Source organism: Schistocerca serialis, chromosome 9 (genome assembly GCF_023864345.2).
Source record: "Schistocerca serialis cubense isolate TAMUIC-IGC-003099 chromosome 9, iqSchSeri2.2, whole genome shotgun sequence".
Classification (NCBI taxonomy): domain Eukaryota; kingdom Metazoa; phylum Arthropoda; class Insecta; order Orthoptera; family Acrididae; genus Schistocerca; species Schistocerca serialis.
Window position 1 is genome coordinate 393,263,579 of NC_064646.1, and position 288,358 is coordinate 393,551,936.

Here is a 288,358-nt window from a genome sequence, read left to right on the forward strand (position 1 = left end):
GACAAATGACTGTGACTGGGTGACCGCTTAGAAAGAATGGGTGACCGAGTCACTCTTCGACGCATTAAAATGACACGTCCAATAATCTGCGATCACAAAAAATCTTAAAATGCGAGCCATATTCGCCTCATTAGCATTAAAATAGAGGGACAGCCTGTGGAAGACCTAGGTCTGTTTTCGGCTCATCATATAAAACACACTCAATTTAAATATGTGGGACAGACAGCTGTGTTCCACATCTGTCATGTACTGGGGGCTCTTTGCAACGTAAGAGAAATCTATGTGTCAATGGGCAATATGCCACCCGCAGCCTTGTAAGGACTAATTCTTCAGCTCGTCTTGGTCCAAAAGAGGTAAGCCGCAGTCGCACCGAAGGTTTCACTGAACATAGCTCATTATTCGTCACTTTCATCCACTGTCAGCAGTAGGACTGAACAGCGAGCAGAAGGTGGAAAGGAGCAAACCCCCTTGGCAGTGCCCTGGATCCCTGTGTGCCCTGTAATCCAGCATAAAATTATTTCTGCACCCTGTCTTTGTAAGAGAAGGAGAGCATCCTGCACTTTTTGCACAATCCGATTTGCTGGGTGGATTTTACAAACGGCAAGAAGTATTCTTTGAGAATCTGAGCAGATGAAGAATTTCTTGCCGCGAGCCCTTCCCATCTATGCCCTCAGGATAGCAAACAATTCCGTGTAGTATACTGAAAACTGCTGCAGTAGCCCTTGTAATGGTACTTGAATTACGCAAGCATTACGGCACCTCACCTGAACCTCTCGATACCAGCAATATTCTACTGTGTTTCTGTAAAGTAGTTAACATACACTCCTGGAAATTGAAATAAGAACACCGTGAATTCATTGTCCCAGGAAGGGGAAACTTTATTGACACATTCCTGGGGTCAGATACATCACATGATCACACTGACAGAACCACAGGCACATAGACACAGGCAACAGAGCATGCACAATGTCGGCACTAGTACAGTGTATATCCACCTTTCGCAGCAATGCAGGCTGCTATTCTCCCATGGAGACGATCGTAGAGATGCTGGATGCAGTCCTGTGGAACGGCTTGCCATGCCATTTCCACCTGGCGTCTCAGTTGGACCAGCGTTCGTGCTGGACCTGCAGACCGCGTGAGACGACGCTTCATCCAGTCCCAAACATGCTCAATGGGGGACAGATCCGGAGATCTTGCTGGCCAGGGTAGTTGACTTACACCTTCTAGAGCACGTTGGGTGGCACGGGATACATGCGGACGTGCATTGTCCTGTTGGAACAGCAAATTCCCTTGCCGGTCTAGGAATGGTAGAACGATGGGTTCGATGACGGTTTGGATGTACCGTGCACTATTCAGTGTCCCCTCGACGATCACCAGTGGTGTACGGCCAGTGTAGGAGATCGCTCCCCACACCATGATGCCGGGTGTTGGCCCTGTGTGCCTCGGTCGTATGCAGTCCTGATTGTGGCGCTCATCTGCACGGCGCCAAACACGCATACGACCATCATTGGCACCAACGGAGAAGCGACTCTCATCGCTGAAAACGACACGTCTCCATTCGTCCCTCCATTCACGCCTGTCGCGACACCACTGGAGGCGGGCTGCACGATGTTGGGGCGTGAGCGGAAGACGGCCTAACGGTGTGCGGGACCGTAGCCCAGCTTCATGGAGACGGTTGCGAATGGTCCTCGCCGATACCCCAGGAGCAACAGTGTCCCCAATTTGCTGGGAAGTGGCGGTGCGGTCCCCTACGGCACTGCGTAGGATCCTAGGGTCTTGGCGTGCATCCGTGCGTCGCTGCGGTCCGGTCCCAGGTCGACGGGCACGTGCACCTTCCGCCGACCACTGGCGACAACATCGATGTACTGTGGAGACCTCACGCCCCACGTGTTGAGCAATTCGGCGGTACGTCCACCCGGCCTCCCGCATGCCCACTATACACCCTCGCTCAAAGTCCCTCAACTGCACATACGGTTCACGTCCACGCTGTCGCGGCATGCTACCAGTGTTAAAGACTGCGATGGAGCTCCGTATGCCACGGCAAACTGGCTGACACTGACGGCGGCGGTGCACAAATGCTGCGCAGCTAGCGCCATTCGACGGCCAACACCGCGGTTCCTGGTGTGTCCGCTGTGCCGTGCGTGTGATCATTGCTTGTACAGCCCTCTCGCAGTGTCCGGAGCAAGTATGGTGGGTCTGACACACCGGTGTCAATGTGTTCTTTTTTCCATTTCCAGGAGTGTATTTCTGAGACAACATTCAGATTTGATTTTATTAATGTAGAGGTACTTTGATACATCGATATGTTTATGTTTCAATGATATTATTCTTATGTGAATTCTTTCTTTGGTCACTATGATCTTTGACGTACTTGTAACTCTGATTTTTGGGCGCGTAAGCGATTATTAGTTAGTTAGAGAGTCGGACCTTGAAAAAGTCAAGTCTTGGACGTCATGTTGGAAAGACGCATAACGTAGTCAGCTTATAAAATGTGAACTTTAACAGTGAGGAAGATGTTTACAAGTATGTTTTGTATTGTGAGGTGATGTGTTGTGTGTTGCGTGATATTGCAACAAAAGCAATAAAAAGGAAGTGTAACATAAATTCGGAGTGCTGATTATTTTTTTACATCACCATTGTGCTAACTTTGGAAGGTTTAATCTTCAAGAATGGTTTGTGAAGCGCATCTACAAAACTTTTGAATATAGCAGAATAAAACCTAGGCCTCTTTGCATCCGAGCTTGGAATCATCACCACCTAGATTTTCGACGATTGAGCCATGATTTTACAACGAGACCAGCGTGGGAAACACGAAAATATGAGTGCCTAGTTTATTCATTATGACATGAAATGACTTTATTAACTGTGCTCTAATGACACCTGCCACATAATAACTTTGTTGTTGCTCGAAAATGCAATATTTAGCTGCGTGAGCAACCCCACAATCATTATTAAATTTTGACCTTTGTTGTGGTAGGGTTGTTAGACCCTATACTGAGGACAACGCTGGGGAACACGACAGAGTAACCAATAAAACTCCCCTCCTTAGACCTATTCATATAAAAAATACCCAGATCCGAGTGGCGACATAAAATCTCGGTAAATTTAATTTTAAAAATATAGTCTGGGATACAATTGTTTCTCAAAGCAGTCAGTTAAAAAGATAACCTCGACCTCTTTAGTAACCAGTGGGATTCCATACTCCAGCCCTGGATTTGAACCTGAATGCCCCCACTCAAGGTTCTCCCGCACATGTATACCAAATGGCCTCTTTGCCCATGGACAGTGGCGGAACAGACGTTCCAGTGGAGGCTGTACAATGTAGATGACTGCTAGCGATTTAGAAAAGTACAAAGCCCCCTATACATGGTTACCATGAGAAGAAGAAGTCGAATAGACAGCAGAGGTTCACCAGCCCCTACAAACAGGCCAGTAACTGGACTTGTGTGATAAGCCCTTGTTGATAGCCTAATACCCTCGAAGTGAATTGTATCCAGAATTTTGAGGTACAAAGGCCTTGCTGAGCCATAGAACTGTCATCCGAATCCAAGGTTAAGGTATCAGACGAATGACACACCTTACATTGAATTCCTGAAACAATTCCAGTAACTCGATATGTCGCACCACATAGTTACATGAAATTGTACGAATTTTATTAATATGCATATCTAATAAATACCAGCATTTCATGAATATAAACCAGTAACACACTAGTAATTGCGCCGGCTGGAGTGGCCGAGCGGTTCAAGGCGATACAGTCTGGAACCGCGCGACCGCTACGGTCGCAGGTTCGAATGCTGCCGCGGTCATGGATGTGTGTGATATCCTTAGGTTCGTTAGGTTTAAGTAGTTCTAAGTTCTAGGCGATTGATAACCTCAGAAGTTAAGTCCCATAGTGCTCAGAGCCATTTTTGAACTAGTAATTGCACGCAAGTAATTTCCCCGACCGGAGCTACGAGACACAGTTCTGAGGGAAGGGTTATTTTACGATGGCAATGCCCGTCCCATGTAGGCTTACACCTTCCCCACGGGGAACTTAGCGGACACAGTGACACGCCGCAGCCACTATGTAGGCTGCCTGCAAGAGCCATCCATTGTCCCTGCTTTTAATAACGACCCTTGAGAAAGCCTTTCTACAGAGCACAGTGGGAGACGCAAAATAAACGTGCAGAAAAACCCAACTCAAAACATTGGTAACTCACTGTAGCCACCTGCATCAAAACTCACATGAAAGAAAAAGCTGTATATCTCAGTATTAGTATGAACAAGTATGAACACGCTGATTGACCAGAAAGAAACCGCTTGGCCACCTGCTTTGATATAGGCTAATTGTAGATAGAGTAGTTGGCTTCCTTTGTTGAAGAAAATCGTCAAGTGTTTGACAAGGTGACTCATGCTGCACCGAGATGATTGCGATAGTCATTATGTGGACACCTGTTCACGGGCTCATCGTAACTCGTGAGGAGTTAAACTGCAAAGTCTCCTAGTAGTGACAGTTTACGCTTGCGAGCGATTTGAGGGCAACGACATATGCACTATTCCAGCCAAATAACGTGTACCATGCCAATTAACTTAGCTGGGGAATAACTAGGAGTCTCAGGTTCACCAAAGACGTAGGAAATGTATCCTACTGGTGTTTAACAGACGAGAGAGATTTAGAATAGATTCTCGTGTTCGCAGCTCATGGACTCACGCTACGCCAGCAAGTGATATTCAGTTGACATTCAGAACTGCAGTCGTCTCCGTCTCTCCTATTTCTTTTGTACATTCAAACATGACCTGTAGTTAAACATAGTCGCGATGTCACACTTAATTGAAGCAGAAACATGAGATATCTGATCCAACGAAAAGGGTTGATCATCCACTGTAGAGAGCTTTATACTATAGATTTGCTGAATTGTTTTAAGTTGGCGATACGTCCCACTGTCTTTGCTATGAAGTTTATGAGACTAATGTTACGATAGCTACAGAGGTTAGTTCGATCCGTTCCTTGTTTAAAAATCTGTAATAAAACAGATTCTTTCCATGAGCTGGTAAAGTCTCCCGTCCTCCAAATTTCATTAAACAGTAGAAAGATGACCTCCTTAAGCCACAGGTCCAACTGTTCTTAGGCTGAGACTGGGCATGGTATCATGAGCTACAGACAATGAAGAATGCATCTCCCACAGAGAAATGGACTAGTTGTATTCCTCAATGTTGGTAGGAAGGAAATAGAAACCAACTCTCTCTTGTGTCTCCTGATAACGACGGAAAGCTGCTAGAATCATCCGTAATGCTGTCATAAGATTCAGCCGTTGTCTGAGCAATGTCTCTCAGTAAAGCTAGGAGACACCGCTGTTCTCTTACAGTTGCTATTGGCGGTCGAGAGTATTGCCTCGAGTTCCTCCTGCTGGCTTCCCATACTTTACTTGCGGATGTGGACCTAGTGCCTTTGCCATCGCTATTCGAAAGGTTGCAAGATTCGCATCTGTAGGTCACTGACTGAATCTCTGGATTCCGGCCCTCCTGTTCTTAACTGCAGAACGATGTTCATCATTCCACCAAAGGACAGGCTATCTCCAAACTGTTTCCTTTGACTTTGAGATGGATGCACTAGCGGCGTGGTGAATCATTGCTGTAATGTGATCCACCCAGTCCTGGACACCTTCAGATTGCTCGAAAAACAGCTATCGGCATGTAAAGCATCCTGTAAGCTTTTCTCATTAGCCACCTCGACAGCTTCCTTTATTGGCTTACTCCATCTGGCAGTTGATCCAGATAGGGTAGTGGTCGCTTCATTGAAGGTTGTCATACACTCACTGAGCAGTGTTTGCAAGGGCAGGCGAGTAGAAAGAGAGGCTGTGGATGAATCTGTAGCGGTACTAGAATGCATAACTTGCGCCGTGTTCATCAATATCATGTCTGTAGTTCGTGTCAGATCCTCAAGTATCTGATCACTGAAGCAAGTGGTGTTAGTGCATTAAAGTCCCCTAAAATGAGAAAGGGAGGGGGCAGTTCATCAAGATGACGTGTGAGAGTTTCACTGTCAATGGGCTAATGGGGAAATAGGTACACATAGCACACCATGACAGTAACATAATAATAATGTGTGGCTAGGGCCTCCCGTCTGGTGCAGGTCTTTCTAGTTGACGCCACTTCGGCGACCTGCGCGTCGATGGGATGAAATGATGATGATTAGGGCAACACAACACCCAGTCCTTGAGCGGAAAAAATGACCCAGTCGGGAATCGAACCCAGGCCCTTAGGATTTAGGTTAGATGGCCTTGAGCAAGTACAGAAAGGGCAACAGCCTCAACGGGTGCGGGGCAAAGTCAGGACATGCGGCGACCAAGCAGCAATCGGTATTGTAATTGTAAACTGTCGAAGCTGCGTTGGTAAAGTACCGGAACTTCAAGCGCTGATAGAAAGCACCGAAGCCGAAATCGTTATAGGCACAGAAAGCTGGTTGAAGCCAGAGATAAATTCTGCCGAAATTTTTACAAAGGTACAGACGGTGTTTAGAAAGGATAGATTGCATGCAACCGGTGGTGGAGTGTTCGTCGCTGTTAGTAGTAGTTTATCCTGTAGTGAAATAGAAGTGGATAGTTCCTGTGAATTATTATGGGTGGAGGTTACACTCAACAACCGAGCTAGGTTAATAATTGGCTCCTTTTACCGACCTCCAGACTCAGCAGCATTAGTGGCAGAACAACTGAGAGAAAATTTGGAATACATTTCACATAAATTTTCTCAGCATGTTATAGTCTTAGGTGGAGATTTCAATTTACCAGATATAGACTGGGACACTCAGATGTTTAGGACGGGTGGTAGGGACAGAGCATCGAGTGACATTATACTGAGTGCACTATCCGAAAATTACCTCGAGCAATTAAACAGAGAACCGACTCGTGGAGATAACATCTTGGACCTACTGATAACAAACAGACCCGAACTTTTCGACTCTGTATGTACAGAACAGGGAATCAGTGATTATAAGGCCGTTGCAGCATCCCTGAATATGGAAGTTAGTAGGAATATAAAAAAAGGGAGGAAGGTTTATCTGTTTAGCAAGAGTAATAGAAGGCAGATTTCAGACTACCTAACAGATCAAAACGAAAATTTATGTTCCGACACTGACAATGTTGAGTGTTTACGGAAAAAGTTCAAGGCAATCGTAAAATGCGTTTTAGACAGGTACGTGCCGAGTAAAACTGTGAGGGACGGGAAAAACCCACCGTGGTACAACAACAAAGTTAGGAAACTACTGCGAAAGCAAAGAGAGCTCCACTCCAAGTTTAAACGCAGCCAAAACCTCTCAGACAAACAGAAGCTAAACGATGACAAAGTTAGCGTAAGGAGGGCTATGCGTGAAGCGTTCAGTGAATTCGAAAGTAAAATTCTATGTACCGACTTGACAGAAAATCCTAGGAAGTTCTGGTCTTACGTTAAATCAGTAAGTGGCACGAAACAGCATATCCAGACACTCCGGGATGATGATGGCATTGAAACAGAGGATGACAAGCGTAAAGTTGAAATACTAAACACCTTTTTCCAAAGCTGTTTCACAGAGGAAGACAGCACTGCAGTTCCTTCTCTAAATCCTCGCACAAACGAAAAAATGGCTGACATCGAAATAAGTGTCCAAGGAATAGAAAAGCAACTGGAATCACTCAACAGAGGAAAGTCCACTGGACCTGACGGGATACCAATTCGATTCTACACAGAGTACGCGAAAGAACTTGCCCCCCCTTCTAACAGCCGTGTACCGCAAGTATCTAGAGGAACGGAAGGTTCCAAATGATTGGAAAAGAGCACAGGTAGTCCCAGTCTTCAAGAAGGGTCGTCGAGCGCATGCGCAAAACTATAGACCTATATCTCTGACGTCGATCTGATGTAAAACTTTAGAACATGTTTTTTGCTCGAGTATCATGTCGTTTTTGGAAACCCAGAATCTACTCTGTAGGGATCAACATGGATTCCGGAAACAGCGATCGTGTGAGACTCAACTCGCTTTATTTGTTCATGAGACCCAGAAAATATTAGATTCAGGCTCCCAGGTAGATGCTATTTTTCTTGACTTCAGGAAGGCGTTCGATACAGTTCCGCACTGTCGCCTGATAAACAAAGTAAGAGCCTACGGAATATCAGACCAGCTGTGTGGCTGGATTGAAGAGTTTTTAGCAAACAGAACACAGCATGTTGTTATCAATGGAGAGACGTCTACAGACGTTAAGGTAACCTCTGGCGTGCCACAGGGGAGTGTTATGGGACCATTGCTTTTCACAATATATATAAATGACCTAGTAGATAGTGTCGGAAGTTCCATGCGGCTTCTCGCGGATGATGCTGTAGTATACAGAGAAGTTGCAGCATTAGAAAATTGTAGCGAAATGCAGGAAGATCTGCAGCGGATAGGCACTTGGTGCAGGGAGAGGCAACTGACCCTTAACATAGACAAATGTAATGTATTGCGAATACATAGAAAGAAGGATCCTCTATTGTATGATTATATGATAGCGGAACAAACACTGGTAGCAGTTACTTCTGTAAAATATCTGGGAGTATGCGTGCGGAACGATTTGAAGTGGAATGATAATATAAAATTAATTGTTGGTAAGGCGGGTACCAGGTTGAGATTCATTGGGAGAGTCCTTAGAAAATGTAGTCCATCAACAAAGGAGGTGGCTTACAAAACACTCGTTCGACCTATAATTGAGTATTGCTCATCAGTGTGGGATCCGTACCAGATCGGGTGGACGGAGGAGATAAAGAAGATCCAAAGAAGAGCGGCGCGTTTCGTCACAGGGTTATTTGGTAACCGTGATAGCGTTACGGAGATGTTTAACAAACTCAAGTGGCAGACTCTGCAAGAGAGGCGCTCTGCATCGCGGTGTAGCTTGCTCGCCAGGTTTCGAGAGGGTGCGTTTCTGGATGGGGTATCGAATATATTGCTTCCCCCTACTTATACCTCCCGAGGAGATCACGAATGTAAAATTAGAGAGATTAGAGCGCGCACAGAGGCTTTCAGACAGTCGTCCTTCCCGCGAACCATACGCGACTGGAACAGGAAAGGGAGGTAATGACAATGGCACGTAAAGTGCCCTCCGCCACACACCGTTGGGTGGCTTGCGGAGTATAAATGTAGATGTAGATGTAGATTGACAGTCTGTCGTGCTGACCACTCCGCTACCAGGGGCGGACATGACAGTAACATTAGCCACTATCAGAACAGCGATCACTTGTAGCATTGTAATTATGGAATGTGTTCTTCACAAGCACTGCTACCCACCTTTTGCCCTGTCACAAGTACGTTTGTCTTCTCTGTAGAGGCGATAGCCTGCAAGTACAGGCATGTCTCTTGGAGACAGAGGCAAAAAGGCCTGTCCTGTATGAGGAGTCTCAATTTCTCCACGCAGTTTCTGTATGAATTCATATTCCACTGGAGTATGGAAGTCATTTGAGCTTTGAGCAGTATGATTTTGATTTGCCCCCATCCTTGCGCTGCGTGGTTAGGCATTTACAGAGCGAGAGGTATGGTGGGGCTGTCTGGATCTGGTGATGAGGCATCTAGATCTCTGGTGACCTCCTCATTAGTCAGATGTGCCGGAATGCCAACTGATGGCCTGGGACAGCTTTTGACCCAAACATTATTACCTTTACCCGCTCCCTTTCAAGTATGATGGGGAAAGGGGACGTTGAGAAACACTTTGCTTTTTGGGTGACTTTTCGGTTCTCACTGTGAACATGTTGCTGGTCTCGTCTATCTTAGTTGCATGGATCGGTAAATCTTTACACACTTTGCTTTGGCATGTACTGGTGCAAATACAGTTGCTGGTGGTGGATAGTGGTGCACTGGACCTTGTCTGTTTCAAAGTGTTCACCTTGTGAACAGGTTTGTGCACCGGGGAAGCATAAGAAGTGGCAAAGAAAGAGGATTTCGTCGTTTTACATTGTTTTTCGGCTTCTGTGTAAGAGATCCACTTGATCACTTTTAATTCCTAAATTTGGCATACCTCAACAAAAATAGGGCAGTCTCGGCTACAGACTGGGTGACTTTCAGAACAGTTGATACATATTGTTGGAGACAGGTAGTCAGTTCTAGATTCATGTGCTGCCATTCGACACTTCTTATTACTAGTCTCTCCGCCTCTGTAACTCAGCGTTGTATGATCAAATCTCTGGCATACGTGTACTGCAGAGGGTAAGGTATGTAAGGCCTAACCCTTAGTCAAGAGAACCTTGCCACTATGTGTTCAGCCAGCGTTGGAGAACTGAAGTTCGTGATGAAGGTGACAGCCTTCTCGCTGTCTCCGTTATTCCTTCCTGTCATTTTCTCCACAGCCACTACCCCCTGTGATGGCCATTCTCGGAAATTCTGAGATGTCTGTGTCCATAATATCGTGACAAATGATCACATCCTTATTTGACTTGAGGAAGTTATCGTTCAAATGGCTCTAATCACTATGGGACTTAACATCTGAGGTCATCAGTCCCCTAGACTTACAACTACTTAAATAACATAAGGACATCGCACACACCCATGCCTGAGGCAGGATTCGAACCTGCGACCATAGCAGCAGCACGGTTCCAGACTGAAGTGCCTAGAACCACTCGGCCACAGCGGCTGGCAGGAAGTTATGGTATCCAACAATCACCCAACTTTTGTGACTTCTTAAGATGTTGCACCTCCATTGCCCTGCTAGTACCTTTAAGGTACCAGCAAGCACTTATAATGCCTTAGGAATATAGGACAGTTTTAACGTCCCCTCATTCCTCTTGATTCTGCAAACATACTCTAATGTATGACTCCTTGAGCCCCATTAATAGAAACAATTTTATTATCTAGAGAACTAGCCTCCTGCATTCATTTGGATGAGTAGGCGTGAATACTCTTAGATGGTACTCCCACCATGTTGGAAGCGGAAGTATTAACTGTATTCGCCGTGGTGTTATCACGAATAGCTAGGGACGCATAGGTCCATCCAGATACAGCCCCACTTGCCTGGGTAAGCCTTACACAACTGAGATGAAGAAGGTTCCCCTAGAAGTTGCCCACTAACGACAGTTCCTCCTCAACAGCCATTTATCTCATCACCACACACCACACCTTTTTTTATGGAGGGATGTCCCATGCTCATGATTTGGTGCCTAAGCCAACACCGCAGGCCACGTAGCACACAAAGTTCCACCCTCATGCGTTATGGTGGCTGCTGAAGTATGCCCAGAGCTTACAGTGACAGAGGAGTGGAGATGTTTGCCAGCCTCCAGCTCATGAAATCCAGATTCGCCAAGCCCTTATCCAACAAATGAATGCTGAGCTCACCTGAGGTTCTCGCCATTTAACATGACCTGGGAGCCATGTGTCACTTATCGAGAGCCATGGGTCCAGCGAGCAGTATACCCCTATGGTCTGTCTTTTTAACTACACTGAGGTGCAAAGTATTACATTTCATGGGATAGGCTAAGGAGGACATGGACTGTTGAAAGATATCCTAAGTTATCTGATACTCCTGGACCACTGTCCGCCACGCCACTAACAAAACATTATAGTCCCTACCTCCTACAGGAATGAACAGCGTTTCTACAAAAAATTATATACAGGTCCGCAGCATTTGAAGCCTGTAGTAGAAGAGTTTATAGATCGACTACCTTGTGAATGGCACGTGAGGTGCTTGGTTTGTCATTGTGCCCAAAAAAAAATTATCAGCTGGCAGAAAAGCGTATAGGTTTTGTTGCAATTATTATTATTATTATTATTATTATTGTTATTATTACAGGATTAATCAATACAAAGATGAATTAATAACAACATCTTGTTGTATTACTGTTATCCTCCGCCAACCCTCTTTATCCAGCGCATCTTCCTTGTTGATGCTGCAGTGTTCCATTACTCCATTTATGTGGTCTGTCCCTGAACGTCGTGGTCTTCCGCGCTTACGTCTACTGAGTGGTTTCCATTCATAAACCTTCTTTGGCCACCGTTGATCTGGCATTCTCATCATATGTCCGTACCACTTTAATGATTGTCTTTCAATTCTATCTATCACTGTATCATTTGCCTTCATTCCAGCTCTTACTTCATCATTAGTTTTTCTTTCGATTCTTGATATTCTAGCACTCCTACGCAAATAATCCATTTCCACAGCTATTAGTCTTCTTTTGAGATTTGCAATTAATATCCATAGTTCTGATCCATAGCATAGTATTTATTCAACTATTATCTTACCAACTCTTTTCTTATTGCTGTTGGAAATATTCTTATCCCCCCCAAAAAGAATTCATACACCCTAACACTTTTCCGCTTTGCTGTATTCTATATTTTACCTCTGTATGGCCCAAACCATTTTGATCAATATGTGCCCGGAGATATTTAAATTTCTCAACGTGTCTCATAACTCCTTTGTCATTGATGTGTACTTCAAATTTAGCATCACTATTCACCACCAGATTGTTTTTGTTAGACTCATTTGTAGTCCTCATCTGTTGTGTTCCTGATATAATTGTCGTATAATGAATTCAATGACCTCCATGATGCCATGGCGAGTGCTAGATTTTTGTGCGCCACAACTTCATTTTGTGTACTCATGTAATGCTACGCGACTGACATCTACCAGCTCCTGCTGTGCCCAAAACACCTGCGTCGCACCTCATTTCACAACAAAATGTCAAAAAATTTACCACATGCCTCCACAGAACTCTTCAGTTGTGTCCATCGACAAGTTAAAGGCAGCTTGTGTGCTCACCCTCGACAACGCACATCCGCCACCGACATTTGAGGTCCCCCTGCCCACCGACAATGCCACAAGTGCCAACATCGATGCTTCTGCCAGGTCTCCTATGCTGCTGCCGACACAGTTCCTGCCAGTGCCGCTGAACCACTGGGTGGCACCTGGCACCCACAGACAGCCACCTCATTCCCCTTTGCTTTCCCTCCCACTACCACCTCTCAGCATGTGGGGTGCGATACAGAGCACACAGCACCTGACACCAAACCTGACGCCTCGCCACAATCACCAGATGGAGTCCCAAGCAACACTCCAACATCTTGAAGTCATACCCTCCCACCATGCCAGCATCTCACTAAAGCCTCTGCTGGACGGCAGCAACAACAGCCATGGCATGTCATAGTGCATAGCTGTATGTTCTCCAGCTGCCTGAGTGCTGGCCTGCCACTCCATAGTCACGGAGACTACACCATGTTGCAGCTCCTTGTGCTGCCCAACATATGCTCCATGCTTGTCATTACTTCACACAACACCTTCCTTACTCAGTTGCAGCCCAAGCCACGAAACCAGGAATTCCTTTGGCCGTGCAGTCCACTGTGGCATCCTGAAGGTCGTCCATTGCAAGTTCCGATCTGCTACCTTCCACCACACACATTTCGCTGCCATTGCACAGCATCATCGCTGCCACACCACTCCAGCCACTGGCAGCATCTAGATGCCTTCCCCACCACAAGCTGCACTTCCACACCTCACTGTCGTCACAGCAACTGTTAACACAGTGGCCTCAAACACAGTGGCTGTCAGATGTGGACCTCGCCCTTCGCCTGTCCATGACACTATCGCCAACGCTCACCAATGCCGACCCACACTAGCATTCGACGCACTGAAGATGCATTCGGTGTTGTTTCCCCATCACCCTCCTTTTGCAGGGGGGAGAGGAGGAACTGTGCGTCGCCTCCATAAATTCTAAAATTTCTCAAGTCCTACCGTCTGCCCTAGCAGACGACTTTCCCGTCACAGTCGCACCTAGACGTACATGCGCCGCAGTGGCGCCTACCAACAGGAATGTCTTTCCCCCAATTACCGCAATCTGCCTACCGGTGGTTCTGCCCAGAATTGTCGTCCATGTGCGAGTCAGGCATTCTTCGGCGTGTGCGAGTGATGAACAGTTGATGCAGCATTCATGCGAATGCTCCTCCATTCATCTGTGAGCATGTGCTACCATTTGAGAACCATTGCTTCCATCTGTTCAAAAATGGTTCAAATGGCTCTAAGCACTATGGGACTTAACATCTCAGGTCATCAGTCCCCTAGAACTTAGAACTACTTAAACCTAACTAACCTAAGGACATCACACACGTCCATGCCCGAGGTAGGATTCGAACCTACGACCACAGCAGCAGCGCGGTTCCAGACTGAAGCGCCTAGAACCGCTGGGTCACAGCGGCCGGCTGAGCCAGAATCTCCTTACTCATATTGCTTACTTACCACCACCACAAATACACAGCGGCCGCTTCCATTTGTAATCCAGTGCTTTCCTTTTCAGCAGCACTTTGAGCGAGGATCCTAGGACCACCACACAATAACTATTCGAGGACAAGTCTGGTGAATCAGCCTTGTGCAATGCTTCAGGTGGATAGCATGCGTATGCCACAGCTTCCTGAGCAGGACCAGTCGCAACCAAATTGTTTATGGTCCTCTGCCGTTTAGCTAAAATGGCTCTGAGCACTATGGGACTTAACATCTGAGGTCATCCGTCCCATAGAACGGTCGCGTGGTTCCAGACTGAAGAGCCTAGAAGCGCTGGGCCACCCCGGCCGGCTGTCGTTTAGCCTTTAGTTTTCCCGAGTCACTCTAGACAGCCGCCTTCTGATTTCCAGGCAGTGACACATGTAAACACACTGTATGTTGTACTGCTTTGTGGCAGGGCCGGGCTCTGACGTGGACCATGTCGCTCAGTAATCACACAGTTATGTATCTTCCTTCGCGCCCGACGGCGCCTCGCTACAATGTCCCCCATACTTTTTCCGCCATACTTTTGTTCGTCATTACGCACGGCTCCTTCTAGGAAAGAACATTTAGTGGTTACACTGAACTTTCAGACTTGTGTAAATCTTAGTGAAAGCTTTCGCCTACACACTTCAAACTTGTGTTTGTTCCTGTACTAGAGCTAATAAACTGAGAACTTCCGCTGTGCAAGTCGCTTTTAAATTGTTTATAGATCGCATATTACTCTTTTCATTTTGTTAAATAAAATGTAGTGTTTTATCAGTCTTAATAAATAGTTTATATTACCGAAAATTTGTCCCCGTGTTTATTCGTTGCTTCACTGGAACACGTGTTCCACGTCGTTTTCTGCTTTCTCCTTCTGCTCCCCTTGATTTTCTTTGGTCAACAGCTGTGATATGTGTTGTGCAGCGAAACACTTATGTTGTGCCAGTGTAGGCATGTTAGCTGATTCCACGAAATGCGTGTATTTGAATACTATCCTTTTTTAAAAACCACGAATTATTCCTAAAGCATGATATGTTACTGCTGTGTCACCTGGCGTGCGCTCTGTACAGGGGTTTAGCATGCTGGTAGAGGGAGAAACTGACTGTGTTTCCTGCGATTCAAGACACGTGTGATGTACCGGGTGATCAAAAACTCAGTATAAACTTGAAAACTGAATAAATCACGGAATAGTGTAGATAGAGAGGTACAAATTGACACACATGCTTTGGAATGACATGGAGTTTTATTAGAACCAAAACAAAATACAAAAGTTCAAAAAATGTCCGACAGAGTGCGCTTCATCCGATCAGAATAGCAATAATTAGCATAACAAAGTAAGACAAAGCAAAGATGATGTTCTTTTCAGGAAATGCTCAATATGTCCACCATCATTCCTCAACGATAGCTGTAGTCGTGGAATAATGTTGTAAACAGCACTGTAAAGCATGTCCGGAGTTATGGTGAGGTATTGGCGTCGGATGTTGTCTTTCAGCATCCCTAGAGATGTCTGTCGATCACGGTACACTCGCGACTCCAGGTAACCCCAAAGCCAATAATCGCACGGACTGAGGTCTGAGGACCTGGGAGGCCAAGCATGACGAAAGTGGCGGCTGAACACACGATCATCACCAAACGACGAGCGCAAGAGATCTTTCACGCGTCTAGCAATAGGGTGTGGAGCGCCATCCTGCATAAACATCGTACGTTCCAGCAGGTGTGTATCAGCCAGGCTGGGGACGATACGATTCTGTGACATATCGGCGTACCTCTCAACCGTCACGGTAGCAGTTACAAAACGAGAATCGCGCATTTCCTCGAAGAAAAAAAGGCCCGATAACGGTAGATATGGTAAATCCAACCCATACCGTGACTTTCTCGTCGTGCAATGGAGTTTCCACGACAGTTCTACGATTTTCGGTAACCCAAATTCTGCAGTTGTGGGCGTTGACAGATCCTCGGAGCGTGAAATGAGCTTCGTCGGTCCACAACACGTTACTCAACCAATCATCATCTTGCGCCATCTTTTGAAACGCCCACACCGCAAATGCCCTCCGCTTCACTAAATCGCCAGGTAACAGTTCATGATGCTGATGGATTTTGTACGGATAGCATCGGAGGGTACGCCTAAGCGCCAACCAAACAGTAGTGTATGCAATGCCGGTGCGACGTGCGACTCCACGAGCGCATAGACGAACCCGCTACAGTCTCCATTTCTTCCTGAACTGTCTCAGCAGCATTACGCCTTGTGCTCGGTCGGCCACTACGGGGTCTATTGTCTAAACAACCCGTGGCTTCGAACTTCGAAATCATTCTCGCCACAGCTGCATTTGTCAACGGACCTTTACCCGTTCGAATCCCCTTCCTATGGCGATAGGATCGTAACGCTGAACTAGCACATTCCCCATTCTGATAATACAGCTTCACTAAAAGCTCCTTTTCAGGAAACGTCAACATGCTGCGACTGCTGGCGCAACTGATTCTCTCTCTCATTACAGCTCCCTTTATACACGATTGTCATGCGCAGTCACTAACGTTTTGCTGTCCAGCGCCATCTGTCGGACATTTTGTGAAGTTTTTTTTTTTTTTTTTTTTTTTTTTGTTCTAATAAAACCCCATGTCATTCCAAGCATGTGTGTCAATTTTTACCTCTCTATCTACGTTATTCCGTGGTTTATTATACTGACTTTTTGATCACCCGGTATATATACAAATCAGGCAGCTAAGGTGGGGCAAAATAAAGTTACATTACATATATATTTGTATACACTGCTGAAAAAAAACGGTACTCTTTTAGAGGTCTCTAATTCATTTAAAGTTAATTCTTGCGACAGTGCATATCGAATACATTAAATCATTACATTTGCATATCAGTAGCACAAGTGGTCCTGAAGTGTCAGGAATCGATCCATGCTGAAACATCCATATTAGTAAAACACAGGAATTATACAAGCAACCAGTTTACAAACAACTGTTTACGAGGCCTGACCACGATGTCTCCGTCGCCAAACCGGAACATATAGAATGAGTAAATGGCCACAAGAGAATATTCATTTACTTACTGACAAAAAAATAAATCAGCCTTTTCCGTGACTTGTCTCCAAAAAAGAAAAACAAACACGAAGCTACACTTCCGTAACACATACATGCGGCGTCGATACTCCACGGACGCCGCTGCCCCATCTTCATGGCATGTTTTCTCGCACTGTTATGTGAGTACCGTTATCTTTTCATCTCCTTCTGTGAATGTATCAAATTTATCTCCTGCGATGAACAATCTGTCTACGGCGTGGATCGTGGAAGATGCTCTGCGAGAAGTTCGAAAAGTATTGACTGTACTGAGGGTTCTTCACAACAGCACAATTATGATTGTTGAAATAGTTCCAAAACCCATGAGTCCTACGACACCACCTCCAAATAAATAATGTATAGCGTGACCTCTGATTCACGTGACAGCGTCGTGTTTCGTCCTCGAGTAATATACAGCGTCCGGGTAGAGGAGAGAGTGGGAATCGACATAAGCGGCAACATCCGTAAAAAAGAGAGCCAAAATTTGACGCAAAAAATACCAGATCTCTTCAGCCGGCCCACAATGTAGTCGGTGTTCGTCTGTATCCTGGACTTTGCAGTCCACACATAAAGGCGAATCTACAAGATGGATCCTACGGAGCCCCTCTCGAGTAATTTGTTTTCAGTTCACCGTCAAGTACCAGGTCGAACGTACGTCTGAATCTAGCGTTGCCGCGTTGACAGTGCGCTATACTACATACCGAGGCACGATAGGACATGTCAGTTCAAAGACATTAGGCGGTTGGTGACGAAGTAGTGTGCGATAGATATAACTGACCGTTGGTAATTGAGAGACGGGGAGAAAGTCCCGTAGGTAGGTATACTCCAGATAAAAACCTCCCAAAGTAAGAAAATAGCACCGGTATATCAATAAGCCCCACCAGAGAGTCAAGGGAAGATGATGCCAGAGCCTCTATCAGTAAGCCCGTGAGTCTGGTCGGACATCGCTGCCAAAGCTTGAGGTGCATACTAGCGTATATACTGCTCGATCATGAACACTGGCAGGGCCAAGTCGTCCCCGTTCTTTAGGGAGACTGAGGGAATCGTATCGAACCTTAAATATCATTTCGACACTAACAAATGAACCGAATGCTGCCATGATGCTCCAAGCTATGTGTTTAGGCATCGGTAGAGTTTGGGCTACATGTGGAATTCGCGATGCCTGATAGACATTAATAAATTCGGTCCGTTGATGAAGGTCCATAGCACGGAGACGATGATCCACAAGTTCAGCACGGATGTGTTGCAAGAGGCTCCGATAATTAAGGGTCGTCATGAGTGAGATGTACATGAAGTCGATACCAAGACAGCGGATTTTATCGCACAGTCTGAGTTGGGCGACGCTTGCAGGTGTCATCCCAGTGCCAGTATTCAAGGGTCCCAATTTATGTATATTTATACTGCTCGCCGAAGCTTCACCATGAGTGGCTAACCAATCCAAGGCTCTGCATGTTCGTCACGAAGAGTTAACATCAGATCATCTGCAAACGCAGTGCACATAAAACCGAAGCCACCGAGACACACCCGTGAGGCGTTGTCGCAGACCGCACAGCAAAGGTTCCAATCCTAATGCGTACAGTATTGTCAATAATGGGTACCCGTATCTAACAGAGCGGCGAACGTGCAAGGTATTCGACAGTCTGTTACCGTTGACAACCAGTTTCGATGTTAAGCTCTGTAAGATACCGAGTACCACCTAAAATAAAGTGCCCAGGTAATGCAGGGTAATGCATATTCTGAAGAACAACTGTTAAGTACATACGACTGACGCGATCAAATGCTTGACTGAAGTCTATCGCAGCAAACGCTCCTGGTAAACAACGTGTCTTAGCGAGGGCAATCAGCTCTCTGGCATAGATGCCTGATCCACTGATAGGACACGAGGTGTCGTACGCCGTATTAGAGCTGCCAGTGGACTTGTGAAGATTTTCATACCACAGTTCAGCAAATTTATTGGTCGGTATTCCGTAATATGAGATCCTCCGCGAGGAGGATGCCCAACAGGGCACCAAAAACCTCTGGAACGTCCTATAAAACTCCAAGGCTGATCCATCCAGACCTGGTGATTTATTAGTTGCCCCTCTTCCTATGTCATCCAACACTTCTACTTCAGTTAACGGTTCTAGCAGCACCTGCTGGAGCTCCGGAGTAACCATGTCGTACGTTAAACCATCGACGACAGTAATGATCTCTGGATCAGTTCGCTTCTCCGCATACAGGAGAGAATAATGGGTAAAGTATGCATTGCTTTTATCTCTTTGCGAGACGTGACGGATGTCATTTTCTGTCGTCATCTCATGGATCAACGCACTGTGTCTACGCTTTCTTTTATGGCTATATTTACATGGAGGGCCGATCGTTGGCAATTCCGACCGTTCGACGTGTACGAATAGTGGTCCCTACCAGGTGCTTACGTGTCAACGTCAAAATCTTCGCTTTTGCACAGTTAACAGTCATCTGGCAGTCCAGTGATGGTGGCATAACGGAACACTCCCTGAGGATGTCGCAGTACAAATCTGCAGTGCTGTGCCTCCATGCCACAGCTTCCCTACTAAAAGTTTTTATGTACTTCGAAGTTTCGACTATGCACGTTCCAACTACCACCGTAAAGCAGATGTATACGCTCCTCGTCGTTGTAGGCAGTCTCCAAGTGTCTTCCACCGCCGCTTGACGTTCCGGTCAGGTCAGGTGAGCGGTGTTAAATTTCCACGGGCGGCAGCTTCGCCATACTTCTTGGCATCGAAGCGTGATCGTACAGATGTAAGCAATGTGGTCAGCAAATGTTGCTGGCCACAGCTTAGCAGCCGTGACGGCATCCCTGAGAAAGCGGGAGGTTTATATCCTATCAATTCTGCTACACGAATGATGTTTGTTTCATGCATCATATTGCTTTCCTGCCACTGTCTAGAGGATCGATGTTTAGGATGAGGGATAAGGTGGTTATATTTCCACCTCGCTACGATGTACGAGACAAGTAGTTACACATTGGAGCGTCTTCTGCATAGTTTACTCTGATTTGGTTCAAATGACTCTGAGCACTATGGGACTCAACATCTTAGGTCATAAGTCCCCTAGAACTTAGAACTACTTAAACCTAACTAACCTAAGGACATCACAGACATCCGTTCCCGAGGCAGGATTCGAACCTGCGACCGTAGCGGTCGCGCGGTTCCAGACTGAAGCGCCTAGAACCGCTCGGCCACTCCGGCCGGCACTCTGGTTTCCTGTAGAGCTTGGGTGAATGCTGGGACATAACTAACACAGCTTAGCATCAGGCCCCCAATTCTTGGCAGCAGAGAATAAAATATTATGTACTCTCCAGGACATTGACTGTAGCAAAATTTACGTCAAAACTCATTTGAAATAATTTATGTTGTGCACATGTACCGGGTGTCTCTCGTATTGTCAGGCGCATTTTTCTCTGATGTTGGGGGAGCAGTACATGAATGATAAGGGGGTTATTGATACAGTCAGACGTCTGCTCTAATGGTAATCAGCAGAGTGGTACCACCTGAGCATACAATATCTCCAAGTAAAGTGGCATAAGGGCGTCGCATTGAACGGAGATTACATTGAAAACAGGATTTCATAGCCAAAGGAGTGTGGAATAATATGGTGTACTGGAATCGTGAATAAAACCAACCTGTTTTCGAAAAAAAAAGTGTTGCATTACTATTGCATTCCTCTCGTATGACCTTCTACCTAGACGCAAGTCTCACTGGAGAGACCCTGCCACTAACTTCTGCAGCTGCAACTTTGGGTCATCGCTAAAAGGATACAGAAACAGCCATCAGCCTGCTGGCCTATAGAAGGCTTGACTATCACGCCTCTACTGTCGTGAGGGGAAGCCACTGTTGCTGTTTGTGCCATTACTGCAACCAACACCGATGCTGCCGACTTCTGTCTCCTAACTGGAAGCCACAGGCCGAATTCTACACTACAAAGAGTAGTTCAGGTTGAGCTGAATAGCGAGACTCTTCAGCACACATCTTTGATGTCAACAAGAGCACCTCAGAGACCAGCTCGTACGAGTAGAGCTGCTGTTCATCGCCGTCCTCCATGGACCGTGCTGCCTACGACGCCTGAGGGACACAGGCTGACCATGATGTAACGGCTGTCACACGAGCTGTCGTCTACACAGCGGTTTGCTGAGCGGACGCCTGTGTGCTACTGTTGACGGGGTCCATCCACCACTAGCCCAACTGAGTGCCCTGGGAAGACAATTCTGTACTCCAGATTAATCAACATGCCACTGTAAATAATGTCTTCCAGGTGCTGTCTAATGTAAACAGACCCTCCTCACTGCATCCTTGCTCGGCACGATCCTGATGATTGTAGGGGTCTGGGACTGGATGCACGAAACATCACCAATGGACATAACATACCGAACATAACAGAGACTCTGGAAAGCTTGAGTTAGTGGAAATATTTCTCCATCAATTTGAAGATCGGGTATCATCAGCTGGAGATAGCACCTGAATATCAGCCGAAGACAACTTTCACCATCCACTGGAGCCAGCATCGTCAAATGCCATTCGGATTCGAGCATGCACCTGCCACTTTCCTAAGGTTATTGGACGGGGCACGTCAAGGAATGAAGCCGAGATAATGTGCAGTTTGTCTCGATGACTTAGCTTTTTCGAATGACATGAAAGAGCATGTACGACAGCTGGAGGAAGTGTTCAAAAAACTAAGGACAGCACGACTAACGCTAAACATTGATTAATGTCATTCTGGAGATGTCAGCAGTCCGGAACTTCTTGCCACAGTAAAAAGCTCAACAGTTGCATTTCTTTGTGTCTCTGTAACTATTATCGAAATTTTGTGAAAGAACTGATCAGAAATTGCCAAACCTTTGAACTGTTTGTTACGAAAAGAAACAAAATTTGATTGGTCTACCGAATGTCGAACAGTGTTCCATACTTTGAAACAGGCGCTGACACCAGGCCCAGCTTTGATACTTCCAAACTCTGATAAATAGTTCATTCTGTCTTGTCATGTGAGCAATATAGTATAGCCAGAGTACAGATAATGGAGGACATCCTCCTGCAGCATATATGTCCCGACAGCTGAACAAAGGAGAGTGAAATTAGTACATGAGTGAGAAGCCGCACGGGGTAGCCATGCGGTCTGAGGCACCTTGCCACGATTCGCACGGCTTCCCTCGTCAGAGGTTCGAGTCGTCCCTCGGGCATGGGTGTGTGTGTTGTCCTTAGCGTAAGTTATTTAAGTTAGATTAGGTAGTGTGTAAGCAAGAGGAACTTACCACCACCATGACTGAGAAGGAAATGTTGGCAGTTATCTGTGGTTTTTATTAGTTCCGCTGTTATTTATATGGCTAAAAGTTACAGATAACGTCTCATTAACATAATTACTAGAACTGGAGGACCCTTCCAACAGAATGACAAGGCAGGCCATACGAAAGAGCGAATTTCATTACGAAGTCCGCCTCCGTAGCGTAGCGGTAGCGTTACCACCTACCACGCAGAGGGCCCGGGTTCGATTCCCTGCAGGGGACTGGGCATTGTGACCCCTTCATCATCATTCATCATCATTGACCCGCAAGTCACCGAAGTGGCGTCAACTAAAAAGGACTTGCAATACGGCGGCCGAACATCCCGGAATGGGGACTCCCCGCCAACAATGGCGCCGATTATTTCATTTCCATTTCCATTACGAAGTAGTGTACAAGTCAGGGAAGTGGCATAGCGACACAGATTGTTTGAGTAGGAAAACTGCAGTTCTGAATGCATTGGGCAAATACATTGCTGAGAGGCAAAAGCCATAGGAGGTGACGCTGACTGTGAGATATTAAGTCGGAACCATAGTTCGTTCCATATGACGATTTATGTGCAGAATGGCAAAACAAGGGCTATGAGTGGTAGCAGCAACAGTGCTCTGAAACGAAATTCTGAAACAAGCCCATCACCAAATTGGTTGTATGCCGTGGGAGGTGGAAAGCAGTGGACAGGTGAGTCGCTGACAAATTTTGCTGCAGGACCAAAAAATCACATTAATATATCCGCCGTCCGCGGATAGGAAAATCTCAGAGTGTGAGTTATAGCGTTTTATTTAAACTAAAGTCTTTCTTCAAAATTTACAAAACAATATTCGTGAGGTAAGACTGATCCTCCAAGCCTACCAATAACTAAATCAGAGATTCTTCCAAACATACTGTCTGTAGTAACCATACAACTCACCAAACCAAGCCCCGGGCGTCTCGTGAAGAGCGGCTCGAAGTCCACGTTGCCGTCACCTGAGCCCGAGGACGAGTAGAGGCCCTCCGAGGAAGGCTCCGGTACGCTGGCGGCGGTGGACGATGACGCGGCGGCTACGATGACACCAGTGGGCTCGCTCGGCGTGAACTGCCTCTCCAGGTTTTTTTTTTCTTTATTGTTATTTTGAAACCTGTATTACAGGCAGGCCATGCAGCAGCAGACGACGCCGCTCTTTAGCCGCAGAGAACACAAATATACAAATGAAGACATTTAAAGAAAAAACATGGTGGACATATAAACGGAGACAAACACTTTTTAAAATACAAGGTGCGGTTCACGGGCGTAGAGCACAAGATAAAATTGTTCAGACACGTCGACACAGACAGAGACGAAAATTGTCACACGTGAACGTAGGGGCACAAAACGAATAACACTGAATCACTTAAGCACAAAACGACGGCACACACAGAACACGAGGCGTTGATCTCCGGCGCGCGAATGTTCACTATCCGTGTACGAGTCTGGGGACCTGCCAAGAGGAGGAGGGGGGGTGGGAGAGGGAGAGGGGAGAGCAGACGCCATGGGCAGGGGAGATAGGGGGGAGGGAGGAAGGGGGAGGGGAAGCCCGGGGGAAGAGTGAAGGAGGGAGGGGATGGGGAAAGAGGAAAGAGAAGGGAGGGAGGGTGCCCAATGGAAAGGACACAGGATGTGGGGGGGGGGGGAGGATAAATGTTGATAGGAGGGGTAGATGGAGGGGAGGAGGACATCATCAGGGAGGAGGAGCTGGCGGAAGCCACCTTGGGAAAGGGTGAGGAGGGTGGAGAGATGGAGACCGGGTGGGACGTGAGAATAAAGGCGCGGCAGTGGGCGGGGGTGGGAGAGGATGGGTGAGACAAGCGGATGAGGAGGATAGAGTTTGCGGGAGGTGTACAGGATCCGTATCCTTTCAAGGAAAAGGAGGAGGTGGGGGGATGAGATCATACAGGATCCGCGTGGGGGGGGGGAGACGGATGCCATAGGCGAGGTGGAGAGCATGGCGTTCAAGGATTTGGAGGGATTTGTAAAAGGTAGGGGGGCGGAGATCCAGGCCGGATGGGCGTAACAAAGGATAGGGCAGATGAGGGATTTATAGGTGTGGAGGATTGTGGAGGGGTCCAGACCCCATGTATGGCCGGAAAGGAGCTTGAGGAGACGGAGTCGGGAGCGTGCCTTGGCTTGGATTGTCCGGAGATGGGGAGTCCAGGAGAGGCGATGGTCGAGGGTGACGCCAAGGTACTTAAGTGTGGGAGTGAAGGCGATAGGACGGCCATAGATGGTGAGATAGAAATCAAGGAGGCGGAAGGAAGGGGTGGTTTTGCCTACAATGATCGCCTGGGTTTTGGAGGGATTGACCTTGAGCAACCACTGGTTGCACCAAGCGGTGAACCGGTCAAGATGGGATTGGAGAAGGTGTTGGGAGCGCTGCAGGGTGGGGGCAAGGGCAAGGAAGGCGGTGTCATCGGCAAACTGGAGAAGGTGGACGGGGGGTGACGGCGGCGGCATGTCCGCCGTGCAGAAGGGGGAACTGGACGGAGCCTTGGGGCACACCGGCGGAGGGGAAAAAGGTGTAGGAATCTGCGTTATGGATGGTGACATAGGAAGGACGGTGGGAGAGAAAGGATCCGATCAGACGGACGTAGTTAATGGGAAGGGCGAAGGTTTGGAGCTTGAAGATGAGACCGGAATGCCATACGCGGTCATAAGCGCGTTCGAGGTCCAGGGAGAGGAAGATTGCGGAGCGACGGGAATTAAGCTGGTCGGAAAGGAGATGAGTGAGGTGAAGGAGAAGAGAACGGCCGAAAGCCACACTGGGTAACGGGAAGGAGGTGGTGCTGGCGGAGATGCTGATGGATGCGGCGGGTGAGGATAGATTCCAGGACCTTGCTGAAGACCGAGGTAAGGCTGATGGGACGGTAGGAGGAGACGGCAGACGGCGGTTTGGTTCAAATGGTTCAAATGGCTCTGACCACTATGGGACTTAACATCTGTGGTCATCAGTCCCCTAGAACTTAGAACTACTTAAACCTAACTAACCTAAGGACATGACACACATCCATGCCCGAGGCAGGATTCGAACCTGCGACCGTAGCAGTCGCGTGGTTCCGGACTGAGCGCCTAGAGCCGCTAGACCACTGCGGCCGGCAGACGGCGGTTTGCCAGGTTTAAGGAACATGAGGATACGGGAGGTTTTCCACAGGTCAGGGTAGTAACCGGTGGACAGGACTACATTGTAGAGCCTGGCCAGGGTGGAGAGGAAAGAGACAGGTGCTTCACGAAGGTGATGGTAGGTGACACGATCGTGACCAGGAGCAGTGTTGCGTTTTGTGCGGAGTGTAGCAATGAAATCCTGTGTAGTGACAGGGGCAATGTTGTCCAAGTACTGGAAGCCAGGAGCGAGGGGAGGGATAGAGGTGTCAGTTCGGTCGCGGACATCCGGGAAGAGGGAGTAATCGAACTGGGGATCATCGGGGATGGAAAAGACATCGGAGAGGTAAGAGGCAAAGTGATTGGCCCTACTAAGGGGGTCAGGGAAAGGGTGATCATCATGGAGAAGAGGATAGTAGGGGGAGGGTTTAGTTCCGGTAAGGCGACGGAAGGCTGACCAGAACTTGGACGAGTTGATACGTAGGGTAGCATTTAAACGGGTGCACGTCTGTCGCCAGTGTAGGCGTTTCTTAGCCGCGAGCAAATTACGAATGTGACGCTGGAGTTGCCGGTGGCGTCGTAGTGTGTCCGGGTCACGCGTGCGGAGGAAGGCACGCTAGAGACGACGGGATTCATGGAGGAGGAGGACGGCCTGTGGGGGTAAGGTACTACGGTGGGGGTGGACGGCGACTGTAGGGACGTGGGCCTCCACGGCCTCAGACAAGGTCTGCTGGAGAAAGGAGGCCGCATGGGTGGCATCGTCAGGGTGGTGGTAGGTGAAGGGGTGGCTATCTACCTGGGTGGAAAGGGTATCCCGGTAGGCACCTCTCCAGGCTCCTGCGCCAGCCCAAATACCGCTTGGCGCATGAATATGGCTGGCTCTATTTGCAGTGTCCAGCGGAAGGAAAGAGATCCGCGGCTGTAGCGACCTCTTGCGGCGCCGTGGACGCCTCCTGGTGGTCTCTGGGAAGCGTCTGTGTTTCCGGGACGCCCGGCCAGGCTGACCCCTACTCGGTCCGGGGCCCGCTGTACCGGTCTGCTTCGCGGGAAGCGAGAGTTGCAGGCGCTTAGTCTGGACATGTCTAAAATCATCTCAGCAGTTGTGTACCATGTGCACAACGGGCTGATCTCAGAAACTGACCGATTCCATTACACAGGTTGCCAGAAGCCTCTCAGCCATTTCAGATGTTAGGAATGCAATAGGTCAAGATTTATTGTGATGATTGCGTCCCTGACCAACATGTGAGTACAGTTGTCCAAACAATGGTGGACAACTGGTTGCTCAAATTTGTTGTTGCAGGTACCGTAATCACAGATCAGGGCACTAATTTCATGTTAGATCTGACGAAGGAATTGAGTCGACAGCTCCCCATTCGCAAATTGCGGACAATCCCCTTTCAGCCTCAAGCCAATGAGAGAAAAGAGCAAGTTGATCACACGGTTTCGAAGATCTTGAGCTGCTATGTTAATAGTAATCTTGACAACTGGGATGTATATGCAAATTAATTGACATCTGCATACAGTTCCAGACAGACACGGCCACCGGTCTCTCACTATACGAGCAGGGCCGGTTTGAGGACATTTTTCCATACAGGCAACTTATCATTTAGCCCTCCACCTCTCCCTTTTCCCTAGTAAGCTTTCACCCGTATTAGTTTTCATTACTACATTTTATACGCACTGTACACAAATCTTGTGTTTGTGCGCCCCTGGCGCCCCTCTAAGCCTGACACACCAAGTGGGCTCTACTAATTGTGATATGACCCGTATAGAAATCTTACAGACATTGGCACCCGTTGCAGACTGGAGCCCCAACTGGCGGCTTCTGTCCCTTGTTTATTAGACCGGCCTTGCGTACAAGATAATATGTGGGAGAAAAACGCCTTCGCCTTTCAGAGGATAAAACCGAAACTTGGAAGTGACAAACTTGAAAAATTCGCGAAATGGTTGCGAGACGTTTCGAAATGGCTGAACTGGACAAATACGAAAGCTTTAGAGCGCCAGGAGCAAATAGCACAACGGATGGAAAAGTGGCCAAGGAAATGTTTTGTCCCACCTTTTGAGGTTGGAGAGGAATGGATAAATGTTCCTTTTTCTCAGGTGCCATAAGGCAGTGGCGACCCTGGAGCAAAGTACACCCCTACCCAGTGGAGTAGGAAATTGCAGGAAGACTGGTACAGGTACAAACGAAGACAGTGCTAACAATTTTGGAGCAAATGGAGAGCTACACTCTGATGTCATTTGAAGACTTACAGCGCTGACAAAGGGAAATTTTAACGATATGCACGAATAGGATGATACAGACAGGCGTACAGACATGCGAGGTACAGCTGTTCCGGGAACAAGCTGAAGCGAGAGAATGTCAAAGTGAGCTGTAAATGCCGCGTCCTCATTTCCAGAAAGAATTCAATTTCTTGCCGTAAATAGTAATTGTAAAACTGTTATGAACACGGAAAACTAAACGACATATACAGAATGGAGTTACGGAGCAGCGGAATACCAAGCGATGTGGCTTGCGACACAGCAGGCACGACATCTCTTCTAAAGCTACGGTCACTGGAATAACCATCGTTAAGTGGACAAACCTACGTTGCACTGGCCGGAGAAGCTGCTAGAGATGCTGCCTATCCAAAACATAACCTTTCTATATTGTATCCTAACCGCCGACATCATACGTTCGCTTGATGAAATAGTGTCAATACATAAAGTCAGAATAACAGCAGAGAAAATGCTCCGGCACATACAGGGACATAGTGATAGGCACATCACAGCTGTTGTTGTGGTCTTCAGTCCTGAGACTGGTTTGATGCAGCTCTCCATGCTACTATATCCTGTGCAAGCTGCTTCATCTCCCAGGACCTACTGCAACCTACATCCTTCTGAATCTGCTTAGTGCATTCATCTCTTGGTCTCCCTCTACGATTTTTACCCTCCACGCTGCCCTCCAGTACTAAATTGGTGGTCCCTTGATGCCTCAGAACATGTCCTACCAACCGATCCCTTCTTCTAGTCAAGTTTTGCCACAAACTCCTCTTATCCCCAATCCTATTCAATACCTCCTCATTAGTTATGTGATCTACCCATCTAATATTCAGCATTCTTCTGTAGCACCACATTTCGAAAGCTTCTATTCTCTTCTTGTCCAAACTATTTATCGTCCATGTTTCACTTCCATACATGGCTACACTCCATACAAATACCTTCAGAAACGATTTCCTGACACTTAAATCTATACTCGATGTTAAAAAATTTGTCTTCTTCAGAAACGCTTTCCTTTCCATTGCCAATATACATTTTATATCCTCTCTACTTCGACCATCATCAGTTATTTTGCTCCCCAAATAGCAAAACTCCTTTACTACTTTAAGTGTCTCATTTCCTAATCTAATTCCCTCAGCATCACCCAACTTAATTCGACTACATTCCATCTCGTTTTGCTTTTGTTGATGTGCATCTTATATCCTGCTTTCAAGACACTGTCCATTCCGTTCAACTGCTCTTCCAAGTCTTTTGCTGTCTCTGGCAGAATTACAATGTCATTGGTGAACCTCAAAGTTTTTATTTCTTCTTCATGGATTTTAGTACCTACTCCGAAGTTTTCTTTTGTTTCCTTCAGTGCTTGCTCAGTATACAGATTGAATAACATCGTAGAGAGGCTACAACCCTTTCTCACTCCCTTCCCAACCACTGCTTCCAGTTCATGTCCCTCGACTCTTATAACTGCCATCTGGTTTCTGTACAAATTGTAAACAGCATTTCGATCCCTGTATTTTACCCCTGCCACCTTCTGAATTTGAAAGAGAGTATTCCAGTCAACACCGTCAAAAGCCTTCTCTAAGTCTACAAGCCGGCCGGAGTGGTCGAGCGGTTCTAGGCGCTTCAGTCTGGAACTGCGCGACCGCTACGGTTGCAGGTTCGAATCCTGCCTCGGGCATGGATTTGTGTGATGTCCTTAGGTTAGTTAGGTATAAGTAGTTCTAAGTTTTAGGGGACTGATGACCTCAGCTGTTAAGTCCCATAGTGCTCAGAGCTAGACATAAATCTACAAATGCTAGAAACATAGGTTTGCCTTTCCTTAATCTATCTTCTAAGATAAATCGTAGGGTCAGCATCGCCTCACGTGTTCCAATATTTCTACGAAATCCAAACTGTTCTTCCCTGAGGTCGGATTCGACCAGTTTTATGATTCGTCTGTAAAAAATTCGCGTTAGTATTTTGCAGCCGTCACTTATTAAACTGATAGTTCGGTAATTTTCACATCTGTCAACAGCTGCTTTCTTTGGGATTGGAATTATTATATTCTTGAAGTCTGAATGTATTTCGCCTGTGTCATACATCTTGCTCACCAGATGGTAGAGATTTGTCAGGACTGGCCCTCCCAAGGCTGCCAGTACTTCTAATGGAATGTTGTCTACTCCCGGGGCCTTGTTTCAACTCAGGTCTTTCAGTGCTCTGTCAAACTCTTCATGCAGTATCAATATCCCATTTCATCTTCATCTACATCCTTTTCCATTTCCATAATATTGTCCTCAAGTAAATCGCTCTTGTATAGACCCTCTACATACTCCTTCCACCTTTCTGCCTTCCCTTCTTTGACATCACAGTATCACAGCTATAAACATGAAATCTTCCAGCGCTGTAGTGTTCTGAGTGCGATATCTGTAATCCAATTCTGTTTCAACCGAAAGTCAGTACAGCACTCGAATTTACGTGTGCACCAAATACTCATTGACTAGTTTATAAATAAAGCTAAGTAATAGTAATATATTACTAAGACATAAACCAGTAATTACATGGAAAATTTGTATCAGTGAGTACTAAATAGCTTCAATAAGGTCACCCGATGTGTTGGACACAGCATACAATGCTTCAGAAGTAAGGGACAAACCAGGAAATAACGTGATTTGCTTCCGTGGATATTTAAATTGGACAATGTATAACTGTTACTGCAAAATGTGGATGATGACATTCTTATTGAAACACTCCAAGCTGAAACATTTGAGGCGACTCTTCTGGAGGAAGGGGGAGATGTTGCACCTCATAATAGTACCGCAGACAAACACTAAAAATTTGTTACAGTACTTCACTTACCAAGCCACCTGAATCGATGGCCGGCAGATTGACAGCTAGGGGAAATACCGGGCAGGACGAAGTGATTGCGACAAGCAGGACTGGTCAAGTGCCCAAGTCTGCAAACGAAGGACAATGACATCACGGCAACAGACAGATGCCGCCACGCTGGTCGCAGAGCAGAGAGTCAAAAGAAAGCCCAATTACAACGCAACAGTGCGTATTCATCCACTAATACGACAGAAAAGAGCGTCTGAAAGACGAAATTACGAGATTCCGAAGGCGCTAAGAGAGCTGACCACAATAGCAAACTAGTACACATGATGCCATTGCTGCTGTGATTAGGCTGTGTTTGTGCGAGGGGTGCTCCCCCAAACACAGCCTAATCATCGACGATCTTTTTTATGGAGTCGCAAGTCTCGCTGGAGACTCTGCCGCTACGCACTGCAGCGCCAACAGCTGGGTCATCACTGATGGGGTGCAGAGACAGCCACCAGCCTGCTGCTCTAGTGGAGGCTTGATCAGCGGGGTCAAGAAGTTGTTCACCATCAGCTGTCACGAGAGGGAGCCACTGTTACTGCTCGCCACATTCCTGCACCCAACGCTGATGCTGCTGGTCTCTTGTCTCCTAAATTAAAGTCGCGAATGGAACTATATACTACAACGAGCACTGGAGACTGGGGTAGAGGGCGAGTCTTGTGAGCGCACGTCTTTGACGTCGACGACAGTGATACAGAGATCATCTCGCGGAGCTGTTGTCCATCGCCCTGCTCCATGGGTCTCGCCAACTACGTCTCAGGGGCACCGACCTCGGAGCCCATGAGAAATGCGGGCCCTGCAACGAACTTGTGACGTCACGCTAGTCGGCTTGTCCGCCACACTTCGCGAACGCTCGGCTCCGTACAGGGCTCACTGGAAATCAATATGTAATTGAAACGGTACCCATTAAAGGTCTTAACTTCGTTGTACGCTATCGAGAGCTCGCATGCGTTTAACGCGCAGTCCAGAGTTATTAAACTGGTATGAAATAGTTACTCGCTCCCAACCGGAGACGACTGCTGGCACTCGTAAGACCTGCGACATCACGCGCGTTGACGTACGCGCCACGGCCTGTCTTCTGCGTGTGTCTCGACCGACCGCCCATGACAATGGGCTGTCGCTGCCGCACGAGCCATCCTCTACACAGCAGTACTGAGCTGTGGACGCCTGCCTGTTGATGGGGTCTGCCCACCACCAGCCCAACTGGGCTGCCACCACCCTGAGAAGACAATTCTGTACTTCAGATTGACACTGTGAATAATGTCTTCTCGGCACTCTCAAGCATAAACTGATCCTCCTCGTCACATCCCTGCTCGGCACCATCCTCATGACTGTAGATGTCTCGGACAGGACCCTTAGAATATTAACACGATTTTTCTAGCGTATTAATACTTTCTCTCATTCAGTGAGTAATCTTTGCAGCTAAATAACTGCCAGAACACATAGGCCACATTGTTGGCTAAATTTCATTCCTCTTTTAGTGAATTTGTTATCCCAGAGAGGAGCCTTAACGTCTATGTCTGTCTGGCATTTACATTCAAAGAAGCAGGACGCGAGCACGAGTGCTCTAAACTTATCATGCAAACTACGCATCCCAATTACAGTATTTACTGAACAGAGATTTATGGCGCTGAATGGTATAGTAATTGATGTACCAGTCTATTATACTGTGAAACATTTCTTCATTTCGAACTAAGTTTGAAGTAAATACCACAAGTTGTTGCATTCATTATTGATAGCTTATATCCTGAACAATATTACGATTACTAGTGTAAATGATTTCTAGGTTAAAGAATATAATTTGTTATGAAGATCTGCACTGCTTAACCGTAAGTGCACAAACTCACAAGTGTGTTGAACCTTACGGATTTGCAGGTATTGTTCTAATGCTAAAAGACAGCCTACTCAAACACACTGCATTGTAACTGAGATTAATTAAGCAAAGCATCTTTCAACGCATATAAACACACAAAAAAAGTTTTGCATCACCCCAGTTCCCAGAACGCTTGAAGATAGACGTTGACTGCGGATATTGTATCACCGGCACAGTCCCTTTGACTAAACCCGCCCAAAGATGTAAACAACCATGCATGAGCAGCGGCTATTAGAAGGGGGGAAGGGGGGAGGTGGTCCGACAGCCGATCAGTTCCAGTAATTCCACCTGGAATGAGATACACGGCTCGTATTGTCTGTAGTTCAACCATGCCTCGACGGTCAATACCGCGGCTCTATCCTGTCCGCATTGTTACATTCTACCAGGAAGGGCTCTCAACAAGGGAAGTGTTCAGGTGTCTCAGAGTGAACCAAAGCGATGTTGTTCGGACACGGAGGACGTACAGAGATAGGAACTGTGGATGATATACTTCGCTCAGGCCGCCCGAGGCCAATTACTGCAGTGGATGACCGCTACCTATGGATTATGGCTTGGAGGAACCCTGACAGCAACGTCACCTTGTTGAATGAAGCTTTCGTGCAGCCACAGGACGTCGTATTACGACTCAAACTGTGTGCAGTAGGCTGCATAACGCGCAACTTCACTACCGACGTCCATGGTCAGGTCCATCTTTGCAAACACGACACCATGCAGCACGGTACAGATGGGTCCAACAACATGCTGAATGGACCGCTGAGGATTGGCATCACGTTCTCTTCACCGATGAGTGTCTTATATACCATGAACCAGACAATCGTCAGAGACGTGTTTGGAGGAAACGTCATCAATCTGAACGCCTTAGGCACACTGTCCAGCGTGTGCAAGGTAGAGGTTTCCTGCTGTTTTGGGGTGGCATTATGTGGGGCTGACGTACGTGAATGCCATCCTCCGACCGATAGTGCAACCATATTGGCAGCATATTGGAGAGGCATTCGGCTTCATGGATGACATTCGCGCCTGTGTCGTGCACATCTTGCGAATGACTTCCTTCAGACGACATCGCTTGACTAGCGTGCCCAGCATGTTCTCCAGATATGAACCCTATCAAACATGCCTGGGATCGATTAAAAACAGCTGTTTATGGACGACGTGACCCACCAGCCACTGTGAGGGATCTACGCAGAATCGCCATTGAGGAGTGGGACAACCAGGACCAACAGTGCATTGATGACATTGAGGATAGTACGCCTAGACGAATACAGTCACGCCCCAATGCAAGAAGACGTGCTACTGGGTATTAGAGGTACCAATGTGTACAGCAGTCTGGACCACCAACTCTGAAGGCCTCGCTGTGTGGTGGTACAACATGCAATGTGTGCTTTTTATCAGCAGTAAAAAGGTCGGAAATGATGTTTATGTTGCTCTCTATTCCAATTTTCTGTACAGGTTCTGGAACCGAGGTGATCCAAAACTTTTTTATGTGCGTCTTTAACTATAATTACTACTCTTGAGTGCGAATACAAATATGTACAACACTTTCGAATATAATCATTATATTACAGTTACTTGATTCAGCGGATGCCACAGTCAACAAGAGACTTCGTAAACTACGAGTAACAAAGTTTCAAATCAGGAAATTCTACTATGCAAGAAATCCATACACAATGACCGAAAAAGTGAGCTTGAAAAGTCTTCAAGAAAATGACATCAGCAAAAGTGTGCATTGCAAGTTCGATTCCTACTTCTGATAAGATGAAAGGAGAAGAAACTACACCTTCCACCATCACAAGCATCTCCTACCACACCGGAGGCAGAGCCTCCTCCCCCCCCCCCCCTCCAACCCTTAAAAGTAGCTACGTGATATGCCAACCAGTCTAGTAGACAAGTTTTTGGTATTGACAGCTCAGTATCATTGTTTAGTTGCTAAGCAACCGCAGGAAGCTAGCCAATGACACTCTCCACTGTGGCAGGTAGCACCAATCACCTTGCTACACCGCAAAACTAACAGGTGCATGTTTGTAACGTAAAAATGAGTCTCTGACACGCAACTGGTGCTGTGGCTTCACTTTGTTCAACTATAAATCTATGATAATATGCTGGGGTCCACAAACTGCCCAAAACTCTAAAACATTCACCACACTTTTCTCATCATCAGATCTCCACCGAAATTCGCTTCTACCCTCTCTCTGTGGCGTACAGTGAAATTGCATACCACACACATCATAGATTCGAAGCTTTTCCCGCTGGAGTATGAAGCCATGCTTTAGGCTACAGCACCCAATTCGAAGACAAGGCTGGGTTACTTTGTCCCACCTAACTGAAGGTGGTGAGGTACACCATGGCCACATAGTTGAGTTCACTAATCACAGCTTATTGTGACTCGTTATCAGCCACCCCTTCCCCCACACTTGCCTAGAAGCAACAGAGAATTGACAGCCTGCACAGGAATGACACATTGTGTCACATTACATTCTCTGCAGACCTCCGCGACAGGTTGAGTTGCTTTTTCATTAGCCCAAAGTCCCATGTACCCCAGTATATACCCCAGTCCATTGATCATGACCGGGCATATATCTTACGAAATAAGCGTCAAACGAAAAAACTGCAAAGAACGAAACTTGTCTAGCTTGAAGGGGGAAACCAGGTGGCGCTATGATTGGCCCGCTAGATGACGCTGCCATAGGTCAAAAGGATATCAACTGCGTTTTTTTAAACAGGAACCCCCATTTTTTATTACATATTCGTGTAGTACATAAAGAAATATGAATGTTTTAGTTGGACCTCTTTTTTCGCTTTGTGACAGATAGCGCTGTAATAGTCACAAACATATTGAACCGTGAATTTACGTTCAAAACCTTTTCTCAAGAATTTACTTTATTTACTAGCGATTCATCAAGAACATTAACACATTTAGTCACACTATGTGAGCGTGGAAGTAGTTGCCAATTGGTAACTGATGAAACAAATTAAATTTTTTTTTCAATAAATGGAAATTTTATTCTTAAAAACCCTTTCAATTTTTTTTAAAACAAACAGATTTAAAATTTATAATCAGAAAGCACCCTGTAAATATCAAGTTACAATTTATTCAGAGGCAGAAATAACAATCAACTTTCGGGCTGAGAACCTTGCCGCTCCCTTTTAACATGGCCGTAGTCACGACAGCTCACAACAACCTCGGAAACACTACACTGGTGCAAATCTCCAACGTACCAGATTACTTTAATCTAAAAATTTTAACAACTCACACAAACACATAAACTATGCACCCCGTAAGAGGGATGGAAATGTTACAAAACACTCACATTAAAAAATTATTTGCCACCAAAAGTGCAACTTGTTTTTAAAAGAACTCTTACGGTGGAAGGGTGGAAACTTTATATACTAAAATGACCATTAAATAAAAACCCATGAAATCCAGTCTTACATAAAATGTACAAACATGCTCTACATTACACATATACCACCTCTCAAGATGATAGGCAAGATAAAAACATATTTCAGGAATTCGTCCTTTACACCTTAAGCAATAAATTCGTTAACACCGAATCCGACAAACATGACAGAGGCAGCTATTAACGTACGGCAGACCGACAGACAGACAGACACTAACTGCCTAACAAATGCGGACGAGAGACAGACCAAGAAGAGAAGTAGAATTTGACAAGTAAATGAAACAACATATCACAAATCACTTAACTTCTAATGAACTGTGATGTCTGGTGAAAACCTGGCGCGAAAGCCCCAAAACGCTCTCCCGAACCGTCCGCTGCCATCCGGCTCAACGGACGGAGGAAGGCGCGCCGATCTCCCGTCTCACGGCGTCGCAGCTCGCAGCGAACAGACTGATGTCGTGGGTTGACTCCTGTTGCTCTCGTGTCGGCCGCGAAGCCACTGCCCCTCGCTATACGGCACGGCACACTGGACTCACGTGGCGACCTCACATGCGCCGACGCTCCAGGCGGACAAGTCATTTGGTGTCTCAGTGCGCGACCGGCCAACCGATCGATCCAACTGCCAATGACCATTGCCTGAGCAAACTCGAGCAGACTGGCGGCCTAACACATACTAGCACTCAGGACGACAGACAGACACCAACTGCCACACACAGACCCGGCTGACCAACTAACCAGACTCGCCAAGCCTGTCGAGTTCATAGCGTCCCTTAAATGCACGTGAACAGGCAACTTTTCCCCTTTCCCACCAGCGGGAGACACCAAAGCTGCGATAGCCACAGCTACGCCACCGCCAGAAACGGTGGGCGACCGCTTTACACTACGCCCTCTGGCGCGCTCTTCAAAACAGAAAATTTTACCACGGCTCATATATGGCTCACAATTTTAAACGAACAGTTGGTAACAGGTATGTTTTTTAAATTAACATACACAACGCAGGTACATTTGAACATTTTATTTCGGTTATTACAATGTGATACATGTACTTTTGTGAACTTAACATTTTTGAGAACGCATGCTGTTACAGCACGATTACCTGTAAATACCACATTAATGCAATAAATGTTCAAAATTATGTCCGTCAACCTCAATGCATTTGGCAATACGTGTAACGACATTCCTCTCAACAGCGAGTAGTTCGCCTTCCGTAATGTTCGCACATGGATTGACAATGCGCTGGAGCATGTTGTCAGGCGTTGTCGCTGGATCATGATAGCAAATATCCTTCAACTTTCCCCACAGAAAGAAATCCGGGGACGTCAGATCTGGTGAACGTGCGGGCCACGGTATGGTGCTTCGACGACCAATCTACCTGTCATGAAATATGCTATTCAATACCGCTTCAACCGCACGCGAGTTATGTGCCGGACATCCATCATGTTGGAAGTACATCGCCATTGTGTCATGCAGTGATACATCTTATTGTAACATCGGTAGAACATTACGGAGGAAATGAGCATACATTGCACCATTTAGATTGCCATCGATAAAATGGGGGCCAATTATTCTTCCTCCCATAATGCCGCACCATACATTAACCCGCCAAGGTCGCTGATGTTCCACTTGTCGCAGCCATCGTGGATTTTCCGTTGCCCAATAGTGCATATTATCCCGGTGTACGTTACCGCTGTTGGTGAATGAGGCTTCGTCGCTAAACAGAATGCGTGCAAAAAATCTGTCATCGTCCCGTAATTCCTCTTGTGCCCAGTGACAGAACTGTACACGACGTTCAAAGTCGTCGCCATGCAATTCCTGCTGCATAGAAATATGGTACGGGTGCAATCGATGTTGATATAGTATTCTCAACACCGACGTTTTCGAGATTCCCGATTCTCGCGCAATTTGTCTGCTATTGATGTGCGGATTAGCCGCTACAGCAGCTAAAACACCTACTTGGGCATCATCATTTGTTGCACGTCGTGGTTGACGCTTCACATGTGGCTGAACACTTCCTGTTTCCTTAAATTACGTAACTATCCGGCGAACGTTCCGGACACTTGGATGATGTCCAGGATACCGAGCAGCATACATAGCACACGCCCGTTGGGCATTTTGATCACAATGTCCATACATCAACACGATATCGACCTTTTCCGCAGTTGTTAAACGGACCATTTTAACACGGGTAATGTATCACGAAGCAAATACCGTCCGCACTGACGGAATGTTACGTGATACCACGTACTTACACGTGTGTGACTATTATAGCGCCATCTATCACAAAGCAAAAAAAGTGGTCCAACTAAAACATTCATATTTCTTTACGTACTACACGAATACGTAATAAAAAATGGAGGTTCCTATTTTAAAAAACGCAGTTGATATCCGTTTGACCTATGGCAGAGCCATCTAGCGGGCTAACCATAGCGCCATCTGGTTTCCCCCTTCAAGCTAGACGAGTTTCGTTCTTTGTAGTTTTTTCGTTTGATGCTTATTTCGTGAGATATTTGGCCCGGTCACTATCAATGGATCACCCTGTATAAAGTGACAAAATTTCAAATCAAGAAATTCTACTATGCAAGAAATCCATACACAATGACCGAAAAAGCGGGCTTGAAAAGTCTTCAAGAAAATGACATCAGCAAAAGTGGATAGTATGTATACATATATGATGATGATTATGATGATGATGATGATGGTGATGCGGTCCCATACTCCGAGTAGCATAGGGGACGATGCGGGAGACCCGCACCGCCGACTAGGCGAGGCCCTAGTGGAGGTGGTTTGCCATTGCCTTCCTCCGACCGTAATGGGGATGAATGGTGATGATGAAGACAACACAACAACACCCATACATCTCGAGGTATATATATATATATATATATATATATATATATATATATATATATATATATATATATATATATGCTTTCCCTGCCGTTCAAGGAAGTGCAACTGGTCATTTGTTAGCGGCTTATCTGCTGGGTGGACGTGCTGCAATGACTGTAGGGCACTAAGGATACTCGTAGCAGATGAGAAACTGTTTGCCCTAAAAATGCGTCATCTGCTCGAGTACCTTCAGGTTTGCATGAAACTCTACAGTAAATACAGTGTGTTAATGAGGAAGGCAAATCCTGAAGACATGGCTGGGGAACACTACTGATCAGCCAAGAGAGTCCGCTAGTTCAGAGCTATCACATACACAACGAACTTTTATACTATGATGCCTATCTAAAATGTTCAAAACCAGAGACTGGAATGTAATATCTGGAGTGCAATCTTTCTTATAACGCTTTAAGTCTAAAATAATTGAGGGCCTCTGTAAAAGCCAAGTTGGATATCTGCTCCAATCTTGGTGTCGTCCTCGTCGGCTGATACTCGTATCCGAGTTTTCGTTTCTCTTCTGAGATTTCCTTTGTCACGGTTCAGTACTGGAAATTTCTTCAATGGCTTAGTAGTCCAATCCCAGCGTGGAACATCCACCCACAGAAATTACATATAATGGAAGGTGGAGGACGTGGCTGGGCCTAGAGGAGATAACATCTCTGGCGTTTGTCATTCTCCAGTCTTCTTCGTTCCCGCTCAAAGTTCTGAAGAGCATTTGAGGTAGTTGAGCGCCAGTGATTGCGATCTTCTGCTATGGTGGACAAGTTATTCGGGTCGATGTTCAAGATTTCTAGATTTTTCTTGTACTGATCCTTATAGGGTTTAAGAGGGGCACCTCGCGGCCTTATACATGTGCTCACTTCACTGTACAGCATTTGACGTGGGAGTCTGTCACCTCTCATCCGCTGGACATACCCAACACATCTTAGTTGGTGTCCAATAATAAGAGCTTCTATACTATTCATTTTCGCTTTCTCAAAAACAGTGGTACTTGATATAAAGTCATCCCAATTCATGTTCATGATGTATCTTAGCTTCTGTTGGTTGAAGCGTCCTAGTTTCTTCAGACGGCGGTGGTATAATGTCCAGGTTTCGCAACTGTAGAGCAGTGTTGAAATTACAACAGCTTTATACACCATCACCTTGCTGTATAATGTTAGGTCTTTATTCAGAAAAAAACGCGTTATCTGAGACGTCCAAATGCTACATTCTGTTCCCCAGGTTTTTTTCAGATGAGCAATTAGATGGCAATATGCTTCCTAGATAAAGGAAATGGTCCACTTGTTCCAAGGGTATATCAGAAATGGATATGCTGAAATCGGGAAGGGAAGAGCCAGGAGCTGGCTGTGCTAGCACCTTTGTCTTTTGAATATTGATGGAAAGACCAAATAGTTTGTACGCCTTGCTGAAACAATTAACAGACTGCTGCATCTCTGCAGGTAAATGAGCTGGAAAGACATTGTCGTCAGCATACTGCAGCTCTGTTACACAAGTGGTACTTGTGAACTTTTTTGATAGGAGACTGGATTGGTTAAATAATCCTCCATCGAATCTGTACTTTAGTTCTACCCCAGCATTGTTTACAGATGTCTCATTAAGCATAACTGCCAGGTACAAGGCAAATAATGTTGGTGTAAGAACACATCCTTGTTTGAGCCCACTCCCCAGTCACATCATGGAGAGCTTCAATCAGGTCAACAAAATGTTCAGAGCAGCTGAAACATTTTAAGACCATCCACATGACTTCTCTGGGAACTATATCAAAGGCCTTAACTAATAGAAAAGGCTTCTGTTGTTTTCTGCACTTCTCCTGCAGTTGTGGTGGACAGAAAGTCATGTCAATCGTCCCTCTTGATGGGCGAAACCCGCATTAAGACTCAGGAAGCACAGTCTCTGAAAGTGTCTGCAGTTAATTTAAAATGGTTCTGCAAAAACATTTACCAGCGACAGAGAGCAAGGATATTCCATGGTAGTTATCACAGATGCTTCTATCGCCTTTCTTGAAGATGGTGACTATTGTGGAGCTCTTCATGTTGGCTGGTACCTTGAGGATTTCCCGCATTAATAGTATGGGTGAGAAGAGCCTAGTTTTTAAAGCCAAGCTGCCACCCTGAATAAGTTCCAACGGGATGTTGTCAGGTCCAGGAGCCTTTCCTGGTTTCATACTATCGAGTGCCTTGCGAATTCTTGAAGAGTTGGAGGTTCAGCCATCCAGGTTTGTGGAGGATGCTGTGGGATATGTTTGAGAAAGTCCCTAGCGGCAGTAGAAGTGCGGTTCAACAGCAAGCTGAAATGCTCTTTCCAACGATTGAAGATGTCCTGACTTTCAGTAAGGATGCTGGTGTTGTCAGCAGCTTTCACGGTTCCTGATGAGGAGCGGATGAGTCCATAAAGCTAATTCCAGCATAGAAGCCAAGCAGGTTCCTGGAATCGGGAAGATTTTGGAGCTCCGAGGCTTTTTATTGCCACCATTTGTTCTTGCTTGCTCGTATTTGACTCTGACATTTCTGCTTGAGCTCTTGAAAGTGTGTTTTCTTTTCTGCTCAGGACGGATCTTGAGTAAGGGCTAGGTAAGCATCCCACTTTTCACTGATGATGGCTTGGATTTCTTCATTGCTGTCATCAAACCTGTCACTTCTCTTCCGCACACCAAAACCAATTATATTCTCTGCAGTCTCTCTGATGATGTTCTTTAATGTTGTCGAGTCTTGTTCGACATCATCTGTGATTGCTGGAGATTTGTGAAGTTGTTCTGACAGCTCGTCTTCGAAGTGTGAGCGAATGTATTTGTTCTGCAGGTTGTTGATGTTGAATTTTCCGCATGGTGGATTTGAGAAGTGAGATCGTGACTTATGATACTTTGGTAACCTCAGACGGCTACCTAAAAGCTTATGATCAGTCCAGCAATCACCGATGTTTCGAGCTGTTTTTGTGACGAAAATGTCTTCCTTGTCACGCTGTCGAGTGATGACATAGTCTATAAGATGCCGATATTTGGAGTGTGTGTGCATCCATGTGATATAGCGATTAGGCAAGCGGAATGTCGTATTGATGATGAAGAGCTGTGCTCAGAACATAGTCCAAGAAGTAATAGCCCATTTGCATTGCAGTTTCCGATCCCTTGTTTACCCATGTTACAGTATATATTCAACCTTGGTGGAAAACTTGAAAATCAGCGACATTTATCTCTAAGGCAATCCTTAGTGTGAATGCCATATGGCTTCGCTGCTAGTTGTTGATTATGAAAAACTCTTTCCATTAGTGGTTCAGCAACAGTATGCCATGTATGGGCAGTGTTTTATAGGCCTGTTACATCGTGAGTAGTCATTGCCTCAGCACAAAGGCTCAGTATGGAGCTGGTTCTAAATGCCCAATTGGCCAGTTGAATTCCTTCATGGTGCAACACGTCCATTGTTTTTAAGTAAGAGGATCGTGCAGATCATAATCAAGTCGAGATCAGATGAAGGCCCTGTAGAAATGGAGCAGACAAAGTTCTGTTTGCTCACCCTTAATTTTAGTTAAAGAGATTTTAAGATACTGACTGCTTCTGGGAAGCATCTTTTCAGGTGCCTAAACTGTGGCTACCATGTGAGGCCATAAATCTCACTGAAAAAGGACAGTGAGACCATCCACAGCTCAGGAAAGATTAAAACAAAATGGGAACAGCTGAAAAGAATGCACAAAGACTTCTCAGTGGTGCCAACAACATAACAACACCAGCCCATCATATCTGATGGCACCACTGCTGTGGTATGCTGGCCATGCAAGGCCTTGACTCTGCTGGGGCAGTAGTTACTGCTGTCCTTGTGACACCACTTGCCTCCTCTGTGGAACATGAGATCAGCGTCTGAACACACTGTGGTACAGGGGTGGCTTGAATTGTGTCCAGACTGCACTACCAGATGGGAACATGCACCTGTAACTGCTATAGATTGTTGGAAAAATAAAGTGTTTACATGTGCACTGTCTTGCTGCAACCACCTTCTCCTCTCACTTCCTTGCAGCCCTTGCCAACCCATCAGACCTTCAACATCCAGGGTGATAGAGCCACATCATCTTAACAACTACAAGAGTGGCTCTTCCACACAAACCTGCCCCTAATACAGTAGCAATCATTGCACATCCGACCTGCTACATTTTGGAGGCAGAAGCAGAGTTGGTAAAGCTGCTATTGTCATCGACAATGTGAGAGAGTTGGTGGGTCCTTGTATCTGTTTTTCATAGAGTTGGTCTCTACTTACTGTCCTGTTTGTCATTGTGTCTAGTGTGGACACAGTTCTAGTACTTGAGAGGGGCCTAAGGGATGACCCAGTGACGCTGGTTGTGTGTACACAATGTAACCTACCCAGCCATAGGGGCACAGTACAGTGAGTTTTACATGTTGAAGGAGAGGGCATTTCACCAGACAATGCTAGGAAAGTGTGTGGTTGATATAAGGAAACCAATGGATGCCAAGGAGTTAAAGGCAGTGTAGATTGGAGGTGATTGTAGGCACAGAGTGTTGTAAATAGAAAAGCAGGAAACTACTTGTTTGCACTAGTATGGATGATACGTCTATAGAAAGTGGAGTGGAATACATATATGAATTTGTATCTGTGTTTTGTCTTATTAGTTATTCAGCATAGGTGTGCATATATGTTAATGTTATGTTTGTATTGTATTCATGTGAGAGGGTTAAAAGTGAGCATAAAAGACACTTTTCGCTTATGCAATGAATTAAAGAAACTGTTGCATAAAATTTCGTTTTGCAATATGATGACAGAAGCAAATTTAGGAAACATTTATGTTATGTATTGTAATATGTCACTTATTTTGTGAAGTATGTACCTGTCACAGACACAGTGATTTATGTAGAAGTAGTTGTACAATGCCAAAATCCAGGCATTTGCCAACCTCGCTGACTCAAGCATTGTAACGGTTCTGCAATGCAACCCAGACACTGGGACCCACCCACATTACCAAATCTGATTCAAGTACACTGCGCAAGTTTCACCAAGATGTGGGATGAATGTATTAACAGTTACGGTGATTATTCTTCCAAAAGTAATCAGTATACTTACTTTTCTCCATCTGTCACATTTTCATTTGACTGCCCCTTATAGATACTAAATAGTTCATTTCAATTTTATGAGTTTATATATTACAATTAGTAACTGTAATTAAATTCAGGCATACAAATACAATCTCTGTGTTGTTGAGATAATTGTTTTTGTTGTTACAAAATGCAAACATCAGTGACAAGGCACATGGTGCTGCTAGCCACGTTCGGCAACATTGTCTTCTTTTTCACGTGAACTGTCAGTACCAGTCATTCATCACACAGATTAACGCTGCACCTACTGTATGGTATTGCAGGTAGGCAAGACCACTAACAATCTGCCTGTCCACATGAATGCCCACTGCCAATTTGTGCTCATAACTGACAGAAGAGATAATTTGGAGTTGGAATGGCTGCTTTTGTTATGCACAGGGTCACTTATTGGTGGGTTCCTGTTGATTCAGACATTACATGAGATTACACTAGGCATGCCCTTAACAGAAAAAGGGTAAACTGGCTGGGCCAAAAGCAGAAAATTTAAGGGTGGAGGCACAGTCGTGTGCACTAAAATACCAGTAGTTGCAGATGTCAGAGCAGCACCTTTTTTTAAGATAAGGACAGAAAGAAATAAAAGTTTTAAGCGAGTTTATGATTAAAATAAACCTTCAGTTTGAAAAAGGAACTAAACAGAATTCTGGCATACTGAGTTAGCACAAACAACTGTTGGTTGAAAATTTTCAGCAATCAACAGAAATTTTATTTCCATGCAGTTTTATCTGAACATGAAATGCCAGCAATCTTCATTCCCTCAAAATTAATGAACTGTTTACCTGCAGCAATGAATTAGTCAGATCCAGTCGATGTAGAGTAATCTGTGTCTGTGAACACCATGTAACCACTAGTATAGCAGTGTTAAGTATTAGAGGATTTAGGTCAGCATCTTACTTTTGTAGTGTTGAGTGGTACTTACGTAAATAAATTAGTGAAATCAAAGTGAACTAGAAATTAGAATATAAATGAAAAACTTGGTTTAGTTTAGAGAGTTACATACTGGCAAACAGTGGGCAAAACAGCAGAACAGAAGAGACAATGACCGTGAAGTCAGCAAGTTCCACATAAGCGGGCGCTGTCGATTCAGCCGTCAGGGCATCGCCCGACCGGCTCACGTGTTTCTCAGTTGTCGCATGTGAGCAAAGGCCCTCGCCTACATTCCAAGAGCCAATGACCGACGTTAAGAAGATTCTTCGAGAAGCTTTTCAACGTGACAGAAGAGGCAATGACCAGCTCACGGGTTTCTCAGTCATCACATGTGATCAAAGGCCCTCGCCTACATTCCAAGAGCCAATGACCGATGTTAAGAAGATTCTTCGAGAAGCTTTTCAATGTGACAGAAGAGGCAATGACCGTGAAGTCATTTACCTCCAGTAAACTGAAGTGAATAAATACGCGAGACGCAGTGGGCCCGGGAGACGAAGACGGAGATGGAGACGGAGACCAAGACGAGGACGAAGACGAGAGACGAAGAAGTGAAGAAGCGTAACAGTAGTTTTCAGTCACTTTTGATGCTGAAGACCGTCATGCAAGAAGAGACTGCATCATGCACAGACGCACCAAGTCCGCCGCTGTAATGGAATAGCAAGCAGCAGACTCGGCGCCAGAAGACAGAAGTCAAAAGGTATTCGAAGTCTGATCTTTATGTACCCGGGTGACTCGTGAGGACGGGAAGGAGACGGCCTCACATCAGCAGTCACCTGTGAGCTGGGATGAAGACCTGACAGCCGAAGACTGGCAAGCGGGAGTCCGTGGTTCGAGTCCGCGACACTGGCCTTCCCCTGCCGCGCTGCTCCGCTGGCCGACGCACAACACACGCGGCCGCTTAGAGTAGAGAAACACTGGGACGCCACACCCAAGGTATCATCCGATGCACGACTTCGCTCGCAATAATTAAACCGGCCACCTCGCGCTGCGCGTCTCCAGTCAGCTGGGCGAGACGGTGACACGGGATACACACCGCTACGCGTAATCAGACGCCGCCGCTGCAGCAGAAGGCTACGCAAACGACACAGCTGCCGTTCTCCGAACCAGAACATCCAGTAAGATACGTTGTACGAAACTTTCAATAAAAGTTATCTTATGTAAAAATGCTGTTTCATTCTACCTCATACCCGAGCCAAGGAAGAACCCACCCTGCCCACATGTTGTTAAGAGAGAAAAGCTAATTTATTTAATATTTTCACCCTGACAGAATGCTTTAGAATGCTCATCCTGACAGTTGACTTGCATCAAATGAGAAAACCCAGTTACACTTAGTAGCAGAAGTGTTACATTTAGTATCAGAATTGTTACAGTAGAGTGAAAACAGAGTAATGAGGAACTCCCCCATTCATCAGGAATTATCATAAATTTAAGGATATAGACATTTATAAACTTCGTCTAGAGCCGTATATGGAAGTATGTAAGACAGAAGTAGAATTTCATTTTAAATCCTGCAGCCTACCAAGTAAAAATTAATCTGTGCATACATCACCTTGAAGCTCTGCTGGCCCAATTAATAGCAGAAACCAAAGAAATTGAGGTTACTGATGATTTTAATCCAGATTTTCTTAGAAGCCCTTGCTCTTTGCTTCTAAGAATGTTTTACAATCAATCAACTTTATTCTTACCGTAAACTTTCCAACTATGGTAGCTAAATGCTGAAAAACAGCAATTGATAGTTTTGTAGAAATGTCTAGTGAACCAAATTATATTGCAAAACCAATAGTCAATGGCCTCTCAGACACTGACATTAAGCTTTGGCAGGGGAAGGTCATCCCACTGTGCACACTCATCACACTCTCAGTTAATGAATTAAAATAACAAAGGAGACATAATAATTTTCAATCATAGATAGAAATATATATGTAGAATTTAACTAGAATAAGTTTGGTGATAACAGCATCATGATTTGAGGCATAGATCACAAGATATTTCCGTTGTAATTAAGTACTGAAATTAGAATTTTTTGGATCAGATGAACGCAGGAAGCTACCATTCTTGCATTGGCAGGGTGGCAGCACACCAAGTTGTCATGGTGGGCTGGAGAGCTCGGTTGTAGAAAATTTTGGAGGACCCGTGCAAGGATACAAAAGGGGCCAAGCTAAAAGTAAGGTGCAGTTTCTGAAGGCAGACACCCTTGGAAACCAGCAGGAGGATTACCAAGGAAAGAAAGAAAGTCCATCTGAAACTCACATTCCATAACAATATGAGTGAAATGATATTTATTTCAAAGAAAGTTCCTAAATAATGTCCACTGCAGGAACTGATGGAGGACACTACAATTTTCTCAGAGAAATAATTGATGAAGACACTTGTCTGATGCCACAGCAGACTCAAAAAGTTAAAGACCAACAGACATTGTGTAGGAGACAATGCATAGGGGCTTGACTGAGGTCAGACCTATGCCAGGTGGTAGTCCACCTCTGTTACCTCATAAGCCTTATATTTGTTCATTTCCTGTTGAATCAGTCAAATTTGATGTGATGGAATACCGTCATCAATTGGACTTAGTTTGTTTCACCTGCTACCTGCATTCTAATAAGTGCTGTTGACAAATTTGTGTAAATGTTGTAAATTCTGTACACCAACTTTATTGGAGACCTTGGTGATACACTTGATTTTACCAGGCTAGTTTGTTCTTTCTTTGAGTGTGTACCGACACCTTTCCAAGTGTTATCATAGACATTCAATGTTCAATTAGACTCACAGATGGGAGCACAGTATATCTGCAGTTGCATGATAGGTAAGGACAGGCAAGTTTAACAGGTCCCTACTGTGCAATAGAACTTCCAGGATGCAGTACCAGAAAGTAGGTCTGTGTCTAAATTAAGTCCTGCATCCATGTTAGATCACCGGTTATCATTACCTGCAGGTTGACTGATATATCATTACAGAGCTGAGTTTTGGGCTGGTTCTTCCTCTTGGTGTAAATTGGGGTACTTATTTTTATTAACATCAAATTGATAAACCATACACATCAAATAACCAAATCATCCATGTTACAACACGCAGACAATTTTGTTAAATGTTATTACTGAACAAAATATAAAAACATACCAAATCATTATTCAAGAGGATAGTTGGTAAGTCAAACATTTATTATTTTAGAACATTCATCAAAGATGTGAACTCGAATGAAGTGTAACGTTTCTGAAGAAGAGAAATTTGTTAAGATCGAGTATACATTTAAATGTCAGGGAGTCGTTTCTGAAAGTATTTGTATGGAGTGTAGCATGTATGGAAGTGAAAAACGGACAATAAATAGTTTGGACAAGAAGAGAATAGAAGCTTTTGAAATGTGGTGCTACAGAAGAATGCTGAAGATTAGATGGGTAGATCACATAACTAATGAAGAGGTATTGAATAGAATTGGGGAGAAGAGGAGTTTGTGGCACACCTTGACAAGAAGAAGGGACCGGTTGGTAGGACATGTTCTGAGGCATCAAGGGATCACAAATTTAGCCTTGGAGGGCAGTGTGGAAGGTAAAAATCATAGAGGGAGACCAAGAGATGAATACACTAAGCAGATTCAGAAGGACGTAGTTCTAATGGAATGTTGTCTACTCCCGGGGCCTTGTTTCGACTCAGGTCTTTCAGTGCTCTGTCGAACTCTTCACGCAGTATCATATCTCCCACTTCATCTTCATCTACATCCTCTTCCATTTCCATAATATTGTCCTCTAGTCATCGCCCTTGTATAGACCCTCTATATACTCCTTCCACCTTTCTGTCATAATATCCTTTTAAATACATTAAAATACAGTATTACAACAAGAAGTAATGCAAAAGTTCAAATCCCATAGTTTGACAGGAAACAACGGATGTCAATAGGGAAAGACGTGTATGAAGCCACGAGGCACCTCCAACTTGTAACTAAATACATGTAGTGTCCTGCGAGACTAGGTTACCACACTTTTTATTGCATACATCAATGACCTTTCATCTGTAACATTACCAGATGCCAAGTTGTCCCCCCACCCCTTTTCAGGTGACACTGACATTACAGTAAATAGCAAAGATAGTTGATGAATTTTTCATGGTTTTAAATAGTTCCTAGTCAATTCTTTGTCACTAAACGTAAAAAAATATAAAAAAAATCATCCGCTTTCCAGAGCTTGTAAGAAGTTTCCCACCCCTACATCCCTAAAATATGACTAACAAATAAAAGTCGACAGTGTTGAATTCTTGGGATTACAGCTTGATAATAAACTGAAGTGGGAGGAGAACACCAGAGAACTGCTAAAGCATCTAACCAAACCTCTACTTGCAATGTGAAGGTTATCAGAAATAGGTGGTATAAAAACAAAAAGCTATCATACTTCGCTCACTTTTCATTTCGTATCGTCATATGAGATTATTTTTTGTAATAATGTATCAAGCCAAGTTACAGATTTCCATGTACAAAAATGTGTGATAACAATTATTTGTGGTGTGGACTCAAGAACATCATTCAGAGGCCTATTCAAGAACTTGGTAAACTAACTATTACAATTATTACTTAACAAGTTGAATGCCACATGCACGACGTAGTCGTTTCACGGACAGGTCATAGTGTTAAGTATTAAGCTCTGCTATGGCCACCAGCCTGCACACGACACCAGGAGTAAAGCTCTGCTGTGGACTTGTGGCAAGCAGGGAATTAATGGAATATATCATTAAAATATGTATCTCTTTTTCAAAGCAATAGCTCAGTTCATGTGATCCATATTAGAAGTAATAATAATTTCACAAAAGATCAAAGTCACATTTCAATGTTCTGTGGCAAGTTTGCTATTACTTTTCAAATGAAAACAGGTTTAGATTTTTTTTTTTTTTTTACCTATTATGCAACTATGAGGTCCGTTTCACTTCAGATCTGTGGTAAGCACATTAGCATAACTGTTCCTCTCAGTAAATATTTACTGTGTATTCTTGTTTTCTCACATGTTCTATATCCTGCAAAATCTGATGTGGATTTTCCACTGATTGTATAATGTAAACAGAATATTTGATGGGGAAAAAAAAAAAAAAAAAAAAGAAGAAGAAAATATGAAATGATCGTATGGCATTTATTGGCCAAGATATCCCCTTCGTGGTTCGGCCGCCATATTGCAAGTCTTTTTAGTTGATGCCACTTTCGTGACTTGTGTGTCAATGATGATGAAGGGCACATAACACCCAGTCCAGTGCTGGGAATCGAACCCGAGCTCCCTTGCGTGGTAAGTGGTAACGTTACCGCTGCGCTACAGAGGCGGACTTCGATTCCCAAAGTTGCATGTTCTGAGAGTGCTTTAAATTTTAGGAGATTCGATGACTCAGATTTTGGCTGGTGTTAGTTTCTAAGCTAATTGTAATGAAACTTGAATATTGCTAATATGGCATGGATATAAGTAATGAAAGTATTTAGAAAATCGAAAGATTTATTTGTAATTTAAAGTCAGCTGGATGACAATAACATAGCTTTAAGATTTTGCATTCAAAATCCATTCGATTTGTTTTAAAACCGAAAAAAATTAATGTATAATATATCACGTGGGAAACGTAGTGCAAAGTTTACTGTCTTATGGATGATACAGGAAAAAATCTTGAAGTGACTAGCAGAGGTGGAGGAGCTAGGGAAGTTTACTCCAGTGAGGAAGTTGTTCTAGTTCCTCCAGCAGACAGACAAGATAGCACGTGAGATGATGCTAGCTGTGACAAAGAAGAAGAGACAGATTTCATGAAATTAGGGAAGTGAGTGCTATCCCAAGAAGCTGAAGGCAGGACAATTGAACACAAAGCTGCTGGACATACTGAACAACACAATATTTTTGACATTTGTGATGTAAGTATATGAAATGTAAATGAAATAACAAATACTGTTTATGACCCAATGCTAAAAATTATACAGGATGTATCAAAAAGAATGGCGCATACTTACACGGCTGAAAGTACATGATAATAGAAGCACAAATGTCCCAGTAAATATGGGTCCGCAAGCAAGCCGCTTGCGAGATAATCACAACTGTATGGTTCCACGCCGCCACTGATGGCATTGTTTGTAACATCATCTGGTTTCCCCATTGCGTACTTCAGGCCGTCTTAAACTTGCTGTTTACACAACAGAACACTGCCGAAAGACGGAGTTGGAATCACACCATACACGCAGAATGTACAGGACAGATACAGTACACAGTCTCAAAGGGTATCACTCGCGTCTGAGGAGTGCCATGTGTGCTGTGTTGTAGTTACAATGGAACGGTACAGTAACGAAGAGTATGCAAATGCACATTTCATTTACGGTAGGGCTAATGGCAATACACGGGAGGCTACACACTTGTACCAAGAAACATATCCTGATCGAAGACATCCCAAAAGTCGTACATTTACAAGGGTCCATTAGCACCTGAGAGAACACGGGGGTTTTGCACATGGCAGAGCAGGAGGCAGGCCTGCTCGCATTGCACCTGAGATTGAGGATAGAGTGTTGGAAGCAGTACAGCACTCTCCCCGAAACTTAATGAGAATTGCCACACAAGTGCCTGTACTAAGCCACAGTAGTGTATGGAGAATTATAAATCGCAATTTACTGTATCCTACTGGCCTCCAATGAGTTCAATGTCTCAATGATATGGACTTTGTTCCTACAGTGATGTTTTGCCAATGCCTGCAACACCAGCCTGTACTCGACCCTCGCTTCACGTGAAACATTTTATTTACAGATGAAGCAGGATTCACATGCGATGGTGTGTGTTTAACTATCATAATACACAGTTGCGGTGCGAAATAAACTCACAGGCTGTTCATGAGTCACGAGATCAGCAACATTTCTCACTAAACGTGTGGTTGGGGGCACTAGGCGATCAACTCATTGGGCCACATATTCTTCCTCTACAACTTAATGGGCGGAGGTACCTTAGCTTTCTGCGGCATCATCTTCCAGTATTGCTTGAGGACGTTCCCCTTCAGCAATGTCAGAGTATGTGGTCCATGCATGATGGAACTCCGGCACATTTTGCTGCGGTGTGAGATGGCATCTAACGCGCAGATATGGCCAAAGATGGATAAGTCGAGGCAGACCTGTATCTTGGCCTCCAAGATCACCTGATCTAAATCCTTTGGATTCTTGTGTCTGGGGTCACCTCGAAAGCAAAGTGTACAGCACACCAGCTAACACTGTTGCGGAACTGGAGCAGAGAGCTCTACATGCTTGTCAAGAATTCTGGAATGATCCAGAGGTTTTGGAAAGGATTTGAAATTCATTGCAGAGACAAGTGCAGTATTGCATCCAGATGCAAGGAAAACACTTCAAGCACCTGCTTTAACATGTACCCCATACGTGAAATATGAACTCATTGCAATGTACAACCCAATAGTAAAGTCTAAATTTCAAATTAATGTGTACTAACTAGGATGATGTTTACGACATCATCATTGGTGGCTTGGAACCATACAGTCATGATTATCTCTCAAGCGGCTCATTTGCAGACCCGTGTTTACTGGGACATTTGGGCTTCTATTATCGTGTACTTTCTGCCGTGTAAATTTGTGCCATCCTTTTTGATACACCCTGTATGCAGTAAGCTAATTCAGAGATGTCTTTGAACTCAAATATAGTTAAACATCAACAGTTGTCCAAATGTTGATGGAAAATAATGCTGCATCTAAAACAAAATTTCTGAAACATAGCCTTTGTCCAATTAAGTGTGGGGTTGTGTTTACCGTGAAACAGGACGGTTCCGTCAGACAGGATTCCTGGGCAGTTTGACTTTATGGCATGTCACAGTTTATGCAAAGTGCCTTCATAGCACTGCATACTTATTGTGGTTTCATGCCCCAGTAACTCTACGAACAAAGGGCCCCTGCAGTCAAAGAAGTGGGTCACTTTGATATTACTTGAACTTGTGTAAACAGCTTTTGATTCATTTAGTGGGAAAGACATGAGATGTTTCCACTTTTGGTTTCGCCATTTGCCCTCAGGCTTGAAATGGTGGCACCATGTTTCATCTCATGACAATACACGATAGAAATTCAGGAAGTGATTCAGACTTGATAACTTCTGTCCCTCAGTTCTATCTATGATTGAAAATTATTATGTCTCCTTTGTTATTTTAATTCATTAACTGAGAGTGTGATAAGTGTGCACAGTAGGATGACCTTCCCCTGCCAAAGCTGTGCAAGTGATCTTTGATGATGGCATGCAGGGGAGACATGGCTAATGCCGACCTGAACACAAATTTCCATCTTCTTTGACTGTCACTTTCCTCAGATAAAGCCACCAACCCACCCCAGCAAATCAGTGGTAATGGCTCGATGGGCCTTTCCTGGATGTAGATCCTCCTGTAATAATGTGCGCCCTTCCAAGAATCTCCTCTGCCACTAGTGCACAAACGTAGGGACGTTCGATGCTCACCACACACAGTGGACACGAGGTGACTAATTTCGGGTACTCCACCACCCTCAGCTACCATGTAACGAGCCACCCCTCTCAGCTCTTTTTTGCTTGCCTCCATGTCAACAGCCAGACCCGCACACTACACCTATCTGCCAACAACCATGGCCATAGCCCAACAACTGTACACAACTGTGATGTGGCACTATGCCATTCCCCTACCACAGCAGTGACAGAATCGAAACCTAACAACTTCGGAGCCATGTGTGATGTGCACTGTGTATAATGGCACATAGCAGTATTCGATTTTGTTTTGACTGCCCCTTGTATCTCTACTGCCATTACAAGGACCAGATTTGAAGCTATACATAGATTTCTCTCACATCTCATTTACTCAGCAGTTGATTCACTTGACAAAGTATGTAAGGTACAGTTACCAATTGATGATTTACATAAAATGTTCATTGACTTTTCTGAAGCTAAGAGTTCCACGCTCTCTTCGGATGAGGACATGGAACCATACCACTGGTGGTATTCAATAAAAAAAAGTTTATTAGAAAAAAACTGACCAAATTTGGTTTCAAATTTTAGTGCCTTGAAAAGCCAATGGATAATTAGTAAAATTCTCATCTTTCACAGGAATCTGGGATAATTCTGAAAGCGAAATGTTAAGCATTTCAGTCACTCAGAAGCTCTGCATCAATTTTGTTCCACAAGGAAGAAAGCAGAATGTTTCTGGACCACTAATACAAGTCTTTGCCTCATCAGTTCCTATGTTACAGCACAATATATTTCTTAATGGTACAATGAAGCACGACCACAAAAAAGTATGCTCCACTTAGAAATCTCATCAAAACTCATACAGGGTTTTCTTTACATAGTACAGATTTTATTTTAAAAATTACTCTTCCTAGCTAGAATGATAAGAGTCAGCTAACGGTTGGTGCAGACAGACAAGAAGATGCTTAAAGTCGAACCTATACACAGTGATAGCACTGGAATGGAAAAATTTAGGAAGTGTTTCAGCATTCCGCAGCCAACTACAATTCAACACTCTAAACGTGGTTTTGGAGTAGAAGAACCCTTTGACCCATCGTGAGGCCTCTACATAATTCACATCATGTCAAAGAGGTGGTGCTGCTGGTAGTTCTCCAGATTATGGCAAAATGGAGCTTAGGACAAAACGATGATACTGTAGAGAAACTGGTCATCAGGCATTTCTTACTTAATTTTCATCTGCAGAAATTATTACAGCTCTGAAGACAGGAACACTTAATGCTCTAACGCCGAGATGACTGAGCAATGTATTCTGTGTCAAGGAGCATCTTGTAGTAAATTTGTTTAATTTCATTGTGTGAAGTGCACTGTAGGGTTACAACCTGACAAATGTTTGTATATTTCAAATTAGACTTACAACAATAAAATGCAGTTTTAAAAGAAAAAAGTATTTTCTACATTGGCTAAAATTTACATTTTATTTATTAAAATGTCTCTGTTGTACATTAAATAGTACTAAGTACACTATATACAGCTTCTTACATGTTCACTATTGTACACCACATGACGTATCAAACACAAGGGTAAAAGGCTAAATAAACTGCAGTTTTCAGAATAATAATGAATAAAATGTTCATGCACTAACACAAGCTCCTAAATAAAATATTACTCACAACCACTAAATAAAGTGGGCATTGGGAGTTAAGGTAAACTGAACATAAAGCACACTATTTTCTTAAAAAAATACTATTACTGAACCTTTTTCTTTTGCCTTTATTGGCAACGTACTCTCAGTTGTTTGTTTGTGAGTACTGCAAATGCATAACACCTTTTCATCATTCGTAAAAACAAAGCACAATAATCACAAAACACTTTACAGAAGTTACTGCGAAACATGAACGGTAACTAAGGATTTTTAAACTGTGTGCAGTATAAACTCATAAATCAAAAAATAAAATGTAAAAAGAAATCATATGAAGTTGATAGGAAAATGGGCTTCTAAAATATGCAAAGAAATGATCCACAATGTGAACTACAAGTTTGACTTCCATCTCTGCTGACAAGTAAAATAAAAAGCAACTGTCGTCAAAGCACTTAAAGACCAGTAATGCAGCAATTACTTTACATAAAATGTTTCACTGATATGCAATACTGTTCTTAAGTATACATTATTTGAAAGATCAAAAAGTATTTTGTATTTATAACATTTACAATATTACCATTCAGTGTGCTTTCCCAATAAAAATATAACACCTGGGGGGAAAACTCCACTTGCAGAGCACCTGAAAGTGAGGGGAAGTATGAAATGCACAGCATTTTACAAATGATAGATATGAATGAAGTCATTAGTATAAAGATGATTAACATAATTACAAACAGATTACAGTAAACCTAATTTCTCAAGCAAGTATTTAATAGCATTGAGAGAATTGTCCAACTGGCTTAAACTGGTTGCTCTTTTGTTCACAGATGAATGACTAGCTGGACACAGTCTTCTACTAGCACTGTAATTAAGGTTAACTGAGCCACCACTAACAGGACCTTGTCTTCTACTAGCACTGTATGTCTTCTTGGCACATCCACCACTAACGGGCCATTTCCTTTCACTAGTATTGCTTGTCTTGCTGGTAGAACCACCACAGGCAGAAGATGGTCTGCGTGAATTAATTTTCTTTTGCTCTTGATAATAGAAATTAAAAAGTCTCTTTGTGTTTATGGACTGAGGATTTCCATGAATCACCTGCAAATGAAATTAAACCATGACAACCATGTGGTCAGCAATACATTAAATACAGTAGTTAAGGAAACTATTTATGGCTCTACCAACAAAACTGGTATCAAACCAAACACAATAATTAAACAATGAAAAATGCAGGATGGAATGTAACAATATAATGAAAAGGAAAGTCGCCAATCACCATACAGCAGAGAAGCTGAGTCACAGATAGACACAACAAAAAGACTGTTACAACATAAGGTTTCGGCCAATAGGACCTTTGTCAAAAATAGATCTCTCTCTCTCTCTCTCTCTCTCTCTCTCTCTCTCTCTCTCTCTTTCACACACACACACACACACACACACACACACACACACACACACACACACACACACAGACTGCAGCCTCTGGCAGCTGTGTGACTTCACCTGACAGAGGTTGCAGTGTGTGTGTGTGTGTGTGTGTGTGTGTGTGTGTGTGTGTGTGTGTGTGTGTTTTCAACAAAGGCCTTGCTGGCCAAAAGCTTATATTGTGACAGCAGGGTGTATACGCAGACAAGGAAAAAAATTCCCAGGTTTCTCCCGGTTAAAAATACACTTTCTCCCAGGTGGAAACATAGTTTTTCCCTGTTCATTGACAGCATATTTTCTCTCGGAACTGTATAACTTATCAATCCTTTGAATGGTTATGGTTTTATATATGGGCGTAGAATTTCCCAGCACTTTAGAAAACTAAACACCTTTTGGAAAGATGTTTGATATGCGGTAACATGTACCATGCATATTTTTGCATTACGAAAGTATCAATTCGAATTCCACCAAACACCGCGTGTTACTTTTCGAAGCATTGAAATCGAGATTGTGATGCATATTTGTAAGCCAGTCATAGCTCATGTCATGTGATCTCGCCAGCCGACGACAGCGGATATTCAGAGCTTCGGGCAAATGGTATAGTCAGCCAATAGCACCATCACTGTTAAGTAGCGTGAACACACGAACAGGAAAAGTTAAAGGTTTAAATTAATATATATAATGCTGCTACAAGAAAAACAAAGTTTTCAAATATAATAATGGTCTTTTATGCACGTATTACATTTTAACCCATTATATCCCATCGTATGATTTATCATACGCTTGCTCTTCTCTGGCATATTTGTTTTCAGAAGCTCTTTGTCAACAACTGAAGTATTTCTTTGATGTTTTATTGTTAGTCTGAAAGTCCATTGTTGAAACTGACAGTAGGAGTGGAGATCAGGATTGTTTACTTCTTGGTGGAAAGCATTTGTTCTAGTGCTACTAACTCCGTTGCTTCTCGTCATGGAAATATTTCTTTGATGTTTTATTGTTAGTCTGAAAGTCCATTGTTGAAACTGACAGTAGGAGTGGAGATCAGGATTGTTTACTTCTTGGTGGAAAGCATTTGTTCTAGTGCTACTAACTCCGTTGCTTCTCGTCATGGACAGACGGTAAGTAATTGTAAAATTATGATGTGCAGGTTTATAATTTCGCTCATATTATTACAGATTAGTAATCTGAATACTTAAATGCAATACATAAGCACAAATTGGAAAATGGTACTTTATCTGCTTTGTTGTGGTACAGGCATCTTTACGTATGAAATATCATACGGTGGGCAGTAAGGGTTCATTTTCTTGCAGTTGGTCAGATTTATTTCAGATGTAATTTGGAAAAGGAGAGGGCCTTAGAAGAGGTTCTAAATATCCTGTTCTTGACAGAAGAAGAGAATGAAACTTTTTCTGACATATCTGGTACATGTCAAGAGCCTGAATGTGTACTTGTTCCGCCAAATGATGGTGAGGACACTGATAAAGATGATGCAAGTTGATGCAGAAGGACACCCTGTTACTGTTCCTGGTTTGTAGGTGAAGGCTCTGGGACAAACTGCAGTGATAAGATCAGTAAATACTGACGGCCTAGCTGAAAATGCTACATCTTTATCCACTCAAGAGGAAAATCCCTGCTGTTCCAAACCACGATCACGGTTCCAAGTTAGGAAAGCAAGACAATGGATAGAAGAAAGACTAGACTCTTCACAAAAATTTGAGGTATCTTGTGATCCTACACCTGATATAACACATCTCTGCACGGCAAACTCGACTCCAATAGATCTTTTTCGTAAGGTTTTTGATGCTGATTTGGTTGAGATTCTGATGAGAGACAGTAAAATATGCTGCTCAAAAGGGACACAACATACAAATAAGTCATGATGGCATCTATAAATACATCGCTATTTTGCTGTTATCCGGATATTGTAAGGTCATACATAGATGTATGTACTAGGAGATCAGACATGACACAAACAATGTCCTTGTTTTGAATTCTAGCTCCAGAAATACGTTTGACAAAATTCATAGATTCTTCCATTTCAATGATAATGACAGCATTTAAAAAGAAGATAAAGTTTATAAGGTTCGGCCATTAATTTCACATCTAAATAAGAAAATTCAAGACATCACAGAGCCTCTAATGTCAAACTTCTCCTTGGATGAGGCCATGGAGCCTTATTATGGCCAACACTTTGTGAAACAGTTTATAGGAGGCAAGTCAATCCGCTATGGTTTCAAATGGTGGTGTTTAGGTACATCTAATGGATATCTCATCAGATTTGTCATATGTCCTTTATTATTACAATGTCTTACTTTATTCACGTAATGCAGTACAGTTATTTTGTTACTATATGAATTTGTCATGTATACTTGGTGTATAATCCTGCCTCGGGTATGGATGTGTGTGATGTCTTTAGGTTAAATAGTTCTAAGTCTAGGGGACTGATGACCTTATATGTTAAGTCCCATAGTGCTTAGAGCCATTTGAACTTGGTGTATAAATAAATAATGTAACCTTAAAACATATGTAAAATGAACATTACAATACCTGGAAATTGTTATTGTACTTTTCCTTCATTTATTCATGTAATAAATGGTAATCACAAAAAATTCTACATATTACTTGCGGTAAAATTGTGTAAGGAATTCTACCCCTTACTGCCCATCGTATGATACATCATACCTCAATAACTTTACCCTTTACCGCCCATCGTATGATATATAATACGTAAAAAAAAAATTATGAATTTAAGGCCATCATCATAAATTAAAAAAACACCCTAGGATATAATGGATTAAGATGTATCACACAAATGAGCCAGTTAATTTTTTAATAACGACAAAGTGTGATCTTCTGGGCTACAAATTCTTTTAAGTGGCTCGTCATCAAAGAGCTGATTTTTAAATGACTCCCAGATTCCCAGTGAAGTAGGCATCGACCTGATATTAAGCTTTTAAATGTGGTTTCGGGATGTAAATTTCCTTGGATACCAGTACTTTGTTATCTCATGTCTGGTTCTTTGTTATGGCATAACGCCATATGTGCTAGAAGATGAAAACGTACACTTGAAATGCATCGAACAGTTGAAACTAGCCAATAGTTTGAAATTAAACCCTTTGTTTCAAATACATTGACTGCCTCAGTAGAAAAGATTAATAAAAGAAAATTTCTTCAGCAAAGAGATAAAAATAACTTCATTGTTCTGCATGGCAATTAATGCTTGACTGCCAGAAAGATGGAAATGAAATGAAATAAAATCTGAAACTAGTAACGTATTTCAGCCTTCCATAATTATGTGAATGTATTTTAATTCACATGATAGCTTCTGGCCAAAGAAATCAATTGTTTTCATTTGATGTGAGTGCAGTAGACAAAGAGGAAACAGCAAAATCACCAAATGTAAACACGGGTCACATGGAGACTACCTGCTTCCCTATTACAACTCAGACTGCTCTGCGTATCAGACCCATATCTACGATATTTCCGAACCGGGGCAATAGTAGATAGTGGCGTCCCTCGAGTGTTTGAGATAGGACGTAAAAAATTTTAAAAAATCGAATTTTCAAAAACATGTTAATTTTGTAGCACACATCTTTCTGAAAACTCTGTTACATAAAACATACGTATCCGAGGGATTGTAAGACATGTTATCTGATTTTAAGTGTGCCAAAGTGCAGCGCCACACCTCTTCACACAGCATTCTTCTATCGCACGTCACAGTATTTCGGTCTGTGGAATTGAAACATGTATATTTTGTATTGGATGCCATCAAACTATGTTCAGGACAGTGGAAATTAAAATGTCCTATCAGAAAATTTGCACTCTTTATTCCCTATTAGCTAACAACTTGCTGCTTTGTGTGACATAAAATTAAGTATAGGATACATAAAACCACTAAAGAGAAGAGACAAGCAAGACAGTACACATTTCTTCAATCCTTAGCTCCTAGAATTTTTGCTTTCTAATCTTGCTAAAGTTTTACATGGCGTGCTTACCTTTCTGAAAAAGGATCTGTTACCTCATCAAAGTTCGTCAAACGCTTTGCTACAAGAAAAAATCGAAATGTCGTTGTCTAATACTGAAAAAGCTGTAATTACAAATAGGCCCAAGACTGGAGTAGTTTCTCGACCTGATTACCTATATTTTGTCACTGTCTGCGAGATAAAACAAAATAGGCCTTTATAATACTGCAGCAATTGTACACCAAATAAACGAGACTGTTTTGGTAGAAATGGTCATTTTTATAACACGGCAGAATATAATTCACAAAGTATCAATATGAAATGCCTATTAGGCCTGCTACAACCAGAAAGCTTTACATTAGGAAATGGTTTCACACTTCATTCATACGCTCCAGTTTCTCAAGCATGAGATCGAAAAGTAGTAGTGCGAAATTTTTATATAAATTTGGAATTTGATGTCCCCGTTTCCTCTCCTTCCTCATTCTAACAAACAATGTTGTCATCACTAATTCTGTATCTATTCCTGCCAATGTCAAAGCTTATTCTGCCAGAATCAGCAGTTTAGTTATACCACGATTATTCTCTGGTTAGGCATTGTTACGTGTTTGTACAACGCGTTTTTGCCCTACTTCCAAAATAGACCTTAAAGCGGCTGCTAGCCGGAGACTGTACAACTGGCCCTTGCTAGTATAGTGATCTGGTCAAAAAATTTACTGTCAAAATTTCATTTTCTTGTACACACTGAGAAGATAATACGTAATCTTTCTTACCTGTTATTCCTGTTGGTCGTTTATTCGTACTCTGGTAGTCTGAATCTATGGATTTCGCTGGTAATCGTAACAACGCTCATCATTCGCAAACCCAATCAACCACATAATCAGACAGTGGTTCGCTTTCTTTCATTCGCCTATACTCTGCTCAGTTCGTATAGCCCCTTTTGTCTGCAGGAAAGTTTATTTCTAGATGTGATGAGGATTCCACTGACAGAGACATCACGTACACTATGCACGCATTCACAAATCAACCAATGATTCACTCAGAAATAAACTTAGAATGTGTTCAACAATGTTCAAAAAGCAACAGGGACACGTTTCAAAGTCATACGAGTAATCGATAGACCAACGTGTGCTGGAAGCTTTGCCCTTTGTGAAACAAGGTTTATATGAATTTGACCCGACCCCTCCCCACCACTCCTAGATCCAGGGCTGCTGCGCAATCTTCTGGAAGAAGATACTACTCAACTGCACTTGCGCATGATCCCACTCGTAACAGCTAAAACAAATCTAATGTTAACAGTTGTGACGTCATGTTCATCGGAGGCAATTTGTTGTTACGAAGCATTGCATAGGATTCCTAAAGCCTTTGACACATTTAGCTGTTGGCAGACGCTTGTATGAGCACTGTGTTTTGTTGCTGTATATGGCGCATTTCCTTTGCAATTTAAGTTTTATTTTAGTTTTTCTTTCGTCCATGTTTTATTGTTGCAGTATTATTCTGCAGTAGCAGGATACAGTAATATCCTTTGTTAGAGTATTGGTTCTTACCAGTCAAAATAACAAAAATTTAACTGAGAACAAAAACAATGAAAAATTCCCGGAATTAAAAAAAATTCCCGGCTTTCTTCCGGTTTTCTCCCAGATGAAAAAATTCCTGGGTTTTTCCCGGATCTCCCGGTTGTCCCGGGTCGTAGACACCCTGGACAGTCTTTTTGTTGTGCCTATATGCGACTCAGCATATCTGCTATATGGTGAGTGGCAAACTTCCTTTTCAAAATATTCATACATAATAATTAATAGAATATTTTCAGATCATAATTAGAATATCATCATTACAAATAAGAAACAGCAAAGAAGAAGAAACACTCAGTCTAAAAATTTGTGCTGAAGCACAGAAGTCAAGTACTCTCATTTTTTGAATTACTAACACAGTGAGCCGGTGTGTCCTTAGAAATAATTTGAAGCTGTAAGGTCACATTAAGCACATGGGAACCCTCAAAACATTGAGAAGGATATTATAATGTAGAAGGATATTATAATGTTGGCTAGTTTTATTAATTTTTTTAGTTTCCTACATATATCACAAATTCCGTAACTAACGGATCACACCTCAACATTGTGAAAATGTGAACTGTGGCAGTTTGCTCTACATGGGAGTACAAACTGTGGCAGCCTTCCACCACACAGCTGTCTTAGCAAATCCGTACATCCCTAGCTCACTATGGTTATCTGCTAAGGCAGCAAGTTTCTTCCCCCATGTACACTTCTGGAAATGGAAAAAAGAACACATTGACACCGGTGTGTCAGACCCACCATACTTGCTCCGGACACTGCGAGAGGGCTGTACAAGCAATGATCACACACACGGCACAGCGGACACACCAGGAACCGCGGTGTTGGCCGTCGAATGGCGCTAGCTGCGCAGCATTTGTGCACCGCCGCCGTCAGTGTCAGCCAGTTTGCCGTGGCATACGGAGCTCCATCGCAGTCTTTAACACTGGTAGCATGCCGCGACGGCGTGGACGTGCACCGTATGTGCAGTTGACGGACTTTGAGCGAGGGCGTATAGTGGGCATGCGGGAGGCCGGGTGGACGTACCACCGAATTGCTCAACACGTGGGGCGTGAGGTCTCCACAGTACATCGATGTTGTCGCCAGTGGTCGGCGGAAGGTGCACGTGCCCGTCGACCTGGGACCGGACCGCAGCGACGCACGGATGCACGCCAAGACCGTAGGATCCTACGCAGTGCCGTAGGGGACCGCACCGCCACTTCCCAGCAAATTAGGGACTCTGTTGCTCCTGGGGTATCGGCGAGGACCATTCGCAACCGTCTCCATGAAGCTGGGCTACGGTCCCGCACATCGTTAGGCCGTCTTCCGCTCACGCCCCAACATCGTGCAGCCCGCCTCCAGTGGTGTCGCGACAGGCGTGAATGGAGGGACGAATGGAGACGTGTCGTCTTCAGCGATGAGAGTCGCTTCTGCCTTGGTGCCAATGATGGTCGTATGCGTGTTTGGCGCCGTGCAGGTGAGCGCCACAATCAGGACTGCATACGACCGAGGCACACAGGGCCAACACCCGGCATCATGGTGTGGGGAGCGATCTCCTACACTGGCCGTACACCACTGGTGATCGTCGAGGGGACACTGAATAGTGCACGGTACATCCAAACCGTCATCGAACCCATCGTTCTACCATTCCTAGACCGGCAAGGGAACTTGCTGTTCCAACAGGACAATGCACGTATCCCGTGCCACCCAACGTGCTCTAGAAGGTGTAAGTCAACTACCCTGGCCAGCAAGATCTCCGGATCTGTCCCCCATTGAGCATGTTTGGGACTGGATGAAGCGTCGTCTCACGCGGTCTGCACGTCCAGCACGAACGCTGGTCCAACTGAGGCGCCAGGTGGAAATGGCATGGCAAGCCGTTCCACAGGACTACATCCAGCATCTCTACGATCGTCTCCATGGGAGAATAGCAGCCTGCATTGCTGCGAAAGGTGGATATACACTGTACTAGTGCCGACATTGTGCATGCTCTGTTGCCTGTGTCTATGTGCCTGTGGTTCTGTCAGTGTGATCATGTGATGTATCTGACCCCAGGAATGTGTCAATAAAGTTTCCCCTTCCTGGGACAATGAATTCACGGTGTTCGTATTTCAATTTCCAGGAGTGTATTTATGTCCATCCCAAGCTGTTAAACCTACAGTGACACAGGTACCTGCATATTACATTTGGTGGTTACTGGCACAGAACAAGAGCTAGGTCTCTACCAAGGCTTCTGCCAACCTAGCCTTATTCTCATTCTCAGTCTACACCTGCTTCTTGCACCGTTGTCGTTGTCCTCTAATCCACACCTGTGCCAAACTGGGCACTTATCAAGAGGTTCGAGACATACCTGCCCACGCTGTCCCTATGCTTGCCATGAAGCTGGGTGTGTAAATCAGTGTTTGGCACCGTGCATTACACCAGATACGATTAATTTCATGTCTATTGTTGAAAATTATTGGTGTCATATTGATGATACCTGGGAACAAGGTCGCAACTTTGCTCAGTATCGTTATTTCTATCACACTGTGCCTTTATCTAGTGCCACGACATAAGCAAGTCATTTTTCAGCATTTTTAAATTTTGGGATGTTTCATTTTTTATAGTAGTGTAGTCACTGAATAGACTTGTTCCACAGCCATGTGTTGACAACTTTCTTTGTGTGGTGCCCACCATGCTGTGTTTTGTTATTTCAAACTTTTAAGTTAGGTAGGGAAACATTCCAACACTGGCGACATGTCAACTCAGTTGACTTAATTATTTATTTTTAGCATTTTGTTATTGTCTGCCTCATCCCATTAATGTTGTTTCAACTCCTGTGCACATGTACACCCAACCAGCAACTCTGTTTCAGTGCTACAGACAAAAATGTGTTTTGTTTCACAAGCTGTTTCTCTTGTGGGATTTTCATCACCCCTTGTGCAACCTAGTGAACATAGTTTTCACCTCCGGCCCAACTGACAACTCACCATAAGCAGCTGCTGCTCCAGCTCCATATGATATCACCACCACACTAACCACACACTGTGATGACTTTTGTGTGCAACTTGTGGCGATGTGACCACTGGCAGAGGCCCTGGTTCCAGACTCCACGTTTATGCCCTTACCAGCCCCCGCTTTCGCCACTGCCATCCCGCCTGGTCACACTCCAACTCCGTCCATTTGGACGTGCTGTGTCCCCACCTGTTGCCCTTCGATCTGAGGGACCTACACCTGTGGGTTTCCTCAACAAATGCTAGCTTCGACAGCTGCTGCATCACCCAGGATGCCTTAAAGTTCACTATGGTAATCAGCTGATCCGAGCCGACACATGCAATGGAGGTACCCATCACCTCATCGGCCCCAGCAACCAATAGCTACAAGACGCTCCGGCGCTGTCTCATGACACAACTAAAGTCGTCTGAAACGCAGTGCGTCTAGCTCCTGCTTTCCCTATAGCAGTGTGAGGACGGGCAACCCTCGCAACTCATGTGCCACCTCTGAAGCCTGATGGATCGACAATTGGTCTTAGACAGTTACCTATACAACATCTGCCTAGCTTCTCTCCAGCTCCAATACCGACAGCTGTGACATCACACAACAATCTCTCTCACCGATCCCACCGACCTCATTGATGATGCACAAGATGATGGCCTCACTTGTGCCAACCACAAGTGTTGCGTGCAAGCTTCACTCTCACCTGGCAGTCAACTGGTCATCACACTGGCAGCCACCTCGCCGAGTGCTCCCTGTCACCACTCGACACGCTTCGAGTGCTCCCTGTCACCACTCGACACGCTTCTAATGATGTCAGTGGCAGCTCTCCTCCCTACCAACCTGAAGCACACAGCCCACCAGCTGGGAGTATATGACGTGCTCCCCTGCCTCAGCAATGGCATGTTAATTCTGCAAGCAACCAACCGTGGCCCATCTCGATTCCGACCACTGCCCTCCGTGCAGCACCACCTACCAGCACAACAGCTGCTGTTTCACAGTTCTAGCCACCCTGCCAATACCTCACATAACACAGCTGGTCTCTGCTGGTACCACGAGCACTTTGGCCCAGACGCTGTGAGTTCTGTTCTTAGTATCAAATGCCAACAGCTGCCGGGATTATGCATGCCCAGCTGATGTTCAGTCTCCCAGCTCTGCCATGCCATGCCTAATCAACACACACTCCGGGTTGTCTACCTTCCCACAGTGGCTCCTACAGGATCCCACTATAAACCTCACCCAATCTCCTGACCAGCAGCAAATAACTTAGCCATCGCCACCTGTCACACAAATCGTCATGTACTCGACCTCAGCCTGCAACAGGATCTCCCCAGCAGCTTCACCATTCCGCTGTCACTGACCTGATTATCAGAGTAGACTTCACTGGACACTACCGCCTGATCGCTGACGTTGCCAGCCAATGTTTCATTGACAGCAATCTGGGAGTGACTGCATTAGTCGCTTTGCTGTTTTCTTCCGCATGAAGCGGGTGGTGTATTCCGGTCCATATCCTGACCACCTCGCCAAATTTCCTATTTGAAACATCTGTCATGCCTTAGGTAGTTTGTCATTTAACTGCCACTACATTACCACCATCCCCGAACCACCCAACTTTTGCCGGCCACAGCCACTGCCGCCACACAAACTTAAGATCACCAAGGCCGAGCTTGACAAGCTGCATGCCACCAGCATGTTGCATCCTTTGAAGAGCCCATAGGCTTCCACCCTTCAACCTGCCAAGAAGGATGGTTCCCGGCACCCAGCGATTGATTACCATAAGCTAAAGGCTTGTACTATCTCCAACAGGTACATGGTGACGCTGCTACACAACTACAACAATTTGCTGGGTGGGGCTACAATTTTTAGCACAATCTACTGTGTCAAGGCTTTCACTCAGATTCAAGTTGCAGCCAAAGACATCCAGAAAACTGTCGTCACCATTACATTCGGGCTCTACATGCCTTCAAGACCTATGGCATCCATAATGCTGCCACAATGTAGCAATGTTTCTTGGACAGAATCTTGTGAAGGGACACCATGAGCACCTCCGCAGTATTTCTGTACACTTCCAGAATGTCAGAATCAACAACAATACAGTAAACTGTGTTCTTGATGCCAGTGAAGTGGAATTTCTGGGCTATACCACCTCCACAGTCAGCTCACGTCCCCTGCTAGCCTGCTAGCCAAGGGGCAAGCTATCCTTGAATTCCCACACCCAGAGACATTCAAGGACCTCTGCTGCTTCCTTCACATGTTAAACTACTTCCATACCATCTGAGGAATGCTGTTGCTAAGCAGCAGCTACTCATCAACATCTTTCATGGTGGCGAAACAAACCAGGTGCCATGGGCATTGCGAATGGGAGACGACTTCTCTGCTGCCAAGTGTGACTTAGTGGACTTTACCCTGCTTGTCCACCCTCAATACCACCACCACGCTTGTCGTCGAGGTCAACACCATACAGATGGTCACTGACGCTATCCTGCAGCAGCACACCAGTGACACCTGGCAGCCATTTGCTTTCTTCTCCAGTGAACTCTCTGATGCTCAACAGTGATGGAGTACGTACGGCAGAGAGCACCTTGCCATCTACAAGGTAATCAAATACTGTTCATTGCCGATGGACACGTGTCACTTCACGGTCTTCACTGACCACAAGTTTATAATGTTTGCCCTTGTAGTGCTCCCTACATCAATTCCAATAGTGGTCATTCATCTCCGAATTTACTACTGACATACATCATGCCACCAGAACTGATGTCATCGCTGACTGCCACAACCCCACCAGCACCATCAAGTCTTCCCTGGACTACGAGGCACTTAGCACCTCCCTCAACCATGACCAGGACGCTCCCAACTATGCATGTACATCGCTTCTGGACTCTTTCCTCGATGTACATCAGCTCCCAGCTCAAACAACAACACATTCTCAGGCTCACTGTGCCCGCTTATGCATGTTGCCTTCTGCAAGGCTGTATTTGACCAGTTACACAAATTGGTCCAATCATGCTTGTGTGTGCCCGCAGCTCTGGTGACACGGCATTTCATGTGGCCAGGTATCAAGAAGGACTGCAGGACTGGGTCCACATCGGTTTCACCTACCAGCGCGCCAAGGTCTGCCATCGTGTACATGACCCCATCTCCACCTTCCCAGACATCGGATATCACTACAGTCATGAGTACATAATCAGCCAAATGCCATCCTCTGATGGCTGGCGCTATCTCCGTGGTTGACAGATCCAGCTGCTGGCCTGAAGTAATGACAATACTCAACATCATTCTTCTCACTGTATCTGCTGCCTTCGTCTCCACATGGATTGCACATTTCAGCTGCCCACACTATATCAGTAAGTACTGTGGACTCCAAATTATATCTGCCCTTTTTCATGCACTAAAGACCTCTGCAGGACTGACCTTCACCTGACATCCAGCCACCTAGGCATGGTGTAATGGTACCACCATATCTTGCAGGTTGCCCTTGCCTGCCACAATTAGAGGTCAACTGTTGTCCTGCCTCTGGAACTCTTTTTCTCTCATGTCAACCCAGAAGACTGACTCTGAGACATCTGCCACTGACCTTGTTTACAGCTAACTACTTGCTGCACTGGGCGACTTTCTAGTGTCCATCCACCTGCCCACAGATATCATCTCTGAATTCGTCATTAGCTTACAGGACTGCTTGGCTTTCCTGTGGCCCACTCCCCAGAGCCATGGAGAATGTAGAACATTCACTGACAGCACCCCTTCTCCACAGCACACCTACCAGCATTTCAATTAATAGGATGAAGCCCGCCTATATACTGCCCAATGCCACACCATTCGACCTGACTACCATCTTTCCCAAAGCTTTGCAGACATATGCTGCTTAAAAATACCATTGCTTACAATGGAGCCACCACAAACATTGCAACAAGCACCCTTGCTGCCGAAGACCCTGGGTTTTCTGCCTACCATACTACATACAAGAACACCGTGAGAAATCCACCATGTTATGCAAACACCAGCCTCAACCCACTGGCCACTGACAACATAGGTATCAGCACCCTCGGCATGCAGGATGCTCACACCACTGTCCATCTATCACTGCTGCTCTTAGTTCACTATGGCCATCTGGTAAGGCAGTGGTTTTCTTCCCTCGCGCACCTACTTCCATCCCCAGGTGCAAACCCTGCTGTGCCACTGGATGCCTGCTTACTATGGTCACTGGCTACTTGTAATAGCTCAGTCCCTAGTGAGGCCTCTGCCGACCAAGCCTCACTCAGTCTTCTCCTGCTCCTTGCTCCGTCAACATCATCTAATCTGTGTTCACATCACAATGGACACACCAAGTGGTGACACTTATTATGGAATTCAAGATGATGCTTGCTTTCTTGCCACTGAGATGAGAACTCACCCTTGCTCAGATATGGAATTCAAGACATCCGCATCGTTTCTATGCCTGCTACGCAGCCGGGCATGTAAATCAATGTCTCATTGGTTGGTTGGTTTTTTTGGGAGTATCTTAATGTATCAAGCCAGGAGTAAGGATACAAGAAGCAAATCCTGGGAAGCCTGATTGTAATCTAGATACAATACGACAGACATGAATGCAAGAAGAAGTAACAGAAGAGTGAGTAAGGTGGGCAAGTCATTATGGCCTGAATGTAGTTGAGGGTCCCCAGAGCCTGGTATGTAGTGGAAGAGACACCCTCTGCATCCAACCAGCACTACCTCACCCTCTATTACCCCAAGAAAACGAGTAGCACATACAAGATGATAAAATTTTTGGACAGGCAATACATTAAGAACACCAAATAGAAAAGAATAAAGAGAATAGAAAGGGAAGCATGAGGAGCCCAGGATGGCCCATCGAGCAATGGCCACCATAGGTCCCCTGGGCCAGAGCAGGTGAGGTGTGCCCCTCCAAGCCCTCAGGCAGTCATTGAGCCCAAAGTGCCCCATCTCACAGAGATGAGTAGAAACCACCTTTGTGGGTGAAACATTAAACCTGGTCAGCCACTCTGGCATCATCCACTAGCACCAGAGGTAGTGTGTCAGGAAGTTTCCAATACCACCACAAAGCAGCCAAATTTGGACAGTCTAGCAGTATCTGGGACCATATCAGGTCAGTACTACATTGGCAGTAAGGTGAGTCCTCATGTTGGAGAATGTCACTATAGGTCAGCCAAGAGTGGCCAATACGAAGCTGTAGCCAAGAGTGGCCAAAGTGAAATTGTCAAACAATGGTGAATTCCCTGTGATAAGCATGAAGGGAGTACTGCCATTTGTTCCTGGCCTCTTTTACTGCCATCAGTTTGTCTGGGGAGTCCAGGGCAGACCACTCAGAGTTCCAGGCCTCCAATAACTGGTTGTGCAGAGTCAAGCGAAGGTCCAGTCCTGGGACCACCATTTCTGAGGTCGGCATCCTCGGAGTCGACTTTGCCTACTGGTTGCCATGTTCATTCCCTGAGATCCCAATGTGTCCAGTGGTCCAAACAAAGATGAATGGCCATCCAGCTTGATGGAGGTCAGAAAGAAGATTTTGGATAGTCATGACTAATGGGCGACGAGGGTAGCACCGGTCTATAGCCTGAAGGCTGCTCAGGGACTTATTGCAGATTAGAAGCATCTTGCCGGTGTGAGGAGGAGCATGGCTAAGAGCTCGTTTGATGGACACCAATTCAGCAGTGAAGACACTGCATCCATTCAGCAGGGAGCGTAGTTCACTGCTACTTGCATGTGTGTATGCAAAACTGCTTTGTGCAGGAGCCATCAGTGTATACCACTTCCAAACCTGGAAATGCTTCAAGGGCAGCCAGGAACAAGCAGCAGAAAACCATGGGGTCAACTGAATCTTTCAACCCAAAGGATAGATCTAAACAGATCCGAGGCTGGGGTACATGCCATGGGGATGTGCACTATTGCTTCCTGATAAGAGGTAACAGTTTGAATTTCAGAGCAGAAACACTGACGCTGAACTGAAAGTGTGACCCCAGTTCTTGGTCTATTGCTGGAGGTCAATCTCCCTACAAGGAAAAAGGACAGGGTAGTTTGGATGCTTAGAGGGCTGTGAACATGTACAAAACAATTGAATAGCCACTGCTGGCACCTGTTTCACAGTAGAAGGGTCCAGCCTCAACAATTAGGCTTTCACAAGGTTTGTGCAAAAGGCACCTGTGGCTAGACGGACTCCCCAATGGTGTATTTGGTTCTAGAGACGCTATGCTGAACCATTCGCCAGACTCCCATAATCAAGATGGCACTGGGACAGGGTCAGGGCTTTGTAAAGCCACAGACAGATTGTGCAGTCTGCACACCAGCTAGTATTATTGAGGCAGCAAGGTGTATTAAGGTGTAGCCAGCATTTTTGCTTAAGTTGGCCAAGATGGGGAAGCCCCATCCTCCAGTCACTGCAGACCCGTCTCAAAAAGCAGTAAGTCTCCACCATATTGAGCAACTGGTCATCAAGGTAAAATCCTGGTTGTAGATGAACAGTATGACGTCAACAGAAGAACATGATGTGACCCTTGATCGCTGAAAACCAAAAACCATGGGTGAGGGCCCATGACCGTGCCTTTTGAATGGTACCCTGCAGTCGGTGTTCAGTGACACCCACACTAGAGGAGCAATTGTAAAAGCAAAAACTTCAACACATAAGGAGAGTGATACTGAACAACCTATAGCTGCTGCTAGACCGTTGATGGCCACTAAAAAGAGAGGGACACTCAATACAGAGCCCTGCAAGACTACTGGGGGGAGGGGGGGGGGGGGGGGGGTATTGTGGGAAGTGCCAAATTGAGCCTGGAAAGTACTGTGAGACAAGGAGTTCTGGACAAAAATCTGCATCAGAATGGCTGATATGTATTGCTCCCAGCATTCTTGCTTCTGTCGTTTTATTACGTGATGGACCTGAGTATGGAGCCACTTGAAGGCAATGAGGTGCACCATCGATGGATGCTGCTTATGGCATTGGAGAGCCCACCTGCGATCTCTTATGGGCTCGCCGATTTCTTAGGTCTACCAAGGTACTATCTTTTAATGGGTGCACCCCGGGAATCACTAAGTTGGCTGGTGACAATGGTTGCTGTTGTACTCTGAACAAGTGGGTCAATTACCTCCATTTATGGGGAAGTAAGAACAGGGGAATTGAAAGTATTGATATAACATATGGGTGGGTGCTATGGGTAGTGACACTGAGGGAGGGCAGGAATATCGGGAAATGGTCACTACCACACAGGCCGTCATTGAGCTCCAGTGGATGGATGGAAGATCAGGACTGCAAATAGAATGATAAATGAGCGAGTAAGTTCCATGTGCCACACTGAAATGTGTGGGGGGCACCAGTATTCATGACACAAAAAGGTCAAGATCTGCCAGCAAGTTTTTGATATTTTTACCACAGCCAGTAACCGTGGTCACACCCCACAAAGGGTTATAAGCATTGAAGTCCCCGAGAATTAGGAATGGTAGGAGGAGCTGAAAGAACAATGCAACACTTCACAATTTAGAGGGAGGTAAATCTTACATAGAGTACGATCCTCAAATGCCCTTACCTGAACACCCACAGCCATTGAAGTTGTATCAACAGGCACAAGTTCGTTATATACAGAGTCCCGTACAAATGTGCAAACTTCATCCAACACCGTATCACATTCGTTGTGATTCTTAAAATGTACCCAGTAGCCACAAAGGGCAGGGGTCCATGTTGCTGGAACCCCAGTTTACTGAAGGTCAATGCAGAAAGCTGGGAGGAGCGTAAGAGATGTCATATTGGAGGAATTTCCTGCACGATCCACATTTCTGAAATATTTTGAGAAGTGTTGGCAGGTTGAACCCACCAACTGGGACCATGTCTCTATTAATGAAAAGGTATAGAGTGTACCAGAAGTGAATGGAAGGCAAGGGTTCTAAATTTGATATGTGGTATAAGCAGTGTCTGCACCAGAAAGACTATATGATGGAAAGGGATAGTGCAAGTATAGGCTTGCAGCACAGGAAGGCAATGTGAAGGCTAGGACACCCTAATAGACGAGCATGTACCTGCAAAGGAGGAGTGTGCCTCTTGGGAGAACTATGTTTGACACTGTATCTCCAATCAGATGTGATTAATTCTGCATCTCGTCTTGTAAATTGCCAGTGTTGTGCTGGTGATACCTGGGGACAAAGTTGCGACTTCACTCAATGTAATTATTTCTCCTGTGTTGTGCCTTTGTCTTGTGCCATCACATAAGCAAGTGGCTCCTGTCAGCATTTGTAAATTTCAAGACAGTTTCATGTTTTGTAGAAGAACTGTCATTGAACAAATGTGTTTCTTCACTGCATGTGGACATTGTTCTTAGTGCAGTGCCCACCATGTCTTGTTTTACTATTTCAAACTTTTAAGGTGGGTTGGGGAAACATTCCTACAAAATCATCCCAGACATGCGGTTCAAAACATGTATCAGGTATCATCTGCATTGGTTCTTGTTCAGTTGTAATGAATAAAAAAGACTGTATACCAATATAATCACAACTTCTGATGCACCTTCACTTATTTATTTGATTTTACTATTATTTTCAGACAATTCTGCAAATGTGATCTGCTTTCATTACCCCATTTTCATGGAGTTCTCTACAGTAGTCTATCCTCTACATGACAAACTCTGCATAACTACTGAATTTACAGTTATTTATACCTGCATATTATAGTCAAGCCTTGATCTTCCTCTACAAAATGTCCCCCCTCCCCCTCCTTTTCCTTCAATTACCACATTGATGATTCCTTGATGCTTCATGGCATTTCCAATCAACTGATCTCTTGTGTTAGTCCAGTTGTGCAACATTTCTTTTCTCCTGAATTTAATTCAGTACTTCCCCATTAGTCAGCTGATCTAGATACCTGATCTTCACGATTCCTCTGCAGAACAACATTGCAAAAGTTTTGATTCACTTCTTGTCAAAACTGCTTATCTTTTTCCTGCTATTACTGGGAAACTAAAAACTAGAACACATCATTATGCATCTTATTCCACCTCCGCTACGCCATTAATCCAAGTTTCCCATGAAAAGAAGGCCAGATTACTTCAGAATATTGGCATTTTTTATTTGTTTATGTTCTCTGTAATCAAAAATGTATAAAAACATGTCACTGCTGATCAATTTGATCCCTGAGAACTTGTCACTGAGTGAAGGAAGAGTGAGTTCAAAACTGCAAAGAACAAATTCAGACAATATCTTTCCCCACACTATTGTTAAGATGTTATTCTAAACAGGAGAAAAAGCTACACAGTAAAACCTCTTTTTAGCTAATGTCCAGGGATACAATTTTCCCCTTAAACGAGGTGTTTCCTTAAACAGGAGTTTAGCTTAAGTATGCTGAAGAAGTGACATTTTCAGGATTAGAGACTTTTAGGCCATATACTGTAAGATGCCTACTCCTTATTCATATCTATCACAGCCAAGTTTCTTCCTAAAACCAGCTGTGCTGATATAACCACAGCGATCATATCAATGTTTATGCTACACAGCTTAGAGTGGACATCCTACTCCCAATGAACATGCACCTGAAGACTAAATATGGGACCGTGTACCAAGCAGTAAATGCCTTATCAAGATCACCACACTTGCTGTTAGAAATCTTCACACTCAGTTAGCTATAACAAAAGTGAAAAGGTTTCGCAAGAAGGCACTTACTTCCTAAAACTCAAAGGTTTACTGGCCCTAGCACAAGGCACAATACACGTTCTTAATGTTTTTATGCACACATACTGATGTTCAGTCCTATTTCAGCTTGTTATTACTTTTCTGAGGTAATCATTCCTCCTAACGATCTTTGTTAACAACTCAGTTCTAATAATGGTGAGTTCTCAATTCCGTCCATGAACACTGCAACATTTAACGGATTTATCAAACTTCTCATAGCAAATGACCATGTATTGTCCAATAATATCTGACATTCAGCCGCAACACCCCACTACTCCTTGCCTTTTGTGCCACACATGTCAGCTGATGCCAAACCAATCTTCTCAATCACTGGGATTTCACTTGGTGGCAGTGCTGCAGCACTTGGATGCTAGGTGTAAGGTACAGATAATTATCTCAAAGACTAACTACATCTGTAACCTTACAATAGATAGTATTCGACTATCATGAGCTCATGGACTTGGCCCTAATATGTATTAGTCCCACAGATTTTTCATGGAATACTGATGATACAGTAGAGTTCTGGTAATTCAAGCTAATTGGGGCTGAGGCTACCTTGAAGTACAAAAACCTCAGATAATATGGAAATATCCTTAAATAAAATGAATAAATATTAAATGAGCACAATAATGATTAAAAAGTAACAATAAAACAATATAGTATATATCTGTGTTGTATGTACATATATCGGCACACATTTCTAAGTTGCAAAAATACAAGCTACATTTTAAAGAAATTGTCCGTAGTCTTCCTTTTTTAAAAATAGAACCTCTCTTTTAATAGCAACGTCGCACCCTGTTGTAAGAAGCATGGTGTCAGTTGAAGTAGCTTCTGCTTGATGCTCAATATAATGCAATGCCACATCAAGTGCTGCCAAACCCTCGGTGTTAGTGATCACTGGTACAATTTCTTCAGGAAATTCCATATTGTCACTGACTTCAGTGGGTTCACTAACCATTTCAACAATTGCAAGATCAGTTACTTCAAACTGTTGACCACATCCATTCTGGAACATCACATGCATTTGCAGTTTCACATCCAGAAAGCTTTTTCATCAGTTCTGGCAACAGTAGGTCATCTTCCACGCTACTGGAGGTATCCGTTTCATTCCATAAAATCTGGTTCCAAGACCGTTTTAGTGTCTCTGCCTTTATTTAAGACCATTAATCGACTATCCAGTAAACTGTATCTTTTATCGTAGATTTTTTTTTCTTAAGTATTGTACAACATCTTGGTCCATAGGCTGTATTAAACTAGCCATGTTAGAGGTAAGTACAATATGCAAATATTGTCACATTGTAATTCTTCCTCATCAGTGTGTGAACCAGTGTTGCCAAGTGTAAAGATTGCTTTCGAAAGTAAGCACTTTTTCTTTAGGTATCTTTTGGTCTCTGGAACAAAATCTTCAAAAAACTATTTCTAAAAATTTTTTCTCTATACAAGCAGATTTTTGGTGGAAACATGTAACAAGCAGAGCAGAAGCAGTGATATTTTTTAAACTTCTACGCTTAGCAGACTTCCCTATTACTATCAATTTCTGTTTATGCTCTTCATTTGCATTCTTTGCGGAAAGAATTGTTAACCTCACTTTAAAGTTTTGTAGTTCAGAGTGGCCTTTTCTTCTTTTGAGGCTAGAGTTTTAGACGGAAACATTTTATAATTTAGCCCTGCTTCTTTACAGTTATACAGTTGATCAGTAGTACCATTTTCTTCTTGTATAATTTTTCTTATTTTCTCACCAAACTGTGTAACAGTTTGAGAAGCCACACAAAGTTTTCCACCACAAATTTCAAGCTGCCTTACACCGTATCCCTTTTCCACCTATCCAACAATCCTGAACTTGCAGATCGTCCTCACCTTCCTTTAACTCATTTCTAAGAAGTACTTCTTGTATACTAGGCCCTGAAATTGGAGTTTCTTCTCGTCTTTGTTGACTACACCAAACTAACAAAGCTTCACTCAATCTTTCATATTCTGATTTCTTCACTGATTTCCATTCAAATGATGAAATAGAACACTTGTTTGATGAAAACTTCTCAGTTTTGTCTCTGTTCTATGCCAGTCTCCAACTGTCACTTCACCAACCCCATACTCAGCAGCAAGTATTTTAATATTTCTCCTTTGTAAAGTTTTTTCAAAGCCTCTAGTTTCACTTTCAATGGCACGAATTTCTCTTACTCCTGCCACTCACTATAATGTATAAATTAAAACATTAAGAAACACACAGTTACATATGTAAAGTACACTGTACATACAACACTTTAAAATTAACATGAGACATGTGGCATCACTACAGTACACAACCAACTACAGTACATACAACAAAGGTCAACCAACATTGTACAATCTGCACTGTATTGTTATTCAGGCATACTGCATTTTGATGAGCACTGTTGCTGAGTAGGCACAACAATAGGGATGACAATAAGGATGGTAGGCACTGTAGGCTCACATGGAGCCAGTAGGCCACATGACTCCAGGACCCAACCCAACCGCCAACACACCATTCGTTCCAGCAGCTTACTTATACAGGGTGTATACGTGGACAAGGAAAAAAAATTCCTGGATTTTTCCCGGATTTCCTGGTTAAAAGTACACTTTCTCCCGGGTGACAGTATATTTTCCCTTACCAACCCTTTGAACGGTTATGGTTTTATATATGGGCGTACAATTTCCCAGCACTTTAGGAAACGTAACTCAGGGAAAAAGACACGTTTTGGAAATATCTTTGATGTGCAGCAACATGTACGCTGCGTATTTTCATATTACGAAAATATACACTGGAATTCCACCACAACACCGCATGTTACTTTCCGAATCATTGAAGAGATTTCGATGTGCTTTTGTAAGCCGTTCGTAGCTCATGTCACGTGATCTCTCCAGCCGATGACAGCGGGTATAAAGAGCATAAGACACGTGATGTAGTCAGCCAACAGCAACATCACTGTTAAGTAGCACGAACACACAAACAGGGAAAGTTAATAGTTTAAATTAATATACATAATGTTGCTACAAGAAAAGGAAAGCTTTCACATATAATATTGGTCTCAAGCTGCAAGAGAAGCTAAGCTTTCGCATATACTGTTGATCTTTATTGTGCGTGTTACACTTGAAGATATTATCACACAAATGTGCCAGTAAAATTTTTAGTAAAGACATAAATGTCTGATCTTCAGGGTTCGAAATTCTTCTAAATGGCTCGTCATCAAAGAGTTGATTTTTAAATCTAAATGGCTTGTCATGAAAGAGTTGACTTTTAAATGAGTGTCTAATGCTCTGTGATTTAATAAATTCATGGTACATTCTTGCACATAGTTCAACTTACGTAAAAGGATATTTACTTTGAAAGTAACGCTTTTCAAAACACTATTCGCAATATTTTCCCGCGACCTGTTAGAAATAGGTTCGTTTCAGCAGTTCCCAGAGAGTGCAGATAACAGGCGACACCACGCTTGGGTAACTATCATGACGTAGGAAGCCCGTATGTACGTACGTGTAAAACATCATACAATATAACAGAGGGAAACATTCCACATGGGAAAAATTATATATAAAAACAAAGATGAGGTGACTTACCGAACGAAAGTGCTGGCAGGTCGATAGACACACAAACAAACACAAACATACACACAAAATTCAAGCTTTCGCAACAAACTGTTGCCTCATCAGGAAAGAGGGAAGGAGAGGGAAAGACGAAAGGAAGTGGGTTTTAAGGGAGAGGGTAAGGAGTCATTCCAATCCCGGGAGCGGAAAGACTTACCTTAGGGGGAAAAAAGGACAGGTACACACTCGCACACACACACATATCCATCCACACATACAGACTGTATGTGTGGATGGATATGTGTGTGTGTGCGAGTGTATACCTGATTTGCCAAAATCTTTATTTGCATTTTCGGTCACATGGTATGTTCGATAGGCTATGATGTCACGATCAACGAAGCTTTCCAGTCCAGATACATTGGGTACGCCTGTACCACCACGTACAACAGCGACTGTTAACCATCCGTTACCGTGGGTAAACGAATCATTAATGTCAATGCTGAAGTTCAGTCTGCAACCACAAAACACTGCAGGTCCGTCCAGTAGAGCGTGTGCAGCGACAGATTTGATCGTATTCTTTTTCTTGTCGGCGGCAGATGTGGTCATTTCGACGTCTTCAATTGTTTTATATATAGTCTGTCTCGCACGACGACGGCGACTGTATCTTCGCACACACACACATATCCATCCACACATACAGACTGTATGTGTGGATGGATATGTGTGTGTGTGCGAGTGTATACCTGTCCTTTTTTCCCCCTAAGGTAAGTCCTTCCGCTCCCGGGATTGGAATGACTCCTTACCCTCTCCCTTAAAACCCACTTCCTTTTGTCTTTCCCTCTCCTTCCCTCTTTCCTGATGAGGCAACATTTTGTTGCGAAAGCTTGAATTTTGTGTGTATGTTTGTGTTTGTTTGTGTGTCTATCGACCTGCCAGCGCTTTCGTTCGGTAAGTCACCTCATCTTTGTTTTTATATATAAAACATCATACATTATGTCATAAAAGAAACAAGACATCAGAGGATACTGTAAGAGCATCGGAATTTAGTGAACCATATTAAAATGTGCACATTTAAAGTGCATACTTAAAGGGCACATTCGTATGTCCATATTCCCAATGAAGTAGACCTCGGCCTGATATTAAGCTTTTCAGTGTGGTTTTCGGGATGTAAATTTTCTTGGAGCACCAGTACTGTATTATATCATGTTTGGTTCTTTATTATGGCAAAATGCAAGACGTGCTAGAAAACATTCACTTGAAATACAGCGAACAGTTGAAACTAGCCAGTACTGTGGAATTAAACATTTCGTTTCAAATACGTTGACTGCCTCTGCGGAAAAGGTTAACAGAAGTCAAATTTCTTTAGCAAACAGACAAAAATAACTTTATTGTTCCGCAAGGTGATTAATGCTTGACTGTCAGAAAGATGAAAATAAAATAAAATCTGAAACTAATGACATATTTAAGCCTTCCGTAATTATGTGAAAGTGTTTTAATTCACTTGATAGCTCCTGGCCACAGATATCCATTTTGTTTTCATTTGACGTGAGAGTAAACGAAGCGGAAACAGCAAAATCACTAAATGTGAACACGGGTCACATGGAGACTACCCACTATAACAGACTGCTCTGTGCATCAGCCCCGGATCTACATTTGCGAACCAGGCAATACTAAAAAAAAAATCGAATTTTCAAGATATGTTCATCTTGTAGTGCACATCTTACTGAAAAGTCTGAAACGTGAAACATATGTATTCGAGGAAATGTAAGACATATTATTTGGTCTAAGTATGTCAAAGTGCAGTGCCACGCCTCTTCATAAAGCATTTTTCTACCGCACGACCAAACTATATTCAGGAGTGTGGAAACTGAAATATCCTGTGGTGCCTCTCCTACTCCCATCAGCCGGTTTGACAGCCTACCCCTCTTTTTAAAAAAATCTCGCGATTAATAACGGATGAGATTATTTGTAATCAAGAGAACAAGAACTCTTCAGAAAATCTGAACTCTTTATTGCCTATTAGTTAATAACTTGCTGTTTTGTGTGACAAAATTAAATATAGGATATATAAAACCAATACTGACAAGAGATAAGCAAGAAATTACAAATTTCTTCAAACCTTAGCTCCTAGAATTTTTTCTCTCTAATCTTGCTACAGCTTTACATGGCGTGCTTTCCTTTCTGCGAAAGAATCTATTATCTTAACAAAGTTCGTCAAACGTTGTGCTATATGAAAAATCGAAATGTCGTAATCTAATACGGAAAAGCTGTTAATACAATAATACCCAAGACTGTGTGGTTTCTCGATCTGATTACGTCTATTTTGTCACTGTCTGCTATATAAAACAAAATAGGCCTTTCTAATATGACAGCAATTTTGTAACACACCAAATAAACGAGACTGTTTTGGCACAAATGGCGATTTTTATAACACGACAGAATATAATCCACGAAGTACCAATATCAAATGCCTATTAGGCCTACTACATACAAGCAAAAAGCTTTATGTTAGGAAATAGTTTCAAAAATGGTTCAAATGGCTCTGAGCACTATGGGACTCAACTGCTGAGGTCATTAGTCCCCTAGAACTTAGAACTAGTTAAACCTAACTAACCTAAGGACATCACAAACCTCCATGCCCGAGGCAGGATTCGAACCTGCGACCGTAGTGGTCTTGCGGTTCCAGACTGCAGCGCCTTTAACCACACGGCCACTTCGGCCAGCGAAATAGTTTCACATTTCATTCATACGCACCAGCTTCTCAAGCATGAGATCGAAAAGTAGTATTCCGAAATTTTTATATAAATTTGGAATCGTCTTATTCTTCCATAATGTGTGTGATGTCCCCGTTTCTTCTCCTTCCCCGTTCTAACAAACAATCTTGTCATAATCAATTCTGTAGCTATTGCTGCCACTATCAAAACTTGTTCGGTGATTAACTTCACTAACCCTTCCAGAATCACAGGTTGAGTTATCCCGCGATTATTTTCCGGTTAGGCGTTAGTACGTGTTCGAACAACACGTTTTCCGCGTTACTTCCAGAATAGAACTTACGCGGCTGCTAGCCAGGGACTGTACTACTGGTGATTACTAGTGTAGTGATCTGGCCAAAAATTTTCTGTCAAAATTTCATTTTCTTGGATACACTGAGAAGATAATACGTAATCTTTCTTACCTGTTATTCCTGTCAGTCGTTTATTTCCATTCTGGTAGTCTGTATCTATGGATTTCGCTAGTAAAGCCCCGTCCCCTTTTGTCTGCATAATGTTTATCTCTAGATGCGACGAGGATTCTCCTGACAGAGACATCACGTATACTATGCATGCATTCAAAAGTCAACTTATGATTCATTCAGAAATCAACTTTAAATGTATTCAAAAATGTTCCAAATCCAACACGGAGGGGTTTCAAAATCATCTGAATAATCGACAGACAAATGTGCGCTGGATGCTAGGCGCTTTGTGAAACAAGTTTTGTTCCTCAAGAATATGAATTTGGCGCCCCCTTTTCCAGGTAGCATCTAGCTGCTTGCTGCGACTGCTTGCACAGCCAACAGCCACATTCCTGTAGCCACAAGCGAAAGAATCAACTACTCAAACGTGACCCAACTGCACATGCGCATGAGAGCGCGCGTAAATGCTAAAAGAAATCGAATGTAAACAGTTGCGACTTAACGCACATTCACATTTTCAATTGGTAGACGCTTGCATGAGCGCTGTGTGTCGTCGTATATGACGCATTTCCTTTGCAATTTAAGTTATTTTCGTTTTTTTCTCTCGTTTATGTTTTATTGTTGAAGTAATATTCTGCAGTAGCGGGATACAGTAATATCCTTTTTTAGAGTATCGGTTCTTACCAGTCAAAATTACAAACATTTAACTGAAAAATAAAACAATGAAAAATTCCCGGAATTCTAAAAATATCCCGGGTTTTTCCCAGTTTTCTTCCGGATGAAAAAATTCCCGGGTTTTTCCCGGACCTCCCGGTTGTCCCGGGTCGTATACACCCTGAATAAATGTTGGTGAGGCTGATGGACTGATAGCTATACATATCAAGGTGGTTTTTACCAGGTTTGAAGACCGGAATGATGGTGCTCTCCCACCATTACGATGGAAAGATGCCATCGCACTAGATCCAGCTGAAGTCACTTGTAGTCAGATGAGAGATGTTTAATCATCTGACCTGGATCCGATCCGGCCCAGGAGCTGTGTTGGGGCAATGTGCAAGGGCACTGAGGAGATTCCATTCTGTAAATTGGGCATTATAGGGTCCACTGTGGTGTGTAGCGAACGAGAGGACTTTCCTTTCCATCCACTGTTTGAGGGTGCGAAACGCTGGGGGGCAGTTCTCCGATGCAGAGGCTCGAGCAAAGCACTCTGTACAGCGCTCGGCAATTGTGTATGCGCCAGTAGGTAACATGCCATTGATGGTAATGCCAAGGACACCTGTCAAGCTCTCGTACCCAAAAAGATGTTCGATCCTCATCCAGATGTGGGAAGGTAGGTATGGCACCCAATGGTCGAGGCATATCTCTCCCAACACTCCTGCTTCCGTCTTTTTATAAGCTGGTGAACGCAGGCACGGAGCCACTTAAATGCTATGAGATGCTCCAGGGAAGGGTGTCGTTTATGCCACTGTAGAGCTCGCCGATGCTCCTTAATTGCCTCAGCAACTTCCGGCGACCACCAAAGGACCACCTTTCGCCATGGGCACCCTAAAGAGCGAGGTATCGCGTTTTCCGCTGTAGTAATAATTGTTGTTATCACCTGATTAACTATCACATCAATGTTACCATGAGAGGAAAGTCAGCAGTGACAGCACATGTCAAAGTTTCCGAGTCTGTCTTGTTTAAAGTCCATCTGTACAGGCGTCTGTGGGCCTGACGCCGGGGCAGTGACAGGAAGATAGGGAAGTGGTCACTACCACACAGGTTGTCATGTGCTCTCCAGTGGATAGATGGGAGAAGTGCTGGGCTGCAAATGGATAAATCAATGGCTGAGTAACTACCACAAGCCACACTGAAATGTGTGGCAGCCCCAGTATTTAAGAGGCAGAGGTCGAACTGAGACAGTAAAGCTTTGACATCTCTGCCTTGGCCAGTAAGCACGGTGCCACCACACAAGGGGTTAAGGGCGTTAAAATCTCCCAAAACTAGGAAAGGTTTAGGGAGCTGATCATCAGTGCAGCTAATACATTCAGGGGTACTTCACCATCTGGAGGAAGATATACATTGCAGACAGTTATTTCCTATGTCGTCCTTATTCTGACAGCCACAGCTTCAAGAGGGGTTTGAAGGCACACAGTTTCACTACAGTCCGAGTTTAGGACATAAATGCAGATTCCACCTGACACTCGATTATGGTCGCTACGGTTCTTGTAATATCCCTTATAGCTGCAGAGGGCAGTGGTCCACATTTCCAGGAACCAGGTTTTCTGGAGAGCAATGCAAAAAGCAGGTGTAAAGCTTAACAGTTGTCGCAACTCAGCCAGGCAGTGGAGAAAACCGCCGCAACTCCACCGGGGGATGATGTCATCGTGGTACTGGGAAGGCATGGAACATTCAATGAGGCAGTTTACGCCTCAGGGTCACCTGCTGCCACTGACTTATTGCCTGAGCGGTCTACATCCATTGCGTCTGAGGGTCCGGCGAGATCTATGTCCTCAGTGGACACCAGAATCTCCTCCTTATCTTCAGATGCAGAGCTTGAAGGTGGCAGTGATGTGGGTGCAACCGCTTGCTCTTAGGGGTCCTCTTTTTGGACCTTTCTCGCTGCTCCTTGGGTTTCTCTGGCTGGGAGGGCTACACTGATTCAGTCTCTGGGACTGAAGATGATCATGAAGCCCTACGACCAGCTGCTTTCGGGCACTTCAGCCACTGGCGGGCATCATCTTTCCCATTAGCAGAAAGCTGGGAAGGGAGTGACCCAAGATACCCCTTCCCGGCGAGAAGAGCCGAAGAAGACTTACGCCTCTCCGGCTGAGAAGTGGGGACAGGTGTCCCCGATGGTTGGGGTGGCTGGTGGGGGGGAGGGAGGGGGGGGGGGGTGGCAGTGCTCCTGAAGTAGGTGGTGCAGGAGCAACAGGGGGGAAGTGCGCCTCACCATCAAGGGGGCAGGTGTAACCTTCTGGCTCTGAGAGCCGATCGAAATTTGCAAAACTGATGGGGCTATAACTGTTCTCGTAACAGCGGTGCAGGAGGAGGTCATAGCCACAGGATGTAGGTGCTCATATTTTCTCTTAGCCTCAATGTAGGTCAGTCGGTCCAGGGTTTTGTATTCAATGATTTTCCTCTCTTTCTGTAAAATCCTACAGTCTGGCGAGCAAGGCGAATGGTGCTCTCTGCAGTTGACATAGATGGGAGGTGGGGAACATGGATTATTGGGATATGATGGACGGCCGCAATCTCGACATGTGACGCTGGAGATACAGTGGGAAGACAATGACCTAACTTCCAGCACTTAAAGCACCGCATCAGGGGAGGGATATATGGATTGACATCACAGCGGTAAACCATCACCTTGATCTTCTCTGCTAAGGTGTCACCCTCGAAGGCCATGATGAAGGCACCGGTGGCAACCTGATTATCCCTCGGACCCCGATAGACGCGCAGCATGAAATGAACACCTCACCACTCTAAATTGGCGCACAGCTCGTCATTAGACTGCAAAAGAAGGTCCCTGTGGAGGATAATACCCTGGACCATATTTAAGCTTTTATGTGGCGTGATGGTAACAGAAACATCCCCCAACTTGTTACAAGCAAGTTAAGTCCGTGACAGGGCAGAGGATGCTGTTTTTATCAAAACAGACCCAGAGTGCATTTTGGACAAGGCCTTCACCTCCACAAACTTGTCCTCTAAATGCTCTACAAAAAACTGTGGCTTCATCAAAACAAAGGAGTCCCCATCAGTTCTCGTATGTACGAGGTACCTGGGTGAATAAGGTTCACTGCCATCCTTAGCCTGACATTCCTCCCATGGTGTGGCCATGGAGGGGAATGACTTAGGGTCGTACTTTCTTGCATTGTACTGAGACTTGGAACGTTTAGGGACTGCTGGTGTTTGATCACCAGCAAGTGATGACGTGGTACGCTTCATTGCAAGTCACCTGCCCTGATGCCACCCACACTGACCAGGGGCCCTCCCCATACTTGCCACCCAGCCACAGCAAAGGCCACCTGGCAGGATGGCCATTGCTGGGAGTCCCGATGCCCAAAGATGATGGGCATCCACTCCTCGCCATTCGTGGGGAGTTAACAGCGCAGGCATCAGCAGAGCGATCCCCGTGTTGTAAGGGGGCTACAACCAACAGGGTACATGGCGGCCCCACCGCAACAGACTGGCTACCGTGCTGGATATGAGGTGCAAAGAAGTCTGTGGTCATTGGCAGTGCAAAAAGTGACACTGCATAGTGCATGGTGGAAAATGCACCCAGGAAGGTATCCTTGCCCAAGAGATGGAGAATGAGTTGGACTGCACTGCGACGACGAGAAAGTGGGTTAAAGATATGAAGGTACGATGAACGCGATGCACCATGTAAGGTGCCCTTCTCCAATTGGCTCGCTCTTCGGGAAAATTTTGAAAAATGGAGGTCAAACCCTACAGGGGAACAACACATGAAGACTGAAACGTGTGAGACTCCTGTTAGTCGCCTCTTAAAACAGGCGGGAATACCTCAGGTGTAATCTAATCCCCAAACCCGCAGGTGGGACTCATAATGAACTAACACATAACGTAGATGAGATAATGATTAATGAAATATCAATGCTGCTGTATACATTAGGATGTAATGATTTTTATGGAGAACAGTAATACAAGTTAATGAAAGTTTCATTCAAGGAGCTGAGCAACAAGGATATATTAGTTTAGGAATTTCTAATGATTTTTATGTTGTGGATAGTTTTATTTTCTGACACGATTATTTTCAATTTAATTTTGTTTGATGATATTTGTAAATAACGGTGTAATAGTAATGGCCAATTTCCTATTGGTTTAGAGTATCTCTTTGAAATGAGAATTTTGTATCACCATGGCAATTGACGTGGGGACGAATTTCTTGACTTTTGAGCTGTAAATCATTAATCTGTATTGTTAGTAATATGTGCTACATGTTATGTGTAGTGTGAGAGTACTAATCTGTGTCCTGTGCTGATAGTATTTCTGTTCGTGGGAGACATAAGTTCAATTTATAACACACAGAATAATAAAAATTGTCTTAATGGAGTTTTTACAATTTGGAAGTCATAGTAAAAAAAGTTAAACTAACATGAATAGAGAAATTTGGAAATAAAAGTAAACAACATTTGTTTCCAAAAAAGAGTAAAAAAGTTTGAAAAAGGTGAATAAAGTTGAGAAAAGTGACAGACACCACACCCTTTTCATGGTGCTAGCGAAATGTCTCAACGAGTACAAACTGTGGTGGGCCAAACACACATGATTTTTGCATTTTGCAAGGATGGTTTCTAAGTCAGAAAACAATGAAGCATGAATGTTCTTCCTATTTAATGCACAAGAACTACGAGTTTCAGCAGTCAAAGGCCTCATTTTTTTTTTATCATACCACATAAAGATGACAGCATCAAATCTTATTTCTCTGCCATGCAAGATTTTAATGTTATGATTCTCTTCAACAATAAGAACTACCGTTTTCTGCTGGATTGTAAGCTTTCTAGGTTTACTGGCTGTAACTACACAAAATTTCCACTCTTTTACAGTGCAGAATCCAACGCTTGGGTAAATATCACAATATTACCAGTTCATGCGCAATTGGCCATAAACGTAACATTTTCCGTGACATTAAATCACATCACCTGCGTGCAGAAATCTATAGTTCATGCTCTGTATTCTTATCTGTTTCATTATCTTCTTATATTTACATATTTGTGGCCAAATGAGAAATAATGTGAATTTTTTTCTCAACTTGCCATCATAATTGTACTAAAACAGATATCTTTTAAGCCAAAAAGCGGATAGGCCTTGCAGCTGTTTTATCTGGTAACATGAGTGACTTGAGAGTTCAAAATTATCAACCAAAAACTGCAACCTACCAACTGACAAGAATTGATTGTGATAACTATTAACAACTTACAGTTGACTGATTGAAAATTAAAGGAACAGCAGCAAGCATTCAGACATGTTGTGATGCCAATATCTTGTCAGTGTAAACATGTTAGGAATTTCAGCACTAGTAGGCTTCAATTTGCAGACCGTTTAGTGTTAATTCCTTAAAGACCCACTTTTTAAAACAAGGTTTATTAAAAGCAAACTAAACTCACATTGAAGCTTCCTGGCAGATTAAAACTGTGTGCCGGACCGAGACTCTAACTCGGGACCTTTGCCTTTCGCGGTCAAGTGCTCAACCAAGCGACTCAAGCACGACTCATGCCCCGTCCTCACAGCATCACTTCTGCCAGTACCTCGTCTCCTACCTTCCAAACTTTACAGAAGCTCTCCTGCGAACCTTGCCCGCAAAAGGCAAAGGTCCCGAGTTCGAGTCTCGGTCCGGCACACAGTTTTACTCTGCCAGGAAGTTTAATATCAGCACACACTCCGCTGCAGAGTGAAAATCTGATTCTGCAAACTCACATTGTTCTTGTGACAATTTCAGGAAGAATGACGAAGATTTTCATTAAAAGTCAGAATTCCTTCAAAGCAGGTTCGTTAATAAGGAGCTTCCCTGTAAGTGGTCCTGCTCAAAACAGAGCAATGGCCAAAAACCAGTCATTTTCAAGCATCTGACACTAACTAGATACTTTTCTGATTGTTGTTTTGTAGACTTCATTCTCCACATGAAATAATTTCTTCGAATGCCAAATGTATACAGAATATTTTTGCAAAATTTACAGTCTACTAATGATTTATTTTGACAGTTAAAATATTCTATTCTTTTTTCTTCGGAGTTTATGTGAGATGACAATGCTACTTTAAAACATTGAGTACAAACTGAATTTGTCTTAATTTTTAATTGTTCTACATGTAAGTTACTATATTAACACCCTTTACAAATTGATTCAATAATAAAAAATACGTAACAATAATGCTCTTCAATACATAGTGCATATTAAGCCCATGAACATGACCACACTAACAGAAGAGTCCAACAAGAAACGAGAAACGGGAAGCGAAGCAAACAGTGGTGCCAGGAGAAGACATTATGAAAAGTTAAGAAGTGAATACCTACTTGTGCTTTCAAAGGATCATCAGCAAGCAACCAAAGTACTTTGCAGCAATTGGAGAATATTGTGAACTGTGTTCCCACAGACTGCGTCATCAGTTGAAACATAATTTCTAGGGCCTCATCAACCTGTATAAAAATTTAGAATTACAAATAACCACAAAATTTGCAGAAACATAGTTTATTTATCAAAAGATGAACATTAATTTTGCGAATACACACCATATGAAGAAATATTACCTGCCAAATGTTGTCCCTGTTTTCTGGGTATTTTGCCAGATTCAAGAGTAACTGTGTTCCAAGTGAACAGAGTCTCTGATATGCAAATGAACGATTTGATCGTTTAAGTTCACCGAAAACTTTTGGTAGGTATTCACTTGCAGAAAAATCTTTACATATCTCTCTAGACAGTTCAGTCAAAGAAGCTGCAAAAAGATAAAACAGAAAAAATGCATTTCCTTATGTTTCACTCAACTCATCAATTACCAATATAACAGAATACTAACAGTCAAACCTCGATTCTTTTAAGAACTCAACTTCCACATATAAAACAGCTCCAAACATGTGATTACTTTACAAATGAGTAACTGTGTTAAATACTTGACATTAAGCATATAGCAGTATGTGAGAAAAAGTTTATTAAAGGTTTGAAATTAGGTTTAAGGTTTATTAGAAAACACCATGTGCTCTCATTCTCAAAAACTGAATGAATATAGTGGGAACTATAAGTTTGGTGAGCTATACTGGCTCAAGGTAAACATAGTTTCCAACTGTAATACTTCTCTTACTAAGTTAAACTCTTCTTTTAACATAAGATTACACCTCTTAATGATTAAATTGCGACGGTGTTTTAAATTCAACCAATTATATAAAGCATTGAAAAGTCAAATTTTTCTTGCCCCTGAAAGCTGTTAGGTAGGCCACCTGCCACTGGGACTGTGAACCATTAATCACATTAGTCGGTTAGTAATAAACATGATATCGAAATATCAATATGGTACCAGCATGGAACACAGACGTCAATTTGAGTACGTCAGTTGGAGCTGGTTCACCACTTGGAACGTGTGGGGATATATTTTTAATTACGACCATACCTAGTGCAGTTCTGTGGTATTCAACCCTATATTTACAGCTAGGTCTGATTTGTAATACTGTTATATAATGATGCAATAGTTGCTCTCATGTTCAACCACTGTAAAGTTGTGAGGAAGGAACTGCAAATCCAGTCAGTTGACAGATAAAACCAGAGACAGTGGCCACTGCAGTAATCTATTAGGAAGGACAACAAAAATGCTGCGTTACTGGCCATGAAAGCCTACATCATTTGAATAGTGAACTTACTTAGAGACATGAAGAGCATGATCATCTGTCCCAGGGAATTCTGTTCAAAGCACCTCAGATTATTTGTGTACTTCCACCGCAATGTCTGAACAGGTTGCGAGGGGTTTCTGGTAACACCTCTATTTTTCAGACTTAAGCAGTTACTAGGCAGCCGCTTTCGTGCAGCAAAACCCCTCCAAAAGGCCTGTAAAAATAGGCAGAATAGAAATGTATAGTATCTACAGTCCTGTAAATTATGTGGGCACATTTATGAACAGTATAAACTACTGGTAACGTAACATAATGTACCTGTATTTTGACCGCAGCACGATTTTCAATTTCTGATTGGGATATGGGAACTAGTACTTTTCGTTTTGCTTCTCTTTCTCTTTTGGACCAAACACTCCTGAACCATCTCTGTATAGTAATAATACAACGTCTCTGTGTCAAATACAAATCACGCTGACGTTTCATATTAAGAGTGGCTCGAAACCATCTCTGAATAATAACAGATGCCCACCTTTTCCTCTGATAAATATTTCTATCATATTTCATCAACAATGTAGCCCTGTATTTCTGCTGAATGTGTATCACTATTAACCTCAGTTTTTGGTACTCTTGTTGCTGTAATTTTGTTGAACGCATATTTCGATACCACTGTTGTATAATAACTGCACTACTTTTTTGTTCCAAAAATGATGTTCGTTCTTTTCTCATTAAATGAACAGCTCTAATCCAACATTGTATTTTCATAGCAGCAGCCTTTTGTGCCTGAAAAGCAGCCTTGTGTTGCTTCATTGCTCTGTTGGCTCTAAATCTCTGCTGAACTAATCGAACAGTCAATTTCAGTTTTTGATATTCATGTTGTTGTAATTTTGTAGAACACATATTTCGATACCATTGTTGAATAATAATTGCACTTCGTTTTTGCTCTAGAAATGATGTACGTTCCTTTCTCATTAAATAAACAGCTCTAATCCAACACTGTATTTTCCAGGCAGCAGCCCTTTGGAGATGGAAAGCAGCCTGCTGTTGCTTCATTGCTCTGTTGGCTCGAAATCTCTGCTGAACTAATTGAACAGTCAACCTCAGTTTTTGGTATTCACATTGCTGTAATCTTGTTAAAAGCATATTTCGATACCATTGTTGTATAATAATTGCACTTTGTTTTTGCTCCAGAAATGATATGCGTTCTTTTCTCATTAAATGAACAGCTCTAATCCAACATTGTATTTTCATAGCAGCAGCCTTTTGTATCTGAAAAGCAGCCTTGTGTTGCTTCATTGCTCTGTTGGCTCTAAATCTCTGCTGAACTAATCGAACAGTCAATTTCAGTTTTTGATATTCATGTTGTTGTAATTTTGTAGAACACATATTTCGATACCATTGTTGAATAATAATTGCACTTCGTTTTTGCTCTAGAAATGATGTACGTTCCTTTCTCATTAAATAAACAGTTCTAATCCAACACTGTATTTTGCAGGCAGCAGCCCTTTGGAGATGGAAAGCAGCCTGCTGTTGCTTCATTGCTCTGTTGGCTCGAAATCTCTGCTGAATTAATTGAACAGTCAACCTCAGTTTTTGGTATTCACATTGCTGTAATCTTGTTAAAAGCATATTTCGATACCATTGTTGTATAATAATTGCACTTCGTTTTTGCTCCAGAAATGATATGCGTTCTTTTCTCATTAAATGAACAGCTCTAATCCAACACTGTATTTTCGTAGCAGCAGCCTTTTGTACCTGAAAAGCAGCCTTGTGTTGCTTCATTGCTCTGTTGGCTCTAAATCTCTGCTGAACTAATCGAACAGTGAATCTCAGTTTTTGATATTCATGTTGTTGTAATTTTGTAGAATGCACATTTCGATACCATTGTTGTATAATAATTGCACTTCGTTTTTGCTCTAGAAACAATGTGCGTACCTTTCTCATTAAATAAACAGCTCTAATCCAACACTGTATTTTGCAGGCAGCAGCCCTTCGGAGCTGGAAAGCAACCTGTTGTTGCTTCATTGCTCTGTTGGCTCGAAATCTCTGTTGGACCAATCTGACCGACAAAAGCAATCTTTGATACCAAGTCCTCTGTTTGCGCATATGCATTTGTGATCTGTACCATCTCTGAATGTAAAGTACTTTAGCTACCATTCTTTGATTGAAGACCTCACGATGCCGCTGTACTAAAATTGCTCTCCACCACCTCTGAATAACTACTGCACTCTCCCTTTGTCTAATAAAAATTCTCCTCTGTTGTTTCACAGGCAGTACTTTCCTGGCCCATTTTTGTATCACTACAGCAGCAGCTTTTTTCATTAGAAAAATATTTCTTTCATACTTCATTAACTTTGTTGCTCTAAATTTCTGCTGAATTGTAATAGCTGATTTTATTTTTCTTATATTCTTCACTCTAGTTCTGATCAAATTTCTTCTCCACCAACGTTGTAGCTTCACTGCAGCAGCCTCATACTTAGGTAGCTAAAAAAACAAAAATCATAACAATAGAGTTAGAACATATAGACTCAAATTCATTTATTAAACAATGAATTGACTATTTACCTGAAACTTCAGGAGTATCTGCCACAGTAACGAAAGCGTTTTTTCTCTGTGACCATCTACAATGTCACGTGATGTAATATTGCTTTTTATATCAAAGCCTGCCGAAATTAGAGATGCAAACGCAAGTCCTACATTGTGTATTTTCTGCAGCCTTGACAAAGCCGGTGCTCTAAGCTTTGACATGATGTTTTCGTCTTGCAGTATTATTTCCATAACACGACTGGGAATGAAGTGAAATCAAGTGAAATCATGGCCTTTAGTAAATTGAAACAATAATAAATTTGATTTTACCATCCATATATACAGTCACAGTGTCATTCAGTTGCATGAAGCACTTACCACAAGCGAATACCATCCCGAAGATCAAGAAGTTTGGTCACAGCATAATCAAACTCATTCAGATATGACTGTTCATGAGTTACAACGTAACCAAAATGTCGCAGACACTTTGTGACGTCACCAACAGCTGATAAAAATTCTCTAGAAAACGCCAGCAACACATCACGACTTGACTGAAAGTATAAAGATGAAGGACGTATGCAATCAAAAAACACTCAATAAATGGCTGGCAGCAAAGTACTACATGTTCAATAAACTGAACTTAGATTAAATAATAGAAAGGACAATACTATATACATGCATGTCATCTCATGAGCATAACTTCATACCATACATAAATACAAGTTTAGTAAATTCGACAATAAAACCCTCATCCTCAGGCAATATTACTGCAATCCACAGTCCCCATTATAAAATGGTGGTGAGGCAGGTTACCTTTCTATGCAAAAGTACAGGACGAACCCATCCTCCCTAACCCTGTCTCTATCTCCATCTACATACATACTGTGCAAACCACTGATGTGTAGGCAGCGGGTACTTCCAATAGTGCTAAATATTAGGGTATCCAATCACGTAAAGAGTGCAGGAAGAATGCTGTTTAACTGCTGTGAATGCTCTAACTGATCTAACCTCATTATCTCTAACAGTATGGGTGTAAAATTATGAGCAAGCTGTAGTATACTCTTAATTTATTCATTTAACACTGGTTTTTGTAAATATTTAGGTAAGGTTCTGCAGAATAGTTGGCTTCCTCCGTCAAGCATCTATCAGTTCAGGTTTTCCATTACCTCCTCGATGTTTTACAATGAGTCAAACAAACTAATGACCATTTATACAATATCCCCCCTTAGTCTTGTCTGGAATAGGTTCCACAAATTTGAGGTACATTATTAATGTTTTTCATTTATTCTTCTCTGTAGAATGATTTGGTCGCATTATCCCAGTACCCTATCTATCTACATCTACACTTACTACAATGAACTATCTTCACAATTATTCTCTGTTATTCCAATCTCGAACAGTGTGTGGAAGAAGTGAACACCTGCATCTTTCTCTGTTAACTCCGATTTCCCTTTCCCTAATTTTATTATGATGCTCACTTCTCCACAAGTGGGTCACAGCATCAACAAAATATTTTCACATGCGGAGGAGAAAGTTGGTAACTGAAGTGTCATGAGAAGATTCTGCTGCAATGAAATACGCCCTTGTTTTAATGATGTCCACCCCAAATTCTGTGTCATGTCAGTGACACACACTACTCTATTTCTGTACAAAACATGCTGCTCTTCTTTGGTCTTTCTTGATGTACACCATCAATCCTATCTGGTAAGGATCTCACACCGCACGGCAGTACTCCAAAAGAGGATGGACAAGCATAGTGTATGCAGTCTCTTCAGTAGATCTGTTACATTTTCTAAAGTGTTCTGTCAATAAAACGCAGTCTTTGGTTTGCCTTCCAAACAACATTTTCTGTGTGTTCTTTCCAATTTAAATTGTTCATAATTGTAATTCCTAGGTATTTAGTTGACTTTATGGCATTTAGATCTGACTGATTTATCTTGTAACCAAAGTTTAATGTACTCCTTTTGGAAATAATGTGGATGATCTCTCAATTTTAATTATTTAGCATCAACTGCCAATTTTCACACCACACAGATGTATTTTCTAAATCTGTTTTGCAATTTGTTTCGACCTTCTGATGAAAAGACAGATGCTCACATTGCCTTCAAATTGTTTGTACAGATAAGGAACAGCAGAGGGCCTATAACACTACCTTGGGGAATGCTAGAAATCACTTGTTTTACTCTAAGACTTTCCATCAATTACTATGAACTGTGACATCTTCAACAGGAAATCATGAATCAAGTCACGTAACAGAGACAATATTACATAAGCATGCAATTTCACTACACGTTGCTCGTGTGGTATAGTGTCAAAAGCCTTCTGGAAATCTAGAAATACAGAATCAATTTGAAATCCCTCCCCAATAGCACTCAACAGTTTGTGTGTGCATAGATGACTGTATCAACAGACCGCTCTCTTTTTGGTAAGTTGGATGGTTGGTTTAAAAGAGGGGGAAGGGACCAAACTACGAGGTCATCGGTCCCTTGTTCCTAATAAAACAATGCCACAAGTGTGAGAATAAGACAGAAGAGACATATAATACAAAACAGAAATAAAGGAAAAATCACAAGAATGAAGGAAAGGTAACGAATACCACAAGGAACAGAAGAGGACAAGAAAACAACAGAGAGATGCTAGGAACAGAAGAGAGTAAAACAAGAAAGCAGATTACAGTGGCTGGTTTACCACGAGAATAAAAAGGAAAAGCCAGCCACTCCGCAACACATTAAAACATCCACCATAAAAACACTATGGTGGAGGACACAGAAGGACAAAAGACATGTGCTAAAACTTAGATCAAATGATAAAACCTACCCTCGTGAATAAAACAAAACTAAATCAACCAATAAGATGTTGTCAGATAAAATGAGTGCCAATGAGTCTCATAACCCAAGATTTTGTCGCTCGACTGTCAAAGCGGACAGTGCATCAGAATATGGGCCACTGTCAACCGGGTGCCGCAAAGACACTGAGGAGGGTCTTCACAGCGTAAGAGGTAACTGTGGGTCACCCAAGTGTGGCCAATGCGGAGCCGGCAGATGACAACTGATTTCCTGTGAGAGGCCCGCATGGAAGACTTCCACACATTCATAGTCTCCTTAATGACACGCAGTTTGTTACTGTTATGCCATTCCGTCTAACACAGCTGAAATACCCTGCGGTGTAAGTCAGAACGCAGGTCAGGTTCAGAGATGCACATCTCCAGAAGTGATTTCCATGTAACCTGTTTGGCCAGCCTGTTGGCAAGTTCGTTGCCTGGGATTCCAATGTGCCCTGGGGTCCACACACCACCACTGAACGACGGGACCGGTCCAAGGCATAGACAGACACCTGGATGGACGCCACCAAAGGATGGCTAGGGTAGCACTGGTCGATAGCTTGTAGGCTGCTCAAGAAGTCAGTACACAGAAGAAACGATTCCTCAGAGCATGAACGGATATACTGAATGCACAAGATACGGCCACCACCTCTGCAGTGAATACACTGCTGCCATCGGGCACGGAATGCTCTTCAATATGCCCTCTGTGGACAAAGGCGAAGCCAACATTACCATCAGCCATCTAGCCGTCGGTGCAAACCACTTCAGAGCTGCAGAACACTTAAAGAATCGATAGGAAGTGACAGTGGAGAGCTGCAGGGTTAACAGAGTACTTAGGGCCAGACAAAAGGTCCAAGCAAAGCTTCAGTCAACAGCTACACCACGGAAGTGTACATGAGTGGACCTTGAGGAGAGGTGGTGAAGGGTAGGACTCCAGTTCAGACAGAAGCGATCGCACATGAACTGTGTGTCAAGCAAACACAATGCTGAGGGCATCACCAAACCATAAATCACACTCCCATAGTCAAGTGGGGATTGAACAAGGGCTCTGTAGAGCTGCAGCAACGTAGAGCGATCTGCACCCCAGTTGGTGTTGCTCAGGCAACGGAGGGCGTTGAGGTGCTGCCAACACCTCCGTTTAAGCTGACAAAGAAGAGGAAGCCAAGACAAACGAGAGTCGAAAACCAGACCTAAGAATCGATATGTCTCCACTACAGTGAGTGTATTGTCATTAAGGTAAAGTGCTGGTCCTGGATGAATGGTTCGACGCAGACAGAAATGCATGACACACGTCTTCATGGTGAAAAACTGGAAGCCATAAGCTAGAGCCCATGACTGTGCCTTGTGGATAGCTCCCTGTAGGCGACACTAGCAACATCAGTACTGGAGCAGCAGTACGAAATGCAGAAGTCGCCTGCATAAAGAGAAGGTGAGATGGAGGGCCCGATAGCTGCTGCTAGACCGTTAATGGCCACTAAGAACAGAGACAAACTCAATACAGAGCCCTGCGGGACTCCATTCTCCTGGATATGGATGGAACTATAGCAGGAAACAACCTAGACACGGAAAGTATGGAGCGACAGGAAGTTTTGGATAAAAAAATCGGGAGCAGGCCCCAGAGACCCCACTCATACAATCAATGTGGCAAGAATATGATGTCGCCAAGTAGTGGCGTATGCAAAGCAACCAGGTGTTGGCGTCTGGGAAAGGCTGTTCGGATGTAGCAGACTCGAGGGACACAAGATAACCAGTGGTAGAGCGACCATGGTGGAAGCCACCCTGAAATGGAGCCGACACACCATATGTTCCAGCACCTGATGGGCCGATAGCTATCCACATCAAGTGGGTTTTTACCAGGTTTCAGCACCAGAATGATGGTGCTCTTCCGCCATAGTGATGGAAAGATGCCATCACACCAGATTCGGTTGAAGATGATGAGAATGTGTCACTTGTAGTCAGATTAGAGATGTTTAATGATCTGGCCCTGGATCCGATCAGGCTCAGGCTTTATGCCAGGGAAATGTGCAAGGGCACTGAGGAGCTACCACTCTGTAAAGGGGCGTTATAGGATTCACTGTGCCGTATAGTGAATGAGAGGAATTTCGCTTCCAGTGGCCGTTTGAGAGTGCGAAAAGCTGGGGGGTAATTCTCCAACGCAGAGGTGCGAGCAAAGTGTTCGACAATCGTCTTTGCGACAGTAGATAACACGCCATATATGGTAACACCGGGAACACCTGTTGGTGTCTGGTACCTTAAAAACGTTTGATCTTTGCCCAGACTTGGAAAGGAAATATATGACACCCAATGCTGTCGTTTGACATGTTGGCGACGCTCCTTAATTGCTTCAGCAACTTCTGGCAACCACCAAGGGACTCCCTTACACCAGGGGAACCCTAAAGAGTGAAGGATCGCATTTTCTGCTGCAGAATTCATAGTTGTAGTCACCTGCGCAACCATCACATCAATGTTACCATGTAAGGGGGATTCAACAATGATAGCAGAGGTAAAAGTTTCCCAGTCCACCTTGTTTAAAGCAAATTTGGGCAGGTGTCCGTTGGCCTGACACCGGGACAGTGACCGGAAGATGGAGAAGTGGTCACTACCACACAGGTCGTCATGTTCTCTCCAGTGGATAGACGGGAGAATTCCTGGGTTGCAAATGGATAAATCAATGGCTGAGTAACTACCACAAGCCACACTGAAATGTGTGGCAGCCCCAGTATTTAAGAGGCAGAGGTCGAACTGAGACAGTAAAGCTTTGACATCTCTGCCTTGGCCAGTAAGCATGGTGCCACCACACAAGGGGTTAAGGGCGTTAAAATCTCCCAAAACTAGGAAAGGTTTAGGGAGCTGATCATCAGTGCAGCTAATACATTCAAGGGTACTTCACCATCTGGAGGAAGATATACATTGCAGACAGTTATTTCCTATGTCGTCCTTATTCTGACAGCCACAGCTTCAAGAGGGGTTTGAAGGCGCACAGTTTCACTACAGTCCAAGTTTAGGACATAAATGCAGATTCCACCTGGCACTCGATTATGGTCGCTACGGTTCTTGTAATATCCCTTATAGCTGCAGAGGGCAGTGGTCCACATTTCCAGGAACCAGGTTTTCTGGAGAGCAATGCAAAAAGCAGGTGTAAAGCTTAACAGTTGTCGCAACTCAGCCAGGCAGTGGAGAAAACCGCCGCAATTCCACCGGCGGATGATGTCATCGTGTTACTGGGAAGGCATGGAACATTCAATGAGGCAGTTTATGCCTCAGGGTCACCTGCTGCCACCGACTTATTGCCTGAGCAGTCTATATCCATTGTGTCTGAGGGTCTGGCGAGATCTAGGTCCTCAGTGGACGCCAGAACATCCGCCGCATCCTCAGACACAGAGCTTGTATGTAGCGGTGGAGTGGGTGCCACTGCAACCTCCTTGATCTTAAGGGTCTTCGTTTTGGGTTTCTCTTGCTGCTCCTTGTGTTTTCCTGGCTGGGAGGACTTCACTGGCTCAGTCTCCAGGACTCAGGATGAGTATGAATACCTATGATGAGCTGCTTTTGAGTTCTTCAGCCAATGGCGGGTTTCGTCTTTCCCACTCGCAGAAACCTGGGAAGGGAGTGACCCAAGGGACCCCTTCCTAGCAAAAGAAGCCGAAGATTTACGCATTTTTCCACCTTAGAAGTGGGGACAGATGTCCCTGATGGTTTGGGAGGGGGGGGGGGGGGGGGGGGGGGTGGTGTTGCTCTCAAAGTAGGTGGTGCGGCAGCAACAGGGAGGAAAATGCCCCCAACCATCATGGGGGCAGGTGTAGTCTTCCATCTCTGAGAGGTGACTGGGGTTGGCGGAGCTGATGGTGTCAGAACTGTTGTAGCCGCAGCGTAAAACGATGTCATATGTACAGGATGCAGGTGTTCACATTTCCTCTTAGCCTCAGTGTAGGTCAGTCGGTTCAGGGTCTCATGCTCCATGATTTTCCTTTCTTTCTGGAGAATCCTGCAGTCTTCTAAGCAAGGCAAATGGTGCTCTCCGCAGTTGACACAGATGGGAGGTGGGGCACATAGAGTATTGGGATGTGATGGGTGTCTGCAATCTCAGCATGTGACGCTGGAAGTACAGCGGGAAGACATATAGCCGAACTTCCAGCACTTAAAGCACCGCATCAGGGGAGGGATATAGAGCTTTACATCACAGCAGTAGACCATCACCTTGACCTTCTCGGATAATGTATTACCCTTGAAGGCCAAGATGAAGGCACCAGTGGCAACCTGATTACCCCTCGGACGCCAGTCGAAATGTACACCTCGCCGTTCAAAATCGGCACACAGCTCATCGTCAGACTGCAAAAGAAGGTCCCTGTGAAATATGATACCCTGGACGATATTTGAGGTCTTATGGGGTGAGATGGTTACAGAAACATCCCCCCAGCTTGTCACAAGCGAGTAACGTCCATGACTGGGCAGAGGATGCTGTTCTGATCAAGGCTGACACAGATCTCATTATGGACAAGTCCTCCACCTCCCCAAACTTGTCCTCTAGATGCTCAACAAAAAACTGAGGCTTCATTGTCATGAAAGATTCCCATCAGCTCTCAAACATACAAGGTACCGGCGCGAGTAAGATCCGCTGCCATCCTTAACCATACGTTCCTCCCATGGTATGACCAGCGAGGGGCACGATTTGGAGTCTTACTTCTGTGTGTTGAATTGAGCTCGTGAATGCTTAGAGACTGATGGTGTTTCACCACCAGCAAGAGATGGCCATTGCTGAGAGTCCCGACATCTCAAGGGAATGGGCATCTACCTCTTGGCATACGTGGGGAGTTAATGGCTCAGGCATCAGCAGAGCAATCCCTGTGAGGTCAGGGGGCTACAACAAACAGGGTGCATGGCGGCCCCACCACAATGGGCTGGCTACCGTGCTGGATATGAGGTGCAATGAAGTCTGTGGTGATCGAAGGCGCAAGACACGACACTGCAAGATGGGCACGATGCACCATGTAAGGCGTCCTTCCCCAATTGGCTCGCTCTTCGGGAAAATTTTGAAAAATGGAGGTCAAACCCTACAGGGGACCATCACATAAAGGGGCAAAACATATTAGATTCCTTTTGGTGGCCTCTTACGACAGGCAGGAATATCTCGGGCCTATTCTAACCCCCGGACCCGCAGGGGGGTCTTCGAGGTAATTCATAATGCTCAAACACAACATATGGTCAAAATCCTGCTGCATATCGACTTTAATTATATGGGTCTGTAATTTAGTGGATTACTCCTATTGCCTTTCTTGAATATTGGTGTGACCTGTGCAACTATCCAGTCTTTGGATACAGATCTTTTGTCAAGCGAGCGGTTGTACATGATTGTCAAGTATGCAGCTACTGCATCAGCATACTCTGAAAGGAACCTAATTGGTATACAGTATGGACTCGAAAACTTACTTTTATTAAGTGATTTGAGTTGCTTCACTACTCTGAGGATCTCTACTATTAAGTACTCATATTGGCAGCTGTTCTTGATCAAATTCTGGAATATTTACTTCGTCATCATTGGTGAAGCAATTTCAGAAGGCTGTTTTTAGTAACTCTGCTTTTGCAACACTGTCGTTGATAGTACTGCCATTCATTGAGGTAAAAAGAGAAGAGTGGTGGCATTATGTCACAAACTAGAAGCCAATGTTTGCATCGTAACAAGCCCAAAACATAAGGTTCACTGCTTTCACATCCCCATAGTTAACCATGGTGCCATTTCCTCATGATGTCATTGACTGTGTCATATTAGTGGAGCAAATATGCAATTAAGAATAGAAAACGTTCGGAACTGCTTTCCCGACACTTTGTTATTCATGTAAGTTCTGTAACTTGTAGCGTTTAAAACAGTTGTTGCATGCACACGACAGAAATAACGAATATGTTTTGGTCCATTTAAAATGCTGGCAGGCCCTGCCCACTCTAGCTTCAAAACATCATACAGCACAAGTCTGTACAGCCATCTCCCTTCTTTTTTTTTGCCTCCATGTTTCTACTGCTATCACACAGAGGAGGCACTATTTGTATCTTTCTGCTAGCATACTTTATGTATGATCAGAATCTCCCTGGATTTTCTGCCAGGTTTCAAAACAAATTTCCATTGTGGAAACTATTATAAGCATCTTGCATTGAAGTCGCGTGTGCTCATGAACTAACTGCTCGAAATAATTATCAGAGAATGCGTTTAGCATAATTTTGGATGATGTTTTATAGGTACGACTATATTTAAATATGTATTTACGTCAACATATCAAGGGTAACAAAGTCACCACCAACTATAGTCATATGACTCGTGTCCATGTCTGAAATCAAACCAAGTTATTTTTTAACCTGTCAGCAGTTGTATCATCTGAGATGGGAGGTCAGTAAAAGGATCCAATTATTATTTATTCTGGTTGCCACGAATGACCTCTGTCCATACTAAATCAATGAAAAATCTACTTCAATTTCAGTACATGATAAACTTACCTGTAATAGCAACAAACACGCCACTGCCAACGGTGTACAGCCTATCCTTTCGGAACACTGTAAAATTGTTCACAAAAATTTTGGCTGAACTTATCTCCGGCTCTAGCCAGATTTCAGTGCCTATAACAATTTGAGGATCAGAGCTTTCTATTAGCACTTGGAGCTCTGATACTTTCTCAATACATCTACAACAATTTACAACTGTTGTACCAATGGTTCATGTATCTACATTCTCCCTGTTCGACCTGCACCCTTTTTATGTTTTCCCCAAGACACACTAACCTAAAATAACAGCCTAGTCAATGCCACACAGACCTGTTATCTGCATAGTGACCTACTGCGTGTAGAAGTCTGCTGCCTACTTTACTTACTATTGGACTAAGATGAACATTCCATTTCATATTTCCACAGATTTTGAAACCCAGATATATTTACAAGTTGTCTGATAGACTATTTGCAAGTTGTCTGATAGACTGTGACTCACTGATATTGTAGTTACAGGAGTCAAGTTTCTGCATTTGGTGAAGGGCATATTTGGGTTTCTGGACATTTAAAGAAAGTAGCCAGTCTCTGTACCAGTTTGAAATCTTATCAAGCCTTAACTGAATATTTGTGCAGCTTCTTTGTATAGTACTTTATTATAGGTAGCTCCATCATATGAAAAACTCTAGGTTACTATTAATATTGTTTGGCAGGTTATGAACACACACTAGCCCTAACACACTTCCCTTTGACACACCTCACACTACTACTTCCAGTAAGTCCATCAAACATAACATACTGTGTTCGAATTACCACAAAATCCTCAAACCAGTCACAAATTTTGTTTGATACCTGTAGGTGTGGCTCCATGGTGAAGTGCGAGACTTTGGATTCAAAGGCCTGAAGAGTTCAATTCCTGAACAGTCATAGAACTTTCATCTGTCACTTACCACTTCTTTCACCTCTGGCTGGATAAGTCAGTTCAAAGTTCTGAGGTAGGCAACAATATACTACTTCCAATAGGACCATGTCTAATAAAGAACTGTGGTGTTTAAAATGAAGTTTTGCATTGATGACAGTTTTACTGTTATGATTCTAGTTTTGATCATGAATGTTGATGGAACACTTTACCTTTTGGAAGTAAAGAAATACTGCATCCACCTGGCAGTCTCCTTCCACGGCTTTCAAGACACCTCATGAGAATGAAAAAGGAGTTAGGTTTGGTATGACCACTGAATGGCACAGAGAAAGCCACTCTGTTCAAAATATATCATTATATTTGAGGTCATAACACATTCTATGGTTCTACAACAGAGGGATGTCAATGATATTGGTTGATGGTTTTGTAGATTACTTCAGCAACAGTTCATCTTGCTTTCTTCCGACCTCTGTCTGCAGTTTTTAGTTTGAGTGGTCTACTTTATGCTTCGATTGAAACGAGCACTGAATCAATCATTTCTATAGATAATCTGACCTAGGCTCTGCTGACTCCTGGAGCTTTGCTAACATTTAGCTATTTCAGCTATTTCTCATCAGCAATCCAAGCTATATTGACAACCTCTGCATTTCAACTTTAGTACTCTAGGAGTGTAACTTGGCAGCTGACTTGGATGCTCCATTTGCTGCAACGATGTTCAGCCTCTTACTTATACAACATGCAAATTCGAACATGTCAAACCATAAGTCTCTATAAACCCAAAGAGTAATTGTAATGTAATAAATTATACAGTCTCGAGACAACCATATTTTCACATCATCATTAGACAAGCACAATTTTAAATATACCAGACTTGTAATTATAAGGAAAAGATGGGTTGCTAGTCACCGTAAAGATGACACGTTGAGGTGTAGAGAGGCGTAACAAAAAGACAGTTACACATTTGGCTACCAGCCAGAGCCTTCTCCAGAAGAGGAAACACAACACACACACACACACACACACACACACACACACACACACACACACACACACACCATAGGTTGAGGCCAGGATTATTCCGGGAGCAGAGAACATGTTGTACAGGTAACTTCTGTCCACATAGTCCAAAAAAGCCGGTGGTAGAGGGGAAGATTCAAATGGCACAGGTTGTGAAGCAGCTGTTAAAATCAACTACGTTATGTTCAGCTGCATGTTGTGCCACAGTGTGGCCTGCTTTACTCTTGGCAAGTTTGGTGGTGACTGTCCACCCTGGTGGACAGCTTGCTGAAGGTCACACCAATATAAAAAGCTGTGCAATGATTGCAACAGAGCTAGTATATGACAAGGCTGCTTTCGCAGTTGGCCAGCCTTTGATGGGATAGGATAAGCCTGTGATAGGACTGGAATAGGAAGTGCTGGGTGTGTGGATTCGGCAGGTCTTGCACCTGGGTCTTCCACAGGGATATGATCCCTGTGTAAAGGGATTGGCATTGGGAGTGGCGTAAGGGTGGACTAGGATGATGTGGAGGTTGCTTGGGTGATGGAACACCACTTTAGGAGAGGGTGGGAAAGATCTTGGGTAGGATATCCCTCATTTCAGGGCATAATGATGGGTAATCAGTGTCCTGACAAAGGATGGTTCAGTTGTTCCAGTCTGGGGAGGTATTTGGTGATCAAGGACGCACTCCTTTGTAGCTGATTCTTAGAGGTGGTTGGAGGTTTGGGGATGTGAGGGAAATAGCTGTTTGTGGACTAGGTCTGGGGGATAATGCCTGTCTGTGATGGCCTTGGTGAGACCCTCAGCATACTGGACAAGAGAATCCTTATCACTGCAGTTATGCCATCCCCAGGTGGCCAGGCTGTATGGAAGGTATTATTTTTGGCATGGAAGGGATGACATCTGTCGAAATGCAGGTACTGTTGATGGTTGGCGGGTGTAATGTGCACAGAGGTGTGGATGGAACTGTCAGAGGAGGGAGGTAGCCAACATCCAGGAAGGTGCCACACTGGATTGAGGAGGATCCAGTAAAACAGATGGGAGAGAAGGTGTGGAGGTTGTGAAGGAATTAGTGTAGGGTGTCTTGGACCTGAGTCTAGATCATGAAGTTATCGTCAATGAATCTGAACCAGACTAAGGGTTTGGTATTTTGTGAGGCTAGGAAGGTCTCCTCTAGATGGATCATAAACAGGTTGACAAATGAAGGTCCCATGTGGGTGAACATAGCTATGCCATGGATTTGTTTGTATACTTTCCCTTCAGAGGGGTAGTAGTTGTGAATTAAGTAGTAAGGTGAAGGAGGAAAAAGGTAGTGGGTTTGGAGTCTGAAGGATGTTGGAAAAGGTAGTGTTCAATAGCGGTAAGATCATGGGCGAGGGATGTTGGTGTACAGGGAAGCGGCGTCAACAGTGGTGAGTAGGGATACACGAGGTAAAGAGATGGAAATGATGGTGAGTCAGTGAAGGAACTGATAGATATCTTTGACATGGGAGGCCAAATAAGGCCAATTGGTTGCTGGTGTTGGTCACTGAGGGCCGGTATGCTTTCAGTGGGGGCACAATAACCAGATAAATTGGGGCATCCAGGACTGTTCGGTTTGTGGATTTTTGGGTGCATGTAGAGGGTGGGTGTGATGTGCGTTGTGTGTCATAGAGGTGACAACAGAAATGGATTCAGGGGAAAGGTTCTGGGAAGGGTCTAAGGCTTTAAGTAGGGACTGGAAGTTACGTTGGACTTCTGGGATGGGATCACTCTGACAGAGGATAGGTAGAAGAGTCAGATAATTGTCAGAGGCCTTCTGCAAGATATTCAATGCAATCCACGACAGTGGTGGAACCTTTGTCTGCATGTGGGATGACTGTCAGGATTTGTTTTGAGGTTGTGTATGGCTCTCCTTTATTCTGCTGAATGGCTGGTGTTCTAAAGAATGGACCTGAGGAAAGATACTGAGGCCAAGTTGAAGGTAAGGAACTCATGGAATGTGACTAGGGAGTGGTTAGGTGGAAGCAGGGAGGATCACAGATGGATTGTGTTATGATGAGACACATCTCTCTCTCAGGAAATTCAAACAGTCTTTTAGAAGAAGAATGACTTACAGCGCATTAAAAGTTTCAATGGCTAGAAGAGGCCAAACACAGCAGGGTGAAAGTGTTGAAAGAGGACAAGGATATGGAAATAGTCAGTGTGACAATAGTCATAGAAATTACAAAAAAAAAAACATATGACCATGGTCCACAATGTTTTCATTGTCAAGGGCACAGACATACTGGAAAATATTGACTACCATTTGGTAATCACATTTCAAACAGTTAGCTAACAAACCATAATATGGAGGCAGACAAAAGAGCTTCAAACACTGTAACAATACCTGCTAGTGAATGTTCATTACTGACAGCAAAGCACAATGACAAAATGTCCTCCTACAAACGAATTAAATGTGATCATGTTGGACACTGTTACATATTCACAGGCAACGTACACAACATTATGGGAAAACAAAAGAGGCAACGTGTGGATCTCGGACAGTGGAGCAACAGACCACTGGAGTTAACAACGTGAAAAATTTGTCACTTTCATCAAAGGTGAGGTCAGTAAACGCAGCTGGTGGTGGATATTTACAAAGTACTGGTTTTGGCATTGTAAGAAGTTTTACATTCCAGGCATTATGTGTAATTTGATAAAAGTCCCTCAGGCAATTAATCTTTAACAAAATAGCTGCACTAGCAGCATAAAATAAAGTGGGGAAATAATTGTGGAAGATCCAAACAAAGACAATTTGTACTACATTAGTGAAGACAACTCCAGCATTTCAATGCATGAACATGGCCCTGTTGCAAATCTTATCACTGGTCAGGAAATGAATTTATAGCACAAATGGCGAGGCCACATCCACTTTGATAAAGCTAAATGTACAATTAGATGGGCCATATTTTATGGAAATATTTGGGCAAAATAATGTTACTCTCAACATTGCTGCAATGTGACTGCAAATAAAAGGCAATTTTGCAATATGGATGGGCAATACTGCTGATGTTTCAGGTAGCTGTGGACATATTGCAGTCAGGTTGCTATGTTGCCCACCAAGAGTGGAGAGTATTTCAAATTGCCTGGCAGTACCTCTCTCTGTTCTTGTCAGTAAATGCTTCTCTCTAATTCTCACCTCCATTTCCTACTTCTCTCACTAACATCATTGCACTCACATGACTGAGCAAAAATCTATGTCGTTTTGTTATTGAGGTTTGCAATTTTTCTATGAATTGCTTGGACAAGATATTTGAAATCTTTTTTTTAACATTTTACTAAAACTCTGGGGCAGGCATGTATCCAGCATCAATTGACAAGTTGAATTATATGATTCATTCTGACTAAGAATGGATGCATCCAGAAAGCCCAATTCCTCTTCTTGTCCTTTCTAACAAATTTATTATTTGTGCGATTTAAAAGCAGGAGAGTCGCACCCACATCCATCAGCTCACTTTGGGCCATTTTGTGGCAACAGTATGGCCCAGCGAAAGCCCCAGAACATGTCAAGAATCGAGAGGAACTGACAGTGAAGAGCGACGGGGTTAACGGAGTCCTTAAGGCCATGCAAAAGGTCTAGACGAAGCTGCGGCCGAGGCGTACACCATGGAGGCATACGTGAATGGACAGCAAGTAGAGGTGGTAAAGGGAAGGACTCCAGTTTGGAGAGAAGGGACCGCATGCGAACCACAATCATTAGACCCGATCTGGGTCACCGATGCGGGAGATGGACTGCCACAGGCAGGAAAAGGACACGGTAATTCCGATGTGCAGGGAAACTATGAATGAGTGCTGCGTAACTGGCGAGCAGTTGTGCATGTCTGATCTGCAGTGGAGGGACACCAGCCCCCACCAGTACCCTGGTCACCGGACGCGTCCTAAAAGCTCCTGTCGCTAATCGAACCCCACAGTGGTCCACAGGGTCAAGCAAACGCAATGCTGAAGGCGCTGCCGAACCATAAACCACACTCCAATAGTCAATTCAGGATTGGACAAGGGCTCTGTAGAGCTGCAGCAGCACACAGCAATCTGCACCCCAATTGGTGTTGCTGAGGCAACGAAGGGCATTGAAGTGCTGCCAGCACTTCTGCTTAAGCTGACAAAGATGAGGGAGCCAAGTCAATCGAGTGTCGAAAACCAGTCCTAGGAATTGATATACCTCCACTACAGTGAGTGGATCATCTGGACAAAACAGGTCAGTATATGAGTAACGGGGGAATGTAATATATATAACAGTTCAACCAAACGCTTCCAAGTACTGTGTGCTGTATGCTTTTGGAGCATGGAATGTCACAAAATTTCTGGGATGAAGCAATAACAGCAGCAAATTACATGTGAACACTATGTCCAACAATAGCAAATGATGGAGAAAGTCCCTGTAAACAATGGCACGGACGAGAACCAAACACTGATCATCTGTGGTTATTCACATGTTGCGCAGGGGCAAAAATGAAAAACCAGCATAACAAATTGGAACCAAAAGGACAACCTCATGTAATGGTTGGGTATTCAGAAATTGTTAAATTCTGCTGATTAACAATTGCCAGAGATAATGTGTGGTGTCACCGCTAGACACCACACTTGCTAGGTGGTAGCTTAAATCGGCCGCGGTCCATTTAGTACATGTCGGACCCGCGTGTCACCACTGTGTGATTGCAGACCGAGCGCCACCACAAGGCAGGTCTCGAGATACGGGATAGCACTCGCCCCAGTTGTACGACGACTTTGCTAGCGACTACACTGACGAAGCCTTTCTCTCATTTGCCGAGAGACAGTTAGAATAGCCTTCAGCTAAGTCCATGGCTACGACCTAGCAAGGCGCCATTAGCCTTACATAGCAAGTGATAGTTTGATAGTTATAGTATGAAATGTCTCATCCGGAATGCTGTATTCACAACAAGGATAAATAAAAGTTAAGTATTCGAGGAGCTGCATACTTTTCTTATTAGCATTCAATACTTATCCTGTTCCAGAATTCACGCCCGTCTGCGTTAGATAGCGTGCATTTAGGCCGCCTCTATCTACAAGGTGTTGGCACATTTACCAACACATCATAATGTATATGATGAAAATATCTTTCAAGCAAAACTGAAAGAAGTGCTACAAAAGTTGTTGATCTGAAGATCACAAACACCACAAATGATTGCGCATTAAAGAATATATAAATTATGGAAACGAGAGAAGCACCAGACAACTAGCAAAGTGAAGATTGGGATACATTCATGACTTCCAAACACTTTGACAGACAAAATGAGAATGGAGGACAGGGTGAGAGTGCTGAAAGTGATTACTTCACAACAGATGATAACTCTGAAGTACAAATGCTTGCAATAAACGAAAACTACAGAACACATTCTGAGCAACAAGTCAACCCACCGAAATGGCTACTGACTACAAGACAAATAAAAGAAGAATGTGTGTGTAGTTGAGAAGGAGAGTACACAGAGAGAAAAAGATCCACAGATGCACAGGAAGCTGTGCCAGCTGGCGATAAAACCAAACGGCAAGCAGCAATCAGAAGTACTTGGAAACACAAAACAAAACTTGGATACTTGTATCAACAAAAATAATCAATGTTTACATAAAATGGAGTATGAGTAGATAAAAATATTCTCTAAAAGAAGCAGCAGTAGAGAACACACTAAAAATACGGAAATGCGCAAGCTTTTGATACCAGTAGCTCCCTCTGGCAGGAGGCTCAAAGGGAAACGAAGAGGGATGAAGGAAAAGGAATGTCAAAGTTAAAAAAGGTGGTGACAGTTATGGAGAAGTCATCCAGAACCCTTACTTAGACTTACTAGATGGGATGAGGGAAAAGACTTATTGTTGGTGTCTGCGCTGTATGAGATTTGAGAACTTAAGGGGCACATAGGGTTCAGAATGCACAGTCAGACTGTGATAACTTCATAGCTTGCTTTGATCTTTGACAGAAGCACTGCTGAATCAAAAGTAAGAAAAAGAGTGCATGTGGGTACTAAGGACGCATCTACCGTTTTCATCACCTGATGGACTGCCATGACACCCTGACCGAGAGGTACATTCGGATTTCTACCTGGGTCAGACCATTGAGCACCCTAGTGTAAATAACACCATGGAAAGAATTCAGTGTTCAATGGGTCTCGACATGAACAGGACATCCATGGAGGAGCAAAGCTGCAAGTAGTTGTGCTTGAGAATCGGAAAGTAGTCTGCAAAAGCAATGTGCCATTTTGTAAACAAGAGCAGGATTTTACAGGGCCAGCAATTGCACCAACACCTCCTGAATAATGAAGGGATTTGCAGGAGCAAAGGTCAAACTGTCTTCAGAATATGAAACCACAAGGAACCGTGGTGCAGCACGAAGGGTCTTTGGATCATTAGCCTCATTTCGTTTGGTAGACGTTGACTGTGAAGATGATGACTGGCTCATTGCGACCCCCCACCCCCATAAGGGGGTGCACCTGCCTTCGGTGATTGTTCACACCTCCTAAAAACCTGACAGATGGACGAACCGGCTATTTGGGAAGGTACCAGTTCAGGCAATTGCCCCTCTCTGGCCTGTACCAGGTGGTATGTGGAATGCTACCTGTCAACCCGGAGCTGGGAATTACCGTTCCCAGTCACCTGTTACGCATTAGACACGTGGGCTCGAAAGAATCAAGCATACTGCTGTAAAGATTTTCTTTGTGCAAGGGGAGCCAACAGTGTAAGTTTGGAATATACTGCAAGTGAGAACAATGTCACTGACTGATTGACTGATAAAACCAACTGACTGACTGCAGTTGGAAACTCATTCGAAGTTGAAGGGGAGCTCAGTGATGTCAGGTATCTTCCTTGTGAACTTCAAAGTACACACTATTATCTTCTTTCAATGATGTATTGTGAAACTGGGAATCTGTATGTATGTTAACATATTCGTGTTCTTTCAACTATTATGTGCTGTGAGTGTGTGTTCTGCATGCTGTTTTTCTAAATGTGATTCAACTTTCAAACCATTTGGTCTATGTAGTTTGAACAAAAGGTATTTTGTAATGTTTTGCACTATATCTTTTTGTGTCCCAAACTTACAAAACTTTAATTATCCCAATTGATAGGTAGATTATTGAAGTATCCTTCAATGATGACAGTATGATTGGGGAACATAGACATTTGCAAGCCGAAGTCATCTCTAAGGTAAGCAACCTTTTTTTCCACATCAGTCTCATTACTTTATTGTCGCACCTCGTATGACCTGTGGACAACAAGGCTAAAACCTTTTGGTCTATATAATTGAACCATAAGACCGCCATTTATACTGAATACTGCCTTAACATTTTCACATGATACACTTATCCTATTATTAGTTGAAACACAGAGGATATCTCCATGTAAGTTTACCTTACTGGAGGAGGAAACTATTCATCAATGGGCTATGTCTTATTGTCAACCTGACAGGAGTAACTTCTTTCCAATAGTGTGTTTAATAACCGGTTCACCAAGGTGTTGATTGTCAGCAGCTTCTTGTTTCCTACTTGCAACTACCCTTTTTCCAACTACCACATATTCCTTTTACTGAACAGCAAAATGACAGCTTGCTGCCAGATGGCACCTCACATTACAGAGACTCGTCTGCGCACAACTCTGATTGCTTTGCCAGCTGAATTATTTTCCTGTTTACCTATCACTCTGCAGCAGAATGCCAATTCTTTGCCTTCGTAATATATCTCGTATAAGGCATTTTGGATATACTCTCTCTCTCTCTCTCTCTCTCTCTCTCTCTCTCTCTCTGTGTGTGTGTGTGTGTGTGTGTGTGTGTGTGTGTGTGTGTGTGTGTGTGTGTATGTGTGTGTATTGTTTAGATTCATCACAGAAAATATGGGTTTTTGTTTTAGCCTTGTTGTCCACAGGTCATACGAGGTGCGACAATAAAGTAATGAGACTGATGTGAAAAAAAAGGTTGCTTACCGTTTTAGTGAAGTTTAGTGTTGTCTCCTTCAAAGTAGTTTCCTTCTGACTGCACTCACTTTTTCCAGCGCTTCTGCCATTGATGGTAACATTTCTGGAACTCATCTTCTGTAATATCCTGTAAGACCCTCATCACAGCTTTTTGGACATCTTGTCTTGTTTAAAAATCTGGTTAATAAGGTGGCTGTGGTAGTACTGAAATTTGTTTTGAGGTTAAAAATTGCTGTACTGACAGAGCAGTATGGGATGGCGCATTATCGTGATGCAGAATCCAATTATCAGCAATGTTGGCACGGACACGAAGAACTATTTCTAAAATTTCTTTGTAGCAATATTGGTTAACTGTTGGCCCAGGAAGCACCCACTATTTATGAACAATTCTCTTGGAATCAAAGAAGCACACAAGCATCCATCTGATTTTTGACTTTGACATGCAAGGTTTTTTGGTCTGGATGATCCCTTTGAGCACCATTGCAAACTTTGGTGTTTTGTCTCTTGATCGTACTGAAAAAACCATCTTTCATCACCAGTGATAACACAACTCAACAATTCTGGATTGATTTCCGTTTGCTCTAACAGACTAACTGCCACATTTTTCCGTGTTTCTCGCTGTTGCTGTGCGAGATTTTTGGGGACCATTTTTGCACAAATCTTTCTCATACCAAGATCTTCAGTTATTATTAGATGAACCATTTCTTGATTGATGTTCAGTTCTTCTGCAATCATTTTCATGGATTATCTTCGATCAGATCGTACGAGTTCACGCACCCTGGCCAAGTTGACATCTGTCCATGAGGTTGACGGTCGTCCACTGCGGTCTTCATCATCAACATTCGTTCTGCCTTCACTTAACATTTTATGCCAATGAAAAACTTGAGCTCTTGACATAACCTCCTCTCCAAAAGCCTTTTGAAGCTTACCGTATGTTGTCATCACATTTTCACCCAATTTAACACAAAAAGAAATGGCATAACGTTGCGCAATATTATGCGGTTAATTTATTACAGCACAACTAACGACTGAGCAGTTGCATCGATGTGCCGCTTGAATTAGAAGCAGTTTATAGAGCAAGGTCAAAGATATTGTGCCTATGCAAGCCTGCAGGGTTGCCACATCTTGCAAAGAAAATCAGTCTCATTATTTTATTGTAGCACCTCGTATTGCGTACATACCCATGTAGCATGTAAACTTGCTAGATACTAATTAAAACACGTTAATGTTACTGTGTATCATGCATCATAGATACGGTGGAAGAGCAATTGTTTTGCTGTTATAGTTTTAATTTTAATGAAGGCAATGACATGGTCAGGTACGTAGTCAAACTCTAAGGCTTCATTTTATTTATACAACATTTAAGTTCCTGAGCACATGGCTGTATAGCTACATAAATCTCCTACAGGGTTGATGGGCACTGTCAGATGATTAACACACACTCAATATGTTTATGACTGTTTTCACATCCAAAGAGAGCAACGTCAATAGTGGGACATAGCTTAGAATTCATTGTCTGCATTGATGACAACAAGAGCTAAAGTGGATCAAATTAACTCCTAATTTAACAATTTTTCTGTATAAGTGGGTACAAAAATTTCCAATTTTTTTATTGCTTAATTTTAAACTTTATTATGGTTATAGATTATTTCAAACTATAGTTTGACAAATTATTAACTTAAAGGGTAAATAGAGAATGTTGAAAAAATGTTATATTAAAACCCTAAGTACAGTTGATGCTTTTGAAACATAATTCCACATAGAATAACATGTCTTAGGACAGAACATTTTAGTTCAATCTCTTTCGAAACTGTACTGTTTCCAATAAACAACAAAAATTTCAATAATACACATTCACATATTTTTGTGGCTGTGTAAAAGATTCTCAAATATGGTACAATATACAGAGCTACATTTCAATCCTCACAAATATAGCACGAGTCCTTCCTATTTTTTCTTCCCATTCCTGTCTCAAACTCTGCTACACATCCCACATATTGTGGTAGGATTCTGCTTCTTTGCAGCAGGTGGAATGAATGATGGGAAATGACGGTCAGATAGGCAAATGGGTTTGGTGCTCGTGAATGGACAACCATCTACTTTCAAGGAGAATTCCTTCCTGTGCTGTTCGGCTGTCATCATCTCAATCACTGCCACATAAAAATCAAGAACGTCCTTTGCTCCTCCACATTTCTTGTACAAATTGAATGAATTCCAAACGGCCAGTTCAAGTACATGGAAAAATATTTTTTTCAGTATTTTTACCCTCTTTTCTGTGTTACTGGATTGTCTGATATACGCTGGTCAACTTGATCCACTCCTCCCATTGTGTCGTTATATGATATGACTCCTGCTGGTTTTGCTACCTGTTTACCCCTTGTATTTATATTTTACACTTCTGCATTGTGGACAGTGTTCCAAATATACATATCACTCTTGTTTTTTCATCTCATTGCTGTAAATTTACTCCTCTGAAATGCAACAATATCACCCTTCTTCAATTTCTTACTGCAAAGGTTTGGTGGTATATTTTCTAGAAGGTTGCATAGTGCCATATATGTCAGTCTTCTTAGCAATTAGGAGATATGCTAGGTTGGAAGAGTGTATAAATTATCAATTGTAAGGCAGTAGCCTTTGTTGAGAAGGGGTTTCATTAAAAATACTGTGCTCTTACCTGTGTATATAATTACAGACCATACATCACCAGACTTGTACTCATACAACATATATGTGTTTATAATAATTCTTGCTCTCTTTAGTGGCAGATACTGAACCCAAACTAATCTCCCTTTACTTAAGATAAATTCATCTTTGGTGACAGCCCTCTCAGAAGTACAAATAATTTTGAATTTCTTATTGTAACGTTCTAAAATACGCCAGATTCTGTTTAGTTTTGGCTGTGGATGGCTAGCAGGATTATACTTTGAGCTGCCTGAAAGAAGGCATTTCTTTAGTATCAAAAACTATTTGTAGCTGTGTAACTGGCGAAATATTCACATTGCAGGTAGTGGCTGTTTACACCAATACAGCTGGTAACTTGGTTTTTATATTTTGTAACAGTATTGTACCAAAGAAGATCTGTATCTCATCACTGTGTCCTTCCAACTAGCAACTGTCTTATCTCGAGCATATCTACTAGTCTCGGTGACTACAATATTTACTAACTTGTCATTAATTATTTTACTTACATATTCCATCACATTTGAACAGTCATTTTTTGTGAAGTCTGAAAGTGTTCCAGTGAACAGAAATCTTGGTGATTCAGGAGGAAATTCTGCAGTCACGTTTATTTCATAACATTTTCTGGGGCTGGAAAAACTAACATTGCTTGAAACACTTTCTTGATCTGTCATCGCTTCGCAGACACTGTCGGTGTCTGAGGTGTCACTTTCTGTCCCACTATATTCTATAGAAAACTCTTCGTCACTCTCCATAACGAAAAGACAAAGGGAAAAACAAGCCAGATTATATTTACACAGCATGACCAAGTGGCAACTAGACTCTGTCTCCATCTAACCCTGACTACAGATGACCAACAGAATCTGGGAAACTGAGCAACGCTGCATTGTTGTGCTCTGTTGTGACCACATTTGTAACTAACTTGATACAAAAATTTTCCCCGAGGATTAAAATTTCTAAGCAGAATATTGTCATGACAGGTATTCTTGCACTTTTAAGCTTTTGTAAAAATTAAAGTCGCAAGTATTCTCTGCCTTTTCAGTTAAGGGGTTAAAGAATTGAAAGGATCCCCCTAAGTAACAAACGAGGAATTCCAGAAGTCATGTTGTAATTGCATCAGTTGTTGTGAAAAAAGGACATATCAGAAGGGACTGTCCAAACACAACAGTCAAGAGACTAAAGGTGATGCATTTACATCTGCTTTCTACGCTTTCCAGTAAAGCATTTATAAGTGAATGTCTAAATGTTGAGCTCTACATAAATGGTTGCATCATCAATTCTGAGGCAATGTCTCACTCAACACATCATGGTGAAAAGTTTTAAATGTTCTACACTTTTCCAGCACCAGTTGAAGTACGTTTTGGTAATAATTCTATCATGAATGTTACTGTAAAAAGAATTTACTTCAGAACCCTAGTAAATAGTGAAATGCATTTAACTTAGGCGTACAGTCTGTTTTGTACACCCACTGCTAGAAATAATTTGTTTCGAGTGACATCAGAAATTGACGAAGGGTTGCCACTCAATTCATTGAAACAGTTGTTAAGTCACAAAAAAAGAGGCATTGTTTAGGCACGAGGTGTATGTTCTGTGGAAATTCAAGTGAACCAGCCTGGAACACCATGTGTTTCTGAGACTAATCCGGCTTCCAGTGACAGGGTTATCAAAATGAACCCCATGTATACAAATTCTTGACAAGAAATGGAATCAATGTTAATTCTGATAGTTACTTTTGTGGTTCATGTGTTGAGGGGGAAGCAACAAGATGAGTGTCCAGTGACACCAACAGTGTTTCAATTAACCTGGGAAATAATTCATGCAGATCTGTGTGTACCTATAGAAAATAAAAGGTTTGAGTTGTATCATCTGCTTCATATGTGACTATTCAAGAATTTGCAGAGTTTGAAAGAAAAGGATAAAGCAGTCAGAGAGGATAAAGAAATCCTACATACTCTTAAAATACACTACGGAGCCCTGTTAAAAGTGTGAGTTCAGCAGTGGTCACGAATTTGACATAAACAGGTTCGAGGTTTTCTGAAAATGAGTGGTACAAAGTTACTTACTGTAAACCTCTATATGCCATAACAAAATTGCTGCACTGAATGTATAAATGGAACTGTTGAACTTGCACAGACAATGCTGCTGTCAAAGAATCTGGCGAAAGCTTTATGGGCAGAAGCAGCTGATACTGCTGCGTACATTCGTAACCAAACTGGGCCACCCAGAGCTGATCGAAATACTTTGTATCAATTGTTCATGGAGAGAATGTTCATCTGAAGAGACTGTAATCTTGGGACCACATGTTATATACATGCTCCAAAAGAGTGACATTTAAGTGGGATTCCAAGGGACAACAAGCAGTCTCAGTTGGCTATGCTGAAAATGTTGATGGTTCTCACTTCTGGACAAAAACTGGTTGAGCAGAGATGTGTGAGACAGGATTTCCAGGAGAAACCTTGATAATATTCCTACATGAGGAAATTAAGACAGCATCTGATAAGGACACTTCTATTACAATGACTTAAACAGGGATGGGTTAGAAATGTTAGTGGATCATAAAGTCCTCCTGTGGAAAATGCAGCTAAGCCAGATGACTTAAACAGGGATGGGTTAGAAATGTTAGTGGATCATAAAGTCCTCCTGTGGAAAATGCAGCTAAGCCAGATGGGTCTGGAAGAGCACAGATCGACCTTTGAAAAAGGAAAAACTGGAATAATTTTGTGTATTTTACAGGATGTATGTTAACAGAACTGGATTAGCTCAGAAAGTATTCTGAAGCAATCAGGTCTCCGAACTTCATTAGATGGAAATGAATAATGAAAGACAAAATTGTGTTTGAGGTGGAAAATTTCACATAGACTGACAGAATTACCAGCACAGTGCAAGGCAATCTTTATAATTTTTTTTTTTTTTTTTTTTAATGAGATGTTACTGGAAATTTCTGATTATTAAGCTCTACTTGTTATCTGATGCTACACCCAACGCAACAGTATTGACTACCATGAAACATTCAGCCACGCCATTCGGTGTGATACTGTTAGAGCAATCTGCCGATGTAGCCCCAAAACGAAAGACTCATAATCGCCTGAAAATGGCCTTGGTGGCTGAATCTGGTTGTGATATTTGAAAACAAAACTTCAACTTGCGGCGCTGTTCCCAAGTAAGTCATGGTGAACAATCTGCACAAAAAAGATCAGAGCAGTGTCGAACATTGCTGCTAATAGTTTAGAGCTGGTGTAGTCTAACAAAGTCAACATTTCTAAATGACCTGCCGAAACATAAAGTGAACAGCCTGAACGATTCCATTATAACACCACAAGGATATGCAATTTATGGTCATAAAAATTTCATGCTGCTTAATTTTGGATTAACGGTAAAAGTAGTGAAGATCCATGTCTATTTTATCGCGTTTTTAATTATGGTAAGCTTGTAATTTAATCCTGAAAACTACATATACATGTATATTCTGCAGATCACTGTAAACTGCACGGCAGAGCATACGTCCCATTGTACCAGTCATGAAAAAAATTCCAGGATTTTTCCCGGATTCCCCAGCTAAAAATACACTTTCTCCCAGGTGAAAACACACTTTTTCTGTGTTAAGTGATAGTATATTTTCCCTTGGAACTGTAAACTTATCTTTTGAATGGTTACGGTTTTATACACGGATGTAGAATTTCCCGAAACTCAGGGGAAAATACAGGGTTTAGGAAGGTCTTTGATGTGAAGTAACATGCAGCCTGCATATTTTCATATTACGAAAGTATAAATTTCTAATTCCATCAAACACTTCCATTCGAAAGTAAAGTTCTGTGTACTGACTTAGCAGAAAATCCTAAGAAATTTTGGTCTTATGTCAAAGCGGTAGGTGGATCAAAACAAAATGTCCAGACACTCTGTAACCAAAATGGTACTCAAACAGAGGATGACAGACTAAAGGCCAAAATACTAAATGTCTTTTTCCAAAGCTGTTTCACAGAGGAAGACTGCACTGTAGTTCCTTCTCTAGATTTTCGTACAGATGACAAAATGGTAGATATCGAAATAGACGCCAGAGGGGTAGAGAAACAATTAAAATCGCTCAAAAGAGGAAAGGCCGCTGGATCTGATGGGATACCAGTTCGATTTTACACAGAGTACGCGAAGGAACTTGCCACCCTTCTTGCAGCGGTGTACTGTAGGTCTCTAGAAGAGCGTAGCGTTCCAAAGGATTGGAAAAGGGCACAGGTCATCCCCATTTTCAAGAAGAGACGTCGAAGAGATGTGCAGAACTATAGACCTACATCTCTAACGTCGATCAGTTGTAGAATTTTGGAACACATATTATTTTAGAGTATAATGACTTTTCTGGAGACTAGAAATCTACTCTCTAGGAATCAGCATGGGTTTCGAAAAAGACAGTCGTGTGAAACCCAGCTCGTGCTATTCGTCCACGAGACTCAGAGGCCCGTAGACACGGGTTCACAGGTAGATGCGGTGTTTCTTGACTTCCGCAAGGCGTTCGATACAGTTCCCCACAGTCGTTTAATGAACAAAGTAAGAGCATATGGACTATCAGACCAATTGTGTGATTGGATTGAAGAGTTCCTAGATAACAGAACGCAGCATGTCATTCTCAATGGAGAGAAGTCTTCTGAAGTAAGAGTGATTTCAGGTGTGCCGCAGGGGAGTGTCGTAGGACCGTTGCTATTCACAATATACATAAATGACCTTGTGGATGACATCGGAAGTTCACTGAGGCTTTTTGCGGATGATGCTGTGGTATATCGAGAGGTTGTAACAATGGAAAATTGTACTGAAATGCAGGAGGATCTGCAGCGAATGGCAATTGAATCTCAATGTAGACAAGTGTAAGGTGCTGCGAATACATAGAAAGATAGATCCCTTATCATTTAGCTACAAAATAGCAGGTCAGCAACTGGAAGCAGTTAATTCCATAAATTATCTGGGAGTATGCATTAGGAGTGATTTAAAATGGAATGATCATATAAAGTTGATCGTTGGTAAAGCAGATGCCAGACTGAGATTCATTGGAAGAATCCTAAGGAAATGCAATCCGAAAACAAACAAAGTAGGTTACAGTACGCTTGTTCGCCCACTGCTTGAATACTGCTCAGCAGTGTGGGATCTGTACCAGATAGGGTTGATAGAAGAGAGAGAGAAGATCCAACGGAGAGCAGCACGCTTCGTTACAGGATCATTTAGTAACCGCGAAAGCGTTACGGAGATGATAGGTAAACTGCAGTGGAAGACTCTGCAGGAGAGGCACTCAGTAGCTCGGTACGGGCTTTTGTTGAAGTTTCGAGAACATACCCTCACCGAAGAGTCAAGCAGTATATTGCTCCCTCCTACGTATATCTCGCGAAGAGACCATGAGGATAAAATCAGAGAGATTAGAGCCCATACAGAAGCATACCGACAATCCTTCTTTCCACGAACAATACGAGACTGGAAAAGAAGGGAGAACCAATAGAGGTACTCAAGGTACCCTCCGCCACACACCATCAGGTGGCTTGCAGAGTATGGATGTAGATGTAGATGAGACTGTTTTGACACAAATGGTCATTTTTATAACATGACAGAATATAATTCACAAAGTACCAATATCAAATGCCTGTTAGGCCTATGTTAGGAAACAGTTTCACATTTCATTCATACGCACCAGTTTCTCAAGCACAAGAGTGAAAAGTAGTAGTACGAAATTTTTATATAAATTTGGAATCGTGATATTCTTCCATAATTTGTGTAATGTCCCCGTTTTTTCTCTTTCCTCGTTCTAACAAACAATCTTATCACTAATTTTGTAACTATTCCTGCCATTGTCAAAACTTAATTGCCGGGTAACTTCACAAACCCTGTCAGAATCATCGGTTTCATTACCCAGCAATTATACTCCGGTCAGGCGTTGTTAAATGTTCATAGAACACGTTTTCCATGCTGCTTCCAGAAGAGAACTTAAGCGGCTGCTAGCCTGGGACTGTAGAACTGGCCCTTACAAGTGAAGCGATGTGGCCAAAAATTTTCTGTCAAAATTTCATATTCTTGGGTACACCGAGAAGATAATACGTAATCTTTCTTACCTGTTATTCCTGTTAGTCATTTATTTCCACTCTGGTTGTCTGAATCTATAGATTTCACTAGTAAATATAACAATGCTAATTATTCACAAACCCAATCAACCACGTAATCAGACAGTGATTGGCAGTCATCCATTTTGCTTCATTCCCCTCAGCTCGCATAGCCCAACTTATGATTCATTCAGCAATCAACTTAGGTGTTCAAAAATGTTAAAATGCTTTCAAAATCATATGAGTAATCGATTGACCAACATGCGCTGGATGCTAGGCGCTTTGTGAAACAATGTTTTTTCTTTCAAGAATGAGAATACGATTAATGTTTTCAGAATCCATGCTGGTTGGCATGGAGATCACTCCGTTCAAGATACCTCATTAACAATAGCTTGTAGTTAACAGAGGGATATCTTATCACTTACACCACAAAGAGAACTCTACCTTTCTCAATTGACTGTTGGGTCATTAAAGTTTCCACTGATGATTTCAGTATGACTGGGGACCTTAAGTATAAGCGAACTGAGGTTTTCTGTAAGGTTTTCGGTTACATCAGGAGATGTAGGGACAGAAGGGTCAAATTACCATTTTATGCCCAGCCAATGCTGATTTTTGCCCGAACAGTCTCATGGGCGGATTCAATTTCTATCTCAGTGGATTAGAGTCTAATGCAACAAATGCACCACCTCCATATTCCATTTGCGTATTCTTTTGATATACACTTCTCTCCAAAAATATCACTGCTATCAATTTCAGGCTTCATCCAGCTTTCTGTACCTAGTGCTATGTGAGCTTCATTGTTTTTCAGGAGCTCTTCAAACTCTTGGCATTTTGTTGTGAATGTTTTGCCAGTTAACCACTAGGACTTTGATACTCTCACCTGTCAGAGGCAATTCTTTCGACCTTACACTGATACTTCTGTGTTTGGTGCAACTATTGTTATCTGGATTGGATGGAGAGTCTTCTTTTCTAAGAAACACTTGGGTGCACCATGCACACAGTCAGCTAGCTGGGTAGCAGCCTCTGATGTGTAGTGAACACCTGATCAATTTAGAGGGACCCTACAGTTCTCAACCCTATGGTGAAGTCCAGGAGGTTGCAGCCTAGCTTGTCGCAGAACCTTCAAAGTCTATGTTTCAGTCCTTCCACTCAACACAGAACCAAGTGGGCCACAATCAGTTCTGGGGACAATGTTTCAAATTGTGAGTTCCACTAAAACTCTGTGCACAAGGCTAGTTCTCTCAACCTTTTCTGCCAGTCACTGGAACAATACAACTATGACATCTGAGCCCAGATGACAGGCATCATTTGTTACAATGTGTGCCACAATCTGCAGTTGGCCGCATCCTGTTCCCTCAATGACAGACAGAATAGCTTCTTCAACACGTTGAATGAGAGCCACAGGCATACACACTGAGTGCACCTGTGTCTTTTCCTGTTCCTTGCTGCCATTTTCATAAAGGGTACCGTCATTTGCCATATGTTTCAACTGCGAACAATTAATAACCCCTACCCTTTTGCAATTGCCTGCTCCTGATGCTGGACAGAACAGGTTTCCACAAAAGAGGTGAAGTGAGTTCCACTGGCTCAGTTTCAGTTTCAGTGAAAGACAGCACCTTGAACTTGTTGGGTACAGGGATCGGTTTAACACCCTGAGTTCTTCCTGTTCATCTACCCTGTACAGGATCCCTAGATATACCACTGACAAATCACTCACAGTTAAGTGGACAAGTAAAGACAAATCCTGCACTTTCTGCACAGGAGACAGGATGCACAGAATACTTAGGATACCTTTGGTACCCATACCACAGGTACGTAACACTCTGGAGATTTTCCAACATACCAGTTTGCATCGGTTGTGAATCGTATGACGGCAGTCGGGGCAATTTCCACCTGCTTATGAATGTCAACCAATTCGTCCTGTGTTCAAGAACAGCACTCACAGTGGGGCTGCATTTTGGCCACTGACACATATTATGGGACAGTGAACAAATAACTTTAAGCCTGCTGATAATCTTTTAATCTTGTTGAGCTAAAAAATTACTAATTCGCTATAAGAACTGAAGCACACACAAAATGAGATTTCTGTTCAGGCAACAGAAAAATCAGTGGTAAAAATTAATGGTTTCCTAAAACTTTTTGAGAATAATTATAGTTGTTACGAAACTCAAAAATAGATTTAATTTACAATGAATGTAGATAATTTATATTCCTCTTAAGGCAAGACTAAATGTAACAATACGTTAGTTACAATATCTGCTACAGTAACTAAATGACAAATGCCAATTTACTACAAATTAGATTATGCAGAGGACAATGATAATTTCTGAATTGTTACTTGAACAAAAGAAAGAGCATCAGCAATGGTTTTATGAGCACATTGCAGATGGAATTCTAGATTAAAGCAGAAGCTGTTTGACTCTTCTTCAATATTAATGCCAAACACGGTTAAGACAGTTCAGTTTTTATTAGTCATGGAGATCTTTTAGTACGTATTCTCCAACTTAATATGGCATACGCAAATGCTGTCTCAACACTAATTGAGAAACATCTACATGTGCAAGAATTCAAAGGTATGAAGCCTCAAGCAGCCTATCAAAAAGCAGGTGGATGCTTTATGTATTTGACTGTAGTAAGACATCAAGAAAGCTTTCTTCTTGCGAAATTAGCACCAATTTTCTACATGTTTGCAGCTTCAGAACTATTCACAGGAAGGATAATATGACACTATTGTCCTCTTTGGATGGATACACACTGTAGTTCTCGAAGACGGCAGTGTAGGCCGAATGGTTTAGCATTTATCGTAAAATCAAACTTAGTTGTTTCTTTGCACACAAATTTGAGAATGGGAACTGTGGCAACCTGAATTGGATTTCTCAAAAAAAGTCTATGAACTACAACCATATTTGTCACCAAGGTCGTCAGCCTTATGAGTCTGCAACAGTGAAAGCTCACCCTTTGGTATTTTCAGTGATGGGTTTGTCTCTGAACTGTAAGCTCAGTCTCGATGCACAACCCAATCTCCCAAATCCCATGCGATGTTGTGATTCTCAAACTTCAAACAGATAGCAGTTGCATACAGAGAAACTGAAACCTGAAGAATATATGGACACTTTACCTAAAAGACCTAAGAACAAATTTAATAAAGTCACTATACATTTTGAAGAGTTTCAGCTGACAAACCTGGAGCTCTGACAGATCTTCACTTTTGCAGATCAAACAAGCATTTGTAAAGTTCTGAATTAACTATGGTGATGCAGTTAATGGTTCATCATAAGCTGTATATACTATATTGATCATTATGAGGCCAGCAGCTGGTCAACATGCTCTAATTGGACAAGCCAGTTCAGAGGCTGTGTGCAGAGGATGAACCACCACTCAAAACACAGTAATGCCTCTTCACAGTGAGACAAATCTTTCGAAGTATTGGGAAAGCAACAGTCATTGGGGTTTGTTGATAGACTGCTACTCACCGCATAGAGAGAGAAGACATTAAGACATAATTTGTCATGTGGGCAGTAAGTTGCAGGCAGTCTACAGTGGCAATGGTAACTTCCAAATTAGAATACTACATGTTTATAGATACATACCTTGTACATAGCATTTTTGTTGAACAAACATGGATCATGACCAATCAGTTTTGTCTCTTTTGCTCGATCTAGGACGTACACAAGAGAGAAAAACTTCTTTAATATGAACTTTTTCATAGCTTGAACATATGCTGTATCATACATATGCAGAGCTTTAGAATGGTTGTATTTCTGTTTGATGTAACGGTCTTCCAGAAAATTGTGCACGAGAAATGCTGTTAGGCCTTGCACATCAGAGTTGGATGATAGTAAAATATTTTTTCCGTAAATTGTTTCTAGGCCTATTCGCAGCCACAGAGGATTGTAGCATAGAAGCAGTTTTAAGATATACTGCTTTAGACCTAAAAAATGAGCAAAAACATGTTTTCACAGAGCAAAAAGTGTGTTACGTTTAAGCTTTTGTTTTTAATTTTCAGAAGCATACTTACCGATATCCTGTAAGAGTGCTTTATCATCACGGATACATAGTACTTTTTTCTCTATTCCTGCAGTTACTTTACTCAAAACTTCCACAACTTCATTCGACTTGAACAGTAAACGAGCAGCTTTGCGCAGTGAGTTCAGCCTCTCATTGGTGTTGTACAAGGAGGAAACCACTTCACGACTCTGTGCCAAGTCAATTTTCTGTTGCTTAGAGGTTTGTTTCCAAAGTGCAACAATATCCACTATAAAGAAAAAGTTGTAATAAGCTTCAGCAAACAAAGGAAATTTTGATACAACACTGGAATGGCCTGCAACTGCAACGAGAACATTTAATACTACTGTAACCAGTTACAAAACACACATTGTAGTCAGTCTGATGGCCTAGCTATGGGTTTCTTCTCCTGGTCCTATATTATCTGAAATTTTTTCCTGGGCAATTTTGAACAAAATGAGCTACAGAAAGCACCACTGAATTTCAACACAACAAGTTGGTTCAGATATGTGGATAACGCATCGTATTTATCAACTGGTACAACTAAACAATTAGATACATAACTACAATATTTGAACTCCCAACATAAGAAAATTCAGTACACAAGGGAGCTGGAGGGTTGTTCTGCAAGTTTCCTGGACCTTATATATATACATTAGCATAAAGACACACTTATTCAGCATTTACAGAAAAACCATAGCTACAAGTATAGTAATCCTTCCAAGTTCTCATTACCCACACAGTCTTAAATATGCAGCTTTCCATTCAATGGTGCTTCACCTCATAGCTGTCCCATTATCTGAATCTGAATTTCAAACAGAACTACAAACCATCAAACATACCGTCACTTAAAAGAAGGTGTTAGTAGATGAATGATGAACACTAACTTCACTTAACGAAGGTTCGTTCAGCACTTGCACATACAAGAGCGTGGAGCGAACTGCCTCCGGATAGAACACATCCGGTAGATATACAGTTACAGAGCATTACAGTAAAAAGATTCCCGACATTTGTGGATACTTCTAGAATGTACTCGAACCGAATATAGAAATTAAAATTTTACAATTCAGTTGAGTTTTGAACTCACAACCCTCCATGCAACAGTCTTCTGCAACATTGCTCCCTCCTTAAGAGAACAGCGTCTCGGTGTTACGTCATCCTAGTTCAGGAACGAGTCATCGGTCCTGCATACTCTGACTCCCAATGACTGATGTTCGCCGTGGCAGTGATCTTAGAACTTCCCTTACTTCTGAGCTCTTCATCACCTTTCCGCTTGTTGCCTGTCTCTGGAGCTTTGAATTTACCCTGGGTGGCAGGATCCTTGTAGAGCTTCATTCGAAGGACGTGGACTGTATCTCTGATCTTTCATCGTCTTGTGTCAGGGTCGAAATCGTCTACTTCATAAGTAACATCAGACAACTGTCTTACAACCTTATGAGGTCCAAAGTAGCGCCTGAGGAGCTTCTCAGAGAGACCAACCTTCCGAACAGGAGTGAAGATCCAGACAAGGTCACCAGGCTGGTAGGCAACAAGGCAGTGGCCCACCTCATACTTTCGGCAATCGTTTTCTTGAGCCTGCAGCATGCAGAGTCAAGTTAACTGCCGAGCTTCCTCTGGTCTGGCTAACACCTATCTGATGAAGTCATCGTCCACGTCATCAGGATGTAACAGAAACACAGTGTCTATTGTTATAGTTGTCTGACACTCATGCACCAGGAAAAATGACGTAAATCCGGTGGTGTCTTGTTTGGTGGTGGTGTAGGCAAACGTCACGAAAGGTAGCACCTCATCCTAGTTGCGCTGCTCAACACTGACGAATATTGATAGCATGTTGTCCAAGGTCTTATTAAGGCGTTCAGTAAGCCCTTGAGTTTGCGGATGGTAGGCAGTCATCATGTGATGAGCAATGTTGCGCCGACGGTTTATCTGTCACAAGATTCAATTTAAAAACTTTCCCTCGATCCATAATTAATGACCCTGGGCCACCGTGTTTTAATACAATGTCTTCTACGATGAATTTGGCTGCCTCGAATGCTTCGGCTGTTTTCGCGGCTTTTGTAAAGGCATAGCGTGTCAGATAATCAGTGCAAACAATAATCCATCTACTACCACTAGCAGACGTTGGAAATCGTCCAAAGAGATCAATCCCAACACACTAGAAAGGCATTTCCGCTGGTGGAATTGGTATGAGTTGGCCACGTGGTTTCTGGGGGACTGCCTTTCTCCTCTGGCACTCTCGACAGCGACACACAGTGACTGACACTCCTAAATAAATGTGGCCAGAAAAATCTTATGCGGATTCTATCGCATCTCTTAATAAATCCTAAATGTCCGGCTTAAGGTGCGTCATGGAATTTCTGTAGAACATCTTAGTGCATGTGTTTAGGAATTACTGGTAGCCACCTCTTTCCAAACAGATCAAAGTTTTCCTTCCAAAGTAATCCATTTACTACCTTAAATTGTCCTTTCACATCCTCTGACCAATTTACAGCAAGCATAATTTGAGATATCTTGGCATCCTGCTCAGCAGAGAGATCCTGGAGTGCAGCGAGACAGTCACTATCTTAATCAAAGTCTTTATGGTCTTGCACAGGGTTTCTTGAGATACAGTCAGCATCTTGGTGTTTTCTCCCACTTTTGTAACTATGGTAATGTCATACTCTTGAAGACGTAGTGTCCACCTGACGAGTCGTCCTGTTGGATTCTTAAGACCCGTCAACCAACAAAGTGAATGATGGTCTGTAACAACTGCGAATGGCCTTCCATAGAGATACTGTCGAAATTTGCACATGGCCCAGATCACAGAAAGACACTCTCTTTCTGTATTTGAGTAGTTTCTCTCAGCTCTCTAAGTGTCCTAGAAGCATAGGCTATAACATTCTATTTTCCATCCAAAATCTGCACCATAACAGCACCGATCCCACACCCACTGCCATCTGTGTGTAGTTCTGTAGGTGCTCTCTCATCATACGGACCAAGTACAGGGTCTGTCGCCAGAGCTTTTTGCAGCACATAGTAAAAATCTTTTTGAGCACCACCTCGGATAAATTTAGCATCGGTTTGTAACAACTCTTGGAGTGACCTGACTTTGATACAAAAGTCTTTGATAAAAAGACGGTAATAAGAACATAATCCGAGGAAACTTCTCACATCTCTAATACAGGGTGACACATGGGAGACGGACGGTTTTGAACTGCATAGTACTGAGGGCGCAGTGGTGGGACGTGGTCGTGGTGGGGATAGTACTGATCCACACAAGACGCCATTATTCAGTCGCTATGGAGCAGTGGGACTTGCAACATCGGGTGTTTGTCTATGACAGTTTCGTGAAAAGTGGTGAGTCTATTATTGCTACCCAGCGATTGTTTCGAGTGCGGTTTAATGTCGGTTGACATGGAGCTGTTCCCAGCCGTAACACAATCCTCAGATGGGTGGAAAACTTCAGATCAACTGGAAACATACTGGATAAGAAGCATCCTGGCCCGAGACGCAGAGTAACGGCACCAGGAAATGTTGAAAGGGTAAGGCAAGCGGCAGTCAGTAGCCCAGGAAGGTCAGCTGGATGTCACGCTAGTGAGTTATGAATCAATCATGAATCGGTTAGACGAATTTTGCATGAAGAATTAAAATTCCATCCCAACAAAATGCTCATTGTCCAACAACTTAAGCAAACTGAATTTGCTGTACGAGAAGACTTCGCTTACAGAATGCAAGCGATTTTGGGATAGAATGAAAATGAAATTTTATTGATGAGCGATGAAGCTCATTTTCATTTAAATGGGACTGTGAATAAGCAAAACCTACGTCACTGGGATCCAGAGCATCCACACCTTATCCACCAGCGTCCTCTACACTCACCAAAAGTAACAGTCTGGTGTGCTCTTGGCTCTGTTGGTATTATCGGACCTTATTTTTTGAAGAGAACGGGGCCACAGTTACTGTTAATTCGGTTCGTTACATTCGTATGCTTGAAAACATTCTTGAAACCAGAACTAAGAAGACGACGAATCCCTTTAAAATGCATTTGGTTCCACCAGGATGGGGCAACATCACACATCGCAAACACTTCAATGACAATTCTTAGACGCATGTTTCCTGGCTGAATTATATCACGTTTTTGCAATGTTCCTTGGCCTCCCAGGTCTCCCGACTTGTCAGTCTGTGACTTTTTTTCTGTGGGGGTACCTTACGAACTGTGTCTATAACCACAAACCACAAAATTTGGACGAGTTGAAGAATGCAATCACTCAAGAAATTGCTGCCATCCCTGCAGAGATTTTAGTCCGTGTGATGGAGGATTCTGAGAAGAGACTTGAATCCTGCGTTCAAAATGATGGACATCACCTTGACAACATTATTTTTCACAAATAACTTTGTTAACTAAAATGGCAAATAATGAGCTTTGATTTCATGTAAATAAACATGCATTAATTTTAAAGTTGGCTGAGTATTATTTCATTAAAAACCGTCCATCTCCCGTGAGTCAGCCTGTACTTTTAGGAATAGAAAATTCCGTTATAGAGCTCAACTTTTCTGGGTCTGGTCGCACACCTTCATTTGACACTAGGTGTCCAAGTATTTTGATTTCTTTTGCTCCAAAGAGACGCTTTCTTGGATTAAGTTTCAGTCCGCCTTGTTGGAGACACTTAAGAACAGCCCTCAGTCTTTTTGTGTGTTCATCAAATGTCTCTGCGAACACAATGTCATCATCTAAATAACAAAGACACATTGTCCACTTCAGGTGACAGAAGATTATCCATCAGCCGTTCAAAAGTTGCTGGTGCATTACACAAACCAAACGGCATTACCTTAAATTCATACAGGCCCTCAGGGGTGATGAATGCAGTTTTCTCACGATCAGCCTCATCAACTTCGATTTGCCAGTATCCCGGGTACATGTCCATGGTTGAGAAATCTAGTGTATCGTCAGTTCGAGGAAGACTGTGAACTTCCTTTTCAGTTATCTTATTAAGCTTCCTGTAATCAGCACAAAAGTGCCAACTGCCATCCTTCTTCCTGACGAGAACCACTGGTGACGACAATGGGCTCTACGAAGGCTGAATGATGTCACTCATCATCATTTTCTCTACCTCGTCGCAAATTATTCAACGTTCCATTGCTGACACACGGTATGCTCTCTGGCTTATTGGTTGATGATCTCCAGTGCTAATTCGTTACTTCACCGTCAATTTGTCTAATTTGCTCTTCAGCTGTTGATTGAAGCATTCAGAGAACTCTTGAAGAATGGCAAGTAGCTTCTTCTGTTTTTCTTTAGTGAGGTATGGTGATAGTCGAACTAGAAGATCTTGTCTCGTAGTGGTAGCGCTAATTTCGCCCACACACTCGGGATGGGAGATTTCTATGATGTTCAGCTGTTCTGCAATTAACAGAGCTCAGCATTTGCTACGCACTTGCATCTTGGAAGGATTTGCAGCTCTTGGTGTCAGTTAACTATGCACAATTCACCGAATCTGTTCTTAAACGAGACGACAGAGGCTGGAATGACCAAGTTATTCTTCAGTGGTATGCTTCTCTTATATTCCGCTACAAGATCCATGGGCTGATGCATGGCGTGACACGTGACAGTTACCTCTGTATCTCACTGAGCATAATCTTCGAGTGATCACAATCTATAATTGCCTGAGAAGCTTTCAAAAAGTCCCATCCGGGAATGACGTCATGACTACACTCTTGCAAGACGACGAATTCTAAGGGCTGTGTATTGCCACTTATACCCACACGAATGACACATCTTCCTGTAGGTTTTACATATTTCCCATTAGCCACCTTCAGCAGAGATGTTTTGTTGGCGACGAATATGGTTTTCTGCAACTGGCGACAGTACTTCTCCGAAATGACTGAATATGATGCTCCAGAGTCCACAAGAGCTTGAGCTGGTCAGCCAGCCATGAAGATATCAACATAGTTCCCTACCATTTTTGTAGCGATCAACTGCAGAGGATTTTTCTCTTCGGCGGCCTCACCTCCAAGGAAGGTAGCACCCTTTAGTTTTCCTGGTTGCAGCAGCTATATGATCGGCTGGATCTTCTAAATGGCAATGGAGACCTCGATCAGCGTGTTGGAGAGTGTCCTCTCCAGCAGCTAACTTGCGGCTTTGGTGACCTTGTTCATCTTTGTCGTCCCGGAATTGGCGTCTGCTGTCATCTGGTGCAGGTGTCATCAAATATCCGCCGCCTTTCTTGACAATAGCGCACCATATGTCCCAGTCGTCTGCAGTGGAAATATACTGGTTGGTTATCCTGGGTCCTCCAGACATCAGTCTTCCTTGGTGTCCAAACATGTTCCTCATGCGGCATTGTAGGAACGTAACTTCGCCTGGGTCTCAACTTTTTTACCGTTTTAAAGAGAAATGAAAGACGAAAGATCGGGTTCAATGTCTGTTCCACTTCCTCCCTTATGATCTCTTGAAGCGTCTCAGTTTTTTGCTCACCGTGCAATCCAAGTGCCTTCTGAACTTACTATCTAACGAACAACACTTGTGAAATCAGTTTCTTCCTCCATCACAGACATCAATAGAATGTTTGGAAGCCGTTCAAACTTCTTGCATGTAATTCTTTCTTGATGCATTGTCTTGATATACTGGCACCATTTTATGAAGTCGTCTGCTGTTGAAATCTCCTTCAGGTGTAGGGCGTGATACATGTCCTCAGCAACACCCTTCAAGAGATGTGTGACCATATGTTCCTCCTCCATCCTAGAATCCACTATTTTACACAGCTCCAATATGTCTTTAATGTAGGATGCTGCTGTTTCTCCTGGATGCTGCACCCTGCATTTTAATTTAGCTTCAGCCTTGTACTTCTGTCATCGTGTGTCACCGAAATACTTGCTCAGTTCCGCCTGGAATACTTCCTAGCTTGTGAACTACTTCTCGTTGTTCTCATACCATTGCTTGGCAGTGCCCTCGAAGTAGAAAAATACATTAGCCAAACACACGGCATCATCCCCTTTGTTAAATTTGGCTATATGCTCATAAACCTTCAGCCACTTGACTGGGTCTTGGCCATCATCACCAGAGAACCCAGGAGAATGTCTCATGTGGTGGCACACAGTTGCTGTCATCGTAATGTCCTCTTCTTCTTCTGTCTCTGATAGATTGTAATCTGTTGAATATGGCTCGAACTCTGGTTTCTCGCCACATAAACAGCGGCTCTGTCGTGGCTTGATGGGAGCCACTGTGTCGTCGATAATGTGCGCTATCACAGGTTCCAGAACCTAGCGCCTCCACCGGAATAATGTCATGTAGAAGAAGGTGCAAGTAGAAGAAGGTGCAAGTAGATGAATGACAAACACTAACTTCACTTAACGAAGGTTTATTCGGCACTTACACATACAAGGGAGCGGAGCGAACTGCCTCCGGCTAGAACACATACAGTATTTATACAGCAACAGGACATTCCAGTACAATGATTCTTCACATTTGTGGATACTTCTAGAATGTACTCAAACCGAATACAGAAATTAAAATTTTAAAGTTCAGGTGAGTTTTGAACTCACGACCCTCCATGCAACCACTACACCACTAGCTACTTAGCTTCTTCTGCGATGATATCACTTGAAGTAATTGCTACAGGTTTTCCCTGAATAATAATATACCACGAAAAAAAGAAAATGTGTAAAATTACACCAGTTCTATATGGTGGCCAATATGAAGCCATCCTTCCATTTGCCGGCAAAAAGTTGAAGGCTCTCAACAATAGACCTGCATTTTATAATACTAGCAGTATATAATTTTTTTTTCAATGATTAGGACAAATTTCAACCCTTAGCATAGAGTTGCGTCTAAAAAATCACATGGAAGCATTGTGAGTAGCTATATATTGGTCAGTCATGCAAAACTGTATCTAATAGATTATCTTAACATGTGATAAGCTGGAGATTAAGAAAGGAAGACTCAACCTTTGCAGATCATCTTTTAACAGAAAACCACTCATAGGATGTAGAATGCGAAGTTTCACATTTTGTAAAGCAAGATGACACTTCTGGAAATATTGAAATCAGCCAACATGACAAAATGTTAGCTTAGTACTAAATGATCAAACTATTTTCAGTTTCCGCAATTTTAAATCAAGTTATAATTATTAGATTGAAATTGTAAATTTAAAATTATTTGTCATCATTTGTTAAATGTACTGTTTTCTTTTTTAATGTAATTATTTCTGCATGACAAAAAATGTAATACATTCCTATGTACACACTCTACATGATCATTTTTGTACCTTCCTTGTAAGCTGCATATGATCTTACCTGTTTTTGCATTATCTCTCACCTGAAGATCGCCTAAGAAGCCAAAAACTGGTTTGAACCAAATAAAATTTTGCAGGACATCAGGAAGTGTTTCCTATTTAGTACAGGTTATTCTTCTCCTTGTATATTATGTTGGAGCAATAGAGAAAGTAAAGCTATTGTACTGGCACTGTGTGTGCTACTGAAAAAAATCAACAATAGTCTCATCTATGCAGAAAGTATCAAAGAACAATGTGATGCTTTTATTCATACCTGTTACTGATTCAGAGTTGCAGGCTAAAGTGGCTGGTGGTGTTAGCAGTGAATTCAGCCATTTTATGAAGTGTCTCTCACATGCATCAACCCACTGTTGGTCATAATATGCATTCCATGTCAGAAATGGATCAAGAGAAGAAACAGAAATATTTGTATTTACAACGTTTCCAATAAACGTTGCCATGTTAGTTATGTCTTCACATTTCACTCTCTTCTGTGGCACCTTCTTCTTGTGATCCACAACAATAACACCTCCAGCAACATTATTTTCTGTAGTTGCATGACCCCGATGTATGCCAGTACTTTCTTTCAGGGCTTGCTTGACACCTGAAGAACAACAAATAAGTGTCATCACACTGTCTCTAAAACAGATTAATCTGACAATGGAAAATCCAGGATGGAATAATGACAATATTATGAATATTCCTAATATTGTCACAGACTAATTTGAAGTAGCAACTTGCAATAATGTATTTTAGAATGAACTACTATGTTGACTTTTACATAGTGTACAAAAAGAAAAACTGTATATTAACCGTTTTACCTATCACTACATGAAACTAATCGTGCTATTTACTGAGGTGCAACCCGTGCGGTTATGAGACAGCCAAAGTCACTTCTACTTCCAGTCATCTCTATCAAAATCTGTGTGGATTTCGGAAATGCCTGCTGTGAAATCAAGCTTATTACTCCTTTTTCCAAAGTGCAAAACAGTAAGAATATAATGGCAATCATGTGCATGCTGCATGAATCTGTATGGCTTCTGATACAGTTCTGCGTTAGTGATTAACCCAGTATGTTCAAAGCTTAGGCAGTACTGGATAAAAAATCCCACTGGATCATGGATTTGAAGTTAAGTAGGATTCACTACAGAACGGTACAGAAACCTAATCAGAAGCATAAGTAACATCAGACATATTTTACTAAATTGCTACAGGACTACAGAATGTACACACAACGCACAGAACTGACAGGTGCAGTTAAGTAGACCGAAAACTTCAAAAAATATTAATGTTAAGTAACTACACATTTGTGGTGATAATTATTCTATTTCGGTGAGTGCAGGTGTTTGCCTGCAGGGGAACAGCAACTGTAAGAAAATGAAACTGTGTAGCAGCCGTAAGTTACATTCAGCTTGTGGCTGTTCCACAGTTTTAATCTTTTATTTTAATTATTATATTTACAATTTGAAAGGTCTTCATTTGTGGCAATGGCTGCATGCACAATATTCCCAACATCTAACTGAATAATAATTCTTTTTGGTAGGACAGATCTTTTAACCTTTTTAATGAGCTTAAACTTTTATTCACGTAACTGTCATAAAACAACTCATGTGCCTAAGCCTTACGTATGTCGTGCACTGGCCCTCCCCATTTACGATTGCTTTAATTGAGCAATTTGTTAATTATACAGTTGTTTAAGAAACTGATTGGGCATGCTACGGGAGAGAATGTACCGACAGAAAGGAAGTGGGTTAGATGTACAGATACAGATGTATGGATCTTATGGAATATGAAGTAGATATGTAAGTACAGCACTATGGCAATTTATCTAATTACAGACTGAATAAGCTGTGTATACACTATGCAACTATACAAACATTTTATGAAGAAGAACTATATAAACTAATTTTAAACAGCAAATTTGTGAATGCTCAAGACATCTATACTACAAATTTTTTAATTAAGTGCGGAAAATGGTATGCATTACATGTTTCCTCCATTACAAAATTGTTCTACAACAAAATCTTTTATATTTCTAAATTATCTATATCTATAAAAATTGTGTAGTGTACGAACTTTCTTCAAAAACGGGAAGGGGGAGAAGACAAGACAAACTGAAGGAAAGAAAAGGAACAAAAAATAAACCACTTTGATGAGTAATTTAGATATAAGAATTAGCAGCAGGTGTATCTGACGAGGTTATAAAATGTTGCTGACAAAAGGATGACGTATATGTGTGCAGACACCACTACAGTACACAATATCCCAGATGACTCTTGGGCACACATGTGGGACCTTAGAGCAATAACAACTGTTACCATGACTACACTTCATTATTTAATAAATAAACATTATATAAATAACACACATTCAAATTAATTATTCAGTTAAAAAATTAACACCTGACACAGTGACTCAAATCCAACTAAAGAGTAACAGCTGGTAATTGAAAGATTTCACCCGCATTTAACGTTTCCAATAACCCTATTAAAAATATAAACATGGTATATAATATAAAGCTTAGGTTGGCCAATGTGGTTTCTTTCTCGTCCTATAGCACCAAGGGCATCATGTCTCCACTTTGACAGACTCTGCACACAGTTCAGGTCATACCAGTGCAGTGGATATAGCATAAAGGTTATTAAATTCCTTTAATGAAAATATTTTCGTTTATTGTATGTACATAAGCTTAATGTAGTAAGCATTATTAATACTCCGAATAACCTGGTAGTGGGGTCTTCTGAATACCATGTTTTGCACAAAACGAAGTTTAGTACGAATCAAATCCACAGTCTCTCCATGACAAGTACAAGCACAATCAGATCAGACTGACAGGATAGCAAAAGAGAAGTTACACAAGATTAACATCTCCTTAACATTCAGCACACAATTACAGATACCAACATATTTAGAAAACCAGGTCATTTATCAATGCTGATGGATTAGCAATCATCTCGAAACTGAAGAACAGCTCATGAATATTGTACCTTCATACTGGGTAATATTATGTGTTTCATGACACGAAAATATTACAGTAATAATTGGTAGCATTCAACAGCAATATTTGTCCTACACACAACTCAAATACATGCTCTCATTATCAGGTTGTAGAACTTGGTTCCTGAGCTTAAAATGCTAAAAGTCTGCCAACGCAATTGCAGAATTCACAAAATGAAGTGGAATAACAACACTTTGGTTTATGTGTCCTCATCTTACACTGAAATTGACAATTTCTGTCAATGGCCATCCCATCTCACCCCACACTGCACCAGACTGTGTCCTGCTGATTTGCTGTGGGCTCCAGGACTGCCAAGCTGACACTAATGCAGAGCTCAAGGAGTTGCTGCGAACTGACACGTGTACTGCATTACAGCATAAGCACAGTTATTTGCTCAATCATAATGCTACTCTGCTGGTCACCTATGTTTTCCTCATTTCTTAAGTTTATAGTCAACTTATAGGTACTTTTTCAGAGGCATTGCAAATTTATGATTATGTATCAGCCTTAAAAAAATTCTACAAAGACATTAAGAAATCTCATCCCATTGTCATTACCTTCTGCATTCAGAATATTGTCATATTTCTTTTCATTAATGGTGACAGCTCCAATTCTTCAATCAAGTCAAGTTTCCTCCCTTCCTTTTCTAAATGCAAGATTTCCAAGTCGTCTTCAATTCGCTTAAGGGGATGACCTGTTTTGCATATGTGGTTCACAGCAGCTGATTTATCATAATTGCCCAGTCTGAATGCAGCTTAATGTTCCTCATATCTGATCGAAAATATTCTTCCTGTCTGTCCAACATACTTCGCATCAAAGGATATACACTGAGTTTTATAAACTCCCAATTTTTTAAACTTTTTTTTACATTTTTACCGACATGTTTCAGGTAATACCTCACTAGACTGTTTGTCTGGAACACTTAACACGACGCAGTTTAAAAATATTGATGACCTTTGGCGAGACTGTTTCATAATACAGCATAAAGACCCTTATTATTTCTTCACTCAGTTTATTCATTTCTGTTCTTATTACCTTCACACAGCAATTTGTTAATGATATTTACATTGTAACCATAATTAATCACTACATTCTTAATGATAGTTAGTTCTCTGTCTCTATCCTTCCTACCCACTGCCATGGTGACAGCCTTGTGAACTAAACTACGAAAGGCAGCTTTTTTGTAAACCCAAGGATGGCACGAGTTACACCATCTGTTGTTCTCGGTTTCCTGTGAATGATAAATATGTGCATATTGCCCCCCCCCCCCCTTTTAATATTCAAATTGGGGAATTGCAAACTGCCGTCAGTTTCATGCTCCGTGGTAAACTCAATGTTCCTCTGGGCATCTAACTTTTTTACAATTTCTTCTATATCTTCCACAGAACTCTCCACAAGCAACAACGTATCACCTACATAACATTTCTAACACCCAACTTTACCCATAATGGCTTTGTCAGATTTTAAAACTTTATATTTTGGGTCACTGATAAAAATATCAGCCATAGTTCCTGAAATGCTGGACCCTGTGGCTAAACCATTCTTTCAAATATAAAAATTATTAAAGGTGTAATAGTTAAAATTTGTAATCAGCTGTAAGAGTTCAGTTAACTGAATGGTCTCTTGCCTGGAAGTTTTACTGTATTCGAGGCAATTTTTTCTTATTTTTTCTATCGTTTATCAATGGTATATATTTTTATTACATTTTATTTTGTGAATGTTGCAACTGTGTTGTTAAACTTTTTAGTGTTTTAACCTCATGAACTAACTTTTTAAATGTGATGAGAGCATTGTTCTCAAATCACATCGTTGAGTTGTTTGTAGGACAAATATTATGTTTGAATGCTACCAATTACTGTAAAAACAAGACAACTGTTACCTCATATTCAAAATGGATAGTATTAACTGAAAATATTGCTTGACACTTAAGATAAAGTACATAAAAAGAAGCATAATGGGTGAATATGTCCAGCACGGCACACAAACATAGTGTGCAGCACAGGCGCTCTGAAATCTATCCACAGAGGTGTTTTTGCCATACAAAATATCAAAGAGGTTTACACATGTTGTAACATATGGCCACTTGAATAAAAAATGGGCCTCTCATAAAACTATTTTTCTTTATTGCAAATACAAGAGTTTAATGCCCGGCACCATCGAGGTCATTAGGGACAAACGCAAACAGCTTACATGAAAACATTTTGTATTACAGAATAAATTTCTTTTATTTTTTTCAATGATCACGAAACTTTTATACTACATTTTTCAGCATGTCATTAATGACAGAAAATGGTTGTTACAGTGAAAATTGTATTCTAGGAGTAGCTTTAGTAGACAGAAGTTGTGACTTATTGTGTTGTAACTGGGCTTGAAGACTACACATTTTCAGTCCAAGAATTTTTGAAGCAAATGCCTAAAACTGGCTGTGTACTGCAACATTTACGGAACGACAGCATTTCCTTCATTACCAGCACTGGAACTGTTGGTTTACTGATCATCTTCATCAATATATCACCTGTCTACTTCACTAACTCCATCCTCTTATGTCAGATTCAAACAGAAGGCATGATACATATGTGGTATGTGAGGAAGAAATTGTTTGGGGTTCTTTAGCCTTGCCTCTGATACTCCTTTCTCCCCCTCCTTTTCTATGGATATAACACCATAGGCTTTGGCATGCTCACAGCTTATGGTGACCCATACGCCTATCAAGGCTCATGCTTTCCCAGTTTTCAGAATCACCTGTGAAGTATTTGCATTTGATTACCATTGAGTAGGTATGTTCTGTGCGAAGCCTCTTAATTTGCAGCCATTTTATTTGTTGTACATTAGTAGTGTTTTTCAACATTCATGGCAGTGTCTTTTAATCCATTCAGCAAGTAACAGTCATCTACCTGCATTCTCAATTTTGTTTTTGGCATAAGGCCACTGAATACTGAGGGTCTCAAATGTAGTTCGAGACAAGTTAAGCACAGGCTGGCTGTCATGGTAGGGGGTTATGGGAGTGGGATCTTGGGCATGTAGACATGTGAAAGTTTTAGTAGCCATGGAGTGTTTGTCAAGTGCGCAATGTGTGTTTCATTTTAACTCCATTGTCTCCCATGCCATCTTCCAACACTATCAACGTTTCGGTGAGAAACCTTGAAGCCACTGATAGCCACAAGCCAGACCCAGGAGAATACTGACTGTGTGCTTGAAGCTTTATGGAGATTTCTGCCAAAACCAGCTAGATTGTGCAGCATAGAACTTGGTCTCAGCAATCAGTAAGAAGGATTTTGACAAATTATCTCCACTATCATCCATACAAGATAGGGTTGTGCAAGCACTCAAACATCAAGATTACAATAAACCAGATACACTTTTGCCAGTTGACATTGAATGTTATGGGATAAAATGAGAATTAACATTTAAAGAATGAGTGATAAAGCCCACTTTTACCTTAGTGGTTTTGTCAACAAGCAGAACTTTTGATATTGGTCTCATGAAAACCCAAATCGTCTACATGAAATCTCTCGCCAGTCATAAAAACTAACAGTATGTTAGGCTACATCATCTATGGAAATAACCAGACTTTATATTTTAGAAGCTGACAATGGTAATGGTAAACACTATACATTATGCTGACATTTTGGGAACATTTTCTCTTAACTCTGTGCCTATCAACCAGATGAAGAAACACTTTCCAGCACAACAGCGCAACAAGCCATTCTGCTGCAGTGTCAGTGGATCTGCTTAGCTTCACATTTCCTGGTCATTTCATCAGGGGAAATGGAGATATTCTGTAACCTCCCATTCAGCAGATTTATCACCTCTATTCATTTTTCTTTGAGTTTACCTGAATTGTAAAGCTTTGCTGGAAGACCATTTAACCACCAGAGATGATCTGAAGGATCATATTCTCTGACACTGTGTGCAAAACCAAGGACACCTCTGAGTAACACCGTATTAATAATAAAAAATAAATAAATAAATAAATAACTTTCAGAGCAACTAATAATTTCCACTCATGAAAAATGCTACGAAATGGAAAAAGCAAATAAGGACAGTGGTAGGGATGGAAAATAGTAGACTTTGGTTTATTGATGGAGTTTTAGACAAATATAACTATTCCATATATGAGATCACGTACAGAACACTTTTGTGGCTCATTCCTGAGATCCCCACACCACATTGGATTAAAGGAAGACATTGAAGCAATTCACAGGTGTGCTGCTAGATTTGTTACCAGTAGGATCCGTAACCACCCAAATGGTACAGACATGCTACGTGAACTCAAATGGGAATTCCTGGAGGGAAGATATTGAAATTTCAGAAATTACTGTTGAGAAAGTTTAGAGAACAGACTTTGCAGTTGACTGCAGAACAATTCTACTGCCACCAATGAACATTTTGTGTATGGGCAACAAAAACAAGAGAAATTAGTTTTCCTAAGAAGGCATACAAACACTGTTGTTCCCCTTCACTTCATTTGTAAGTGGAATAGGCAAGGGAATGACTTTTCGCAGTGCAAGAAACCCTCCAACATACACCAAATGGTGGCTTGCAGAGTACATGTATTTTCATCCGTATATATGTAGATGTACATGCAAAAATAACAATGGAGGAAAAGACAGATTGCTACTTACCATAAAGATGACATGTTAAATTGCAGACAGGCACAATTAAAAGACATTTACACATAAGCTTTTGGTCTTTGCCAGAAAAAGAATGAGAAACACACACCATTCATTCATACAAACAAGCACACCTTAAACACACATGACAGCCAACTCCGGCAGCTCGGATCAGAATGCAACTACATGGAATGGAATGGAAGCAGCAGTCTGGAAGGGACATGAAAGAGGAAGGGATAACAGTATGTGAGTGGGGGGAGAGAACAGTGCTGTCTGGAAGAGTGTGCAGGAACTAGGGAGGACTACAATGTCAACATGCTATTTTGTCTAAAACTGACATGGTGAGAACATGGCTGTGTAGAATTAATGTAGGTTAATTCTTACAAAGAAGACACCAACCAGCCACTATTAATAATGCTATTAACAGCATTATTTACTTAAATAAATACCATTATTAATAGTGGCCAGTTGCTGTCTTCTTCTTTGTAAGAATCAACCTACATTAATAGAATATCTACAGGCTCAGCATCAGGAGGTTGTAGGTGAGGGAGGTGGGGAAAACAAAGTGAAAACGGAGAGGAGAGGGAAAAAATGGGCAATTACATTGGCAGAGGGTGGCAATAAAAGAGGACGGGAAATGAGAAAGGAGGGGAAATGTTAGGACACCGGGGGTGGAAACTGTTGGGTGGAGAGTGAGAGGACAGTATGTAATTGTAGATTGAGGCCGGCATAACTACGGAAGCAGAGACTGTGCTTTAGGGTAACTCCTATCTGCGCTGTTCACGAAAGCCAGTGGTGGAGGGGAAGATCCAGGTGCTTCAGGTAGTGAAGCAGCTGTTTAAATGAAGCTTGTTACGTTCAGCTTTGTGTTGTGACACACGGTGGGGTGGTCTACTTGCTCTTGGCCACAGTTCGTTCGGTGGCCAGTCATCATTGACAGCTGGTTCGTAGTCATACCAATATAAAAAGCTGTGCAGGGAATGGAGCAGAGCTATTAAATGACATGACTGCTTTCACAGGTGGCCCAGCCCCTAATGGGCTAGTATAAACCTGTGACAGGATTGGAACTGGAAGTGCTGGTTGGTTGGATTGTGCAGTATTGCACTTGGGTCTTTCACCGGGATATGATCCTTGTGGCAAGGGCTTGGGACTGGGAGTGGCTTAAGGCTGGACTAGGACATCGTTGAGGTTGGGTGGGTGACGGAACACCAATTTAGAGGGAGTGGGAAGAATCTCTTGTAGGATGTTTCTCATTTCAGGCATGATGGTAGGTAATCAAAGCCCTGGTAAAGGATGTGATTCAGTTTTTCCAGTCCGAGGTGGTATTGGGTGATGAAGGGGGCACTCCTTTGAGGCTGGTTCTTGGGGTGGTGGGAGGATTGGGGGGTTGAGGGGGAATGGCATGGGAGACATGTTTGCAGACTAAGTCTCGGGGATATTTCCTGTCTGTGAAGGCCTTGGTGAGAATCTCAGCATACTAGGCAATGAGTTCTTGTCACTGCAGATACACTATCCCCAGGTGGCCTGGCTGCATGGGAGGAATTTTTTGGTGTGGAAGGGTTGACAGTTGTCAAAATGCAAGTAGTATTGGTGATTGGAGTGTTTAATGTGGGCAGAGGTGCTCATGGAACCATCAGAGAGAAAGTAGTCATCATCTAGGAAGGTGGCACACCAGGTTGTGTAGGACCAAATGAACTGGATAGGAGATAAGGTGCTGAGGTAGTGAAGGATGAAGATAGGGTGTCTTGGCATGACCATGAAGGTATCATCAATGAACCTGAAAAGACTTGGGGTTTGGCATTTTGGGAGGTCACAAAGGTCTCCTATAGATGATCCATAAACAGGTTATCTACGCGGGTGCCATATGGGTGCCCATGGCTGTGTCACAGATTTGTTTATATTCCTTCTTCCCCTCACAGGAGAAGTAGTTATGGGTTAAGATAAAGTTAGTAAAGTGTATGAGAAATGAGGTACTTGGTTTGGAGTCTGAACAATATTGGGAAAGGTAGTGTTCAAGTGACCATAGGCATGAAGGATGTTTGTGTAAAGGAGGTGGTGCCAAGAGTGACAAGAAGGAATCCTAGAGGTGGGGATGGTGGAGAGTCAGTGAAGGAAGTGGTGGGTATCTTTGATGTGGGAGGCTAAATTACGGGCATTTGGTGCTGGTCAATGAGGGCCAGAATTCTTTCAGTGGGGCACAATAACCAGTCACAATGGGGCACCCAAGATTGTTGGGTTTGTGGTTTTTGGGGAGCATGTAGAAGATGGGTGTGCAGGGTATGAGGGTGAGGAGGGAAAACAGATTCATGTGAGAGGTTCTGGGAAGGGATCGGTGGTTATGGTGGACTCCTGGTATGGTGAATGACAGGCAGAGGCCTTCTACGAGGTAGTCATTGCAATTCATGACAAAAATGGTGGGACTTTTTACTCCAGGTAGGATGATTAGGACAGTATTTGTTTTGAGGTTGTGTATGGAAATTCCTTCTTCTGCTGAAAGATTGGTGTTCTGAGAGAGGGACCTGGTGAAGAAAGAGGAGGCTAAGTTGCACGTAAGGAATTCCTGGAAGGCAACCAGCAGTTGGTTAGGTGGCAGCAGAGGAGGATCACAGTTGGATGGTGGTATTAACTGGGAGGGGCAGGGTTCGATGTTGGAATTAGGTTGGCTTTGGTTGGAGGGATTGGTGCACAGAAGTGTTTCCATTGCAGGGATCAGGAAAAGGCAAGTAGCTTTCTGACAAGTCCAGTGTGGTTAAACTTGTGTGTAGGGATGAAGGTGAGGCCTTTTGATAGCCATAGTCACCCAGGGCCCACGTATGTACAGTGACAAGAACTCCCTTGCCCAGTATGCTGATGATCTCACAAAGGCCTTCACAGATAGGCTGTATCCCCCATACCTAGGCCACAAACATATCTCTTATGCCATTTACCCTCACACCCCCAATCCTCCCACCACCCCAAGAACCAGCCACAAATGCCTACCCCCTTCATCACCCAATAATATCCTCTCGGGACTGGAACAACTGAATCAAATTCTTCACCAGAGCTGCAGTTACCTATCATCATGCCTGAAATGAGGGACATTCTACCTGAGATTTTTTCCGTCCCTTCTAAATTGGTGTTTCATAACCCATTGGGGAGAACAGGAGTTTGTGGCACAACTTGACTAGAAGAAGGGATCGGTTGGTAGGACATGTTCTGAGGCACCAAGGGATCACCAATTTGGTACTGGAGGGCAGCGTGGAGGGTAAAAATCATAGAGGGAGACCAAGAAATGAATACACTAAGCAGATTCAAAAGGATGTAGGCTGCAGTACGTGCTGGGAGATGAAGAAGCTTGCACAGGATAGAGTAGCATGGAGAGCTGCATCAAACCAGTCTCAGGACTGAAGACCACAATAACAACAACCCACCCAACCGCAACAATGACCTAATCCATCCTTACGCCACTCCCAGTCTCTACTCCTTGCCACAAAGATCATATACCTGCGGAAGACCCAAGTGCAAGACTTGCCCAATCCACCCAACCAGCACTTCCAATTCCAGTCTTGCCACAAGTTTATACTAGCCCATTAGGGGCCAGGCCACCTGTGGAGCACACATGTCATTTAAAAGTTCTGGTACAATCAATGCAAATCATCTTATACTGGTATGACTACCAATCAGCTGTCCACCAGAATGAACAGCTACCGACATACTGTGGTCATGAGCAGAGTAGACCACTCTGTGGTACAACATGCAGCTGAATGTAAACTTGGCTTTAATGCCTGCTGCACTACCTGAAGCATCTGGATACTATCCTCCTCCAGCTATTCTGAACTTCATTTTTATTTTACATGTCTAGTTCCATAGGACCAAACTGAGGAGCATATCTCCAAGTTCATGGAATGTGTCAGGACATGAAATTACAATGTAAAAGTTATAACAGATAAGATAAAATGTTTATGAACCCAAGAAAGACAAGCCATAAGTTTATGTAAATGCAATCAACAAAATAACACAAGAATCAGCTTAATTTTTTCAAGGAACTCCTTGACAGAATAGAAGGAGTGACCCATGCGTTAACTCTTCAGTTTCAATTTGAAAGCACGTGGAATACTGCAAAGATGTTTAAACTCTTGAAGTAGCTTATTGAAAATGGATGCAGCAGTATACTGCACACCTTTCTGCACAAGAGTCAAGGAAGCGCAATCCAAATGCAGATTGTATTCGTGCCTGGTATTAACTGAGTGAAAGCTGTTATTTCTTTGGAATAAGCTGATACTGTCAACAAGAAACAACAGTATATATATATTTTGAGAGGCCAATGTCGGAATACCCAGACTAATAAACAAGAGTTGACAAGAGATTCAAGAACTTACACCACTTATCGCTCGAACCACCCATTTCCGAGCCAAAAAAATTATCCCTTAAGAATGGCAAGAGTTACCTCAAAACAGAATACCATAAATCATAAACAACTGAAAAACAAGGTGAAGGTTTATCACCTTTACTGTTCAACTGTATTCTAGAAAAAATTGTAAGGATCTGGAATTCGGAGCTAAAAAATTACAAAATTGAACCAATAACTCTGGGAAGGAAAACAAATGGAATTACAGTAAACTGCTTGGCTTTTGTGGATGATTTCGCAATACTTTCAGAAAACATAACAGAAGCAGTTGCTCAAATAAACATTCTGGAAAAATTAGCAAACAGAACTGGTCTCAAAATTTCAGCTGAAAAAACAAAATTCATGACAAATATAAAAAATGCACCAAAATACATAGAAACACAAATAGGTAAAATAGAGCGAGTAAATAAATTTAAATATCTTGGAGAAACTATCCAACAGAACGGACTAGAAAAAATCTGCAATAGATGTAAGAATTAACAAAATGGAAAGAGCATATGGTTTGACCAAAAATATTTACAACAAGAAATGTATATCTAGAAAAACAAAACTAAAACACTACACCACAGTGGTACGACCAGAATGTTTATACGGATCTGAATGCCTAACGAACTATAAGATGGACAAACTAGATGTACTGGAAAGAAGGATTATTAGAAAAATAATTGGTGCAATGAAAACTGCAGATGGTTGGAAAATAAGAAGTAATGAGGAGATCTACAAAAATAGAGAGAAAATATCTGAAGTAATGGCCAAACGAAGATTAACCTTTATTGGACATCTCTACTGAATGGATTGAAATAGACTAACAAAACAAATACTCCTATATCTCTGGAAGAATAAATCGACAATAGCATAGATTAGTCCGCCCCCTCGTGGTCTCGCGGTAGCGTTCTCGCTTCCTGAGCACGGGGTTCCGGGTTCGATTCCCGGCGGGGTCAGGGATTTTTCCTGCCTCGAGATGACTGGGTGTTGTTGTGTCGTCTTCATCATTATAATTCCCACTACGGTCGGAGGAAGGCAACGGCAACCCACCCCCATTAGGACCTTGCCTAGTAAGGCGGTGCGGGTCTCCCGCATTGTTCCCCTACGCTCTGTAAAGAAGCATGGGACTTCATTTCCAGCATGGATTACAGAAGTACGAAAAGATCTTGAAAGAAACAACATCGAAGAATCAGAAATAGCAGAAAGAAACCGTTTTAAAAACAAAATACTAAATTTGGAAGGCTTTCAAAGCAGAAGAAATAAAAAATCAGGAACAACATGGACACAAGAAAGGAAGAGACTTCATGGGGAGAAAATGAGGGAATACTGGAAAAATAGGAAACAACAACAACAAAGGAGGAAGAGGAACTGAAGTTGTTAACGTGATCCTAGTTGATCAATACGATTGTAAAAAAACTGAAAATATGCAAAGTTGATAACTTTCCAAGTCGAACAATAACTTACTTCAGATACCATTTGAATAGTAAAAATCACAGCATTAAGTCTTTGAACAAGATTCTGGATGTGGGCTTTCCACAACAGTTTACAATCTATCTGAACACCTAGCAATTACAGTTGGTCGGCTTCACTATGTCCATTTGGTGTAATTAAAACACTGAGTTTTGATTAATTTTGTGTTAGACACTGTAAAAACTGAGTCTTATTGTGATTTATCATTAGTTTATTTTCTACAAGCCATGAACTTACATCTCGAACTGCACTATATGAAACAGTGCCAATGTTGCACACAAAACCTTTTATCACCAAGCTAGTGTCATCAGCAAACAGAAATATTTCGGAATCACCTATAATACTAGAGGGCATATTATTTATATAAATAAGGAACAGGAATGGACCCAGTACTGATCCCTGAGGCACCCCCCATTTGACCGTGTCCACTCAAGCCCCACACCACAGCAATTTTCAACACTGTGAATAATTTGCTGTCTGTTGTTAAAGTAAGAGGTGAACCCACTGTGAGCTACTCTCCATATTCCATAATGTTCCAACTGGGAGCCATATTTTGTGATCAACTCAAACACCTTACTTAAATCAAAAAACATGCTTCGTATTCGAAACCTTTTGTTTAATTCACCCAGTACCTCACAGAGAAAAAGAGAATATAGAATTTTCAATTGTTAAACCACTTCTAAAACTGAACTGAACATTTGATAGCAAATTATGTGAAATAAAATGATGAATTACTCTTACACACACACACACACACACACACACACACACACACACATACACACAGCCTTTGCAATAACTTTAGCAAATACTGGTTGCATAGAAATACGTCTAAAATTGTCTGCATTATCCCTTCTTCCCTTTTTATAAAGCGGCTTCACTAGTGAGTACTTCAATCGTTCAGGAAACTGACCATTCTTAAGGGCATAATTACAAATATGGCTAAATACAGGGCTAACATGTGCAGGCAGCCCGTCATATCTGTGAGTCCTTAATCTTCAGTGATTTAATTGTTGACTCAGTCTGCCCCTTGTCAATATCACAGAGGAGTATTTCAGACATCAGTCTCAGAAAGGCATTTTCCAAGAGAGTTACATGATTTCCTGTAGAAACAGTTTTTATTTAATTCAGCAGCAATGCTCAGAAAGTGATTGTTAAATACTTTCCATATATCTGACTTACCAGTAACAGAAACAGTTTCACTATGAACTGACTTTATATTGTCAACCGTGTGTTGCTGACCAGAGACCTCCTTCACGACTGACCATATGGTTTTAATTTTATCCTGTGAATTAGCTATTTAATTTGCGTACCACATACTCTTTGCCTTCCTAGTAACATCTTTAAGCCTGGTACAATACTGTCTGTAATGAGCTACTGTAGCTCAATTGTGGCTACTTCTAATGCTTTCATGTAATTCCCACTTTGTTCTGCATGGTATCCTTATCTCAGTAGTCAGCCAACCAAACTGCTTTTACTGTTAGTATCTTGTTTAGAAGGTTCTAATGGAGAGCAACTTTCAAAGAGCATGAGAAATGCATTATATTTGTCATTTATGTCATCTGCACTACAAACATCCTGCCACTCTTGTTCCTTAAGAAGGTTTAAAAACACTATTGCCACAGGATTAGCTTTTATACATAGTTTGTAATCACATATAACACTTGTTTGATTATAAAAACCTTCTAGTGTTAAAATTTATGCATCATGGTCTGAAAGGCCATTCACCATTTCACTAGCAGAATAGCCATCTAGTAATGAAGTACAAATCAAAATATTGTCCATGGTTGTGCTGCTGTCCCCCTGCACCCTGGTTGGAAAAAAACACAGTCTGCATCAGAACATATGAATTTAGGAGATCTTCCAACACCCTTTATCTTGCACAATCATATACAAAATTAATATTGAAGTCATCACATGTAACTAATTTTTGGTACTTCCTATAAAGTGAATGAAAAACCCTCTCTAGCTTGAGCACAAATGCTCTGAAGGCAGAATTAGGGGATCTGTAAACAATAATTAAAAGTTTAATTTCATGAAATTCATCTGCCCACACTCAACATTCAAATACTTGTTCAGTGCAGTGTCATGATACGTCTGTGGACTCAAAAATAATACTCTCTCTCTCTCTCTCTCTCTCTCTCTCTCTCTCTCTCTCTTTTAACATACATACATACATACATGGCCACTCCCCCACTCTGCAAAGAACTCCTTGAAAAACAGCCAGCTATCCTAGTAAAGGAAGCCTCTGAATGGTCAAATTATTTAAGTGGTGCTCTAATCTACCAATAATATCAGAGTTGACATCAGTTCACAAACTTTATCTCTATCACCTCTTATATTTTGAGGGAATATGCTAATTCCTTCACTTCTCATAGTTGGGAGTTATCCTTACAACACATTCTCTGCTCCAGTCACTACCCCAGCCTCGTTCTATGATAACATACTATTCCCATACCCTCCACCCTACAGTTCCCAACCCCTCTGTCTCCTCCCTCTTCCCCTTTCTTGTCTCCCACGCTCTTTGATTGCGGTCCTCTGCAACTATGTCCGCCCATCCTTCCCCACCTTTCTGCACACAACCTCCTGTTGGCATTCTAGTCCCTGCACACACTACCAGACAGCACTCCTCTCCCCCCCCCATCCATCCCACCTGTAACTGCTATCGCTTCCCCTACCCTGCCCCCTCCAGATTGCTGCTTCAATTCCATGTAATAGTTGTGCTCTGGTCGGAGCTGCCGGAGTTGACAGTCATGTGTGCATGAGGTGTGCTTGCTTGTGTGAATGAATGGTGTGTGTTTCTCTTTTATTTTCTGATGAAGGCTGTGGCCAAAAGGTTAAGTGCCTGTCTGAAACTTAACATATCGTCTTAGCAGTAAGTAACAATATGTCTTTTCCTACATTGTTGACATTCCAACCTGGAGTTTCCATTGTTTGTGTCTTTTTTTTATCTTCCTGTTTGATTGCCCCACCCTGTATCATCTCTTTAGAGCAATTTCTCACTCTCACGAGACTGTTCACTCCTACAGGGCCCGGCCACTTACTACCACACTGTATTAATCGGTGGAGACTAAGCATCCAACTATCAATTCAGAAAATTACAGTTATGATAGTGATGGGTGTGACAAGACACCCTGAGGAATGTTACTAAGTGCCTTCTCTGAAAACTACATAGGATAAATAGTTTGGAACCCCACTCATGACGGAAATATATCTAACAGCAACATGCAGACCTAACCTCTTTGAGGATGTCCACATCAAAACTGGTATCAGTGATCATGAGGCGCCTAAGGTAAAATGATTGCCAAAGTATAAACTGCAACTAAAAAAAGTAGAAATTTGTGTGTCCAACAGACTAGGTGTGAAAGCCATACATTTGTATCACAATGAGAAACTCTAAACTTCCAGTACTGGGCAAAAGCATGTAGGGGAACTATACCTCAAGTTTAAAAGACTAGTTGACCATTCACCGGATAGATATGTGCCCAGCAAAACAGTTCATAATGGAAGGGACCTTCCACGGTATACAGTCACTGTAAAGAAACTTCTACAGAAACAGAGGCTACTGCATAATATGCGTAAAGCAGAGCCTAGGACTCTAGGGAGAGAGATACGGATTGCAACATGTTTGTCAAGTGAGTAGAAAAATATTTTCACATGATCTTTCACAAAATGGAAAGAAATTCTGGTCATATGTGAAGGCTGTTAGTGGCACCAAAGTTAGCATCCAGACCCTCATGGACAAGACAGGAACTGAAACTGTGGACAGCAGAACAAAAGCAGAAATGCTTAACTCCATTTTCAAATCTTCCTTTACAAAGGAAAACCCAAAAGAATTGCCACAGTTTATCCGTGTACCACCGAAAAGATGACTGAAGTAAGTGTTAATCTTAGTGGTAGAGATAAACAGCTGAAATCATTAAACCTGAACAAAGCTCCAGGGTCCAATGGAATCCTTGTCAGATTCCATAATGAATTTGCAGCTGAGTTAGCCCCTCTGTCAAATATAATCTATTTTACATCTCTCTAACAAAAAACCATACCAAGGAGTTGGAAGAAAGCACAGGTCACACCCATTTACGAGAAGGGTAGTAGATTTGATTCACAAAACACCACCAGCCAGTATGCTTGACATCAATTTGTTGTAGAGTCATGACAGATATTCTGAGCCCAAACATAATGAGGTGTGTCTAACAGAATGACCTCCTCCGTGCCAAACAACCACAATTACAACAACATCAAATCATGTATACCCAACACACACTCTTCAGACAATGGAAACTATAGGTAGGAAAATCAACAATGTAAGAAAAAGACAGATTGCTACTTACCATAAAGAAGAGATGTCAAGTATTTGACAGGCACAATTAAAAGACACTTACATTGAAGGCTGTTGCCGAAAGCTATATGTAAGTGTCTTAATTGTGCCTGTCTGCAACTTGATGTTTCTTCTTTACAGAAGGGAGCATACTTTCCTCATGTGACATATTGAAAGCTTTGGATCATGGCTGTCAAGTAGGTACAGCACTTCTTGAATACAAAATGCATTTAACACACTACCATATTAATGCTTACCATTAAAAGTATAATCATACAGAATATCAAGCAAAATTTGTGGCTGCACCGAGAATTTTTTTGATAGTGAAGATGCAGCAGGTTATCTTGGATGAAGAGCCAACAGATGAAGTAACTTCTTGTGTGCCCCAGAGAAGTGTGTTGCAACTCTTTCTGTTCATATTGTATATTAATGACCATGCAGACAATATTAATAGTACTGGAACCTCAGACTTGTTGCAGATGACACATCTATAGTGAAGTCATGTCTTAAAGAAGCTGGATTTTGACAAGATAAATATCTTGTGCAACTCATGATAAAATACTGCTGAACTGTATGTGGCCCACACCAAATAGAACTAACTGGCGATATCGAACATATCGTCACTAGGCAATGAAAACCTCGTAACTCCATCTGACAATGAAATCCACGTAACTCCATTACCAAATGTAGACAATTATGCCACATAGCCTGTTCAAACCTTCCTTCTTCGATTTGAACGGTGTCACCATCTAGCTGCAATTCTGAAAAACTCACATCTCCAGCCATCTGTAGTTTGTGCTGTAAACCTCGCATCTCCGGTAACTGCCATTGTTAGTGTGCAGGGCGAACGCATGCTCTGAGATTAAAACGTTTTTTGATGTGATAGTAACCTTTTTGGTCTGACGGACCCAACACTGCTTTATTGCTACAGTTATGTGTTAGTATTTCTAGGTATTTATGTATAGTATTTTAGTATACAGAATTAATAATGACCTCGTTAAATACAATGTTGACTTACGAGTTTTTCATTGCGCGTAAACCAGACTGCACTCGGTACATACGAGGTTCTAATTTTAGAACTTAACAGAATCCTATACATCCTACAGTAAATACTTTGTTTTCAGCTATGGGTAAAAAGAGTAAATTCACTCTTCACCTTCTGAAACAAGCCGACAACGGATCATATCGTATAAAATCACCGGAAGAAGATTATAGTCAGGTTCCTCCTTGTCCTGCACCAAAAGAAAGAGTAGACCTACAAAATGAAGGTAAACCATAGTTCATATTGTTGTAACTTGAAGTAAGATCCTTGTGTGAAAGTTGAGGTGCTTAAATTATTTAAATAGTATTGATGACATTATTGTTTACACTACAGATAATGCGCAAAAAAAAGCCAATACAGAGGTGAATTCCACTTCTGAGTTTGAAAGTCTTTTCGAACACAGCAGCGAGGATGATATCTCGAGTGGCAGTAGTGATGCGTATGATCCAGGTAAAAACAAAGATGACCATAGCAGGAACAACAGCACGGAAGACAACGATGACGAAGTTGATGTGGGAGTAAAAAGTACTAAGCGCGCCATAAAAGGAAAAGTAATCAATCACTTCAAAGTTTGCAGAAAGAAAAATGTATGAGGGGACAGGATTATTTAGGAATGCAGAAAGATGAGTTTGGCAAAAAGAGACCAACAATGAGCAGAAGTAGGAGGGAAATGAAACCACGATGTACTTGTGAACATTCTTCCTTAAATCGGAACAGGAATTGCAAGGATATTACAGAAGAGCAGAGACAGCTAATATTTAATAATTTCTGGCAGGATATGTCTTGGGGTGAAAGAAAAAGTTTTGTTAGAAGCCATGTCTACTACGCTCCAGTTAAAAGACACAGAAATAATTCAGAATCTAATAAATCTCACAGTTCTAACACACTACATTAAAATTTTGTAATAGAACGACAGAGAAAAACTGTCTGCAAGACTATGTTTCTGAATACTTTGTGCTTAGGCGAATGGGGTGTCGGAACATGGGCATCTAATGCATCAGGAAGAACGCTTGCAGAAGGACCTCAAATGCAGGACAGACCAACGAAAGTTTCAGGTGGACGACAATCAGCATCAGATTTTTTTGCAGAGTTGCCGAAACTGGAATTGCATTACTGCCATCATTCTTCCACAAAACTCTACTTGGAACCTAACTGGCAGAGTAAATCAGAACTACATAGGGAACATATAGAATTTTGTAAGAAAAGAGGACAAATCCCAGCTGATTACAAACAGTTCTGCGAGGTATTCAATGAAAATAATCTTCACTTATTTTCGCCTAAAAAGGACCAGTGCGATCTTTGTTGTTCTCACCAGACAGGCAATCTCTCAGACAATGAATACTCTTTGCATATGGCCCGAAAAACTTATGCAAGGGAAGCGAAAAATAGTGATAAATTAGGACCAGCTAGAGTGTTTACTATGGACCTTTAGCACTTCTGCTTTCTCCCAGACTAAAAGCATCTGCACTGTACTATAAAAGCAAACTGAAGGTCCACAACTTTACCATCTATCATTTAAAAAGTAACGACGGTTATTGTTACCTTTGGCACGAGAGTGAAGGTGGACTAACAGCTTCGGAATTTGCCAGTATACTCGTGCATTTTATAGAAAGGTACATCCAAAATGATTCAGAAGCTATTTTCTATAGCGACGGATACACATACCAGGATCGAAATTCAGTCATGAGTAATGCATTGGCTCATCTCGCCAATCAGAAAGGCATTACAATAGTGCAAAAATTTCTGAAGAAAGGTCACAGTCAAATCGAGTGTGATTCCATGCACTCCACCATAGAAAGGAAGTTAAAAAACAGACACATTTATACTCCTGCTGGCTATGTAGAAGTTGGTGCTACCGCAAGACAAAGACCCAGACCTTATGTTGTCAATTATTTGGACCACACGTTTTTCATGTCCTATGATAAACTCTCATTGTATTCGTTTATTCAGCCAGGATCCAAAATTGGGGATCCAACAGTGACTGATATCCGGTGTCTCAAGTATGATCCCTCCGGAAAAATGGAATATAAATTGAAATTCAGCGATACATGGGAACCACTTCCAAGAAGGATGTCAAACATACCCAGCTCTCTACAGTTTACCACTAAAGATCAGTGCAGAAAAGTTTACACATTTGCAACAACTAAAGCTGGTCCTTCCTAAGGATGTACATTCATTTTATGACACACTGCCTCACATTTATAATGAGAGAACATGTCTGTGCCTAAAAAACTGCAGCCGAAAATAAACTTGTTTACAGCCACTTATGACTGTGATAGTAGCAGTAATATTAACAATAATAAATGTTAATAAACTGCACAAATGTTTACAGTAATAAAAATTTAATTAAAGCTAATGACATTGTTTATATTTTTTAAAACACTGTAATTTATTAACATCCAGATTCCAATATTTTGATCAATGTGAAATTATTCATTTCACTTTATATCTGTAACAATGTATCCTTACTGATGTTTCATAATACACAAATAATGCAAACTTTAAGTAAGTATTTTTAAAACAAACTAAACATTCATTCATCTCAATTCTTAACCGTGCTCTCGTTACATGCCTCTTATCTCCATCACTACCCAAAAAATAACTGTGAAAACCTCGTAACTCCAAAAACCGGCAGACAATTTGAAGTGCATAATAAAATCTTATGTACCAATGACCGGATCCATATTGTGTAGCAGAAACCACTACATTTGACTAATCAGGTACCCATGTGATTTCTATAATTAGTTTTTTGTTTCTCCTGTAAAATTTGACCAATTTGAGTTACGAGGTTTTCATTGCCTAGCGACGATATACAGAAAAGGGCAGCACGAACAGTCATAGGTTTCCAGAATGAGATTTTCACTCTGCAGCGGAGTGTGCGCTGATATGAAACTTCCTGGCAGATTAAAACTGTGTGCCGGACCAAAACTCGAACTCGGGACCTTTACCTTTCGCAGGCAAGTGCTCTACCAACTGAGCTACTCAAGCACGACTCACACCCCGTCCTCACAGCCTTACATCTCCCAGTACCTCGTCTCCTACCTTCCAAACTTAACAGAAGCTTCTGTTAAGTTTGGAAGGTAGGAGACGAGGTACTGGCAGATGTAAGGCTGTGAGAACGGGGTGTGAGTCGTGCTTGGGTAGCTCAGTTGGTAGAGCACTCGCCCGCGAAAGGCAAAGGTCTCGAGTTCGAGTCTCAGTCCGGCACACAGTTTTGATCTGCCAGGAGTCATGGGTTTGTTTGACCCATGGGAGAGTGCTGCAGAGATGCTCAAAAAACTGAACTGACAGACTCTTTAATATAATCATGAACTGTTCAAAGACAGCTTACTTATAAAGTTTCAAGAACTGGCTATAAATGACTCTAGGAATATACTACGACCCCCTACGTATCCCTCCCACAAGGATCGTGAGGACAGATTAGATCGATCATAGCACCCACCAATGCATTTAAACAATTGTTGTTCTGACTCTTCATATGTGAATAGAACAGGAAAAAAACATTAATAACTGACACAATAAAACATACCCTCTGCCATGCGCTTCACTGTTGTTTGCAGGGAATAGATGTAGATCCCTGTACTGGAATAGAGATACCCCACAATCTAGTAGCACTGGTTGAAGTACACAATGACATGACATTTAAAATATGACTACAGCAGATTCTTTCGGAGAAATGCTACTAGTCAATAAAAGAATTCATGGAGGATGAACTGGTAATTCGAGTAAAAGATCATCTAGAAATAATAACACAGTTTTTTTATATGCTGTCCATTATAATTATCCGGGCTGTTATGCCGTGGTCGGTTGATGAATTCGGTGTCGATTCCCAATGTTTCGTCTCCGACTGCGGGAGACATCTTCAAGGGGGTCCATAGCTCAATGGAAGGTCTAACACACCCATTGGCTCGCTACTGACTGCCGCTAAATTCCGTGCCTGCGCGCTCCCGCGCCGCGGCATGACGTCACGTGTTTTGAAAACGTCAGTGCAATTGGCCGCTGTCTGTCACCGTCGATCGCCGTTGCCATCACCCAGTTGTGGACGGGTGGTACACATCTTCTTTAACACTGGCATCCATATACCGTTTAATTTCACACCCTCCTCCTTTCGGTTGAAATTATTTGGGTGTTTAGCGATTTCGACTGCCTCCCTGTAGAGCCTTTCGTAATATCCGCTTGTGGCCGCTAGTACTTGCGTCTCCTCGAAACGAATATTGTGGTTCCCTGGCTGGAAAGCATGCTCCGCAACAGCTGATCGTTCCGTTTCTCCTCTTCTACAATTTCCCTTGTGCTCTTCCAAACGTTTAGAAACAGTTCTTTTAGTGGTACCCACATAAACATCACCACAGCTGCATGGGATCCTATACACTCCAGCTTTTTCCAATGGTTTGCTAGCGTCCTTGGCAGGCTTAAGGTATTCCTGTATCTTCCTGGTGGGCTTGTAAATTACGGTAATATTCCGCTTCATCAAGAGCCTCCCTATTCTTTCCGTTACATTTTTAACAAACGGCAGGAAAACCTTAGATTTTGCAGTAGCCTGTACGTCAGTATGATTTCTGCGTGGCTACCTCAACGCACGTTTTATTTCGGCGGACGAATATCCGTTCTTCATTAGCGCATTGTGGAGATGTTCCATCTCATCGTCGAGCAACTCAGGTTCACAAATATTTCTAGCTCTGTCCGCTAACGTCTTGATAACACCCCGCTTCTGTTGTGGGTGGTGGTTCGAATCCCGGTGCAAACAACGGTCCGTGTGCGTGGGTTTGCGGTATACTGAGTGGCCCAAACTACCATTTTCATTTATAAAAACAAGCACATCGAGGAAATTTAATTTGCCGTCTACCTCCTCCTCCACTGTAAACTGGATTCTCGAGTTTATACTGTTCAGATGTTCGTGCAACCGGCTTAGTTCCTCCGTTGGGCATCGACACCGAATTCATCAACCAACCACGGCATAACAGCCCGGATAATTATAATGGACATGACATTTCCAGCTGTGAAAGTCTACATTTTTATATGCTGTCAACAGCCGAGGAATCATTAATCCAGAGGTTAGCAACACGTTGATTGCTAACTTCTGATAGATTGTGAGTGCTTATTTGGTACATCATGCAGGTAGTAAGAGTGCAAAAGAAAAAATGTTGAATAAGAGCGACAATTGTTTTTCGTAGCTCTGAAATTCTGCACTTTTTCAACATAAGTTTGTTTTATTCTTTAACGAATGTGAACTGGTACCAACATCCATCTTAAACCCCTAAAACCATGTTAATCATACCAAAATATCTGTACCAGAGTTAATAATATCTGGATGCACTACCAAAAAATTATGGAATATGCAATATCCTGGGAAAAGTTCAAGAAATACTCAACTACATTTATCACATTAGTTCAATCAGACACCATCTGTGTGCTAGTAATTGCTACATTATTTCCTGTGTCTTTACACATTATAGGTTCAGTACTTTTTGGGAGGAGCCCAGAGTTTCATAACATTACAGTGCACTATCAACTCCTGCGATGTAATACTGCATGGAACAGATGTAAGTAAAATACTGTAAATAGGTTGCGAATGCTGTCAGCAATGAGACATTTTGTAAGAATGTTGTCACAATTTGCCACATCCAATTGAATATTATCTCAAATTTCGTGACTGATCGTCAGGGAGATTTTGTGACTAAGATCTTCAAACGTGATCATATATCAACAAAATAATATGTAGTGCAACGACTTCACGCATAATCAGTTGCGTATGTACAAAAAAATAAGAAAATTATCAGTCCATTCCAAACGAGAACGCAAATTTTTCTCAACAGAAAGAAACGGCCTATGCATCTGTGAAAAAGACGAACGTTGAGACACATTTTGAAACTGTGCACCTAACTGTTAATCCCAAGTTTTCTTTATACCACAAACTGAGGAAATAAAAAAGAAAATCAAGAAACTTAAAAATCCATTAAGTTTTCTGCAAAATCCATTCACAAAACCAGTAGACTAAACTGTTGCTGCCACACTTCCTTCTTATTGTGTTTTGCATGCATCGGTGAAAAGGCGCTAATCTTTTGAAGATGGCAAATTCATAAAACAATATTAGAGAAGGAAAGTTGCTACTCACCATATAGCGGAGATGCTGAGTTGTGATAGGCACAACAAAAAGATTCACATGCACACAAACGCAACTCACACACACATCTCTGGCAACTGGTTTCAGCTGCCTCAGACTGCAGACATGTGTGCGAGCTGCATCTGTGTTGTGTGTGTGTGTGTGTGTGTGTGTGTGTGTGTGTGTGTTGTTGACAAAAGCCTTAATGTCCGAAAGCTATAACTGTATGAATCTTTTTGTTGTGGCTATCACGACTCAGCATCTCCGCTATATGGTGAGGGTGAGTAGCAACTTTTCTTCTCTAATAATGTTACATTCCATCCTGGATTTTCCATTGCAAATTCATAAAAGATGCGTTTCAATAAGCTGCTGATGAGCTGCTTCAGAATTTCTAAAACAAGTGTGAAATAGTGGCTAACACTGAACACCTTCAACTTAATCAAGGACGGTCACAAGAAGAGTTGAAACAATGTCTAATGATGTTTTTTCTCAACTGAAAACCGACTTTCATGCCCCCCCCCCCCCCCCCCGAGCAATTGCATGAGTCCAGTAATGCAACAGGCAATGCTCAAGTTGCCAGAGTTTGTAAGGATGATTTTTAGTAACTTTGCTGTCGAAAAATAACTTTTGAAAGTAATTTCTTTGAAAAACCATACAGGTGGAGACATACTTTTTCCCATGGAGAAACTCATCCTATCTGAGAAGTACTTACTATGAAGCTTGTAGGCATTATCACAGAGGGAACGCCAGCAATAAGAGTTTCTAAAAATGGTTTCTTTGCTCAATGCCGAAGAGACCGAAGTTTTCCAGAGATCTTCACATATCACTGCGTTTTATACCAGCTGTCTCTGCCTGTGAAGTTTTCTTTTTTTTTTTTTTTTTTTAATTTGAATAAAATTATGAAAACTGTATCATCAAAGTTAGGAAAAGGAAATACTCATCCTGTATGGTAAGTCTCCCATGACCCGCAGTTCTGGGTGATTTTCCTAAAATCTACCCTTTTCCTAGACCTCTCCAGTACTTTTCCTTCACCTCCTCTTCCCTCCCTTCAACCCTTCTGCCTGAAGAAGAATCCACTGGCTTCGAAAGCTGGCCAGTTACAACCATCTTTTATGTGTGTGTTCTGCCGATGCTCGGTGACTAGATTTTTATCCATCCAATTAAATAATTTTGCAAATAATTGATTGTTTTCATTAATATAATAACTATAATTTGAAAAATGTTACTAACGTGTTCACTAAAATATTCTCGAAATAACAAATACCCATAACAGACAACATGCATTTTGTGAAAGCTGCAGATCTTTAACACTTATCATGCAAGCATTACATACCTGATTTCAGAGATGCCTCATATGTCCTCCTCATCTTCAAGGGTGATTTGAAAGGCTTCTTGAGAGAGAGACTGGCGATCCTTTTGCATGTCGGTCCTACAAACAAATTTATTTTAGGTTCAGAAACTTCATTATACTTTTTACGGAGTGTCAAGTCAAACTTTTCTCAGTACTTTTGTACAGAAATTGTGCAAAATAAGAATAGTAATGTGACAAATACCGTGTACAACATTTAAAGAAACAATGTTGTCTACATCATTCAGGTCAGTATGCTGAATTCACCATTGTATAAAATTTTCATTTTTGTGGCTATTCATTACCATAATGGAATTTTCAAAGAAAGTAGAAAGTGAGGAGCCAATGTACGGCAAATAGTCAAAATGCAAGCCGATGAAGCTGAACTACCTACTGGAGAGTAATGCACTGACAATGGCCAATTGCTTGGCCAACAAAAACACAGAAGTTAAGCTATTCTCTGGCAGCATATGCAGATCTAAAAAAACACCACACTAGGACTTGCACATAAATCACAAACACTTATAACTTGTCATTAACATTTTAATCATCTACTGTCACAATCTAACCCAGTACCCCTTTACTGCTGATACGAGGCAGATATGTATCCTCAGGTCATGTACAAAGCTCAGAATCATATCACTTTTACCTTTTTCTTTTAAGTCTTTTCTGAATGAACTGAAATAACTATTTGTAGGCCAATAAAACTATTGCTTGCTGGGCATAGAAGGGATAAACATATTTACATAAATGTAGATTAGCCAGAGCTAAAAGTTTTTTTAGTGCAAAGGCAATGGCAGAAAGTCTGAGATTTTAATTTTGTTTGGAATTTCAATGGAGCTCATTCTCAGATCATGGTCACAGAGCATTTGTCATAAATGAAAAGTGAGGCTCAGCACCTTCGCTTTTATGCTGTTGCCGAATATAAATAAACAATCATCCTTTGTTTCATTTCAAATTGAAGAATTATTGCATTCTTTATCTTTAATTTTATTTCTGCTGAACTCATTGTTATTTGTAGTTTATGCAAAAACTAATATATATGAGAAGCTATCAAAGATAACAACTGACAAGCATGTGTGTTTTAAAGTTACTATTGACATTTTGAAAACTTTTGAATAACCTTCAGTTATGGCCTTCAGTTGAAAGAGGAAAGCCTTGTGTTAAATTTTGTATTTAAGGCAATGTGGTACTTATATTACTGTACAATCCATCATAATTAAACAATGTACCACTGTCAGGTAGCACTTTTCTCACATTTCCTGTGTTATTCTATACCCTACTACTATTAGCTCTGGACTTGTGCATTCTGAGAAACTTGCTAACAGCAATTGTTTTTCCATAACTGAGTAGCTGTACGTGGGCATGGGTTTTGGCGAGGGCATACAGGGCTCAAGGATTTGCGAAAACAAATGCCATTTTACATACACATAAGCTAAATAAAAGTACTCATATGGTATGAACAGATAATGATTGTGATAATGATGATGACAAAAAACAAAATATCAAAAGTAACAACCATAGAAATTTTGAAATTTTAATTTGGCACCAGTGATTCACATACTATTTCAATTTTTGTGTTGATGCCATGATCTGTACAGTGCAATACCTTTCCAGTCTAGGAATGATATCCATTGTTCATAAATCACATAAGTTAAATACTCAGGTGAATTTTTTGAAAAAGACATTAGAGCTCAATTCCCATTCAATCTCTATTCAAGCTTGTGCTCAGTCTTTAGTGACCCTGTTGCCAACAACACGACCTACCCTACCTGACCTTCCATTCTAGCCAGCCATAGCAAAGTTCAGCAGCATTCTGTTTGTGAATGTTGCAGTTGACCTGTAAGTGCAGTAAGCTGTCTGAGACAATTCATTTTTGGACACATCTACTTTGACACAAAATGTATTCCTTGTTGTTGTTGTTGTTGTCATCCTCAGTCCAATAACTGTTTCGATGCAGCTTTCCACGCTAGCCTATCCTGTGCAATCTCCCTCACTTCCGCGCAGCTACTGCAACCTACATCCATTCGAACCTGCTTACTGTATTCATTCCTCGGACTTCCTCTACAATTTTTATCCCTCCCTTGCCACCCTCACATTTCCCCCTCAAAACCAAACTGCCAGAATGTGTCTAACAAGCAATCCCTTATTTTAGTCAAGCAGTGCCATACATTGCGTTTTTCTCAGTCCAGTTTAGTACTTGTAGGAATACTATTATCTTGGATGTTGTAATGTACCTATATTATACTTCTTACTTAACACTGACATCTGGGACCTTCAGAGCCAAGTGCACCTTTTCTCTGAGGGAGCATTATCTTGCCATATATTGACAACAATGCCCAAGAGCTAGTGGTCAGGTGCTGCCTTGATGTGTGCAGAAGAGTCGTCGTTGACCTTCAGCACAGAGTGGTCGCAGATAAATAGTATCAAAAACTTGGTAGAAAGATAACAGAGTTGAAAGTCTTAAGTTGCATTGCAGAAAAAAAGTGTTTCAGTAATTCCAAATTATTTATTTATTTATTTATTTGCAGAAAGGTGTGTGGGATTGATTAAGAAATTTATGGCTCAAACTATGTCGTGTTTGTGAGTCAGTAATTGTCAGGACCAACTTACTGATAGTATGGTGCAAAATGAAAAGGCTTATGTGATCAGTGATCACCTGTTTAATTAGTGTGGAAACTCAATGTAGCAATGGTTACTTCACTGTGAATCCGAAACAAGCATAACTTAACGAGAATGAATGAATGAATGAATGAAGGCATCGTTAGGCAACTCTGTTAATGCTAAAGGGACAATAAAACAAAATAATTTGACTTATATTTTATTATTTCAAAGCAACATCTTCCATTGTTTTAACTGAATCATTTGAACATTTGTAAAGTACAAGGAACACATATTCTTAGGCACATGACCAAGTTTAATTTGTAACAGAGTGTGTTCTTTATGTGAAGCTCCCATACTGGGATCCGAAAGTCCGATAGCAGAAAAGAAAAAGAAAAAAAAGAAAAGATATTAGCTTTGCCTACTTCCTCATTAGTTGCATGATCTACCCATTTAATCTTCAGTAATCTTCTATTGCCTTACAGTTCAAAAGCTTATATTCTCTTTTTGTCTGAACTGCTTACCATCCATACTTCATTTCATACAACACATAATTAAAATTCTAGGAAGCTAAAGGCTTTTGTATTAATGATAAGATCAGCGTATTATGAAACAAAAACATGCTATTAAAGGATGAATCTAATGTTCAATTCTAAACCGCACCATCTACATCTACTACCAACCATTATTGGTGGGTGACATGGTAATTTAAATAGCTCCATATAATATTTTCGCAGCTTGATGTATGAGCTAACAGCAACATGGAGGTAGCCAAGGACAATTAAAGTGTTAAGAAAAGATCAGAAAATATGCCAGAAAGTGAAAAATAGAAGTTTGCTGAAATAATGATGAAGTACATAATTACTTCTTAATCTGAAAAGCATATTGTCAACATGCTAACAGGGATGCCTGGGAAAAAATACATTTTGAATACAACACACAACCTCTTGTAGAAAGATCACAAGAGCAGCATAAAGCAATCTGGACAGATATGGAAGTGAAAGCAAAGCAAATGAAAGTTAAAACGTAATTGAGAACAATTTCAAACTGGCAGTGGAGCAACCGAAACAAAGATGGACTATATATGCCAAATGGTCATTATGATCCCGCAAGTTTTCAAGGGGATAACTGAAGTTAATAGTAATGACACATACGAAGATAATGTGGTCCTTTCAAGCAATACTGAAGATGATAACTACTATGAAGATTGCAATGAAACTGCTGAGGGTAAAACTTTATCCCATTGTCATGAATCTCGGCTTAAATCTCTGGTGGGAACTTTACAGAAGATGCACCCATGAAAAAAGGCAGACAACATGCGGTTGTCGTGGAGAAAATGGAGTTTCTGCAGAAAGCTGACGATCTTCATTCTTAAAAATGCATTTAATATGGGAGGAAAATAATTGAAATTCCAAGAGAAATCATTGGAAACTGAGCATAGCCTTAAAATGGAAGTTGTAAATTCAAGAACAAAATTAAGCAAACGTCACATACTGGTTCTTCAGGCAATGAACTCAAGAAATTTAGGTTTCTTAAACGAATAGGAATAGTTTTATATGTACAAAACATTTTATTTTTCTTGAATTTTTTCCAATGTTTAATATGTACTTGTTTTTCATATGGCATAATATTTGTCTATTATTTCAGCATGAGTACTTTTAATTTTTCTAGTTACCAATATTTATTTGAATTAGCAAAATCATAAAAGCAGGTATTTTGTTTTTCTTAGAAGTAATCAAAATATATTTATAGTATAGCTTCATGGACCAAAAAAATAAAATGAAAAAAAAAAAAAAACAAGAGAGAGAAACAAAACTACAAAATTATACATAAATAAAATGAGTCACATTTCACTGCAGTAGTGACAATCCAGTGCCTTATTTACTCAATTAAGGAGGAAAAGTTTTTTCGCTAACCTGTTATGTTATTAGCAAATTAGGTACAATTTTACTTAAAATAATTGTATAATAAATCTTCTGACAGCTTGGCCCGCAGCTTCTGCTTCTGGCTGAAATGTGTAATGGTTGATGCGACCCACCTCCACAGAATCAGTGTGAAATGAATCTCCAACTTCTAGTCCGAAGTTGTGCAGAATTCCAGCAGCAATACTGGCTCTATTGTAGTGCCCTTCGGCTCTTGTATGGGTTAAAACACAGGAGTCATAAGATGTTTGAAGAGAGAATATCACTATGTCCAGCAGACAAACCATCATATTGTTCATTTTCAACTTCCGCAGAAACTCTGCTATTGCCTGATACGCATGCACCGTGCACATAACCCAGCCAATGGCTACCATGTTCCAAATCTTCATATTGGCATCAGAGATGACTTTTGTATTTATAAAAAAGAAATGCTTGGGATTTCTGTATAGATCTGTTTGTGCTCCAGAAAGACAAAGTATGGGTATATGTACACAATTTATGGCCTGTACGGCTTTTAGGAATCCACCAATTCAACAGAACACCCTTTTGTTCCTTGATATATTTTCTTGGTCTGTGGAATAGACATATACAGTGGCTGTAAGGTAATTAAACTGTTCGACACACTGTTAAAAGCTATACCAGCAGAAATATGATTGATGATAATGAGAACCTCTGCTATGATTTGGTATGTACGAGGTCTAAAGATCCATAGTCTACAAATAAGTTGCAGCCTACGAGATTAAGCAAAGTTTCTGTCCGAATTATGCTGTAGTAACAGCTGCAGTGTACTAAGCAGAGATTCAAAATATTCCTTACGAAACAAACTGTTTTTTGAAGTCACTGAAGTTATATATCACTAATGGGTCTCCTTTCAATTAAATCCCTCATTCTTGGAATGTCTACCTCTTGCTCCACCTCCATATATTCTTCATAGTCCAGGTAATCCATAGAATTTGATATTAAACACACAAACCAAAGAACACACCTTACTCTCTAACTTTACTCCTGCTACAGCTTTAGGGTAAATTCTGACCTTATTTCCTTCTTAAGTTACTAACATAGTAGTGTACTCTTTGGTGGTATCTCCACCAGTTACGAAGTCACCAATTTCCTTCTCTCTTAGTAACTTACTACTTTAGTTTCACTTACTCTTGGTTGGTCCTCATCACACTATGTGATATTTAATCCAACTTACTGAGAGGAATTCGAGAAGTAATCAGTACATCTGACAGGTTTGAGCGTCCAAAGCACACTTTCACCTTCAGCAACTCCATGTGCCATACTCAGTAGTGCACTGTCTAGTCATGTATAGTTGAGAATGTGTAAGACATTTAGAAGAGTCACATGTCCCACTGCTCTCCTTATTTATGTTGCCTACTGAACATGCCTAGGTAATTGTTTGGAAACATCAAACTCACAGAGTGACCTATGCTGACATTTTGTGTAATCATATACAAAATGCAAACTGGGATGTCCAATAAGAATATTTCCTTGTTCTCTAATTCTATGCCATGATATTTAGAAGTTCTGCAGCACATAGAGATTCACATCTTACTGAATATTCAGTCAGGAGTGACTTACATTTGACTTTATTACATCAACACACTTGTCAGACCCACTAGAAACAGTGGGTCACTCCAAAAGAAATGCACACTATTTTTGTAAAAATACAGTTTTCATTCTGCATGTGTGAAAGTTTTACAGTGTGTAGATACATCCTTCCCACTTGTTTTCAAACTTAGTTCAACCTGTTCCTGTGAGTGGCACCGTCAGAGCATGTCTTCAAGATGGCTGCCACACTTGACGTTCATCAGAAGCAACATGCTCTCATAGAATTCCTGTGCTGTGAAAACAAGACAATGGGAAACATCCACAAGAGGTTGAAAAAGGTAACCTGCTACCCATGCATCGTCCACATTTTCTATCACTTGCTGATTTAAATTTAAATTTATTTTTATGTACAGCACCTCCCGCTCTTATGCTTCAACGTCTGCTGCAAGAGTCCCACTTTCTTTAGAGCCATCTTACTGGGTGTCTGAATACCATAGCCAAGGCGGTTATCCTTCTGCCTGCTTGCATAGGACTTTAGCTACTTCAGTGTTCCTTATGACCGTGCCTGCATTGCCTCCAGCTGATGAAATGTCTTGTTTTTATTCATGCTTATATACATTTTTGCACACCTCTCATGGCCTGTTTTATTATCTCCACACCAAACACTTGCTTTATTTTCTTTTAGGGACATGCCCTTTTGATAAATTTGACAAATGCTCTTAATGGGTTTTAGTAACATCAAGGACAAGGAGAGGCTTCAGGACAGTATAAAATAATGTTGTAGACACAATTTATGCAAGTGCCAAATGTATAGCATTAACCTATCCGATGTAACAATATTTACTAAGCCGGTGAAAAAAAAAATGTAAAATACTTCCTTTCTAATCCCTGATTAGATCTCTTGAGGATGCATCTGAACTATGGAGAAACTGGATGTGGTTTTTTTAATAATAATAATAATAATAATAATAATAATAATAATAAAAACATCCTACCGCCAAAGTGGTGTTTTTGCCTTCTCTGAAGAAAATGAAAGCAAATACCCTGCAACAATCTTTGGAGGGGTCCACACTGCAGGGAGTGTTATGGTCTGGGTAATGTTTTCACAGCACTCATGGGTGACCCTGTCATTCTGGAAGGCTCAGTGGATCAATCCAGGTACACATCTATCCTTGGGAGTCATGTCCACCCCCTACATGCAGTTTGTTTTTTCTCAGCATGATGCCATCTACCAGGAGGACACAGTCCACAATGCATGTTACACATCAGAAACAGAGTAAGTATGAGCCCAATGTTGCGGGCTACATACTTCATACTTCACAAATCAAGGTACCATCATTACATCAGTGCTAATGGGCTTCCTTCATTCCCACTGTATTCCACGAGTATGACGAGCCCAAGAACTGTGGCACTGCAGTCATTTTATATTTGTCCACTTGTTTTCTCTTACTGAAGCACGCAGAAGCAGAAGGCTAGTAGTGACTTACTGTTAGTACGGAAGATATTTACATGATCTTGCTGCTGTAAAATAGCAGACAAGGCAAAATGACCAATTATCAGGACCAGATGGCCTTCAACAAAGCTGTGTTTTATGAGACTGTGGAGGAAATAAGAGAATGATTAATTGATGCGGAAGTACAAAATTGCAAATGTGTTCCCTGAGAGGAGGAGTGATATTAGGAATAAGTTTCATACTATAGTCCATGCTTCAAATGAAAAGCATACTAATTTCGTACGATGCAAACAAAAGACTGTATTCTTATTTATTTCACCTCCACCAAGAGAAAACACATGTGCTGCGTCAAACAAAAACTGGGCACTGAGTAATGCCACTTTTATATCCCTGCAATGGAAAGTGCACTTTACTTGCCAGTTGTGAGTTGTGTAGCGTATCATTTGTTTCAGTAATTTATTTTTGTAATTAATTACCATCATTCAGGGGTTGCACTTCCCCTAGTATCATGTTTTCTGGTACTGTCATTACAGGCTCCGTAATGCCAGAAAGTGTGTATATGTCAGTTAATTGTTGGACAGTCTCTGATTAGATATTGAACATTACAATAAATCTGCAGCAGTCTTCGAAAAAGTTATCTACATAAATGGATGTACAAACGTAAGAATATTCACTGCTAACTGATCAGTCATTATAATGCTACAGAAAAATAATTATGCCCAATGCTTGCTTTTGTCATTCAGGCAGACTGGACATTTTGTGGCATTACAACTTGCATTTTAAAATGACTAAAAAGCTGAAATCATTACTGTGTACCACCCATCTGCAGTTATACGTGCGAAATCATATACTGCCTCTCCTATCTGAGGGAGTGAAGTCCATTTGTACCCGACACAGACTCAGGTCTGCAGCGGAGACTCAGAAGTCGAGTCAGTGGGCTCAGAGACAGAGTGTTTGGAGATGATGCCATCAAACTTGGTGGCAAGTTTAGAGCGAATATACGGGGTTTCCTTCTGATCTCTAGTTTATGTGCATGGTTCAAAGAGCACCAGGATGAATTTACAGTACTCCCCAGATTTAAACCTAATCAAGAATCTGTGGGAATTTCTCAATCAGGCTGTTCATGGCATGGCTCCTCCACCAAGAAACACAGCGCAGCTGGAAAAGGCACTGGATATGGCATGGCTCCAAATCTGAAGTGGTATGAAGATTAAATTGGGGCAATTCTCCTGAGTTTTTATTTGTAAAGGAACATCTGAAAATGGAATTGAGCATTTCAGCTTTTGCTTCGTTACCCTCAATTTCAGTTCCTATCTCATTCATTAGGGACTGGACACTAACTTTGGTGCCACTAATAGCCTTTACGTATAACCAGAATTTCTTTGGATTTTGTCAAATGTCATTTGACAATATTCTGCTACGGTGGTCATTGAAGGCATCACACATTGCTTTCTTGACAGCCAAACTCATTTCATTCATCATATCTCTGTCCTTTGACCCACACTTTATGAAATTCATTACCACCTATTATTGTATACTGATTGCATTCATTTCCTTCCTTAAAAAAGATTTTATACAGTTGGTGAGGATTGCAATTTTTAATCACAGATGACAATTACACATGTTTTTATTTGTATTTTGGGGGTCTTAATTCTACATTTTCCTCAATTTAAGGGTTTTTAAGTCTGGACCCCACAAAAGCGTAAAATAGTGGTTTCACTGTAGCAACTGGAGCAGCTACTGCTTTATTCAGTTTACAGTTGCAGAACAATATCATACTATAACACAGGGAAAAACTAATCATAATCTGATATCTAATCTTAATCTCGAATATATCCACGTAGTTAATGGTGGTATTAAGTTCATTTCAGTCAGACTTATGTTCTTTGGTGTACTATTTTCACAAGTATTAGTAAAAAGAATTATGTTAGATAAGTTTGAAAACACTCACCAGATTTAAATCCTACTGGACTTCTCATTTTTGTCGGCAACTTGCTTTCACTGGTGGGTTTTGGTGGTGAAAAATGTAAAGCAATTGCTTGAGATCTGCTTGGAGGTCCCTTACATTCCTCAGCTGCACTGTTTCTTTCATATTTATGCTCTATAAGGAAAATGGTCCACACATGTATAACAATGTAGGTTTTCAGCTATTCAGTTATGTCAGCAATGATGTTTGCAGTACTTATACTCACCTTTATTCAATGTTTTTGAAGTTTCTTCATCCGTCTCCTCCAGCACTTCAAACCCAAGCACATTAGTCTCTGGCTTCTCGGATGGGGAATTACTCAGTACTTTTGAAGTAAATATGTTGCTTGTATTTTGCAATCCAGTCTCTCCACACGACAAAACTGATTTCTGATGATTTAGGAAACTGAAGTTAAAGTCATCAAATATTTCTTTTTTTATAACAGGTTCTGCAGTTTTTTCAGCAACACTGTATTCATCTTCCATTGCTTCATCTACCACAGAGAGTGTTGCTTTCTGTTCTAGTAGATAGGTGGTATTCATTTCATCTTCAACAAGCTCATAAGAGTCTTTACTTTTACCCTTATCAATTTCAGATTCCTTTGAATCCAATGGAAAACTAAAATCCATTTTGGCATGTTTTATTGGTGATAATTTTAATATGGGATTTTTTAGTGGTGTGCTCTGAAAACTCAAGTCAGGGGGCCACGACATGGGCTGTACATTGAATGATTCAAAATCGAAATTTAAATCAGCTGAAGTAGCTTCACCCCACGGTTGTTCATTAAAATCCGTATTTAAATCTCTCTTCGTGAGGTAAAATCCTGGAGGGGTTTTAACTTCATCAGAACATTTTCTCTGGGTGATAACTTTATCAAAATGTACTGAAGCTGTTGGTGGATCGACTTCTAAACTATCATCAAATGTTTCAGAGCATGAAGAGCCACTTTTTCTAGGGGTACTGGCAAATGAAAAACTATATTCTTTCAGCTTTGTAGATTTTGTAAAGGAAAATGCAGAATCATTACCATTGTACCATTCCCTGGTTGTTGTTTTTGTCGTCGTCGTCGTCACCGTGTTCTTACACATTGAGAAGTCTTGTCTCTTGCCTGGAGGAACAAAATTTTGATTAAATCCATGAGATACAGGTTTTTTAAGATTAAAATCTGGGGTGAAACAGAAATTCTTAAGTTTTACATCAAATGAAGGCGAAACTGAAGTATTTGACTTAAATACATCATCTGTTAGTACAGAATGTAATGGAGATAGACACAAATCGTTTGTGGAACCCAGTCTAACTCCAGATTTTGGAACTTTCACTCTGGAGGGTAACTTAAATTTATCTTCATAAAGTACATTCTCCTTTCCCTCATTGTTTTTCATATTTTTCAGTACATATGTATCTCTTCGTGGTGTCATTACACCTGAAAACTGAGGCACTTCAGTAGAGCTGAAATTGAAGCTTTGTGCAGGTTTAAATTTATTTTGTTTCGATGCCATATTTTGTTCAGATCTGCTATTTACGTGATCTTCATATCTTGTATGAGTAATGGAAACCCAAGGTTTTTTTACTTTTTTGGATATAACTGTTGACTGGTTATGATCTCTTAATGGTTTGTACGCATTCTTCTTCTTCTGTAAAGATAAATAGTGCTTTCATAGTGAACCATCTTACAGAATAAACTCTACGTGCAAAGCAGTGATTGAAATTTAATACCTGTATTTTTGCAGAGCTGCAGACAATTCTAAGGCTGTAGCTGCCCTTTTTGTCAGTTACTACTTTCACTGTGTGATGCCATGAACCATGTTCAATTGGAGCCCATGAAATATTGACACAGATTTTTTCTGAGGGCAACAAAGTGAAATTGTCAGCACTGAATAAAAGTCCACATTTTCTTTCAGGAATGTCCAGTAATTTAACCTAGAACAAAGCAATCAAGTCAGTCATAATTATTAAGTCAAAGATTATTTTGCAAATTATCTGATATAAACGTTAGTAACATAGTATTAGTAAGAATGACGGAGGAATGAAAAATGCACATGGCCAATTGCTTGAAAGCACAACAGTAACAACTACAAATATACTATCGGCAATGGAGTGTTGAATGCCTAGATTGATCTACTTTGACTAGACACAGTAAGCTGTGCTAACTTTATCAACTGCCTATATTCTTAGTTAGGACCCATTGGTTTGCTCACGTCTGCATACTGATTACATCTAAAATAATTTCATAAACATTTATTATGCTTACTAAAAATTAATGTATTAATGAAGTATTTCTTTTTCTATGCAATTCTGAAAAGGTCAGTTTCTTGTGCTGTCTGTCAAATAGCTTTTATGATTTAGTTCACAAATTGTAACACTTTCTACACTTTTCACACTAATTAAAGCTTCTAAAGCATTGTCTTTTTTGAATGTACTTCTGACCAAAATATGATTCTGGTAGCCGGGAGTCTGAGGTGTTTATTAATCATGCCATTTGCGTTCTTGTAGTGCTTTTTCCATATAAATTTTCATCCCCTTACGCACATTTCTTTATGTCTAACCAACAAGTGAAATAGAAGTTTTCATGGACTTAGCTTTTTTTTAATATAATGAAATATTATGTTAAAAATTTTCCATCACTTATTTCAACCCCCCTCCCCCCACCCCTCCCTCACTGGGGTTGAATTTCCAAAAACACGGAAAAACATTTTATTTCTAATCAAGAAGCCCAAATTCAAATTTTTATAGATTTAACTTTAAAAATGCTTTCATAATGAAAGTTTCATACATCATTTCGAAAAATCCATTCTTAAACACACCTACAGTGTGAAATCACCACACTCTGAAAATTTCAAGTTTCTATCTTCAACGTTTCGTTCGGGATGGTCAATGATGAGTGAGTGAGTGAGTGAGTGAGTGAGTGAGCCAGGACACTGGCGTTTATATATAAGGATAACTGGATAGACAAAAAGAATCTACTCACCGAGTGGCTGAAGGACGAATCGCACATATAGGTTAAGAAAATGTGCAAGGTTTTGGAGGCAGTAGCTTGTTCTGACAGAAGGGCTGAAGGGGAAGGATAACAGATGAATGAAAAGGACTGGTGAAGTTTAGGAGATGGAAAGAGTTATGGAGAAGTGGCCTGGAGCACGGGTCATGGAGTCTTACAGAACAGTATAAGAAGGAAGACTCTTCCCTTTCCTTCTCATTCTATCTGATAAGATTCCCCAGACCAGGAGTTCTGGGTGACTTCTCCATAACTCTCCCCATTTCCTAAACCTCACCAGTCCTTTTCCTTCATCCCTGTTCCTTCCCCTTCAACCCAGGAGAAGGAGCTGTAGGCTCTGAAAGCTTGCACAACTTTTAAGTTATATATGTGTTTTCTCCTGGTACCACTTAGTGAGAGACGTTTTATCAATCTAATTATATTATATTTTCATAAATTATTTTTGTTGATATAAATTTGCACTTTGTTATAAAATAATGATGAACAGGACTTTCTCAGGCTACGGGAAGCTACAAAACAGTTCCTTTATTCATTTGAGAAACAACAAAGAGGGTATTCATTCTTTATAAAGATAGAACTATCACAACTTCAGAATCTCACTGCCAAAGCAGGCACTAAATGGTAAGTATAGTGAGATGTATAATAAATTTACTTGTACGACCTCCAAGACAATGGAAGTCACCCACGCTGGCTGGAGATCAGAAATAGGATGTGGATTATTACATCTAAAAAGGGGACCACACGGACATTGGATTTTTGTAATTTTTTTATACTTATGATATGGGAAGCTCAGCCCTCAAATATTGATCACCCAAAGCTGTTTGGTGCAACTCTCGAGAATTGAAGAAAATCAACTTTTGAAGTTTCCTGAGTACCTTCAATTTCCAAAATATAGGACGAGTTATTGGTGGGCCACGTGGCTCTGTGATAGAATGATCGCCTGCCACATGGGTGGCCGATGTTTGGTTCCCAGCTGATGGAAATTTTTACAAAAGGTGGATATTCTATGAGCATTTGCATGAAGTCTAAAATACATTAAGATGAAATAAAACAATTATTAATGTTGTTTTAATTTAGATAGTCTTTATGAACTACCTTTTACAAAAGATATGCAATAACAAATTTATATTTAAAATGAAATCTGGAATTTTGTTAGTGATATGTACGAGGGTTATTCCAAAAGTAAGGTCCGGTTATAAAAAAAAAAATCAAAACTAAAATGTTTTTTCAAAACAATTGTTTTATTTACATTCCTTACATCTTTATCTATTTTTCTACATAACTTCCATACTTATTTAAACATTTGTCACACCGTTCAACAAGCTTTTGAATGCCCATGTTATAGAAATCGGCCGCCTGTGACGATAACCAGTCCTTAACTGCTTCTTTCACTTCATCATCTGTGTCGAAGCGCTTGCCGCCGAGAAACTCCTTTAAGTAACGGAACAGGTGGAAATCACTTGGCGCCAGGTCCGGACTGTAAGGAGGATGGTCCATCTGTTCCCATCCAAATTTCTTGATCAGAGCTTGCGTTTCATTTGCAGTGTGGGGTCTGGCATTGTCATGCAACAACAAGATTCCAGACGACAAAAGACCACGTCGCTTATTCTGGATTGCACGTCGAAGTTTAGTCAGGGTAGCGCAGTAGGCGGCTTTATTAATCGTTGTTCCTCTCTCCATAAAGTCGACTAACAATACTCCACGTCTATCCCAGAACACAGTCGCCATAACCTTACGTGTTGAGATTGTCTGCTTTGCCTTGACCTTGACTGGCGATGACGTGTGACGCCATTGCATTGACTGACGTTTAGACTCTGGGGTGATGTGAGAAACCCATGTCTCATCCCCTGTGACAACATTGTCTAAAAGACTGTCACCTTCCTTATGATATCGCTCCAAAAAATCAAGAGCAAAAGCCATTTTTTTCATTCGTTGGGGCTCAGTAAGCAGCCTGGGAACCCAACGGGCACACAATTTGTGCAACTTCAAATGTTCAGACACAATTCTGTACAAAGTTGTTCTACTCACATTCGGAAAATGCATGTCTACGTCTGTAATAGTGAATCGGCGATCTTCACGAATTTTTTTGTCAACCGCATTGACCAAATCGTCTGAAATCACTGATGGTCGGCCACACCGTGGTTCATCGTGCACATTATCCCGTCCTTCATTAAAAGCTCGCACCCACTTGCGCACTTTACTGTCGCTCATTATGTTAGGACCGTACACTTCAGTAATCTGCCGATGGATTTCCGCCGCTGAATTGTTTCTTGCAGACAAAAACCGTATCACTGCCCTTACTTCACAATCGGCGGGCTGATCAATTGTCTTAAACATTGTAAAGTGACACTGTGAACTACACTCAGCAACAGTAACAAAGCGAATGGTGGCGTTTGACGCGCAAGGCTTGCCGGGAGTCGGCGCGCATGCGTGTTTTGTCATTGGCGCCAAATTTCAATAGTTACGGCGAATCGGACCTTACTTTTGGAATAACCCTCGTAATTAGAAATAAGATGAGACACAGTTTTCATGGAGAGTAACAATTAGATATGTGTTGATTACAATATATTTGATGAAATTTATATTTAAATGACAGGTACTCAAGCTACATCAAGACAAAAAATTAGTGACCAAAACAAGGCTCAAGCTAGCAATTACCATTCTTGAGTGCTACTGTGCCCCACACACCACGCTGCACTCCGGTAACTTAGGGATGCTACAGCCCTTGCCCAGTTTCCATAATGGAATTCATATTGCCTTGTTCCAAGGCATGGAGTACTATCCATCAAACAAGATCTGACTGAAATAAGAGAGAAGCTGTCCATTTGCTTCAGGGCACAGATGAAGGAGCATGGCATAATGAACCTCGATCAGGTCTTGGAGCAGAGTGTCTGGCCACAGACAGAGCTGATTCCAGTTCCTACATGGAGAATGCAAAGTTGTAGCCTTCCTCATATAGTGAAAGAAAATGGGGCTTCCTCATCTCCATGGTCGTATGCAGGAGATTTTCTGGATGACGCAGTGACTGCAAAAAAGGGTTCAGCTAAAACCTGAGCCATGACTTTAAACGCGTCCATCAAGCCCCATTTCTCGACAAGTCCGTAATGAGATATGTACTGCCCTTACCTGAAATCCACCCTACTGATTCCCAAACTCAAAACTTTTATCACTTGCCTTGAATGCGTTCTTGCAGATATGAAGGCATGTAGGTTTTCTGTAGTTGGTTGGTGTTTGAAGTTCCACAGAGCTGTTCGTCTGGCTCTGACTGCCAAGCGACAGTCACCATTCCACCAAGGTACAGGCAGACCAGGGGATGGACTTTTGCAGCAGCCCATTGGATCCCAGAACGATACGGGCCACCGTCTACTGTGCACAATCCTTTTGTTCAGAAATAGTCAGTCGACTGTACTGCAACCAAGTTGCCCTTTGAATCATCCATGTTCTTGGGCTCCTGTCCACCATCACCCAAGTCAGTACACGGGATCCACATTGTGAAGTGGTCACTAGAATGTGAATATCTGTAGCCACTTCCCACTGTACTGAGTCTGCAATAGCCGGGGAGCAAACATTGAGTCAGTTGATAATTGGACTCCTGCAGCAAGTAGTAGCTGAGCCCCACGGCACATTGTGTGCACTGAAGTCCCCCGCAAGGAGGAATGGGTGTGGGAGTGCCTGGAAGAATTCTGTCAGTGCGCCTGCTTACAAAGGACCACGAGTTGGAAGATATAAAGAAAGCACTGTGATGTTAAATTATGATATAACTGTCACAGCAACTGTTTGTATGGCTGTGGTAAATGAGACAGGATAATAGTGACATCTGTCTTCAATGAAAACAGCCACTCCACCTTTAGCCCTGCCTCCAGTAATAACTCTTCCTGTAGGAGGAGGAGGATATTAGTGTTTAACGTCCCGTCGACAACGAGGTCATTAGAGACGGAGCGCAAGCTCGGGTGAGGGAAGGATGGAGAAGGAAATCGGCCGTGCCCTTTCAGAGGAACCATCCCGGCATTTGCCTGAAGCGATTTAGGGAAATCACGGAAAACCTAAATCAGGATGGCCGGAGACGGGATTGAACCGTCGTCCTCCCGAATGCGAGTCCAGTGTGCTAACCACTGCGCCACCTCGCTCGGTCTCTTCCTGTAGGGGTGGTAACTCCTTACCGCAAGTGTGTTGGTGACTTTAAAATGAATTTCTTGTAAGCAGACACAGAACGGTTTCTCCTGTACCAGGAGCTATAATTCTTCCAAATGTGACTGGTATCCATTTAAATTCCACTGAAACACAGAAGTCCTTGTGGGAGCCATTGATTAGTAATGATTGGTCTTTTCCTTCTCCCTCAGAGGTAGAGATTTACCCGAGAGGTCAGGGAGAATGTTAGCAGGTGCCTGGTTCTCCAGTTCCTTCAAGTGTAACTCCATATCCTCACTTCCTAAAGAGAAAGTCCCCACCTGAGAGGGAGAGAGCTCACCGATCTGAAGGTTTAATTGCCAATTTTAAAATTTTGAACTATTTTTTGAGGAATGTTTTTCCTTATGCATGGAAGGAGTTAGTTGGTTGCTTGGGATGGCTTAGTAGACTTCTGATGGTGAGCAGCAGTATGTGGCTTAGGTTGTAAGCCCATCGCTGACAGCTTCTACATCTACATCCATACTCCGCAAGCCACCTGATGGTGTGTGGCGGAGGGTACCCCGAGTACCTCTATCGGTTCTCCCTTCTATTCCAGTCTCGTACTGTTCGTGGAAAGAAGGATTGTCGGTATGCTTCTGCGTGGGCTCTAATCTCTCTGATTTTATCCTCATGGTGTCTTCGCGAGATATACATAGGAGGGAGCAATATACCGCTTGACTCTTCGGTGAAGGTATGTTCTCGAAACTTTAACAAAAGCCCGTACCGAGCTACTAAGCGTCTCTCCTGCAGAGTCTTCCACTGGAGTTTATCTATCATCTCCGTAATGCTTTCGCGATTACTAAATGATCCTGTAACGAAGTGCGCTGCTCTCCGTTGGATCTTCTCTCTCTCTTCTATCAACCCTATCTGGTACGGATCCCACACTGCTGAGCAGTATTCAAGCAGTGGGCAAACAAGCGTACTGTAACCCACTTTGTTTGTTTTCGGATTGCATTTCCATAGGATTCTTCCAATGAATCTCAGTCTGGCATCTGCTTTATCGACGATCAACTTTATATAATAATTCCATTTTAAATCACTCCTAATGCGTACTTCCAGATAATTTATGGAATTAACTGCTTCCAGTTGCTGACCTGCTATTTCGTAGCTAAATGATAAGGGATCTATCTTTCTACGTATTCGCAGCACATTACACTTGTCTACATTGAGACTCAATTGCCATTCCCTGCACCATGCGTCAATTCGCTGCAGATCCTCCTGCATTTCAGTACAATTTTCCATTGTTACAACCTCTCAATACACCACAGCATCATCTGCAAAAAGCCTCAGTAAACTTCCGATGTCATCCACAAGGTCATTTATGTATATTGTGAATAGCAACGGTCCTATGATACTCCCCTGCGGCACACCTGAAATCACTCTTACTTCGGAAGACTTCTCTCCATTGAGAATGACATGCTGTGTTCTGTTACCTAGGAACTCTTCAATCCAATCACACAATTGGTCTGATAGTCCATATGCTCTTACTTTGCTCATTAAACGACTGTGGGGATCTGTATTGAACGCCCTGCAGAAGTCAAGAAACACGGCATCTACCTGTGAACCCGTGTCTACGGCTCTCTGAGTCTCGTGGACGAATAGTGCGAGCTGGGTTTCACACGACCGTCTTTTTCGAAACCCATGCTGATTCCTACAGAGCAGATTTCTAGTCTCCAGGAAAGTCATTATACTCGAACATAATACGTGTTCCAAAATTCTACAATCCTTTGGAACGCTACGCTCTTCTAGAGACCTACGGTACACCGTTGCAAGAAGGGGGGCAAGTTCCTTCGCGTACTCTGTGTAAAATCGAACTGGTATCCCATCAGGTCCGGCGGCCTTTCCTCTTTTGAGCGAATTTAATTGTTTCTCTATCCCTCTGTCGTCTATTTCGATATCTATTATTTTGTCATCTGTGCGACAATCTAGAGAAGGAACTACAGTACAGTCTTCCTCTGTGAAACAGCTTTGGAAAAAGACATTTATTATTTCGGCCTTTAGTCTGTCATCGTCTGTTTCAGTACCATTTTGGTCACAGAGTGTCTCGACATTTTGTTTTGATCCACCTACCACTTTGGCATAAGACCAAAATTTCTTAGGATTTTCTGTCAAGTCAGTACATAGAACTTTACTTTCGAATTCATTGAACACCTCTCGCATAGTCCTCCTCACACTACATTTCGCTTCGCAAATTTTTGTTTGTCTGCGAGGCTTTGGCTATGTTTATGTTTGCTGTGAAGTTCCCTTTGCTTCCGCAGCAGTTTTCTAACTCGGTTGTTGTGCCACGGTGGCTCTTTTCCATCTCTTATGAGCTTGCTTGCCACATACTCATCTAACGTATTTTGTACGATGGTTTTGAACTTTGTCCACTGATCCTCAACACTATCTGTACTTGAGACAAAACTGTTGTGTTGAGCTGTCAGGTACTCTGTAATCTGCTTTTTGTCACTTTTGCTAAACAGAAAAATCTTCCTACCTTTTTTAATATTTCTCTTTACGGTTGAAATCATTGATGCAGTAACCGCTTTATGATCGCTGATTCCCTGTTCTCCGTTAACTGTTTCAAATAGTTCAGGTCTGTTTGTCACCAGAAGGTCTAATATGTTATCGCCACGAGTCAGTTCTATGTTTAACTGATCAAGGTAGTTTTCAGATAAAGCACTTAAAAAAATTTCACTGGATTCTTTGTCCCTGCCACCTGTTATGGACGTTTGAGTCTCCCAGTCTATATCCGACAAATTAAAATCTCCACCCAGAATGATTTCCAGTTCAAGTGTAGTTTTTCCCTCACAGGTACACTGAGAAGTGCATGTGCTCATACGGGAATCTGTGGCAAGAGTTTGTGTGGAGGCGTCAAACTTGATGATTCGCTGTTAAAGGACCAATGCAAAAGAAGTAGCAAAAACCAGAGGTTGCACAGCTTTGAAAGGTTTTTTAGCTACACCGTAGGATATTCAGCTAGTGACTTTCAACTCTGAATTTTCCCTTCCTTTTTGTGAAGCCTCGCACTTTCTGCTCCATACTGGATGATCTCCAAAGAAGATTATACATTTCGGAGGAAGTGTACAAGAATTGCCCAATTCATGAGCTGAGCATCCATAATTTCCACACATTGCCCCTCCCATTACACCCCATAGTGGTATGGCCAAATCTTTGACATCTGAAGCATCACATCAGTTTAGGAACAAATGAGTGAACCTTAAGATGGATATAGCCTGGAAGGATGTGTTCTAGTAATTCTGGAGTGCTAAACATTACAATAAACGTTGCAGATTTTTCCTATGTGCCATTGACACTCTTCAAACAGTTCTGAACTTCCATGATGCCCATAGTTTTCCACTCTTCACATAACACACAGGGTCCATCTCCATTATATTGGAGCAGGCAACTACACCTTTACAGAAGCCGAGAGTGTAATGTAACCCAGCCGCAAGTGGGTAGTCTCGCCTAAGGCCTTAAAACCCACAAGCTTAGATACTTTGTTTGATTTAGCAGTTTCAACTAGAAGTGCTCCATTACACAGTCGTTTGGCACTTTTTAGGGACCCAACAATACCCTCCAACACCTTGTGAATATAGAAAGCAGAGACCTCAAAGGCTCCCCCATCTTTTGACTACAATGAAAATGTTCTAGCACACTAAGTGTCCTGTTACTATGATTCCAAGACTTATTCTCAAGATGACTGACCAACCAAGCTCTCTCTTTGATGAGTGGGTGTAGGTGCTACCTACACAAGTCCCGTCAGTAGTAGTAGTAGTCTGATGAGACTGTTCTATACGGATACCATGAGATGCTAGGAAACCAGACAGACAGCCCTGTATGGCTGAGCAAGCCTTTACACCTGCAGCATGGCAGTTGCCCCTGAGACTGTTTATACCAACAGCCATTCACTTTATGTACGCAGCACACTTGGAGGTGTGTATGTTCCTCACGGTCCAGGCAGTGAAGCCAAGGCACCCATTCTCTGAAACACGTAACATTCCACCACTGCGCCACACAGTGCCCAGAAAACTGGCAGCGCTTACCAGTCTCCAGCTCAGAAACCCAGTGTCGCCAAGCCCATACCCAACAAACGGATGCTGAGCCCCTGGGGAAAAATGAGAGAAGACGTGATATTTATCTTGTGCTGGACTGGCTCTGGAGTCTAGTGGCAGCCAAGGGGATGCAGCTCACACAAGAATTTGAGCCATAACTCAAAGCAGTGGTCCATAAACAAAATTATCATTACGCTACGCAAATCATTCAGCGATAGGTACATACTATTGCTCACGCAAAGCCGAGGTGTGTTGTTAACAGAGAAGTTTTCAGGGAGGTGCTGTCTGGATTTTTTAAAGGACTTCCACGAGTACAGCACAAGATAACCGCAAAACTAAATGTATACTGCCAAGTCACTGTATTTGGGTATTTATTTGACAATTATGAAACAATGAGCATTAAAAGGTACAGAGCTTTATGTATAAGTAATACTTCATAGCTACAATTTAATGTTTCTAAATTTTAAAGAGCACTGTGATATTTTTGAGATTCATGTAGAGTTGTTTCACAGTACGTGCCAAATTCTATACTGCATCATAGTAATGACTAGTCATTCTCCTCAGCTCAACATCTCACTCATCCTGGAGAGAGGGGGGATGCTGACTCAATTTCAGGTGGACTGAGTATGAGATGAAGATGTGTACAGGGCATAGTTGCATGTCCACGGGTCTAGTATTGTATTAAGTTTTCTGAACAGAATGGAGTTGGTGCAAGTGGCAATGCATCATGTTCAGGATCCAGGAGGCATCATCAGATGCCCTTAGAGCGTGCATCTATGAATTGCTGAATTATGTTATATATTATTTTGTAATTTTTTTTATTTGCAGCAAATTGTGTCTAAATCTAAGAACACTCTACAACATGAGCCAAACAAATGAGGCAATGCAGTTGTTAAGACACTGATGTCATATTCAGGAGGATGGTAACTGGTCTGTCAAGCTATCCTGATTTAGATTTTCTTATATCATTTCAGGCAAATGGCAAGACCATTCCTTCACTAAGGCCATGGCTGAACACCTGTCCTATTCTCATACAAGCATACTTACATATTTTGTGCCTAAGTATATTTTGAGTTATTTCTTTTCAGCATTTTACCGTCACAAATCATTCATCACTGTGAGGAAATCCCCAGATTCAGTGCATCAAAAGAAAAACTATTTTGAAACAACTTCCACTAGTTCCTTCAACAACACTCAATATTTACCCTATCCTTGCCACTTTAAAACATCTCATTTCAACTTAAATCAGATCTTTCACTTGTTTTCAATGTATCTAGGCAGACACTCATCTCATTAAGATTGGGACATCTTTAATACGAAGTCAGTCAGTCTCTCTCTCTCTCTCTCTCTCTCTCTCTCTCTCTTGTAGCTCTTTCTGCTTTGAATAAATCAAGTTTATATTGCAGGATTAACCACAATATGCTGTCTTAAAATTACCCCAAAGCATATGAAAACACTTAGTTTTTCAAAATTCTCTTCTCTGCCACAATAACGTCTGGAAAAGTGTTTGATGTATACTGATAACTCTGCAAGAAAATTATGTACATTTGATGTACTGGTACACTGAAAAATTAATTTACAATTTGTTGAAATAAAAAGTTTTGGGTTTTTCCTAAACAAATGCTGCTTTAAACATACAGGGTGTTACAAAAAGGTAAGGCCAAACTTTCAGGAAACATTCCTCACACACAAATAAAGAAAAGATGTTGTGGACATGTGTCCGAAAACGTTTAATTTCCATGTTAGAGCTCATTTTAGTTTCGTCAGTATGTACTGTACTTCCTCGATTCACCGCCAGTTGGCCCAATTGAAGGAAGGTAATGTTGACTTCGGTGCTTGTGTTGACATGCGACTCATTGCTCTACAGTACTAGCATCAAGCACATCAGTACGTAGCATCAACAGGTTAGTGTTCATCACGAACGTGGTTTTGCAGTCAGTACAATGTTTACAAATGCGGAGTTCGCAGATGCCCATTTGATGTATGGATTAGCACGGGGCAATAGCCGTGGTGTGGTACGTTTGTATCAAGACAGATTTCCAGAACGAAGGTGTCCCAACAGGAAGACGTTCGAAGCAATTGATCGGCATCTTAGGGAGCACGGAACATTCCAGCCTATGACTTGCGACTGGGGAAGACCTAGAACGACGAGGACACCTGCAACGGACGAGGCAATTCTTCGTGCAGTTGACGATAACCCTAATGTCAGCGTCAGAGAAGTTGCTGCTGTACAAGGTAACGTTGACCACGTCACTGTATGAAGAGTGCTACGGGAGAACCAGTTGTTTCCGTACCATGTACAGCTTGTGCAGGCACTATCAGCAGCTGATTGGTCTCCACGGGTACACTTCTGCGAATGGTTCATCCAACAATGTGTCAATCCTCATTTCAGTGCAAATGTTCTCTTTACGGATGAGGCTTCATTCCAACGTGATCAAATTGTAAATTTTCACAATCAACATGTGTGGGCTGACAAGAATCCGCATGCAATTGTGCAATCACGTCATCAACACAGATTTTCTGCGAACGTTTGGGCAGGCATTGTTGGTGATGTCTTGATTGGGCCCCATGTTCTTCCACCTACACTCAATGGAGCATTTTATCATGATTACATACGGCATACTCTACCTGTGCTGCTAGAACATGTGCCTTTACAAGTACGACACAACATGTGGTTCATGCACGATGGAGCTCCTGCACATTTCAGTCGAAGTGTTCGTACGCTTCTCAACAACAGATTCGGTGACCGATGGATTGGTAGAGGCAGACCAATTCCAGGGCCTCCACGATCTCCTGACCTCAACTCTCTTGACTTTCATTTACGGGAGCATTTGAAAGCTCTTGTCTACGCAACCCCGGTACCAAATGTAGAGACTCTTTGTGCTCGTATTGTGGACGGCTGCGATACAATATGCCATTCTCCAGCGCTGCATCAGTGCATCAGGGATTCCATGCGACGGAGGGTGGATGCATGTATCCTCGCTAACGGAGGACATTTTGAACATTTCCTGTAACAAAGTGTTTGAAGTCACACTGGTACGTTCTGTTGCTGTGTGTTTCCATTCCATGATTAATGTGATTTGAAGAGAAGCAATAAAATGAGCTCTAACACAGAAAGTAAGAGTCCCCGGACACATGTCCACATAACATATTTTCTTTCTTTGTGTGTGAGGAATGTTTCCTGAAAGTATGGCTGTACCTTTTTGTAACACCCAGTATACAAAAACAATTAGAATCAAAATACATATAACTATATGAAAAAGACTGTTCTAATAGAAAATAAAATTTGTTTGACAGAAATTCAGATTCCTACAGGAATTTGGAGGCCATCTGTTAATTACCCAAAATTTAAATGTCTGATAATTATCTCAGGCTACCCCAAATATGGAAAAACTGATAGACACCGGCCTCAGGGAAGATCAGTTTGGATTCTGTAGAAATTTTGGAACATGTGAGGCAATACTGACCCTACGACTTATCTAAGAAGATAGATTAAGGGAAAGGAAACCTATGTTTCTAGCACTTGTAGATTTAGAGTAAGCATTTGACGATATTGACTCGAATACTCTCTTTCAAATTCTGAAGATGGGACGGACAAAATACAGTGAGCAAAATGCTGTTTCCAATTTGTACAGAAACCAGATGGCAGTTATAAGAGTTGAGAGGCATGAACGGGAAGCAGTGGTCGAGAAAAATCTGAGACAGGGTTGTAAACTATCACCGAAGTTATTTAATCTATATATTGAGCAAGCAGTAAAGGAAACAAAAGAAAAATTTAGAGTAAGAATTAAAACCCATGGATAAGAAATAAAAACTTTGAGGTTTGCCAGTGACTGTAATTCTGTCGGAGTCAACGAAGTACCTGGAAGAGCAGCTGAACGGAATGGACAGTGTCTTGAAAGAAAGATATAAGATGAACATCAACAAAAGCAAACGAGGATACTGGAATGTAGTTGAATTAAATCAGGTAATGCTGAGGAGTAAATGAGACACTTAAAGTAGTAAATGAGTTTTGCTATTTAGGAAGCAAAATAACTGATGATGGTCGAAGTAGGGAGGATATGAAATGTAGACTGGCTATGGCAAGGAAAGCATTTCTGAAGAAGAGAAATTTTTTAACATCAAGTACAGATTTAAATACCAGGAAGTCTTTTCTGAAAGTATTTGTATGGGGTGGAGCCATGTATGGAAGTGAAACATTGACGATAACTAGTTTAGACAAGAAGAGAACAGAAGCTTTCAAAATGTGGTGCTACAGAGGAATGATGAAGATTAGATGGGTAGATCAGATAATTAATGAGGAAGTACTGAACAGAATTGGGGAGGAGTTTGTGGCATAACTTGACTAGAAGAAGGGATCAGTCGCTAGGACACGTTCTGAGGCATCAATGGATCACCAATTGAGTACTGGAGGGAAGTGTGGAGGGTAAAAAATCATAGAGGGAGACCAAGAGATGAATGCACTAAGCAGATTCAGAATGATGTAGGTTGCAGTAGTCACTTGGAGGTGAAGAGGCTTGCATGGGATAGAGTAGCATGGAGAGCTGCCTCAGTCTCTGGAATGAAGACCGCCACAACAAAAACAACAACAACCATCCTAAATATTAACAATGAGATATATTCTGAGAATAAACTTACTAGCAAGCTTCATTGACAAAAAATCCATAACAGTGTAAATCAATAGAGATGTGAACCAGAGATAACTAGTACTGATTTTGACTTTAGTCCTTTTGCAGGTACACTGTCACTCATATGCCACAACCACACATTTCTCATTTAATTGGCACTATATCCTAATTTACCTGGCAGTGCTGCACATCACCCATCTCTATTGGTACACTGTTTCTCATAGAAGAGTAACTAAAGTTTTTATTGCATTATGTTGTTTAACAACTACTATTACTACACATTATGTTCAAAGGAAATACATTGGTCATTTGTAATGAAAAATTACTGTACTACTGGTAAGCCTCTTCTAAAAGTCTCAAAACTGGTTTGGAATTTCCAAAGTTCAACTAAATTTTGGGAGGAACATCAAACACTAAATATTTTACAAACAAATATTTGCTAAAACATAGTCCAAACATGTACTGAACGGAAGATGCAACTGTCAGTAAACAGAAGCTATAACACAGGAAATTCAGCAACCTCTGGCAAAACCCAAAAACAAACCGGACAACTTTTAAACAGTGAGTTTAATAGCCCATTCAATCAAAAGGTGCACAACAGTGTGGAGATGGGGGACGGGTGGTGGTGGAATGTCCCATGGCTGTGAAACAGATCAAATGTGCCACAGTAATGAAACAGGTAAGACATCTGCTTAAATTATGCAATATCTCTTCTAAGAGCAGAAATTTACATCCACCATTCCACCTGTACCAACGCTCACAATAAAATGTTTCCCACAAGTGAGGAAGGGTGGGACAAGGTTTTCTATTTACTCAATCATACATTTGAAGTTCCAAGTATGTTTACCTAATTGATAACAAAATTTTTCATATTTATCAAATCAAGGAACCAGTTATATATGTGAAAATATGGATATATGGTTTTCCAGATAAAAACAGGAGAATTATTTTTAACTGCCTTTTCTATTGAAAAAGAAGCATATCTAACATGTATCTTATTTGGTGTCCCACTTTTTACCCACTCTGCTGTTGCTTAATATGTGTGTACTCAAATGGCCTACCTATGTTCAGTTCCATAACCAACTAGAGGAAATACCTTGTTTTAGTTTCATTCTCACTGTGTAGTTACTGCAAAATATGATGTATACTTCTCACTAATACTTTCAAATACATTGACATTATGTATTCTGAATACAGATATTCTTCCATAAAGTTGCAGTAAAAAAAAGTGAGAACAATGTCACAAATGCTCTAAATAAATGTCCATCCATTACAATAGTATTTGTACCTATGTCTGTTCATGTTTACATAACATTGCAATTGCACCTGCAACAAGTACCGAGAGAATTGTCAAATGTAACACACACAAGCAATGGATGGCTATTATTTGTCTGTTAAAACTAAGAGCTACTAAGACTCTATATCCTTGGGGGGAAAAAAGAAAACATGCTGACCACAGAATAGGATCAAAAATAAAGCATAGTAGTCTATAATGTTACCTCCAATGAAACATGAGAAGGGTTCACCAATTTAAGAACCCTCACAGCAACAGTACCAAGTTTCACATTATCAAAGTGTACTGTCGGGCATTTGTTGAATGGCGCCAGTATGAGACAACTTTCATACGAGTCTTCACTTTTGTCATCATCACTTATTTTGCGCTTCTGCTGTGGAGATATAGTGATCTGTTATTAATGAGAAAAGGAAGCAGACTCAATTATATATAATAGTGCACTATGTAACTTATAAAAATAAGTACATAAATTTCACTGTCTTAAGGTGCAACACAGAAATAAATTTTTGGGAAATATTTACTATTGCTAAGACCATTAACCATGTTCAGATCCTTCCGTCACTCAGTCTCTTGATTCACTATGATAGTATTATCACACATTCGAAATATCTAATTTGGTTGAAATTACTGCCACATTAGTGAACTGCCGTGTACAACCACATGATTGTCACATGGTTTGCTGTAGACTGTTGCCCATTGTAACTGATCAGATAGGCCAATAATCAGTGGGTGTTTTATTCCAGTCCACACTCACAAAAAAAATTCTCTGACTATTTCAATCTGTGGTGACCATCAAATCTGTTCAAAACATACCCTCATGTGCTACAGTTTTCTATAGGTCTGAAAATGGTCACCACTGACCAAAATCTGTAATCTGAGGGCAAAATTTTTTGTGACCATTGACTGGACGAAAGAAATTCTCATCTTTCTGGATCACTTCATTCATGACTACTGCAGCTTGTGAATCTGTGAGCAGCCATACTAGCCAGAATCAGCTCCACACTACAAGGTACAGAAACCACATCCCACGCATATACTTCTGCTGAATTCGCATCACAAATGCAGGAACACTGCTACTAGATGCCCAAAGTAACAAAAAATGTCACATGAATTTGTGGGTTGCATTATGTAGTACAATGAGTAAGTGGTTTACTTTGTATCTTCCACTGAGCAGGTACAAATATCTACTGGAGTTCCACGTGGTTCATTCACTGTCTTTGGTACATGTAAATGACTTTCCATCTTACACAAATAAAGTACAAATAGTTCTATTTATTGATGATGAAAGCTCATTAATAGTGTTCTTTACTGATGACAAAAGCACCATTAGCAAACCCACAGCTGCAACAACTCTAGGAACCATAAGTGAAATATTCCGAAGTATTACTGATTAGTTCTCAGTGACCAATTGCTTAACATAGAAGAAACAGTTTATAGAATTCTGTGAAAAGTACGGCGTATCACTTTCTATAACAATACAGGAAGGGGAAAGGAAATGTGTAAAACATATTGATCACGAATTACGTCTCAAATTAACATAAGCTCTACATGTAATTTTTTATTTTGGTAATAAAAGCATTAGAAAATTAGCTTGCTTTGCACACTTCAGTAATGTCATATGAATTAATTTTCAGGGCCAGTTTCACACAGGGACACAAAGTATTAATTGCATACAAATGTGCTGCAAGGATAACATTTGATGCACATCACAAAACTTCATGTAGGCAACTGTTTAAAATATTAAGTATACTAACACACTCTAAATATATTTTCTCTCTAATCAAGCTCGCTGAGAATAATCATATACAATTTTATAACAATAGCAGCATACATTAATATAACACTAAGAACAAAAACAGCCTCCACTAATTACAGTTGATCCTTACTTTTGTGCAGAAAGGAGGAAAGTATCCAACCATAAGAATATTTTAGCATGTATTTTGTGAATTGAAGATGCTGAAACTTTTAAAAACAAACTGAAATGATTTCTGCTTGACAGCTTCTTCCATCCCACTAATTTCTGAATATGTAGTATGTATGTGGCTTAGTTAGTTACAGTTATCAAATTTTGTTGTAGGTTAAAATCTGAACTATATTTAGTAACAAATGCACAGCATGTATCCATACTTGTTCTGAGAAAATGTCTCATTTGTAAACCTACTGATATGTTCTTTATCACAGCAAGTTATGAATAAGAACCACGGAATTTGCAAAAAAATAAACTACAGTTTATTTCATTTATTTAGGCCTATTATTTTTTTTAGCCCACACACACTGGCATTAATAATGATAATAGTAGCAACGATTACAAATACAACCATATTGATTAGCTCAGCACTTTTGAAGCCATGTGTAATATTATCAGGAACAGGTGGGATGGATTGGATTACATTTACTTTTCCTTCCAGTAGCTCCGTAGTGAGGAGAGCCACAAAATGTAGAACATCTCAAAAGAGAAACATTACACAATGAACATCTAGAAAGAAAAAGAAATATTTTAAAGTGCCTTCCACAGATCCCAAGTGAAATGGTCGTCATGGGTGTGGATTAAATAAAAAAAAAACTTAAGAATATTTTCATGTAACATGTAATACCACACTTATTACAAAACATGTAAATGTTTAATACAGTCGAGGAGCATATAATAATTCTTAGGCTATTGCAGCCATGCATCATGAAAAACAAAAATCAGTTTACAACACTTAATTACAATGATTGCATTACTACAATGAAGTTGTACTAAGTCAGATTGTAATAATACAAATATATTTGATATTTTTAGTAACATATACACACATCAGTTAGTACTACTAAGAAATCCGCCATTGAAGTAGGAGTTGGTCATCAATAAATCCTTTAGACTTCTCTTAACTGAACTTCTAATGAAGTTAAACTTTTTACAGCTGCTGGCAAATTACTGAAAATGTGTGAACCTCAATAATGGACGTCTTTTTTGACCAGACTATGTGACTAACTCTTTGTGCAAATCATTCTTATTTGTAGCACTGATTCCATGAACTGAGATGTTGGTATGAAAAACTGATATTTTTCAAGAATAAATATGTTGAGTTACAATAGTTAACATCCCTAGTTACTTAAATACATCTATGGAGAATGTTCTTGACTTCACACAACAAACAATTCTTGTTACATATTTCTGAACCTGTAAAACATTAGCTAGGCTTCATGAGTTACCCCAAAAAATTATGCTGTTTGACATTATGGAAATGAAGAAAGCATAGTATGCCAGCTTTTTACTTTTATATCAATTATGTCTGACAACATTCACATTGCAAATAGAGATTTGCGTAGGCACTTTAGCAGTTCTCGGGTGCCCTCTTCCCCATTGGGTTTGTTATCAAGCTTTAATCCCAAGATTTTAACACTGTCAACTTCTACCTGTATGTCATATTTTATGCATATACTGGTGGGAAACCTCTTGAAAGTTTTAAACTGCATATTGTTTTTTCAAGGTTTAGTGACAAGGAAATGGCTAGGAACCATGTCAAAACATGAAAATTTCATTAACAGATCTTTCTAAAACTATTCTTGATTTGCTATTTACTTCAGTGTTTTTATCACCTGCAAACAAAAGGAACTTGGCCTCTGGTAATATCACTAGAAACAGTAAACGCCCTACGATGGAACCTCACGAGGCAACACATGTAATTAGTTCCCAGTTGGATGATGCCTGATAACTTAATATATATCTCTTTCCTAATGACATCCTTTGTTTTGTGTCAGAGATACGGCATTTGAACCATTTTGCTGCATTTTCTGTTGCATTGTTACATTTTAATTTACATGAAAAAATAATAATGAAAGAGGAGAGGATTGGAAATGGTAGTGACAATAGATGTTAAGAAAGGCATTATTTCAATAGAAAACCATGCAACAAGGGGGATGGAAATGTGGAGGGGGGAGGGGGGGGGAGGTTGTTGGTTGATTTGGGGGAGGGGACCAATCAGCAAAGCCATTGGTCCCATCAGATTAGGGAAGGAAGTCAGCTATGCCCCTTGAAAGCAATCATCCCAGCATTGGGAAATCAAATAAAAGCTAAATCAGGATAGCCGGATGCGGGTTTGAACCGTTGTCCTCCGAATGCAAGCCCAGTGTTCTAACCACTGCACAACCTCACTTGGTGGAGAGGAGGTGAGGTGAGGTGAGGTGAGTTTGCCAGACAAGAGTGAGCTGCATACAGGTATAAGGGATGTAACGTAGCAAGGTGTGACTACTTTGTTCTTATACACTCCTGATGTTGACATACTTTTTTCCCTATCTTAAGATGTAGTTTTATTATTAGCATGTATATGATAATTACACACAATCCCTGATTTCTTTTGTCTTTATCTCATTAAAATTCATTATTTGCAGGATAGTTTTCAGATTATTAATAATATTATATTTGGTTATTGTAGGAATATTTTAAATAAAAAATATTATATTTGGTTATTGTAGGAATATTTTAAATAAAAAATCATTCCTGATACACGATTTACGAGAAACACATGGAGATTAAATTTCTAACAAGCAATTAGCTGTTGCTCTCCAAAAATTTTAAAATCCCCCCCCCCCCCCCCCCATTTTTTAACCTCTTCATTCCCTTGGTCCACACACATGTGAACCTCTGTTCTTTTTTTTTCTCCATAAATAGGCATATTTTTTCACTTATAGACAGATGGCCCACAAGTGTGGGCTTTCTAAAGTCTTGGCTTTAAAACCAGGGTGTGGTAGTTTACAGCTGGTCATGTGCAGAAAATGGTTTCTTATATAAATAATTATTATGACTAAACATTATACTGAGATTCTGAGTTTTCTACCTAATGTTTAGTAACTATTCTAGATGTTGAAAATTGGGTCACATTTGTATATATTTTATTTGTTACTATGAAATAACACATTTTTGGAAGTCCTCCTAAATGGACCTCAGGTCGTAATGCAGATTTGCTAATTCTAATTTTGTCTTTGATAATGGAATATGGAAATAACATATTTCTACACTCTACAGCAATGTGAGAAATGTTAACTGATGAGCAATTGTAAGCTCTTCTTGTGACAAAAACGTGGAATTTTGTGATTGAGGAGATGACGATCTCTCAGTTTTGTCTGGAGACTGTTGGCTGAACTTGATGAAATTGGAAGGTAAACAATAAGAAAGTGAAGATATTGTGGCAATAGCTAGGAGAAAAGGACATCCTAATACAGGGAATTCCCCTGACAGTGAAGGTGTAGATGATGTAGAAAATATGAATAAAAAGCCAAGAATGGCTGTGTGGCAACTAATTTCCGAAGTTAGGTTGTACAATGCTGGCCAACTACCAAACACTGTTGAGGCAAGGAATCCCTCAAACTGCATGAAACCTTGTTGCAATACCAAGATAAGAGACATATGCATCAAACGTGGAATTATTTATGCATAGTGAAAAGTTACTGATTTGAAACTTATCATAAAACTTACCATAAAGATTTATTTACTGACAATAGAAAATTATTAATTGCCAAAATTATTTTATGATTATTATTTTTTGTATTTACAAAGTTGCTTAGGAGTACCAACAAAAGTCTGCAATGGAAATCATACATTTCAAAAATATTAACACTACAAACCCTATTTTCTCTGTGCTTTAGCATATACAGTTCACTGTTTCAAATAAAATATATAAGTATGTTCAATAAAATCTTTTATTGAAGGAAAGGGAAAGAAAATACAGAGCAACAACTCATACGTTTTCACAAAAATTTAGACTTTGTTCACATATGTGGACCTCCTTTATGCCTTAAAGAATCATCATAAAATATTTCATTTGCATTTGTGTCATGCTTGTTTATCATTTTGCTAGAAATACAAAAAGGATAATTTCCCGTGATTTTTTGTCTGCAAAGTAAAGATGTTAACAAATGTTTTACTTTTCCAAACAGTTCATATTTTAGAAGCTATTTATATTAAAAATCTTCACTATTTAGAAAGTTCCAATTTTAAATAGAGATTATTTCTAAAACTCAGTACCTTAATTTTATAGTTCAGATTTTCCTGATTCCAGAAATGCTTAATTTTACTAGAATAACTTGTTAGTTTGTTAATTATTCAGTAAGGAAAATTTCTCTTTATCTGAACTTTATAGCAAGCTTTGGGAATCCCCATGTAAACAGAAATCATCCTCATAAAGTAGGATCTATTATGTTGGCTATTTTTTAATTCTAAAGTTCATAATTAAAAAGAGCAACTTCCTTGTGTCCTCTAAAGCTGCTATCTGTTATGTTAATATTAAAGAGGCAACATCTCTGTAATCGAACATTTTATGATTTTTCATATTACACTCATCTATAAATAGGCATCATGCACAACACAACAGGCAGTCTGCAATAAGTAACTGAAATGAAAACAACTGTGCGAGTTTCTGTTTTGCTACCAAAATGTATACCTTGTAGTCAGTAGACAGTTGAAATGTATATTTATAGACCACATCAAGCTATCATTATGTTAATATGTATTTATGGATCAGTACGCTGAAGAAGTATGTCTATCATATTTGTGTATCTTTGAGTTAATGTGCCACCAATTAACTGTGTGACTTTATTAATGAGTGTGGCTGACCAATCTGGTTCAAATATTGAGAATCCTACCAGTTGTAAGTTGCCCATAAGAAACGGAATGCTGTACATCAATAAATATGAAGGGATCAAGAATTATTTGCTGCAGTGTTGTGCGCTTTTTTTAATGAATGCCAATCAAGCCCATTAATTACTGGAGGTTTATTTAAAACAGCATACAAGACCAATGGAGGCGAAGTTCTAGATCAGGTAAGTTCTACATCTATCTCCATACTTTGCAAACCACTGTCACGTGCATGGCAGAAGGTACATTTCATTGTAACAGTTCTTAGGGTTTCTTCCTGTTCCATTCACATATGAAGCACAGGAAGAATGAGTGTTTGAATGCCTCTGTGTGTGCTGTAGTTATTCTAATCTTATTCTCACAATCCCTATGTGAGCCATATGTATGCGACTGTAGCATATTCCTAGATTCCAATTTAAAGCTGGTTCATGAAGCTTTGTTAATAGACTTTCTCGGGTTGGTTTACATCTATATTCAAGACTGCAGGTTCAGTTTCTTCAGCATCTCTGTCACCTTCTCCCATGGGTAACATAACCTGTGATCATTCATGCTGCCCTTCTCTGTTTAAGTTCAGTATCCTCTGTTAGTGCTATTTGGTATAGGTACCACACACTACAGCAGTATTCCAGAATGGGTCACACAAGTGGTTTGTAAGCAATCTTTTTCGTATACTGATTGCACTTACCCAATATTCTACCAATAAACTAGAGTCTACCACCTGCTTTACCAACTACTGAGCCTATGTGATAATTACATTTCACATCCCTGCACAGTGTTACACCCAGGTATCAGCATGAGTTGGCTCATTGTAACAGTGATTCATTGATATCATAGTCATAGGATACTTTGTTTATTTATTTATTTTCATTTTGCGAAGTGCACAATTTTAAATTCCTGAACATTTAAAGCAAGTTGCTTAGCTTTGCACCACTTTGAAATCTTATGAAGATCTGACTGCTTATTTATGCAGCCTCTTTCAAATAGTGTTTCATTATATATTACTGTATCATCTGCAAAACACTTGATGTTACTATTGTCAGTAAGGTCATTAATAAACAACATGAACAGCGAGGGTCACCTAGGGTACACCCAAAGTTACCTCTACACTGGACAGTGACGCTCCATCCAAAATAACATGCTGTGTCCTCCCTACCAAAATGTCCTCAATCTAGTCACTGATTTCACTTGATACGCCATATAATGGAACTTTTGACCATAAGCATAGGTGTGGTACTGAGTCAAATGCTTTTTGGAAATCAAGAAATATTGCATCTACCTGACTGCCTTGACCCAAAGCTTTCAGTATGTCGTGAGAAAAGTGCCAAGTTGGGGTTCACGTGCTCGGTGTTGGCTGGTTGGCATTGATGAGGTCATTCTGTTCAAGATACCTCATTACGTTTGAGCTCAGAGTATGTTCTATGATTATACAACAAATTGATCTCAAGGATACTTGACAGTAGTTTTGTGGATCACTTCTACACCCTTCTTGTAGAGACATGTGACTTGTGCTTTTTTCCATGAACTGGGTATAGTTTTTTGTTTGAGGGATCTATGATAGATTACAGTTACAAGAGGAGGAAACTGACAGGGATTTCATTGGGTCCTGGAGCTTTCTTCAATTTTAACAATTTCAGCTGTTCCTCAACACCCTTGACACTAATACTTATTTCATTCATCTTTCAGTGGTGTAAAGATTAAACTGGGGCAATTCTCCTGGATTTTCCTTTTTAAAAGAACTTTTGGAAATGTAGTTAAGCATTTCAGCTTTTGTCTTGCTACCCTCAGTTTTAGTTCCTGTCACAGTCACTAGGGACGGGGCACTAACCTTGGTGCCACTAACAGCCCTTGCACACAACTAGAATTTCTTTGGGTTCTGTGAAAGATCACTTAACAATATTCTGCTATGATAGTCATTGACAACATCATGCACTGATCTCTTGACAGCCAAAAGCGTTTCGTTCAGCGTCTCTCTCTGTCTATAGCACTATGCTTTGTTTTACACCAATTATGCAGTACTCTCTGTTTCTTTAGACATTTCTACTAGGTAAATATAGGTGGTTAACTATTCTTTTAAACTTGAGCCATAGTTCCTTTACGTGCCCCTGCCCCATGCTGAAAGTTTCAAGTTCCCCAATGAAATATGACACTACTGACCTTTTATGTAGTTTACTGAACATATATATCTTTCTGCTTGGTTTAGTGATCCTTTGTACTTTGATAATCACTGTTGCCACAACTGTGTCATGGTCACTGATAACAGATTCGACGTGGACATCTTCAAAGATGTCGGGTCTATTTGCTGCCATTAGATCTAATACATTTCCATCGTGAGTAGGGTTTCTATCTTTCTATTGTAGGTAGTTTTCCGAAAAGGCATATAGTGCTGTTTCACACGATGCATTATCACACCCTACACTAATAAAAACTGTTTGGATAGTTAAAGTCTCCACCAATGGTTACAGTATGGTTAGGGAACTTACGTACAAGTAAAATGAGGTTTTCTCTACAGTTTTCGATTACATCAGATGAGAGTCTAGCAGGCAATAGAAGGTTCTAATCATCATTTTATGCCCACCCCTGTTAGTGTTTCTTGCCTCAAAAATATCACACGAAGCTTAAATTTCTGTCTCAGTGGATTAGAGTTTCTTTTCCACTGCAACAAACACACCATCTCCATTCCCATTTGTCGATCCTTTTGAAATACACTTAAATTTTCCACAAAACTCTCACTGCTATCAATTTTAGGTTTCAAACAGCTTTCTGGACCTAGTATGATGTGAGCTTCATTGCTTTTCATGAGCGCTTCAAACTGTGGTACTTTGTCGCAAATGCTTTGACAGTTTGACAGTATTTTAATACTCTCACCTGTGGGAGACATAGCTTTCAATCCTACAATGATATTTGTGAGTTTCCTACAGCTATTGTTATCTGGAATAAATAGACAGTCGCCTCAACTGAAAAACCCTTGTGTGCACCCCGTACATCAGCTGCCTGAGTAGCAGCCTCTGACGTTTAGTGCTCACCTGACCCATTTAGTGGGGACCCTACTGTTCTCAATTCTATGGTGCAAGTCCAGGAAGTCACACCCTAGTTGTCACAGAACCTCCAATGTCTCTGGTTCAGTCCTCCAACTGAGTCAGAACCAAAGGGCCACAATCAGTTCGGGGGACAATGCCGCAAAATTGTGAATTTCATTGAAACTCCATGCACAAGGCTGGTCTTCTCTGCCAGTCACTGGAATGACTCAGGTATGAACTCTGAGCACAAACAGGCACTATTTGTTCCAATGTGTGCCACAATCTGCAGTTGGTTGCACACTGTTCTCTCAATGGCTGCTGGAGATAGCCTCTTCAATATGTTGAATGAGCCCGCCTCCCCCCCCCCCCCCCCCACGGCATACACTGAATGAACCTGGGGTCCTTTCTGTCTCTTACTGCCATTTCCCAGAGGGGTACTAATATTCGCTGTACATTTGAAATGCCGGAAATTAATAGACCCCTACCCTTTTGCGTTTGCCTCCTCTTGCCACCGAACGAAACAGGTTTCCCCAAAATGGAGCTCAGTTTCAATAGCAGGGAGAGCATGCTTTTGTGATAACAGGTGGATCAGTATCTTACCTTTGGACTTTGTAAGGCATTTAATTTACCTGATGTTTTAAGGAAGTTCATTCCTGAATCAGGCTGTGTTGTGCGCTGATATACAAAGAATGTTTCTTTGTTGAGAATAGGTATTTCTGTTGAGCTGTTCAGATAACAGTCTAAGAGTTGAAGATAAATGATAGTTAGTGCCATTTTAAGAAGCTGGAGCAAATGAAGGGTATGATGGTCTTTACACTTACAGGCAAGTATACATGACAATGTATGAATGCATAGTTTTGAGGCAGTATGTACTCCTAAAATTCTGTCAAGCTTTCAGCCACATCATGTGGCTTAAAATCCAAGAGCTTTTGGCCAAGTACTAGACAGTCATTGTCAAGTGGTGATTTTTTGTTGTTGTTACGGGTCCATCCTCAGACAGACGCGCGTCTTTTGTGACGTCAGATGTGCCTTCTGCAGTGCCATATAAGGTAATATTTTTGTTGCATACCCACTGTGCCCAGTTCTACCTTCCAATGGCCAGGTCCCAAACCGTGCTTAGCTGCAGGCCACAGCCTCTACTGAGGGTGTTCTCACAAATTTTTATCTCTATCGCTTCTTTAATTACAATATCCCACAAACTACTAATCAATGGAATAACTGATGTCTCTTTGAGCAAAATACAATCTCCATTTTCATGAGCATGTTATGCTACCACTGATATTTCAGGATATCAAATGTACCTCTTGTGTTCTACATAGCGCTGTTCAGTGGCGAGCACATTCTGCCTGACATAAAACTGTACTCAGTTGAAAGCTCATGAATTTTAAATCACTTGATGCTGCTGAAATCTTGAGAGAATTTTATCAGCCATGATAACAGTTTGTAAGCAGGAGTTATAAGGTTGAAATACAAAAATGTGCCACACACATGCATTCAACACCTGTTACAACCAGCTTGAGTTTTCATATGCAAGTCCTTGTAGAATCTAAAAACAATAATCAAGTAGGGAGAGTGTTAGTGATTCTACAAGTTTATTTTTAAGCTTGAGAAGAGAAACTTTTCTTTATTTCTGTAGTGACTGGAATGATGATGGTATCTTCTTATAGACTGCAGCTGTGTGTTCAGTCCATTGTAAGAGATGGTCCAGAATTATCATCAAGTTCTTTGCAGTAGGTGAAAAATTAATTCCTTTGCCATATGTCATGAAGAGTTATGTTTTGATTTGTTTTAGGGCGCAAAAAATAACTGGGGTCATATGTGCCCAAGTCAAAACTATAGAACATGAACAGAGAGCAGGGAAATGACTATATGTCAGTCCTGTCAGTCCCAATGGACAGAATAGGAGACAGCTAAAAACAAGCACATGGGAAAGGGCTAAAATAAAATGCCATACAAAAATGGAGGTCCAAAACAAAAAATTTAATGGCCTTCGCCATATTGCTTCGGCGGATAAAAAGTAAAATGTGATAGACAGCCCGTGCATCATTTGCTAAAACGGCTGATAAATCAGATGGCAAACCAAAGCTGGAACATCAACTGTTAAAAAACAGGCATTCCAGCAGGAAGTGCCAGACAGTTAAAATTTGGGCACAATGTGTACAAAGTGACAGCGTAGCACCACTGAGTAATGACAATGGCTAAAAAGGCAGTGCAATACGCAACCTCCATGTGGGAGGCCCAAGAGGAAGTTGTTCAAGGCGCTGGGAGAGGCTTAATAAGCCAAAGCTTATTCCCATGAAGGGAGGACCATTGGCGATGCAAAAGGGACACCACCTCCTGACAGACGGCAACACAGATATCACTGGAGGGAGTATAGGTACTCGTGGGCTGAGGCACGAGGACTGCAGCTTTGGCAGCAGCGTCAGCAGCCTCGTTTACTGGCAGACCGACATGACTAGGGACCCATGGAAACATGACATTGGCTCCACAAAGAGTGAGTAATTGACGGTTTTCCTGAACCTGCTGCACGAGGGCACCCGGCCCCACAATCAGTTCGAGAGACATCAGTGTATACAAAGGTACCACGCGAAGTTCCATGGCGATAGACAGAGGCTGGAGTAGTGTGCTTAGGATGCGAATTAAGGCCAAGGTTAACATGGGCTGTTTCCTCAAGCCAAGGTGGTGAAGGGTTCACACCCTCTGGGAAGGTCGCAGATGGTGTGAAGTTAAGCCGCCGTACCAAGTGGCGAAAGCGGACTCCAGGAGGTAACAGAGAAGAGGGACGAGCCCCATACTGACAAAGGAATCATCAAAGGAGGAGGCATAGGAGAGGTGGCCACGCATGGTAGACAAATGGCACACATACCTGCTGAGGAGAAAGTGGTAGGGCAGTAGTAGTTCAGCAGCTTCGGCATACAACCGGGCTGGTGTAAAAGGAGCCCGTGGCCAAACGGATGCCACGATGATGGATAGTGTTGAGATGGCATAAAAGGAATGGGCAGGCAGACAGATAAACAAAGAACCCATATTCGAGTTTCAAACAGACAAGGGACCAGTACAAACAGAGGAGGGTGGTTAGGTCGGCACCCCCAAGAAGTACCAGTGAGGACACTGAGGGACTGCGTACAGCGGGCTGCCAGGCAAGATACATAAGAGGACCAAGAGAGTTTCCTATCGAGCAGGAGCCCCAGGAATTTTATTGTGTCAAAGAACGGAAGGGCAACAGGCCCAAGATGGAGAGATGGTGGGAGAAACCATTTGCCACCAGAAAATCATACAGATGGTTTTGTCAGGGGAAAAGCGAAAGTCATTGTCGATGCTCCAGGACTGAAGATGATCAAGACAACACTGAAGACGCTGCTCAGTGAGACAGGTCCGTGGAGAACTGCAATAGATGGCAAAATCATTGAGGAAAAGGGAGTCTGAGATGCCCAGTGGGAGACAGGCCATTATAGGGTTAATGGCAATAGCAAAAACCATTCATGACATGGGTGGACAAAGTAACGAGATGATCAACTGCAGAACACCGCATTCGAAATTCACACTGTGCATTCATTAGTAAATGGCGAGACTTGAGCCACCACACCAGCCGGGCACGAATTATACGTTCCTTCACCTTGCAAACACAGCTGGTAAGAGAGATGGGGCGGTTGCTAGAAGGAAGGTTTTTGTCCTTACTGGGCTTAGGTATGGGTACGACGGTGGCTTCACGCTAGCGTCCAGGATATGTGCCCTCAGTCCAGATGCCGTTGTAAGTGTTAAGCAGAAAGTGCTTGCCCGCAAGATAGATGTGCTACACCATCTGAATGTGGATGGCGTCTGGCCCTGGAGCGGAGGATCGGGATGAACTGAGAGCATGATCTAGCTCCCTCATAGTAAAGGTGGCATTGTAGCACTCACGATTCTGAGAATAGAAAGGTATTTCCCGAGCCTCCTCCACACATTTCCAAAAGATGAAGGCAGGGTGATAGTGGGAAGAGCTCAAAACTTCTGCAAAATGGTGGCCCTAGGAGTCTGAGATAGCAAGAGGGTCCACGGTGACATTGGCAGCTACTGTCAGGCCAGAAATTGGGGAATGGTTCTTGGTTCCAGAGAGCCGTCTGAGGTTGGCCCACATGACAGAGGAAGGTGTGGAACTGTTAAAAGAACTAGTGAATGAAATCCAGCTAGCTCTTTTGCTATCCTGAAGAACTCGACGACACTGTGCACACATCTGTTTATAATGAATGCAGTTTTCCAGCGTAGGGTGGAGGTTAAAAATGCAGAGCGCATGTCTCCGTGCTCAAATTGCATCATGGCATGCCTCAGTCCACCAAGGGACTGAGATACAACGTGGTAAAAAGAAAGTGCGAGGAATGGAACGTTCTGCAGCAGTAACGATAACATTGGTGAGATAGTCCACCTGGTCATCACAACTGGGGAAATCTTGTTCTTCGAAGGTCACCAGGGAGGGGTAAAGCTGCCAGACAGCCTTAGTAAGCTGCCATTTGGGCGTGCATGCAGATGAGGTAGGCGCAGCAGATGGAGAGCACACGGGAAATGGTCACACGAATAGGCACCAGAAAGAACAGACCACTCAAGACGATGAGCAAGATGGGCAGTGCAAAAGGATAGGTCCAAATGGGAATAGGTGTGTGAGGTGTCGGAGAGGAAAGGGGGTGCTCTAGTGTTAAGGCAAAAGAAGTTGGTTAAGAAGATCAGCCAACAGGGCACCTCTGACAGGCCCTGGGAGAATCTCAAAGGGGATGATGCACATTAAAGTTACTGAGTAGCAAACACAGGGTAGGGGATAGCTGTCCAAGGAGTTGAAGGAAATCTGACCTGGTGACAGCAAATGACAGAGGGACATAAAAGGTACAGAGAGAAAATGTTAGGCAGGGAAGGAAAAGGCAAACAAACAGCTTGAAGATGGGTAGTCAGAGACGTGGGTTGACTATGAAGGTCATCCCATATGAGAAGCATGACGCCCCCATGAGATGGAATGCCGACCTCTGGGGAAGGTCAAAACGAATCATAAGTAATCTGAAAGCTCAAAGCGGTAGTGAGGGCGCAATTTCGTTTCCTGAAGGCAGAGTACAAGGGAATGCTGTGATGTTAAAAGCAGCTCTAAATCCTCTTTGTGGGACCGAAGGCCACAAACATTCCACTGGACGACAATCATGAGGAGGAAGAGATGTAAGGGTGTCAACTCAGCGGTCACCGAGTGACAGCCAGTGTAGCGTACCCACTGAAGGGCACAGAACCAGGAGGATCCTGCTCCATGGGATCTACAGAAGCATCGGCGTGCTTGTGCAGTCGGTCTGTGGAGTCCAAAGCTGAAAAACGGTTGGTGGTACGCACCGGCGAGACAGAGGCTGGCCGGGCTAAGGGACCACGTGGCGACACCGTCAAGCAGGATCTTCGACTTGGTGAGGGAGAAGACAGTTTATCTTTAGTGGACTTCTTCGAACCCTTCTGATTAGAGGAAGACTTGGGTGTTGTTTGGCTGGAGGGACAGAGGAAGTCTTCACAGGAGTACTCCTGTCCTTTCCTGCCTGCTGGTTGTGTAGTGGGTGGCTTCACCAGTTGAGGCAAGAGAGTGACGGTTTGTTGCACAGTGGGATGGGGGGACTACAATGCTACCTCGACACTGGGCAATTTCACAACCTCAGAGCCGAATTTGAGGTCGCATGTCTGCGTGGCCATGTCCTTCATGGAGTGAGGGGTAACAAGAACAGAACTATAGGTGCCAGACGGGAGAACACAAGGTTTGCGACTAGCCAGTAACTAGCGAGCTACTGAGTAAGGCACTTTTTCCTTTACCCGAATCTCTTAAACAGCCCGCTCATCTACATACACAGGACAATAACAAGAGGAGGCAGCATGGCCGCCATTCCCGTTGATACGGAGGGGAGGAGGAGGCGGACATTCGCCTTGTGTGCATCCCTGCCACAGGTTACACATTTGGCTGGGTATCAAAAAGATGTTCCAGTGTGGTTGGAATGACGACACTAGTAGCAGCGCATCGCATTCGGAATGTACGGCCGGACTGTGATGATTTCGTAGCCTGCTTTGATCTTGGATGGCAGCACCACCCAATCAAAGGTGAGGAAAAGAGTGTGGGTGGCCACCAAGGAAGACTCAACCTTTTTCATTACACGATTGACGGCAATGACACCCTGATCAGAGAGGTAAGATTGTATTTCAGCCTCAATTAGACCATCAAGAAGCCTGGTGTAAATTACACCACGGGAAGAATTCAAAGTTCTATGTGCCTCAACACGAACAGGGTAGCCATGGAGAAGCAAGGCAGCAAGCAGCTGTGTTTGAGAATCAGAAGCCATCTCCAAAAGCAAAGTGCCATTCTGTAAACAAGACCAGAATTACACAGGGCCAGCAACTACAACACCTTTCTGGATAATAAGCGGATTGACTGTGGCGAAGGACTGACCGTCTTCAGTATGTGAGACCACAAGGAACCACGGTGCAGTGGCAACGGTCTTCAAATCAGTAGCCTCATTATGTTTACATCTCATAGACGTCGATGGGGAGTACGATTGACTCATCGCGAGAAATTCCCCTGTGATTGCCAGCATCTTCGATTGCACACTCTTTCCAACTGGGGGCTCCCTCCACAAGGGCCCGCGCCCGCCTTAGGTGATTGTTCACACCGCAGGTCACACTTCCCGAACATCTGACAGAGGGACCAATTGGCAATTTGGGAAGGTTGCAGCTTAGGCAATCACCCCCTCCCTGGACCTGGTCTATACCAGGGGGTACGTGCAAACCCTACCTGTCGACCCAGGGCTGAGAATTATGCATTACCCAGTCACCTGTTAGGCATCAGACGCGTGGGCCAGTCTTCAGGAGTGCACAGCATTAATTTTACTTATGAGGACTATGTGTTGTTTTTAACTTTCACTAAAACAGCTTGCCGTTTTAATGAATACGGTTTACATTAAGTTCTCTCTCTCTCTCTTCGTTATTGTAAACTTGTCAATGATGGGAGAGTAACTAAGGGTTTTCATCACGGTGATCCAGTACTGTGTATAAGTTATTACCTAAATGAAATGCGAGAGCATTAATAAATAGCTGTTTTCCAGATGTTTCACTGTCTTCACTTTCAAGGAGAAATGTGACAGCATGTAGCAGGTAGGGTCCAACTACCATCTGAAAACATTCATTCTTTATACTAAAAGGCGGACTACTGAATGTTCCATAATTCGTTAAAATGTTACCAGTTGTTAAACTATTAGAACTGTGACAAAGAGAAAAATTATTTTAATAACTTTAGCAAAATATTTGTGTATTAGAGGAGAAAATAAGCATTACTGAGAGATTCTCAGCTGAACTGATGAGTTTCTTGAATAGGCTGCACTTCTTTCTGTAAGGTGTGAAATATGCGCAAACTAACCTAAATAAAGTTTGAATTTTGCGTCATTTGCAAGGTGCAAGTTACTCAAAATATTGTAAGAGTTTCACTGATATGTGCCGCAAAAAAGCTGTTAAACTTCTTCTTCGTCATTGGCGTTGAGTTTAGGAGCCACAATAATAGTGACTGGTCATTTTGTTCTTGTAGTAAAATTTCGAAGTAGTGCAAAGTCAGATTCACTTTGACAGCGCTTCTCTCCAGCCCATAGTGCTGGTGTCGCAGCTACACCTAGACCATGCCTCAGCAAACAGGGCAACTGCAGAAGAAATTCTATAGCATCGCCGTTTTGAGCGAGCAGGCAGCACATGTCACGGGGGAGGGGAGGGGGGGGGGGTGCTGACCCTTGGATAATGCACCTTAAATGGTATACAACCTAGACCACAAGACTTAATTTTATTAAGTTGCTTCACTATTCCAAGGATATTTACTTCTAAGTTATTCATTTTGGCTGCTATTCTTGATTCTATTTCTGGAACATTTACTTCGTTTTCTTTGGTGAAGGAATTTTGGAAGGCTATGTTTAGTAAACAATGTTTCAGCAGCACTATCATCGGTAGTATTTCCATTGCTATCATGAAGGGTTGTTGATGTTGTTGTGGTCTTCAGTCCTGAGACTGGTTTGATGCAGCTCTCCATGGTACTCTATCCTGTGCAAGCTTCTTCATCTCCCAGTACCTACTGCAACCTACATCCTTCTGAATCTGCTTGGTGTATTCATCTCTTGGTCTTCCTCTACGATTTTTACCCTCCACACTGCCCTCCAATACTAAATTGGTGATCCCTTGATGCCTCAGAACATGTCCTACCAACCAATCCCGTCTTCTAGTCAAGTTGTGCCACAAATTTCTCTTCTCCCCAATCCTATTCAATACCTCCTCATTAGTTATGTGATCTACCCAACTAATCTTCAGCATTCTTCTGTAGCACCACATTTCGAAAGCTTCTATTCTCTTCTTGTCTAAACTATTTATCGTCCATGTTTCACTTCCATACATGGCTACACTCCATACAAATACTTCCAGAAACGACTTCCTGACACTTAAATCTATACTTGATGTTAACAAATTTCTCTTCTTCAGAAACGCTTTCCTTTCCATTGCCAGTCTACATTTTATATCCTCTCTACTTCGACCATCATCAGTTATTTTGCTCCCCAAATAGCAAAACTCCTTTACTACTTTAAGTGTCTCATTTCCTAATCTAATACCCTCAGCATCACCCGACTTAATTTGACTACATTCCATTATCCTCGTTTTGATTTTGTTGATGTTCATCTTATATCCTCCTTTCAAGACACTATCCATTCCATTCAACTGCTCTTCAAAGTCCTTTGCTGTCTCAGACAGAATTATAATGTCATTGACGAACCTCAAAGTTTTTATTTCTTCTCCATGGATTTTAATACCTACTCCGAATTTTTCTTTTGTTTCCTTCACTGCTTGCTCAATATACAGATTGAATAACATCGGGGAGAGGCTACAACCCTGTCTCATTCCCTTCCAAACCACTGCTTCCCTTTCATGCCCCTCAACTCTTATAACTGCCATTTGGTTTCTATACAAATTGTAAACAGCCTTTCGCTCCCTATATTTTACCCCTGCCACCTTCAGAATTTGAAAGAGAGTATTCCATTCAACATTGTCAAAAGCTTTCTCTAAGTCTACAAATGCTAGATATGTAGGTTTGCCTTTCCTTAATCTAGCTTCTACGATAAGTCGTAGGGTCAGTATTGCCTCATGTGTTTCAATATTTCTACGGAATCCAAACTGAAATTCCCCTAGGTCGGCTTCTACTAGTTTTTCCATTCGTCTGTAAAGAATTCGCGTTAGTATTTTGCAGCCATGACTTATTAAACTGATAGTTCGGTAATTTTCCTGTCAACACCTGCTTTCTTTGGGATTGGAATTATTATATTCTTCTTGAAGTCTGAGGGTATATCGCCTGTCTCATACATCTTGCTCACCAGATGGTAGAGTTTTGTCAGGACCGGCTCTCCCAAGGCCGTCAGTAGTTCTAATGGAATGTTGTCTACTCCTGGGGCCATGTTTCGACTCAGGTCTTTCAGTGCTCTGTCAAACTCTTCACGCAGTATTGTATCTCCCATTTCATCTTCATCTACATTCTCTTCCATTTCCAGAATATTGTCCTCAAGTACGTCGCCCTTGTATAGACCCTCTATATACTCCTTCCACATTTCTGCTTTCCCTTCTTTGCTTAGAACTGGGTTTCCATCTGAACCCTTCATATTCATACAAGTGGTTCTCATTTCTCCAAAGGTCTCTTTAATTTTCCTGTAGGCAGTATCTATCTTACCCCTAGTGAGATAAGCCTCTACATCCTTACATTTGTCCTCTAGCCATCCCTGCTTAGCCATTTTGCACTTCCTGTCGATATCATTTCTGAGACATTTGTATTCCTTTTTGCCTGCTTCATTTACTGCATTTTTATATTTTCTCCTTTCATCAATTAAATTCAATATTTCTTCTGTTACCCAAGGATTTCTACTAGCCCTCGTCTTCTTACCTACTTGATCCTCTGCTGCCTTCACTACTTCATCCCTCAAAGTTACCCATTCTTCTTCTACTGTATTTCTTTCCCCCATTCCTGCCACTTGTTCCCTTACGCTCTCCTTGTAACTCTGTACAACCTCTGGTTTAGTCAGTTTATCCAGATCCCATCTCCTTAAATTCCCACCTTTTAGCAGTTTCTTCAGTTTTAATCTACAGTTCATAACCAATAGATTGTGGTCAGAGTCCACATCTGCCCCTGGAAATGTCTTACAATTTAAAACCTGGTTCCTAAATCTCTGTATTACCATTACATAATCTATCTAAAATCTGTCAGTATCTCCAGGCTTCTTCCATGTATACAACCTTCTTTTATGATTCTTGAACCAAGTGTTAGCTATGATTACGTTGCGCTCTGTTCAAATTTCTACCAGGCGGCTTCCTCTTTCATTTCTTACCCCCAATCCATATTCACCTACTACGTTTCCTTCTCTCCCTTTTCCTACTACCGAATTCCAGTCACCCACGACTATTAAATTTTCGTCTCCCTTCACTATCTGAATAATTTCTTTTATTTAGTCATACATTTCTTCAATTTCTTCGTCATCTGCAGAGCTAGTTGACATATAAACTTGTACTACTGTAGTAGGCGTGGGCTTTGTGTCTATCTTGGCCACAATAATGCGTTCGCTATGCTGTTTGTAGTAGCTTACCCGCATTCCTATTTTTTAATTCATTATTAAACCTACTCCTGCGTTACCCCTATTTGACTTTGTATTTATAACCCTGTATTCGCCTGACCAAAAGTCTTGTTCCTCCTGCCACCAAACTTCACTAATTCCCACTTTATGTAACTTCAACCTATCCATTTCCCTTTTTAAATTTTCTAACCTACCTGCCCGATTAAAGGGTCTGACATTCCACGCTCCGATCCGTAGAATGCCAGTTTTCTTTCTCCTGATAACGACGTCCTCTTGAGTAGTCCCCACCCGGAGATCCGAATGGGGGACTATTTTACCTCTGGAATATTTTACCCAAGAGGACACCATTATCATTAACCATACAGTAAAGCTGCATGCCCTTGGGAAAAATTACGGCTGTAGTTTCCCCTTGCTTTCAACCGTTCGCAGTACCAGCACAGCAAGGCTGTTTTCATTAGTTTTACAAGGCCAGATCAGTCAATCATCCAGACTGTTGCCCCTGCAACTACTGAAAAGGCTGCTGCCCCTCTTCAGGAACCACACGTTTGTATGGCCTCTCAACAGAAGATACCCCTCCGTTGTGGTTGCACCTACGGTACAGCTATCTGTATCGCTGAGGCACGCAAGCCTCCCCACCAACGGCAAGGTCCATGGTTCATTGGGGGGGATCATGGAGAGAAGGCTTTGATTGTGTCTTGCCACTAACTTACTTTATATATGACCAGAACCTCTTTGGATTTTCTGCCAGGTTTCAAGACACAAGTTCTGTTGCAGAACCATTATAACCACCCTGCATTGAAGTCCGCACTAAACTTTGAGCTTCTGTAAATGATCGTCTACCTTGGACGTTTCGCGTTCGTTCAAATTTAACATGCTTTTTTCTTTGTTTCTGCAACAGTGTTGTGACTTGTTTTGAATATGGCTCTGAGCACTATGGGACTTAACATCTGTGGTCATCAGTACCCTAGAACTTAGAACTACTTAAACCTAACTAACCTAAGGACAGCACACACATCCATGACCGAGGCAGGATTCGAACCTGCGACCGTAGCTTGTTTTGAATACCACGGGGGATCAGCCCAGTGTTTGTTAATTTATTTGGTATAAATCTCTAAGTCTGCTGAAACTATTTCCCTGAATTCATGTTGTCTGCACTTACATTATTAACTTGGAAGATGTCAAGCAAATTTTTATTTGCTTTCTTGAATAGATTCTGGTTTAATTTTGGTGGCTTTGAGAGTTATGGTATTCACTCTCGCTACAACAATCCTGTGCTCGTTATTAGTTCAGATTATTTGTTGCTAAGAGGTCAAGTGTGTTTCCGCAACTGTTTACTATTCGAGTGTGCTCAAAACCTAACTGCTCGAAACAATATCCAGAGAATAAGTTTAGCACAATTTTTAATGATGTTTTACACATACCTCTGGATTTAAACATGTATTTTTGCCAACATATCGAGGGTCATCACAAACTATAATTGTATGATTCGAGTACATGTCTGAAATTAGTGAACCTTTCAGTAATTGTATCAGCCAAGTTGGGAGGTCAGTAAAAGGATCCAATTATTATTTTATTTCAGTTGTCCCTACCCATACTAACTCACAGGAAGTATATATTTCAGTTTCGCTACAAGATAAACTAATACTAAGAGCAACAAATGTATAGCTGCCACCTTTCTGGATAACATTAGGTCCTTCGCAAAAAATTTGGCTGAACTTATCCTGCTTTGGCCGGATTTGAGAGGCTAGAACGATTTCAGAGTCGGTGCTTTCTATTAGCGCTTAGAGCTATGGTACTTTTCCTACACAGCTATGACAATTTACAACTGTTATACTGAGGGTTCCTAGATTTAAGTTGTACCCGTGTTTGACTTGCACCCTTTGGGATTGAAACCCTTTTTGTGTTTTTCCAAGACCCTCTAACTGAGAAAACCCGACCAATCCACACTACAAAAACCCCGCTACTCCTGTAGTCGTGTCCTGTGTGTAATGGACTCCTGATTTTTAGTGGAACCCAAAACCCCACCACGTTATGGTCCGAGTTGAGGACTCTGCAGCCTACATGGTTGCAGGACCATCTGAGCCTCTCATTCAGACCCTCCAATCAGCTACATACCAGAGGTCCGCAATCCTTCCTATCAACTATGCTGCAAGTGGTGAGCTCTGCTTTCATCTCGCAAGCAAGACTGGCAGCTATTACCACTTCTGACAGCTGCTCTTCTGATACAGAATGACACACATTATTGGTATTGACATGATCCACCACCTGCAATTGCTCTCCATGGCATCCAAAAGCACCCATACCTCGTCTGGAATGACTCCACCCAATATGCACATTGAGTGCACATTGGCCTTTTCCACCACCTTGGCAGCTATGTCCCTACAAGACTCCAAAGTACGTCTCACGTTGGAGTTCCAATAACCCCACCCTCTTTGATTATCCAGATCTTGCAGACAGAGGTTTCCTCTGAAACAGGACAAGCAACTGCATCTGGGTGAGGGACATTGTCATCTACAGATAGCACCTGGAACCTGTTTGTCAGACTAACCGGGGAGGTCTTGCGCCCCCTCCCTGTGAAGTTTTTTGCAGCCTTCTACACCCCGAGGTAACCTCCCATTCAACCAAGCAGTAACTGGGCTGGCCACACTGATGTAGACCAATCGGCGGACTCATGGGTTCTGCTAGATGCCTGCTGGATCCACATGGCTGGTCCATAACAGTGCTGACAAGCCAATGCAGCATCAAGCTGTGTGACGAAAACCAACACAGCCTGGAGCTGAGAGCGAAGTGTCACCAATTCAGTTCACATCTGCACACGGTGATCACAATCCCTCTTCACACTAAAGATGGCAGAAAGCTACATTACAGTGGCAAACAAATGACTATCGACATATGCTACGAAACTCTAGGCTATCGTAGACACTGACGAAAATGTGAGAAGTGTGTCTATTAAATATTAAATTAACACGTAGAAATTCAAAAACTGAGCTACCAAAGCATACAGATGAAACTATATAATTCGCTTCTGGTTAGGAACTCGTAAAATGTCATGAAATCTGTTACTTCCCTGTGCTCTCTCTTGGTGGTGGCTGCTGCCTTACTGACTGACGAAAGCCAGTAAGTGATCACTAGGTTTCACAACAAACAAACAAATGACCACTTTTTACACACTTCCAGTTTCACAACTTCTGAATTTCCAATGAGAGAATTTTAGCTCCTTATAACTGTGCTCCATAAATGCAATATTTTGTATCAGTAGCACACTCTTACATGTGAAACCTCGTAACCTGAACAAATCTATTTCTTACATCTTCCTTGGTTTGGCAATCTTGCATTATAATTCATCCCACATAGGATCGTTCTTGCAGGCTTACCACTATTCCATTCCCAACTTTCGTGTTGGGCACACCTGTTTTCAATTCTACCCATCATTTTCATGTTAGTTTTTCCTACATTTAGTTGATATTCTGTGCAAAGTATGTTATTTCTGATGAAATAGTACATTAGTCAATGGCCCAATGTCAATTTCCAATGGGCACCTTATTTCAGGAGGCGACCATATTGCCATCATCAGCGACACTTATGAACTGACTGCTTGAGAACTGGCACGGCACTTCTCTCTTTTTACTCTCGCCCCCTCTCTAATCAGTCATTATAACCACCATTCCCACCCAACATCTCCTCCCCCACTCCTTCCACTACCACATTGCTCCAGCCCTGCTTCACACCCATGTACAAGTGCTGGCAAAACCTCTGCTTTTCCTCTGCCTGACCTCAAAGGCAGTTTGTTGTGTGGCATCTCCTTCCTCTTCTTAATCAGAGTAATTAGGAGTTCCCAGGCCTTAGTGTGTGGCTGCTACCATGACTGATCAATCCCCTTACTCATATCTTTGTACATTCTTTAATGCCACAGTCTCCGCAGTTACACATCAGTGTCAGAACATTAGTATAGTCGCCGTCCATTTCGTATTGTTCTGATAGGAGATGTTATGTGACTGTCGTCTTGCTCGGCTGCTGCAATCTGGTGTCCTGTTGGTGTTCTGGGCAACTGTCTTCAACAGTATGCTTAATCTGACCTACTTACATCTTGCCACATCAGCAGGGCGTCCAACAGATGCCTAATTTCTTTAATTGAAGTTGTCTTTGACACTACCAAGCAGTGACCATGTTTTACCTGGTGAGCGAAAGACACTTCACTTGGTGTACCCAGAAAATTCATCCTCTCTGTACCCAGAAAATTCATCCTCTCTCTCCTGGTAATGTGCCATAAAAAGGAATAAATAGAATAGCTGCATCTTCCACCGAGAGTGCAGTCGGTATAGGGAATAGTGCTCTCCAAATTTTCTCCTCCTTGTAACCATTATTCTGTAAAGCTGTCCTCAAATGTTTACGTCAGAGATGGTGTGAATGAACTGTACCAATGTTTTGAACACACTATTCTTCTGTGCTGGGCAGTGGCAGTGGCTCTTGATATGCGTCTTCTTCCATTTCACACTGTGGCACAACATGCTGCCCATTCTTTTAACCAGAACATCCATAGATGGAGCACTCCATCCATTTTAACGTCCATGGTAAAATTGACATTCTGGTGCATCGAATTGCGATGTATGAGTAAATCAACCACATTGTCTCGTTCATGAAGCTGTATGATAAATGATTTTTCTACACATCGGGTAGTATGTTTCCACTGGTCTGATTCCATGGCTTCCTCTGTGAAATGTTCCACCTGGTGAAAGTGAACTACTCACAGCTACTCCTTTCCGCTTGTAGTGGCCACTGTTGAAAAGAAAGTATGTCAACATCTAGACATACCTAGAAAGACTGGTGGTCTGTGTCAAATTTCTGACCAGTAAGTTCTAAGGAATCTTGTAAAGGCCCTCTGATAAAAGGAGTCTACATTTCAGTTATCTTTTAATATCAACAGTTTAAACAAACTATTCCACAAACAGAGAGTGGCAAATTCTGAGAGCCCTATGTCCTATACCCACTATACAACCAGTGGAAATAGGAGGAACCTCAGGACAATGTGGACACTGCATCTATTCCTTTTTGTGACACATTACCTGAAAAGATAAAAAGAATTCTCCAGAAACACCAAGCGACAATGTTCTACCACACACCATCTAAAGCACAGGCACTGCTTGGTACTGTCAAAGACACTCTCGGTCTGCAAAAATCCAGAAGTCTATTGAGTACCCCACCATTGTGTAAGACGTGTGGTCAGACTGTGCATATTGTTTAAGATCATCACTGATAACACCAATAGCACACCATATAACAGTAGCCTATCGAGTTGGCAGTCTGAATTACAAACTGGATTACGGCCATACTAAGGTTCTGACACATACATTTAACTTCTGGGACTATGTCCTTAAGGAATCTATACAGATTCAAGTAAGGGAATCACTGATAAATCATGACAATGTCTGCATCCTTAGTAAGGCCCGGGAACCCACAATTAGGCTGATGAAGAGGCAGGAGTTATCCCACAAGAAAATGACTTCGGACATAGGCAGAGAACAGCAGAGGTTCAGTCAATATATGTACTAGGTGTGAACATGGGACTGAGCACCATGTAAAATGGGGGAATGAGGGCAGGAGATTATAATGAGTGCAGACAGCAGATTAAAGGGAGGGGCAAAACCTGAAAGCACAAGATGGTTAGTTCATCAATGCACTTGGTCACTTGCCAAAATACTGTGCCCGTTGGATGCTGATGCCTGCCCGTTTATCCATGAACTATTTCATTATTAAGTACACCAGGAGAATTACATTCTTTGAATGTACACACAATGTTTTAAAGAATAAAATTCACCATGACAGCTTCTGCCAAAGGTGCTTGTTTTGTTTGTTTTAGGATGCAAAAACAACCACGGTCATACGTGCCCATGTCAGAACAGTAGCACACAAAGACAAAGACAGGAGCTAAATATGACTACAGGTCAGTTCCAATCGACAGAACAGAAGACAGCTAAAAACGGGGACATGGAAAAAGGCCTATAAATACACCATAGAGAGAGAGGTTCTGAATTAAAATTGAATGTCCATCATATTGCTAAGACAGATAAAAAGTAAAACACGGTCGAAGTCCCATGTGTCGTTCACTAAAATGACTGATAACTCAGATGGCAAGCACAAATGAGAAGGTAAATGGTTTTTTTTAAAAAAAAAAAAAAAAAAAAAAAAAAAAAAAAAAAAAAAAGGCACTCTGTCAGGAAATGGTGAACCATCAAAGGTTGAGAGCAATAAGCACAAAGTGGTGGCGGAACATCACTTGATAAACAGTGATGGCTGAAAAGACAGTGCTCAATACACAACATAGCTAAAATGATCTCCTCACAGTGAGAGGGTCGAGAGGAGGTCGTCCAGGCCTCAGAGAGGCTTAATAACCCGGAGCTTGTTATCATGAAGGGAGGACCTGTGGTGACAGCAAAGTGACACCACCTGCAAACAGAAGGCAACACAGAGATGGGAATGTAATAACTAGCGGACTGAGGTACGAGGACAGCAGCCTCGGCAGCAGCATCAGTGAGCGGCCTCGTTTCCTGTCAGACCAATGTGACCAGGAACCCATATAAAAATCACCATCAAAGAGTGAGCAAGTGACAGCTTTCCTGGACCTGTTGCACTAAGGGATGGACGGTGTACAGTACTGAGAAGCTTTGAAGAGCAGAGAGTGTGAGCAGGTGAAGCAATTGAAAAGCCTGAGTCACAGGATGTACTGTGTGACTCGATACAGGGCAAAGGGCTCTTCTGTAAATACTGAGCAGTGTTCTCTAAGCTGATACCAAAAAACATCAGTGCTAAAGATGAAGGCACACCTGATAAAATGGTCAGCCCAAGAACCATCAGTGTACACAGAGGTACTATCGTGAAGTTCAATACGAAGGTCATGAAACTAAAGGCAACTGAGCAAGGCCCGAGTAGTGTCCTTAGGAAGCGAATGAAGGCCAAGGTGAACACATGCCGCCACATGAAGCCAAGGTGGTGAAGGGTTCACACCCATCAGGAAAGTGGCAGGTAGCATGCAGTTAAGCTGCCGAAGCAAGAGTCAAAAGCGAGCTATAGAAGGTAACAGAAAAGAGGGATGTGCCCCATACTGGCAATCAAAAGAGTCATCAAAGGAGGAGGCATAAGGTGAGTAGCCATGCATGGCAGACAAACAGCATGCATATCTGCTGAGGAGAAAGTCACGGTGGTAAGAAAGTGGTAGTTTGGCAGCTTCTCCATACGCACTCTCAACTGGGCTAGTGTAAAAGGAACCAGAGGCCAAACGGATGCCATCATGGTGGATTGTATTAAGACAGCATAAGAGGGATGGACGTGGAGTTGCATAAACAAAACATTCATATTCTAATTTTGGATGGACAAGGGACTGGTACAAACAGAGGAGGGTGGTACAATCTGCTACCAAGGAAGTACCACAGGACATGTAGGACATTGAGGGAATGTACAAAGGGCTGCCAGGTAAGAGATGTGGGAGGACTAATAAAGTTTCCTATTGAGCAAGAGCCCCAGGAATTTCATAGTTTCAATGAACGGAAGAGCAACAGGCCCAAGATGTAAAGACGGTGGAAGAAACCAATTGTGCTGCCAGAAAAACGGTTTTGCAATGCACCATGAGTAATGACGATCGAGACATAGCTGAAGACGCCACTCAGTGAGACAAGTCTATGCAATAGATAGCAAAATCATCAACGAAAAGGGAGTCTGAGATGCCCGGTGGGAGACAGGCCACCCAGCGGAAGATAGGCCATTGTAGGGTTAATGGCGATAGCAAAGAGGATGACGCACAAGACAGAACCCTGAGACACACTGCTTTCCTGGATAAAAGTGTCTGACAAGGCAGAACCCACATTTATCTTGAAAACTCTATCTTTTAAAAATATCTGAATAAAACGTGGCAAGCAGCTACGGAAGCGCCACGTGTAGAGAGTACGGAGGATACGAGCACTCTGCCATGTATCGTAGGCTTTCTCCAAATCAAAAAACATGGCCACTGTCTGGGATTCCTGCAGAAAGCCATTCATGACCTAGGTGGACAGTGACGAGATGATGAATTGCAGAACATCACACTTGAAATCAACACTGTGTAGTGGTTAGTAAATTGCAATATGAGCCACCATACCTGCCAGACACGAATCATACATTCCCTCACCTTGCAAACACAGCTGGTGAGATAAATGGGGTAGTAGCTAGAAGGATGGTGTTTGTCCTTACTGGGCTCAGGTATGGGTATGACGGTGGCTTCACGCCAGTGTCTGGAAACTTGCCCTCTGCCCAAACATAGTTGTATGTATGAAGCAGAAAATGCTTGCCTGCAAGAGGAAGATGCTGCAACATATGAATGTGAACATCATCTGGCCCTGGGGAGGAGGACGGGGGTGAAGTGAGAGAATGATCTAGCTCCCTCATAGTAAAGACAGCATTGTGGCACTCATGATTCTGAGAAGAGAAGGGTATCACCAGAGGCTCCTCCGCTCGGTTCCGATGAAGGATGGCAGGGTGGTCATGAAGGTAGCTAGAAATCTCTGCAAAATGGTGGCCCAAGGTGTTGGAGATTGCAAGAGCTTCCACTATGACATCATCTGCTACTATCAGGCTGAAAATTTGGGAATGAATCTCGGTCTGAGAGAGCTGTCGGACATTAGCCCACAGAAAGGAAGCGGGAGGGGAACTGTTGAAAGAACTAGTGAATGAAACCCAGCTGGCTTTTACCCTATCCTGAAGAACACTACGACACTGTGTGCGCAACTTTTTTTAATGAATGCAGTTTGCCACTGTAGGATGATGGTTAAAAATGCAGAGAGCACATCTCCACGTGAGAATTGCGTTGCGGCATGCCTTAGTCCAACAAGGGACTGGGACACAGCACATGAAGAGGACATGTGGAAGTGTGAGGAACTGAATGTTCTGCGGCGGTAAGGATAATGTCTGTAAGATATTCTACCTGGTCATCACAACTGGGGAAATGTTGTTCATCGAAGGTCGCCAGGGAGGAGTAAAGCCTCCAGTCCACCTTCGTAAGCTGCAATTTGGGTGTGCAGGTAGGTGGGGTAGGATTCAGCAAAGAGACAGGAAAAGGTCACTTCAGTATGTGTCAGAGAGAACGGACCACTCGAGATGATGGGCAAGCTGGGCAGTACAGAAGGACAGGTCCAAATGGGAATGTGTGTGCATGGCGTCTGAAAGGAATGTGGGTGCTCCTACGCTAAGGCAGAGGAGGGTAAGTTGCTTGAGAAGGTCAGCCAAGAGGGCAGGTTCTGGGAGAACCCCAAAGGGGATGGTGCACATTGAAGTCACAAATTAGCAGAAAGGGATGAGGCAGGAGGAGGAAGTCTGCCCTGGTGTCATCAAATGGTGGAGGGATGTAAATGGTACTAAGGGAAAACGTCAGGTGAGGAAGGAAAAGGCAAACAGCAACAGTTTAGAGCTGGGTAGTCAGAGAGATGGATTGACTATGAATGTCACACCATATGAGCAGCATTACTCCACCATGAGATGAAATGCCATTTCGGCGGAAGGTCAAAACGGACGGGGAAGAAATCAGAGTTGCTTAAAGTGGTCGCAATTTTGTTTCCTAAAGGCAGAGAACGAACAGATGCTGCGATTCTAAGAACAGCCGTTAATCGTCTGTTTGATGAAAGGTCACGAACATTCCATTGAAGGAGAGTCATAACGAGGAAAGGGGAGGAGGGATAAAATGAAGGGGTGTCACCTCGGCAGCTGCCAAGTGCCAGCCTTCAAAGACTCACTGTTACAGGGCACAGAGGCTGGAGAATCCTGCTCCATGAGATCTACACACACACACACACACACACACACACACACACACACACACACCTCACATTTTCTTGATCTTGGTGATGAAGCATCGTTTCATTACCTTGAATGTAACTTTCTTGGACTGTCATCCACAATCATTTGTGACAAAAATTTGATGTTGGCAAATTGCTCTGTCCTGTCCACAGTAATGACATCATCAAAGAAATGCAACACCATTTACAAAACAAGCATTCTGAAGTATTAGAAAATTTTGCACACATCAGAAATCATGTTTACCACAGGTTTCTACCACAAGATCTTTCTCTCCCCCACATCTCCATCCACCGTTCAATAAAAATCTTCATTTTGTGTTTCATCTCTTATTTCTACCTTCCATCCCATAATTCCTCAATCTTCACCCCATCTATTCAATCTGATAAAAAGCTGTTAATGAAAATGCAAAATCTGTCTTGTTTTAACACAAAGGAGAAATTCAACAAAAGAATGTCATCTGAAAATAACTATTTCTGAGACAATAACGGACAGAAGTGCATCCAATATTCATAGTTGAAAATTCATTCTCCTCAAGTTTAACACAGTTCCTGTTGAGAATTTTCTTGAGTAGCTATTAAAATGTCATTCTTCTGATGAAAGGTATTTTTATGTTTGCTAATACAGTATGCCAGTTCAGAAGCAAAGTTACATCTTAGCAAGCATCTCCGTGTTTCAAATTACATCTTCTTTCTGTCATACTATCTCCTAAATCAAAAATACTGCTTAAAATTACTAATTGCTACCTTGCATTATTATGGAGCAGTTTCTTGGTGATACACGGTGGCCTGAATATTTAAATTACTGCAGCTTCCATTACACTAGAAATGTAATGTGCAACACAAAGCAGATTCAAACAATTCATCTGCTTTCACATTCCAGGTGAAAAACTAAAATAATGACGAACACTGACATTTCTGGTTTGTCAGTAGCTAGATAACCAATCGTCATTTCACCTGGAGACCAAGGTGTGCTGTACAGCATAACTCATTGTAACATAATAGTGGTTACTGAAAGTTCCATCACACATATCAGTAACTGGAAATTTTTACTGCACTAGCGCCACCTATTTTTCAATTAAGGTAGAGAGGAATAACGTAATCTTCATTTTAAATGTAATGCAATCAAGGAGTACATCTATTCTTTACTTCATAATTCACAACTAGACTCTGGTTCTGAATTTCATTTTTTTTCTGGAACAAATTCAGAAACATATTTACTATGGAATTTAATTTATAATGATGCCAATGTTAAACACCTGATAAGGTTTACTGAAAAGAAGTAAACAAGGAGGAATTACATTAAGGACTGGATGGGATATTAAGGAAAACACACAAATCCTGAATCAGGAGGGGAACCCGTACACTGCTGCGGATGTGCTTGTTAGATGCCAAGTTGAGAGTTGCATCATTATTGCAATGTGTCTCTTTGTGTAAAGTAGTCTGTGTGTATTGAGGTTTACATGGGCTGGGTTTGCTTGAGTAGCCTGCCTAACCCAGTGCTGAATATTCTGGAGCAAGCTCTGCTGTATCTCTGCCTGTCACTCTAAGATTTGTTACTTCCAGATTTTCTGGATTCAGAGGAACTTATATACCTGAACAAACTTTGCCATTCCATCCCCCTCACCCACAACCTCACGACACTGCACTGTATTCTGGCTGGGGCAGCCAGAAGTAATGGTAATGTGCGCATGTGGTGTGCTTGCTTGTGAAAATGTATATTTTCTTTTCTGAAGATGGCTTTGGCCAAAAACTCAACGTGTAGGCCTAACATTCTTTTAGCTGTGCCTGTGTGTAACTCAACATGTCATCTTTATAGTGAGTAGCAATTATCCTTTTCATAATACTGCTATTCCAACCTCCACTTTCCATTGTTTTATTAGATATCTTGCTCAAACATAAGACTAGTGTTACACCTACTGCCAGACAGTTTACAACTATTGCTTTCAGAATCTGTTGGGGCATTATCACTTATATCGACACTGAGTAATTCATCTTCACTGCCAGTCTTCATAAGTAGGCCTATCTCTATGGTCTCTTTCTCAGTGCAACCAACAATGTCTTGCCTTCCTTTGTAGAAAAGATGAGAAAAACACTGATGCCAATCCTGATGAACAGTAAAACAAAGCAAAATATAATGCCACAAAGTGATATAAAAGATAAAGTATTCCAAAACAGCTTGATACCAGAACTTTGAAAAGCTACTGAGATATGGGGTAGAAATTTCACTGAACACGTGAACTCGTCAACAGCACTCTGCTGTTGGAGTTGTGGTGCACCTATGGGATAACGGAAGCGATGCCCATCACTAGCACTCAGCAACCAGCAAGGAGGCCCAAGATGACTTATTAATATTGGTGAAGGAATACAAAGAAGGCACACAAACTCATCAGCAACACCTGGAGAGACACAGATCACGACAAGTTACCATGTCAGCAGCAGCCCTGGGATTAAGCTAGTTTTAATTTTGAAGGACCATTTTCTGGATGGGAATAGCACTGCACTTCAACAACTTATGTATTGTTCACAAAAAGTCTCAAATTAGAATAACTGATTGCATTGATGTAATGACATTTCTCACTCCATTCAATCACAACAAACAGTACTTTTTCTGACAATTTTATAGTTACTTGCAGAGCATAAAACTAAATCAGGGCGTACAAATGAGCCTGCTATTTTCATTGAGAGTTGTCACTTTAATACCAAGCAATTGTACTGAATCTAAATAGAAGAAATAACACAAAATTCAGCAGTAAGTGGGAAAATAATTGTCACATTGGACATAAATAAACCACCTAGTGGCCTAAGCAGCACTGCAAGCATTAAGTCCTTAAGAGTGGATATTAATTGCCAGCTGACTTTGAATGAACATACAAAGACAATGGCATCAGCATTTTAGATTGTATCATCAACATTTAACAGCCAGTGCCTTGGACATACAAGTCTCACATGCCCACAGTTATTTGCTATGGGATATTTTTCATGTGTCCCAAATACATTACACCTGGACATTATTTTCAAACTGCAGAAAATGACAATAAGAGTAACAATAAGCAGAAGTGAGCTTCATTGTAAGGAAAATTTTAACAACAGAATAGCCATACAGCAGCAAGTGAGTTCATCAGTCTGTTGTGCACAGCACAAAAACCAATTGCAGGCAGTTCACAAGTTTATTATCCACAATCATGGAACAGGAGCCAACTCGGACTTCTGTTTCCCAACAAAAAACTCTGCATCACATTTTGTATCATAGACTGAAATCATAATTTGCCCAGCAAGATGAAATAACTGACATAAATTTATTTGAAAAGAAAGTTGAATTATAGCTTTTAAAAATACATATACTACATGAAGGTTACTTACATAATTCAAATGTGTTATTAAAACAAAAATGACATCTAACCACCTGTCATAATATACACTCACGACATAAGCCTAACGCTTTTTACTGGAAATTCGTACATCTAAGCAGGTACAGGGTAATACTAATGTCATACCATTTTCCTGAACTCAGCATCTCACTCATCAAAAAGGAGAGAGGGCACGGGGATTAAATGGTAAGAAAGCATGGTTGTTCAGAAGTCACATACACACACACAGCAACAAGTGTCTGAAGACTAAATGAGCTGTGTGTAATTAATGATCATCTTATTAAGCCAACTTGTTACAATTAACTAAAACCTTAAAGTCCATTGCTCATTAGATATAATTAAATGAGATGTGCATTTGTTACAGCACAGCCTATCAAGCTATCCTGGCTTAGGTTTTCCTAAATCACATTATCAGGCAAACGCCAGGATGTCTCCTTCAACAAAATCATAGTGGGCCATCTGGTCTCTTCTCATTAAACACATACAACAGAGCATATCCAGTCCTATATCATTGTAACGATTCTTCGATGAATATATTACTACTACTATTACTATGGCATTACATTACCATTGGAACCACAATACAAATGTTCCATCTAGTTCATTAACAAGGGCACACCGTCCTAAATGAGGAATACAAATCAACTTAGAAGTACAAACTTATTTCTGATGTCCATACGACATATGATGTCAAGACAGAGTTTTATTAGTTCACCGTCATATCAAAACAAATCCAATACCACATCTTGTCACTATTTATTAAATACAGAAAGAAATCAAATTATAGACAGCATTATTTCGACCAACACATGGGAGCGTATTTGAACTAGTATTAAAGCTTCAAAAGGTGGGGGAGACAAATCTATTCCTGCATCTAGCAGTAAGCATCAGCAACGAATTTGCGGAGAAAATGTTGACGAAGAAAAAATTTAGCCTAATCATTTTGTTTGTGTTGAGAAATAACAGTTACTGTAATTAACGTTACTTGAAGCAGCAGAATATTGATAGTGAAAAAGAGGTGTATGGAGGATTATGGGTAAATCCTGAAATAAAAGTGTCTTCACTAATTTGTATTGTCTTTTCGGTCAGGTTAAAACAAGTAACACCTAAACAAGGCACATATAAATGCATAACTGATCAGGGAATGGCAATGATTACTCCTCCTGCGTCCCCTGAACAATTATATCCCTCATCATGTGAGCATAATTCAAAAAGATTAGCTACTGGAAGCTAGTACCTAACGACTGCTGAAAATGGGTGCAAATTACAAATAAATATATAAACGAGAGGCAATGCTAAAATATCAACTGAATACAAATCATTGTAAAGCACATTTATGTATCAGTTTGCGACCTGTCAATTCAAGTAACTTCGGTTACACATTCGCTTACAATATTTCTTAACTGACGAATCTCGGAATATTTTCTCTCTTAAGATTTTGCTACTGTTTTAGAGCTAACCTGAAATGCAGTCGAAGTCATTTTCAAATGGTCAATTCACAAAACACATTAGGTTCTCAAACAATAACATAAACAAGTCACTATGACGCACAAAGTGGCGTTAAAACTTAAACTACCGGCAGTACAATTCAAACTGCGTACCAACACGCTACACATAATAGTCTCTGACCAGCGATATCTACACAATTGCATAGGACTGGAAGTATGCACATACAAATGCAGAAAATTTGCTAGTTTCCGTCTTCACTACGATATCATTCTCCAATTTTGAAAGTGTGGGGATTCTGATAGCACACTTTGTTTCAAAGATCGACATACATTTCAGGAAAACAATTCCAGTGCAGCAAGACCGCTTCGTTTGTTGGAAAGGAGGGATTCATGCAAAAGCTCTGCATAGCCTAATGTTTAAAATTTCGAAGCAAATAAAGCACCTGAAACTTGTCGATCAATGATTGTCGACCTGAAAGATTTCATAAGTGTAACAGTCTGAAATAAATATCATTGTAACACATTCCTGATATTACTTGCATTTGCAATTACTCTACAATCGGAAAGACATTGCACTATATTACCACTTTTTCCAATTTCACCACCATCTGTGTTGCCTTTAGTGAATGTTACAGTGAAAACTGTGTTTGTCGATACTATTATCACATCCACAAACACAGTTAAGCATTCTTATCGTCGTAAAAGTTCAATTCTATTTCGTACAGAACCTCATTTAGTTTATCTGATTACTGTCCTCTCACTTTCCCACAGTGGTGAAGCTACTGGATCATTTGTGGGTAGCTTATCTTATACCCTTTTATACAAGAGATTGATGCGGTAATTCTTTTTGATAGTAAAGTTATCAGTCACTAAATTTCTGGTCACTTCTAGGTTGTTTAACCCCGTTTCTTTTCAATGGCAGTTGTGCAGAGAGAACTTAACCCAACATTTGTCATTGAATGGCGAAGGTAATTTTCAACGGAATATTATTGGCCGCTAAGAATATAAAGTGCGCTGGTGATAAATATTTATGTTTGTCAATATAAATGTTTCCTAGTTCATTTTCCAGTTGTTCTTTGCCGAAGAATGTGTAAGTTGTGAAAAGCCTTTCAATTTCATTGTTGAAAACCTTGATTTTAATTTCCTACCTGATTCCTATAAAGCAACTCTACAGACTGAATATTCTGAAAAATTCCAAAACGCATTTCCATTTGCACTATCGTGTTATTTAAGATTTCACATAATATCAGCAACATCTCAAGCAAGTGGAAGTCACACTCACTACACTTATTTCAATGTTAACTTTCTGGATACAGCTTTTAGTACATGAGCTCACATTTGTTTCAAATCACATATTGCTTAACAAACTGATGGTCATCATGATTGCAGCCTTGCACATACTAATATCAAACACAAATTTGGGTTGCAGAAGAGGATAGAGGTGGTCAACATATGACAAAGCAGGGAAAAGAATTGGGTTTTATTAAGAACGCCAAGAAACCAAAAGCACTGGTGAACGACTCTGCATCCCAATCGTCATTGTGTGTGGTTCTATTTTGGAAAAGCCTTTCAGCTCATGGTACCTGAGATGTATTGTATTTGTATTTCTTTATTCATCCTGTAAATGGTGATTAAGTACATAGTTTGTACAAACGATATATGGCAAGTCAGGTCTGGTATACTATACACAAGTTTACATGTACCTGTGATTCAGAAAACAAAAGTCAATACAAGTTGAATACAGGTAACATAATTATAAAAATAGTAAGATTATTGAAAGAATAGTATGGTTAAGAATAAATATGTGAGGAAGTACACTGTATTTTCTTGGTGATATAAAAACTCATGAACAGAATAGAAGCTGTGGTCAAGCAAGTACTCTTTTATCTTCATTTCAAATTTAGGCAAGTTTTCTGTTTCAGAGTTTATGGCATGTAGTTATACAACATAATGTCAGTATGATACACTCCTCCCCTATAAATGTTTGTGTTTACTAAATGAACATGTAGGTAGTGCTTCTGTCTAGTATCATAAGAATGGAACTCACAATTATGCTTGAAGATTTTTTCGTCTTTTAATATGCTCACTTTTACGAAGATTAATACTTGTTAGATACATAAATAAGCATGGGACAGTATACTGAAACCATGAATATTGCTCTATATGAGTTTCTGCGTGAGGCAATACTGACCCTACGACTTATCTTAGAAGTTAGATTAAGAAAAGACAAACTACGTTTGTAGCATTTGTAGACTTAGAAAAAGTTTCTGGCAATGTTGACTGGAATAGTCTCTTTCAAATTCTGAAGGTGGCAGGGGTAAAATACAGGGAGCGAAAGGCTATTTACAATTTGTACAGAAACCAGATGGCAGTTATAATAGTCGAGGGGCGCAAAAGGGAAGCAGTGGTTGGGAAGGGAGTGAGACAGGGTTGTAGCCTCTCCCCAATGTTATTCAATGTGTATATTGAGCAAGCAGTAAAGGAAACAAAAGAAAAATTCGGAGTAGGTATTAAAATCCATGGAGAAGAAATAAAAACTTTTAGGTTCGCAGATGACATTGTAATTCTGTTAGAGACAGCAAAGGACTTGGAAGAGCCGTTGCATGGAATGGAAAGTGTCTTGAAAGAGGGTACAAGCTGAACATCAACAAAAGCAAAACGAGGATAATGGAATGTATTCGAATTAAATCGGGTGATGCTGAGGGAATTGGATTAGGAAAAGAGACACTTAAAGTAGTAAAGGAGTTTTGCTATTTGGGGAGCAAAATAACTGATGATGGTTGAAGTAGAAATGATATAAAATGTAGACTAACAATAGCAACGAAAACATTTTTGAAGAAGAGAAATTTGTTAACATCGAGTATAGATTTAAGTGTCAGGAAGTCGTTTCTGAAAGTATCTGTATGGAGTGAAGCCATGTATGGAAGTGAAACATAGATGATAAATAGTTTGGACAAGAAGAGAATAGAAGCTTTCGAAATGTAGTGCTACAGAGGAATGCTAAACATTAGATGGGTCGATCACATGATTAATGAGGAGGTATTGAATAGAATTGGGGAGGAGTTTGTGACACAACTTGACAATAAGAAGGGATTGGTTGGTAGGAGATATTCTGAGGCATCAAGGGATCAGCAATTTAGTACTGGAGGGCAGCGTGGAGGGTAAAAATCGTAGAGGGAGACCAAGAGATGAATACACTAAGCAGATTCAGAAGGATGTAGGCTGCAGTATGTACTGGGAGATGAAGCAGCTCACACAGGATAGAGTAGCATAGAGAGCTGCATCAAACCAGGCTCAGGTCTAAAGACTACAACACACATTGAATTCCCCCAAAAGATAATTCTATACATCAGTAGTGAATCAATAGTGCCATTGTAAGTTTGCCCACTGATGCACGACTTGTATTTTGTGAGAGGATCTTTACACAGTATTTAAGTTTATTTAACTTTTTATTTACATTATTAATGTGTGTCTCCACATTTGCAGATGAATCAATTCTTCCACCAGTGTTAAAAATTGGTGTTATCCGAACAGCTCATGAATCGCGGTTCCAGCATTTAGTGGGCTACATGTTTGATGAAATCTGAATCATTTATTTTCTTAGAGTTAGATTCTCTTTGAGGACTTCCTAAAAGGAACAGAATGCTAGAAAAATTTAAATGAAAAACCTAACTGATTTGATACTTTTAGAACAATATAATGGCACTGGATTAGGTTTATAGGCATAACTGTAAAAATATCATTCATGGATGTTTTTGTTAGAAATTTTTGAAAACCTACATGTTTACCTGCCACTACTGAGGCTCCATCATATGCTTGGCTCACTGTTTTGTCAATAGTTTCCCAAACATCAAGTGCATCAAGTACCATTTCTGATATACACTGAGCAGTTTTGTTACTAGAAGCACTGTGAAAGCCATTAAATCTTTCTGTGGGATAGTCTTGTGCACATAATCTATTATTAATACTCATTTATGACTTACAAGAAACATCCAGGTTTTCATCTGTTTGCACTTCAAAAACCTCACTCAACTATAACGCTTCTTTAAAGTGATCATCAATGACATTGGTAAGCAATTCAATTAATTTGCTCTGAATTCTGCTTGATGTTCCTTCGAACCCAGAAGTGCTCTGCAAGCGATCAAGAATAAACTGTTCCTGTCTAGACAAGAGTTCCAATAATTCAGGGTAGTTCCCTTTGTTGTTGAAACTTTCATCTTCAAAGCATCCTTTGAATGGAAACTCTTGTTTGCCCAAGAAACAAACACCAGCAACTCTCTCTATTATTAATCTTATTTGTTTCACAATCCTATCATTTTTATGGCTAAAAGTTTATTCCGTTCAGAAACTCAATGCTCAATATGTACATGACCCAACAATTGAAACCTCTTTTTGTTCTGACTGTGCCTCCTTGGATTCTGGTGTTTCTGCCAAAATTTTTTGTCACACATACTCTGAAAGAAACTAACATCTCTTCTTTCTCGGTGCCAGACCCAACAAAGTACATGTGTAAAATACAATTTATTTGTCGCAGAGCAATATGTAAATCAAGGGTACTCTTTATAGCATTTTGTTTCCTATCAAGTATTTCAAAGTTTAAGTTCAGGGTGAACCACTTATTTTTATAAGTGCACTTTGTTTCATAAGTCAAGTTTTTCATCTAATTCACAAAGTAAAGACACAAGTATTCTCTCTACACTTGCCATAACACATATAATCAGCTAATCACATGCACTCACGAATTATACTACTAAAATTAGTTTTGTTAAACCAGATCTGAACAGTCTAAGAAATAACATCTCAATGGGAGATTCCTATCACACATGACATCCTGCTGCCCTGCTGTGTAGAAAGAGACTATTTCTATCGCCTCCAGTGAACTGTTAACTGGATAGATGCATAACACAGTGAACTCTCAACTTTAATGACACACAAAACAAGCTTTCACTGATACGTTCTAACTCTAATTGTAAGTTTTCTTAAAAAGAGCGTCTGAAGGGCTTCGCCACTGATTTGTTAATTCCTAACTTTTCACAGACATTCCACTGACACATATGAAAATGCCAATTCCATAATTTGTTGTGTATTATACACTTCATTTTTGTACTGCATTCATATGATCATAAAAAAATGGTTCAAATGGCTCTGAGCACTGTGGGACTTACCTTCTGAGGTCATCAGTCCCCTAGAACTTAGAACTAATTAAACCTAACCAACCTAAGGACATCACACACATCTAGGCCCGAGGCAGGATTCGAACCTGCGACCGTAGCGGTCGCGTGGTTCCAGACTGCAGCGCCTAGAACCACTCGGCCACTCCACCCGGCATATAATCATAGCTATAGCTAATATAAATGTAAGACACCACTGGACAGGTGCTGTGCAGTATAGGGTCATTTTTATTCAATTATTTCAAATCTTGGACATTCAGTTAGCTGGTAATTCGCTGATGGTCAGATGAGTAAAAAATTACATTTCACAACGATTATTACATATATACACTCATTGCTATAAAAAGAGCTGCATCATGAAGAACGTAATCTATCTACTGCAAACTGTGCAGTCATGTTGCACATTATCAGTTATACCAATGATTTCGCCGGCCGAAGGGGCCGTGCGGTTAAAGGCGCTGCAGTCTGGAACCGCAAGACCGCTACGGTCGCAGGTTCGAATCCTGCCTCGGGCATGGATGTTTGTGATGTCCTTAGGTTAGTTAGGTTTAACTAGTTCTAAGTTCTAGGGGACTAATGACCTCAGCAGTTGAGTCCCATAGTGCTCAGAGCCATTTGAACCATTTTGAACCAATGATTTCTTTTCCAAGATCAGCCATGTATTCAGGGAGTGCAGTTGGGGCAACGGTGTCATTACATCTGTTGATGTAATAGGGCCCCAAACGGCTATGCCAGCCAGTATGACAACAGGTAGCTTCACTAAAGCATCTCTGAAAGCACTATGTCTAGGTAACACATTTGATAGTAAGCTGTCCAACTGGATGAGTTCGAAAGGGACAGCATTGTGGAGGTGCAGGACGCTGGGTGGTTGTACCATTATATTGCACACCCCACCAGACTTACAAACACCATCTATTCCCCTTGTTGACGTCAATGGGCACAGGAAGGGATGCATGCATGACACGTAGGATATGGACTCCCAAAATATATCACCAAACGGGAGCACTGAAGGATTCTTCACTAAATCCAAGACACATACAACTCCATGCTGAATATCTTGATGAATGTATTCACAATCATAGGAGTCTGACACCATACTAACACTTACGTTTTGTGGCCAGGTAGTCAGTGGCAGTTTGTGAGTATAGGTTCTGGATGTTCACACATTTTTTGATTCAGATAAATCTGAGAGTGTGAACTTAATTGCATCTGCTCTATGACAGTTATGCTTATCAACAGCTTTATAAAACTACAGCCACTGTCAATAATAATAACTACAGTAATAATAATAAGATGCACAACTTTTCTGACAAAAGAAAGAGTTGTGTTGTGGAGTTTTGTTATTTTGTACATAATTAAGTACATTTCATGGCAATAACGAAGAATGTGTAAGCTTTCACAACTCTCCCTTTCGCATTTTTGTGCAAGTGGGAGTTTTCATGCTTCACCATTTTTTTTTTTCAAACAAATGTAAAAGACCCCAACAGACATATTTGTTCACGAGTTTACTTCTAGGTTAAAAATCAGTTAATCTTACACTGCACCGACACAACAAATTGTGTGCACAGTATACTTCGTCTTTTAAATGTTCGCTTGTACTCATGTTTGTTTGATTTCGTCGCTCCCTCATTCAAAGGGTCTGTTCTCAGAGGCCCTAGTTCCTGTGTGGCTAACGTTTCCTGGTAATTTAATTTTTCTGTTCCCAGAACGAGATTTTCACTGTGCAGTGGAGTGTGTGCTGATATGAAACTTCCTGGCAGATTAAAGCAGTGTATAAAGGCACATTTGCATGCCGCGCGTGAATTTCCTCGGAAACGCGAAATCTTAATTAAATAATTAGTCTCTGACAAATAAATAAAGCCTATGGCACAGAACTGCAGCGCTATGTCGCTGATAAAACAAAATACAATTAGGACACTCTTATGTTTGACTAACAAGAAGGAGGTCATGTACAATAACTGGTGCGTGAAGCACGTATATTTTATTAACTGGTACACTGCCATATTTGATATTATATAAGAACACTGCGAGTTGCAATCTTACTAGGCACTAGATTCTGTAAAGAATTTATATTTATGAATGTAAGTAGAATCATTTAACTGTAGGCTTATTCGTTGAATATATCTGATTTAACTAACTGTGTAAACGTTTTTATGTTTAGTAGACAGTCACCTCTGTACGACGTATTGACATGGCTGGCAAATTATTCTAATATTGAGATTTAGATTTTGAGTCCGCACCTACCGCAGCAGTCTTTCGAAACGATTTAAATACGAAGTCCGATTATTTGAATCACATTTCACGGTCAACTACGAATAACATTGCATTGTCAAGCGTCTGATACCAAATAATGAAACGTCCACTTTCCAGATAAGCAAATATTAATTACAACCAATCACTATCATACATATACAATAATTAATATTTTATTTATTTTATATTGGCGACTGCATGTCGGACTTGTTATTTTGTCATTTGTTACATTGTTCTCTTTGTTTCATGTGAAAAATCAACTTTCTGGACCTGGACGTGAATATACGAAAAATAACAAAAACCTGAAGATATTTTCCAATTCCAAAATTTTGCGGGAAGACGCAACGAAGCTTCCAGCAAAATAAGGTAAGACGCAGCATCTTTGCATTGGCAGGCTTGACCAGACGCATAATTCAGTGTATTAGCTCTTCAGTAGATTCTGTAGTATTTCTTTCGCGTGTAGCAGTTTTCAGTGATAAATTTCATTCTCAGTGCTTTTCCTTAAACAATAACTTCTGCAACAATACCAATACACGAGTGTACAATATGGCCGACTTCTGTACGATACGTTGTAACATGGCCAGCAGCCATTAAGAATAATCCGATATTCAGTTTACATTTTTAAATTAACAAACAGCCATTGTTGCTACGAGCGATTCATGTTCAACTGCATTTTATTTTAAAACCGCTGTCAAACTTTATTTTCTTGAAGCATACCATACGTGTGGCATGGTCATAACTAGAAAACAATACGCAAAGATGGAACAGCAAAGACATACTATTCAGACGCAATCCGACTCGGACGAGAGACAAATGTTAGAGAATGACTTTATGACAGCAACCGGTAGTGACGATTCATCAAATATTGACTCGTTAACGGAAATTTTGACAATAGGCCGTCCACCACAAAAATTTCAAAGTCCCAGTCAGAGCACATGTTAATACATGTCGTCACGTCTAATGACGCGGCGGGGGCAGAGACCTTGCAAATAGTAAACATTGCCAACATGTTACAAATGCTAATGAAACAAAACGCAGAAAATATGGCAACCTTAAGGATACAGAACGCGGAAAACCTGACAACCTTAAAGACACAAAATGAACGGTTAAAGACACAAAATGACGAAATTAAATCTGACCTCATTGCAATCAAGGCATGTAATGACACTTTATGTAAACGTGTGGAACTTATAGACGCCACACTGACCAAACAGATGACTGAACTCAGTATGAAATTTTCCAAGCTCAATACGAGACAAGAAAAGACTACGAATGCCGTGGCACTTTTACAGACACAAGTAAAAAACCTTAATGTCACGTGTGAAGCTCTTACTGAACAAATTCAAACATATCCTTCAGTACATGACAACCTTGAAAAACGAATTACTGACGTGCAGAATAAACTTGGCGATGTTGAACAACAACTGACTGACAGATTACAATCTGATGCCACAGCTCATTTTCAAAATATTAATAAAGAATTTCATGGTTGGGTAGAGAGCAGGAATTTCATGATTGGGTAGAGAGCAAAGACAAACATTTTGATAGATGCATATGTGAAAATTTACCAACAATTGTGCACGACTCCGTAGCGGAATACATCACTAATAACAAACAGCTGATTAGTGACGCAGTACAATCCGTCACTGCACCCATGAGACAATTCACCGATCAACCACAGTCTGAATGTAACGAAAATATCAGTCAAACTGTACAGTTCAGAAACCAATATACATTCGAGTATGACGCACACATACCGCACACGACAAACACACAAGAATAAAACATACCACGACTACAACACATACCACGACGTGCAAACACAAACACAAGCTATTATCATGGTAAACCACAGCAACATTATCGTAATTACTCGCCATCTGAACATTACAGTTATTACAGTGGAACAAATCCATATCATAATGCAAAGGAAGAAGAAAGCTTAATAAAACACAGCCAATTTCAGACTTTTATCCCAGAAAAACGAACCATTCATCCTGTGATTTTTCTTAAATCTTTTAGTAACGCATTTCCACGCACTTGGAGTGACCGGAAAAAGATTTCATATATTGTCGGTTACATCCAAGGCAATGCAGCTGTCTGGGCATACAGTCAAGCTGACGTATGTACCACGTACAGTGAGTTTGAGCGTGCCTTTCTGAACAAATTCTGGTCTCAATCCGTCCAGGAGCGACTCAGAAGACAAATTTTCGAACCTGAAACTTTTAACAGTAAAAATGGTAACTTACGCAGGTATTTTGAAAAATACTTGAACATGGGACACTTTTTGGACGAACCAGTCGCAACACGTGATATACGCCATGCGTTGAAGGCCAAATTGCCTTTCAACATTAAAGAAAAACTCTTACATATTCCGGATGACGATCCAGATTATTTTTTAACGGCTTTAGGTTCGGTTGACATGTTACTAGAAGATCAGCGCTTCGCGCGGCAAAACAGCAGCCACAATGTTTATACTAGTGGTATGCAAAACATGCAGGCTTGCCAACTCAATTCTGGCGCGCCCACAGTTGGATACGCGGTACAGCAAAAACAGCAAACTCACATGCCGTCTCAATACGGAAATCAAAATCAACACGCGTATTCCAATACAAACAACAGTTACAACAGTAATAACACTTCATGCAGCAATCCATACAAAAGGCACAGCGGTAATAACAACAACGGTAACAATGGATACAAATGTAACAACAAAAACACAAACAGAAATAGAAATAATAATAACTACGAGCCAAGTCAGCATCAAGGCTGGACTCGTAGCGATCAATACTTTCATTCAAACACTGCTATACCACAGCAGCCACCAGGACAAAATTGGAGCATACCTTACGACCGACAGGTAAGTCATAATGCGCAACAGCAACAACAACTGCAAAAGTTTGGAGATCACAACAGGCAATATCCGAATGTGAATATAATAGATGTGACACCTGATACACAACCTCAATCTCTGTCAGTACCTAATACAAATGCTAACCCAACAAACTAGAAACAGTCACTTCTATGCCCCGGGTCGTGGCTGAAGAATTCTTGGGGGGCGATTTCAATGATAATCAGTTATTTGACACCACCATTGAACAACAAAATATTGATTTGCCTAATAATTCTAAACAAAAACTACCTGTTTTATTTATAAGATACAATCACAATGAGAATATATCAGATGAACTTTTGCAAGACAGTAAACAATGTCGTTCAAACACAAATGAAATTGTTTTAGCCTCTACTGCTGGTGTAGTAGGTGGGATTCCAACTACTATTATCTTAGATACAGGTGCAGCTGTGAGCGTTTTGTCTTTTAATTTCTACAAAAAGAAGTGTGAATTGGAGCCTGTGCCTGAGTTTCCTGCCCAAAACTGTAAAATAACTACTGCTCTAGGTGGTGGCGGTGGTGGTTAGTGTTTAACGTCCCGTCGACAACGAGGTCATAAGAGACGGAGCGCAAGCTCGGGTTAGGGAAGGATGGGAAAGGAAATCGACCGTGCCCTTTCAAAGGAACCATCCCGGCATTTGCCTGAAACGATTTAGGGAAATCACGGAAAACCTAAATCAGGATGGTCGGAGACGGGATTGAACCGTCGTCCTCCCGCTGCTCTAGGTAATAAGTCATGCAGGGTTAAGAATCAAGTTTTTGTAAACATTAAAATAGGTAATGGAACCGTACAATGGCCATTCCTGGTTGTACAAAACCTTGTGACAAGTTGCATATTAGGATTAGATAGTACGAGCGAGAAGGACTGCATTATAGACTTCTCCAAAGGTTAATGTATTTTAAATGATAAAGGCAGTGTAATTATTATTGATTTGGACAGGAGAACTCTAAAGCATGACAAACGCTGTACAGGGTACAAGGTTCAGTTAGTTCTTGACAATGACATTCAAGACATGCAAACACACTTATCTGACACAGAGCTAATGGACTTGAAAACATTGCTTGAGCATAAGATAAATGAAGCTACAGCTCTCAGTGTACATGAACGTATAAAACTACAGGAAGTGTTATCCAAATATTTACAAGTTTTTACCAAACGATTAGGTGTTACCAACACATATGTGTACAAGATTGAAGTTAAGCCTCACAAGATCTTCTACCACAACACATATAACGTACCGTTATCTCAACGACCTGCTGTGTGGCAAGAACTAAAACAAATATTAGACTGGAAGGTCATTGAACCATCCACCTCACCTTACTGTAGTCCTCTACTTGTTGTCAAAAACCAAATGGTAGCATTAGGCTAGTGTTAGACGCATGAGCAATTAATGAAATAATTTTATCGGTTCACACAAAACCTGAAAATTTAGAAGAGCAATTACAGAAATTTCTAGATGCAAAATATTTTTCCACAATAGATCTCGCTAATTCATTTTGGCAAGAAGGTATCACTCCTGATTCTCGGAAATATACTGCATTTATGTTCAGGGGGCGAACCTATAAGTTTTGTGTTCTACCCTTCGGATTGAATGTCAGTTCTGGGGTATTCATTACAGCCCTGGATACCATGTTTGGCGATGATTTAGTTGAGACAGTCACACACTATGTAGATGATATACTGATAGCTACACAGTCTTGGAATGAATACGATGACACACTTCAAAGAATTTTAGAAAAATTTGCACAAGCTGGAGTCACAGCCAATCTTAGAAAATCAAAATTTGGTTGCAGAGAGATAAAATATTTAGGACATATCATTAATTCACAGGGCATACGTCCTGATCCCAGTAAATTAGATGCTATCAGAAACTTTCCTAGCCCTCGAACAAAAAAGCAGTTAAAATCATTCCTTGGGCTATGTTCATTTTTCAGACATTTTTTACCACAACCACTTTTGAACAGTAAACATCTGTTAAATCTACTCAGAAAGAATCAAGTTTGGATCTGGTCGGAACAGCGCCAGAATGACTTTAATACAATTAAACATGCTTTAGTGAATGCAAACATATTGAGCCATCCAGATTTCAATTTAGATTTTTGTTTGACTTGTGACGCTTTATAAAATAAATAAAATAAATAAATTAAAAAATATATTGTTATTTAGATATTGATTATTCTATCTGTATGATGGTGATTATGATTGCAATTGTATTTGCTTATCTGGAACGTGGACGTTTAATTATTCGGTATCAGACGCTTGACAATGGCTTTTTCGTAAAGGCAGTGTTACTCGTAGTTGACCGTGAAATAAAACTGAAATAATCGGACTTCGTAATTAAATCGTTTCCAAAGACTGCTGCGGTAGGTGCGGACTCATAATCTAAATCTCAATATTACAATAATTTGCCAGCCATGCCAATACGTCGTACAGAGGTGATTGTCTACTAAACATAAAAAAGTTACACAGTTAGTTAAATCAGATATATTCAATGAATAAGCCTACAGTTCATAATCCTACTTACTTTTATAAATATAAATTCTTTACAGAATCGAGTGATTAGTGTGGTTGCAACTCGCAGTATTCTTCTATAACATGAAATATGGCGATGTGCCAGACAAATAAAATAAAATACGTGCTTCTCGCACCACTTCAACCAGAGCTCTCCCTTTCTTAATCAAACATAAGAGTAACGTAATTGTGCTTCTGTTTTATCAGCGACACAGCGCTGCAGTTGTGTGCCATAGGCTTTATTTATTTGTCACTGATTATTTATTTAATTAATATCTCGCGTTTCCGAGGAAACTCACGCTCGGCATGCAAATGTGCCTTTATATTGCCCCCTGAATTGCGAGGCGAAAGGACACACCTGCAGGCGAGCAATTCACCTAAAGGCACAAGAAAATCTAAGTTGTCTACAACTATTTACATGACTTACATTACACATTATACACATTATATACAAAGTTTGAATGACGCGGGTGCGCCGTAAAAGTTCTAATGTTGGCAGATAGAGTGCACGCATGCGCAGAAGCGTCTGTGTAACTGCGGCACTGCCGTTATATCGTACAGTTAGATCACGCGGCACAGTATTGCAGATCATATTGTTCGTGTGCGCGCGTTTTTCAGTCGTTGCACAAAGAAAATATTCAACCAAGATTACATATGAAGACTACATTCTATGACAGGTAACTTAGTTTTAAATTTACAATATTTGTTATAACACAATACAACTTAGATTGTTGAATGTTCTTAGTTACATAGTATTGTTTTGAAATACTTCAAAGAAAAATGTCCGTATTTTTCAGGTGCGTTGACCTATACACATCGTGTCGTTATTACAGTTCATATTCATCCGCTGCACAATAATTTTTTTTTTTTACAGGTTAGTATCGTCGTGGTAAAGTTTTTTGATCACAGTAACATCGTTGTATAACAACGTGATTAATACATAAGCGTGTCCATTTCTCATTTCCATTATAGTCGTAGTGATGCAGTTCGTTGTGACTAAAAGCATTGCTTATTACAGATCAGACGTGACCCGTCGAGTAATTGGTCCACGTGCAGTTCGTTTTTTACATTCCGTGGAAGCTTGGTTGCAGAACCTCGGACGGCACATAGCTGGCGTCGATCCTTGGACAGTCCAGGTAAGAGTGTCCGTCACATTTCGAGAACATTTCATTCCCTGAAGTTCCAACCAAAATTCTTCCACCCGTCGTGTTGTTTTCTGGACAGGCACTTTGTGTCCATTTAATCCAGTTAACATCTTGAACTTAGGTACTGTAGTAATGTCACTAGACGATGCACGAATTATGCGCTTCACATTTTCAGTTTTTTTGCTGAATATAGCTCACCTAAATGTTTGTAGTTATTAATCAAGGAAATCGTTCATCGCGTTCACATAGATACGCTGCATAATGAATGGCATTAACAGTTTCTTTCACATAGGTTTCCGCGTAGTTGCAGAGTTAGTAATATTCGTTAATGTCCGTGAACAGTGGTTCACTATGCAATGTCTTTTTGGCACTCGTTTTGTTCAAATTTTTACATAGTAATAGTTACACTATACATCAGTTAAAAAAATAAGTAATAATACATACACACGTCACATATTTTCTTAGCATAAACATAATATAGTTGCACATAAACATGTTTACATCATCATTACATCGCTATAGGTTATTACATTGTGTCACATTTGATTTCATGAATTGCAGATATTTACATCCTCTTTAGAGGTTTTGCTGGGATATTATCGATGTTTTTTGTGATGTCATCTGAAATTAAGATAGGTTAGACACAACATTCATTACATCAGTAGGCAAGACCAGGCGTTTTCACTACTCAATAAATATTCAAAATAGTAAGAGAGAGAAAATGTTCGATTCCTCGCGTTTTGTGCGTGTGTGTAGAGTGTCTGTGTGGCCTTGACTACTGATAGATGCTTTTCGTGTTGAGAGATGTGCGTCTAATCTATTTCTCAAAGTAAAAGATCGCTTCACAGATGACGTCTGTCAGTTCGTCAGGTGTCACACCAAGTCAGTGGTACCATCAGTAACAACTATTCCGTGAAAAATTAATATGTCATCCACTGCTACGTAATCATAAATTTTACTTTAATATTCCGTCTTTCAGGTGGAGGCGCGCGCTGAAAGAAGAGTTCTTCTGTCTTCAACTGCGTCACTGGAACCGCTGAAATGAAAATTTCTATACTACTTATTATCTGTGTTGTAACAACAGAGTTTTTCGAGTTGCTTAGCAATATTTTGATGGGTATGACTTTGACATTATTCAGCATGAAATGCTCTAAGATCTCAGTGTGCGTATAGCCCAATAATTTTGTTAGTTCTAGGATGTTGTAACAGATACGCACCAGGCTGCGGTATGTTAACAATTATATAAGGTCCTTCATATAGCAGACGCCACTTAGCGTTGCGTCGTTTGAGTGCTACAGATTTATGATGGGTACGAAGTAGTACAAGCATTCCTACGTCGAATTTTTGTTTTCTTTTTATTATGTTTCTGTGATGTTTGTTTCCTATTTGTGCGTGATGTGTCAATGTAGTCAATACTTCTTTTATTTTCTGTTCAGGTGTGATTTCCTTGTCTGACAATTTAGGTAATGGTTCTATCCACTGATCGTTCTGTTTGCAATTGAACATGATCTCGTTAGGTGTGTAATTCGTATCGTAAATATTTAAGTTATTGTGTACGTCTTCGAAAAGACTTAGGTAGGACACTCAATTAGTATGTTTTGATGAAATATAGGTCCTCATGAATCGATTTAATTCTCGGAAAAGTCTCTCAGTCGCGTTACATTGTGGACTAAACCTCGAAATAAATATACTTTTAATGTTATTGTCCTTCAAGAAATTTCTCCATTTGTACCCAGAGTAGTATGCTGCATTATCTGTTAGAATTGCTTTAGGTTTTCCCACGTGCGTCAGGTAATCACTTGAGAATCTTCGTATTATACCATTTCCAGTGGCGGATTTTAAAGCATAAAGTTTTACATGTTTAGAAGATATATCGTAAAAAGCTAAGATATATTTGACGCCTCCAGAGCTTGCTGGATGCGGTCCACTGATGTCAGTACACAGAATTTCCAGGGGTTTACTAGGTAAAATAGAATGTAAATCTGTTTTTGTGGATAAATTCTGAGGTTTTGATTTTTGACATATGACACATGTTTTTAGTTCCCTGTAAATTTTTCTTCTCATATTGCTAAAATAACAGTATGTGCTGAGCTTTGCCAAACACTTTTTTGTCCCATAATGACCCCAAACTAAGTGTGTGTGCCAAATTAGATTACGTTCAGACTCTTTGGGAATGCATACACACCAGTTAGTAGCATTTGGATGTCGGCGATAAAATAACACATCATTGTGTAACTTGTAATACTTAGTCAAAGGATGATTGTGTTTTTCTACCAGTAATGTTATTATCTTATACCAGTGAGGATCAGATTTTTGTAATTCAGCCATGTTTCTGCACATATCAATATAATATTGGTGATACTGCTTGTCTTGCATTAAGAGAATCCTGTAGTCATTTATATTTTCTAAGTCACTGTTGGTATCATTCATACCTTGTGGAAGTCTAGACAAAGTGTCTGCAATGGTGTTGTCCTTACCTCTTATGTACTTAATTTCAAAAGAGTAGTTCTGAAGTGTAACTGCCCATCGTGATAGTCTAGGATGTACAAGTTTACAAGTTAACAAAAATGTCAGGGCCTGGTGATCGGTGTAAATTACCGTATGTTTTCCAAATAAATAATAATTGAATTTCTTGAATGCCCATACTATGGAAAGTGTTTCTAACTCAGTAGTGGAGTATGTACGCTCACATTCAGTTAGAGTGCGACTCGCAAACCCAATAATTCTTATCTGTTCCTCCTCTTTATTCTTTACAACTTGAAATAAGCAACAGCCCAAGCCAGTACGTGAAGCGTCACAAGTCATACAAAAATCTAAATTGAAATCTGGATGGCTCAATATGTTAGCATTCACTAAAGCATGTTTAATTGTATTAAAGACATTCTGGCACTCTTCCGACCAGATCCAAACTTGATTCTTTCTGAGTAGATTTAGCAGATGTTTACTGTTCAAAAGTGGTTGTGGCAAAAACGTCTGAAAAGTGAACATAGCCCAAGGAATGATTTTAACTGCTTTTTAGTTCGAGGGCTAGGAAAGTTTCTGATAGCATCTAATTTACTGGGATCCGGACGTATGCCCTGTGAATTAATGATATGTCCTAAATACTTTATCTCACTGCAACCAAATTTTGATTTTCTTAGGTTGGCTGTGACTCCAGCTTGTGCAAATTTTTCTAAAATTCTTTGAAGAGTGTCAACATGTTCATTCCAAGATTGTGTAGCTATCAGTATATCATCTACATAGTGTGTAACTGTCTCAACTAAATCGTCGCCAAGCACGGTATCCAGGCCTGTAATGAATACCCCAGAGCTGACATTCAGTCCGAAGGGTAGAACACAAAACTGATAGGTTCACCCCCCGAACATAAATGCAGTATATTTCCGAGAATCAGGAGTGATACCCACCTGCCAAAACGAATTAGCGAGATCTATTGTGGAAAAATATTTTGCATCTAGAAATTTCTGTAATTGCTCTTCTAAATTTTCAGGTTTTGTGTGAACCGGTAAAATTATTTCATTAATAGCTCGTGCGTCTAACACTAACCTAATGCTTCCATTTGATTTTTTGACAACAAGTAGAGGACTACAATAAGGTGAGGTGGATGGTTCAATGACCTTCCAGTCTAACATTTGTTTTAATTCTTGCCACACAGCAGGTCGTTGAGATAACGGTACGTTATATGTCTTATGGTAGAAGATCTTGTGAGGCTTAACTTCAATCTTGTACACATACGTGTTGATAACACCTAATCGTTTGGTAAAAACTTGTAAATATTTGGATAACACTTCCTGTAGTTTTATACGTTCATGTACACTGAGAGCTGTAGCTTCACTTATCTTATGCTCAAGCAATGTTTTCAAGTCCATTAGCTCTGTGTCAGATGAGTGTGTTTGCATGTCTTGAATGTCTTTGTCAAGTACTAACTGAACCTTGTACCCTGTACAGTGTTTGTCATGCTTTAGAGTTCTCCTGTCCAAATCAATAATAATTACACTGTCTTTATCATTTAAAATACATTTACCTTTGGAGAAGTCTATAATGCAGTCCTTCTCGCTCATAATATCTATTCCTAATATGCAATTTGTCACAAGGTTTTGTACAACCAGGAATGGCCATTGTACGGTTCCATTACCTATTTTAACGTTTACAAAAACTTGCTTCGTAACCCTACATGACTTATTACCTAGTGCAGTAGTTATTTTACAGTTTTGGGCAGGAAACTCAGGCACAGGTTCCAATTCACACATCTTTTTATAGAAATTAAAAGACAAAACGCTCACAGCTGCACCTGTATCTAGGATAATAGTAGTTGGAATCCCACCTACTACACCAGTAGTAGATGCTAAAACAATTTCATTTGTGTTTAAACGACATTGTGTACTGTCTTGTAAAAGTTCATCTGATATATTGTTATTGTGGTTGTATCTTATAAATAAAACAGGTAGTTTTTGTTTAGAATTACTCGGCATATCATTATTCTGTTGTTCAAGTGTGGTGTCAAATAACTGATTAACATTGAAGTCGCCCCCCAAGAATTCTTCAGCCACGACCTGGGGCAAAGTAGTGACTGTTTCTAGTTTGTTGGATTATCATTTGTACTAGGTACTGACACGGATTGAGGTTGTGCATCAGGTGTCATTTCTATTATATTCACATTCGGATATTGCCTATTATGATCTCCAAACTTTTGCGGTTGTTGTTGCTGTTGCGCATTATAACTTACCTGTCGGTCGTAAGGTATGCTCCAATTTTGACCTGGTGGCTGCTGTGGTAAAGCAGAATTTGAATGAAAGTACTGATCGTTACGAGTCCAACCTTGATGCTGTCTTGGCTCGTAGTTATTATTATTTCTATTTCTGTTTGTGTTTTTGTTATTACCTTTGTATCCGTTGTTACCGTTGTAGTTATTACCGCGGTGCCTTTTGTATGGATTGCCGCATGAAATGTTATTACTGTTGTAACTATTGTTTGTATTGGAATACGCGTGTTGATTTTGATTTCCGTACTGAGACGGCATGTGAGTTTGCTGTTTTTGTTGTACCGCGTATCCAACTGTGGGCGCGCCAGAATTGTGTTGGCAAGCCTGCATGTTTTGCATACCACTAGTGTAAACATTGTGGCTGCTGTTTTGCCGCGCAAAGCGCTGATCTTCAAGTAACATGTCAACCGAATCTAAAGCTGTTAAAAAATAATCTGAATCGTCATCCGGGATATGTAGGAGTTTTTCTTTAATGTTGAAAGGCAATTTGGCCTTCAACACACGGAGTATATCACGCGTTGCGACTGGTTCGTCTAAAAAATGTCCCATGTTCAAGTATTTTTCAAAATATCTGCGTAAGTTACCATTTTTACTGTTAAAAGTTTCAGGTTCTAAAATTTGTCTTCTGAGTCGCTCCTGGACGGATTGCGACCAGAATTTGTTCAGAAAAGCACGCTCAAACTCACTGTACGTGGTACATACGTCAGCTTGACTGTATGCCCAGACAGCTGCATCGCCTTGGATGTAACCGACAATATATGAAATCTTTTTCCGGTCACTCCAAGTGCGTGGAAATGCGTTACTAAAAGATTTAAGAAAAATCACCGGATGAATGGTTCGTTTTTCTGGGATAAAAATCTGAAATTGCCTGTGTTTCATTAAGCTTTCATCTTCCTTCGCATTGTGATATGGATTTATTCCACTGTAATTACTGGTATGTTCAGCTGGCGAGTAATTACGATAATGTTGCTGTGGTTTACCATGATAATAGCTTGTGTTTGTGTTTCCACATCGTGGTATGTGTTGTAGTCGTGGTGGGTTTCGTTCTTGTGTATTTGTCGTGTGCGGAATGTGTGTATCATACTCGAATGTATATTGGTTTCTGAACTGTACATTTTGACTGATATTTTCGTTACATTCAGACTGTAGTTGATCGGTGAATTGTCTCATGGGTACAGTGACGGATTGTACTGCGTCACTGATCAGCTGTTTGTTATTAGTAATGTATTGTGCTACGGAGTCGTGCACAATTGTTGGTAAATTTTCACATATGCATCTATCAAAATGTTTGTCTTTGTTCTCAACCCAATCATGAAATTCTTTATTAATATTTTGAAAATGAGCTGTGGCATCTGATTGTAAGATGTCAGTCAGGTGTTGTTCAACATTGTCAAATTTATTCTGTACGTCAGTAATTCGTTTTTCAAGATTGTCATGTACTGAAGGATATGTTAGAATTTGTTCAGTAAGAACTTCACACGTGACATTAAGGTTTTTTACTTGTGTCTGTAAAAGTGCTACGTCAGTTGTAGTCTTTTCTTGTCTCGTATTGAGCTGGGAAAATTTAGTACTGAGTTAAATTGTCATTACCTATCTTGATTGCTATGAGATCAGATTTGATTTCGTCATTTTGTGTTTTTAACTGTTCATTTTGTGTCTCTAATTGTGCATTTAAGGTTGCCATGTTTTCTGCGTTTTGTTTCATTAGCATTTGTAACATGTCTGCAATGTTTACCGTTTGCAAGGTCTCTGCCCCCGCCGCGTCATTAGGCGTGACGTCATGCATTAACATGGGCTCTGATTGAGATTTTGAAATTTTTGTAGTGGACGGCCTATTGTCAAAATTTTCGTCAACACTTGCGTCAATGTTTGATGAATCGTCACTACCGGTTGCTGTCGTAAAGTCATTTTCTAACACTTGTCTCACGTCCGAGTCGGATTGCGTCTGAATAGTACGTCCTTGCTGTTCCATTTTTGCGTATTGTTTTCTAGTTATTACCATGCCACACGTGATATATGTTTCAAGAAAATATTTGACACTGATTTTAAAATAAAATATAGTTGAGCATGAATCGCTCGTAGCAACAATGGCTGTCTGTTAATTTAAAAATATAAACTGAATTTGAGATTATTGGTAATGGCTGCTGGCCATGTTACATGATATCGTACAGAAGTCGGCCATATTGTACACTCGTGTATTGGTATTGTTGCATACGTTATTGTTTAGGGAAAAGTACTGAGAATGAAATTTATCACTGAAACTGTTATGCAGAAAAGAAACACTACAGAATTTACTGAAAAGCTAATACACTGAATTATACGTCTGGTCAAGCCTGCTAATGCAAAGATGCTGCGTCTTACCTTATTTTGCTGGAAGTTTCATTGCGTCTTCCCGCAAAATTTCAGAATTGGAAAATATCTTCAGATTTTATCTCTCATACATTGACGTCCAGGTCCAGAAAGTTGATTTTTTACATGAAACAAAGAGAACAATGTAACAAATGACAAAATAACAAGTCCGACACGCAGTCGCCAATATAAAATAAATAAAATAAATAAATAAAAATGTTGTTATTTTAAATATGTTAATTATTCTATCTGTATGATGGTGATTATGATTGCAATTGTATTTGCTTATCTGGAACGTGGACGTTTAATTATTCGGTATCAGACGCTTGACAATGGCTTTCTCGTAAAGGCAATGTTACTCGTAGTTGACCGTGAAATAAAACTGAAATAATCGGACTTCGTAATTAAATCGTTTCCAAAGACTGCTGCGGTAGGTGCGGACTCATAATCTAAATCTCAATATTACAATAATTTGCCAGCCATGCCAATACGTCGTACAGAGGTGATTGTCTACTAAACATAAAAAAGTTACACAGTTAGTTAAATCAGATATATTCAATGAATAAGCCTACAGTTCATAATCCTACTTACTTTTATAAATATAAATTCTTTACAGAATCGAGTGCCTAGTGTGGTTGCAACTCGCAGTATTCTTCTATAACATGAAATATGGCGGTGTGCCAGACAAATAAAATAAAATACGTGCTTCTCGCACCACTTCAACCAGAGCTCTCCATTTCTTAATCAAACATAAGAGTAACGTAATTGTGCTTTTGTTTTATCAGCGACACAGCGCTGCAGTTGTGTGCCATAGGCTTTATTTATTTGTCACTGATTATTTATTTAATTAATATTTCGCGTTTCCGAGGAAACTCACGCTCGGCATGCAAATGTGCCTTTATAGCTTCATGTACTGGCTTGGGCTGTTGCTTATTTCAAGTTGTAAAGAATAAAGAGGAGGAACAGATAAGAATTATTGGGTTTGCAAGTCATACTCTAACTGAATGTGAGCGTACATACTCCACTACTGAGTCAGAAACACTTTCCATAGTCTGGGCATTCAAGAAATTCAATGATTATTTATCTGGCAAACATACAGTAATTTATACCGATCACCAGGCCCTGACATTTTTGTTAACTTGTAAACTTGTACATCCTAGATTATCACGATGGGCAGTTACTCTTCAGAACTACTCTTTTGAAATTAAGTACATAAAAGGTAAGGACAACACCATTGCCGACACTTTGTCTAGACTTCCACAAGGTATGAATGATACTAACAGTGACTTAGAAAATATAAATGACTACAGGATTCTCTTAATGCAAGACAAGCAGTATCACCAATATTATATTGATATGTGCAGAAACATGGCTAAATTACAAAAATCTGATCCTCACTGGTATAAGATAATAACATTACTGGTAGAAAAACACAATCATCCTTTGACTAAGTATTACAAGTTACACAATGATGTGTTATTTTATCGCCGACATCCAAATGCTACTAACTGGTGTGTATGCATTCCCAAAGAGTCTGAACGTAATCTAATTTGGCACACACACTTAGTTTGGGGTCATTATGGGACGAAAAAGTGTTTGGCAAAGCTCAGCACATACTGTTATTTTAGCAATATGAGAAGAAAAATTTACAGGGAACTAAAAACATGTGTCATATGTCAAAAATCAAAACCTCAGAATTTATCCACAAAAACAGATTTACATTCTATTTTACCGAGTAGACCCCTGGAAATTCTGTGTACTGACATCAGTGGACCGCATCCAGCAAGCTCTGGAGGCGTCAAATATATCTTAGCTTTTTACGATATATTTTCTAAACATGTAAAACTTTATGCTTTAAAATCCGCCACTGCAAATGGTATAATACGAAGATTCTCAAGTGATTACCTGACGCACGTGGGAAAACCTAAAGCAGTTCCGTCACATAATGCAGCATACCACGCTGGGTATAAATGGAGAAATTTCTTGAAGGACAATAACATTAAAAGTATATTTATTTCAAGGTTTAGTCCACAATGTAACGCGACTGAGAGACTTTTCCAAGAACTAAACCGATTCATGAGGACCAATATTTCATCAAAACATACTAATTGGGTGTCCTACCTAAGTCTTTCTGAAGACGTACACAATAACTTAAATATTTACAATACAAATTACACACCTAACGAGATCATGTTCAATTGCAAACAGAACGATCAATGGATAGAACCATTAACTAAGTTGTCAGACAAGGAAATAACACCTGAACAGAAAATAAAAGAAGTATTGACTACATTGACACATCAGACACAGATATGAAACAAACACCACACAAACATAGTAAAAAGAAAGCAAAAATTAGAGGTAGGAATGCTTGTACTACTTCGTACTCATCATAAATCTGTAGCACTCAAACGACGCAATGCTAAGTGGCGTCTGCTATATGAAGGACCTTATATGATTGTTAACATACCGCATCCTGGTGCGTATCTGTTACAACATCCTAGAACTAACAAAATTATTGGGCTATACGCACACCGAGATCTTAGAGCATTTCATGCTAAATAATGTCAAAGTCATACCCATGAAAACATTGCTAAGCAACTCGTAAAACTCTGTTTGCTACAACACAGATAATAAATAGTATAGAAATTTTCATTTCAGCTGTACCAGTGACGCAGTTGAAGACAGAAGAACTTTTCTTTCAACGCCGCGGCACTACCAACAATTAATTTTTCACGGAACATATGTGACTGTAGGTATCACTGACTTGGTATGACACCTGACGAACCGACAGACGTCATCTGTGAAGCGATCTTTTACTTTGAGAAATAGATTAGACGCACATCTCTCAGCAAGAAAAGCATCTACCAGTAGCCAAGGCCACACAGACACTATAAACACACTCACAAAACGCGAGGAATCTAACAGTTTTCCTTCTCTTATTATTTTGAATATTTATTGAGTAGTGAAAACGCCTGGTCTTGCCTACTGATGTAATGAATGTTGTGTCTAACCTATCTTAATTTCAGATGACATCACAAAAAACATCGATAAAATCCCAGCAAAACCGTTAAAGAGAACGTAAATATCTGCAATTCATGTAATCAAATGTGACACAATGTAATAATTTATAGCTATGTAACGATGATGTAAATATGTTTATGTGTAACTGTATTATGTTTATGCTAAGAAAATATGTGACATGTATATGTATGATTACTTATGTTTTTTTAAAAAATGATGTATAATGTAACTGTTACTACGTGAAAGTTTGAACGATAACGAGTGCCAAAAAGTGAAAAACTTAAAAAAAAAAATTGCGTAGTGAACCACTGTTCACGGACATTAACGTACATTACTAAGTCTGCAACTACGCAGAAACCTATGTGAAAGAAACTGTTAATGACATTCATCATTCATCGTACCTTTGTAAACGCGATGAACGATTTCTTTGATAAGTAACTACGAACATTTAAGTCAGCTATATTCAGCAAAAAACTGAAAATGTGAAGTGCGTAATTGGTGCATCGTCTAGTGACATTACTACAGTACCTAACTTCAAGATGTTAACTGGATTAAATGGTCACAACGTGCCTGTCCAGAAAACAACACGACGAGTGGAAGAATTTTGGTTAGAACTTCAGGGAATGGAATGTTCTCGAAATGTGACGGACACACTTACCTGGACTGTCCAAGGATCGACGCCAGCTATATGCCGTCCGAGGTTCTGCAACCAAGCTTCCACGGAATATCGAAAACGAACTGCATATGGACCAATTACTCGACGGGTCACGTCTGATCTGTAATAAACAATGCTTTTTGTCACAATGAACTGCATCACAACGATTATAATGGAATTAGGAAATGGACATGCTTATGTATCAATTACGTTGTTATACAGTGATGTTACTGCGATCAAAAAACTTTACCCCGACGACACTAACCTGTGAAAAATTATTGTGCAGCAGATGAATATGAACTGTAATAACGACACAATGTGTATAGGTCAACGCACCTGAAACAAAAAGACATTTTTCTTTGAAGCATTTCAATGCAATACTATGTAACTCAGAACATTCAACAATCTAAAGTTGTATTGTATTATAACAAATATTGTAATTTTAAAACTAAGTTACCTGTCATAGAATGTACTCTTCATATGTAATCTTGGTGGAATATTTCCTTTATGCAACGACTAAGAAACGCGCGCGCACACGAACAATATGAACCGCAATACTGTGCCGCGTGATCTAAATTTACGATATAACGGCAGTGCCGCAGTCACACAGACGCTTCTGCGCATGCGCGCACTCTATTTTGCCAACACAAGAACTTTTACTGCGCACCCGCGTCATTCAAATTTTGTATATAATATACTGTATAATGTATGTCATGTAAATAGTTGTAGATAACTTAGATTTTCTTGTGCCCTCAGGTGAATTGCTCGCCTGCAGGTGTGTCCTTTCGCCTCGCAATTCAGGGGGCAATATAAAGGCACATTTGCATGCCGCGCGCGAGTTTCCTCGGAAACGCGAAATCTTAATTAAATAATTAATCTCTGACAAATAAATAAAGCCTATGGCACAGAACTGCAGCGCTATGTCGCTGATAAAACAAAATACAATTAGGACACTCTTATGTTTGATTAACAAGAAGGAGGTCATGTACAATAACTGGTGCGTGAAGCACGTATATTTTATTAACTGGTACACTGCCATATTTGATGTTATATAAGAAAACTGCGAGTTGCAATCTTACTAGGCACTCGATTCTGTAAAGAATTTATATTTATGAAAGTAAGTAGAATTATTTAACTGTAGGCTTATTCGTTGAATATATCTGATTTAACTAACTGTGTAAGCGTTTTTATGTTTAGTAGACAGTCACCTCTGTACGACGTATTGACATGGCTGGCAAATTATTCTAATATTGAGATTTAGATTTTGAGTCTGCACCTACCGCAGCAGTCTTTGGAAACGATTTAAATACGAAGTCCGATTATTTGAATCACATTTCACAGTCAACTACGAATAACATTGCATTTACGAAAAAGCCATTGTCAAGTGTCTGATATCATATAATGAAACGTCCACGTTCCAGATAAGCAAATATTAATTACAACCAATCACTATCATACATACACAATAATTAATATTTTATTTATTTTATAAGTGTACCAGACCAAGATTTGAACTCACAATCTTTGTCTTTCATGGGCAAGTGCTCTACTGAATGAGCTACCCCACTCAACCCATGACCTGTCCACACAGCTTTACTTTTCCATTAGCATTTAAAACAGATTCAACAGAGTTTGTGTTTACACTGCACTTGAAAGCTGATTCCCTCACAGTAAGCCACCAACTCCAAACACAAAGTGCCACTTGTGGAAATGATTAAATTCAAATATTAATGTCTACCAACATGGTCACTTGACTAGAATACAAGAGGCACTGAGATTCATAAGCGCCTAAAGCACACCACCGTCGATCCCACATTGAATAGAATTTCAGAGTACCAGTGATACTACTTTTCATGAATTTTCATATATATAATGTGTGCCTATAGCATAGATAAACCATAAGACCAGCAGATTTCAGAAGCATCAATAAATGCTACAATCTCACAATCGACAGTGATGTGCTTTAGGCCCTTATGATTTTCAGTATCTCAAAATTGATGCTGTCTGATAAATTTCATAAATTAATATACTGTAACTAGTAAGTGAGTAGGTTGAGCGCACTAAGGGATTATTCAATGAGCAAACCTATCCCAGCCACAAGAACAAATATAAAAATTAAATGAATAAAAATAAATGTAAAAATATACTCATATAATGAACTCCAAAACGCGAAATTCGTTACCATTAATTTTAGTTCTTTGCTTAGTATTACATTCTTCAAAAAACTGAAAACCCTCTTAAATTCTTCGTTGCCATTAATTTTAGTTCTTTGCTTAGTATTACATTCTTCAAAAAACTGAAAACCCTCTTAAATTCTTAATTTATTTAATTACAAGTAATGTGAGATATGATTTTCAATTTGACATTTTTGTTAACAGAAATAATAAACCAAGAGAGTAACAAGTGCAAAGAATATTTTAAACCATGTTGAATTATAGAACATTTTTAGAAGTCAGGGCCCCATACTGACAGTATTATAGCAAATTTATAAAGACAAAGAATACAAAATGAGATTTAATATTTATTTAATAGTCTCACTTTGTAACTAGGGATTTAGAAGATAGATGACACAATAAAAATTAATGAATAAATTTACATAATTGGTTTAAGAAATGTGGTATGGATTTTATTTATACATTACAAGAGATAGAAATGTTCTTCTGAGATCCATATGGCACTGTATCATAATTTTCTAGAACTACTCTTTTATAAAACTGGAATGAGAATTATTTCTTATCCTATTTGTTGACTAGATTTTTAGTGTCAACATCTCCAGTGATCTGACTGTATTCTAATTTTTTCCTTCACTTCACTCTCAATTAATCTTATCACAAATGTGAAATTTAGATTTTGAATGTTCTTATAATTTAACATGTATCCCTCTACCCTCAACTCTGCTTTTCTATCATTTTCCTCATAATAACTTTTTGGGCCAGTTGGAGACCTATCTATAATCCAGTTATTTTCTAATTTATCAATCCATTTGCCTAACATCCAACATATTATCTAACCTATCATCTATTAATATCTCATAAAAGCGCTGTAAATCTGTTACATAAATGTTTGACTCATGTTTTGCCTTATCCCAGATTTCCCCCATAATGCATTAAGGCATATTTTAGTCACAGCTCGTTTTCCTAGATTTTCCATTATTCTGTCACGATCTAAGCCAATATCTAATTTCTCTTTAACTGTTTGCAGATACTCTTAATCAGATTCAAAATCATATGGACTGGTATCTAATTTTATTTTCATAAAATTTTTCACATATTTTATAACAACATGTTACTTCTAAAATCCCTTACTTCATAGACATATAAAATTTCATATCCTTTTTCTACAGATTTCTTCATTTCGTCAGTCGTCCAAGATACAATAAAACTTCTTTCTTCATCATTGTGATTGCATTTTTTTCACTTGAGCACATTTGATACACGAAGGAAACAAGAGTTTTTAATTCATTCTTACTGGTAAAACAGGTTGACAGAATCCTTTAGGTGACACTATCCTACATTTTATTAAACTGTACCATTTTTTGAATAATATCTTGGTCTACATATTTTTCATGGATGTTGTTCAGGATAAAAATAATAAAATTGCACAGTAGGATAAAAACTACATATGTAAATATATTTTATTTTTATGCTAACACTATCAGCTTTAGCTCTTTGTTTTACTGCATTTGTCCAATCATGATAAATGCACATCTTGGATTCTATGATTCAACAACTTCTGGAATCCGTTTTAATTTTTGAAACTTCCTATTTTCTCCCACATCGCCACTAAATTACATCCCATACATCTTTCTGCACTTCTTGTTCAAGATTTTTAGTAAATGTCATCCATTGTTTCTTTATTTTCATTGTTAATCATCACACTTTTAAAATATTTTTTGCAACTATGCTAAAAACAACCATGGTACTGATAAACAGTATTGACAAACAGTATTAATAAACAGTAACTTTCTTTATCACGTCCATCTACTTTTGCCCTAGCTATTTACAGTTCTCCACCCTTAAGAGAATGCAAGATATTATTACTGTTTAAACTGTTTAACCAGCCTATGGTTTCTTTACTACAGTTTTCTTGTTGTTCTTTATTCAATGCAGTGATTGCGTTATAAGGTAAATATTCAGATCTGTAAATAGCCACTACAATCACCCACAACTGTTAAATGGCAGAATGGATCAATAATAACTATTTCTAGAAGTCGCTTTTTAAATTCCAAAAAACCTCTCCTTAATGTATATACAGCTGATTTACAGTACCCATTAATTTCTTTATTCATATTTAACACATAATTTTCCTTAATTCTGGAGCTACGCCATTTGCAAACACTTGTCTATCTTTCAGTTTCATAGTATCGACACAATAATATCGAATACTGGGAACTGAGTTTAGGTTATTTTCATTTTCTTGGGTATTGAATAAATGTGGAAAAAATTCTTTCTTCAATTGTTTCAGAGCAAATGTTTTTGGAAAACTATTAAGTGTACCTTGTACAAAATTGCTGGTATCCATAATTTTTAAAGCTAACTGGTTTATCCTCAATAACATCAGTTTAGTTAATATGTAGATGGTACATAGTTTTATTTTATGTTCAGCACAGTACTTAAAAATGATTTGTGAATCGCATCCTATAGCATAGTGAGCTAGGAATGTATAATTCCATAATTCTTGTTTTTTTCCACATATCATCCACCTAAAGAATTCATCATTTATCTTAAATTAATAAACAGTAACTCCTTTAAAACTGTCAGCTATTATGAGATTCCAAATATGTGTATCTGTTTCTCTTGAACTTCATAATCAAACCGCATGTATCTTTCTCTATAGATACAATTCACTCTCATGTGGAATACGTCTTCACACTTGTCAAACTGTTTACTAGCAACTACTTTTCCACATTCTCTCCACATGTATCTTTCTGTATAGATACAATTCACTCTCATTTGGAATCCGTCTTTGCACTTGTCAAACTGTTTACTACCAACTATTTTTCCACATTCCCTGCATTGGAATGTATAATAATCTTGGATTTTATAAAGGCACATTTGCATGCCGAGCGTGAGTTTCCTCGGAAACGCGAGATATTAATTAAATAAATAATCAGTGACAAATAAATAAAGCCTATGGCACACAACTGCAGCGCTGTGTCGCTGATAAAACAAAAGTACATTTACGTTACTCGTATGTTTGATTAAAAAAAAAAGAAAGAGCCCTGGTTGAAGTTGTGCGAGAAGCACGTATTTTAGTTTATTGTCTGGCACACCGCCATATTTCATGATATAGAAAATTACTGCGAGTTGCAACCATACTAGGCACTCGATTCTTTAAAGAATTTATATTTATAAAAGTAAGTAGGATTATGAACTGTAGGCTTATTCATTGAATATATCTGATTTAATTAACTGTGTAATTTTTTTGTTTAGTAGACAATCACCTCTGTACGACGTTTTGGCATGGCTGGCAAATTATTGTAATATTGAGATTTAGTTTATGAGTCCGCACCTACCGCAGCAGTCTTTGGAATCGATTTAATTACGAAGTCCGATTATTTCAGTTTTATTTCACGGTCAACTACGAGTAACATTGCCTTTACGAAAAAGCCATTGTCAAGCGTCTGATACCGAATAATCAAAACCTGACGACTCATAGGAGAGCCAATCATACAGATAAAAATAATTAATATTTTATTTTATTTTATTTTATTTTATTTATTTTATATTGGCGACTGCGTGTCGGACTTGTTATTTTGTCATTTGTTACATTGTTCTCTTTGTTTCATGTGAAAAATCAACCTTCTGGTCCTGGACTTGACTATATGAGAAATAAAAAAAATCAGAAGATATTTGCCAATTATAAAATTTTGCGGGAAGACGCAAAGAAGCTTCCAGCAAAATAAGGTAAGACGCAGCATCTTTGCATTAGCAGGCTTGACCAGACGTATAATTCAGTGTATTAGCTTTTCAGTAAAATTCTGTAGTGTTTCTTTTCCGCATAACAGTTTCAGTGATAAATTCCATTCTCAGTATGTTTCCTTAAACAATAACGTATGCAACAATACCAATACACGAGTGTACAATATGGCCGACTTCTGTACGATATCATGTAACATGGCCAGCAGCCATTACCAATAATCTCAAATTCAGTTTATATTTTTAAATTAACAGACAGCCATTGTTGCTACGACCGATTCATACTCAACTGTATTTTATTTTAAAATCAGTGTCAAATATTTTCTTGAAACATATATCACGTGTGGCATGGTAATAACTAGAAAACAATACGCAAAAATGGAACAGCAAAGACGTACTATTCAGACGCAATCCGACTCGGACGAGAGACAAATGTTAGAAAATGACTTTACGACAGCAACCGGTAGTGACGATTCATCAAACATTGACGCGAGTGTTGACGAAAATTTTGACAATAGGCCTTCCACCACAAAAATTTCAAAGTCTCAATCAGAGCCCATGTTAATGCATGACGTCACGTCTAATGACGCGGCGGGGGCAGAGACCTTGCAAACGGTAAACATTGCCGACATGTTACAAATGCTAATGAAGCAAAACGCCGAAAACATGGCAACCTTACAGACGCAAAATGAACAGTTAAAGACACAAAATGACGGAATCAAATCTGATCTCATAGCACTCAAGGCAGGTAATGACACTTTATGTAAGCGTGTGGAACTTATAGACGCCACACTGACCAAACAGATGACTGAACTCAGTGCTAAATTTTCCCAGCTTAATACGAGACAAGAGAAGACTACAACTGACGTAGCACTTTTACAGACACAAGTAAAAAACCTTAATGTCACGTGTGAAGTTCTTACTGAACAAATTCAAACATATCCTTCAGTACATGACAACCTTGAAAAACGAATTACTGACGTACAGAATAAATTTGACAATGTTGAACAACACCTGACTGACATCTTACAATCTGATGCCACAGCTCATTTTCAAAATATTAATAAAGAATTTCATGATTGGGTAGTCAACAAAGGCAAACATTTTGATAGATGCTTACGTGAAAATTTACCAACAATTGTGCACGACTCCGTAGCGGAATACATCACTAATAACAAACAGCTGATTAGTGACGCAGTACAATCCGTCACTGCACCCATGAGACAATTCACCGATCAACCACAGTCTGAATGTAACGAAAATATCAGTCAAAATGTACAGTTCAGAAATCAATATACATTCGAGTATGACGCACACATACCGCACACAACATACACACAAGAACAAAACACACCACGACAACAACACATACCACAACGTGCAAACACAAACACAAGGTATTATCATGGTAAACCACAGCAACATTATCGTAATTACTCGCCAGCTGGACATAGCAGTAATTACAGTGGGACAAATCCATATCATAATGCAAAGGAAGACGAAAGCTTAATGAAACACAGGCAATTTCAGATTTTTATCCCAGAAAAACGAACCATTCATCCGGTGATTTTTCTCAAATCTTTTAGTAACGCATTTCCACGCACTTGGAGTGACCGGAAAAAGATTTCATATATTGTCGGTTACATCCAAGGCGATGCATCTGTCTGGGCATACAGTCAAGCTGACGTATGTACCACGTACAGTGAGTTTGAGCGTGCTTTTCTGAACAAATTCTGGTCGCAATCCGTCCAGGAGCGACTCAGAAGACAAATCTTAGAACCTGAAACTTTTAACAGTAAAAATGGTAACTTACGCAGATATTTTGAAAAATACTTGAACATGGGACATTTTTTAGACGAACCAGTCGCAACACGTGATATACTCCGAGCGTTGAAGGCCAAATTGCCTTTCAACATTAAGGAAAAACTTCTACATATCCCAGATGACGATTCAGATTATTTTTTAACAGCTTTAGATTCGGTTGACATGTTACTTGAAGATCAGCGCTTCGCGCGGCAAAACAGCAGCCACAATGTTTACACTAGTGGTATGCAAAACATGCAGGCTTGCCAACACAATTCTGGTGCGCCCACAGTTGGATACGCGGTACAACAAAAACAGCAAACTCACATGCCGTCTCAGTACGGAAATCAAAATCAACACGCGTATTCCAATACAAACAATAGTTACAACAGTAATAACATTTCATGCAGCAATCCATACAAAAGGCACCGCGGTAATAACTACAACGGTAACAACGGATACAAAGGTAATAACAAAAACACAAACAGAAATAGAAATAATAATAACTACGAGCCAAGACAGCATCAAGGTTGGACTCGTAACGATCAGTACTTTCATTCAAACTCTGCTTTACCACAGCAGCCACCAGGTCAAAATTGGAGCATACCTTACGACCGACAGGTAAGTTATAATGCGCAACAGCAACAACAACCGCAAAAGTTTGGAGATCATAATAGGCAATATCCGAATGTGAATATAATAGAAATGACACCTGATGCACAACCCCAATCTGTGTCAGTACCTAGTACAAATGATAATCCAACAAACTAGAAACAGTCACTACTTTGCCCCAGGTCGTGGCTGAAGAATTCTTGGGGGGCGGCTTCAATGTTAATCAGTTATTTGACACCACACTTGAACAACAGAATAATGATATGCCGAGTAATTCTAAACAAAAACTACCTGTTTTATTTATAAGATACAACCACAATAACAATATATCAGATGAACTTTTACAAGACAGTACACAATGTCGTTTAAACACAAATGAAATTGTTTTAGCATCTACTACTGGTGTAGTAGGTGGGATTCCAACTACTATTATCCTAGATACAGGTGCAGCTGTGAGCGTTTTGTCTTTTAATTTCTATAAAAAGATGTGTGAATTGGAACCTGTGCCTGAGTTTCCTGCCCAAAACTGTAAAATAACTACTGCACTAGGTAATAAGTCATGTAGGGTTACGAAGCAAGTTTTTGTAAACGTTAAAATAGGTAATGGAACCGTACAATGGCCATTCCTGGTTGTACAAAACCTTGTGACAAATTGCATATTAGGAATAGATATTATGAGCGAGAAGGACTGCATTATAGACTTCTCCAAAGGTAAATGTATTTTAAATGATAAAAGCAGGGTAATTATTATTGATTTGGACAGGAGAACTCTAAAGCATGACAAACACTGTACTGGGTACAAGGTTCAGTTAGTACTTGACAAAGACATTCAAGACATGCAAACACACTCATCTGACACAGAGCTAATGGACTTGAAAACATTGCTTGATCATAAGATAAGTGAAGCTACAGCTCTCAGTGTACATGAACGTATAAAACTACAGGAAGTGTTATCCAAATATTTACATGTTTTTACCAAACGATTAGGTGTTATCAACACGTGTGTGTACAAGATTGAAGTTAAGCCTCACAAGATCTTCTACCATAAGACATATAACGTACCGTTATCTCAACGACCTGCTGTGTGGCAAGAACTAAAACAAATTACAACATAGATTATAAGTAGTATAGAAATTTTCATTTCAGCGTTCCAGAGTCGCAGTTGAAGACAGAAGAACTTTTCTTTCAACGCCGCGGCTCCACCGAGAAGACTGAATATTAAAGTAAAATTTATGATTACGTAGCAGTGAATGACATATTAATTTTTCACGGAACATTTGTTATTGTAGGTACCACTGACTTGGTATGACACCTGACGAACTGACAGACGTCATCTGTGAAGCGATCTTTTACTTTGAGAAATAGATTAGACGCACATCTCTCAACACGAAAAGCATCTACCAGTAGTCAAGGCCACACAGACACTCTACACACACGCACAAAACGCGAGGAATCGAACATTTTCTGTCTCTTATTATTTTGAATATTTATTGAGTAGTGAAAACGCCTGGTCTTGCCTACTGATGTAAAGAATGTTGTGTCTAACCTATCTTAATTTCAGATGACATCACAAAAAACATCGATAATATCCCAGCAAAACCGCTAAAGAGGACGTAAATATCTGCAATCCATGTAATCAAATGTGACACAATGTAATAACCTATAGCTATGTAATGATGATGTAAACATGTTTATGTGCAACTGTATTATGTTTATGCTAAGAAAATATGTGACGTGTGTATGTATTATTACTTATTTTTTTAAACTGATGTATAATGTAACTGTTACTGTGTGAAAATTTGAACAAAACGAGTGCCAAAAAGACATTGCATAGTGAACCTCTGTTCACGGACATTAACGAACATTTAGGTGAGCTATATTCAGCAAAAAACTGAAAATGTGAAGTGAATAATTCTTGCATCGTCTAGTGACATTACTACAGTACCCAACTTCAAGATGTTAACTGGATTAAATGGACACAAAGTGCCTGTCCAGAAAACAACACGACGGGTGGAAGAGTTTTGGTTGGAACTTCAGGGAATGAAATGTTCTCGAAATGTGACGAACACTCTTACCTGGACTGTCCAAGGATCGACGCCAGCTATGTGCCGTCCGAGGTTCTGCAACCAAGCTTCCACGGAATGTAAAAAAAAAACGAACTGCACGTGGACCAATTACTCGACGGGTCACGTCTGATCTGTAATAAACAATGCTTTTTGTCACAACGAACTGCATCACAACGACTATAATGGAAATAGGAAATGGACACGCTTATGTATTAATCACGTTGTTGTACAACGATGTTACTGTGATCAAAAAACTTTACCACGACGATACTAACCTGTAAAAAATTATTGTGCAGCAGATGAATATGAACTGTGATAACGACACCATGTGTATAGGTCAACGCACCTGAAACAACAGAACATTTTTCGTTGAAGCATTTCATTGCAATGCTATGTAACTAAGAACATTCAACAATCTAAAGTTGTATTGTATTATAACAAATATTGTAATTTTAAAACTAAGTTACCTGTCATAGAATGTAGTCTTCATATGTAATCTTGGTGGAATATTTTCTTTGTGCAACGACTAAGAAATGCGCGCGCACACGAACAATATGAACTGCAATACTGTGCCGCGTGATCTAAATTTACGAAATAACGGCAGTGCCGTAGTTACACGGACGCTTCTGCGCATGCGCGCACTCTGTTTTGCCAACATAAGAACTTTTTCGGCGCACGCGCGTCATTCAAATTTTGTATATAATATACAGTATAATGTAAGTCATGTAAATAGTTGTAGATAACTTAGATTTTCTTGTGCGTTTAGGTGAATTGCTCGCCTGCAGGTGTGTCCTTTCGCCTCGCAATTCAGGGGGCAATATAAAGGCACATTTGCATGCCGAGCGTGAGTTTCCTCGGAAACGCGAGATATTAATTAAATAAATAATCAGTGACAAATAAATAAAGCCTATGGCACACAACTGCAGCGCTGTGTCGCTGATAAAACAAAAGTACATTTACGTTACTCGTATGTTTGATTAAAAAAAAAGAAAGAGCCCTGGTTGAAGTGGTGCGAGAAGCACGTATTTTAGTTTATTGTCTGGCACACCGCCATATTTCATGATATAGAAAATTACTGCGAGTTGCAACCATACTAGGCACTCGATTCTGTAAAGAATTTATAAAAGTAAGTAGGATTATGAACTGTAGGCTTATTCATTGAATATATCTGATTTAATTAACTGTGTAATTTTTTTGTTTAGTAGACAATCACCTCTGTACGACGTTTTGGCATGGCTGGCAAATTATTGTAATATTGAGATTTAGTTTATGAGTCCGCACCTACCGCAGCAGTCTTTGGAATCGATTTAATTACGAAGTCCGATTATTTCAGTTTTATTTCACGGTCAACTACGAGTAACATTGCCTTTACGAAAAAGCCATTGTCAAGCGTCTGATACCGAATAATCAAAACCTGACGACTCATAGGAGAGCCAATCATACAGATAAAAATAATTAATATTTTATTTTATTTTATTTATTTTATAATTTCTCCATTAATATAACAAATATTTTTATTACAATTTGGACAATCTTTGACTATAAAAGCGTCACCAAATTTTCTTTCACAAATACCACGTTTTTGCACTACAGATAGCATATAACATATATGATTTTTAATTTTTACTACTGGACTACTGTTTCTGCAACGTTCAATGCCACATTTGCATTCTTCTGATCTCAAACAAATCTTTTTACATTAATTACATGTATAAGCCCCATTACAAACTTCTTGGTGATCTTATAAGCATTTTGCATTATAAGAGTATCTACTGCAATTTTCACTGTATATCTTGTTTCCTGCACTTTTGTTTTCTGCACCATTGTATAATATACAGATTCTTCTTTCTATTTTGCATATACGTTTATCATTGTTGTTACATGGCTTACTACATTTGCTACAAAAATATACTGATCCCAAGCAAGTCTCCATCTTATTAATTACATCGGAATGGTTGTAATCTTTATACAGATATATCTTTATTTCTTTCTCAGGATCACTATGGATAACTGAATTGAAATTCTCAGCACACACACTTTATTCGAATATCGAACAATTCTTCAACATATTTAATATGATCTAAGCTGAAGCTTTCTTCGTTATATTCACCCAACTGATTACATACTTTAGTTAACTCTTCTGGTAATTTGTATTTAACTTCTTCTCTAATTTTCTTAATCTTCTTCGTAGTTAGGTCTCTACCAAAAATATTATTTGTGTGGTATGTTAGTGCCATTATTATTACTCTAGGACAGCACAGATTGTCTTTATTATTAATTCTTCAGGTGCATCTTTTTATCTTTTGCCTTCAGCTAGACTTATTACTTTTTTTACGACTACCTTCTCTGCATCTAGGAATCGCTAACAGCCAAACACTTGAGGTTTAAATCAGGTATTTGCTATATCAATAGTCTTATCAGATTCTCAAGTATTATTTGAAGCTTTATGTCCTATAGAAATTGGATAAAACAGTTTTGGATTTTTAGATGTTCTATTCGACTTATCTTCTTTTCTAAAACTTGTTGTTTGCTGCTTCAACCATAGAATCGAGTGCTCTCATTATATAATCTGTTTTCTCACTAACAGTATCGTGTTTAGCATTATTAGCATCATTAAAGACAATTTTATAATCAACAAACCGATCTTGAAATTTGTCATTTAATGTAAAATTATTTCTTTTTAGATGGGTCAGTCTTCTTTTCTTGCTCAAATGACTTTCTACTGAATGGATAAATTTTATCTAGTTTTACTATGTTTTCTTCTCTAGGTAGTTGAGTTTTATCAATAACATCATCATCAAAGCTGCAAAAGTAATTTATGTTAGGTACAAGTTTTGGTCTTGATCTAGTCCTGTGGAATAATTCTGGATGAAATTGAAACTCCCTTAGAACTATCGAATTAATTAATTCTGATTCCTATAATTTCTTCTATCCTCTAATACGACGACTTTGAGTTCCCTTACTTTCAAACTGTCGGGAGCCTTGTAGGAGGAGGTAAATTATGCAAAATAATTAAATAAATTAAATCATATTTTCTATATCTCTTATATACTATTAAATTATTCCTTCAGCAATAATCACAAATTTGAGCTATGGTAAACTGTTCCATTTATTACAAATTTAAAAATATTAGGTTTGCAGAAAATGAGAAGTGAAATGGGAGAATTCTTGTTAAAGTAGTCATTAAATAAAATTTCCTTCAATTAATTTTAAAGGTCTGACACTGTGAATGTCTTTTGAGGTCAATTGTAATTATTTCTTTTCCATATTACGCACCGTTTTCTTTTTAGCTTATCTTCTAGCAGGCAAATCTTACACTTACTTCAGAGCTTTTACCTAGATGTAGGATTTAAGTAATAACAATATCTTTATTTCTTTGACAACCAATACATTTATTGTTGACTTACCACAATCATCATTTTTTAAAGATACTGATATTTTAAAATGCTCCTCACATGAAATTTGTTTTACATGTTTTCTGAAATAACCATCTAATATTTTTTCCCAGATACAAAGCACTTTAATACATCCATTTCTTTGATAGTTTGTAATATATTCTTTGGACATATGTGAATGTTTATGTTTTCTATATTTATGTGAGTGAAAGTTATCAATTGACTTCTCCACTTCACATTTCTCACAGTTCCTGACTTCCTTTTACTAACACAAATTTTTACTACATTAATTAAAATTATTCCTTAATACATGAATCCACTTTCATCTTTCTCTGGTGTAGATAGCTGTATAGACAAAATAGTTACATTCTTTACTTTTTTACTCTCACTAACATTTCGACTGTGTATTTTATATTTCATTTATGAGTTTGCAGTACAATACACATTTCATGAATCTATAATGACACATTCTTAAGGAAATTAGTGTAACCTGACTAAATAGTACGAGATGATTGTCCTTTCTTATTTTTCATATATTCTAAAGTACATTTTTTACATCTGTTATTAAGTTTATCTTATATGTGATGGATTAGCTTAGAAACAATCTAAATTTTTCATTTCTTGACAATATTAACAATTCTTTTCTGCTGTATCAATTTCTTGATTTTCTTCATCATCCACTGACATTAATATTTTCGAATGTTATTCATTCGGAATTCTTTGCGAATGATTTTTTAGTAATATTAGAAATATTTTTCCCCATTCAGAAGAAATTCGATTATTGTTGTAATTTTTTACATGAAATTCATTTACACATACCCTACACATCGTTACATATCCATCTTCAGTATATTGCTGTGAAGTAAAATTATTAGTTGACTTCCAAGTATTATAATATGTACGAAACTGAATTTGATTGGTTGTTGTTGAACAGCTTCATTCATATACAAAGTGGAAGGCGAAACGTCAGGGGAAGTTTTATGTATGAAGTGTCAACTGATGACAACACCTGCTATGATCAAATAACTTTTTGTTTTATCCCTTTATGAAAATATGATTACAGTTGCAGTTGTTTTTTATAGTTGATGATTTTAATTAGTTAAGCGTATGGAACATTCATAATCTTTAGATTCTTCACTCAGTATATCATAAGGTTTAAATACCTTTTGTAAGAAGATTGATAAATTTTTGAAATTTTAAAATTATTTCCCTATTAACTTTATCTTAAAATCCTATCATAAAATCTTCTGATAACTTTTGTTCACCTGATATACCATCCAGATTTAATTTATCCTTGGATCTGTCGACTTGTATAATATCTCAATTTTATTTATTTCCAAAATCTCTCATAAAATCTTCAGACAATCTCTGATCAGCTGACATGAATTCCCAATTTATTTTATCCTGAAACTCTTGCATAAAATCTTTAGATAACTGTTTTGGTACACAGATCCATCATGCCAGTTTAATTTAACTTGAAAATCTCTACACGATTTCTGACTATATATTCACAATCTAATTTATCATAAGATTCTCTCATAAATGTCTGGGTATATTACAAAATCTCGATATTAATTGCTTCTCTTCAATTTCACAAAATGGATTTTCCTTTTTAACATAATCAACACCTATATCACTATATATTTTATTTGATAAATGCAATTGTTCAAAATTTATTTTTTTTACATATCAGAAGAATCACCTGAAGTTATTCTTCTTTAGCTTTTACTACACCACCTCAGTGCTGGCTTTAGCCAATGGCTTGCTGATAAGTTCAATAAGTTTTACTAACCTAAAATTCCTAATTGCATTGCTCTAGCCTTCAATTCGTTTACTTTCATACTATTTAGACTCACCATTTATTAGAAGCCATTTTTATTAGGTATGTAAAAAAAGGTTCAAAAAGCGTCATTTTACTTTTAAAAAAATTACACCATTTTTAGAGGAAAAGAATGATATAATTTTTACATCTATTCCAGGTGTCATGGACTTGTTACCTGAAATTCCATTATGATTAAAATGTGGACTGTCATAATTGTTACTGAAAAAATGAAAAAGCTAAAAAAAAATTATTGGTAATACCTGACAGCCATTCCAGCAATAGCTGAAGAAGTTTTTGGACTGTGTCCAAGGTCATCTAATGTAGTTGTCACTACTTCAAAAACACATATGACGAATATTTTTGAATTTCTTCAAAAGAATAATTATCAATTAAATTTGGGTACTGGGTTTAAAGATATTTGTTTTCCATTCTTTGAGGAAAAGAATATAGTAATGATATTGTGTGTTTTAAGCATTTGAGGATCCCAGCTGAAAATTATAGTAACATTGAAAGAAGTATTGTAAAATAGCTAATGTATTAATACTGATTATACTGAAATCAACTATAATGATTAATTAGCTTTAGAGTATGAATATATTCAAAACGAAGCTAAGAAAGTAAAACCAAATAATTTACATAAAATGACCTCGATTTTATTACAAGGAATGTAGAAACAATCACACAACTCTTGATGAAATATTTCTTGATTGTCTTAATTGTACAAAGAATATAATGTCTTTCTGCCTCAACAACTAGCTACAGAATCCAAAAGTAAATTCAAGAAAAACGACGAAATCAACAACTACACCATCAAATTAATGAGAAATATCAAATAATTAGCGAAATACAACCTCATGTAGTTACACCCACTCAAGATTTTAATTTGAGACATATACTTGTTCTTTTAAAATTATTCGCTAATGACTGTGAATATGATTGTTATGTCATATGAATATATAGAAGAAATTTACAAAGACAGTTATATGCCATTATAGATAGACATGCAAACTGTGAACAAATGTTGAGACTTGAATATGATCCTAGCTTAATAAATTAATACCAAAGAGTGAAAGAAAATTTGAGGATTAGTTGTTGAAATAATTATTTTAATATTATGGGTGACTATACAAAAGTAGAATTGATTAATGTAATACTGAATATTCACCAAATTGAGTTGAAATTTTAAAGTCGCCTGTTTAGCTGCCTAAGAAAAATTCTACTTTTTACTAACAAATAGGAGCAATCCCATTCGGTGTCTCCCCGAAAAATTCACTAAAAAGATTTGCTAAATATTTTTGTCTGTATATAAGAGGGTAGCTAATCCTTACAGTCACAAAAATTTAAATTTCTTAATAATGCAGTTAGTTGAAGTTCATTATCTATTCGTATTTTTCTTCTAAATACTTATTATCTCCATATGTATGTCATGTTTTTTACATTCTTCATCTCATTTATTTATTTCTGGATCTCCACATGCTAGTCTTTTGTCTAGTTTAGTAAAAGGCCTGCATTATGAATATCCTGGTACATCCATCTCTGGCATTCGTAAATTTTTTGAACACAAATGACTAAACCTTAACCATGTTTTTCACTTTTCCTAAATATGTGAAGATTATTCAAAATTCTGATCAAATATGGAATTCCTTTTGGATTGTTGATTGTGAAATCACTGAAGTTATTTATCAACATTTTCATTATTCGCACTTCTTCATTGTGATAATTTTTATTTACTTTAATTCTTCTCCATGAATCACTGCTAATCTATCATTTCTTTGAGGGATACCATTCATTCAGACATATACAACTGATTTCTCGTAATATATTTAAATTAAACCTTCACCAGTTTTCGCATCTACACCTGAGTCTGCCTTAATGCTGGAAAACGTCAGCAACAATTTCTTTTATCAAATATGTATCTTTATTTCCTTTATTAGTGTCTGTTTTGTTTCAATTATTATCAGGATATAATGCTCCCAAATGGTATAATACATCTGAATAATTTGATAAATCAGAACTTGTAAACAGTGTATTAATATTTTCCATAGTTATTAGTTTTTTAGTTAAAAGATTAATTAATCCATATGTACCTTCAAGTTTTCTACAACCAATTGTTAATTTATCTCGACCAATTAAAAACTATCAGTGGGTCTCAATCCAAGAACTTTATCTTCACTATGGTTAATATATTCTAGCATTCTATCGCTTAAATTTATTTTTTAACATTTTTATTCATTTTATCTTTAAACCCTTCTCTATACTTACACAATAGATCTTGTATTTCTGATTCACTTAAAGTACAGTCATGCTGTGAATTTTCATATTGTTTAACTGGGCCACACGGGATTAGACGAGCGGTCTAGGGCGCTGTAGTCATGGACTGTACGGCTGGTCCTGGCGGAGGTTCGAGTCCTCCCTCGGGCATGGGTGTGTGTGTTTGTCCTTAGGATAATTTAGGTTAAGTAGTGTGTAAGCTTAGGGACTGATGACCTTAGCAGTTCAGTCCCATAACATTTCACACACAATTGAACATTTGTTTAACTGGTGGGGTATTATTAAATTCTTCTAACTGATAATGAGAACAAGGAACCATTCATTTTTTCAACTTCTCTATTTTCTTTACTCACTTTTAACACATTATCACCTAATGCTTACATTCTTTGTTTTATGTGTTCAATAACTAGTTGATCACTTTTTTAATTTTTTTACTCTCTGATCTTGGTTGCTTTTCTCCAGTTTTAAAATTCCTCTTTTAATTGTTCCTTCACTGTTCCATTTCGACTGAATTTTTTAACAACTTGAAAGGTCGTATTTTGCAAACATTTATTAGAGATGAAAATCATTGACATAATTTATTAATGTTATGAAATCCTGCAGTTTATTTCTGAACATATTTTCTTTCGGTTTTCTATTCATGTCTGGCATTAAAAATGCAAGTTGATCATTCTAAAATTTACTACACATTCTTTAAAATCATCATACTTTAAATCGCCACCAACAAACTCATGATAAATTTGGTTACATTTTTGTGATCTGTCTGAAAATATTTAAAAAATTGGGATTATCTCTGAGTAATTGTTTTGGTATTTCAGAAGAAGTTTGAGCTAAATAAAAACAAGCTGTTTATTTATGTCTTCCTCTGGTAAAATATTCTCTAGCTATATCCCGATTTTCAAGAATGAAATAATCAAATACTACTACTGAATTATCTAGTCAGAGATCTAATGCAATAATTTCATAAATATTTACAACGGTAGTAGTAATTTTTTTTTAAATTTTTCTATTTATGATTATATTTTATAAATTCTTGGTATTTTAGCTGATATTACTCTTAGAATAAACAAAAAAATAGATTAATTATATTCCAATTCAAGTATCATGGAGCTAGAATATAATTGTCGACCATAACGTAGTTTTTTGACAACCACTTTGTTCTATGATTGCACACTGAATAGAATTTGGTATAAATTTACTGTTTTTACTTTTTTGTTTCTCCTCTGGAATTCTTGTTTTTGGCTCCCAATTATTTTCATTTATTTAATGAAATTTTTAATAGTAAATGAGTAGACCATTTCAATTGAGCCATAAGTCATCTGTTCTCAAAAAAAATATTGACTGTACCTATATGAGACAGCTTTTGCATTGTTGCACTAGTTGGCCATTATTCAATGTTTTTAACCCCAAATATTGAATTGAACAGCAATCAATTGTATTGTGATCGAGAAACGATATAAATTCCAGTAGGTCAGTAGAGTTTAAAAGATGTAGGAAAATTTATTCATTCAGGGAAAAGAAGTAGTCTCATTAAAGCAAATGAAATTTGTAATAGAGTGGTTATGGAAAGTGGCCTAACATTATTCATGGATATAAAAGATAGTATTGTTATTATATTCAGATTTAGTTACCAAATTGTTGAAGCTACAGATAAGGCTGTTGTTAATGATGTTCCTAAAAAAATCCATTTGAGTTAAAAAATATAAATTTAAATCTAGCTAATGGAATGTTTGTAAAGCATACTAATCATTTTCTTAGAGAAACTAATATTATTTCTTCATTCAAGCGTAATGCAGAATTCGGTGGGCCAATAATTCATCATCCCAATTTTCCTGGATGTATTCCAATTGTTGATACTATTCGATATTTAGAAATTACTGTATCTGATGATAATGATATTCTGGTCGACTTTAATCATGCTTATGTATATTTGTCTTAGAAATGTCTTAATAAATTTTGTACTTATTAATTCATGAACAAAATCGATAGTTATCAGACTAAAAATAATCTAAATCTTCCCAACAAAAACACAGAGGTTAATATAACTATTGGAGATGCTTGTGTTCATCCTACTCATACTCAGCTGTATATGAGCTTTAGTATTACTGGAGTGATGGTACAGATTATCCAACATATTATGGAAAATCTAATAAAAATTTAATTGATAACTATGTGTCAAAGTTGTTCGAGGTCATCGCAGTAAAGAAAGAAAACAATATCTTGTCTAGAATGGAATGTCCATTCATGTCTTCATCTAACGTTACATGATTGACTATGACTTTAATTCGTGAATTAACCATGGAAGGTCATATGCTTCACATTGCATGACTAACATCATGAATTGGCTTTAAGTTTATGTTTTTCCTGTGCAGTGTCCAAGAGTGGAATGATAGAGAAATACTGTTTGTTCACAGTAAGTTGATGATTCATGTGGTGACTATCAGAAGCGGCAGAAGTCGTGTTTCGCCCTCATTCTATGATTTACAGAGAAGAGGCGCAGGATCATTCTTGATTAACCATATCTCAAAAGACTAGTGACATACACTTTCAACCAAAGTTATGTAGCAACACAATACGACAACTTTGTAAACAACAAGAAATCTTAAAGCTTAATATAATTGAACTTAATAATGTGTACAGTAATACTTCGAATATAGAGGCAACGTAACGCTGGTAGGGACCATAAATGGTAGAACATCTTTCAACTAGTGCCAATTTTCTCTGCTTCTGGCAGCACCAGTAAAATTTTCAAGTTATCAGTAGTGTGGACGTCGTTCGATTAAACCTATGTCAGGCACTTAAATGTGAATTGCAGGATACAAATGTAACTGTAGAAGTAAAATTATCTTATGTAATGTACTGTATAATTGTCTTGTATATACTGAATTACATTTAAACTCATCATCATAAGAAGAGCTGCAGCCAAAAGGACAAGGTACATTGCGATTATTGTTGGTAGGCGAATATATGGTATCATACATACAAAATGATAACACTTCCAACTTGGAGGGACCAACATGTATTGTACTACATGCAGTGGAGGCTGCTGTGCTGCTGTGTAAGAGCACAAGAGCACATGAATACCGTATCTTTCGACACCTTGCAGATTTATTGGTTATTTTTCTTTGGATGCTGTTAAACATATAATATCATAGATGCAGTCTGAAATATATGGCACTCAAATCTCTTGTGCTACTGCTCCTCTAGACTCCATGAAATTTGGCATCATGGTCATGAGTTAATCTACAGTTGTGCATGTTTTAAGGAGATTTCGTGCATGTGCAACTCACATGACATAATTGCCTTACAGGCCAAAAACATATGGATTTGATGAACATTGTACACAGTTCATGATGTGCACAGCTAGCCCTTGCTATTCAACCAGAAGTTTGTAATGGTACCACCAGGCAGACTCTAAACCCCATTTGCTTTGCATAAATCCTGCTAGATAACAGCACCCTCTTCACATATACTAATTCACTAGCTATTAGATCAGACATCAGTTTATGTTTAAGTTTTACTGACAGTAAACCTATTTTTCTTTCTGAATGAGTTATAGTAGTAGTAAGTCTTTAGGTTGAGCGCACAATGAGATTATATAATAAGCAAACACATCCCACCATCAACAAAAAGATATAACAATTAAATGATTAAAAATTAATATAAAAATTGCTTATATAATGAACTGCAAATGGTACAATTAGTTATTATTATTTTTAATTCTCTTCATTCCTTAATACCTTAGCTTAATATCGCTATCTTCAACAAACAAAAAGTCTTAGTTAGTTATTATCTTATAAAATCTCCCTGTTAAAATAATTTTAAATTTAGTATCAAACGCCATCCACATTTTCACCCCATATTTAATTTTTAAATATTCACAGCCAAGAATGTGATGCAATTCATTTACTTCTATCTCACTAACCTTTAAACAAATTAGAATTGTTTGCATCATTAAGATTCTTCAGTATAGTATACATTTGTACAGAATAAAAAATAATAATATTAATAATTTGCACTCAAAATTCCATGCTGAGCACTTTACATTAAATGCTTCTTCCCATACATAACTGTGTAGGCAATTGTATCTTTCGGAATTCTATCATTAAAAGTGGCAACTAATTTTATTGTAATTTTCTGTGTGGCTAACACCTTCATTCTTCTAGACATATTTATGACATAGATATGATAATTTACAATAAAATTGAAGGGATTTACATTCACATCACCATTCAATTGAGTGAGTCACTTCAAATCTAGCATAGCATCATATCCTTTCAGATACTTATTTGGTGGATCTAGATTCCACATTTCTTGAAGAAAGACTTCGTTTTGTCCATTCTTCATTTATATATTCTGTAATTTAGTAATAAAGAAGAATCAATTAGCTGATTATTTTTTAGATTAGTTTGCACTCAAAGCACTGCATCTTCAGGCCACAAGTAGCCCATCCGGACCATCAAATCGCAATGTCATCCCAGCTGATGATGCAGATAGGAGGGGCATGTGGTCAGCACACCACTCTCCCAGTCGTTATTATGGTTTTCTTTAACCAGAGCCGCTGCTATTCGGTCAAGTAGCTACTCAACTGGCATCATGAGGCTGAGTGTACTCCGAAAAATGCCAACAGCGCATGGCGACCTTGATGGTCACCCATCCATCTGTTTGCCACGCCTGACAGCGCTTAACTTACAAGTTCCTAACCAGGAGCGAATTTTATTGTGTCATGTGTGTGCTTTAATAGTTTAGTTTCTTGAGTTTCTGTGTGTAAATTTAAGATCTAATAGACACTGTTCTCGCGTTTTCGTCTGCGTCGGAAAGTAAACCGATTTTGTGACACATTACAAGTTCCTAATCAGCGGCAAATTAATTAGTTTCACCTGAGAGCTTCGGTAGTTAGGTTTTCGAATACCTGCGTGTTACTAGACACAGTTCGTGAGTTTCCATCAGGTTCTAGAGTAGAGTTCTGCAGTACGTGCCAATAGTCCATTTTATCTGCATAGTTTAGTTTTCCATGGTCTATAGTATGGACAGGGACTGCGATTGTTGTGTGCGGATGTGAACTGAGTTGGTGAGACTTCGCACTCAGCCTCAGGCTGTGATGACTTCGGTTATACAGCTTGAGGCTGCAGTGGATGGGCACCACTGCTATGAGTCGGCCATGGGGATCCAACGGACGTCCAGCACGTCGGAGTCGTCCGATCGGTCCTCGCCAGTGGCCAACCCAGTTACTGCTCGCACTGACCCCTCAACCTGTGGTCGAGTGGGAGGTCGCCCCGGGGCAAAGCAGGCCGAAAGACTTCCCAGGCGGTCGCAAGTATGGTCTCCCCAGTTTGTCTGACAAACAGGTTCTAGGTGCTGTCTCTGACTGAAACTGTCACTGAGCCAGATGCTGTTGAGTGTCCTGTTTCAGAGGAAGCCACTCAGCCTGCAAGATCTGGGCATTCGCAGAGGGTGGAATTATTGGTAGTTGGGAGCTCCAATGTTAGGCTCATTATGGGGCCCCTTAGGGACTTGGCTGACAAGAAGTGAAAGAAAATCAATGTGCACTCTATGTGCATACCACATTGAGTCATTCCAGATGTGGAAAGGGTCCTCCCGGATGTTATAACAGTTGTAAATTGTCGTAGCTGTGTTGGGAATGTACCAGAGCTCCAAGCGCTAATAGAAAGCACTGATGCTCAAATCGTTATAGGCACTGAATCGTTATAAGCTCAGCCGAAATTTTTGCGAAGAACCTAACGGTGTCCCGAAAGGATAGGCTAAACACGGTTGGCAGTGGCGTGTATGTCGCTATCAGAAATAGTTTATCTTGACGCCAAATCGAAGTAGAAACTTCCTGTGAGCTAGTATGGGCAGAGATCATAACAAAATAATAATTGGATCCTTTTACTGACCTCCCAATTCAGATGATACAGTAGCTGAAGGGTTCAAAGAAAACTTGAGTTTGAATTCAAACATGTACCCAGCTCATACAATAATAGTTGGTGGTGACTTCAATTTATCGTAGATATGTTGGCGAAAATGCATGTTTAATTCTGGAGGTACGCATAAAATATCATCCGAAATTGTGCTAAACGCTTCTCTGAAAATTATCATGAGCCCACGCGAATAGTGAACAGTTGTGAAAACACGCTTGACCTCTTAGCAACAAATAATCCTGAGTTAATAACGAGCTTCAAAACCGATTCAGGGATTAGTGAACACCGGGTTATCGTAGCGAGACTGACTATTGTAATCCTCGAAAAATAAGCAAAAAATATACCTATTCAAAAAAGCAGATAAAAATTCACTTGACGCCTTCCTCAAAGATAATCTCCACTCATTCCAAATTAATAATATAAGTGTAGACCAGATGTGGCTTAAATTCAAAGAAATAGTAACGGCAGCAATTGAAAGATTTATACCAAATAAACTAACATACGACAGAGCTGATCCTCCTTGGCACACAAAACGGGTTAGAACAATGTTGCAGAAACAACGGAACAAACATGTCAAATTTAAACAGATGCAAAATCCCCAAGATTGGCGATCTTTTACAGAAGCTCGAAATTTAGGGCGGACTTCAGTGCGAGATGCTTATAACAGTTTCCACAACGAAACTTTGTCTCGAAATCTGGCAAAAAATCCAAAGAGATTCTGGTCGTATGTGAAGTATGTTAGCGGCAAGAAACAATCAATGTCTTCTCTGCGTGATGGCAATGGAGATACTCTCGAAGACAGTGCTGCAAAAGCAGAGTTACTAAACACAGCCTTCCGAAATGCCTTCACAAAAGAAGACGAAATAAATATTCCAGAATTTGAATCGAGAACAGCTGCCAACATGAGCAACGTAGAAGTAAATATCCTTGGAGTAGCGAAGCAACTTATATCACTTGATAAAAGCAAGTTTTCTGGTCCAGATTGTATACCGATTAGGTTCCTTTCGGAGTATGCTGATGCATTAGCTCGATACTTAACAATCATATACAACCGTTCGCTTGACGAAAGATCCATACCCAAAGACTGGAAAGTTGCACAGGTCACACCAATTTTCAAGAAAGGTAGTAGGAGTAATCCACTAAATTACAGGCCCATATCGTTAACGTCGACATGGAGCAGGATTGTAGAACATATACTGTGTTTGAACAATATGAATTACCTCGATGAAAGCGGTCTATTGAGAGACAGTCAACATGGGTTTAGAAAACATCGTTCCTGTGAAGTACAACTAGCTCTTTATTCACATGAAGTGTTGAGTGCTATTGACAAGGGATTTCACATTGATTCCGTATTTCTGGATTTCCGGAAGGCTTTTGACACTGTACCACACAAGCAGCTTGTAGTGAAATTGTGTGCTTATGGAATATCGTCTGACTGGATTTGTGATTTCCTGTCAAAGAGGTCACAGTTCATAGTAATTGACGGAAAGTCATCGAGCAAAACAGAAGTGGTTTCAGTCGTTCCCCGAGGTAGTGTTATAGGCTCTTTCCTTATCTATATAAACGATTTTGGAGACAATCTGAGCAGCCGTCTTCGGTTGTTTGCAGATGACGCTGTCGTTTATCATCTAATAAATTCATCAGAAGACCAAAACGAACTGCAAAACGATTCAGTAAAGATATCTGAACAGTGCGAAAAGTGGCAGTTGACCATAAATAACGAAAAGTGTGAGGTCATGTACATGAGTGCTAAAAGCAACTCGTTAAACTTAGGTTTCACGATAAATGAGTCTAATCTAAAAGCTGTAAATTCAACTAAATACCTAGGCATTACAATTACGAACAACTTAAATTGGAAGGAACATATAGAAAATGTTGTGGGGAAAGCTAACCAAAGTCTGCATTTTATTGACAGGACACTTAGTAAATGTAACAGACCTACTAAGGAGACTGCCTACACTAAGCTTGTCCGTCCTCTTTTAGAATACTGCTGTGTGGTGTGGGATCCGTACCTGATAGGACTGACAGAGTACATCAAAAAAGTTCAAAGAAAGGCAGCACGTTTTGTATTATCGCGAAATATGGGAGAGAGTGTCACTGAAATGATACAGGATTTGGGCTGGGCATAATTAAAAGAAAGGCGTTTTTCGTTGCGATGGAATCTTGTGACGAAATTGCGATCATCAACTTTCTCCTCTCAATGCGAAAATATTTTGTTGATACCTATGTATATAGAGAGGAACGATCACCATGATAAAATAAGAGAAATCAGAGCTCGTTCTGAGTGATATAGGTGTTCATTCTTTCCATGCACCATACGAGATTGGAATAATAGATAATTTGTGAAGGTGGTTCGACGAACCCTCTGCCAGACACTTGAATGTGATTTGCAGAGTATCCACGCAGATGCAGATGTAGATGTAACTTCAGTGATCTCATGGGAACCGGTGTACCCACTGTGGCAAGGCCGTTGCCAGATTACTTTGAAACATTAAAAAAATAAAACAAGGCTTATCAAATTCTGAAGAATTATAGTAATTAGTAACATCTAATCTGGCTGTTTCAACTTTTTGTGACTCAAAAAAGGGATTTGAATTTTTGGATTTTTTAGTCTAGCTTCTTCTGGCTCTAGTGAATATTCTGGTTCGTATTTTACGAACGGAACGCGAATTTCCATAGATTCTACTTCAGTTTTGCCTTCTTTTGGAATTGTGTCTTTCATTTAACTCCAGCATCGTTTTTTATTGGCCCATCTAAGAATAGCATTTCCAGCACTTGAACTACAAGTGAAAATTAAAGTTAAATCACCCTTCCACATCGTTCTTTATAATCTCTTAAAAATCCTCCGAATCTAGCGGAAAAAGTACTTCATTTTCCTTTTTTTTATGTTACCATTATTAAGGGACTGCACTGTAGCAAGAAGCCGATGGTGCCTCTCCCTCTCTACTCCTCTTCCCTCTACAGTCATAATATGTGGTCGAGACAAGACTTATGCCACTTCTGACAACCACCACACGAATCATCAACTTACTGTGAACAAACAGTATTTCTCCATCGTTCCACTCTAGTACAGTGCAAGGTAAAAACGGCCACTTAAGCCCAATTCACAATGTTAGTCATGTCACATCACGTCAAAACGTTCCACAATGCATTTCAAATGGTGGCAGTCACATAGTTCGTCAAAGGAGCAAGTTTCGACGATGTCGTTGTATGCAAACATCGGAAGTGAATGTATTTTCAGCATACTAACTAATGTTACGCTAGTGGATGTCGTGCTTTTTTTCGTCTTACTCTTGATTTTATTGTTGTGATTTGGTTTCATGGCAAATACTTCTAAGAATTTTTTATTTTTTCCATTGCATGGTCTTTCAAGGACCTGATGAGTTACCTGAAAGCTATAAAGGTAATGCATTTACAATAACAGAACAGAGCTGATGCCCACACTGTGTACACAGCTTAAAGTCAATAATATGAATTTGTTCAACAATGTTCCCCATGCCTACTGGTCCTTTAGCTGTACAAACAATTAAACTCTTTCTGCTTTTATTCACCATTTGTTATAGATGGAGTGGGATGCAGCGCAAATGATAACAAATGTTAATGATAAATTTAACCTTTTCTTAGATAAATTCATCTGCATATTTGAAATTACTTTTTTTAAAAAGAACTGTCAGGCAAATATCAAGGTTTCTCGCAGCAATCCAAGGATTATCAAAATAATTAAAATTTCTTGTATGGATACTAGGGAATTACTTACATAATTAAGAGTATGAAACGACACATTGAATAATGTTATTATAAATTGTACTATTGACTGATAAAGAAATCCAAAAGTTTTTTATATTAATTTTAAAATAATCAATTCTAATTCAGAATGTGATAAAGAGAGAGAGAATGGCAAGAGCTATAAGACCGAGAATACCACAGAGATAAGATATACCATACGGATGAGGATGTACATGATCTGGTAACTATTTCTAACACATTTAAGAAGTGATTATTAAATGTAGCAGAACATGGTAGTTGTAAAACTTCCTTAAACATGACCAATAATTTGTTACACAGAGCTGATCACAACATGTATGACCCAGTTTGTACAGCTGCAGTTACTGTTATTGAAATTAAAAGGATCTTTAAGGCCTTAAAAATATGAATACTACAGGTACTGACAAAATTTCATCTTAAGGTCTAAATTCCTGTAGTGATTATTTATGTCGTGTCCTGTGTCATATTTGCGATGAATCTTTAAAGTAAGAGATGAAAGGGTGCTGCTGTGAAACCACTTTTTAAGAAGGGTGACAAAACTAATATATCGAACAAACAGCTAAGACATGTAGAAATATATTTCAGGTGTTCAGCTCTCCACAATAGCTAATACCCACTCTTCTAGAACTACCTTCCTCTTTCCAATGTTTTATTTATCCTTCAGCACTGAAAATTAATCTTACACTTCATTAAAGAATGCCCAAGTTAGTAGTAGGCTTTTTAGATTACCTGCACCAGGAACAGATGCTATTCTGAATGGTTAATTCACAAGAGACTTTAGAAGATAACACCTGCCGTGTACAGTGGGAAGTGCTGGTATTTATCAGTGATTTACTTTCTATGTAATGCTCACTGGTTTTGAACAACATGAATGTGTTGTTTTTTCTAAGTCTGCCTTCTTATGTTTGTTGAACCCACTATAATGCTCCTCCCATGTTTTCTCCTGAGTAGTTATGTTTTACTGTACAGTGTGGAGCAAACTTGGGGTAAACATTACTGGCCATTAAAATTGCTACACCACGAAGATGACGTGCTACAGACGTGAAATTTAAGCGACAGGAAGAAGATGCTGTGATATGCAAATGATTAGCTTTTCAGAGCTTTCACACAAGGTTGGTGCCAGTGGTGACACCTACAACGTGCTGACATGAGGAAAGTTTCCAACCGATTTCTCATACACAAACAGCAGTTGACCGGCGTTGCCTGGTGAAACGTTGTTGTAATGCCTTATGTAAGGACGAGAAATGTGTACCATCACGTTTCCGACTTTGATAATGATCGGATTGTTGCCTATCGCGATTGCAGTTTATCGTATCGCGACATTGCTGCTCGCGTTGGTCGAGAACAAGCAGGATATGTAATCGGTGGGTTCAGAAAAGTAATACGGAACACCGTGCTGGATCCCAGCAGCCTCGTATCACTAGCAGTAGAGATGACAGACATCTTATCCTCATGGCTGTAACGGATCGTGTAGCCACGTCTCGATCCCTGAGTCAATAGATGGGGACATTTGCAAGACAACAACCATCTGCAGGAACAGTTCGACGACGTTTGCAGCAGCATGGACTATCAGCTCAGAGACCATGGTTGTGGTTACCCTTGACGCTGCATCACAGACAGGAGCGCCTGTGATGGTGTACTCGGCGACGAACCTGTGTGCACGAATGGCAAAACGTCATTTCTTCGGATGAATCCAGGTTCTGTTTACAGCATCATGATGGTCACATCCGTGTTTGGCGACATCACGGTGAATGCACATTGAAAGCATGTATTCGTCATTGCCATACTGGCGTATCACCTGGTGTGATGGTATGGCATGCCACTGGTTACACGTCTCGGTCACCTCTTTTTCGCAATGACGGTACATCGAACAGTGTACGTTACATTTCAGATGTGTTACGACCTGTGGCTCTACCCTTCGTTCTATCCCTACGAAACCCTACATTTCAGCGGGATAATGCACGACTGCATGTTGCAGGTCCCTTACAGGCCCTTCTGGATACAGAAAATGTTCCACTGCTGCCCTGGCCACCACATTCTCCAGATCTCTCACCAATTGAAAACGTCTGATCAATGGTGGCTGAGCAGCTGGCTTGTCACAATACGCCAGTCAATACTCTTGATGAACTGTGGTATTACGTTGAAGCTGCATGGGCAGCTGTACCTGTACACGCCATCCATGCTCTGTTTGACTCAATGCCCAGGCGTATCAGAGCCGTTATTACGGCCAGAGGTGGTTGTTCTGGGTACTGATTTCTCAGGATCTATGCACCCAAATTGCATGAAAATGCAATTGCATGTCAGTTCTAGTATAATATATTTGTCCAGTGAATACCAGTTTATCATCTGCATAGCTTCTTGGTGTAACAATTTTAATGGTCAGTATTGTAATAAGCACAGTGAGAATTTGAACAATTTATTACTTAAAAACAACTATAAGACTAAATATCACAAATGCAGTTTAATTGCATAGTGCTGGAGGATAAGTCATAAATTTGAAGATTACGATCAAACATCTGTATACATTAAAAAAAGCTGAGCAACAAATTTTTTTCGATTTTTAAACTAATTTGAGCCATGATTACGTGGCAATCTGAGTGTGAAAAACAGTGAAATCGTCTGCCTCTGTTTATAGGCTGACATTTTGAACAAGATAAAAATTATATTATATCTTCAGCGTGCCAAAAATAATTGAGTAACATTACAAATTTGTTTCATTTGTAATCTATGAAGTCGAGGAATATGAAACCAGATCATATGCAGGCCAACTGCTTTGCTACACTAAGGTGACAAGACTTGTGGCATACCTCCTAAGATGTTGTCACACCTCTTTTTGACCAGTGTAGTGCAGCAACTCAGTGTGGCATGGACTCAACAAGTCGTTGGAGGTCTCTTACAGAAATAGTGAACCATGTTGCTTCTGCAGACATCTATCATTGGGAAAGTGCTGCCAGCATAAGATTTTGCACACAAACTGCCTCTTGATTATATCTCGTAAATGTTCTATGGGATTCATGTCAGGCATTCTGGATGCAAAATCATTCGCTCAAACTGTCCAGAATGTTCTTAAAATCAGTTGTGGCTTGGTGACATTGCGCATTGTCATCCATAAAAATACCATCCTTGTTTGGGAAAATGAAGTCCATGGAGGGCTGCAAATGGCCTCCAAGTGGCCAAACATGACAATTTTCAGTCAATGATCCAATGATTGTTTCTGCTGGACCAGAGGAACTTGTCCATTTTGTGTAAACACAGCCCACACTGTTATGGAGCCATCATCAGCTTGCAAGTGCCTCGTTGAAACTTGCTTTCCTGGCTTCATGCAGTCTCTGCCACACTCAAACCCTACCATCAACTCTTACCGACAGCAATCGGGGCTTATCTGACGAGGCTGCGGTTTTTCAGTCGTCTAGGTCTAGGAGAGGTGCTGCAGGCAATGTCATGCTGTTAGCAAAGGAGCTCGCATCGGTACTCTGCTGGCATAGCCTTCTAACGCCAAATTTCGCCACACTGTCCTTACAGATACGTTCGTCATACATCCCACATTAATTTATGCGATTATTTAGCGAAATGTTGCTTGTCCGTTAGCACTGACAACACAAATGCCACTGCTCAAAGTCGTTAAGTGAAGGCCATTGGCCACTGTATTGTCTGTAGGGCGAGGGGTTGCCTGAAATGTAGTATTCTTGGTACACTAATTGACACTGTGCTCTCAGAACATTGAATTTCGAAACGATTTCCGAAATGAAATTTCGCATGCATCTATCTCTAACTACCATTCCGTGTCCAGAGTCTGTTAATTCATGTCGTGCGGCCCTTATCAAATAAGAAATCTTTTCATATGAATCACCCGAGTAAAAATGAGGATTCGGCCAAACCACTGCCCTTTTATACTTTGTGTATGCCAGTCTAGTACCACGTGTACACGTGCATATTGCTAGCACTTAGCTTTTGTCACCTCACTGTATGTAAACACGGTGCATTCGCTCTTTCCCCTCCACATGCACAGGCAGAGTGATGTGTGGTGAACAAAGCAAGCATCCAGCCCTCAGAATAGAGAGTATACAAAAATAAAAACAGAGGGCGGCTCCTTTAACTTTTATGAAGTTAAGCAAAGACAACCTGCAATAAATCAGACCTTAAGGTAGATATCGATAGTTGACAATATGGCGGCAATCGTGCGGGAAAGCAACCCAGTGTGTTTGTTTTTCGTAATGTGTGTAACATTGTATACATGATGTTCAAGAGATTACTAATTAAAGCATTTAGTACTAGCTATTATATGTGCTATATGCTGTGAATGTCATCACAAGTTCTATGCTAGTATTTATTTTCTAGATTCTCTAGTAAGTTTGTCATAATTTAAAGGGTAAACTGTTCTTGCAATGGCTCATCGCTGTTGTGTACCAGGTTGTAAATCCAATTATGGCACAACATATGATGCTTCAGCATTTAAGTTTCTCAAAGAAACAACATTGAGGAACAAATGAATTACACTAAACCATAGAGATAATATTGAAGTGAACAATAAAACAGTGGTATGCATTAAGCATTTTGAGCCTGGGTTTGTGGTTAGGGAAGACATTTTTCCTGTGGAAAATAGTTAACCCATAAGTGTGGCACAAAAAATACCAAAACTAACAAATAATGCAACTCGAGCTGTCTTCCCTAATTCACCTTATTATCACACAATATCAGTTCCTAAGGAAAGGAAGAATCCTGAAAACCATGTTGAACAGCTACTGGAACATGATGAATGTACTTTTAGTAATTGGTGCAAAAATGATAATATACCTGACTTTCAGCATTTTAAAAACAAAGTGCAGAAAAGGAAGGGGTTAATAACAAGCATGAAAACCGATTCAGGGATTAGTGAACACAGGGCTGTCATAGTGTGACTGAATATTGTGATCCCCAAATCCTCGAAAAATAAGCGAAAAATATACCTATTCAAAAAAGCAGATTAAACTTCACTTGACGCCTTCCTGATAGACAATCTCCACTCATTCCAAATTAATAATATAAGTGTAGACCAGATGTGGCTTAAATTCAAAGAAATAGTATCGGCAGCAATTGAGAGATTTGTACCAAATAAATTAACAAACGACAGAGCTGATCCTCCTTAGTACACAAAACGGGTTAGAACACTGTTGCAGAAACACTGAAACAAAATTGCCAAATTTAAACACGCAAAATCCCCAAGATTGGCGATCTTTTACAGAAGCTCGAAATTTAGTGCAGACTTCAACACGAGATGCTCATAACAGTTTCCGCAACGAAACTTTGTCTCGAAATCTGGCAGAAAATCCAAAGAGATTCTGGTCGTATGTGAAGTATCTTAGAGGCAAAAAACAATCAATGCCTTCTCTGAACGATAGCAATGGAGATACTATCGAAGACAGTGCTGCCAAAGCAGAGTTACTAAACACAGCCTTCCGAAATGCCTTCACAAAAGAAGACGAGATAAATATTCCTGAATTCGAATCAAGAACAGCTGCCAACACGAATAACGTAGAAGTAAATATCCTTGGAGTAGTGAAGCAACTTATATCACTTAATAAAAGCAAGTCTTCTGGTCCAGACTGTATACCGATTAGGCTCCTTTCGGAGTATGCTGATGCATTAGTTCCACACTTAAAAATCATATACAACCGTTCGCTCGACGAAAGATCCGTACCCAAAGACTGGAAAGTTGCACAGGTCACACCAATTTTCAAGAAAGCGAGTAAGAGTAATCCACTAAATCACAGGCCCATATCGTTAACGTCGATATGTAGCACATATATTGTGCTCGAACATTATCAATTACCTCGAGGGAAACGATCTAGTGACAGACAGTCAACATGGGTTTAGAAAATATCGTTCCTGTGAAACACAACTAGCTCTTTATTCACATGAAGTGCTGAGTGCTATTGACAAGGGATTTCACATCGATTCCGTATTTATGGATTTCCAGAAGGCTTTTGACACTGTAACACACAAGCAGCTCATAGTGAAATTGCATACTTATAGAATATCGTCTCAGTTATGTGACTGGATTTGTGATTGCCTATCAGAGAGGTCACAGTTCGTAGTAATTGAAGGAAAATCATTGAGTAAAACAGAAGTGATTTCTGGCGTTCCCGAAGCTAGTGTTATACGCCCTTTGCTGTTTGCGAGACAATCTGAGCAGCCATGTTCAGTTGTTTGCAGATGATGTTGTCGTGTATCGACTAATATAGTCATCAGATGATGAAAACAAACTGCAAAACGATTTTGAAAAGATATCTCAATGGTGCGAAAAGTGTTAGTTGACCCTAAATAACGAAAAGTGTGAGGTCATTCACGTGAGTGCTAAAAGAAACTCGTTAAACCTTGGTTACACGAAAAAAGCTGTAAATTCAACAAAATACCTAGGTATTACAATTACGAACAATTTAAATTGGAAGGAACACGTAGAAAATGTTGTGAAGAAGGCTAACCAAAGACTGCATTTTATTGGCAGGACACTTAGAAAATGTAACAGACCTAGTAAGGAAGTTGCGTACACTACACTTGTGAATTCTCTTTTGGGATACTACTGTGCAGTGTGGGATCCTTACCAGATAGGACTGATGGAGTACATCGAAAAAGTTCAAAGAAAGGCAGCACATTTTGTATTATCGTGAAATATGGGAGGGAGTGTCACAGAAAGGATACAGGATTTGGGCTGGACGTAAATAAAAGAAAGGCGTTTTTCGTTGCGACGGAATCTTCTCACGAAATTCCAATCACCAACTTTCTCATGAATGAAAGTGGTGTGAACACACAAAGGTACTTGCAAACAGAATGTCATCAGCATGTTATGCCCTTAGAATCCTCTCATCAGTGTGTAACACGTAGTGTCTTTTAGTTACATATTATTCATATGCGCACTCAAATCTTAGCTATGACATTCTTTTATAGGGAACAAATGCACAAAAAATGAACACAATTTTCAAATTCCGGAAAAGAGCCATAATAATAATAACTGAAAATACTAGTCAAGCTCATTGTGAAGATCTGTTCAAAACACTGGGGATTTTAACTGCTCATGTGAATACATTTACCAGTCAATTGTACACATAAAAAATAACATTGATAATTACTGCACAAACAGCTCAGTCCATGGCCATGCAATGAGAGATAGACTCAACTTAGATTTACCAAGAAAAAATAAACATAAAACTCAAAACAGCAATTTATACCAAGGAATAAAACTGTACAATAGATTACCAAAAGAGATGAAATAAGTTGAAAAAATACACTTATTTAAAAAGGTAGTTAAAAAGTACCTGTTATGCAATACCTTTTATACATTGAAGGATTACTTAGCTAAAACAGTGTAGGTGTTTGATAAAAAAATGTTATACAAATAAAAAATAATAATGATAATGATTATAAAATAACTAACATTCCATATAACACCTTCCCTTTATGCTTTTTCCTTCGTTCTTCCTCTCTAGAAATACTTACCCCCAAGCAATGCATAGTACAATACGAACACCTCTTCCTCTTTCTGGCTAAACATCTTACTCATTATGGAGGGATGCTGACTCAATTTTTCAGTATAGCATCCATCTCTATTCCTGGGCGACTTCAACAGCCATCATAATCTATGAGGATATTGTGAAAACGACAGTAACGGTGAAGCTCTTTGTGAATGGATGGAAGCCAAAAACTTGGAATTAGTTTTCGATGCCAAGGATCCACCTACCTATCATTCAGGACGTTGGAACAGAGGATATACACCTGATCTGTGCTTGATAACTCAGCTTCACAGCACCCATACCCAAATACACCGCTCAGTACTTAAAGATTTCCCACACAGTCAGCACAGACCTATTATTCTAGGGACTGGAATATGTGTACCCCTTGTGCAGTCGCATCTGAATCCAAGGTGGAATTTCAAGAAAGCTAACTGGACTGAATTCAGAAAACAAATATCAGATGGATCAAACCAATACACAGTAACTACAGTCGATTGATAGGCCAGACGAGTTATCCCTAGAGGCTATCGTAAAGAATATCCATCTGACTGGAATGATGACAGTAAAAAATTGCTTGAAGAGTATGAAGAAAATCCAACTGTTGGCAAAGCTACGGATCTTCTGCAGTCACTTGATGAGAATAGCAAGAATATCTGGCATGAAACCATAGAATCATTCGACCACACACATTCAAGTCGAAAAGCTTGGTCTGTTATCAGAAAACTGGTGGCAACAAACTGGTAAGACCTAAAACGACCATCAAGCTGAATGATTTTGTCAAACACCTAATCTCAAATTCCAAGAGCCCAAAGGATAAGCAGACAAGAAGTGAAATCAAAACACAGCTCAATGCCAAGAAAGGAGCAGCCCCAAATTCCTCTAAATTTTCCAATCCATTCAATGAAGAGGAAGTAAGAGATGCCATCACAAGCATGAAAGTTGGGAAGGCAGCTGGATTCAATGGGATGTATCCTGAATTTCTCACACGCATTGGATCAGCAACTATCAGATGGCTTTCGAACTTCTTCTCAGACATTCTCTCCACTGGATATCTCCCACCATTATTCAAGAAAAGCAAGCTAATAGCAACCCTTAAACCGAACAAAGAATCAGCAGGAGCAGAAAGTTACCACCCAATAGCCCTGTTAAGTGTCACTTACAAACTACTTGAATAACTCATCTACAACAGGATCTATGAAACGATTAACAAAAAAATAGCCATAGAGCAAGCTGGATTCAGGCCTGGTAGAAGCTGTAATGACTAAGTGTTTGCATTAACAACCCATATTGAAAATGAATATGAGAAGAAATGCATAAGCATAGCTGCTTTCTTGGATCTATCCGCCGGCTACTACACCATATGGCGAGAAGACCTTCTCTTAAAATTTGTGAGCATTATTCAGTGTCAGAAACTCATAAACCTACTTAGCAACATGCTAAGTAAGAGACTTTTCCAGATTTACTCTGATAAAGACAGAAGCAAAGTCTTCAAGGTAAGTGATGGACTACTTCAAGGATCTCTATTGGCCCCTCTCCTTTTCAATTTATACATTTATGACCTTCCAACCACAACCTCAAGGAAATTCATATATGCTGATGACATCTGTTTGGTAACCCAGAGCTCCAGTTTCACCACTGCTGAAAGAACATTAACTGCCAACATGGAAGTCCTGGACACATACTTCAGGAAATGGTGCCTCCATCTAAACCCTCAGAAAACTGTTACTTCAGTATTCCTTCCTAACCAGAAGTTAAACTATGAGGCCAAACCTTAAAGTACTGCAGCACACTAAAGTATTTCGGAATAACACTTGATAGGTTCCTAACTTTTCGACAACATCTTTCCAATGTGGCCGCAAAAGTGAAAACCCATAATAATATCATTCAGAAGCTTGCTGGTATCTCCTGGGGTTGCAACACTCAAACCCTAAGATCAACTGCTTTCGCACTGTCATACTCTGTCGCTGAATGCTGTTGTCCAACTTGGATGAACAGTGCTCACTGTAGCAAGATAGATGTACAACTAAGCCAGACAATGCGACTTATCACAGGCTGCATACATAGCACTCAAACTGCATGTTTTAAGTAACATCCAACCTTCTGCTCTATGAAGATCAGATGCTCTCCTGAAGACCTGGAGAAACATTCGGAAGAACCCACAGCTACCCGTACACAGCGATATACAGACGCTGCTGTTCTGCTATTAATATATCGCTTGACTTCAGACGCTGATGTTCTGTCATTAAAAGTCAAGAAAACCACCTTGGCGAACTGCACGACATCTTGAAGCCTCCAACTTTAACATCAACGAAGTATGGAGAAGTCAGTGGGAAGAATCATCAGTGTTCAACGGTCATCTGGTTGAAAAGCCTTCCATGCGAGTTCCAGGTTTCACACTCCCCAGACGCCATTGGAGAACCATCGACTGCATCCAAACAGGACAAGGGAACTGCGGATATCTAAAGCACAAATAGGGCTGGGTGACATCTCCAGATTGTGACTGTGGAGCTGCCCTGCAAACAATTAATCACATTGTTGGTGAGTGCCCAAAACGAGCCTTTGGGGGATCAATAAATGACATCCACCATGCATCACCTGAAGGGCTCAACTGGATCAGACTTAGAAATCTAGGAACTTGTGTACTGTGTAGATAATTTAGCATAATACTTTGAACATTTGATTCTGTGCATGTATTTTGCTTGTCATTTCTTACGCTGTATACTCTTAAAATTATGTATTTGATCAAAGATTTGTATCATCATACAATAAATAAATAAATAAGTATAGCAAATGGGAAGTTGCAGTACAGAAAATGGCCCAGAGATCACCAGTTTGTGTGTGTGTGAGTGTGTGTGTATGTGTGTGTGTGTGTGTGTGTGTGTGTGTGTGTGTGTGTAGTGAGTGAAGTGTTGTGAAACAATGGGTGCATAGTGTGTGCAGTGACTGATAGTGAGATATGAGTGAACAGTGTGGCATTACATTATTTAATAAGCTATTTGTAAAAAAAGTATTTTATACCAGGAGTAAATCCAATGATTGTCTCTAACTAGAAGTTTGTAAATATATGTGTATACGAATTAGCTTGTTTTAAATTGATCTAAATTTGTAAAAACTTTGACATGTCCTATATCCTTGAAAAAGAAATCTATGGATGAATGAAGCTACTCTACTACTACTGCTACTACTACTCTAGTTTCAGAAATGTGCGTTCACTTCCATCAACAGTTCTTGACTGACAAAGGGACCGCACATCGTCACCCTCACTGACATCTTCCAAATTTATATTGTATGCAGGGGTTGAATGTATGAGTGATTGAAGGGGGAGCTCCACATGGCCTAGCGTTTAGCTACAATAGCAACTCTGGCACAGGTAGGCCGTGGCATGAACCGTTTATGTTAGCGTAATTTGTAGGCAGTTGTTGGTGCAGTACAGCAATGGCGGGGTCGAGACGTTATGTGGAACCTACTTCCTCATTGTTACGTTAGTTACATTGAAAATAAACTGAACTATTGCTCAGTATAATGCATTTAGCAATATTTTCATGGAAGGCATACAAGGGAAGGCAAAGCCAAAATATAGAAATGTTGCCATTACTTTATCAAAATCTAGAAAACTCGTAACAGCCCAACACAAAAAAATTTAACTGATATGTTGAAGACCTATGCATAGGCGAACATGGTGAGGACAGACAAATCCATAATTATACGATGAGGTTTTCCAAGATGAGGAAGGATTGCCATTGTGCAGTGTTATACTGATTCCCCAAAATGTACAATTCTAGTGCTGTGATGTTAGCTTTTATTGGCCGGTAAAGAATTTTATCAGAATTTTTCAAAACCGGTCTTATCAAGAGATAAAAATAAATCACTTCCTGCATCATAAAACATTCTGTTATACATCATCAGCTATCTTCGCCAGTGGCTGGCGACATGATGCATTACGTGTGGCTGGTTTGCTGCCAAACTGTACGATGAGAGACAACCTTTTATTAGTGTAAACTAAGTTTGTCTTTGTATAGAAACTTTAAGACAACCAAATAATTGTAAAAATGTGATGTTTATAGCATCTGTAACATGCTGAGGAAATTTCTGCTTTCCTCGTTTTTGCGATAAATGTCACGTTGAGAAATAACGGAAGCATTTAATTTTATATACGAATTTCTCTTGTATAGCTTAAAATCGCCTCCTGGAAAATTGTATGCAATCACTAATTTTTCGTTGCCTTTCATTTTCATGCCTTTTATGAATTAATAAATGCAATATATTACATATCATCTCTGTTCATTTTGCTGTGTAAGTAACACAAAAACTTTGATACACAGCTCTTCTAATGAACAAGTGCTCATAAATTTTAAGGTATGCGTTTTAGAGCACATGTTTGTTGCACTTTTTGTTGTTGTTTTGATCCACATTACCACATCCCAAAACATGGTAAGCAAAGAGCTTGCAGTAGAAGAGATTTGTTTCAAAGTATCAAAGATCAAAAATTGCTCATAGCTCTTAAGGTATGCGTTTTACAGCCCATGTTTACTTCACTTTTTTTGTTTCGTATGTTCATACCTGTCATATTCTTTAATACTGACATTCACTTCTGTAACACCCTGTATACAGTACTGAAGAAGTGCAAATGTGAAACAAGTCGTTTCTAATGTTTTTTTTTAAAAAAAGAGAACCACTGTTGAAAAACTAATGCCAGCAGTCGCTGTAGCTTTTCTTCATTTACATACAGTATTTTTTTTATGGATTAATGAGCTTTCATTGTTTACAGCAAGGAAATCTGAAAACTCATTTTTCTCATGTATTGCTATCAGCCGCTTCCTGGGAATTGCTCTTTACTTTCATGTGTGGTCTTTTCTCTTGCAACTGCTCATTGCAGGCTATGTTTCTAACTTTTGCAGTAAATCACACAACTGTTTACTTCTGGAAAGCCCAGCAGCTAAAATGCGCAATAAATAAAACAAAGAAAACGTATTCGTTCACCTTTGGCTTCAAAAAGAACTGTTTACTCCATTTCAATATGGCAGACTTTGCGCATGCACACTGAATTTTGGCGTGTGGATTCCAGTTTAGGTTCCATTCTGTACATTCTGTTCTGTGGCCTGGCTGAGCACTAGGGCACACTAACAAGGCCATGGCTTGCTGTTTAAAATGTACCACAGTGGTGTAGGGGAAGTCGAGACGAACAATTTGATATACACCGTCGATCCAGAAAGATCCGAGACTGAATTTATTTTTTGTGAACAAATGACATCAGGCAGTAACTATGGTGGCACCTTGAACTAACAACTCAAGACAATAGAGTGCACTCGACCAGTCACGCAGAGGACATGCGGCCATAGTGTGTCCATGATGTGTCACATATCACAAACCGAGCGAGGTTCTGCAGTGGTTAGCACACTGGACTGGTGTTCGGAAGGATGATGGTTCGAACCCGTGTCTGGCCATCCTGATCTAGGTTTTCCATCACTCCCCTAAATCGCTTCAGGCAAATGCCAGAATGGTTCCTTTTACAGGACACAGCCGACTGCCTTCCCCATTATTCCATATTCCGATGGGACCTATAATCTCGCAGTTTGGTCCCTATCAGCAAATCAACCAACCAACCGACCAACAAATCGCAATACAGTTAAGATCTCCACATCAGTTGTTTTAGACACGGCCGATTTACTTCCCCATCCTCCCTTATTCCGATGGGTCCTACAACCTCACTGTTTGGTCCCTACCAGCAAATCAACCAACCAACAAATCGTAATACAGTTAACATCTCTGCATCAGTTGTTTTAGACACGGCCGACTTCCTTCCCCATCCTTCCCTACAATCTCACTGTTTGGTCCCTATCAGCAAATCAGCCAACCAACCAACCAACAAATCACAATACAGTTAAGATCTCCACATCAGTTCTTTTAGACACGGCCAACTTCCTTCCCAATCCTTCCATATTCCGATGGGACCTACAACCACGCTGTTTGGTCCCTTCTGGCAAATCATCCAACCAGCCAAAAAATCGCAATAGAGTTAAGATCTCGGCATCAGTTGTTTTAGACACGGCGGACTTCCTTCCCCATCCTTCCCTATTCTGATGGGACCTACAACCTCGCTGTTTGGTGCCTACTTGCAAATCAACCAGCCAACAAATCACAGTACATTAAAATCTCGGCATCAGTTGTTTTAGACTCAGACAACTCCCTTCCCCATCCTTCCCTATTCTCATAGGACCTGCAACCTTGCTGTTTGGTTCTTTGCAACAAATCAACCACTAAAAATCTTTTGGAGAAGACAAAACTGTGTGCGATGTTTGCTCTGCCCACATTTTCTCCTTTTTTTGAAAAAAAAAATCATCACAGGTGACAGAGCATGGTGTTATCAACAAGAACCTACGACAAAATGCAAAAACTCACATGAGCGATTGACGATGTAACCACTGTTTAACGTAACAGTTACGACAGTCAGTCTCTTTTATGTTTCCCACAGCGATAGCAGCGCCACAGGCGACCCTTCTGAATACCATATCGGATGTGTGCGAATATACTTACGTATATATCGTTTTTTGACATAGCTTTTACAGTAGAGATTGTGTGTAACGCCCCAAAACTCGACAATAACTAAAAAATGATCACTACATTTTTTATTCTTTACTTTCCCAAGGACCTTGGGAGGTACGAAACGGTAAATTATTTACGATTTTCTTGTAAAGTGTAGATGTTTACTGAATAAAACCATTTCCCTTTAATGACAAAAGTTGTTCGCAAACTCCTTAAGACCTGGCCTTTTGCCGGGACCCACGAGGTATACAGGCTCGCAAAGAATTTGTGACGTCACGTTTCTCGTCTTGTCCGACACACTTCGCAAACGCTCGGCTCCATGGAGGGTCTACGGGAAATCAATATGTAATTGAAAGGTACCCACTAAAGGCACTAACTTTATCTTGCGCTATAGAGAGCTTGTATTCATCGAAACGTCCAGCCAGGAATTATTAAATTCTTCTAAAATAGTTACTCATCCCGCCGGAGATGGCTGCTGGCATTCGTACGACCTTCAGAGTCACATGCTGTGACGTACACGCCACGGCATGTCTCTCGAGAGCCTCTTCTATTGCACAAAGACGTCGTATGTCCACCCAACAAATCACAGTTTTGTTCGCTACACTTTGCGCCAAATTAGTGAATGTGGAATCGCGGGAAATCTGTGTGGAATGCAACACCTACATTATTTAATGTGCCAAATAAGCCACTACGCCTGTAGCTTAAGAGAAAATCACACAAACATGACAATAAATAATCGAAAGCAATGTAATTGTTTACCAACACGGAAGAAATCAGTTCCACAGTTGTTCCATTTTGAAGCAAAAACAATTACATTTACACACATCAAAAAAAGTTTTGCATCACCTCGGTTCCGAGTGAAGAAAATTCGAATAGAGATCAACGTAAACATCGTTTCCGCCCTTTTTATTGCTCATGAAAAACACACATTGCATGTTGTACAACCACACTGCGAGACCTTCAGAGGTGGTGGTCCAGATTGCTGTACACACCCGTCCCTTTTAATAGCTAGTAGCACGTCCTCTTGCATTGATGCATGCCTGTATTCGTCGTGACATACTATCCACAAGTTCATCAAGGCGCTGTTGGTCGAGGTTGTCCCACTCCTCAACGGCGATTCGGCGTAGGTCCTTCAGAGTGGTTTTTGGGTCACGTCGTCCATAAACAGCCCTTTTCAATAGATGTCCGGTAGGGTTCATGTCTGGAGAAGATGCTGGCCACTCTAATCGAGCGATGTCGTTATCTGGAAGGAAGTCATTCACAAGATGTGCACCATGGGGGCGTGAATTTTCGTCCATGAAGACGAATGCCTCGCCAATATGCTGCCGATTTGGTTGCACTATCGGTCGGAGGATGGCATTCATTTATGGTACAGCCGTTACGGCACTTTCCATGACCACCAGCGGCGTACGTCGGCTCCACATAATGCCACCCCAAAACAACAAGGCACCTCCACCTTGGTGCATTCGTTGGACAGTGTGTGTAAGGCGTTCAGTCTGACTGGTTTGCCTCCAAACAAGTCTCTGAAGATTGTCTGGTTGAAGGTATATGCGACACTTATCGGTGAAGAGAACGTCATACCAATCCTGAGCTGTCCATTCGGCATGTTGTTGGGCTAATCTGTAGCGCGTTGCATGGTGTCGTGGTTGCAAAGATGGACCTCGCCATGGACGTCTGGAGTGAGGTTGCGCATCCTGCAGCCTATTGCATAAGGTTCGAGTCATCGTACGTCGTCCTGTGGCTGCGCGAAAAGCATTATTCAACATGGTGTTGCTGTCAGGATTCCTCCGAGACATAAACCGTAGGTAGCGGTCATCCACTGCAGTAGTAGCCCTTGGGCGGCGTGAGAGAGGCAAGTCATCGACAGTTCCTGTCACTCTGTATCTCCTCCATGCCCGAAGAAAATCGCTTTGGATCACACCGAGACGTCTGGACACTTCCCTTGTTGAGAGCCCTTCCTGGCACAAAATAACAATGCAGACGTATCGAACCACGGTATTGACCAT

At 40.6% G+C, this 288,358-nt stretch overlaps 1 protein-coding gene across 1 annotated transcript; it reads right to left on the minus strand.

The window, feature by feature from the left end:
- Positions 1 to 54,818: 54,818 nt before the first annotated feature.
- Positions 54,819 to 220,117, minus strand: LOC126419033 (protein abnormal spindle). Its single transcript, XM_050086093.1, has 17 exons — positions 220,001 to 220,117; positions 185,308 to 185,493; positions 169,704 to 169,907; positions 168,214 to 169,621; positions 167,973 to 168,122; positions 158,480 to 158,575; positions 132,508 to 132,837; positions 124,001 to 124,237; positions 123,573 to 123,913; positions 92,480 to 92,652; positions 92,141 to 92,360; positions 91,511 to 92,059; positions 89,897 to 91,024; positions 89,609 to 89,792; positions 88,508 to 88,692; positions 88,274 to 88,396; positions 54,819 to 56,089 (listed from the first exon to the last, which is right to left on the minus strand). The coding sequence occupies exons 1-17, from the start codon at positions 220,019 to 220,021 to the stop codon at positions 55,730 to 55,732; spliced, it is 5,895 nt and encodes a 1,964-aa protein (XP_049942050.1). The 5' UTR covers positions 220,022 to 220,117; the 3' UTR covers positions 54,819 to 55,729.
- Between the last annotated feature and the right edge of the window lie 68,241 nt (positions 220,118 to 288,358).

Bases quoted from the DNA above. Each gene is read 5' to 3' on its own strand.
- LOC126419033 (XM_050086093.1), bottom strand. From the start codon at position 220,021: ATGACTTCGACTGCATTTCAG. The intron at 92,361-92,479 runs GTAAGTGCTTCA...CTTCATTCCCAG, and splicing joins CGGGATGGTATTCGCTTGTG to TCGTGTTATGGAAATAATAC. The intron at 56,090-88,273 runs GTAGGTATTCAC...TTTCATTTGCAG, and splicing joins ATGATCCTTTGAAAGCACAA to GTGATTCATGGAAATCCTCA.